A 288,358-nucleotide genomic window follows, 5' to 3' on the forward strand; every position below is an offset into this window, starting at 1 on the left:
CGAACCCTCTGACAAGGTGGTTTCCCGGAGACTCCCTTCCACCCTAGGTGGGTCACCTTTCCCCGTTCACCTTTCCCCGTAGCGGGAGGAGGTGGAAGCCTTAATTAGCTACCTTCAGGGCACTCACCCAGGACAGGGCCACTAGGCACACGCGGGTGCACGACAAATAAACGTAGACTAAGTGAAGTATCGAACGGCGAACAAATGGACTTCCAATCCGAGCTAAGTTTGCTCAGAAAGAGCCAGCAGTCTTCCTCATCAGACATTTTCTTCAAGACCAGGAGATGGCGAACCTCTCCAGAGCCACAGGGAAGGAGCCCCCAGGGATCGCATCTCCGTGGGCAGGCCGAAGGCTCTAGCGCCTTCTGACCGGTTGGAGAGAGCGGGAACGAGAGTTGGGAGGGGAGGGGCATCGTCCTTGGCCCAACCCAGAGGGCAGAGCCTGGGGGTACAGGAGGAGCTCCAGGAGAGGGAACTCTGTGGGGAAGAGGGAGTTTAGTCCCTCTATTCTGACCGGCTGCGGTAGAGGAAGATGAATTTTGTGCCCAGTCCTCTCAGGGGTAGGAAGCGCCCCCACGAGCTAGGTAAGACAGCTTACAGAGAGCAACACAACTCACTCCACTCCTCATCCCGTACTCTAGCGCTCCAGCTTCATTCATCGGGCACACTGGCTTCACCGCACCCCGAGTCTCTGATCCCAGGCAGAGCAACGCAATGTGTATCCAGACAGAAGGCGGGTGTCAGACCCAATGGAGCGGGCCGGGAGTTGTACACAGATCCAGGGCCGCTGAATTTCTCGATTCCTAGGTTTAACGAGGCTAGGACTTGTCTGTGAAAAAAAAAAATCACAGAGTGGAACTGCGGCACTCCTCCTGCCTCACAACCGGGGGCTCCGCGAGCATGCGAAAGGTCAGAGCACACTAGCTATGTCTCGCGGTGCGCCTTTCCGAATACTTTTTTCCGAGGACCCGCTGTCTTCCTAGCTCGCTTCTATGTTCAGAGTCTGCTTGAAGTAGGGTAGGAGGTTTCAACACCTCCCACTCGGCCCGCCCTGCATTCTCCCGCCCCATCCCCACGCTGCTCCCAGCTCTGGGTCCCTCTTCGCAAGACCTGGAGTCTCTGAATTCCCTCGTGGTCTCCCGCGAGCCCAGTAAAGTCCGCACTCTACCACGGACTGTCCTTCAGATCCTCGGAGCGCATCGAGATTCTAACCAAAGTGGAGCAAAAGTGAGGCAAAGGGCGGGTCTAAAGGCTGGGTACTATCAGCAGCCCAGGGGTCCAGAGGGCTGTGTGCTCTGCGCCTGTGCGCTGAAGGTAATTTAGCTCCCGCTGATCGCTAGCGCTCAATCCGATCCTGAGAGTGCAGATTCAGCCTAGGAATCCACTACACTGAAACCTCTAGGCGCTAGGGGCCACGAGCCAAGTCTTTCAGTTGCCAGGTTGTGCAGGAGTCAGGGGCCACCACAGAGCTTATTTCCAGTTCCCATCATAGAATGACTTTTTAAGCCTTGACCTGTTGGAGACCCGAGGCGTCAAGACCCTGGCACACACTGTAAGAAAACGAAAACGAACTTGTAAGAGGAGCAACGGGAATGGACGTTAGGCCTCTGCGTGGAGCCACTGGGATCATTTTCTTCCAATGACAAAGAAACCTTGGAGACCAGGACAAAAAGGGGAAGTCGTTATTAGCAATCTGCCCCACAAAGGCACAGGGCCTCTAGATCTCAGGACAGGATCTGTGGTTCTGTTTCCACGGGTTGTATCACAATCACTAGTAGTTATCACAAGGTTAACCGGAAACGCCACCCAAGAGGACCAAAGAAAGAGTCAGTGTGCGTCCTTCTCATAGCCTGCCTGGCTCTGCTCTAGCCCGCTACAGTTTCATTCACCCCAGCAATTCTATGAGGGTGAGAGGCCGCTCTACTAGAAAACGATTTAGAACCAAGTGAACCCCACAGGCCAGTATATAGTCCGTGCTCTGCCCTCTAGACTGCAAGCGCACACGCATCTTAAGTCATTGAGTGTGGTGATTTTTTTCGTCTTGGATCTTGAATTCCGAGGTCGCTGCCTGTATCCTGGGCCTCGCCGCCTGATGAACTCGCTGGAAACCCACGGGCAGGCAAATCCTGGCCCTGAATCTCAAGGTCTGGCTCAAGTAACCTCCCAGGTGAATGCCTAATAATCAGAAAACCTCGAAGGGAAGGCCGATTCCCCACCCAACTACAAAGAGTTCGTACCCGTGGGGCTGGGGCAATGTATACACTAACAGGCGCATAGTACCAGGGCCACCGGCCTTGCCCGAACATTACCTGGAGCCAATGTCAGTTGGCGGATTTTGGTAGATCTGAGAGAGCCAAATATAACCATTTGGTCACTAGATTCCACCCTTTGCGTTCAGGAAAGTGATACCCACAAGTTCACTCCAGTTGGCGCCACCACAAGTTGGGGAGGCTAAGGAACTGCAGTACGGGGCTTGGGCTCTGGTCCGGGAGGGAGCCCCTGTGGCATCCAGCCCTCCCAGGCTTTTCCCTGAGCTGGGCGTACTGAGCTTGCGGAGTGGATCTTGAAATCTACATTCTTTCGGTTGATAAAATATGTTCTCGTATTTTTTCCTGATTTTCTCATTAAAACCTTTGCCTAACTAAACTCCCATCCAACGGGATTTATTTCATCTCTGGGGAGATAAATCAGGGGGCAAATTTACAGCCCCGGAGGTACCTGCCGCGCTAATGGGTCCTTCATGGAGTGCATGGCCGGCGGGGGCGCGCGCAGACGGGCGGGACGTTGGCCAATGGCTTGGTCGCCAGTGCCTACAGCCAATCAGCGCGCGCGCCGCGCCCAGGCCCCGCGGTTATCAGTGCGTCCGTCCTGTGCAGCGCTGCTCCGACCTGCCCCGGAGCAGCCGCCGCCGCCGATCCTAGTATCCCTGCCTTCTTTCTGCCCGCTGTACATTCCGCGCTTCAGCCGTCGGTTCTCCTGCTTTCCCGTGGGGGCCGTCGGCGTCCGTCTGAACGCGTTCCACGCGTCCCAGTTCAGTGGGCGCCCGTCGGCGCTGCGCTCAAACTTCCCGAGTCGGAGGGCGCGGGCGGTGGCAGCGGGGCCCGGATGGGAGCCCGGGTCGGCGGCGGCGGCGCCCATGGACGCTAACCGCCCGGGCGCGTTTGTGCTGAGCAGCGCGCCTCTGGCTGCGCTGCACAACATGGCTGAGATGAAGACGTCGCTGTTCCCCTACGCGCTGCAGGGTCCGGCGGGCTTCAAGGCGCCCACCCTAGGCAGCCTTGGTGCGCAGTTGCCTCTAGGCACTCCTCACGGCATCAGCGACATCCTGGGGCGGCCGGTGGGTGCAACGGGTGGCGGCCTCCTGGGAGGTCTGCCCCGCCTCAACGGGCTCGCCTCGTCGGCAGGTGTCTACTTCGGGCCCGCGGCAGCCGTGGCACGGGGCTACCCCAAGCCGCTGGCGGAATTGCCTGGGCGCCCGCCCATCTTCTGGCCCGGAGTGGTGCAGGGCTCTCCCTGGAGGGACCCGCGCCTGACCGGCTCGGGTAAGTGACCCGCGCGGGTTGCGGTGAGGAGCGGGGCTGGGCGCGGGCCGTGGACGGCGCTCATCCGCTCTTCTTCGCAGCCCAAGCCGGAGGGGTCCTGGACAAGGATGGCAAGAAGAAACACTCGCGGCCGACGTTCTCTGGCCAGCAGATCTTCGCGCTGGAGAAGACTTTCGAGCAGACCAAGTACCTGGCAGGCCCAGAGCGCGCGCGGCTTGCCTACTCTCTGGGAATGACCGAGAGCCAGGTGAAGGTGAGCTCGAATGGGCCGGGGTCCAGCAGTATTGTGGCGGGGCCAGGAGCCCGCGTCCTGCGAACGGCGGGAGAGCGGCCGTTCTTCTGCGGCCTGACCGCGGAAAGCGCTGGTGCCAGGCGGGTCCGGAGTGCTGGTTGATTTGGCGAGCCTCGGTGCCCGCCTCATGGTCCCTCTCCAACCCCCCAGGTGTGGTTCCAGAATCGGCGGACTAAGTGGCGCAAGCGACACGCGGCAGAGATGGCGTCGGCTAAAAAGAAGCAGGACTCGGATGCCGAGAAGCTAAAGGTGGGTGGCTCAGACGCGGAGGACGATGACGAGTACAACCGGCCCCTGGACCCCAACTCCGACGACGAGAAGATCACGCGGCTACTCAAAAAGCACAAACCCTCGAACTTGGCGCTGGTTAGCCCGTGCGGCGGCAGCGTGGGGGACGCCTTGTGAGGATGCGGCCAGGCCAGAGAACCCGGGAACGGGGGCGCGCGGCATGCCCCGACACCAGCCGCCCAGCCGCAGTGTGTATATATATTTTTACAGAATAAGTTATAAAGCGGACATTGGCGCGGCCTCGGCGTGAGGTGCGGAGTGCGGGGTTTGGGCCGGTCACTTTGTATAATCAATAAATTATTTAACACGTCCCCGTCGGAGTTGTGGCTCCCAAGGCTGCACATCGTGTTTCTTCCTTACGGAGCTGGCGCCAGCGGGCGGGCAGGCGGCAGGACCCTCCGGACCCCACCTGTTCCCCATGTGGGCGCCAGGGCCTGGTGCAGGGCCAGGGCACGACAGTGCTTGATGACGACCCGGGGGCCGGTGTGCGCCTTGGGTTCAGAGGCTGAGCGCATGGTGATGGTCCCAGAGCGCACAGTGATGGCAGTTTACAGGAGAATGGACCTGGTGAGACTTGAGCGTCTGGAGCCCAGGCCAAGCAAAGGCAGTTTTCGTTGCTCCGGGAAGGGAAGGACACGGCAGCTCAGTGCTTGAACGAGCCGGACCAGCAGGGAACTCGGTGGAAGAGACCCCAAAGCAGGTATGATTTCTATTTCCTGTGGCCAGAAGTATGGCATCCGCTGCACCCCTACCAGAGATGTTCAATGCTGACTCAAATGGATGAAGTTGGGACAGACATTTAACCATACTTGAAGTGGGCCCCAAAGTCCAGCAAGGCTTGCCCGCATCGCAAGCAGCTGGCGCCCTCGCGCTACTCTTTAATTTTTTTTTTTTCTTTTTGTGCAAGCTGGGACAATGAGTGTTCCTGTTTTTCAGTGCCCTTGTCCTGGTTCGGGCCAAATCAGCTCTGCTTCAAAGCGTGGGCTGCGTTCTATCACAAGTATTTATTTTATAATGATTATCCCATTTAGCCAGAATTCTAAATATTTTAAATATAAGTACTTATTGAAGTCCAGCTGCCGGTAATAAGGCTTGAGGCTATCAGTCTTAACAGAGTAATTGGGAGAAAGCATGGCTTTAAGCTGGGCTGCAGAGATGGTGAGAATCCCTGCCTGCCCGCCCAAGCAGCTCAAAGCCTTCAGCCTGTTTTAGCCGCCCTGACACCCACCACTGGTTTCTCAGAGGGCCCTCAGCAGGGTCACTCCTGACTAGCAGCCTGTTTACTGTCACTCCTACCTGAGCTAGTATGTAAAGCAGCTCGTGCCCAGCCAGGGAAGAGTCTGGCTTCCCTCCACGGTAGGTAGACCCTTTCAGGGCTACAATTCTCTGGAGCAGGAAAATACTCCACCTCCAGCTTTGGCTCTCTCCGCCCTGCACAGCTGCACCTTTTAATGCACGGATCGTCAATTGTGTAATTTCAACATGAGCTATTCACGACAAGATTTCTATTGCACTGCATTTAAAAGATATTTATTAGAATCACGAGAAGCTAATGTTTTGCTTTGCCTTTTGTGCTGTGGCTCCATCAACTAAAGTCAAGTGCTTCTTTCAATCCACTGGCTTTCTTTAAAAGGAACCCAAAGATTTTGTTTTCTTAAATGGGGCAATGTGTTGTTTCTGTGTTGTTTCTCGACCAAAGTTCAGAGCAGAGAAATTTTGTTGCAGGTTTTGTTCAAAGCAAAAGAAAAGCATTTGTATAATTCCATTTAAAATAGTGAGGGACCAGGCTTTTTACACTACAGTAAAAAGTCTGAGGTGATTTTTCTGAGGGCTTGATGCCCTGTGGCAGAAGGGGACACTGAGATTCCCAGAATGAGAATGGACCAGAGCAAACAGGGTACAAAGGAGACTGCTCTGGCACTTAGCATGCCAAAGCCACGGGAAAGTGAAGCAAGAGACAGGGCGCAGGAACTATTTCACCATGATCAATTTTATTGCTTAGGAACCGAGCAGTCACTTCCAGAGGCCTTCAGAGGAAGGACCCACAGCTGGAACCCACAGACAACCGCTGCGGACATGGCACATTGGCAAGCAGCGACCATGGCAGTCACAGACCCGACCCTGGCATCAAGGACACAGGCCGGCTTTCGGTGATTTCTAGGGAAACCGACATTAACTCGCGCCTCCGCCCCATCCAGGAACTGTAGTGTTCAGAAGTAAATCAATAAAAGCACGCTGTGTTTCCTCAGCAGGCTCCGCAGGCGCCTTCCGTGGTACTCAGTGCTGGGTGTGAGTAAGGGCAACAGGCTGTGCCCAGCATCACCCATCGCTTCTCTGCCACGTTTACACACAGCCCATGCTAGAAGCGATCTGTGGGAAGTGGACGAGGCTACTTCTAATTCTCCCACGAGATTATGGTTTTAATGTAGGATACTTGGCACCATAAAACGGTAACAAAAGACAGACAAAACGGTTTACAAAATTCTTAAAAGGTACACCCAGGCTAGCTATAAACTTCACATTCAGTTCTCAGTATTACACAGAAAAAGGCAGGAGAGTGACAAGCTGCTAGTGCAGGCATGCCGCAGGAGCCTCTCCCCTGGGCACTTGCTAGGCCCTGTCTCAGGAACCTGCTGACTGCGGATGGACTCGCCATTCAACTAGACTGCGGTTCTGCCTGCTTAGGACACTCGTGCACTCATACTGGAAAGTATATTCAGCATAAGTTTTGGTAAGATTTATAAATTATTTTTAAAAAGTATATATTTATATGTATTTATATATATAAAAATGGAAAGCAGCTGCAGTGTGATTCAGACGCCATGGAACATGGCAGTAGAGTCAGACCTCGGGGCCTCGGGCTTGAGCACACATGGCAGCCTTGCTGCCTGGGCTAATGCCCGGCACACTCCTCCTGGCAGAGAGGGACGCTGGACACCTGGGGCTCTAAATGGAGAAGCTTCCTCCACAGACAATCATTAAAAATGGAAAACTGTGAAGTCTAAAATACAGGCGCTCGGCTGTCTGTTAGAGTTTTGGCAATAGGACTGTGGCTTGATTAAACCCAATATGTCTACAATGTCACGTGACAGACACGACAGTGAGGTATGTGAGGCTTTCCGGAGGTCCGGAGGCTGAAGCGAAGTGTGGGGCCGGCCGTCTAGCAGGTGATGCTTGGGCGGGTTCCGATGCAGCTGTTAGGAGGATGAGTTCGATACACTGCTACAGGGAGGTCTCTCGAGGATCCTCTCATGGCGCTGGCACCTCTTCCCTGGAGTGGAATTAGTAATTTGTTAAAGGATCAAACACACCAGGAAAGCTGCAGAAAAGAGAGCAAGGAGGAGCCATATTTACCACCACGTCACTGCACGACACAACACTTGTGCACATGGGCATGAGGTTTACCTGCCCCAGGTGCGATTCGGAAGGCCAGGAACACCGGCTGCAGTGGGAGAAAAGGGGGGTGTCAGCATGCACAGCTTGCCGCCCACCCTTCCCAGACTCTGGGCCCTCATGTCTCCTGAGCTTCTGGAACTCAGTCTAGAGGAGATGAAGGCAGTCCGTGTGTATGAAGCAGGGATTGAGACAGCCTGGACCTGGGAGCTAAGAGCTGGGCCATGAAAGGACCCACACAAACTCTTTGGGTTCCAGAGAGGAATCAGTGTAAGGGACTGTGGAGTAAGTTCCAAATGCAGAGGGATGTATGCACCTGTGACCAGGGTATGCAGTGTCCCTCCCTCAGAGCCCTTAGATATGGAGGATGTGGACTTGTCTAATTTGGCTGAGATTTGTCACCTGGCCTCATGCCACTGGGGTGGTGGGCCACTCTGGGTTCAGGGCAGCCATGCATGGGAAATCTGTGCAGATGGTCAATGCACACACACCTGGTCTGTGAGACACACCTGGTCTGTAACCTCACTCTGACAGGAATGAGCCCGGCATAGGAAGGCCAGGAACACAGCCCCAAAGTATATTCAAGAAGCAGCCTTCAATCATAACCAGCTGACATGATGTTTCCCACACAGTGAGATTATCTTCTGTTATGATTGATCATGTCTTCTGCTTACTCATCCACGCATCCTTTGGTATTTTATTAAAATGAAATTAATTGAGGTTGCTTGCTTGGTAAAGTCAGACAAAAGGAAATGATATGATGACCACACACTACCCACCCACAGGGGTTCAGCCCATGGACCTCAGCGGCACACTGCACACATCACCTTGTGGTCTCCCATGCAGACATTAGGCCCGATGTGGTCGTATGTGGCAACTTTCTCCTCGCTCTCTGACTGGAAGCAAACAGAGAGGGGGGTGTAAGAAGGCTGAGGCAATGTGTGGTCCTTCCAGGAGGGGACAGACAGGGGCTTTTGGGTATCCTTGGGCTAAGAGGGGAGGGGCTGTTGCAAGAAGGCTTTGGCGGGGGGGGGGGGCCTAGGCTGGCTGGCTATGTGGCTGGCTCTTCTGCTGAGAGGAACCCTGCCTCTAGAGGAGAGGGGTGTCTGGTCAGCCTAGGGGTTGGGACACCCCAGGTCTCCTCTGCCTGTCCACTGGCAGGCACACAGTCCATAGGCCTGCAACAGTGCCCCTCGGAGCTTCCTTCCTAAGGGTGTGTCCTTATCTGAGTAGCTCATCTGTTTCCCATTTTCCCTATTTACACTTGCTTCTCAAAGCCTGCTTTATTAACCCAGCGCAGGCCACGTATGCATATTAATGGACTGCTCCCTGTACTTCCTGGCAGACCTTTGGCTCTGGGTTGAAAGGCAGAGGTTTTGTCAATGCTAATCAGTCAGTCAACTCTGACCAGGCTGGAGTTTTATACCTGCAGCTGAAGCATCTACGATAAAGTTAAAACTGACTTATCTTTAATGCAGTAGGAAGCTTAAGGTCAGATTTACTCTCTGGCATGATCGCCTGCCAGAAAGTATGGAAACATAACCTTCAGCACCGCATGCATGAGCACTTGCCCATCTTTCAGGAGCATGTGGCCGACTCCTCGGAAGTGGAGGAACATCCATCAAACGCTGCATGGTAATTTACAAAGGCAGCATAAAATCGTGGGTTTTCAGCTGCATAATCTTTGGACAGATAAACAAATTACAGAGGGGCTCAGACAGGACACAGGCACACCTCACTGAGCATTCGTCACCGAGGCTCCCAGGCACCATGCCGCCTGGAGGTTTAGGACTCAGGAGGCAGAACAGAACATGATGAGGGCACCAGCGCATGGCATGATGGATGGTACTGGGAGGCGGCCTGAGACACTCTGGAGGTGCCTTACTGTGAGCCCCAGGGACTCCAGCCCCCGCAGGTGGGAACTCTCCTAAAGGCTTTATTCTCAGTTTAGATAAAGGGCAGAGCTGGTTCTGCCAATGTGGCTCTGAGTTATGAATCCGGGCTCTGGAGACCAGAGATGTGAGCACATGTAAACAAGCTCCACGGCTGCCTTCCCCTCCAAAGGTGTGCATGCAGGGCGTTGCCTGACCTCACAGGTTCCTGGCAGCCTTCCGGTCACTAACCAAAGTGCACTTATCTTAGGGACCCACTACCACAAGATGCACTTTTTATGATCTTATGTTTTCTCGGTGGATGACATCAGTTTCTTCTGTCCACCCCAGTCGCATGGAGAGGCTGAGGCTGCCGCTGTAGAAAACTGGGGGACTCTACTGCATGCCTAATTTTTGTGCTCATTGGCTCAAGGGAGCAAATGAAAAGGCCTAGGTCACAGATAATGTAGCTTTGGGTTGCCGAGTGGGCTTTCCACAGAGAGGGCATATTGGGGCACAAGACCTGCCCAGGAGGCTAGAAGGTAGGGTTGTGTGCTAAGGCTGCTGCAGATCCAAGAGGCTCTGGCCACCACCCTTGGTTTCGGCATACCTGCCTGCAAACTCCTCTCTATGGCCAAGGCGTGAACACCAGCTGCACCCATTGTGTTCTGGAACACAGGAGTGGTGAAAAGCCTGGGACCTGGGCGACAGTGGCTACACAGCAAAGACCAGCATCCTCAGGTAGAGGATGGCAGGCCTATCCCACAAGCTGGGGGAGGACCAAAAGTGTGTATGTGGATGTTTGGCACAGGGATAGCCAGTGGCACTTCATGGGGACTATAGTGCAATCCAGCAGCACAGCAAAGGTACGAATCCTCCCTCCCCAGCATTGGACTCCAGCAATAGGGATGGAGCAGCAGAACACAAATGCCCCAGTTCACTGTAGGTCCTCCTCTCACTTCCTCTTCACCAAGGGCCCACACCTTGGTCTGACTGTGGCTCTGCACACACTCAGCCTCCAACTGCTGTCCCTGCATGATTTTGTCCTTTTTACTATTAGATTTACATGGATGGGGCCATGAGCTAATTCAGATATTGGTACTTTTCAAAACATGCAATTTACGTATAAAATATGGGGAGTAAAAATAATAGGAAATCTGGAACCCCCCCCATCTGTGATTTGAGCACATTACCCCTTCATCCTAATCCTGCTGAGCCAAAGGCAACTTGTTTTGCTTTACATAACCTGTAGGTGTTCCTGTGAACCCCACAAGAACACAGAACACCATACAATAAACTACGGCTAGACTGCTGTCAGCAGGGTCTTTGTGCTTCTACTAAGATGACAGCGGTGCCTACAGGGGCCTGAGTGCTCTACTCGTGTCCCCAGACTGCAGTCCTTCTCCATGGTCAGCTCAGGGCTCCCTCCTACCTTAAGGACCAGCTCCTTGGCAGACAGGGACATGAGGATTCGATCACACCATGCAGGGCATCTTGTGTTCATATACTGCTCTCCCTGGCTGGAGTCCTCGCTGTACGGGTAGCTGTGGAGACAAAGGAACAAAGTGTCAACCGCACTCTGGTCCCAGAAATCATCCAAGTTATGAAGGGAAGGGTGTATTGCTATCCAGGAAACAATGCACACAGTGAGGTTTCTAGAATATGAAGCCAAACTTGAAACTCAAGTGTCCCCATCAAACTTAGTTCTCCCTGCATATACCTACAGATTGCCTGGGGCTGGCTGGCTGGTTCCTATATACCCGTTACTCACACAGACCTCACACTCCCAGCCTGAGCCTTGTGAAGAGGACACCTGCATCCTGTACCTGCCACCCAGGGGACCTACCAATTTACCATAGCTGCAAAACAATAACTCTACAACACATGGGCACACATGCTGGACTGTGCCGCAGAATGAATTCCATGTAGAACTGACAAAGGGAGAGCCTTGCCCAGAATTTGGCTGGCCCAGGTGTTTGCATATCCACACTCTATACGGTTTTCAGACCATAAAGACTGTCTTTCAGAGTGCAACGTGTTTTCTCATGTCAATTCCAGAGCACCAGGCTTATGCTCCAATACTCCTGTTGACTTCAGCTAAGAAAAGAATGTGACTGGCCTTCCAGTCTGTGGCTGTCAGGCTGCTTACCAGCTGGTGCCTGTGGGAAGGGGCTCATGCCACCAGCAGGCCTGGCCCCACTCCCACTACCCTAAGGAAGCTGGGAAGCTAATATCTCTGGACCTCAACCACCTAAAACTGGCAGATGCTGCATGAAGCATGTATCCTTCATAGAAACCATGACTTATGACCCTTGTCTTCTATAGGAATTACCACTTTACCAGATTAAATTTACTTCAAATTAGGCTAAAAACAAAGTCTATGTAATTCCTGCACATAACATTATCATTTTAAAGAATGTAAAATTTTCCATTCTTTCATTTTCAGGAAGAACAAAAGGCCAATGGCCAATCCCATTTCTGTACATCACAGTGACAATGACTTTGTTCAAGTGCTCCTCAGTCCATGCCCACGGTACAGGCTGAGTCAGAAGGGACATCTCACTGTGAGCACACACATGTTAACATGGCCACCCCGAGCAGAGTTGTAAACTGCAAAATGGGACCACGTGGCCTTTCTGGCTTCCATGATGGTGAACAGACATGGCAGTCTCTTTCACAGGGAGAAAGCTTCACAGTGAATATAATCAGTGTGGTAAAGGCTAAAATGAGAAAAGCGAGGGCCCAGTCAGAGTGGGGCTGGGAAAGCCACAGGGCTGTGTGGTTCAATCCTCTTGTGACTCTGTTAGGACAGGAAGCTGGTTGCTTTGATCAGGTGCTGGGCACCCTAACTTGAGACCCCTTTCAAACTTGCACATGCACTGCAATGGAGTCTCCATGGAAAAAGAATACTCACTCATTGGCCATTCCCATGGTCCGGCAGGGATCTGGCCAGCCGGCTCTTCTACAGGGGCTATGTGGTTTCAGGAGTGAGACCTCAGCAGGCAGAGCGCCTTTGTGCCTACTGCCATAGTTGGCCTTGATACTGTCTTCAGATGGGAGGTCCAGTGTTTAGCTAAATGCCCAACAGTAGCCCAGTGAGGCCCAACTTGAAAAGCATTGCTGGGAGGTGCCAACTTGGAAACAGGATTGAACAGAGCATGCTATTGGTTTAAAATAAAAACTAAAACTACATTTATTAATATGGGACATATGCAATGATGTGTGTGTTTAGGCCAGAGGACAACTTGTGGAACTTGTGGGAGTTGGTTCTCTCCTTCTATCATGCAGGTCCTGGGAACTGAATTCAGGTCACTAGGCTTGGCAGCCAGTGCTCTTACCTGCTTGGTCATTTCACTGGCCCTCTTAGTTTTTGTTTGTTTGTTTTTTGAGGCAGGGTACCCTGTATCCCAGGCTTTCCTTAAACTGTGTAGTCAAGAATGACCTTGAACTCCTGCCTCTACCTCCCAAGTGTTGGGATCACAAGTGTTCATTACCATGCGTGTACTTAGCAAGCTCTTGGCAGTCATCATCTCATGTCTGACATCAGCCCTGACACGGTTTTTAAGCCCAGGTCACCATCCCTGGAGACCCTGCTGTCCTGGAGACCCTGCTGTCCTGGAGACCCTGCTGTCCTGGAGGCCTTGCTGGATGTTTTACTGCTGGCCCAGGACCAGAGTCCAGTGGAAACACTGAGGTCTGGGTTTGGACATGACAGGTGACCTACCAGTGAGTCTGTAGATAGCTGTAGTCAGTGAACAGCCTGAGAGCTTGTAGACCTATAAAGCCAGAACAGGCGGGAGGCAAGGAAAAACCCTTATGCCACCAGGGACAGGATCTGCAGGTGGTCAATGATTAGCCATACTAGACTCCCTGAGTTATAGAAAAGAACAGTGGGAAAGACAGGGATTGATGCTCCCTGTATCCCCCAAGACTGTCTACATTTAACAAGTCCTGAGGAGGGTTCCCTGTTCCCTTGGATCCTATAGGACTCAAGGCAAACTCTACTGCTGGAGGAAGTTGAGGGGGAGTGCCCTCAGCTCCATAGCCTGAGGTGCTCTACAACACCCAAAATACAAAAGCAGGAAGTTCTGATCCAGGAAGGCCTGGAGAGGCCAACACTGGGTATGGAGTCATTCATTTCATCTTCTATTCAGGGGCTAGGGGCTGCTCAGTTGAGTGCAAGGCCTGGATGTGGCTGCATGCAGATGATTAATGCAAGCAGAGCTGTGCATGCAGACTTATCTGGAAGCAAACCCAAAAGGGGTGGGAGGCAGGGCAAACCTGCCTATCTCGGCTCCATACAGCTCCGGGAATAATCGTCATAATTAATTGCAGTGCTGATAAAATTAACAATTGCCCACCTGTGCTGTCTCCACGCTGCCTCCCGTTCTCTTCGCCCCTCGAACTTGGTCTGGATGTGGGCAGCGGCCCTTTGCTGGCTGTTTGCTTGCAGCCTGCCTGGCTCTAATGACAAGGCTAGGCTCAAGACCTGGGCTTGGATAGTGTTGCCATGGCCCCTATGACCACACTGTGGGAAGCACAAAGCCTGTTGTGTTTGAGAGTCCTACAGAGCAGGCCTAGGGTGGTGGGGAGAGGAAACCAGTTTAACTCATGCCTTTGCTTCAATTCTGGCCTTTATTGGACCATAGGAAAATAAGCATAAGAAGGTCATCAGATAGTATTGAGGCTGTCCTCAGAATAGAGAGAGTAGAAGGGCTGAACCCCATTTTGCCAGGCAGGGAGCCTCTCTGCTTTCACCTGGCAAAAAAAGGTCACCTTTTCTCAGTCCCCGCACTGCTTTTGATGTTGGTTACACAGCACATCAAAGGCACTGGCATCAAGGGCAACTTAGCCCTGGCGCATGTGTATCACAGAAGGAATTTCATTGGGGAAGCATCTACATACATCGAGATCTAGATGCAATGAGCAGACACTAGGTTGCAAAGATACTAGCTGCTATCAAAATGTTTGAAAAGGGAGGAACACGTGGGCTAGAGCTAAAGAAAATGAACAGAGCACAAGGATTCGGAGCAATAAAGTGCCTGAGTAGAAGATCCTAGCTGCCGAGGTGCCACAAGTGTCCTGGAGGCTGGAGCCTGCCCTGGTTCCCTTTGCAATGGCTTCAGGGACAGCTTCCTCATACTGGATGTCAGGTGACCACAGCTTGCAGGCATGGCTTTTCTGTCCACTGGTTCACTGACTGACCCAAGTTGCATGCACAGACTTTGTGCAACCAGGACCCAGTGACAGACCAGTCCCATGGCCTCTTTACTCCTTGACTGGGTTCTAAGTCACGGATATAAGTCCGATTTCTGGATTTTTGGCAAATGTGACCAATGCTACTTCCAATGCTGAAGTTACTGGAGGTGAAACATCCATGTTATAAACATACGTGCCATTTAAAAATACTGATCTTAAAGTCTAGCTTCTTGAATTCTTTATATATTTTGGAGATCAGACCTTTGTCTGTTGCAGGGTTGGTGAAGATCTTCTTCCAGTCAGTGGGTTGCCTTTTTGTCTTAGTGACAGTGTCCTTTGCTTTACAGAAGCTACTCAGTTTCAGGAGGTCCCATTTATTCAATGTTGTCCTTAATGTCTGTGCTGCTGGGGATAAACGTAGGAAGTGATCTCCTGTACCCATATGTTGTAGAGTACTTCCCACATTTTCTTCTATCAGGTTCAGTGTGTTTGGACTGATATTGAGGTCTTTAATCCATTTGGACTTGAGTTTTGTGCATGGCGATAGATATGGATCTATTTTCATTCTTCTACAGGTTGCCAACCAGTTCTGCCAGCACCATTTGTTGAAGATGCTCTCTTTTTTCCATTGAATACTTTTAGCTCCTTTATCAAAAATTAGGTGTTCATATGTTTGTGGGTTAAAATCAGGGTCTTCTACTCAGTTCCATTGATCGACTTCTCTGTTTTTATGCCAATACCAAGCTGAAAACACCACAGGGACTGCGAACTGTTTGATCGTCTTAAGTGTTCTGAGACATGATCTTCCACGTATTCTCCAGGCTGGCTCCACCTCCTGATCTTCTCAAGTAACTGAGATTACAATCACGGCCACCATTCCCAGCTTGTCACAGTTTTAAATGCAGTAGAACCAAATGGAGAAGGAACATCAGTGCTCTCTGGGAGTGAGGGGCATCACCCGTGAGGTGGTGGTGGAGGACACTATGTGCATCCTGAGTTCTGGGGACAGGTCTCTGGAGCCTTTGCGGAAGCCCATGCTGAAGAAGCATGTTATGACCGGAAGAGAGTCAAAGGCCTCTCAGAATGTGGACTAGAGCATACTCTGGACATAACATTCAATTCAGATCATCTCTCCTTTCTCCCTATCCATCGTGAAAACTTGAATGCTATTTCTTTTTTTTTTTTTTTTTTTTTTGGTTTTTTTTTTTTTGAGACAGGGTTTCTCTGTGGTTTTGGAGCCTGTCCTGGAACTAGCTCTTGTAGACCAGGCTGGCCTCGAACTCACAGAGATCCGCCTGCCTCTGCCTCCCGAGTGCTGGGATTAAAGGCGTGCGCCACCACCGCCCGGCCTGAATGCTATTTCTAAATAAAGAGAAATATGTGTAAGACTAGCCAACAGGTACTGGTGCTTTCCATGTGTTCGGTATACAATACTAAACATGTTCAGTTCACGTGGTCTCCATGGAGTATGCCTGCTGAGCCGGCAGCTGGCCTGCGCACACACATCCTCTGATGTGTGATGGTGAAGCCAGAGGCAAGATGTCCACAGATGCCAGGGAGGGCAACTTATTCAGGCTTCAGGGGCATGAGGGTCTATATGTTCTATGTCTGGATCCTGCAAGGTAGTAACTGATATGGACAGGTGGTGAAGTTTGCCTCAGTACCCAATTCCAAGGGGTGGGAGGCAGAGCAGGACCCTGACCACAGTGCAAAGCTCAGTCTCATGACCAAAATAGACAAGAGCCACAAGATGGGAGTATGAGGCCTGCAAGGCAGGGTGCTTTTAAGATAACTGTGACCACTGAGGTAGATGAAGCTTGCTGGTGGGAGCCTCTGTGATCTGACATGGGATACAGATGCTCTGACAGCAAACACTCCAAGTCCTCCACTAACCTTCACCGCTGACGTCTGTCAGTCTAGCAGACTACCAGTTCACAGAACAGACTGCCCCTAAGTCTCCCTGGGCTAGGTGCCTGGGTGGACCCAGCTCAGGGTCTCAAAGCCCAAAGAAGAGGCAATAACCCTGCCATGCCTAAGAGTGCCTCTGCCCATTGGAATGATGGCATTATGATTCCATTTCATTACTGGCCTTCCATTGGGTGACTATTGGTTCTCTTCACCTTTCAGGCTAGTATGACATGTGAATTCTCTTCACAACTCAGAATGTGACACCCTCACCAAAGAAGCCCTGCTTTTGAGGGCTCCCATTATTTGCCTAGCTCTACCCTAATATCCAGGATGCTACCATATTTTAAGGGTAACTTCCTCAATTGTCTCTGAACATCCCCTATGGTGAGTCATGTAACTAACTCAGTTCTGGAATAAGAATACAGTCATCTTGCTGGGCGGTGGTGGCGCATGCCTTTTAATCCCAGAATTCGGGAGGCAGGGACAGGTGGATCTCTGTGAGTTCGAGGCTAGCCTGGTCTACAAGAGCTAGTTCCAGGACAGGCTCCAAAGCTACAGAGAAACCCTGTCTTGAAAAACAAAACAACAACAAAAAAATACGGTCATTTCAGGGGTACTCTGCATAACTAACCTTCCCTGAGTGGGAATATGGGAATCCTGGGCACTGTGCTGTACAAACCTCTCCCCATCTCTGAACACAGGGATGGCTCTTACATTCTTTCCTGTTTGTGCCAAAGTTTGTGCCTTAAAAATCTACTGATGTCTTTGCTTCCTGAGTTTGTCAGGGGATTTGATCCTGACAAACAGGCTGGAGGGGGTGGGCCTACTCCCCACCAGCCTCAGCTTGGCATGGGGAACTTTCCTGGGAGGCTTGTGGCTCCAGATGCTGGGGTCATTGTTTAGGGTCCCTTCTTGATAACACAACATTCAATTGACTAGAACATGCCAGTATGTCAAGATGGCTTCAACCCTGCTCCTGCCAGGTGGGGAAAGCGGGTCCCTTGGTTGTCATGTGGGTCAAGGGCTCTCTCTTAACTGCTTGGGCTTAGACTACAAGGCCCTCTGGGTTTTCAGCCTGGCCAGATCCTAAGCTGTACCTTTGGTGTTTAGGTAACTTTCAAGACTGCAACAGTGTGAGAAAAAATCTCAAGACAGATGCTAAATTCAATGCAGAAGTCTTGAGGGGCAGGCATGTCCCCATCCTACTGCAGACCCTGGACCTCTCAGCTCTTGGCCAAGCATATGTATGTTTCCATGAATACCATGATTCACTGGGGATATTCAGAGTGTCTGAGAGTCACATGATGGCCAGAGCAGGTCCCTCAAAGCTTGACAGGATGTACCTGGTGAGTCACTTGGTTGCCCATGAATGTGATCCAGTGTTATGCTGGTTACCACTGGCTGTAGGTCAGAGACTCGTGAGGTTACCTCCTGGAGCTATGCTGCTAAGAACCAATATGTTAAGTGTCTAATATCTTGGCCTGGGTACTAACTAGATGTCTGGGAATTACTAGGGCCTGTGGCCCTGTTTCCCCATCTCCAAAACTCTATCCAGTTCCCTCACCTTAGTCTTCTAGGTCAGGGGTATGGGCTGGCAGCTGAAAAGGAAGGAACCATAAGAATCTAGTCTGTGCAGAGATGGGTCTCCCCACTGCACGTTTGATTATGTCCAGTTGGCACAGAGATAGAGGACACTGGCAGAGAGGGGAATAGCTGTCTGGCTGTCAGACGCATTGGATGCAGGACCCTCATTCTGAGGAAAAGATCCCCAGTATTTCCTGCCAGGCAGGTGTGAAACAGGTACCAGCAGCATGATCAAGTCGCTGGCATAATTCAGTTTGTTGGAACGTTTCCTCACCACTTTAGGTCACAAGACTTGGGATCTGACACAATCAAAGGGTTGGGAGGAGGACACCCACGGCTGCTGGAGGCCATGCCTGCAACAATCCCTTGTCCTCAGGAGCCACCTTCTGTAGACTGTTTCCAGGAAGATGCAAAGCCCAAGAGGCAAGGCACAGCTGCAGCAGATGGTGGGTAAGCTTACTTGGGTCCACTACATATCTATGTTCTGTTAGGCCTTTCCCCTTGCTTTACACTACAGCACTCTGAGACCCTGGATGTCTCAAGGGAACCAGTGCCATTGTTGCAGATATCAAGATTCCAGGAGCACCAGAGTGAAACACGGAGTACTTATCTGCTTCAGAAAGGTAGATTCAGAACTCCCTGCCAGGCAAGCCACACATGGTGCGTCTAGGTTTCCGGAGATCCTGTGCCTGCAAATCTACAACTTTATTTTTTCACATTGGAAAGGGGTCTTAAAAAAATAGAATCATTTATTACTCACAGCCAGTCCTTTCTTCCGGCCATAGCAATGACGGAAGGAGGTGTAATTCACACACATAGGTGTATGCATGCAAACAGATGCACACAACACAGGGACATACATGCAGACAGACACATGTGCAAGATGCCATGGTGATATGTACAGAGGACACATACAGACAGACACATGTGCATACATGCACATGGATGCACACACTGACACACAGGCACACCTGAGGAGATGCTGGGAAAGTTGCCTGCTCTTGACAGGTACAGGGCTCCTTACCTGGGGGGGAATGAGATGTCCAGTTCATACAGTCTGTCCTTAAAGACAGACAACTCCTTGTCAAATTCCAAGAGCTAAAGAAAAGAAAGAGGAAAACAGAATCACTTGATTTCCTCACTGGAAGGTGGTGCTCTGTGTTACCTGGGTTGTGTGTAAATTCCTAAAAGCAGGAATGACTCAAGCGTCTAGCATGATCTTGCCCTACTCAGAGAAGATCCCTCACTACTGAGACTCTGGGGTGCCAGCCTGGCTCTACCATCCAACTGCCTCTGCTGTGAGCAGTGCAAGAACAGTGCTCAGACTGCCTGGTCCTGCTCACACGAGACACATGAATACGTCCCAGAAAGCATGCACCCAAGTGGGACCTGGATATCCTTTCCAGAGCGAGGGGAAAATGTCCCAAACCGAAAGTGACCCTCAGAGTGAGCAAAACCAACTCAGCGCATCAGAAGCTGCAGCTGAGCCTGCACACTGGTGAGAGTCTAGAAGCCAGCTGGGTGGAAATATTCACTTCGGCATGCAGGGAAAGTGGCAGGCAGCCTGGCTCCCTCAGGAGGCTTCCATCAGAGTCCTATGACTGCTGGAAGGAGAGCTCCCCACCAGCCATGGCTCTGTCCAGTCACCATGAACACCCTGTGGGACACTATCCATTAATCATGTCCTACACCACAGCTGTGTGTAGCCATGGCATCGTGCTGGGGCTCCCCTCAGAACCACACCGTGTCTCCATTTCTTCCTACCACCTCATCCATCATTCTCGAATGCGCAATTACCAGCATGTGTACACTGTAATTACTTGTGTGCCAGTCTGCTACCTGCTCACTGGCATGGCTCTTCTGCTTGCCTGCCCCTTGGAGAGTTGCCTTCATCAGATCAGCACCAGACTGGGTGCCACTCCTATCAACCAGAGTGACTTGGCCCTGGATATAGGTCAAGTCAAGGCCAGTCAAAATTCCCCTCTGAGGTGATGTTTACACGAGAGGAGAAAAGGTAAGCTATCACTCCAGACAGAGCCTCCTTATTAATATCATAACCTCAGAGCCATGTGGTGGCATGCTGGACATTCAGACTCAAGCCAGAGGGTCAGAGGGTCTCAGACCATGTCTGGCCTGGCTCCAACACTGGCTTCCATTTAGCACTACCATGGTCTTGAGCATATGAAGAAAACAGGAAGAAACAAGTTTGCTTGGAGGTGCTGCCAGTGTGAGTCAGGAGCCAGTGTTCCCCAAAGGTCTCGGCTAAAGCCTGAGGCAGCTCAGAGTTACAAAGTACAATAAGCAACAGGTGCATTGACCCAAAGCACAGAAGCACTTGGTTGGAGTAGTTTCAGGAGACTGGGTGGAGCACAGCACCCCACCCTCTTAAATCCCTTCTCTTTTCCATGTTTACTGTGGACTTTTAAAGAGGATATGCAACCCCTTGAGGTCTCCTGAATAGGCTCCTGAGAGGTGACTGGAACTCCACTCTTCAATTAAATGACTTCATTGCTTCTGGTTGCCAAGGTTCTGGACTGTCTACTGCCTTTTCATGCATTATATGGCAACTTCTTCAGGTTACTGTAAGATTTCTTCCTCTTGTCAATGCTCTGTTTCACTTGGTCACTTGGTGTCTGAATTTTCCATTCTTTCAGCTCAAGATACACCGCTTCTCAGGATCTTTGATGTAGACAGGTGTGAAAATCGGCAGGTGATCTCTTCCTGCTGGAAGGGGCCCTCTGTCCACCCATCTTGTCTCTGCTCCAGACCTTCTGCCACACCAAGTTTTAGTGCTCTTTCTGGGCCACTCCTCCACTTAGTCTCTAGTTTTTAAAAAAATCCTGTCTTCAGCAATGTCTACTCAGTCTGGATGTTCATCCATTTACTCTCAACAACTACGGTCTTAGAAGTTCTATATATCCCCAGCTGTCTGACATTTTCGTGGGTCTTCTGTGCCTCTGGCTGTTGTCTTCAGATCCTTGATCAAAAGTAGAGTGCTTCTCCCATGCTCTGCTGACTGAGACTGTGACCTTGTCTTTACTGGTTCAAAGCTTGAGAAAATTTCTAGTTGTGAATGTGGTCTACCATACAGAATATTCTAATCCACTCACAGAAAATAAACAAATTTTAGAGTCCTCACAAGGAAGCTGTGGGCTGGACATTCACTGACCCGTGGCCACCTGTTGGTCTGAGGCCCACTGTACTAGAATGACACCTGCCTGGGCCACAGAAGTCATCAGGTCAGAGTCTTCTTGCCTTTGTGGGCTCTCAGTCTGCCCTACCTCCCACCCTGGCTCTGTTCAGACTTCTAGAAGCAGAAAGGGGACACAAAAGCTGGGAACACAGACAGGGACCCTGCAGAGCTGGAATTTAGGCCAACGAGACTTATTTAACCTTGGATAATGAAGTACTGTCTTTGTGCACGGTTAAGTGTTGCTCAGGAGTGGGCAGTCACTGCCTCTGACTGCCAAGGTCCACAGGAGTTTGTGAGCACAGGAGGGGCAGATAAAGCATTTGAATGTTTAGGCTTAGGCCATACTTTTCTCTACCTTGCATATTCCTCCTCTGCACCCACAGGCCAGAAGCCTCCTGGACATGAGAAGGACAGATGAACAGGGTTAGCCAAGGGTCCATGCCCACCCACTAGTCATACAGTCTAGGTTTCCAGTTTTTCAGTTCTGCCATGACCCTGGTACCAAAGCCGTGCTATCAACATTAAAGTTCTTTGACAAGCATTCTGAGCACATATACTCATATGTGTGTGTGTGTGTGCAATATACATGACTGTAAATATGTACATACACAGCACTATATATATACACACACATACATATACACACAAATACATACACTCATACACATGTACACATGCCTACACACACACACACACACACACACACACACAAATACTTTGTTTTAAAGCTATGGGCTGGGCTGAGGGAGTACATGGGAGACTACCTATATCAGACCACTAAATGCCGACCAGTTCTGGACACTTCCCCAAAGGTGAAGAAACTCTAATTCTTGACATGCACATGAGTGTGTCCATATGTGTGTGAGGATGTTGAGTACCTGTGACTCTGACCTCATGTGTGAGGGTGGCCTTCATTGTCACTCATCCAACATTCTCCAGTTTTAAATGTTCTCAAGGCACTGCAGCGCTGTGCCAGGATTCCCTGAGAGCCTCTTCAGGGTTAGCATCTATTTCTGGATGGCCAGGGCCTATCTGTTAGGGTTCTGCCTGAAGTCACCAATGTGGACATCATGTATCGCCTTCCATGCAGGGAAAAGTGCTGCTGCAAGGATTTGCCAGAAAGATCCAGCTAATTGTGACAGATCTAAGCATTAACCCACTGCACACACAGGCACACGCTCCAATAAACACAACCATACACAAGTTTGTGAAAAGAACAGTGTGAAAAAAGCCTGGGCTGGAGGGGAGTGTGTGTGTGTGTGTGTGTGTGTGTTAGGGAGTCAGACTGGTAGAGATTTGGTCTCCCTAGTAATGATCACGCAGGGTCTGTCTATCCTATCTGGGATATTAGACCTGAGGTACCCACCACCAAGGTACTGAGGAAACTGTCACACCATGGCCTCTATTCTAAAAGAACCTTTCCTCAATTTTGTAATGTTTAAAGGAAAAAAATGTTGAATTTGGAATTTGAATTTTAAAAACTGCTTAGATGGTAAGGAGCTCAGAAACAGCAGATGAAGAACCCCCAAGTGTTCTGTCCTTACTTCTTATGCCCTTCTGCCCATGTCCACCATTACTCCCACATACCCTAACCCTTGTCCCCAGCCTCATGCTGGAGGAGACACATGTGGACACATCCTCCTGCTGGCTGGAGCTGCCTGTTGGTAGATGCTCTGGAGCTCTAATGTGCATGCTCTCTGACTGCACATTCACTCAGCTTCTGCTGTGCAGAGGGTAGGTACGGATGGGAGCCACTGGGTCCCTGCTCAACCAGCTGGCTCTGACAGGTCAGTGAAACCCTGGTCCTGTGTGACTGGCTTGCAGAATGCTCGAAGCTCCAGGACTGCCACATCAACAGGATGACGGGGTTTAAAGCTGCCGCCACCACCCACACAGGACATCAACTGTGAGGAGTTTCTGATTGGAAATTGCACCATACTGCTGGTGAATTGATAATTTGTATCTCTTTGAGATTTTTCACAAACATGATAACCAATTTCACATGTATCTTAAACGTTCTTCTTGATTACAAAGTGAAAAGCAGTCCCAATGTGTGTGGACAATGATAAAGCAGCTGCTGGCCTCATGCATCTGTCAGGAGCTGTCCCAGCTGCACAAATTCCACTGTTGCTGCGTGGACACCGCGCTGATAAAGAAAAAAGGGCTTGGAAAATCAATGCACCCGGAGCCCAGGCGGTTGCTAAACACACAGAAAACATCTCTATCCAACAGGCCAAGCACCTAGAAAATTCCCAAGCCCTGCCCTGGGACAGCCAAGGAAAATTTAATCTCTCCAAATCCTCACCAGGGCACTCCATCCTGCAGCCCTGACAGCCACACTTATAATTAATTATACAATTTCGATGGGAATATCGACTAAACAAAGCTATAAATCATAGAAAAAGTCAATACGCATGGACACATTCAATCATGTCCCGGCCAATGATTACTACTCTTAAAATACAATAATTATTTTCAGGAGCCAGCTTGAATTAAATTTCTGTCAGACGAGTACAAGACCGGTGGTTGATGAAGGATGCGATGGATTTTGGGGGCTGAGTCCGGCTCGGGCACATCCATCCAGCAGAGGTAGTTTGTTTGTAGTGCTTGTGGCACAGCGTGTTCAACCAGGCCACGAGGATGAGATTATCTCCATTGCTCATTAGGTTGAAGGGACTCAGAGTCTGGCTTGAGTGATGGTGGCCAATTCCTTTGAATATATGTAATCTGGGCAGAGGCTGGGCATTAGCAGTATGCCCGGGACATTTCTGAAAGTACGTCTCAGATTCGGAATAGCAGCCTTTGGAAGCAGGTATCACTTGAGCTCCAGGAACCTGGCAAACCTGATGACTTCTTAGGTGAGCTTCTGGCAGATAGGCATGAGTGCCAAGAACTCACTTGGTGGAAATGCTCCCTACTTCAAAGCTGAATTCTTTTATGAGAGAGTCAAGTTCAAAACATTTCCTGGGTGTTCAAACTTTTTTTTAAAACAACACCTTCAAACCCTTCTCCCTACTGGGTTGTCTTGTCCAGCCTTGATATGAGGGTTTATGCCTTGTCTTATTGCATCTTGTTATGCTGTGTTCAGTTGATGTCCCTAGGAGGTCTGCTCTTTTCTGAAGGGAAATGAGGAGCACTGGATCTGGGGGAGAGGGGAGATGGGGTAATGACTCCGAAAAGTGGAGGAAGGGGAAGCTGTGGGCAAGACGTATTGTATGAGAGAAGACTAATGAATAAACAAACAAAAGCAAAATTGAAAAAAATCAATTAAACAAACAAACAAAGCAGCAGGGCCTTTCTTACTATGCAGCCTTCAGTGGCCTCACACTGCGATCTTCTGTCTCACCTCCCAGGTCTGCGATGATATATACCATGTCTATACATCTATCTGTACATGCCTAGTGCAATTTTTCCTTCTTCTTCTTCTTCTTTTTTTTTTTTTGTTTGTTTTTCGAGACAGGGTTTCTCTGTAGCTTTGGTGCCTGTCCCGGAACTAGCTCTTGTAGACCAGGCTAGCCTCGAACTCCCAGAGATCCACCTGCCTCTGCCTCCTGAGTGCTGGGATTAAAGGTGTGCGCCACCACCGCCCGGCTTTCTTTTCCTCTTCTTAAAAAATTTTTTGTGTGTGTGTGTTCATGTATGTGTGTGCTGGAGTGCTTGTATACACTTTTGTGTGAATATACATGAGGCCATGGCTCAGTGTGAAGTGTCATCTTCAGTCATTCTCTAAGTTACTTTGAGATAGGATTTGTCACTGAACCTGGAGCCCACTGATTCAATTAGACTTGCTGATCAGGGAGTCCCAAAGAGCCTCCCCTTTCTGCCTTCTCAACGCTGAGATAACAGATTCACACTGCCAAACCTGGTTTTAAAAAAACAAAACAAAACAAGGACACTAGAGATCTGAACTTAGTTCACGGTGGGCACTTTAACCTGAACAATCTCCCCAGCCCTTCTTCTTTTGTTTCTTTGAGGTATGGTCTCATGTAGCCCAGGCTGGCTACAAACTCTATGCAGCCGAGGATAACCTTGAATTCCCGCCTCTCCTGCTTATAGTCTTACGGCAACAGAACTACAAGAATAACCACTCAAATTTCACCTTAAAGAAAGGTCAGAACAGTGTGTGCTGAAGGTAGATTATCTTCTGGAGAAGAACAAGGCTGGTCATTTCAGTGGCACAGCTAATTCTCATCTCTATATTAAGAAAGCCTTGCGGAGCCCCGAGACCCCAGTGGCACACCCCTGGATATTTCGAGGACCCATTTTTACATTCTCTTTCCCAGTGCTGCCCAAGGTCAAACTGTTCTCTCCTTAGCTGCTGGAGTCTCCTTATCTGTCTCTCTGCTTCTTCCAAAACACCCTGTGTCCTTGGTGATCCTTGTATCCTCCATCTTGCCTTGTGCAAAGTACCAACTGACTTTACTTTTCTGGCTCAAAAGAGCAAGCTCTAGCGGGGCCCCCAAACACCTTCCCCTGGCCTTCCCTAAGCTTGGAAATCATGTAGAAGGGGCCAGTGTATATAACCTAGGTGCCCAGGCTCCTAGGGGTTCTTGCTCTACTCTTTTCTTGTTTTTTCCAGAGACAGCAACTCACTATGTAGCTTTGCCTGGCCTTGAATGCATCAAGTTCGACTCTGCCTCCTGAGTGCTAGGATTAAAGGTCTGTGCCACCATGCCCAATGTGATCTGTTCTTTTGTTCCAGTGAACTGGAAAGTGACCTATACCTGCACATGGCTGGCAGAATAACACAACCATTGCCCTAGGGAAGCCCCTCTAGTAGGAACCACCAGTGACCACAGTCTTTGAGTGACTGAGCATGCAAAAAGGGACCAGTGGGCACTGATGCAGGACCAATGGAGAGGGAAAGGAATCCATCAGAGGCTGCTAAAGGACTCAGTGGGGAGAATCTATATGAAGCCCTCCTATGGACAAGCAGGAGTAGAGTCAGGGATACTTGCAAGGTCAGCATGGCATGTGGCAGGAATGAGGTTAGTAATCAGTCCCAAGGCAGGTGGGTCAGGCCTGCCACAGCAGTGGCAATGGACTAGGTTTCTCGAGGAACATCTGCTGGGCCTGAATAGTAGAAGGAGTTGGTGTACTCTGGGCCGGATGAGTAGCAAGGGGCTAGTGTGACTTCCTAAGAGAGGTTACAGCATGGGGGGCTGGGCATGCAGCTCACTATGTTCTGGTAAATGTGGAGCTCTGCTGGGGGTGGGAGCTATAGTATGTTGTGACAATCTCTATGGTACAAACTCTACCTTTCTGGCCAAATCTAAACTATACTGTGGCCACTGTATTTAATGGCCAGCAGGGTGTATTTAATCACAGCATGCACCTGCCAGTCCCAATACATACATACAAACATATAAACATACAAACATACATACATACAAACAACAGTTACATTCAGGCCCCTCTAAGTGCTAGTCTGCTTGTGGCTTAGATCAGCGCAGGTGCCCACGACTAGAGATGCCTTTCCAGCAGCCGTATTCTTGAAGGTTTGAGTGGCACATTCTTGACATAAATTTCAATTTACATGCATATGCTTATATACACTACAATTATACATGTATACCTGTCCACACAAATGATAAAAATGCAGTTATGTGCACGTACACACACATAAACATCAACTAACATAATGCATGTGGACATATGCTTATATACTCAGGTACACACCCCCACACACGTGTACACACACACACGAGCACACGCATGTACATATAGGCCTTGAATTCACAAGCCCATAAGGACATGAGGGACTTGCTCGCTTCCATCACACATATGTGCCGCTTCTCCCTATTCAAAATTAGGTTCCAAGTCCGTGCTGCATACCTGAGGCCATGAACTCTCTAGTATCCACAGTAGCAGGCAGGGCCTTACTTCTCTCACTCAGGAGATTCCAGTGCTCATAGGTCATAGGAACACTGCACTGCCCATTGACAGGATGATAATCCTGGCAGCCTAGCCTAGCCTGCCCCAGCCCTATAAGTCACCTCCTCCAAGTCAGCCTGGGGCTCAAGTTGAACTCTGGGTGGCCTGAACACATGTAGATGTGCTTATGGTACTCCAGGGCCAGGAGTGTCTCATGGGAAGGATCTAGGATGACCACGTATATGCCTTAAAATAGAACTCACCGCAGTGCCGTTGTTGTCCCGGAAGACATCCTGGTTGAAATAGTCGAAGAGCTTCTTTTCCAACTGGAGTACAACCTGCCGGGTCAGAGATGCTTCAGTGCCCTGCACAGTTCCCACTCCTCAGGCTGGTGGTGGCTGGTGGCTACCCTTAGTCATGAGCCACTTACCTTCCGGTCATTGTCTGACTCCCGAAATATCAACTTTACAACCTCATTGGTATCAGCAGCCCGGACTGTCTGCATCGTGGCCTTTGTACAGAGAGTCTGCAAGAAAACAAGGGTGCTCAGTCCCAGTCTGTCCACCCATTGCCCCAGCTGGTTTCACCCAAAGCCCATAATCAATGGTTTCCCAATGTCCAATGGGAAGGGAAGGAGATCAGTGTTCCTTGACACAAGAATTACACATCCAGGAGACCAGCTAGACAGTCCTTATGGGCTATCACTCAGAAAGCCCTCCACCAGGCTATACAAGGTTCTGACTGAGTGTGGCTGAGAGTGCAACACAGATGCAAGACGCTTATGCTTCTTCAAGAGCCAAGGTTTTGTCAGTGTCTATGCCAGGCAGCAAGTTGAGCCCTTCAAAGGGCTCCTTGTTGGTGCTGTCTCTCCTGAGCCTCCCCAAGCCCTATGGGGCTAGCTAAGGCATCAAGCTGCAGTATGGGCTATGGCATAGGGCACTAAGTCCAGGAGGTCCAGAGGTGGACGGTCAAAAGGTCAGAATCTCAGAAGACAAGTCCTGGGCTCTGGCCAGGAGTCAGGAGAACTGAGGGTGGGTGTAACAGGATACAAGAGCAGCGAGTAGCCTGATGAAGTCAGCAAATCTCAGACAGCCTTTTCCACCAAAGGAAGGCTGGCTGTGGAGCAACCACTAACATTCTTGTTGCATGCTTGGCTGTGCGGTTTTTGGTGCTCCTAAACCAAAAGCAACCAGCTAGAGCATTGGTTGATAATTAAATTCATGCCTGCTTGAATTAGCCTCAATACATGCAGGAAGGGGTCAAAAAGGTCACTCCCGAAAGGCAGGACAAAGTTGGGGACTGCCCCGCCTGCCAGGCACAGGAGCCACTAGAAGCAATAGCCCTCCCCCTCCGCTGTGCCCCAATACATACACTACAGGAGCCTGGAGCTGACAGGAGGATGAAAACAAGACACTCACAGACACAAGTGACAATGCAACACAAGATGCCTAGAGCCAAATGCAAAAGACCTCTTAGACAAATGAAGGTTCTCAGGAACTGCCTCTTGCCTTGATGATAAAGGGGGTGGCTACTTTATCAGCCAACCGATTATTTACACAAAAATGTGTATAAACAGCTGAGTCAAACAGAAAACAAGAGCCTTGTCACCTGGGCTGGGGTTATAGGAGGAGCTACTTGGGGCTAGTGACAGTCCTCAACTGGGCATATGTAAATGAAACATTTTTAGTTTTTATTTTTTTAAACAAAGAGAATGAGCTTTACTTAAAAGGAGATCAGTTTACTAGAAGTATCTGACCTTTTAAGGTCTCTATACTGCAGGATCCCTTGGGGGTCTGTGCTGTGAGAACCCAGAAAAATTGCTTAGGTTCAGGATTCTGCACCTTCATTCCTGCCTGGGATCCACTGAGGTGTCAGATACCCACTGGGCACAAACCTCAGGTGCTCCTAGGCAGCTGTGCCAACACAGCACCCATACTATAAGGTGCATGAAGACAAGGGATGAGTAGAGTTAGCCAGCCCTATGTGCAGCATTCCAGCCCAGGCTTGCCACTCCCCAAGCACACTTTAGGCCAGGCCATTGACATTCAGGGCACAGATCAGCTAACCCAGCCAAGCCCCCAAAGTGGCTTTTGGACTCTGTGTCACAAATCAGTCTGGCTGCCTTGGAACTGTGGAGGATTAGGACAAGTACCCAAACAACCAGGGGCATCAAGGCCACCCAGCCCCCTGCATCCCATGGAGGTCTTGGCCCATCCTGATGCTAATGCGCTTAAGTGGCTTAAGCTGCTTTCTATGAATGGGGGAACGGCTCTGGGTGGGGGCATACAGGCAGAGGGCCATTGTGACCACTGCAAGACAGTTCAGGAAATGCATGGTCGTGTCTCCTTGAAGGCATCTGCCCACAACTGTTAAAAGCCCTGCTTTATCTCACCAAGCTGGCAGCTCCCAAAGGATCGACATCTGAAGGTCCCCAGAGCTGTGCAGGAGCCAGCCACCCCGCCCCCTTCTCCCACATCCCTTCTCATGGAACCTCCCCATTCACAGGTTGTAAAGGCTCCATCAGGACTGAGCAGGCAAAGCGGCCTTCTCTTGGCCTTTCAAACCCGGGAAGTCGTGACCACTCATGCAGAAAGCTGCCAGGCCCAGCCTTTCCGGCTCAACCTAAGGAAGGGATTTTACTCTTTTGAAAGGAGAAGAAATACTCCAAATGCTATTTTAAAAAACCATCTAAGATCCATTTTTACCACCAAAGGCTGCATCACAGGGCACTGGAAGGGTTGGTTTAGTCCTTAAATGGCTGTTGTCTCCTGGAAGATGCTGGGCTCACCATGTGCCAAGGATATGTGCTTTTCCTGGTTTCTTCTTCCTTAGACAGCTACCAAACATGATGCCTAGCCTAGCGTCCCCAAGCCCAGGACACTGGTGACAGCAGCAGACAGCTGTTTTTTTGTGCTATCAAATCACACAATTTTTACAGCTCATTAGATTTGCACAAAGCTACCTAGTAATCAGATGCCCTCATGTGAGAGTAGGCATTGGCCAGCTCATCCCAGGAACTAAATCTGCTCATTTCCTCCACTCAGGTGTCACAAACTACTCGCAGGGATCAAAACTCTATTAAGGGCAAATAACTGTTGGTCCTAAAGCAGGCCAAGTCTTTCAGGTGTAATGTGAAAGGGTGCTTAGAAAAGCAAAAACTACTGTGCTTTCTTTTTAAGAAAAAAAAAATCTATCTAGCTGTTTGTCTATCTATCTATCTATCTATCTATCTATCTATCTATCTATCTATCTATCTATCCATCCTCCAAACAGGGTCTCTCTATTATGTTGCTCTGGCTATGTAGACCAGGCCTGGCCTTGAACTCACAAAGCTCTGCCTGCCTTTGCCTCCCCCTGCAAAAAATCTTTAAAATGGTATTTACTTGTGTGTGTGCACATGTGAGTGGATATGTGTGCATCACTACATGCATGTGGAGACAAGAAAACAATCTGTGGGAGTTAGTTCTCTTCTTCTACCATTTATGTTCCTGGGATGGAGCTCAGGTCATCAGTCTTGGTCACTCACTGAGGTGTCTCATTGGTCCTTATCTGTGCTTTTTGACATACCTGGGGCTAGATAGTGAGTCAGCCTCAGCCGGCCTCAAACCTCAGAATAACCAGATTGCAGCTCACCCAAAGGTCCTTACCACACTATCTCTTTATAGGGGCAGGGGAGGGTGCAGCATGAGGAGATAGTTTCTCAGTCCCAGGGCCACCTTCAAATGACCTCTGGAGACTTTGGAATCTGCTTTGGTGACCTGGGAAAGGTTTTAAGCATGCTTGCAAGTTTTGGAGCTACTCTTGATAATAGTGGTTGAGGCACACTGTAAAAATACATAAAGAGATTTTTTAAACTTCCTATCGGCAATGGAATCCAAGCAGGGGAGCTCTAAGCTCAGTGTGAGTGCATCTGGCTGGGCTGTCCTCCAGCAGTTCCCCAGCTACTAAGCTGCAAAACAAATCAAGCCATACTGCAGCCTCTTTGTGGTACCCAGCACACCAGCCTCCAAAGCCAGCAACTTTTTAAAAAAAGCATATTGGTGCATGCTTGTCAGTAGCTGAGAGTCCAAAATGGCCTTCACTGGGCAGATTTCTCTCTGTACCTTGCCATGGCAGATGGTGCACTCCACCAGGTTGGGTTTCCAAAGGATCATTTAGCCCTGGGCTAGGCAGACAGGGACTCCTAGGTCAAGCTTTCACCACCATTCTCTATTGGTCTCTGGTACCAGAACTGCAGTGCCCACTGCAGCCCTGTGTCCACTGACCACCAGGACATGCTACTTGGGCCTCCTTGCCACACTGTGGGGCTTTTCAGGAAGCCAAGTGGTCTCAGCACCCTTGACACGGGCTGGGGATCAGACAGGTAACTAATGAGGCTCTTGGAGAAATAAGAGGTGGTTAGAGCAAAGCAGATGGGAAGAAACCACAGCCTGAACAAAGGCAGGCCGGGGTGGGACAGGAGTCTGAGTACAAAGGGAGGGGCTGCAGGAGCCTTTGGGAAGCATGGAGGTGGTAGCGGCTACATGAAGCAATGAGGGTCACAAGAGAACCCTGTCTTTAGACTAAGCCAGTGGAACCAAGGCAAGGGGTATGGAAATGTGAGAAGGGTGGTGGCCATGGCAGAAAGACAGCATGGAAAGTAGATGGACCAGGACTAAGCTGAGAAGTAATGAGTAGAACCATAGGTGGAGCCCAGATATGGGAGCCACCTTACGGCTTATAAGGCTAGAATAGAAACAGGGTATACACAGCAGACCGAACCAGGGGTCTTTTCACTCTTCAGAGGCAGACAATTCAAATGTGTTTCCAAATTGCCTATTTAGTTCTCCCTGAAAGCATAGCAAATGCATTTGTATTAAAGTCACTCCTTAACAGAACATTTTTTAATTGAAAATTCATACAATATATTTCCCTCCCCCATTTCCTCTCAGATCCTTTCTACCTCCCTACCCTCTTCTTTAGAAAACAAACAGGAAAATTTAAAAAGCAAACAAATCAGAATAAAAAACTATGATAAAAGAACGAGAAACACAAATATACAAAAACAAAATCCATGAAAACATAAAATTGGAAAACATAATATCCAAACAAAAGGCCAGTAAGATAAACCAACAAGAGACAAAAAAAAAATCTACAAAAATACCATCGAGTTCATTTTGTGTTGGCTATCTACTGCTGGGCATGGGGCCTGCCTTTAAATGTGGTTTATATACTTGGTGAGACTCCATTGGAGAGAATTAATTTTTTCTTTGCAAGTGGTTGTCTATTGGAGATAGCTTTTTGGTTACAGATGGGAACTTGAGTCTAATTCTCCCTCTCAATGCTGGGACCTGTATAAACCTGTACAGGCCCATTGCATGCTGACCATTAAAAGTTTTTGTTTGCTTGCTTTGAGACAGGTCTCTCTACATAGCCCTGGCTGGCCCAAACTCACAGAGGTCCATCTGCCTTGCCTCCCGAGTGCTGGGATTAAAGGCGTGTGCCACCGTACTCCACGACAGCTATATTATGCTTGTCTCTTATTTAGATGAGGATATCTGCTGGTAGCTAGATGAATGAATGCCCCAGGTGGGTGCCTATCCCTTTGTGACATCCAGGGTTCCCCTGACATCTCTGCAGGGGGAGGAGGCATCCCAGGAGTGATTCTGCCAGGGTAGTGAGGGACTCTTTGAGGGGATGGAGGCCCCAGTCCTCAGCCAGGGCTTAAGCCAACAAGTCACACGCTGGCCAGCATCAGCATCTGCAGAACCCCTGAATATATAGGAGGGGGAACACAGCTAGCATGAACTCTTCACTGGGCCTGCTTGTCTGGCCTCTGGCTAGAGCACAGCATCTCAGAATTTGTCCCAGGGGAGACATGGGCAGATTGGTGGACAGCTCTGGACCTTGCAAAGCCACCAGACACTCCATTGTCCAGCCCAGGACTGTGCTCTGGGAGGGGTTGACGCCTCCATTGTCTAAGGTAGCCTGTCACTCACCAGTAGCTGCACAAAGCAGTGGGGGCAAGGTTTAATCCTGACTTTAGTTAGCAGATGAAAACCAGAGGCCAGATGTCCCCAGGCTGTTAAAAAACCCAGAGCCTCCTGGCCTCACTTTTTTTTTTTGCCTTCCTTCAAGAAGGTTTGTGGGGTGAGGGGTGGGTCAAGAGTTAATCACAAAGCAGGGACACCCCCTAACAGACATCACAGGCAGCCATTCTAGGGCAGGATAGAAGTTAAACCACCCCCAAGACGATTAGGCATCCCCCCTACTCCAAGTGGAACCTGAAGGGAACCATGTCTGCAACTCCGTTTGCAGAATCCAGGAGACCAGGTACTTCAATGCATACTTCATGAGTTAGCAGAACCAAAGATTCTAGGGCTCCCTCGCTGGAGATGTTGGTTGCTCTGCCAAGCCAAGGGTGGAGAGACAGCACTCAGACCAGACCAGGCCACAGAAGCACTTTGAGGGCCACACAAAGAACAAGTAACACTCCTCGGGGGTAAAACCGCCTTACAACTGGAGATGACAAAGCAAGCCTACTCCTAGAAGCCATGACATCCCCTGGTCTTTTAAGCTACAAGCCTTCCGTGGGAACTTTCCTGATGGAGCATCCCCAGCCTGTCCATGCTTTAGGACCTCGCCTCACTAGCACTTTGTGTTGAGACAGCCTGGATGGAGCACAAGCAGGACGGCAGCAACTCCACCTCTGTGGAGCCCCATCTTGCCAGCTGGGCACCACACAATCAAGACCTACAGCTTCCAGTATGTAGTAAAACCTTATTTGGCACGTCTGTGCCACTAAAAACCAGGCAGTTCTGGTCCCCACAGTGGTGGGGACATCCATTTATTGGCAGCCTCAGGCTAGCGTCTGGCAATCCTCATCCCAGGATGGTCATACCAAGTTCTAGAGGCTTCTCCATGGGTAAAGGTATCAGATAGTGGATGACTGGTTCTGTGTTGTAACCAAGTCTGTCTGCACAGAAAGCAGTTAGGAGAGAACGTCCTGCTCTTGAAAATGGTGCTTAGCTCAGGCACATGAACTGCCTGGCACTCACAGGTTTGGCATGTGCCTGTGGCATGATGGCAGAAGGAAGAAGTGGGGTTGCTGGGAGGAAGGAGTGGAGCTCAGCGTGGACCCACTCCAGGTAGAGTGCGGGGTGCCTGCTCCCCACGCGGGCCTGCTTTTACTTGCTGCGGGCAACAGTTGGTGGGTGGGCTTAAAGACACATCTTACCAATTTTTCATGCCCATCCTCTAAACATGACCCTGTTTCTGAGCCTTTATTCTTCTGACAACTTCATGCAAGAAAACATGCAGACCCTCTGATAGCGTGAAATCAGGAACAAAAGCCTGGAGACAAAGGGGTGAGGGGTGGCTGTGGCCGGCCAAATTTCAGCCACACACAGATGTTCCTAGGAATGTCGGAAAGCCGATGTTTTAAAAAGAAATGAGCCTTAAAACAATGTCTACAGCAGGGAAGAGGGAGGTCTATCCCAGTAGCACGCAACTGGATTCCGTCAGGGCCAGAACAACATCACACATTTTAGTGATGGACTGTACTGGGCCCTCACATCCATCTGAGCTGTGTGTCCCACAATCTGTTCGCTCTTTCCAAGATGAATTTTGCTTCATAGTACTACAGTTTAGTGACATTTGAGCTACAATCTCTAAGACTTCCAACAATAGCGGTGACTCAAGACAGGAAACCTTTATGTAGAAACTCTGGTTTGAGGCAACAACTGAAGCACGTTTAGCTAGAGAGGGGCAGCATCTCAGACTAAGAGGGGCAAGGCTGGGAGTGAATCCAGAATGGCTGTGCTGCCTTCCGCTGTGCTGTGAATGGAGCGGGAACTCTGAAGGAAGTTTGAGCCCCTGGGCAAACTGCTCCCTTTGCATGGTGCTGGCACAGAGTGGGGATAGAAGACTCAGGGACACAGAAGGGTTCATGCCAAGTGAGGCTTTCCTGACTCTGTCTACACATGCCATCACTCACAAGACCCCTTCAGTATCCATATCCAGTTACAGATATGGTAGCCATATCCCATCGTATCTGTACGTGAATCTATTAATGCCACTCACGAACAGTGCCACTCACAGCTGGGAGACACACACTTGACATGTGCAGGGCTCGCATGCCTTCCTAGTCTCTGCCTGATCTGCAGGTGACTGTGAATCTCTCTGACCACAGCCTCTGCACAGGGGGCCACTGGGTCAGGAGACACAGTCAGCAGGGCACAAGTCACTAATAATGATGGTTCTGCTTTCACTATGGGACACTTCTAGGTGCGATGGTCTTTGAGGTCTCCCGAACAAGTAAACCCCTTCTGACTTAGATAACTGAAGCCCATGTGATGAACCTGCACTGGTCTAGGCAGCCAGACAGATATCAGCTGGTGTATGGCAAGAAACTGCTTGCGCCAAGGAGGCCCAGCTTATATGTATGGTTGGCACCTTGATAAGAGCATGTGAGCCTAGGACAGGCTCCTCACTGGAATGCTGACCGTGGACAGTACAGAAGACATCCATCGGGTTCAGTCTTTCTTCTTCCCACCCAAGGCTTTTAGCTAAATTCGGTCAAAAAAATGTACAGAGGTAAAGCTCCACAAGCATCACAGGGCAGAGATGATGGACGGGCAGGACAGAAAGGGACTGCTATAGACAGTTCCCAGCCAATCTGACACTCTGCTGAAGGAGGGAAGGACTCACAGCAAGTGCTCCTAGACACAATGACAGTTCCACACAGATGTCCCTTGAAACACATCAAAGGACAGTTCTAACCGCTAAGCTCACATTTTGATGTTTCCCAAATGAAGAATTGACCCAGAGAATTACTATTATATAGGTTAAAAATAGTTCTCTTAGGGCTGGCAAGATGGCTCAGTGGTTAAGAGCACTGACTGCTCTTCCAGAGGACCCGGATTCAATTCCCAGCACCCACATGGCAGCTCACAGCTGTCTGTAACTCCAGTTCCAGAGAATCTGACATCATTATACCAATGTACATGAAATAAAGTTAAATAAAGTTTAAAAAAATAGTCCTCTTAGAATACTGAACATTAATATAAATTTGGGTTTACAACATAATGTGTTGCTAACTTAATAAAATGTTTTTTCTAGGAATATTTCCTTGGCAATGCTAATGAAAAGCTCTCCCTCGCTGCTGCCACTGACGCAAAGTGCTGAGACACTGTAACCTCCTCAAATCGGGCATCTCGGATCCAGAACATATTTGCCTCAGCCATAAAATAGTGGATGAAGTTCTAGGTCTGGATGCAGGTCACTGAGAAAAGGCACCAGAGATTTAAAAGTTAAAATGTGACAGGCCTCACAGTCTGTCACTGTCCTGCGATAGCCACTTGAATTTTAAAACACAAACAAGCAATGTCTAGCCATTTCTCGATAACTGGTATCTATGGACATTATTTCAAATCATATCATGGAGGAGACAATAAGGCCGATTGGCAAGTCACTCAAGTGACAGCTCCAAAATGGAAGCAGATGATTTTAAGACTTGTATTCAATATATGAAAATAGAATCCAAACAAATTCCCAGACATGAACTGCAACTGAATCAGAAGTCAGCACACATATAAGAGATGCTCATCTTGACTGCTGGTCTATGCCCTTTGTGGCAGAGACCAGGGTCCTAGATCCAGAGACCATGTGGAGAAGCTACTGCCATCCTTACAGAAGTAAAATACCATCATGGAGCTGGCAAGGATAATATCACACCAGGTCTAATTGTGTCTGATAAAAACTCATGACTAAATAGCACATACAAACAGTACTGATTCACCCTGCCAACCTTTCATACTTTGGGCATGCATATAGACACACATAGCTTCTGCACACCTTCATTTCCCTTAAAATCGAGGTGGAAGTCAGTGGGTGACTTGTCCCATAGGGAAGTTGTCTGTGACCAGGCTGTAGAAACTATATACATACATGCCAGCATTACAACCACTACCTGTGGTTGTGGCAGCTCAGACCCGCTACATCACATCTGTGGTCTCTCAGGTGCCCCACAAGGCACAGCACATAAAACATCCTCACTGATCCAAAAGTTGAGTGTCCCAGAGCTCCTCAATTAGTTCAAGTGTGCTTCACTGGGTGGGGAGGCACAGCAGGATAGCCTCACCTAAAACAGGAAGTAGACTGGCTGCAGGAGCAGGACTGTGGTGTCTGACCCGCCTACCCTCAGGACAGGATTTGACATGATTTCCTGATCTTTCTGGAATGGGATTCCATGTGACACAGGAGGCCTGAGAGCAAAGCAGGTCTGGCCACTGGAGCTTCCTTCAGGCAGGCCCCATCCATCACCCCGGTTCATCTCCTCTGACTTTCCAAACAAATTAAGTCCAGTTGAAGAGCCTCACCATTTTGGAAATCAGATGTTACCAATGATGGTAGGGGAAACACCGGATGGCCTGATATCCCTATAGGTCCCAGGGCGGGGCATAAAGGCCTGTGGTGCAAAGTTCACAACACACAAGTGCATCAGCGATGGATGCTGTTTGGGGAACTGTCTATCAACTGTCGCAGAGGCCCATCTTCTGTCCTTCTCCCTGCTGGACACTGTCAACCACGCATTCGAAACAGAGTATCATAAAGATCCTGCCATCTCCTGCTTGCAGCAGCTGGACAAAGGTGGACACTCAGCGCTAATGAGCCTGAGTGACTTGTTCGCCTCACCACGATAGTATGCGACCTACTTTTATAGGAATATGGGCACAAGCTGAGGCTCACATGTAGCAGGCACCCACGCCCATGGCCCAGAAGGGTCTCACAAGACTGTGCTGGCCCTGTGGGTCACGCTCTCTGCCTTGGTTGGAGGTATACCTGCAGCAGTACCCCTTCAGGATGTCCCTAGGACCACGAAACTGGGAAGGATGGACAGAAAGCAGAGCTGAGTGCTTAAGAGCCAGGACAGACCATAACTATGCAGCCAAATCCTTGAGCAGTCTCAGTCCAAAGATCTAGCTCCTCTAATAGGGTCTTGGAATAGAAACACAGTAGAAACACTGGCTAATTAAGGCATGCAAACTGATCTTCGCAGAGGTAAATACTCTGAATATAAAACCCAAACTGTGATATGGCTGATACTGACACCCCTATTCAGAAATGGTCCAACTAGATCTTCTTCTGAGTCATTAAAAATAAATCCAATGATTTTAATTAGGAATTCTGTTACCACCATAACTTTTTAGGGCCCTCAAGTTGGGTGGTACTTTGTGTACACCCTATTTGAGGCCCCAGGTCCCAGGCTTCCTGCCACCTAAGTGCCCAATCTCCTGCAGGCAAAGGTGGAATGAAATGTCCACTTGGTCCTGTGGGAAGCCTAGCTCGATAGAAAGAAGGGCTGCTACTATGACTCACTGCAGGGGACTAACTTGAATGTGCAGAATGTTCCAGGAACTGTTGAAAGCCATGGTGCAGATCTGCCTGCACTCTTGACTAGATAGAATTCTGAGGGCTGCTAACCAGGGGAAGCAGGCCCTGAGGAGCTCATGAAAACTCTACTGGACTCTGACACAGCAGTGCCCACTTCACATGAAGGCCAGGTCTTAATGCCTACTCTCCAAAAGACAGGGAAAGCTCTGTATCACAAAGGGCTGCTAAGGCTCACCAGGTAAGGCCATGGCCAATCACGGAAATGCTGAGAAACAGGACTTAGTTTTGGCCAATTCACACAGCTGTACAAACACAGCAGGGTGGGCACAGCTACCCCCGTTCAAGTCACACAGCTGTATACACAGCAGGGCGGATGGACATAGCTACCCCAGTTACTTCTGTTCAATTCATACAGCAGGGTGGACACGGCTACCCCTGTTCAATTCACACAGTTGTACACACACAGCAGGGTGGACATGGCTACCCCTGTTCAATTCACACAGTTGTACACACACAGCAGGGTGGACACGGCTACCCCTGTTTAAGTCACACAGTTGTACACACAGCAGGGTGAACATGGCTACCCCAGCTACCCCTGTTCAATTCACACAGCTGTATACACAGCAGGGTGGACATGATACCCCAGTTACTTCTGTTCAATTCATACAACAGGATGGACACGGCTACCCCAGCTACCCCTGTTCAATTCACACAGCTGTATACACAGCAGGGTGGACATGGCTACCCCTGTTCAAGTCACACAGTTGTACACACAGCAGGGTGGACATGACTACCCCAGCTACCCCTGTTCAGTTCACACAGTTGCAGGGTAGACATGACTACCCCAGCTACCCCTGTACATTGAGCCCCTGGGGATATGCTGGTTAACACCTAGGTTCAAGCTCCTCCTACTATGATCTGGAACATGCCCACAGTACTTATAGGCAGTGCACACAGGGGCTCAGCAGAGGATCTGTCAAACAAGAACCCAATGACCACAGGTAGCCAGTACTTCAGTTGGACACCATGCAAAAATAGCCTACTGGCTAGGGCAAGGGGCTCTCAGAGGGGGTTCTGTGGAGTCACCAAAAGTAATGACCAGGTGCAATATTACCTCACTGGCTGACTTTCAGGAGCCCCTGGATATCGGTAGTGTCTGGACATCAGGCAGTCTGTACTGGCTTACTGTTGCAATGGTCTTCATCACATTGTGGGTGTGACACTGGGGATCCTCTGAAGTGCTCTTCACAGCTGGCACAGCCACCACTGAGGTCACCTCAGTGCCACTCTGTACTGTGTCCCAGGAGCGGGACCCTCTGGAAGGCTTGTGCTGAGATAGTGGTGTCTTCACTAGGCCCTGCTCTACAACAGGTACAGCTGGCACCTAAACATGTAGCTGTCAGCAACTGGCAACAGGACTGTGAAAGACTACCGGCTTCCAAAATGCATCTATCACCACCACTGATAGGGAGGTGATGGACAGCAGGTGTGGTGAGCCCAGACCATGCAGAGACAGGCGCGGCTGGCACCGCTGTCACTCTGCGTCACCGTGGCCAGCTGAACACCCCAGCTGCCAGTTGCCACTGAGCAAGGCATAAAACATACCCTCCAAGCAATCCCAGCAGCAGGATTGCTGGAGGCTGCATTATTAATTAGAGTAATGGCGCGTGGTCCTGTTACACGGCAGGATAATCGTGTTTAATTTGTGAATGTTTTAATTATGGCTTAAGCGGTGCCAAATTTGATCAGAGTATCATCTTTTCAGTTCTGCTCTGCAAGCATGTTTGCATTCATTTGCATCTGAAGCATAAGAAGCTGCTCTTCCTGGGGGCAGTGCCTCACAGCTCTGTACACAGAGCCTCTTTCACAGGCCACCCATTCCATCCCCACACTCCTCCCTCACTGCAAGTGACAAGCAGGTCTCTACTGTGCTCCAAGAGCTCCCAGAGCCTAGAAGCTGGTCCCTTCCTGGATGCACCCCAGAGCCTGAGCCCACCCTCCCTGCAGGATGAACAATGGCTGCATTTTATACATTTAATTTACTGAGATTGGGCTTAGCTCATTGGCCTTTCATTGTTTTGGAGATGGATTTAATTAACCTCTGATGAATCTTGCCAGCCAGTGTGATGGCATGAGACCCCAAGGGGCAGGGCTATCAAATGAGCCCTATTCCCTGGAAGACTGGAATGAATCTCCTTGCCTGTCTAGGATGGCAGGACAACTGAGGGGGGCTCTGTTCTGAGTGGGGATCCAGTGGCCTAAGAAAACAAAGCAAAAGTCTAGGCTGGGCCAGGCACTAAAAATCAATCTCCACTTTTCATTTTAGGAGGTGAGCCACCTGTAGATAAACGACCTGTACCTCAGGCACCAGCCTTCCCTCGGACCCAGGGCTGCTTTTCCAGAAGACACCTTCCTGCAAGGAGGGCATCCTGTATCTGGAGCAGCATACCTTTCTACTCATGGCTACATCTATCTGTGACTCTTCTGATTTCTTACTCTTCTTATTCTTTACTTTGCCTTTCAGAAATATGAAAGTCACTTGGAGGTGACCTGTCAGAAATGAGGGTACAGAAATCCCTAAGAGTACTTGGGCCCCGGCTGATCTGCAGGTGTGCACACTGAGGTATCCAAGGTTCTTCCAGGAAGGACAAGCACAGAGAGGAGAAGATAGGAAAGGCTTGGCACTCCAAGTGGTCATGTCTATGAACTGGTGTCCCAGTCAGAGGCCCCCAGAAGCCATCATAGGCAATGCTCTAGTCAGCATGGGTTGGCTGGGCTACATGCTTCCTATGGGTCCTCAGGCAGTCCTAGGTGGGGAAGAGGGCTTTGCCTTCTTTCTTGGCAGAAGATTACACATGGTAGAGTGTGACAGCAGACAGAACAGTGTGAGTCTGGGAGATGCAGTGGGACAGGCTTCTCAGGGGGGTAGTGGGACCATGTGCCATGGAATTTTCATAGTGGTTGGTAATAATAAAATTATAAGGATATGGGGTCTTTAATCTCAGAGCTACAACCTTTGCTTCACTAAACTGGCTTTTAAAACCTACACTAATAAATTGTTTTCCACTTTTTTATTTATTTATTTATTTTTACCGTTTGCTTTACTTACCTGATAAAGTATATACAGAAGGTAAAGGTAAGCTTTACTGGTTGAATGAACAGCAGCAATCCACAGGCCTTAAAGAGCCTCAAAAGCCCTCCAAGAATTAATGCACAGATCTAAGAGATATTCATTTATTTATTGAGCAAATAATCCAGTTTAAAAACTATTGATTCTCCTCCCACTCCTGTGCACATGCCAGAATGACGGCAGAGACAGGAGCTCCAGGCTTCTAAAGTGGAAAGGGATGTACTCGAGAATTAGTGATGAAGGGAAGAGCCACAGCCATCAGGCGGCATACCAGGTCAGCAAGAGCCCGGGCCAATGACCTCATTGCCCTGTTGTGAGGGCCTCCCTGAGGAGGAGGCTTCCTTGGGGGGTGTTACAGCCATCTAGATCATGCTGTCCCATCCCAATGGCTTTGAGAAGAAAACTGTGGAGGGTGCTGTTTATAGGAGCCCAGCAGAACTGATATGACCACAGCACAGCAGTGCCAGGAGCCCTCATGTGGGGACATACAAGCCAAACTGTGCATGGGGAAAGCACCCCACAGAGATGACAAGTGGCTGCAGTGGTCCCTCCTCAGGCAAGGCCCAGAGCCCACAGTGAGTACAGTGTATCTAGCCCTGTTACTGTGTCATGTAATACCTGGAGGTAGGTGGCACGAAGACCTCACTTACGGCTGAAAGGGTTCCTCCTCTACACTTTTGGGTCCTCTCCCCATGACTGGAGACACTGTCTATCCCTTCTGTGGGAATCTGTACAGCAGCATGATAGCGAGACCACGGGGACATTTTCTCAAATACAAATGTTCTTGAATTAGTGCTAAAACTTCATCCAGACCTGCCACTGGAGAGCCCAACCACTTGGCTCTGTAAAACCTAGGAAAAATGAACCTTGAACTCTAGCTGCTTAGCTGCCTGGTACTCTAAGAAGGCCATGCATTCTAGAAGGAGTGGTGCAGGCAAAGTCAGTCAACACCACCTGCTTAGGCATGAAATGGGGACAGTGTAGGTAAAGGGGCTAGCAGCAGGCTGGCAGCAGTAAGAGCTCCAGGGACACAGGAACTTTACTTAAGAAACTTAGAGTCCTCTCCCAAATGCTACCCCTCCTCTTGGAAAACCTCTCTCCAAACAGCAAGGACTGCAGGAGACTTGGGTGGCTTTGCAGATGCATCCATCAGTCATCAGGTGACATAAACTCACCATCCACAAGGCCAGTGCAGTGAGGTCAGAGCTCCAGACACATCTAACACTTAGAAGATTACCATAAAGGCCAATAGTTCTCTAACAGACCAGGAGGTGACACTCATTTTGACAGGTTTCCTGACGACTCACAGAGGTAGACAGCAGCCATGAGACACAAAACCATTCACACCTTGAGAAAAGGGGACTGCGCAGCTAGGTGAGATCTCCTGGTGCTTTCTCTAATTCCCCACAGTTCCATTCTCCAGTCCCCCCACCATGGTCTGACCCACAGCAAAGGAGAGGTAGCTGGAAGACAGGGTGTTTCAGTCTCACCATCACTTGGTCTCCCCAGTATCCCTGCTTCCAGCTTAGCAAAGTAGCCAACACAGCTCTGGCTAGAAGCTAATAGGAAGCTATGTGGTACAGGGCAAGCTGAAGAGCCCCTGGGCACTTACTAGCTTCCTTAGGGAACACACATATGCAGAATGCTTCATTTCTATGATAACTGAAGCTGCCCAACTCTGCCCAGGCACCATAAGGAGGCAAAGGGCAGGCAGTGAAGCTAATGGCCCTGGTGAACTCCTTGTTGACTTTGCACACAGCCCTCTTGTAGGGAATAGCCACGTGTCCACTAACCCACATATAGCCAAAGTGTCCTCCCACAGAAACACATCCTGAAGGACAGATTCAGAGAGTGCCTATTAGCCATTCTGAGTCTGTTCAGATGGGTTGCTTTTTCTTATGGCCTGTGTTCCACCCAGAAGGAAAAGTCTACTGTGAAGAAGCTCTCTGACCTTTCACCAACAACGGGCAGCTTTAGGCCCACCAGCAATGGCCTTCTAAGAGTCCTTTCCTTTCACAGTGGCTACTCTGCTCCAAGTGGAAGCCTCTGGGGAGACAGGGAAAAACCACCGTGTGTAGAATTGCTGGCCTCCAGCAGCAAGCTGGCAACTCAGCTCAGAAGCTTGGGAACAAGGAAGTGGAGGTCTCGGCAGTCTTTAATCTGATTGTTTTAGAAACTGCCCGTGCTCTTAGTATTCCTTCTTCCTTCATGGCTCGGTTAAAATGCACTGCTCCTTCAAGGAAACTAAGTGACAATCACGGATCCTGTATGGGTCTAAGCTAGGTCCTCTGCATATGCTTTATGGTTGTGCAGGTAGGTGTTCTTGTGGGACTCCTAACAGTGGGAGTTGGGGGTATCTCTGACTCTTTTGCCTTCTCTTGGGACCCTTTTCTTCCTACTGGGTTGCCTCGTCTAGCCTTGATATAAGGGTTTGTACCTGATTTTATTGTAACTTGTTATGCTGTGTTTGGTTGATAAACCTGGGAGGCCTGCTCTTTCTTTGATGAGAAATGGAGGAGTGGGTCAGGGGAGAGGGGAGATGCGGAGTGGGAAGGGGGGCTAGGAAGAGTAGAGGGAGGGGAACTGCAGTTGGGATGTAATGTATGAGAGAAGAATAAAAGAAAAAGTGATGTATTGCTACCAGGAGTCACTGAACACCCAGGATCCCCTTCCCACTACCCACTGAACACCCAGCCAGGGAAGACCCCTGCACCCACTGGGCATCTAGAGAGACCCCATGTACTACAAAGTTCAAATTGTACTCCACGGGCCTGCCCTGATGAGGTACCACCAGCTTAATTAAACACAGATGATTTTAACGGCACATCACTCATTTCTATCAACCAAATGGAGACACCTGCTCAACTCTGTCTTTAAAAAATAATTTTCTACTGAGGATGGAAGATTAATGTGTGACAAGATTTGGAACTAATGAGAAGATAGTAATCCGAGGTGCTGCGTGACTTCATGCTGTCCTCTCTGGGCCCCTGCATGTGAATTTCTGAGTGCTGCCACATGCTTTAAAGAAGAGCCCAGGCAGGGTGGGTATGGAAGGCGAGAGGAGAAGTGTCTTACTTTTCAGTACCTCCAGTTTTCCACCACCAGAGAAGGTGGTACATCCTAATCACATAAGAACCATGAAAGAGCTGAAAGAAGCCAGGCATCCAGTTATGTATGCCAGGACTCCGTATGCCTGAGCATTTACCTGGTGGCAGGTATGGCTCTCACTACAGAGAAATCTGGCCTTGAAGCCAATACCACAGTACTTGCTTTCCTTGGCAGCACACCTTAGCCACATGGTTTCCTTCCAATCTCAGTGGTTGCATCAAAGTGTCTTGGTGTCAAAGTATGCCAGTGCAGTCACTCTAGGGACTCCAGGACCCTGGCCCCCAGCCTAGAGTCCCCATAGTTGTCAGCTCTAGAGTTCCCTGAACCAAGAGAGCTTCAGTGGATTAAATCAAGTAGAACAACCAGTTTCCTGGTGTTTGATGAGGATTAAGCAGTGGAAATCCCAGTGCGAAACAGCCCAGAACTCAAAGGTACCCAGCCCTGCAGGTACCAGAGCAGCAAAACACAGTGGTTTCCCCCAGGCTGTTGTCTATAAGGGACACTGAGCCAGCAGGACACAGGGATGCCTTTGTTTTGTTTTGTTTTTTTCTGAGAGAGGGTTTCTCTGTTTAGCCCTGGCTGTCCTGGAATGGAACTAAAGTTGTAGACCAGGCTAGCCTTGAACTTACAGATATCTGCCTGCCTCAGCCTCCTGAGTGCTGGGATTAAAGGCATGTACCACCACTGACCCGCCAGGATGCCTATTCTTAAGGCCAGTACTGGCTGACTGGCTAAATAACTATACAGATCCCTCCCTCCCCACAGGGCAAAAATTTTAACTTAAAAAACAAAAAATAAAAAAATCACAATCTATAAAAAGGGTGACATGGAAGTTGCCTAAACAGCATTTCTCTACCATTATTAGTTCTGCTGCAAGGAAACTCAATGCCCAGGCTGAGGAGGAAACCCATGCCTACCTACCTCTACAACAGATTTGGAATCCAGGCGGAAGTTGAAGTCACCAAAGACAAAGTAGGAAACTTTCTCAAATCGCTGGTCGATGATTCTGGAAGAGAAAAGGAGACAGTGGTGACCTGATGCTGCAATGCTGACCAGCCCCACTGGGCCTGGACCAGCTACTCCTCCATGCTCCCCAAATGCTTCCTGCTGTAAAGACACTATGGTGATTGCTTCTTGCACTCCAAAATCTAGTGCAAAGGCTACCATCAAGCACACTGCAACAAAGAGCATTCAATTGTCCTTATTGGCTGGCCAGGAAGATGTGGAAATCGGCAGTGCAAACAGGATTAGACAGACACTTAGTGAGAACAGTGTTCAGAAGAAACAAGAAGTGGAGAGCTTGTCCCAGGGAACAGGCATGCTTATGTCTGCATGTGGGACCCTGTGCTCACAGCAGGACCCTGCCTCAGCTGCCCACATGGGCTGAAAGACTTCTCTACAAATTCTCTACCAATCACAACCACTTTATGAAGATTTTTTCCCATTGAGAGATACAAACACAAACATTTGGCAGAAGGACACACAGCAGCTTCCCTTACAGAGAAGCCGAGTCTCTCAATGGCCACATTGGGCAGCGAAATATCAGCCATTTCTCTGCTCCTGAGGCAGGGTAAATGATCTTTGTTTCTGATTTGAAAGTGAAGTGAGGACCATTTACAGCACAGATACACTAACCAGATGCCAGGAGAACAAAAGCATGCCTTCTGTTTAGAGGCAGACGACATCCAGTAGTTATTCCAGAACTCACTGGCCACTTCAGTCTTATCCGTGCTACCTGCTGTGACAAGGTCCAAGGCAGAATAGGAACGGGCTCATGCTTAATATAAACTAAACTTAATGGGCTGTGGAGATGGTTCACTTGCTTGCTCTACAAGCATGAAGACCTGAGTTTGAATCCCCAGCATCCACTTAAAAAGCCCCATGTGGCTATGTGTGCATTTGGTTGAAATGGAGAGGGTAAAGACAGGCAGACAGACCCTGCGAGCTTGATCCCTGGCCAGCCACCCACACCTAAATGACCAACTTCCAGTTCAACGAGAGACAATGACAGAGGAAGACACTCAACACTTGCTCTGCCTTCAACATGTGTGCTCACACTCACATCCATGTATCACATATGTATTTCCTACTGGAACTGGAATCTGATCTTTTGCGTTTATGTCTGTGGAGTACTGTGCTTGGCTATGGCTGTGGGTGCCGTCTTGTGGCTCCTTCCTTTCCACTTATAACTTGAACATCTGCTTTCACCATGCTGTCTTTCCCAGAGCTGTGTGTAATAGTCTGAGAAGTACAGTCTCTGCCTTAACTCTCCTACAAGGCTGACTGGTCTGTCAGTAACTATTCTACCCACTTCCTATGCAAGCTAGCTTACCTCACACAGCACATGGGTCAGCATGGGGTTTTTTGGAGACTATCTACCATTTTCCACTGATTTTAAAATAAACATCTATTCCTATATACTTTGATTCATATGACTTTCATTAAAGATGTTTTGACTTTTTTTGTTTGTTTGTTTTGTTTTTTCAAGACAGGGTTTCTCTGTGTAACAGCCTAGCTGTCCTAGAACTCACTCTGTAGATCAGGCTGGCCTTGAACTCACAGAGATCCACCTGCCTCTGCCTCCTGAGTGCTGGAATTAAAGGCCTACACTACCATGGCCCTGCTTGACATTCTTTTTAAAATTCCTATAGCTCTTTTCATATTCCTCTGATATGAAATTTGTATCCTTTGGCCAAATTACACCCACACACACCCACACACACACTCCTGTATTCCCTCTGACTGTAATTGTATTTAATTTAAATGTTAATTTACAGAGAATGCATATCTTAACAGTAGTGGAGCTGGCCAGCAGCTTATCTCCCATTTCCAAGTGTTCCTGTGAGGGAGGTGGCTGAGGAGTACTGCCCTTTCACAATAGGGAAGTTAAGTCTGGCTGGGCCACAGGCTGTGCTCAGCTTTGTCCCTTCTGCTCTTCTTCCTGCTAACCCAGTGGGTGCCAGCTACTGCTTGGAGTAGTAAGGGGAACTGGACCCATCCTGACAGGACACTGTTTGTCTCTCAGAGGGAATGTACCCGAATTACCTCTAGGAACTGGACCCATCCCGACAGGACCCTGTGTGTCTCTCAGAGGGAATGTACCCAAATTACCTCTAGGAACTGGACCCATCCCTACAGGACCCTGTGTGTCTCTCAGAGGGAATGTACCCAAATCACCTCTAGAAACTGACTTTTCTTCTTAACTGAAAAATCCCCCCCCACACACACACAGTATACTCTGATCATGGGTCCCCTCCCCCAACTCCTCTAGATCCTCCCCACTCCCCACCCACCCAACTCCAAGCCCTTTCCTGTCTCTCTAAAAAATCAAACAATTTAAAACAAAAAAAAAATACACATACAAAACCCGTAAAAACACAAAATTAGAAACCATAGTACATGAGCAAAAGAACAGTAAGACCAAAAAAAATGCCCAAACAAAACAGTAAGAGACAAAGTCTACAAAAATATCATTGTTTTCTGTTGGTCATCTACTGCTAGGCATGGGCCCTGCCCACATAGTTAATATACCCAGCGAGACTCCACTGGAGCGAAATAGCTTTTCCTTTGCAAGTGGGTATCAAATGGACATAGTTTCTGTGTTAGGGGTGGGGCTTCGTGCCCACTTCCCCTCCTCAGCACTGGAATCCCATCTGTGAACCTGAGCATGCTCTGTGCGTGCTGCCACAGTCTCTGTGAGTTCAGATGTGTATTGGTCTTGTATCTGGAAGACACTGTTCTCTCAGAAGCTTTGGAGCCTGTCCTGAAACTAGCTCTTGTAGACCAGGCTGACCTCGAACTTACAGAGATCAGCCTGCCTCTGCCCCCTGAGTGCTGTGATTAAAGGTGTGTGCACCACCACTGCCCGGCGCCACATTGTTCTTAAAAAAAAAAAACAAAAAACCTTATGAAACCTAGAACCTTGTACAATGAGTACAGTACAATGAGCACACACCAAAACCAAACAAAACTCACAAGATCTGGAAAACATCATGAGATAACACGGGCCCAGGAAGATAAATGCCACATGTTGTTTTTCACATGAATTTTAAGATTTGTGAGTTTAACATAAGAGTATCTATAGAAATTAGAAAGCCAGAAAAGGCCCATGAGAAGAACAAGGGGAAAAGTCCTAAAGGGGAGAAGGACAGCCAACACACCTGACAGACAAGAGAGGGAATACTAGGAGTTAAAGGTTAATGGAGGATAGGAGCAGTGATAGAGGAGCAGGGTGTGGGTGAAGCTCACTACTTTGTAAGCTAATTTAAAAATACTATAATAATTTAAAAACAAGTTTAAATATTGGCACTCTAACGGCTGGACACCACTGCTCCCAGAAAACATAGACTATTAAATGAAAATCTCAGTGTCAAGCATAGGATAGCACTCTACACCGTACTGATCAGGGAGACTGCAGAGTTCTCCCAAACAATGTAGACTATTATCTATGCTCTTGGTTGCTCGCCATAACTACATGACTACATGGTGAGACCTATTGTCCTACTGTTGCACTTTGACTGTGGGACAGTGGCCCTTTCACGGGGGTCACTGAAGACCATCAGAAAACACAGACATTTATATTATGGCTTAATAACAGTAGCAGAATCATAGCTATGAAGTACCAACAAAAATAACTATATTGTTGCTACATGAGGAACTGTATTAAAGGATTGCAGAGTTAGGAAGGATGAGAAGCACTGTTGTAGAACATAGAGAAATCAATCTGCAAATGACCAGGAAAATCCACCCTGTTTTACAGTGCCTCAAAGGTGATATGCAGGTTGCTGGGGAGAAAAGATAGTATGGGTTTATCCAGTGCTGGACCCTGCATTGTTACAATTAAAAAAAAAAAAAAACCACATGCTACTATTACACCAGCAAGATATGCCCAGTGGCATATGAGTGGCATGACTGTTATGGGAATAACCAACTTTCCCCTTCTAACCAGCCCCAAGCCAAGCCAAACATTTTCTGATGTCATTTGAGGTTGCTCTACAGGGGAAATTCATACCTGCCACTGTAAACCTGGTCACAAGCCCACGGCTGTGGAGGTCTTACACTCTTGAGGGAACCTTCTACTGTTGTTTTGCTCAATGCACATATTATCAACCCGTGTTCCAATTAGATATGTTTATACCCATAGACTTTTCTGAGCTCAACCTTTGTCAGAGAAGCTTCTGTCTGTAGTGGCCAGTGATTAAAACAGAGACTCAGGGCTAGTCAAAGACCCAAAGATAAGTGACTGTTGAGTGCTCAGCCCTGAACGGACCATCTTTATCAACACCAACATCACCCCTGCCCATCAAAGCTTGGAAACAGTGTAGAAGGGAAGTTGGGAAGAATAAGATCTGGAGGATGGGGAACAGTGCCATACAGCGCTGTCTCCTGGACACGACACATCTGCCACACTCACGAACCCACATCAGAGGGGGTTACCAGCACGAGATTAAGCCATCTAACAGTTGAGTGAAGATGGAGATGGCCCTCACTACACTCATTACATTAGCTGCTGGTAGCTAATAGCTAGTGTGGAAGGGAGAGTCAGTTTTCTTAGAAGTGTGGCCCCTGATAGGGTGCCCATGTTCCAGGGGATGACCCCATACCCACACGCATAGAGGCAGCACTAACTGGACTTAGTGAGTTACATGAAGATGAAGGTGGGAGGGGATGTGGTGGGGTTGGAGGAAGGGACTGTGGAGGATAGACGTATGAAATAAATAAAAATATTTTTAATAAACACAAACCAACAACAACAAAACCACTGATTCAAATCGCAATGCTGACTTCGGGTGAGGACACCATTGCTTCTGGCAGGGACACAAGGGACACAAGGGTCCCAAATTCTGCCAGGAGTTTAGAGGACGTGGAGAGCCGTTCTGACAGTATGCCAGAACCCAGAGGCCTGATGCCCTCCCCCTTTTCCCTGCTTGCCTCATTCTCAAAAGGCTACGGCCTAGCTTGTAACCAGCTCTATCTCCACATAGTTCAACCTGTTTCCAACATCTCGCTTTTGGTTTTGGAGTGCTAGACTACCTTCCCTGTCTGTGACCAGCCTGCCCTCCTCTTGGGGGTTGGATGGGGAGCAGGCACTTGAGGCAGGCAGCTTGGGGCCAGTACAGCTGTGAGACTCTCATGGTCTGGACATAGTGATGGGCTCTTTGAAGATGGGCCTGGCCCTCTCTTCCCAAGAGAGTGCCGTGTCATACATACGCACTTCCTCCTGTCTCTTCTCTTCCTTCTTGTCCATCCCTCTTCTTCCTGACTCTGTATTTCAGAAGAAAACCAAACCAAAGCAAACCTCCAGCTTGAGTAGCTGCAGGGATGGCTGAAAGAATGAAGGCTATCACATTCTGGACAGAAACACTTTCTATGTCTGAACATTTACTATTTGATCTTGCAAGCAAAAATATCTACCATGAGAAAGCAAAAGAACAGAGCTGGTGTGATGCCCCAGCAGTCGAGGGTGCTTGCTGTGCAAGCTTGGAGACCCGAGTTTAATACTTGGGACCCACATAAATGCGGAGTGAGAGAACTCACTCCATGTCCTCCCCATGCTCATCATGGAACCTGTGTACCTTAGGAAATCCAGGGTCCATAACAATAAAAACTCCCGGGCTAACCAAGTTTACTAGTGTTTTTCCTGCTGTTGTTTGTTTTCTGGTTTTGGCCTCGAACACCTGTCTCAGCCCCAGACTGCAAGAATTGCAGACACACGGTTCTTCCTTTACTTTCACTTTTCCACCCCTCTTTTCTCCTTTTTGTTTTTGTTTTTTTTTAACTGCTTTATAAATAATACCATTCAAAATTTCCACTCCCCCCCCACTCCCATTTCCCTCCAGCTCCCCCACTCACCATTCCCCCTTCTCCCTCCAGTTCTAAGAGTGGGCAGGGTACCCTGCCCTGTGGGAAGTTCAAGGCCCTTCCTGCTCCATCCAGGCTTAGGGAGGTGTTTGTTTTTTGAGACAGGGTTTCTCTGTGTTGTAGTCCTGGCTGTCTTGGAACTTACTCTGTAGAGCAGGCTAATCTTAAACTCAGAGATCCACCTGCCTCTGCCTCTTTTTTTTTAAAAGATATTTATTTATTTATTATGTATACAATGTTCTGTATGTGTGTATGCCTGCAGGCCAGAAGAGGGCACCAGACCTCATTACAGATGGTTGTGAGCCACCCTGTGGTTGCTGGGAATTGAACTCAGGACCTTTGGAAGAGCAGGCAATGCTCTTAACCTCTGAGCCATCTCTCCAGCCCCCCTGCCTCTGCCTCTTGAGTGTCGGGATTAAAGGTGTGCACTATCACTGCCTGGCTACTTACACTTCTCTTAATGGGAATGAACATTAAGATGATCTGAACTTTTCATTGTCATGAATGCCTACACACACATGAATGACATACATACTTCAGAAGCTGTTTCATAAAGGCATATGCTAAGTACATATCACAGACACATCACTAGTATGTTACGTGCACAGGTTGCAGATACTTATATCCAACTTCACACCTAGAATTCATCTCTGCAGATAGGCATGGCTTTGAAGGACTCATCGGTAAAGCAGAGAAAAGAGTTAACTTGCGTTCATCAGTACTGATTTCTTGAGCCAAATACATTTGACTACACCTTCACTTCAAGGGTTCCCTCTCTTCTAGTACTATCTGCACAAACGCCTCAAGTTCTGAGCTGGGAAAGGACACTTTGGCTTTTCCTGTGGTCAAAAACAACTCAGCGGGTGTTCAAAGCTGCCGGGAGGTTATGCTGAGGCATCTTGGGAGGCTAATGGTACCCACAGACCAGAGAATGTAGAACAAGTCAAAGTTGAGCTCAGTGTGAGGGCATCATAGGAGGAAGTGAATTCACAGGACACTATCGAGTGTCTATGTGGGCACATGGACCTGCAGGTTTGTGTGTGGGACAGTGGAAGCCGGGTCCTTTTCTGTATCATCAGCTAGTGTGAGCATCAAACACAATGAACTGCACTAAATTTTGATGAGATGCAGACAAAGGCCTGGAGAGCAACATAAAGGTATGGTCTTGGAAACTGCCAACAGCAACAGCACACAACGACTTGGCTAATCAAATGGCAGAATCCATGTTAAAGTCAATTATTTAAAAAGCCTAGTTCAGATTTAAGCTGAGTGCACTAACTTTAGATGCTGTGTGCTTAGGGAGGGAATGCTGCTTTGGGGCCATTCCTCACACAAGAGGTGCTGATGGGTCCTGGCTGCACCCCATGGTGGGCCTGAGATGACCCAGGAAGGCAATTTCACTGGCATGTCTTGATTCCTGTAAGACTATCATTAAAAACCTAAACTTTATCATGCTTTCCTGCCCTGCTCTTTTTGATATAATAGCTCAAGCCAATTAATAACAACGCCCATCTCTGAAGGTCGCACAGAAGCAGCAAGATAAAGGGGCTGTCACGGCCGAGGCAATCGCCTGAGTGCCAGGCCGGCGGCCCTCACGGCACTCACTTTTAATTTCTACATAGTGCCATTTGGACCAGAAAAAAAAGAGTTGTTTTAAAATTAATTACCTTGTCAGTGGCTATTATGATTAAAAAGGAGGCCCACATCAATATCGTGTGCCTTATTCAGAAAGAGAATTACAAGAAGAGCCATAAAAATCAATTTTTTAGGCCTGGAAATGGTGTCTCTTGTTTGACAGGTGATTCCAGGATGTGACAGCCCCACTGGGGGAAGGGTGACTTTTTCTATCTGGCCAGGGCCTTGTTCCTGATCTAAGGACATTACCCACCACAATGTAATGGGCTCTGGACTTCAGGAGGAAAGTCACAGTGAAAAGTCACCCTTTCAACTGCAGTCACTTCTATGTCACAGAAGCCCTGAGGTGCCCTGGACCTGCTGATGGTCCCTAAGGCCACTGAGTCTGTAGAAGGCACCAAGGCAACATCCCACAGGGCATAAGAGATGATAACCTGCAGGCGGCTTGCTTCCTTTTGCATACCAAGGAGCTGCAAAGGTCTGGAAGGTGGATTGAGCCATGACTCATCCATGCCATCCCCTGAAGTGCTTGGCTTTCTCTCCTTTTTACTCTTCAACCAATGGTTGGGACGCTCAATCTTTTGGCACTCTACTTTTAACTGCGTAGTCTATATAAACTTAGAGATCAACGAAGGTTGGTTTTGTTCTCAACTATGGAAGAAACCATGTTTGTTGATCAAGTAATCTTATGTAGCTAACATACTGATAATATAAAGTGACTAAATTACCCAAAATACTTGAGGGTGATTTAATTTCCTAAGTTTCTTTTCCTCATAAGTCATCCAGTCAGAAAAGCAAATTCAGCCAACAAAATAAATGCACAACCAGTCTGAAATCTCTCAGGCCCTCAGTCCTCAACCAACCCCCTGGAAGGTGCTGCTGGAGACAAGATCTGTCCCCATGAGACCTGAAATCCTGGGGGCCCTCAGTACAGAGAGTCTGACTGAGATATAAGAGTAACACTTCAAAGGCAAAGAGGCAAAACCCAGCAGCAGTAGGATCACAGAACACCCAACGCAGCTTGAGGTGGCTTGCAGGACCTCAGGCCTAGTCCTAGCGCACCACATTCCTCATTCCTGACGAGTCCACTGACCCCGAGCATAATGCCCTCGCCACACAGACATCTTTCCACCTTGACAGCCCATTTCATTCCTCCAGCAGCTGCCATCAAGCCCAGCGCACTCTGAGGCCCCTGCCCCCAGCACCATATAGGTCTGCTTCCTGCAGCAGAACACTGACAACCCGGACCAACTGGTTCTGGTAAGTGAGCTACCTTCCCCATCCTGACCTATGGGATCTGCTACTCCCCACGTGAATGGCAGCCTGTACCTTAGCATGTCCAAGCTTGGTATGTTCCTTCTAGGAAATGACCCAGGGTCGCTGCACTGGAGAAGGGGCCTATAAGGAAGTCATGGAGGTTAACCAGGTCAGAGGAAACCTGACAGGAAAGGAAGAACCCCCAGAGTTGTTGGTTCTCTACTATGTAAGGGTACAGTGTTCATAAGCCATTTTTAGAGCCTGGCTTGCTGCCCTTAGCTTGAACTTTAGCCTCCAGAATTGCAAGAAATGAATCTCAGTCAAGTCCCTTGTCTGAAGCCTTTTGCTGAAGCATCCAGCACTACCTGGGACAGTATCCAGCCCTAGTGCACTGGACAAAAGGACAACAGGACAGACAGGGAAGACATGGGTCATACCTAGACTCTGTAAGCTACTGGCCAAGGCTCCTTGTAACTTGGACTTCACCTACTTTCCCAGTACTCCAGTAAAGACTAAAATTATTGGTGGAATTTTGAGAGGTTGGGTTTTTCCTCTGGACAGGATGGGTTCCATCTCTCAGCGTCAGTGTGCTGGGCATCCACTATGTGCTAGGGGCATTCTGGGCCATAGCCACATGGGTCTGTTCCCAAGCTTGCAAAAGCCAGGCTCCTTGGTGATACATGTCACACTCTGCTGGGGAACTCTGTGCCCACTGTGCACCCCTAGAATGAGGGCTCCAAGCCTCTAATTTGCACCTTCTGGCTACAAGGCTGGTCCTCTCTTTCAGTCACTCATCATTCTCATCTGTTTCCTAAGCATAGGGTCAAGATAGTGAATGCTCCTCATATTTAGACAGCTCCACTGGCTACAAAAACCCCACAGGCCGCATGCAAGAGCCTTAGCTCTTTTGAATGCTTTATATTAGGCATCTAGGAGGAAAAACCACAGCTGAGGTTTCCAGAAACAGAGCAGTCCGTAAGCCTCAGGTGCTCACCAGCACTCAAAGCAATGCTTAGCTTCACCAGCTCCAGGTAAATAAAAATCATGCTGCCTCCCCAAGACTGGTCAGAAGTGGGGAAAGCACCATTCAGTAAAATACCGAGACCTTCCATAGGGGGTCTCAACAAAAGCGTGGTGAGGCTCCACCAAGGGGAAGCTGATGAGAAGCCACCAGAGCAGAAACATGCTGTAGATGGAGGCTGAGTGTGAGGAAGCCATTTCCGGCATTCTCTGAGCATCGCTGCTAATATTTACATACGTAGTACACACACAGACACACACACACGCACACACACACACGCACGCGCACACACACACGCACGCACGCACGCACAACTTGTGAGACAATAGCATGGAGCACGCAAAGAAACCCAGACACTGAACTCAGGTGGCACCGTGCAGTCACAGAGGCTCAGGACACAGACACAGGGTACCAATGGTACCTTACTTTGTTTCATTTCTTCAGAAAAGAGAAGAAAAGCAAAATGCACATGTCAGTCACTGAGAGGAGGTGTGTGATTTTTCTCGTCACAGCCTTCTCCATGCTTTTCGGACACCTGGATCCATGCTTAGTAAAACGAAGAACATATTGCTTGGGCCTTGGGGTTTCAGTCTGGTGACAAACACAGCAAGTCTGGGCTCCAGGCCCTTCAACTTGCTGCGGGAATTCTGTGCTGTGCAGGGTGAGCTCCAGACAGTGGGTATCCTGAGGCCTCCAAAACTTAGGCTGTAGGAACAGTCCACAGAAACACCTGCACTCCTTCTCCGGGGCAGTAGACAGCAAATGAGGTGCAAGAAACAGCTCTGTGCCAGCCAGCAGAGCATTCCGGAATGACCTAGATCCTTAGCAGGGAGCTCGCCTTTGCCTAGAGACGCAGTGCTTTTCTTCTGCTCACTGAACAGCAAGGCGAGTTCTGGGAACGGCCTAAAGAGAAACATTTAGATTGGAGGGGTCTTTGAGCAGCCTGACAGCTGACGGATGACCATCCATAAAGCGACAAAGAGGGGCTGTGTGGCAGCCGGCGTCACATAGCCTCTCCCTGGGAAACTAATTGCTCCGGATTGTCCCAAGGAACATTATTTTTCTGGCAATCACTTCCTTTGAATGCCCAAAATGAGCATGAAACAACTCTTTTCACTGGACATAAAAGTTAAATGTCCCAATGTTGATCAAATTAACTTCAGCACTGTGACAATGGACTGTGTTTGTGAGAAAATAATGGGGGGACAGAGGGGTGCTTTATGCCAGGGTTTCACAGTTGTAATGTAAAAATGTCTCTGTTGAACTAGCCAGGCCACATTTCAAAGGGAACACTGAAGGCTCCTGTCACTTGGCAGAAAAAAAAAATCTCATTTCATGGGCTAAGCACTCGGGAAGGTTTTAGGGCATGCTCACAGTTGCTGCCTTGGGGTCCTGGTTTAGTCACCCTAGATGCCCCCAAAGGCTAACCCCGTGTCAAGAAGAATATCACACTGAGTATCACAGCAGTGTGACCAGCACAGGCACCTCCTGGAGCCACAAGAGGGTGGAGGCCTTTGACATCCCAGCATCCCCAGGCCCTAACACAGATGCCTTCAAAATCCTGGGCCTCTGAACCTGCCTGAACTTCTCTGAACCACCTATGGCTTTTCTTTAAAATGTTTTCATAACTGAAAGTGGGAGTATACACCTTTAATCCAAATACTCAGATGGCAGAGACTGGCAGATTTCTGTATATTCAAGGCCAGCCTGGTCTACAAAGCAAGTTTCAGGCAGATAGGACTACACTGTAAGATGCTGTCTCAGAACAAAACAACACCTCATAAATACATATATACACCCTCCCCTCAGCACCACGAACACACACACACAAAACTTGGGGCTAAAGAGTAGGCTCAGTGGTTAGGAATACTTCTTCTTACAAAGGACCCAAGTTTGAGTCCCAGAATCCACAGCTCAGTCCCAGAAGATACATTGTTCTCTTTGTCCTCCATTGTGCACCAGGCACATGTGTGGTACACATACACACATGCAGGCAAAGCACTCATACACATAAAATAATAAATAAATCTAAAACATTTTAATTTTTTCATAACTATTTAAGGCTAAAAACCTACAAGTCACACAAAAATAGACACATTATCTGACACAAGAAGTCTTGGCCGGCCAGGCAAGGTGGCTCAAGAGAGCAATACGAGTGAGTACTCAGACAACTAAGGCAGGAGAACTGCTGTGAGTTCCAGGCCAGTCCTGGCTACAGAGGAAGCTCCTATCTCAAAAAACAAAAAAGAAAGAAGAGAAAGGAAGAAAGGAAGGGAGGAAGGAAGGAAGAAAAACAAAACTCCAAAACAAATCTGCAAAGAAAAAGAAAGAATGCGAAGCAAGTTAATTCCAGCTGCATGTGCCGAAGTGAGAAGTCAGTCCCTCATTGGCTCCCAGGTGTCTTAGGGACACATGTGTCTTTGCATGCAATGGTTCTAGTGCAGACAGGCATGCCGCTCACAGCTGAAGCTCCTAGAGAGTTGAGTCAACACTGGCTCTTGGACTTCTTTCCTTATAACCTACTTTAGTATAATCTTAGATTTGGAGGCAAGTTATGACATATTGGTGAGTCTTGGTTTTAACACCATCTTTCTTTCCCTTTTGTGGACAGGGATACAAGACTGTCTATCCCTGAGTCTGATGGGACCTACAGGCTGGACAGGGAGATTAAACCAAAGAAGCCAGCCTCTCCATTCCAGCTTCCTCACTGTCTCCTGCAGCTCAGTGGGGCCTGCAGACAATGCTCACACGGTTCCCAGTGCTGCTGTGAATACAGCGCTGTTGGTGGTGGTGTCCATTCAGAGGCCAGTACAGCATTGTCCTCCCCAATCAGCACAGTAAAATGCAGTCTGCTGGTGGCTGCCAAAAGGTTAGCCTCCCGATGAAAGGGCGGGCCATTATTCTCCACTCCTGCAGAGTGCCCCTTTGTGCCCAGCGGCCCAGCCCTCCGCTGTGGAGGTCCGGATCTGCGGCTGGCTGAGCTCGCCACAGAAGCCATTCATTGGAATGCAAAGATGCAGAAAAGTGGCCCCCAGACCCCAAGGCTGCTTTTCTGGAGGCATGGTGGTGTAGGGCAATGACACATTCTAATGCCTTACCACAGTGACAAGCTGACCATGGTCACCAGGACTGATGGACATTTGGTTTCTCTCAGCTCCCAGCTCCCTGGGAGGTCCTAGAAAAAAGGCCATGGAGCAAACAGCAGGAAGAACCACTCAGACAAGGCTCTTGCTGCTGGCTGCGGATTCACTAGCCCAGCAAGACGGCCCCATGAAGGAACGCACCAGCACCACAGAGGAACCTGCCAGGAGTGAGGTTCCAGGGGCACCTACCCAAGACTATAGCGATCTCCTTGAAATGTAGACATGACCCTGAGGTGAGACACTATCAGTCCAGAACTGTCCTCGGAGGTCTGGTCTTGATGGGGGCAGCATCAGTTACTTTTCCACTCCAGGAGCCAGTGGGCAACATTATCACACAAGCATGGCTGGGCAGGGCACACACCAGAGGTACTTGAAAGTGAGGCTGGTGAAGTACAGGGGTCAGGAAGAATGAGTTGAGGACACCAAAGGATGAAGGCCTCTTGGTTTATAGATTATGTGGGGAAGACAGAAATGCACAGAAATTGGATGCTTTGTTGGGAGTCAATCACCTAAACCTATCTCCAACTGCCTGAGCTGTATCCCACAGTGGGTACTGAGCTCAGGCTCCAAGCTTGGTAGTACCTGCTCGGGCATCAGTCCCAGATGAACAGGTGTGGCTGCATACAGATTTTAAAGACAAGCCCTCAGACTGGGGCAACAATAGGAAAAATATCAGGCCTGTTTCCCACATCTGTGGTTCTTTTGCAGGGACCTGGATGATACCAGTAGCACCAGGGCCTCCATTATACTGGAGAAGTTAACGAAGGAAAGGAACCAGTAGAAGGACCATAGGCTGACCTCTCTCGCATGATGACATGGTCTCCAGAGGTCACTAGCCTTGTGCCTGTCTAATGGTGGCACAGGGGTGAGACACTATCTCCTGACTCCTTGTGCAGAGCACCACTTCAGATATAATAATAATAATAATAATAATAATAATAATAATAATAATAATAATAATAATAATAATAAAGATAATAGAGGAGGAACTCACGGAATAAGTTCCTAATGTGCCACTGAAGAGAGAGATGGTAAGGCGCTCAGTGGTTCCAGTTCCACCCTATAGTGACACCATGGTCCAGAGGACCCAGCTTTGCCCCTTACATTAAGGGCACACTGATTATGGCACAGACATACATGTACAAATTTGTCCAGTACAAGCCCCACAAACCTATGTGTGCATTCACATGTACAAACATGCCTATACTCACCCAGACACTGCACGCACACACAGATGCACACACACAAATTCTCTCAAGGCACAAGAAGGAGGCAGGTCTTGTGCTCAAGGCTAACATAAGGACCTCCCTAGCAGCTATTCTTTGGAATGTCATCTGATGCCAGGGACCCTCAACACAGTTCCCTAGGCTGCTGGTCATGCTAGGGGAAATTTGCACACTCCCTAGGATCTCCCATCATGGGAGTCTGCTAGCTCTGCCCTCAAGAATTTCATGGTGTGGGAACAACATGCTACATGTGACTAGAGATGGCTCCCTGGGAGCTCTGGGGGACTGTTTTTCCTTCAGGCACACACATCTTTTAAGAAGCCTGTATAGGTTCAGTAAATGTCCTGCATCCTGCCTCTCTTTTCTTGCTGCCTGGGTCAGGACCTGGCACATCACAACCAGTGTGTTCTCTCTCAGGGACGCAGCAACCATCAATATGACTGCCCCAGAGACAGGTGGTGATTTGGTGATTGCAGAATCCTCTGCTCAGCAAAATGCCTGTACTCATAGATAGCTACTTCAGAGACCAGACAGGAAGTGCTCTGTAAAGGTGTGGGGGATGGAAAAGCATAAGGAGACAAGACGCAGGCCAGAGGGAGGCTAAGATATGAGTGGAGGTCAGCATGGGATGAGGAAAGGAGAGTAGAGTCAAGCCAGATAAAACCCCATTTTCTCTCCTCTGAGCTCAATGTGTCGCCCTTGCTCTGGGGTGAGGACAGAGCCAGGCCTCCAGGAAATAGTGTGAGGCTCAGGAAGAACCAAGACCATCTGCCCTGGTCTACAGGAAGTGGCTGGAGTAAACCAGAGTTGATCCTTCCCTATCACAAGGCAAGATCAATTTGAGGACCATAAGGAAAAGTCTAGAATCACATGTGTTCTCCAGACTGGGCTTCAGAGAATGTCTATCTGTAAGTCAGGTGGATACTGGTACCCAGGTCCAGATTCATTCTATCAGTCAGGGTCACTGGTGTGGGACGTCCTTCTGTATATGTGTTGGTTTTATGGGTTAATCAATAAGAAAAAAAAAAAAAACTACTTTGGCCTGTGACAGGGCAGAATAGAGCTAGGTGGGAAAACTAAACTGAATGATGGGAGAAAGTAGGCAAAGTCAGAGAGAAGCCATGTAGCCCCGCCGGCAGCCTCCCAACAGGCCACCATCTTCTCTGGATGATAGTCCATTACTCCTGACCCATGCAGGATCACACAGGATGTCACAGACAGAGGCGCATGTGAGAGTCCCAGCAGAAGGTTGTGGTCACTAAGGTCACCATCCCTTCCTCAGGGAAGCACAACCAGGCCTGCTGGACAGGAAAAAGACAAAAGCAGGAAGAAGGCAACACCATGATTGGGCAGCAGAGCTTCCTTGAGTTAACCAGGCAGAGCATCAGAGGTACCCATTCTTAGATCCACAACTAAACACAGCCATAGCAATTCTGAGACGCCACGTTGTCATTGCATTTCCCCTCCTCTTCAAGGCCCAGCTCTCTTCATTTTCCCGTAGAACACAGGAAAGTAATGTGCAGTCATTTGCTCAGGGGCTGCTTAGCCAGTGGATGGAGCTGGAGAATTTACATTCCTTATGGGCTGATATTCCAGAGGGCTACTCTCAAACAGGAAAACAGAAACCACCACAAAGTAGCCTCAGAGCAGCCTCAGCCATGCTCAGAAGTGGCTAGTGGACAGCACCTACCTGTCGAGCACATAGCCCAGAGCCTTGTGCCTGACACCCGAGTACACGGAGGGACTTGTCTCCCAGGCCACTAAGTTGGATGCATCATGAAAAAGATGGATGTTCACCAAGTCGAAGGCACTGTAATGAACAAAGAAAGGGATCTTATGACCCTGAACAGATCTGTGCCTCTCTGTATCCCACTTTCTTCCTCAGTTTAGGATCAAAGTCCTGGGCACCCATCTTTAGTCACTCTAGAGTGAACTACAGCATTGTTTCCCCATGGCCAGAAGGCATGAGGTCTTCTGTTAGATCTCCAATAAATCATCACTCTGGCCAAGTAAGCCAGAGTAATAGTAAAATATTTCCTTTAAATAAGAAGATAGTATTATAGAACTGCCTGTAAAGCTGTAGGCCCAGCTTCAAGGAGGAGGATGCTTCTCTCTCTAAGTGCTCCCAAGAGCAAACAAACCAACAGGGATGAACCACTGTTGGAGACCCTGTAAGACGGGGGTATGAAAACAGGCAGGAAAACTGTCTTTCCACTGTCTGAGCATGCAGCCTGGGACTTGATGAGGCCAGAGTGAAGTCTGCATCAGCCTTTTCCAGGACTGGTGAAGTCCCCAGGCATCTCTAGCTACCATGGACCATCTGCCTTACCAGGTAATGGTTTCACACCATCCCAAAGGTACATACTACCATGTTCCATCTTCTACAGGGCACTGGAACTGGACCTCACCATTTCTCTTCAGCAGCAAGGTGAAGGAGAGCCCAATAACTCGGCCACTAGCTCCATGCCTAAATGGCCCTCCTATACCATATAGGGAGAAGTTGGTCCCTGAGAACGAGGACAAAGGGTGGCAGAGGTGGCCAGCCACCTCTTGGATTGGGTCATTAGCTCTATCTTAGGAACCCTCTGCTCCTCTCCCCCATGTCCATTCTGGACATTGTCCTGGCCAGCTCTAGGGGCCAGTACCTTAGCTCAACTATAGAAACCAGGGGTTAGTCAACTGTTTCAGGAGCTGAAAACTGAGCCATGCTTGTGTGGTTCTCAGGTAGACATTATTATGGAGAATGCTCATTCAAAGGAAGAATGCACTGGGACAGACAAGTAAGTAGAGCTAGGGCCTCTTTTGTCTGTGCCCAATAACTTCAGGCTGTCTTTCTTAACTTTGTGGCCTGGGACCTAATGAGAGGTCTTCCTACCAGTTCAACTGTGCAGTGGACTCTTACACACACAGGTCACACTTGAGGATGGATAAGAGGTCTTCTGGCTTTCATTTGTACACCTGAACCTCCACCTTACAGGAAACAGTAAACAACACTGTGCCATGTGGCATCACTCACCAATCAAAAGAGGAGTTATCAGGCAGTTTGAGCAGCAGGCCCTGTTCTAACTGAGTAGAGTCTTTGATAACATGTTTGCAACACATACAAAAGAAGGGTAAAAATCAGTCTCAAAACTATGAAGTGGAGGAGTACTACTCAGTGGTGAAAAACAATGACATCTTGAAATTAGTAGGGAAACAGATGGAACTAGAAAAACCATCCTGAGTGAGGTAACCCAGACTCAGAAAGACAAACATGGTATGTACTCACTCATAAGGGGATATTAGACATAAAGCAAAGGATAACCAGCCTATAGTCCATGGCCCCAGAGAAGCTAGGGAACAAGGAGAACCCTAAGAGAGACATATATGGATCCCCCTGAGAAGGGGAAATAGACCAAATCTTCTGAGAAAATTGGGAGCTGGGGGGGGGAGAAGGGAGGGTGGGAGGATAGAGGAGGGAAGAGGAGAACATGGGGAACGGGATGGCCAAAATAGAGAGGGAGAGTGAGGAGAGAGCTATCTTAATTGAGGGAGCCATTATGGGGCTGGCAAGAAACCTGGCACTAGGGAAATTCCCAGGAATCCACATGGATGATCCCAGCTAAGACCCTAAGCAATAGTGATAAAGTGCCTGAACTGGCCTTCCCCTGAAATCAATCAGATTGATGACGACCCTAATTGTCATCATAGAACTTTCATCTAGTAACTGATGGAAGCAGATGCAGAGATCCACAGCTAAGCATTGGGCTGAGCTTCCAGAGTCCAGTCGAAGAGAGGCAGGAGTGATAATATGAGCAAAGGGTCAAGACCATGATGGGAATACCCATAGAAACAGCTGACCTGAGCTAATGGGAGCTCACTGACACTGGACTGATAGCAGGGGAAGCTGCATAGGACCAAACTAGGCCCTCTGAATGTGAGTGACAGGTAGTCTATGGAGCCACTGGCAGTGGGACCAGGATTTATCCCTAGTGTTTGAACTGGTGCCCATTCACTATGGAGGAATACCTTGCTCAGCCTAGATCCAGTGGGAGGGACTTGGTCCGGCCTGAAAGTGATGTGCCAGACTTTGTTGACTCCCCATGGAAAGCCTTACCCTCTCTGAGGAGTGGATGGATGATCAGAGGAGTGGGAGGAGGGGAGAGAGTGAGAACTGGGATTGGTATGTTAAAAAAAAAAAAAAAAAGAAAAGAAAAATTATGGAGTGAAGACAGTAATCAGATGCCATAGAACATACCAGTCAGCAATGCACCACCGCGTCCTGATGAAGCCTTTTCTCGACCATTTGCACTGAAAAGTAAAGGTTACACCATCAGCAACAGAGAAATGGGAAGCCCCAGGGTCCATCTGTGCTCATGGCACAGCTAAGAAGAGTCCCATCCTTTGCTTGCTTGTTTGTTTTGGGGACAATGTCTTGCTACACAGTCTAGGCTGGCCTCAAACTCACGATCTACTAGCTCTAAGGGTCACTCCCAGCAGTGATATAGCATGCAGTGTTCATCCACATGTGGGGCAGCTACTAGGCAGAGCAGGAGCTGTGGTCTGAATGGCCCCTAAATCCTGATCTTGTCAGCTGACCTCCAATTTGATGGGGCTGAGAGGCAGGGGCCTCTGAAAGGTGATCCTGTCACCAGGGCTGGGCCTTCTTGCAAAGGGGTTTGATGAAGGGGATCTTTTCATCTTTTGCCTGCTTTCTGCCACAAGGGAACATGTATTTGGGTTTATGGCGGGCAGGTAGCCAGGTCCTCTTTGGAAGAGGATGCAGCCCTCACCAGATGTTCTGCGAGCTTCTGGATTCTGCACTTGCTGGGTTCCAAAACTGTGGGAAAAAACTTTCTGTGGTTGACAAACTACCTAGTGCTCAAGCTAGAGCTACTAACTGAAGGCTGGACTAAAGAAAGGGAGTGGTCACTTTTGCCCCGTGCTTTCTCCCTCCAAACAAACAACCACTACTAAGTGCTGTGGGAACTCCTTCAGCCAATGGCCTTTAAAATACCAACCTCTTTGGGCGTGGTCTCTTATACTATAAATGCAGCCTTAAAGCTTGCATGTGTTCCACTTCTGGATTCAGTCCTTGTTCCCCACCATGCAGAGGACTGTGATCTGTGAGTCTATCCCTGAATAAAGAACTCTTTATTATACTCAATTCTGAGCTACTATGGGATTACTTTATAACATCTATCTTCAGTTCAGAGTCTGGGAAGCCCCTGCTTGGTTCTGAAATGATGAAAAAATAGAAAAAGCAGAGAAAGTCATGGGAAGGGGAGGGAAAAAGAGAGGGGAAGAACCTGGACTTGCTCTTGACTATAGTCTCAGATACACCGCACATACTGCTGGGCCTCCCAAGCGAGCTTCCAGTCCCAATGTTGCTGCAGCACTGCTACCAACACTGCTCATGTGCACACAAGGCACATGAAGCAGTCTGCTGAAATTAGACCTGCCTGTGGGACAATGGCCTTACCAGCACTCAATGTATATGAATGAAAGAACTGAACTTTAAATTCTACTTTACTTTTAATTTACACCCCTCTACAGAAGAAAGTCACCTCATGGCCTCTCAGTGTTGGGAGCAGAATTCCTGTGGGCAGAGAGGAGGTCCTCCCGCACCCCCAGGTCAAATGGGAGGCGGAAACAAGTGTCTCATTTCCCTAAGGAGAGTGCCTGGTATTCTGTCTTGGGGACAGAAGAGAACAGATGAGTCTTGAGAGGCTTGGGTACTTTGTGGCTGGCAGAGGACCAGGGAAGAGGGCATCTTTTCCATGGTGCCCAGGAGGGCAGGGGTATAAGTGACCACAAGGGAATTAATTAATTTCTAAAACATTATCTGCCTTAAGAGGGATACAAAGAGGGCTGGAGAGATGGATCATTGGTTAGGAGTACTTGTTACTCTTGTAGAGGACCCACCCAAGTTTGGTTCCAAGCACACACATGGTGGTTCACAATCATTTCTAATTCCAGTTCCCAGGGGTTCAGCATTCTCTTCTGACCTCCTTGGGCACCAGGCACATTCATGGTGCACATACATACATGCAAACAAAATATTCATACACATAAAATAAGAATAAAAGAAAACAAAATGAGGATTCAGAGATGTAGGATAGGGCAGTTTTGTCTTCAGTCTCTTACTCCTCTACATAACAGAAATAGCTCAGTTTAACTCCATGACACTTGGACCACATCCTGTAAATCATTCTATTAAATACCCTATTTATAGATAGATAGATAGATAGATAGATAGATAGATAGATAGATAGATAGGATAGGATAGATAGAGATTCATTTTATAAGTTATGTTCCTCTAAAGAACCCTGACTAATACAGTCAGCATCATAACTAATATAGAATCTACACTGGATGTCCTTATGATTGATACAAAGAGACCTGGCCACCTCTCCCAAGCTCAGGCATCACTCTGTGTGGTCCTACACTCACCACGTTCTCAGCACCTTGGGAGTTCATGCTTGCAGCACAGCATGGGTTCCTCTTCATCCAAGACCAGGCCTACACTTGTCTTAAGGTCCAGTATGCACAGGCTCACAACATATAGAACTGGACATAACACAGAGCAGTGTGCTCCACTGGGAGGATCAGCCATCCTGGGGTCACCTATCCCTTCCTAAAGGTTCCCCCAGAGAAGCAGCAAAGTTCACCTGCAGTCATATTTCCAAGCTCACACCTATAGTCACACTTCCAAGCTCTGACCCCAAATTGAATACCTGCACTTTGCCTACAATTATACAGTGGGCAACAGCTTCACTGCCAAAGCAAATGAAAGGCATTTATGAATTTCAGAACCAGAAATAATCTTCTCCTTAGTTTTCAAACTTGTGTAAATTAAGGTACACATGTACATTTGTGTGTTTTGAATACACACATGCATATTGTTGTAAAAATTAAATTTCCATACTAGAGCACTGACTTCAACATCAAATTACTAATTGAATACACAACAAAAAGTGTGCTTTTTCTGTAACAGATATTGGTAATAACTACAATTAGGATTCTAGCTAGATGTGAGACTTTCCATGAGTTATAGGTGAATCTTATGAAATATACAGTTAATATTTGTAAAACCCGACAGTTTGGTAAAATATTTACAGAACATCTTGCCTCTGAGGCCCACTCATCACGACAACTATGATCACTCAGACTTCACTGTCGACATTGTCACAGAATGGCACCCAAAGTGCCACCCAAGGCACTCTGACACGCCCACAGTGTTTGGCCTTGGCTTTGTCCATTTTCTGGGTCTGAGTGGAGGTGCATCTCTGTCCTCCCAAGAGCCAGTGGGCTCTACTGAGCTTCAAAAAACATCCCTCCTTCAGCATCCCACACTCCCTTCAGTGACCTGAAAGACAGTCCACTCCCTTCATGACCTGAAAGGAGGTCTGCAGAGCAAAGTTCTCCCTTCAGCCAGAAAGAAATGAGCCCCAAACTTCCTCAGACTGCCAGCAACCAGAAGAAGGGAACAGAACTGGATCCATTTCCTTGTTTCTGGAATCTTTCTGACAACTCATCTCCCTTTTATGGTCAAGGATGAGCACTTGGGTAATTGCTACATGGGACTAGCCTACTGGAGTATACCCTACCCTCATCAGTGACCATGGGCTGCCTTTTTGACAAGGAGACTCCTTAGTAGGGCCTCCCTGAGACCTTCTATGTACAGTATACACAAATACATGCAAAGGAACTAACCATGCACATGTAAACACAAACATACACCTACTTATGACTATGTTTGGTATGGAGGGTGGGGAAGGCCCACACAGACAGACATAGAGGCAGGAACCCAGGCCATAGTAAAGGCCTTGGAAGTCCTAGAAGTTCCCAGTTACAAAGCTGTCCCCTGGCCACTGCAGATGGGAGCAGTGTGCAGAAGGTAGGTGGGGCTCGACTTTGATGGTTCACTTCCAGGAGATCATGTTCTGGGACTTTCCTCTCACTGCCAACCTTCTGAAACCTTCCCTTATGAACTCCTCTGAGCCGATGGGGACGGCAAGGTTCTCATGTCTCTGGGGTGATGGCACTCAGGTTCACATGGCTTCTCCTCTCTTAGAGGAACCATGGTCAGCAATGGAACCCACATAGGCCTAGGAGGAGGACACAGCGCTCACCTCGTGTGGCCTCTGCTCAGTTCCCCGTTAATGGGGTTCCTTGAGCCGGCAGATGGATTGCGAATCCAGGCAGCTTCATCTACTGAGAGAACATAAATCGCAGCGGAGAACAGAGGGGCTGCAGGAGGTTATCACCACGCGGCCCCACTGAGGAAGGCCTGCTTGGAGCATTAGTGGAATTAATTCATCTTTCATGGGCACATGCAGCAGGGCCTGTGATCTATGGTAACAACCAATTTCTCACCACGGCCAAGAGGAAAAAAATGACTCAGTCCGATCGACTACACAAATCTGCTTTTTAAAAATGGCCTCGCGTTATCTGGAGTGTTGCTCCCAGAGGCGTCATTTGAAATTCATACTGAGCCAGAAGCACCCATAAATCAGCAGGGAAAGTTTTGTTAGTTTTAGAAGCAGAGGGCCGTCATTATTTGGAATTGCATTATGCCTCCATCACGGTAATTACATTTAGATTATCCTTAAGTGATGGCAATAAAAGAAAGAGAGATCAGTCTTCAACTAATTCTCTCCCCTAAATGTGCTGGGTGCAGTGACGGCCTGGCAGAAGGCATGAAGGGGCAAGCCCAGGAGGGGATACCGAGGGTCTAAATAGAGCTGCTGCTGGTGATTTCTGCTCTGGGGCCCCGGGCCCCACCCTGTGGAACACAACATGCTCTGTGAGCCTCTGTGCATTAAGAAGCACCACGGAACTAACAGGAGGTGTTGGAGTTTGTGGCTTTCAAATGAGGTTTTGTTTCTGCTCATTACTGTGGTGAAAGGACACGTGAGAGCGCACTGCACAGCCCAGACTTAAGGGTACACTCCCCAGCACGCACTTTCCCTGCAGGCCCAGGAGCCAGCCACCACAGGGGTCTGGGAACCAGCTGACAACGGTGGACAGCAACTTGTTCTAAGTGAAGACAGGGGTCCACCTAAAGACATCCTGTGGCCTTCCCAAGATGAGAGTTCATCCTTCAAAGATATCCTAGGGATGCTGCTGCACGCCTTAAATCCCAGCACTCACGAGGCAGTCAGATCTCTGCGAAGCCAGACAAGACTACATGATGAAACCCTGACTCAACAAAACAACAGGGATGCATCCTTTTCTCTGCCTGCAGACAACGTGAATGAGGTCCTGACCAACGGTCTGCTAAGTACAGGAAGGGATGGACCCAGGCAGTGGTCACGTTCCTGTGGGAAGGAGTCAGCCTCTCATACTCTGTCCTGATGCAGGTTCTACTTTGTCAGTGCTATGAAGGGACAGAGAACTGGCCTTCAGAGCAAAGGGTATCCTCCCTATATGGGTGGTAGGGTATAGCCAAGACCCCCAGATTTCACAGACTTTGATTCCTGAGGCCACTAGGTTTAGTGAAGCAAGAGAACTGTTAGTCAGAGAAGCCCCAAGGCTGCAGGTAGGAACAAGGAGGCCCTTGGAAGAATTCTTACAAGCAAGGGCTGAAGATGCTGGGGGCCAGAGGCACATCTCTGCAAGAGCCTTTCATTTGATGTCCACAGCCCCAGCCTTTTCCCTACTCCTGCCCACTCAGGATACACTTTGCTGTGACACACATCTTGAGCCTTTAGTGCAGTAGATGAAACTATGATGGGATTCCAGCTTGGAATTCAAGGAGTGATGTGAGAAAAAGGGAGCAGGGAGGCCACACATGGCTGTGGGGGATGGAGGCTACACGCTGGTTCTTGTTGAGGACACCACATATCTGCTGTTATGTGCAGAGGTACGGGTGATGCACAGTGCAGCTGCATCCCCAAGAATTAAAACAGAGCACAGTGCAGGGCTCAATAGAAACTAGGCACACTTGCACTCTAAGAGAGGGCAGACACTGTCCTCAGAAGAGCCTACTAGGGAGTACAGGGTAAGGGCCTCAGTAACAGTCACACACAAGACACAGGGAGTGTGTATGGTCACAGCTTCACTCTAGTTGGATGGGGCCCACATGTCTGTCTGTTTGCCAACTTCTAAGTATGTGAGACAGTTTAAAGAAGTATTTAAAGGGGGGAAAGAGATGTGTGGTGTGGGGAGGGGGTGATCTCAAACACTGCCTCCCCAGGGAACTGGAACACACACCACAGCTTGTGCCTATGCTCAGCTACCTTTCAGTGAACACCACCTGCCTGCAAGGGAACACCTCAAAGCCAGAGCCCCAGCACCCATCATTTCTACTTGAGCTCCTCAAGCCCTGGCCATTTTGAATGAGAGATGACATAGTGAGTGAGATCCCAGAGACTTCTGGGTAAAGAAATCCCAAATCAGTAGTAACTGGACTCTAAAGCTGGCATTTTGGGCTCATGGCTTTTTCATGGGAACAACATCCATGGAGTCCTTCCGTGTTTATCAGTAACATTCAGATTCAGGTGTTACTATATACAGACACAGAAGACTGAAACCTTCGCGCCACCCTCCTCCACTCTCAGGATGCCTGAAGCAGAAGGGCCAAGAAACTGAGCCAGGGTAGACCTGAGCCAGCAGAGGACAAGAGACTGGGAACATCTCTGACCTGAGAACAATGAATGGGGATGCCAAGCCACAAGCTGACAAGAGGCGGCCATGATCCTTTCAGGCAAGGCACAATTACAACGCAAGTTAATAAATTTGTGTGTGGCCTTGCTGAAAACCAGCTCTGAGCAAGTGTACCACTACACAGTGCAGCCATCTCATAAGAGAGAACCACAGAGCAGTCCTTGGGACTGGTGAGAGCGCCTCCAACATCATGACGAAGGTGGGACATGTATGAACAACCAGCATCATCAGGGGCCAATCTCAGTTCTTCCCACCTCGGCATCTAAAAACCTTCCAGCCAGGGCATCCAACATCTACCGAACCTTAACAGACGATTCAGGGCAGGGTGTAAGATGAAGCCTGAAGGAAGCTACTTATATCTGAGTAGAGAGGCAGAAAGCAGCTTTTGACCTTTTAATTTCTAAACTCTATCAAGCATGCAACCGCTAGCATGTATCGTTAACCCACCAATTCTGTGTTAGCTTCTGTGTCTTCACGACTGAGGCAACCCAGAGTTTCCTCTGGGTCTTAGCTCTCACTCCAGCAACCCCCAGGAAGGTGAAGGTATACCATGTGCATAATTCCTGCACAGCATGGCACATACAACACAGAGACTCCCAGTCGCAGTATCAGCCCAAGGGAGAATGAAGACATTTTCCTTGTCTTTGGGGAGTGGTTTTCGTGCCCACAAGTGAAGCTCTAAGTTTAGTAACAACAAAACCTGAGCTCTTAGGTTCTCTGTGCCCTTATCCAGGGCAGCCCAGATCACCCCCAAACTCCAAGGAAAACAGCCCCACAGTGTGACGGTGCTGTGACTGCTGACAGTGGATGACAGTCAGACCTACACCACTTCTAACTCACTCATTCTGATAATCAGTGTGCTGATGAGGAGACACCAGTCCTCACACACCTCGGGAAAGTAGTCCTGTGGGAACTTCTCCTTCTCCAGCATGGGCGTGCTCTCCAAAGTGTCCGAATAAATCTCTTTGCCAGTGACTTTTTTATACTTCTTAGCTGGAAAAGAGAGAAAGATACATGAATTAAGGATTCCGTCACTATACCCTACTGACCAGTCACATGTACTGGGGGTGCCATGCCCTACCAAAGCAGCCCCTAGGTCAGAGGGATGCCTCCAAGCAGGCAAGGGGCCAACAGCTGCTCCAGAGGCACCTGTGGCTCATAAATTCTTGTTCCATGACCTGGAACCTGACACTCTACTTCATTATCCCCTAAGAGCTCCCAGCCTGCAGATTTACAGGGGCTAATTGGCACCCTCTTTGAAAGCCGTGAATATATTTAAGAGGGCTGTGGAATTACCATTCACTCAGACCTTCACATGAATTTATTTAATAATATCGATTTCCTCTTCACACACGAATGACATTACTCATATTCCAGGGAACAATTTTTACATGAGATGAAGACAGGGACACAGGGCAGGTACTCTTCAGGCTTGCCTTGCTAGCTGCCATCCTACCTCTCCCAGATTGACAGCACTGTGACTGGCCCTGGTTTGAGTCCTTCACAGGCAGGCCTGAGAGAGGTCCTTTCTGTGGACAAGTGTCCCACATTCAGCAGTACACGATAAGCATGAGAATGTATTTCTCACAGCCCTTGCAGGCAGGGCAAGAGAACTGCTGGCCTCAGCAAGGTGCCAGAAGGGTCAGGTAACATTTGGTTCCCAAGGCCAGAACGTAGCCCAGACAGTCTTGTACCCTGGTTACCAGTCCCAGCACCCCACGATCCCTGAGCTAAGAATAGAAAGAAGTTCTTGAGTTGTCAAGCAGATTCTTAGAGACTAGCTTTGGGCCAGCGGCTGCCAGGATTTTAAGGATGTTTTCACATTCTAGGAGCAGCAAGACTTTCCCATTCTGGAGTATTTTCCACACTAGGGATGAAAGTAGACAGCAGGAGCTGGCTGAGGTGTGCAGCTCCAGGACATAAAGAAAAGAGGCTGAACCCACATAAAAACAAAGTTTTGATTCTACGGAAACAGCTAGAGTTAGGGGTCCCCGTTCAGGGCTATGATCTGGTTTTGGCTGTACTGATGGCTCATAATGAATGCAACAGGGACTGAAAGCCCAGGGAAGCCTGTCCAGGGACTGGGTCAGCTATGAGCTAAATGCACCATGGGTCTCTGATTATATTCCTCAGATTCAAGTGGATACTAGAGAACATGAATGTGTTTAGCTTTGAAGCCAACGCCACCACCATCACTGTAGAAGGGCAACTATATCTCTGTGTCTTCCTCACTCAGAGAGAACAAAGCCTCAGCAGAGCATGGAGCCAGCACCCAGGGTAGGTAGGCAGGGTCAGAGAGGTCCCCGTGAGCCTTGTGCTGGGGCAGAAGTGCACTTGGTCACAGGAACATTTGCTGCAGACACCCATCAATCCCACAGGAGGGTATCTGGTACATATAGTAGTACCCAGTCATGCTAGGGTGGCCGAGTGTCTGGTGGAAGGGCACTGGGAAGTCCGGGGAGTAGAAGCTTCCACCAGAGAGGTGTTCAAACAGATACTTTTGGGGTATCCAGGCAGGTAACTTTCCCAATAGACTTGTCAGTGGCTGTGTGATGCCCCTCCCTCAGACCCACAAAACTAAAATGTTCTTGTCATCACATCCATCCCTTGGTGGCCCTGTGCTCTTGAGATGAAAAGGGACCCACTCAGACAGGGAAGCAGTTAGGCAAGGGGAAAGAACACATACACACATTGCTGTCAAACACTCAGCCACATGGCTATTCTTGTGGATCAGACGGACAGTAAGAACAGTCAGCTACACAGTCAGGAAATGTCACACACCAGTGAAAGAACACACCAGTCGAAAGCTTGGCTCACTCTGGGCTCCTCAGCAATTCTGGCCGCACTGCAACACCCCTCCTAGCAGCCCATGTCTCAGCTGAAGACATATACCAAGGAGGAACACCTCATGGGTACAGAAGGGGCTGTGCTCCATGGCTGAGGGCAAGTGGGTCTACATGTAAACGTAAGTGAAGGAATGGCAGGGCCTGCGGGAAGCCACTGTGCTTAGAAGGAATCCAGCGAGCATCTTGTTCCCTGGGGATAAGGAAGACATGGGATGGAAGGGCACATCCTAAAAATGTCATTTTCAGAGGCAGTAGAGACTGCACATATACCTACTCCACACGTCTGCATACAGTGTGCTACCCACTGAAGTCCAGTGTACTTCAGGCTTTGCTTTTCATGCTGCAGTGCTATGGGTTTTGACAAAAGCACACAACTGTCATGTACCATATGACACCAATTTTTCTGTCCAAAATGTCTTCTATGCCCAGACATATCACTTTACTCCACCTCTCTATGTCTCTAGAGAACTTCCATCTCTAGACAGTTACAGCTGGGATCCTGCAGTGTAGCGCCATCAGACCAGCATCTTCCACCTGCTCACGTCTCTCGTGGCTAGCCAGATCCCTCTGTAATGACACTCCGTTCATTTTTCCAGGGGGTGTTGCAGCTGATTTTCTTGTTCAGTAGAGGATGGTCATCTCTATTCCTAGTTTGATGAGAGCATTTGCTGGATTCTGCCATACACTTTTTCTGCATCTACTGACGCAGCCATGAGGTTTTCTGTCTTTAACAGATGGTGTGAACAATTTTATTGGCTGGTTTTAGAATGTGATGTCAATTGCATGACTAGAGTAAACTCCAACTGTTCATAGTGCATAATCCTCCTTACACATTGCTAACATCTTCCTGAGAACTCTTGCATTTTGTTTTCATGAAGCAGTCTGTCGATCTCCCTCTTTCCAGTGTCTCCGTCTGGTTTGGGGATTCAAGCAGTGCTGGCATGCAGGACAAGCCATGAGGTGCTCCTTGGCTTGTACCTGGGAACTTCGTAGAGAATGCCATGGTTTCCTCAGGAGCTCCCCAGTGAACCTGCTGAACCTGGCGCTGTTTTTCAGAAGGTTTACCTCTGACTCAGCTTCACTCACAGGTGTAGGTATTTTCAATTGTAAAGCCCTTGCACAAGTGTTCAGCCTGTGCTGTTCCTGCAGTTGCTCCGCCATATTATTAAATTTATAGGCACAGACTTGTTATAAAATTGTTGTTCCCCTGGTATCAGTGGTGGTCCCTTACTTATTTCTGTTATCAAGACTTTGTACCTTCCTTCTTTTTTTGTTCTTGGTTCATGGGGCTAACAGTGTGTCGATTTGATAGATGTTTTCTAAGAACCAATTTTCTCTGATTTCCTATATTCAATTCCATTAACTTTGTCTCTAATCTTTATTTCTTTTTTCTGTTTATTGTGAGTTTCATTTTCTACTTTCCTGCACCTCAGCACTGGGCATCTTAACCACACTCACTTTAAATTCCCAGCACAATTGCTCCAGATCTCTGTCATATTTGAGTCTGTGCCAGAGAATTGGTTCATCTCCTTAACCTGACTTTTAAGTCTTTAGCGTGCTGCTGAGGACAGAACATGAGCCACTGGGTTAAAGAAGCAGATAGATGTGCTGGGCTAGGGCCACGTCCCTGGCCGCTATGTGTCAGACACTCCATCTTCCTTTTTCCCATCCTTGTGCTTGCCTCTGCTGCCTGAGAATTTCCCGGGAGACATCTCACATACGAAGAGCAGCGCCTGTCTTCCACTACACCTGCCCCAGGCTGTGATCTTCCCACTGATTGGCAGCCCTGCATCTCACAAGAAGTAGGCTAGAAGCTGAGTTGACTATCTCAATTTCTTGGCCAGATGGGTTCTGGTGAGAGTCTAGTCATCTGGAGACTTGGTTTCCTTGACAGCAGGCTCTGTGAAGCAGAATACGGTACCTGACTTTGCCTGTGAGATCATGTGGGACTCCTAGAAGAAAAACTCAAACACATGGATCCTGAAAGCCTTCCTCCTCAAGCTCAATCACACGAGCCTCCTGGACCCAGTCAAATCCTGTTGCATGTACACACCCAGAGGTGCCTGCTCCTGGCAACCATGCCCCTGTCTGTCTGGATGTGGGGGGTGAGTTTGCCCTATGACCATATTTCCTGTTGGATACAAAAAAGCTGTTCTGCTTGCATCTGTGAGAATGGGAGCCACATCTTCCAAGCAATATATTCTGGACCAGAAATTAGAAGTCCCCTCTATCTTTCTCTGCTGTACTTTTAAAGACTCCTTAAATTCCCAATTAGGTTCTTACTTTTTCAAATCAGGTTACTAATTCTTAAATCTATCAAGATTTCTTGCTGTGACTCCCATCAATCAGGAGAGTAAGTACTGTGTGCCCATCCCAGCCTAAGATGACCGAGTAGGCTCTATCAGTGCCAGCAGCCACCAGGAGATACCACTAGATGTTTGCAGCATTGACTCTCATTCCAGAAAGAAACATGCTAAGCACATGCCTACAATGGCACTGCTTCAGTGGCGATGGGAGGTTTTGCAGGATGAACTGTGCATTTGCAAGGCACAATATGACTAACTTCATTTAGTAGTAAAATATGTATGCAAATAGTTTCTTATGAAAACTGTTCTATGGATTCAGAACCTCTTGAGTTTGGTGTTCTCTTGTGTGTGGGGGGCTGTCCAGGAACTTACTCTGTTGATCAGGTTGACCTCAATCTCAGAGGTCTGCCTACCTCTGCCTCCCCAGTACTGGGATTAAAGGCCTGTGTGCCACCACCACTCAGATGTTCATGTTTAAGAGGCTATTCTGTGTCTTACCCTAGCATTGCAGAAAAACGCCCATATCTGAATGTCACTGCTGGAGACATGCTCTGGTACCTGATGCTCATGGAGTCCTGGAAAAGCAGCTCTGGCCACCTCATCCTAGCCACATGCTTGTTGAAAACCACGTGTGTACTGAAGCTGCAGAAGCAGTGACAAGCACTCTGTTGGCAGGAATCCTGCTCATCATAAGGTTAGATAGGCCGCTAAAGCAATTCCAAAAAGACAGCTACTCTTTCTCCTAGGGGGACTCTCTCTGGGTGAACATCAACAGTGAACCTGAACCAGCTGATGAAGGTGGTCAATGGTTACACATACCTGACAAAAAGTAACCTAAAAAAGGATTATTTTGGCTCAGGGTTTGAGAATACAAGCCATCACGGCAGAAAGTCTTAGCAGGGGTGTTGGCAGAGGTGGCTTGAGGCTCTAATGGCAAGAACTTGTTCACATTTGGAGATCAAGAAGCAGAAGTGGGCTATATCTCAATGCCAGACTATGGTGACCCAGTACCCTCTAGAGAGGCCCCATTGTCTAAGACTCCACAACTACTAACCCAAAATAGAATCACCAGCTGGGAACCAAACACTTAAATGTGTGAGAACATTTTATGTAACATTTATTTTTATAATTGTCATGAACTTAGTGACATAATCTGGCCCCAGATGGGCATTGAATTCAAGAAGGTTCATATACAACAGAAGTGATAGAATGGAATAGGCAGTTGGAGCCCTGATGGCAGGCAGATCTCTGTGAGTCTGAGGCCAGCCTGGTCTATAAATGAGTTCCAAGACAGTCAAGGCTATTAAACAGAGAAACCCTGTCTCGAAAAACCAAGTAAAGAAAGGGAAAGGAAGGAAAGGGAGGGGAGAGGAGGGGAGGGGAGGAACCTAGAGTTCACTAAGATTAGCGGAAGAGGGCAGAGGCTTTGGCATTTGACTCAGGACAGGCAGAGGATCAGGTCAGCAGCATCTCCCCCCAGGGAAGCCAGGGTGACAGGTTTTTAAGAAGAATAAGTGACACTAAATCCAGACCATGCAGGCCTTCTTATGACAACAAAGCCAGGGAGACCTGGAGAGGACAGGCCAAGGGATGGGCTGCAGAAACAGATCATGGAAGCCGGCATGGAGTCTTACCTTTAAAGTCAAACTGGTAGATGTTTTTTAAGGATTCGTGAAGAAAATAAAAACTTCCTAGTGCCTGTAGGAGCAAAAAGAAAGACAGGGTCAGGGCAGTACTGGTTCTCTACTATGTGAGATTCTGGACCACAAAAGAAGACAGAGGAGACACACCGTCATTCAGTACCAGCAGCTGAGGCAAAGGTGGCCAGAGGGTGGTCAGCACCTCCTATCCACTACCTCCCATCCCCCAGCACGGTAAGTCAGCTCCAAGCAGCACTGGTCAGCCAACAAGCAAACAGCCACTGGGTTGCTGTCCCATGCTGCACAGTCCAGGCCACACATGTTTTCAGGAGTGGAATCCTCGGGAGACCTAGGCTCATCTCTCCAAGGTTCACGCATCTGATACCACACCCACCACCATATACTCCACGACCACATGGCAGGCACAGATGAGATTTACTATTATGAAAAATGGAGTTGGAAAACAAATGACTTCAACAATTAAGGACCAAGGTATAGAAATTAATCAGCTCCTACCTCAAATGTCCACACAGGAACAGTCTGGGAACCCCACTAGAGTGACCACACAGTAAAGTGTGGTCCCCCAGCTCAGGGTCTCCATGGGAACAGGTCTAGTCCCCTAACTCATTGTTCACATAAGGGTCTGGTCCCCAGCTCAATGTCTACCAACTCAGCATCCACACAGGAACAGGCTACTTCCCCCTGGACAGAATATCCACAAAGTCTAAGATTTTGTCCCCCAGCTCAATGTCCACACAAGAATTGGTTTGGTATTTCCTCCTCAGAATCCACATAGGAATAGCCTGATCTTTACTTGCCATTAGACCCCAAGGACAGCACAGCAAAAGGCTGAGACTATGTCCGCTGGCAGCACAAATGGCTTCTTTGGGCCTCTCAAAGGTAAAACTCAAATTCTTTTGCAGTAGTGCTTGGTTTTAATCTCCCCTGGCTATCATATGCCACAAAACTCTGATTGTCAATGCAGCAAACTCCACTCCAGTATTGCAGTCAAGGTGCCTGGTCTATGTGTTTGTACACATGACATTCTCATGAAGCTGGGCCCCATCTGGTATATGCTTATGTGGAATTCTACCTGCTTCCCTAGACCATATGGGCTACTCCACAGTGGGGAAGGGCTTTATCCAATCCCTTTCTTCTTTATGTCATCTTATGTCCTATCAATCCCAAGATATCTCCTGACCATGCCCCAGCCCTCTGGTTTCCCACACAGCTCACCTCCACGCTTTCAGCCACAGAAACCAGCGTCCCCTGGAATCCTGCAGTTTTTCTTTCACTCTTCCTCCCGTCCACCCACATCCTGCCAGGCACTCATTCACAAGGTGCTCTGTGTATCACATTGACCCTTGCCTCTGGAAGATTCCAAGGCTCTGCTGGCTCTCGTCCTCTGTCCCCATTTGCACTGTGGCAAGAAGGCACTCTGCTCTGTGAATAGTCCAGCCAGACCCATAGTCACATTTTCCTCTGGTCACACATGGGAGTGAGGCACCTTCACAGCAGAACTTGGAAGCAGCCATCTTTCAGTTTGCCTTCTTAAGGCTGCATCAATGAGAGAGACTATGTGTCATTAAGATGCAGGGACTGAGCCTCCTCTATGGGCCAGAAGAGAAAATTGCAGGGCTGGGCCCAGCCGAACCTAACACTTGCTCCAAGGCCACATGACACACAGCTCTGAGTAGGATGCCTCTCTACCTGTCTCAGGAGAAGAGGAACTAGAGAGTGTACTGAAGACCACTTTGGACACTAAGCATTGACTCTTACATGAGAAGGCAGACAAGATAGTATAAGGTTTATGATAAACAAACAGAAATAAGCTATAGTGTATACATCAAAACTGCAGTTCTAGCCAGAAACTCCATGATTAGCGCTAATGAATACCCAAAGTCAAAGCTCAGCCCAACTTTCCATCATTCTTGCCGCCGTATCAATACACCAGGACACCTTTCACCACAGGGCACAGGATCTTGTGGCAGTGCACTGGCCTGCAGCCAGAAGACCCCCGAGCAAAGAGCATGTTCATACTACACATCTTCGAGTATTGATTCCTTGCCTCTCCTGCTAAAAACAATTAAAATACATTTTACATATGTATAAATCTGTCACCAGTGCTTATTAGTTTTCTGCTAACGAGCCGCCTTCAGCCTCCACTGTGTTTCTGCCATAGCTGTGAGTGTGGGGCGAAAGCCCTGACACCACTGAAGACCAAGGCAACACGCAGAGCTCCTGACAAGCTCAGTGTTGGGATGCTGAGGTTGACCTAGCATAATGCACTCTGGGTTCAGACCCCCAGCAGTGGGTACATGACAGGGGGTGTGCAGAGGGGAGCTAGTCTGGCCAGGTGGACTGACATTTCAGCAGCCACACTGGCTAGAAATGAAGAGTTGTCAGGCATATCTCAGGGGGAGTGCAGCCATCCAGACACACTCCAGTCTCAGGAGTGCGGCCACCTGCATAGCTCCATTGACTGAATGTTACAGTGGTAGGCCCAGCTTGCACATATAAGAGAGTCAGAACAACAGAGGCCAGATACTAGTGACAAAACTGATGCAGAGTCAAGACGAGATGTGCTTTGGTGTACTCCTGCTCCAGCTACACACAAACCTGGGAGTTTCCTGGCCTAGAGCAGAAGCCCACACAGAAGAGATAAAGCGATTACTAAGTAGCACCTCTATCACTGTGTATTCTCAAACAAATGTGACAAACAAATTGGCTTGGGTAATCTATCATTTCCATTGGGATGCTGGCAGCAAAGAGCACACCATTAACCTAGGCTCCTGTAAGGGGCTCACTCTTCCAGGAAATGGCTGAGTCCTGAATTTAAGCCAAATCGACTCATCAATAGAGACATACAACAGTGCTATTTATCTCTCAGATCCTATGCATGAGGGAATCACACAAGCATATCCTACATGTGCCCTGAGATGGGCAACAGTCACTTTATCTGTGGTCAGATGCCCTATGAAAATGTTGGGCAGCTCCCACAGCACTGTGGACTCAACAATGAAATTTCCCAGAATGCCCGTGGGGAGGACCTCCAGGTGCCTGCGCTGTAACCACTGCTGGGACAGATGAGTACAGGGCAAAGAGGCTATAGTAGGAGGACTAGGGGTGTTTAGTAAAGGCAATACAGAATTGGGCAAACCATTCCTCACAAAAGACTGTACCATACTGTTTCTGTTTCTATGGATAAAGCATCTGCAATTCCAGGGCTTTTTTTTTTTTTTTCGTTTTAAAATGAAATCAATCTACAAGCAGGAAAAAAGCTTTGTAAAACATAATAATAACTAATCTTTAGGCCTGCAACCAAAGATTTTAACTGTTCCAATTCGAACTGACAGAATAATAAACCATGAGTAGTTGAACCACTCACACCTCTCCTCCTCCTCACATACACCTCCCCTTTGCCTGACAGATGCCCCAACCCAAGGGAAGGAGGTGGCCCCGCTCCTCTGTGCTGCCTGCCTACACTCTCTTACAATCAATCTCTGACAGCGCTACTCTCTTGAGAACAAACTTCAAAACATCAGAGGCTGAGGCATTACCACTTCCGCATGGTGACATTTAAATGCCTGTCTTACATTCTGGGCATAAACCCAACTTGGTCTTATCATATTTTCATATCCTGTGGAATTCTGCTTGCTAACACTGTGCTAAAACATTTGCTTCCAATCTTGTTTCTGCTCTCACCACCACAGTATCACTCTAGTCCAACTCTTCAGTGGTGTTCAGTTTGCAAATCAGACAGCCATGTCCCTCAGCTACAGAGGACAACTGCCCTGCCCTCTTTCCCTCCCTTTCTTCTTTTTGAAGACAGGATCTTTTCAGATGGTTCAGGCTTGCCTTCTGCATCAGCCTCCTCAGTGATGGGATGATAGGTTTGCACTTTTATTCCTAGGTACCACACTCTCTTCTCTGGAGTCTCCTCCCCACCCCACCCCCACCCCCAGTGACAACACAATGGATCCAGATAGGGCACCCAATAAAGCCTTTCTGTCTTTCTCCTCCTCCTACAAGAGTGGCCTCCACCCCACCTTCGGTTGATAAGGTCACATTGGTCCTTTCTAGAAGGTCCTCTGCTGGTTTTACAATCCTCCTTAGATCTCTTAAGTTGAATCTCCAAATTCAGGATGTATGCTATTTCTCCTCTCCTCTTGCTTCCCTGGGAAGGATGGCCTTCCCCAACTCCCCCAGCATCTTCCCATCACCACATGTCTCCTCTGCACACCAACTCTACTTCATGTGCAAATATGACAGACCATAGACCCACTGCCTATCTCTAAATCCCATTCTCTCCTTTGCCAATGTGAGGCCATCAGCTCTAAATAGGCAATGCCTCTGCCACTGCTATTGCCCCCTCAGTCTTCTCTCAGCAGTAGTGCACCAGCCGTCCACAAGGGCACACTTTCTGCCCTGTGCTCTCACACAAGTCAACACACCTGCCATTCACAGGGCTCCAGCACTGCTGGCCAAGAGTTCTGCCTCTGAGGTTACAACATGCCTTCTTTCTCCTCTTCAGGTGATTCTCACAGGAACCCCCTGCTATTCCAAGTCTCCATGGAAACACTATCTCCTCCAAGCAGCAGAGGCCAACCTAGCACCCCATTATTCCTGCAAAATGCTGCCTACTCCAGCTGCCTGAGACTCACCGCCTTACAGAGGAAGCTCACTGAGGGCAGGAATGTGACAAGAGTCCCCAGAACACATTAGTTCCTGGAGAAATTCCATCAGCACAGTGCCCTTGGGGGCCAACTGGCTGAGCAGCTCTGACTTAACTACCTGCTCAAGTCTCAAAAATTACCTAAAGCATAGCTTCTGAGAAGCTGTATACTCACAGAAAATACTCTTCTGATCAGACCCCAAAGGTAAGCCCCTAAAGGACTGGCTTTAAAACAATTTAACAGATTGAGTAATAAATCAAAGCAAAGTTATTTTAACATTCATTAGATTATAAACAATAATAAATGAAACAAAGCTTTTGTTTCAATCAATGCAGAGCTTTATTGATCCTTCCCTTTATAATAAACTCACAGGCAGCCAATCTAATTGGATGAGGCAGCATTACCGCCTGTCTCCCTAGCTTTACTGGTGGTGGGGGCACGTGGGAAAGGCAACATTTAGCATGTCGCTGTCACAGGGTGTCCTCCTTTGTAACCAGTACAAACTGAGAGCTGACGCATTTCAGCTCCCAGGGCTGGACAGGAGAGATGGCACAAAGCTGCTCCCTCCCCACCTCCTGACCCTAGCCACCAAGCCCCATCCAGGCTGGCTGGTGGCCCGAGAGATGCACACATAATTTCATTCCATCTCCCATCCAACAGCCGACATTAGAAGTTAATTAAATTGGTTGTCCACTGTATTCATCCACTTACAAAGTTAATGATATTCTGTCCCTGAATTAAGGAGCATTTTATAAAGCGTGCACCATGGGAGCTGGCATGTCGTACATGGGGTGCTGAACTCTGTCACAGCTCCTGGTTGTTGCATCTCCAATTACGCAGCCTGGGAAGGGCAGGGCCCTGTCTGCCAGGGCAAAGCACAAGTCATCCTGACAGTGAGGGTAAACACTACACACAACAGCCACTTAATATCTCGTGTTGGACTACAATAAATTCCACCAGATTAGTAGGCCTGTTAACATTTCACATTACCATAGTGTGGGGCAGCCAAATCAGAACAAGACAGTCTTGAAGACAGGCTGTGGGAGAGGTACATACCCTGAAGGTATGGAAAGGGAAGGGGTAAGACTGGGTTCCTACATGGGACACATGGACTCTATGTTTCTATTGTCAACTAGACACAACTGGAGTCAACTAGAAGAGGGAACCTTAACTAAAGTCTCGATCAGACCGGCCTGTAGGCATGACTAGGGGCAGTGTCACCCCCAGACAGGTGATGCTAGGCTATTTAAGAATGAATGGAGCCTGAGAACAATCTACAGAGCCTGGTACCCACAATCACCAGGCCTGAAAATGGGAGAAATAAATGGTCAAGGTGGCTGTCTTAGTTAGGGTCACTACTGCTGTTATGAAACAGCGTGACAAGAGCAAATTGGGGAGAAAAGGATTTATTTGGCTTTTGTTTCCACATCACAGTTCATCATCAAAGGAAGTCAGGACAAGAACTCAAGCAAGGAGGAACCTGGAGGCAGGAGCTGATGCAGAAGCTATGCTGGAGTACTACTCACTAGCTTGCTCCCCATGGCTTGCTCAGTCTGCTTTCTTATAGAACCCAGGACCACCATCCCTGAGATAATATCACCCACAATGGGCTAAGCCCTCCCCCATCAATCACTAATTTAAAAAATGCCATACAGCCAAATCTTACGGAGGCATTTTCTCAACTGACGTTTCCTCCTTTCAGATAACTCTAACCTGGGACGTCATGTGCTCAGGCCAGCAGGTATCTCCTTGGAGGCATACAGTCACCTGCTTTGCCCAAGTCCGTCTATTTTCTGGGTGGCTGATGACCACAGATGGGAAAAGCAAGTCCTGCTATCTGTTTCACTGTGGCAAAAGGTGTGTGGACAGGAGAATGCAGCCTTGCAAAATTCATACAGCATGCTGTGTCTATTACATGCCTCTGCCATGATAAGAAAGGATACCAACCCTAAGGCTTTCTGCATAGTTAAAGCTATAAAGACAAAGTTATGTAAGGATGGGGCTTCCCATACAGGCATCTAGACCTTTACTGGAACCCCTGAGGTACCTTCCTTCTCAGACTTAGACCCTATGCAGCCTAGACGTTTTTTGCTAATATAGAGCTTGCAAACTGAATTTTGATAATATAAAAATCAACTTAAAATAACATCTAGGTTTAATTATTAAATTTATTAAGTTATACTTTTTCCATATCTAAATGGTTTCAGAAGTCAATCAATAAACTTTCATAGCAATCAAATTATGTGATGAGTTTACATCCCTACAACAGCCCTGACTTCTCTTTTGGCTTCTAAAAATCATTAGCTTTTCAATTACAATCCCAGTTATGTGCATTATGGATATAGTCTAATTAAAGCACAATGCACTTTAAGAGAGGCCAGCACGGAGCAAGGGTTGTTTACAAAATACCTCCCACCATTAGAGAAGTGTGGGACACAGAAAACACTGCAGGAAGGCTTTAATTGATTTTTGTACTTCAATTATATTGGGAAACTGCCGTCTACTTCTGTTCCAATCATTTAACTTAGTTCCATGCTCAAGGAACTGCTGCTGTGGTACAGCTCTTCTAAGGGTGTTATGAAGGAGAGCTCTAGGTCCTGACGGCCACACTCCGGGTCTGACATTCCTTAACTGTCACTCCTTTAGGCTGCAAGGACTCAAGTAAGAATGCCACTTGCTCCTGTCCTTTGTGATGGACCTCTCTCTCATAGATGATCTATCTTACACACCTGACATCCACTTATGGAGACCCTATTTCCCATCTCATCCCTCTTCCTCCCTCCCTTCCTTCTTCACTTGGGCTGCTGTCTAAAGAGCATCCTTCAACATTTATCTTTCCTGTGGGTCTGCTGGTCATGAGTCTTTTCTGATTTCATGTGAATAAGAATGGATTTCTTACTGTGACGGCCCCCTCCCTTTGATCTGGGGAGGGGAAGAATCTTGCTATGCGGGCCTAGGCTGACCTAGTTACATGTCTGCACCATGGTCTTAGTTAGGCTTTCTATTGCTTTGATGAGACACCATGACCATAAGCAACGTGGGCAGGAAAAGGTTTATTTCATTTATATGTTTCCACATCACAGTCCGTCACTGAAGGAAGTCAGGACAAGAACTCACGCAGGGCAGCAACCTGGAGGCAGGGGCTGATGTAGAGGCCATGAAGAAGTGCTGCTTACTCTGCTTGCTCCTCATGGCTTGCTCAGCCTGCTGTCTTATAGCATTCAGCCCAAGGGTAGCATAGGGATGAGCCTCCCCATATCAATCACCAATTAATAAAATATATCACAAGCTTGCCCACAGGTTATTCTGGCAAGAACATTTTCTCCATTGAGATTCGCTCTTCCCAAATGACTCGAGCTAGTGCCAAGTTGACATAAACTAGCCAGTACAGCTACCATTCCAGCATCTCCATCGCTCATAGATGATCCTACAAGACAACTCTGTATGCAAGGCTCCCTCTGCCACATTCCCTGCTTCTGTGGGTTGCGCTGGAATATGAGCTGTCAGTTAATGGTTAATTCTTTCTTCTTCTCTGCTTTCAATTGCATTTTAATCTATCTGGTATGGCTTTCTTTTTCAATTCTAATAGGAACTCACTGGGATTCCCAGTTCTGTATAAAGACTTTCCATAACTCTAGAAGTTTGTGACTTATTACCCCTCCCAAAGATCATCCACTATTCTTGCAGAGGACTGAGGCTTCTTTCCCAGCATCCACATGTCAGCTCACAACTGTCTCCAGTTCCAGGAGATCCAACACCTTCTGGTTCTTCAGGCACCAGGTACACATGTGATACATATACACACATGCAGTCAAAACACACACACACAAAACAAAAATAAGTAAGTTAAAAAAATATTATCTCTATCCTTCATCCTATCTCTCTGCTTGTTTCTCAGGCTCTCCTTACACCAGCCAACTCTGGGCCATGTGTGCTCCACAAAGTGCACACCCAAAATGTGGCACGCTCCAGATGGTATTTCCTTCTGTCCTATTTGTACCCCCACTGAGTATATTTCCATCCCTGCAGCTTCCAGTAAATGCAAAGCATGAGTAAAACTTGTTCTACTTTTAAATTCTGAAGTTGCCAGCAGCCCATGAGCCCCCTTCTCCCCACTCAGGAGAGTGATAATGGCCACAGAAGCAGAAAAGGTCAGGAGCCTGTTGGGTGAACAAAATCAGGACACAAGGCTCTCCTCCTGATTTCTGCCCCCAGAGAAGGCTGCTGACAGGTCTCAGTGTGCAGGGGCCTGTCCTCAAGCTCTAATGTAGTCCCCTAAATATGCGACAACACGTCACCTCCTAGCCGACAGTTTCACTGCTGGAATCACTCCACCCTATTCTGTTTCTAATCATACAACACAGGTCTAGAGCGAGGACTCCCCGTGTAATCCTGTGCCTGCCTCTGTTGGGCTTGGAATTGTCATCAAGCTACTGAGAACTTCTGCCTGTTTCTTTCCTACCACATAGGGATGGTAAGAACACTACTGGATTCTTCAGATCCCCATGGTCACCAAGAACTATGGTCCCAATGCTCCTGTCAGGGGTGTCACCTCTCTCAAACCTATTCCCTCAACACACAAGAGTGTGATGCCAGAATACAAAGGCCCAGCACGGAAGGCTGCTGGCCTAGAAGGCTCCCCAGCTCCCCAGCAATCCCAGTGCTTCCAATTCCGCACCTGAACATGCCTCCCTCAGTCCAAAACATGACCTCTGCCTCAACCAGAAAAAAAGAACCAAGGCTACTCCAGAAGAAAAGGGGCTTCAGCACACACTGTCCCCGATCTGGTACTGAAAGCAGCAGGACTTGGGGCTTTAACCATCCGCAAGGAGACCCTCACCTGTTTTCTGAGGCAAATCACGAAGAACTCTTACGGGAAAGATGTCCAAAACAAGCTATCTCCCACTAATGGCCTTGTTATAAATTAGACCTTACTGACAAAGACCAAGGACGAGTGACACCCATCAAACGGACCTGATGTTTGCACTTTCCCAGACTCAGCACCGCTGTCCTGACCTCACACGTGTCTGTCATTCTCATTTAGAGAAAGAAACGGTGCCAGAATGGCAGTACAGAAGCAGGTGAGTACAGGTCAAGGGAGAAGGGCATGCCAGCAACCCTAGGGATGTGCCACTGTGGGGCCTCCTGGAAGGCTGCTGAGGATGGCACTGGTGCAGCTGAGTCGGGGGCAAATACCTCTTTGACTGCCACTTTACCTCAGGACTGGAGGTCACTTGTGTCCTTTCTTACTGATCAGTCTCATAGGTGAGTGATGACAAGCCTGGGGGAGGGGGAAGGTGGCAGGTGACATGTGGGAGTCTAGTGACACAGAGAACCCAGGCTGCAGTGGAAAATTTATTTTGAAATGTTGGGTAACTAGGTTTTGGTGAAGCCAGAGACAAAGATTTTCTGGAGGAGAGTTGTGAGCGGTAGAAGAAGTAGAATGAAGAGAAGAAAGGCTGAGGAGTGGCATGGGACATGCAGGGTCACAGAACCAGGAGAGACTGCAGGCTGCAGATGGGATTCCCTGCAGTAGCCAGGATACATAGAGCCAGAGGAAAAGGCACTTTAGGTGAGGGAGAAGTAAGCTAGAGGTATCAAGATGGAACCACTACATAAAGACCAGAACGCGGACGAGCCTTGAATAGAAAAGAAGCTGCCCAAGCAGAACGGATTGAGTTTCTGCCAGGCCAGAAATGAAGCAAAAGATTGCCCCGAGACTAACAGGGTCTTCACAATCTAACACCAAGTTAGTGTGCAAACACAAAGAAGACAAAGGAGTGGGAGAGGACTTGGTAGAAGCAGCTCTTCTAGAAATTAAGCTGTGGAGTCCTAACCACATCCATATTATCTGAACCACCCTTGCCTCCTGCGTGGAGCAGGAGAGAGGGGAGCTCTACATGGCTCCATGCCTATGAAATCTTACCAGTCTGTTCTCATTAGTGGCATACAGTATTCTACAATGGGACACTGGTCATAACCCCTCAACAGAAGGAGAAGAGAATTTGAGAAAAGGCTAACCCATTCACATGTAGCTGCCAGTTTCCTGGGGCTTCTTAGTCTTGTTACTTCTGGCTTATAAAGTGGGACTTGAAGCTTCCTTCCCCTCCCTATTACTACTAATAATCCCAAAGCTACACAGAGGAGAACTTGTATTTCCCCTATGTTCCAGTTCAAGCTGGGCCTAGTACACTGGCACCATCAGTGGGCCACTTGCCTGAAATCTACTAGTCAGTGCCACACATTACTCTATGCTCAGCATCCCAGTTTTGCCCTCAGTGACAATGGCCAAGGGTTGAAAACAACACCCAGTAGGTGGGCTGTGCTCAGTGTCCAGTGGCTGCCAGGAATCATATGGGATCACAGAGGTGCTCATGAAAGGCTATGGAAATCAACACATGAAAAGTACCATCAAAAAGGCTGCAACCACAAGCTCTGCAACAAGCCCTTAACTTCTCAAGAAGAGAGGTCTCCAGGAATAGGAGGCCTTCTAGCACCCCTTTACACTAGCAATAAGGGGGCCTTCTAGTACACCTGTATACTAGCAATTAGGAGGCCTTCTAGTACACCTGTACACTAGCAATAAGGAGGCCTTCTAGCACCCCCGTACATGTGCAACAATGAGACCTAGCACCTGTGTATGCTCACAGTGATAAGCCCTGCCAGCATCCAGTAAAGAATTTGCAATAATGAGCCCTTTGGGCGGTGGTGGCACATACTTTTAATCCCAGTACTCGGGAGGCAAAGGCAAGCAGATATCTGTGAGTTCAAGGCCAGCCAGGTCTAAAGAGTGAGTTCCAGGACAGCCAAGGCTACACAGAGAAACCCTGTATAGGAAAAATAAAACACAAAAAACAAAAGGCCCTTCTAATACTCCATGCACACTCATGTCCACCTTGAGAAACATCGGTACTCTTTCCGTTCCCTGATTATATTTTAATTCAATCTCCAACCCACAGTTTAAAATAAAGCCATTATGGATAGTGACCAAGAATTTCATCACTCCCTGGTGAGCATAAAAATCAATCACTAAAGTTTTTATGATGTAACCTAAGAAAAGCAGGCCTTTCTGAGGTTAAAAGATTTGATGGGTTCTCATTTTAGCCAAAAAGAATCCGTCGGATACACCTGCTTCTGTGACAGAAATGCCTTCTTCCTTCTCACACTCTCTACCTACCATCTAAATAGTTACAGCAACAAGTTCGCGCCAGAAAACTTAAAAAACGGGAAGAGGGACAAATGGCTACCATGTAACAACACAAATGTGACATCTCGTGACATCCGTCCATACACAGGGATGTGAGACTAAAGTCGGACTACCCTTGAAATGTCAACAGTAGTGCAGAGACACCTTTCCCCACCTTCCCTCAGACACCTTGCTCTTACCACTGGACCACCTGCAAGGGCCTGTAGACATGAGAACATCTATAACATGGACTCACTCTGTTGGTCGCCAATTGGAAACAAGAAAAAATAACAAACACTGATAAAAAGTTGCACCTGAAAAATCTCCACTCTAACTTATGCTCAGTGTACTTAGCAAAAGGTCAGAGCTCCGGAATCTGCTGGATAAATAAACGCCGGCGAGGTGGATGAATCACTGGAGAACTGGCGCATGGCAGCGAATGAATAACCTGCAAATGCGTCCCAAACCCCATTATTTCCCCTTTTCCAGAAGCCCAAGATTCATGTCCTCGCATGCCGCCAGTTCATTACTAAGAACTATCATCCCTCTTCCGGCACACGCCAGGCAGTGTGCACAGCCCCTCGAGGACCCTTTAATGTTTAATTCCCCATCATCCGCTCCGCTGAACAGCTTAATCTCTGCTTGTATGATCAATACTATATCAGTGTAAATTAAAATGACAATTTTAAAGTAATTAAGCCTGTTAATGCTCGATTCAAATGTCATTATTTGCACTGGGGATCGAGGAGAAATCACACCGTGTCTGAGGTGACAGGGAGACGCTTGAGCCTCCTCACCCTGCTGTATGGTGCCACTGGAGGCTTTAGCAAAGCGGATTAACTTCTGCCTCGCCCTGCCAGGGTGCCTATCCAATTTCTAAAGAGGATAACACAATTTGATGAATTTAATTCCAGCTACAAACTCAATTATTGTGATAATAGATGAAAACTGGGAGGGGACTCTAACAAGACCCACGTTTTACAAATACACTTACCTCCACAATGGGATGCGGCAGCAGTGGCCTGATTTGATTTGTCCCCTCTCTTTTGAAAACCCTTTAAATAATTATGACGGTTGGAAGGACAGCCAACATTTATTAAAGAGACTTGCTCCAACCCAAAGGGACTGTGGCTTAGATAATCTGGGTCACACGAAAGCGCTTGCTGTCCCAAGCTGTACAGCAGCATTTATGAGACAAGCTCCGTGTTATCATTGCATTGCTGGGCTCATAAAGACATACATAAAACTCACCAGCCATGGACCAGAACTGCTTGTCCAATCCTGCTGCCCAGCTCTAGCCCGGGAGCCAGGAGCCAGTCATCTTTTCTGGGTAGAGAGTGGGGACAGTAATACATAGAAAATGAAGGGGGAAAATCACCACTCTGTTCTGACTACGAGGAGTCAAGTGCACAGTGGGAGCAGGATGCCCATAGTGTTCACACCAGCACTTCTCTGCCCAAGGGCTGGGGCTGCCTCAGGGACAGTGGCCGTCACTGGGGTCTATTCATTACATCAGCAATAAAACTGACAACCAAACACTCATTTCAAGATGAAGAGCAAAGTGTAACAATTTCCGTTTGAGAGATGTTTGCACACTGAATGGCCAATTTTTCGGACCCACTCAGATAATTGCAGGCCCTAATCTGCTATAGGAGTTGGATGGGAGGGGTGCCCCGCCAGGGAAGGATGCACACTTAAACTATCTAAACCTCAAACATTCTGCAAGAAGGGACGTGTACACTTAGCTTCCACATGCCCCTGCAGAGCTGAAGGGCTACATCATTTTCTCGTCCCCACATACAAATCCCTATTCCACATGCTTGTGTCCCCCTCTAACAACCACTGGTAGAAATCAGTTTTAACATAAGAAGTGCAACATATGTTTAGATGGGTCCTCTTTTCTGCTGAGTGTTAAGAACTTTCTAGAGTTTACAGACAAGCAACTAGAGAGGAAGTTACCTTCAGTGAGAAGTTCTCATGCTGTGGAGACAGACCCCGAGATATTCTGTTTTAGGAAAATGTCACATAGGAATGACACCATTAGGGCATCTTTAACTCTTAACCAAGGGAAAACGTTACACAGAAAATTCCTTCAAATTTTACCACCACTTTGCCTTGTATAAAATGAGAAACTGGGCTAACAAGATGGCTCGATGGGCAGAAATATGTGTACCAAGACTGATGACCTAAATTTGATCCCTAGAGTCCACATGGTGGCAGAAGAAAACCGGCTCCTGCGACTTGTCCTAACTTCCACATTCAGTCACCTGCACATGGCAGACATATGAACAAATATTATAAAAACAACAACAACAAAACTAAGATCTTCTGGAAAAATACAAGAGACAAGAATGTAGGGAGGCTGGCTTTGTTTTGGGAAGGGCACTTTCATGAGTCTCAGGAGTGGCACCCTATGCCCCAGTGGCTTTGTGGTGCACTGCGGTGACCCTGAGACATTTAGGACGATGCTTTCTGGTGATGGCAGCCTGGCGCTCATCCTCAGCCTTTGTCAGGATGAGGGACATCTGCAGAGGTGGGGCCTGGTCACATGAGGTTTAAAAATGGGGGCCCATGCCAGATCGGCTATAGCTTACTCTGGGCTGGCAAGCTGAGGCACCAGCCCAGCCATCATTTACCACAGTTCTGGAAGAGGAAGGACAACCTGTGACAGTGCAGTTCCTCCCTATAGTAAGCTGTGAACTCCACCACAGACAGCAGCAACTGGAGAATAAGAACCCAGGCACAGAAGTCATGAGATATGTCCTCCTGGGTTAACCTCTTCATGTAAGCAGGATTCTGTTTAAAACTGTAAAACAGCGAGCCCAGTCTAAAGGACATGAATCCAAAACAGATGAGGACTAAGTAGAAAGACCAATGACCACAACCCTAACCACCTAGTGGAGGCACAGTGAGAGCCCACTCTTGACCACCACACCCTACAGATATCATACTGACCCACACCCAAATGTGTACACACCTTGGCACTGGAGGCTAACCAGAAACCAGAGACTGCTCAGCAAAACTGACCCTGGCCACCATCTCATGGCTAAAGGGACAGCAGGGTACAACTCTGAAACATGGTTAGAGTACACACTGGTCAATTAGCTGCCCCCACTGCTGCATCTCAAAAATGGCCACCTGGCCCACCAGACAACAGCATCTCCCTCTGGCTAGGCCTGGCTTTAGAGACACATGCTATGCAGACAGGGGCCAGGTCAGATGGTGAAGTTCCCATCATCCTTTTTTGCAGACCAGTCAAACCTTTTTCTGGGCACTGAGCTATAGACAAGGAAGTAGTTGAGGACTTGGTGAGAGTACAGAGACCTAGCCACTGAAGCCACATATAGCTGGCACACATGCAGAGACCTTGACCTGAGCTCACTGCAGGAGACCTAGCTAGCATCTACATGAAAACCTTTGGGTCAGAGGAGAAAAGACCCTAGAGTACCCCCATGGAGTGCAATAAGCCCTGCAAACTGAACTCTGGAGGACAAGGACCCAGAATGCTCCTGCATCTGAAGTCAAGCTTGTCAGGGCAAAGGGGATACACTACACAAGATGGCTTGGTCTCTGTCCACAGCACAAAGACACCAAGGAGACCAGGCATGGATAAGGCAGAGGCCAGGGCTTGCTAGAACTCCCAGGAAAAACAGTGTCTAGGCAAGTAGGGCAGGGCTCACAAGGGACTCCAAAGAGAAACGTCACTTGAGGCCAAATAAATAGAACGAGCAGCTACACTGTGAGTACCAGCGCTATTTTTTTATGTCTACTGCTTCAGTGATTTTCTGTCAAAAAATGCTAACAAGCATCAAAGTCCTTAAGAGCTTTACAATCTTTCAGTTTGTTCACCAATACATTTCCTGCAGTGTATTTGTTTCCTAGACTCATGTGACATGGCCCTCGATCATGCCTGTCGGCAGCCTGATGGATCTGCCGCCACCAGGCACCTGGCTCAGCTTCACCAAAGACCTGTTAGAGATTTCTCACCAGTGAGCACAGCACAAAGATAGACATATAGTAACTGAGGCCCTAGGTGGGAAGTAGTCAGGCTGGCCTGGATTTGTGGACCGCGAGTGTCAATCCTCCAACACCCCTCCCCATTCATGCAGCCAGCAGCCACAGGCTCCCAACTCCACACTGTTCTCCTGCTGATAGAAACCAGGGCCCCAGACTCACAGCTGACTGGCATAGACACCACCAGCAAGTGACCTATGGGAGCAGGAGGGAAGGCCAGGACAGATTAGAAGCCATGATTGCAAACATAGGCCTCTGAAGGCTTTGGGGACAATGACCACAGAACTGGCCTTTACTACAGATACAATGTCCACAGTTTTGGAAGTGGAGGACACCTGGGGGGACAGGCAGGGTCATGGGACCAGGTATCACAATTATCTGGGGCAGACAGATGGCAGCACATGGCTCCTTGCTGCCCTTGGATGAGGCATCTTCCTGGTCTTCAACCCCCCAGCCCCGCCCCATTCACTCCTGGAGCAAACTTCCTAGTACCACAGGCACAGGCTCGTGTGTGAGGTCTGAAGCTTTATGCACCTTCGATGACAGGTGCATCCACCTAAAATCAGAGCAGTCCAGAATCCAGACGGGAGGGGGTTTCCTCTCTTGTAAACAGGACACTGTCAGCACACAGCAGGGACAGTGCTTGGTACTGGACGCTGGGCTGTTGGTTTGAAGGGACACTCAGAGACAAGGACACTGCCCTGTGGCCAGCAGGTGAGCACCTTTCACTCTCACCTGCCATTTCTGCTTCTTACTGGTAGGTCTGCTCAGATCTCCTCCATGTTAAAGACCAGGATCTTTGCCCTACTTTTATTGATTGATAACAGTTGTTGACATGACGAATTTCTAGTGAAAACTCTTGATCAGGTAAGATTTGTAAATGCTGTCCCATGGGCTACGAACCGCCTCTACTCTTGCAAAACCACTAATGTCTCATCTGATGATGACCGCCTTCTTAACACTCCATGCCTGCCATGTTCTGTAATCACTTCTCCCTCGGGTTTGTAACCACACGGAAGTTAATTTCCACAGTTTCTGGTGAAAGCTGGGATTTTACTCATGGAAAGTGGTCATGAGTAAGGGTCATCATCCCTCATGGCTGAACAGCCTGGACACCTTCGTCAAAACTCAAAGGTAGTATGCCCTTGAAATCCCAGCCCTCAGAGGCTTGAGGCCAGCCTAACCCAGATAACCTCCAGGGCCTCCTTTCTAGTCCTTGGCCTGTTTTGCTGGTTTTATACTAACATTCCATTGTCTTTCCCCCTGTAAATCTGTAGCAAGTCATGACCAAGAAAGATGAGCCCTCCAACTCTGTCCAGTTTCAATGTCGCGGTGGGCACTGTTGATCCTTTACACTTCCATATAAAATGTAAACGCAGATTTTTGATTTCTATAAAAAAAACAACTCTGTTCCAACTTTTATTAGAACAGCACTGAAGCATCATGCCAACCTGGGTAAAAGAGATACACCAACACTACTGAGCCTCTACCGAGCCTGGTACAGCTCCATATGCTCAGCTCTCACTAACTGGAGCCAGCAGCAGGCTACGGGTCTCAGGATATGGGTCTTACATAGCACTGACCTAGTGTGGTCCTGGATGGTTCAGATTTCGGTGCTACTGTAAAAGGTAATACTACTTAAATTTCAGCTTTCCACAGAACCATTTACAAGTTGACAGCTTGCAAGTCACTGGACATGGGACAAAATGTCAGAGATCTAAACAAAATACTTCATGTTAACAAACCCAGTTCTGGGGGCTGGAGAGATGGCTCAGAGGTTAAGAGCACTGATTGTTCTTCCAGAGGTCCTGAGTTCAATTCCCAGCAACCATATAGTGGCTCACAACCATCTATAATGAAATCTGGTGCCCTCTTCTGGCCTACAGGCATACAAGCAGACAGAATGTTGTAAAACAAAATAAATAAATAAATCTTTAAGAAAAAAAAAAAAAACAGTTCTGGCCGCTGGTACTGCACCCTGGTGGCTCACTTGAAGGAACCTTGTTCTCCTCATGCCGATGCAGTCAATTCACGAGGTTGATCCTACACCTCAAGCGGTCTTGTTTGTCTCTGGGTTGAATCCTCAAACCACAGCACAAAAGGTGAAGGTGTGCCCCTAGGGACACAGTGTTGAGTTGGGTGGAGGAGCAGAGGCCATGTGGGAAAAGGGAGTAAAACACAGCTTCACATCCCACTAGGATACGGGAGTTCCCTACTGGTCTCTACCCACCCAGGTCTGAACTTGCATCTCTTTTTTTGAAAGGCAAAAGACTGAAGTCAAGAAAATGAAAACAAACCAGGTCGGACCACAATTTCTAGTCCACTTTGTGAATTTACTTTATTATGAATTTAAGGCTAGATCAGAGAGACATTTAAGTTAGAAACAAACAATCTGTCCCCAGATGACTGTCCCCTTTTTCCCCAAATCCTGCAGCAATCCCCACTGACCACCTCATCACACCATAATTTTTTCTTTGATGCTCCAAGCATGGCATAACTCTGGCTTCCTCTCTCCCTGCTAATCATGTTCAGATATTCTATGTGCCAGTGATGTGTGCCCCTTCCTGAGCTGCTCAGTGCAACATCTGCTTCCTGGATGCCAGGTCCCCAAGACATGCTCTACCTACACCATCATGCCAGGTGCTTTCTTTATGTCCTTGTGTGTGTTGGTTTAAGTGTCTGTTCCTTCAAGTTAGAGCATCAGCTGTATTATGTATAACATGTCATGTCACATGTATGTAACATGCTACATGCTATATGTAGTCAGCTCTGTAGCTCAACTGAAAGCATAGGCTTCCACTGTGCTTGCTCTGGCGAGCTACTAAACTTCTCTTGGATCCACGCTGCTAAGGACAGCCTAATGCTCAGCAGCTGAGAAGACCAAGCTCAGATACTTTTTGCCACTAAGGGCTCCTTGGTGACTGCCAGAGTGTGAACACTACCTGCCTGGTATCTTCTAATGTGGCCTGGGTCACCCACGCCTGCACACCGACGTTAACCTGGGACATCAGCTACTGTACCCAGCAAAACACACAAAATGACACTACAGGAACCCAGACAGCTCTGCTGGAGTGACTGGCCAGGAGGACCAATAGATGCATCTGGCTACAGCCAAGTGTTAGGACTTCAAGCTCAGTGGAGGCTTTGGCCTTTCTTCTGTGGTCCACACAACCCTAACTGAACTGCCTGGCACAGAAAACCCTTTGTGCAGGGTTCGCTAGCTAGACGAGCTGAGTGAACAGCACTCCATACTGACATTGCCTGTCCCTCTTGAAAAGATGCTTCTTCAGCACCTTCTCACCCAAATGTATTCTCAAAGCTTTAGCCAATGTCTCAACCTCACCCTCTGCATTCATCAACCTAGAACACAGGTTCTGAGAGCAGGGGTCAGGGTAGCCATCCTTGTGTCCATATCTCATGCTGGCAGCAGGTCCAACACACAGGAGCACACCCTGGTTTTCCAAGACCAATAAGTATATCACCCTCAGGATAGGGAAGCAGGTCCAAGCTCTTGGCTAAGGCTAGCGAACTTTGGTTCCTGAGAAGAAACCCAACACCCCTGTCCTCTCTGCCCTAAAAAGAGATGGCTGTCAGTGTCCCAGAAATCCTTTTTGTGGTTACCTGGTGAGCCTCCCTGTGGCATAGGGCATATGTGCCTGTGCCTCCCTCAGAGACGCATCTGACCACAGCCAGAAATGAGCTGGGCACCCCACTGTCCAGCAAGGGGCAGTCCCATAAGAAGATGCACCATTCCCATCTAGTCATGGGAATCTGGAATTCAGGAGGTAAGTGCTACCTGGCAGTCACCATATCATCCCAGGGGAGCCAACCATATGTGTAAAAATGACTTGGGTTCTGATCTTCTCCTATTCCAAACCTGGTATTGGTGGACTGGTAACATCTCCACAGTACTACACCTGGAAGAGGTAATGCCAGAATGATGCTGAGGTATTGGAAGCGCATACAACACCCTGCACACCAGCCAGCCATTGCCACCTCCTCTTCAATCAATGCTCCCTAAACCAGGATGGAGTAAGTATTCTTACTGGGCGGTGGTGGCGCACGCCTTTAATCCCAGCACTCAAGAGGCAGAGACAGGTGTATCTCTGTGAGTTTGAGGCCAGCCTGGTCTACAAGAGCTAGTTCCAGGACAGGCTCCAAAAAAAAAAAAAAAAAAGAAAAAAGAAAAACACTCATTCATGGCAAGCAGACAACAATGACTACATGATTGGCCAGGGCTTCTCTGTCCTTGTAAGAGACCACAGACTCAATCAAGGATACCCAGCCCTGAGCTGATGGCCCCATCCACCTCCTTCCCTGTTCAAAAAAATCCATCAGTAAATATCTCAACCTCTTGTCCCTGGCTACCTTAGCTCCAAATATGAGTGACAATGGAGAGGTGGGCTAGCCATGAGTCACATGAGCTCTCTCAGACACTGTGGATAAACAGATGAAAGCTCTGGCATGAGGGCCATGGTACTATAGCTCTTTGCCCCAATTCCCCCATCAGAAAGTAGACCGAGCATGGAAAACAAAGGCAACTACTTCTCATGGTTGACAGAACCCTAGGAACAGGCACACAGCTGAGTCTTCCAGTGCCCACAGGGGCACATTTTGTCTTTTCCAACATTCAAAAGGCAATCTGGATCTCCTGACATGCATAGGAACATACCTAGGTCTTTTCGACACCTACAGGGACACATCTGGTGTCCTCAGCATCTACAGAGGTATATCTCAAGGGCCTCAACAAGAGGAACCTTGGGGTCTGTCTGGTATCCACAGGGACTTGTCTGGATATAATGGACACCTACAGGGGCACATCTGCATTTACCTAGTGCCCACAGGGGCATGTCTGGGTCTGCCCCATGCTTACCTGAGCACATGGGGGTCTACCTGATGCCCACAGGGACATATCTGGATCTGGTAGACACTCACATGAGCACATCTGGGTCTGTTTGGTGCCCAGTGAGCACATATAGGTCTTCCCAATATCTAAGGGGCACATCTTTGCCTAATGCCTGTAAGGGTGCATCAAGATTTGCCCAATGACCACAGACATGAAGCTAAGGCTGCCCAGCACCAAGACCAAGAAGCATGAGAAGTTGCTGGCAGAGCAGAAAGTACTGGACCTTTACTGAAGCTGCTTAAGACCAAGGTTACCTCTTCTTCTCTGCAGGCAGTTCTCTAGCATCCAACCTGCCTCACTTCAACAAACTCAGCACCAGCTTTTGAGTGTTAGTAAGTAGGATCCCTCACTCCTCAATACAGCAGGATGAGTGACATAGTCATGTTTTCCACCCAGGAAAACCCAGTGAAGAAGGGCCAACACAAGGCTCCCACTGTTCCCCTGTGTGGTGCCTAGAATCTGCCTCTCTGGTCTTCCTGCCAGGCCAGGTGGAGACATGTCTGGCGGTGTATCTCAGCTGCCTTCTGAAAAGGAAACTTTGTAAGAGGCATGTCTCAGCTTGTCCTTGAGTTTAAGGGAATCAGAGTCAACCACTTGCAAATCCTGGAGTCCCTTCAGGCACCACCCCTCCTGGAGACATGAGACACAGCCTGTTCTAAACATATGTCCTGGTCTAGGTAGACTCCCTCCAGGGCCTGGGCTACAGCCAGGAAAAGTCTCACATCTCCTCAGGATGCATGGAGCCCACAACAAAATTAACCTCGTGGCAATTGTTTCCCCCAGTTTGATAGCCCAATGTCAGCTCATCTGTTACAGGGAAATAAAAAAGTCAAGCCTAAATGTATAAAAAATTATGATGGAAGTCCTAAATAAAGCGCAGACTGCAAGCTCATTGAGTCAAAAATCAATCAATCAATGAGGGAGTGGGTCAGGAGCACCTCATAAGCCCCAAAGAAATCATTTGCCCAAACACTGGGATTTAACGGTGGAGGACCAAATTCCAACACTTTTAGGAAGTAAATAATGAAAAATCAATTCAGAGGAAAAACAGATCAAGAACCCTGACTCTGACGTGCCGACACATTTATTGCTGAATACCATTCCTCGGCTGACCCGAAAACTTCGGAAGGTGTTTATTTACTTTCAACACCTTCCAGGGATCAATATTTTTAATTTGGATCCGAGTTATTATTTTTCACATCACAGCAGCGGGGAGCGGCGTAAAGTGGCTCATATTTTAGTGCTAAAAAGATCGATACGACAGTTTCACCTTCAGTGCAGCCCGGCTACTAGGGCTGCACATCATCGCATCCCGAAGGGCCATGGTGCCGAGGCAGGAGGGCAGGTCATCACCCGCCAGGGGTGCAGACAGCCATGATTTAACTGAGCACAGAGCGCTCAGTGCCCTCAGAAAACCAATCTTGCTCATCTCACTTCATCAGGCCTCAGGTGAGGAGGAGGAGGGCAGGGCCCAGTGCATAGGGGGCCACTGCCGGCAAAGATTAGTCCCTCATCATAAATGCATTTGCCTTCCCTTCTTCTTCCTCAGATCAAAGAACATCAGCAAACTCCATTAATTTCCCACAAATTCCCCCTAACACCTCAAAGCAAGGAGAGACCTTTCATACAGTAGTGGGAAGGGGTCTTCCAGGAAGGGGCACCCTCCACACCTCAGTCACACCCTGAACACCAGCACCAGGGCCTCTGCTGGGGTAGTGAGGCCATGCAGGGCAGGGGCCTTCTGAGCTCACTCGGGGAGTGAAAGGAAATATGTACATCACGCTGTGACAGCCCCTTGTCAACCTTCAGCATCTCCTGTCTTTCCTAACCCTAATTTAACCATCATAATCCCACCCAACTTCACACTCTGCAAATAAGCCCAAGAAAACCCAAGACACCAGGCAAAAGCAGATTCACATATCTTATGTGCTCTAGCTCATTTCTTAGACCTCCGGGAAACACCTATTCCCACCAATGCTGGAAGCTACACACAGGAGAAAGTAAAGAATGGGACCCTGACCTTGTATGAGGGCAGAAAAAGAAGTACCTGCCCACATGTGAGCAGCATCCAGATATCTAGGCAATCCTGACTGGCAGGCCCAAGGCCTTCTGCCAAGTAAGAGACCCAAATAAGCAGACAGCAGGGCTTTTACACTGACAGAGCTGTCCCTGAACCTGAGGTTGGCTTTGCCTACTGGAGCCACCCTAGGCCTTCTACTGTCCCTGAATCAGACAGGTCATTGGGATCTTCAGTCTCTGGCCTTCCCAGGACCCCATTCAACCACCATCACTCCATGGCCCACACAGACTACTCATGGATAAGAATCCTAGGGGAATAAATGAGGCCAGAATCCCCTTAAGCACCCCAAACACTACTGGTGCTACCCATCCTGGCTACCACACCTGTGCCCATCACCAGCAGCACAGCATGCAAGGTTTTCTTCAGGCACCTACACCTCAAGAAGCATGTGCAACCTCTAGGAATGTCCTATGTCCAGCTATACAGCCTCCTTCCCTGGCCTGAGGCAGGGTGTGGGCAGTTCCAGGTACAGACGGGGCATGGGACTGAGAAACCTACAGATGTCATCTCTTATTAACTGCCCAATGGCACAGAGCCATTCCTGGGGACCTATGACAGCTAGCCAAGCCTCCTCAGACCTCTCAGGAGCGGTGTCATCCACACATTAAGCCATTAGTAAGGTATGGCGCCTTCAAACTTCCCCTAGCTGGGCAAGAAAGCCCACAGGGAAAGGGGGTATTCCCTTATGTACCCTGGCCCTGGGGCATCCTTATTCCAGAAACAAAAGCTTTGTCCAAGTCACACCAGCTCTCAAGGTTCCAGCCAGTGCCCTCTCCTGGGAAGCAAAACCAAAGGGCTTTTCCAGCTCCCAGCAGGAATGCTGCTGTATCAGCTGCAGCTTCAAGGGGCCACTCGGGACTCTGAATCCAGGCAAGGACCATAGCCCTGTACCTGAACTTTCTATCCCCTACCAGAACTTTAGCTATCAGGTCACCTGGGATGGGAGGTGATAGACATGGCTATCCCCAGGCCATGTGTGCAGTCCACCATAGTGAGCACATCCTCTGGCTTCCCAGGCCAGGTGAGCATCAGCCAAGCGTTGATGAACACCCCATGCTGCAATGCTTTCCTTCAGCAGCAAAACAAGACAGCAGTGAAATTATACGAAAATAAATTTCCAATCTCTTCCTCGCTTTGCCATTTTGAAGCTGGAGTACAAGGAAGTCGTTTCCTCCCGTACTCTTATTGATGTGCCAGCTTGTCGGGAGGTAAGCGATGTGTTTTCTATGCTCCTCTGAGTGGCTGGCTAAATCAGACACACGATTTCCATGCTGCTAGAGTGTCTGATCAATAGACATAGCACAGACCTAGAAAACTTCACCCAGGTACTTCCTCAGTGTCCAATCTGCATGGCTGGCTTACTGCGGAACTCAACTGCGTCACACTGTGATAATGAGTGCCCTAGGGAGTGGCCTTCAAAGTTCATCTCCAACACTGGAGACGAGAGGCCTAAACTCAGGGAGGCAGTTCTATCATCCACACCAGATCAAGGCCACGCTTCTAAACTCCATTCACAGAGCACAGAGCTCAGTTTCCAGCTGGGGGCCTTCCTCAAAGACCCTCCTTCTTGGGCCCATCTCACCTGGCAGGCCCACGAGGGCCATCGTGTGAATAAGTAACCCACGGCTCCTAGCTGGCACACACAAGAAAAAACCCAAATCTACTGTGAAGTCCAACTTTGTAAAGGTCAGGTTTATTCTCCACTTTGTTCAAATCACTTTTCTTATGAAGTCATAGCTTCACGTTACATGCCAAACATTTAACACAGATTTCCATGACTCTTCTACCAACATAAATGGTGCACAGGGCTATGCTGCACCTCTACACCGAGTGGTAGAGCCCTCCTCTAAAGGCAAAGCACTGTCCTCACTGAGACAGTTCTGGCAGTGAGGCATGGCCCTGGCTAAGGTGTGCCCACCAGGAGAAGAACACTCATTCTAGAAGTGAGAAGCCCCTCAGGAAGAAGACAGAATACAAGTGTCTGAGAAGTAGTAGACAGGCAAGTCAGGGCGAAGGCAAGGTAACAGTAAGAGTCACAGGTAGCTAACACGACAGAAGGGCCAGAAGAGTGGCAATGATGGCCCCAGCCCACAGAAGGGTGGCTGGATGGAGATCCTTCTTTCAGTGCTTCTCTCTGCAGATGTCTTTCAGGAGATGCCACTGGCACCTGACATGCTAGGGCCCAAAAGCAATGCTTTGGTCTGCAGGTGTATGAGTTCCATGTAACCGCACCTCCCACTCCTACCACAGGTGGTGCCTAGGAAAAACGTAAAAAGGGAGTTGATCAGGAATAGCTAAAGGGGACTCCTGGGCCCCAGAGCAGGAAGGATAGAACAGTGTGGTGGCCTGGATGCCCAGCAGAATTCTCCTACCTGGGGAGCACATCTTTTGCTCCTTTATTCCTGCCATAGGCAACTACAGAGCCACACACAACCCTTCAACAGAAGAGCTGTATGTCTCACTTATCTCATGGATGTTTAAATGGGTGACACCTTGTTCTTTGGGGTTAATACAAAGCACGGCCAGGACACTAATACATGACCAAACATGAAATGTACCTACCATTCTCTGGATGGCACAGGCCTCACAGCCACCTCTCCTGCAGTCTCAGCAATGCCAGCTTCCACACACTACACAGACCCCAGGGCCCTCCTACCTGGATGTTGTACTTCATTCTTCTTGGGTCTGGCCTGAAAGGGCAGTGTGAAGAGAGATGTGGCCCCTGCCTCCCTGAAAACCCACCTTGGGGAACTCTTTCTCAACTACACTTTGGCTTCTGGCTCTCCATTCCCTATTTCCCTAATGCCTCCCTGAGTTCATCTCTTCATATCCACGCTCCTTGTAACTGGGTCAGGGATGCTCTTTAGTCCCTGATATTAAACACATCCACCAACGGCCTCCACTTCTCTCTTCTGCTCGTGACTGCCGCTCTTTCTCTAAGGTACCACTGCCTTCTCCCATTCCATCCAGAGGGGTTGTGGGTATTTACATTTACTCTACACTACCGGCCCTCCAGTGCTCTGCCAGAAGACCAGTTCATTCAATGACTAAACATGTGCCTGGGTACCTTTATGGTCAATCAAGGAGGAAACAGTAAACAAAATCAAGCTAAGCTGTTGTAGAATATTATTTTTAAATGTGTCATATTTGTTTATGCAATGATGCAAAGATGTATTGCATTCTTTTATGCTGAATTTGTTTAACTCTGTGAAACTGTGTTACTTTGCCTGTCTAAAACACCTGACGGTCTAATAAAGAACAGGATGGCCAATAGCAAGGCAGAAGCAAGGATAGGCGGGGCTGGTAGGCAGGGAGAATAAAGAGAAGAAAAAATCTGGGAAGGAGGAGCAAGAGAACAATGAGAGAGGATGCTAGGGGCCAGCCACCCAGTCACACAGTTAGCCATAGAGTAACAGTGAAAGTAAGATATACAGAAGTAAGAAAAGGAAAAAGTCCAGAGTCAAAAGGTAGATAGAATACTTTAAGTTAACAAAATCTGGTTAGAACTAAGGCTGGGCATTTATAAGTAAGAATAAGCTTCCACATGTGATTTATTTGGGAGCTGGGTGGCAGACTCTCCCCCCCCCAAAAGAAACCAAAAAGCCAAGAGAGTAAAAGAGTGAAAAATAAGCAACACCACTACGCCAAACAAGGTTTGCTTCCCCAGGAAGTAAAGTCGGCACTCTTAATGTTCCCAGACATAATATGTTCATTCCTGCCTCTCTCATGTGATTCACAAGTAACCCATGGTGTTAGCCCAAGGCCAACCCCCTCAGAGAAACCCTGTCTCGAAAAATCAAAAAAAAAAAAAAAAAAAAACCAGGATGGAGACCTTCTAGTGGTAACAACCCAACATGCCATTCTGGCAGAACCTCTGACGACCCAGACATCTGACACACAAATTTCTAGCTAGCAAGGACCTGGCCATGACAAAGCCCAGACAGAGGGACCATTTTTAGGGTCTCTATACAGCATAGACAGCAGAGATCCATCCCACAGAAACAGACACATATGCTAGTCACAGTAAGCACACAAAATTTAATGTCTCCGTTTAAGCATAAAAATCCGCTTAGGAACAACCCCTGCAGGGAGCATTGTGGCTGCAGGTGCTGCACTGGTGCCACCTCCTGGCAGCAAGGGCCATTTGCAAGTCTCCTATTCTAAGTCCCCAGGGCTTCCCAGCAAGAGAAGCCACAGATCTTACCCCAACAGGTCACCCCATCAGCAGGAGCTCCCCCCACCACTCCCCACCCCCACAGCAGCTCATGGTGCAGGTACAGTGCATTCAGTCCAGCAGCCTGCTGGAAAGAGGCCACTATTTTCTGATCCCTATTAATGCCCATGACAGCATTTATGTATAAGATAAATTCATCTCAATTTCCTTTTTCAATTAATGGCCTATTATTTGAACCAGACTCAGCTAAAAACACTCAGCTGATACCATCAATCTTACAAAGATTAAATTTCTCTGTCTGAAGCTACAGGGTATCAGGCTGGGCAAGAGGATGGCTACCTAGCAGCCAGACACTGCCAACTATGTTCAGGAACTCGGGGGTGTAGGTCCTTCCTACCAGGACATCCTAAGGTTCCCACTTAAGACCATGACACACCAAGGGATTGCAGTGAGGCGTGAGAAGTGGAGCCAATGTAGTTACAATCTGGGATAAGTGAGTATGTGGCCTCTACCCTGTGCTACCTACAGAAGTGGAGAGTCCCTGATCATCACCTTCCCTTGTCAGTCCATCTGTGAAGGCTCTTGTAGTACCAGACCAGCCTTGTTTGTTTGTGCATATGAGATTTATCCTCCCTTTCCCTGTATTTTTAGATCATTGTTGTCTATATATTTAAAGGGGGTTATGAAGAAAAGGCCCTTCCTACAGATGATGCCTGCAGTGGAGTAAGGCCTTGATGGAAGAAAGATGGAGGAGAGATAGTGATGAGCCTCTTGCAGCACTGGTACCCCACAGTCTGACAGTGATGTACCTTACTGAGATTCTGTCTGGAGGTTCGGCTGGAAATCCCATTGCCACAATCAGATCTATGAGCCTGTAAGTTTTATGGAACTGTGGAAACCCTAAGTCATTATTTCTCCAAGCATCTGTTTCCTCTGCCCTCAGGAAGGCCCCATGAACATGATGTCAGGCCATGTGACATCATCTCTGAGGGACGCTTTATGTGCTGTTTTCTCCATTTCATTTGTAGCAGTTCCCATTGCTTTCTTCAGTTTATTCGCTCTTCTTCTGTTGCGTCTACTCTCTTGTCCATTCTCACCAGTAGATCTTATCATTTGAATCTATGTAGGCCTGATTTGAAAAGACAAGAAGCTGGGTCCTGGCAGAGGACTTTCAGAAGTCTAAGAGGGGGGACCTGTTTACAAGAAGGGAGGGAGTACAGGGCTGGGGGGAAGCAACCAGTAGCAGAATGGGCAAAGGGAAGAAGAGGGAGAAGCAGGAGGACCATATTCTGAGCAGGACAGAGCTGAAGGCAAGGGCACCCTCAAAGGTGGACAGAAAGTGGATGTGGAGAAAACATCTTTGAGAGGCGAGAGAAAACAAACATGGCACCAGATGCCTAAAGCCCAGAGACTGAAACCTTGATGGGTTCTCTGGCCCAAGGGTGACCCCAGAGTCATACACCATGACCACCATGACACACTCCTTTGTTACATCTCTCCATATAGCTCCAACAGAAGGCGAGCAGCCTTCAGGCCAGCCCAAGGAAGAAGATGGGCCGAGAGACAAGAGTCACTGGCAGATCTGCCCTCATGGAGAAGAGGAGCAGGACCTACGAATATGCCAGTGTGATAGAGGATGGAGTGAAGGGCACTGGAAGAGAGAAAAGACGTTAACTCAACCCATGAAGGTCTGGGCACCCCAGAGTTTGGGGCACTGTCCTCCAAACCAACGGTTATTAAAGCTTTCAAACATCTCCGAAGAGTCCCTGGGCCCTCCCACTGCCCCTACCTCCTAAAGCAGCCATCTCGCACTGGGTCCCAGACCAAGGACCCTTGGAGAAGAGGGACAGTTCTTACTGAACTGTGCTCAGGTGCACCTGTCCTGAAGCAGGTTCTACTCTAGAGACCTGCTCGTGGCTTACAGAGTGATAGCGAAGCCCAGAACAGGCTCACCAGAGCAGCCTAGGTTCCAGTCCAATCTGTCATCTAAGCCAGCTTTGAAACCCTAGACTTCTCTTACACCATACATCCCAAGGCCAGCCTCCCCACTGGCCACCAATATCCCAGTTTCTGCTCATGCTTTGTCTGCACCAGCAATTGAAGATGCAATCTTAAGCTTCAGCCAGCAGTACTGCCAGGCTTCAGGGGACTCAGACCACCCAACAGTCAACAGAATGTGAAAAGTTTTTCAAGTTTTTCACAGGACAGTCACACTGCCTTGTGACAGGCATGCAAGCCAACTCAGCACTCTTCAGCAACAGCCAAGACTCAGGTTCCCTTGGCCTGGGCTCATGCCACAGCTTAAAGAGGACTCACCGTGAAGTGCTCCTGTGACTTGTAGTTTTCATCCAGGTAGACGCGAGCCCTGTTGTATTCTTTCATTGCGTCACTTGATAGTAGTTCCCTGGGGGAGAGAGCAAACACAGTAAGCAAAGGCCCAACTACCATACCTTCCCACAGGTGTGCTTCCACTCACACAACCGTGCTTAGAAAAATTTTCCGTATACCCAGAGTCCCACAGAGCCCCCAATGGGGCAAAGTTGGAGGGAACAGAGGAGAGAGAGGAGGATCCATGCTTGTCAAGGTGAAACCAAAGTTCAGTGTGTCCTCAGCACACAGAGAGCATCTGACATGGCAGGCTCGGTCTCCACTCAGGCCTACGAGATGCCTACACTTCAAGGCCTCCCCGGAATGAAGACATTGATGGGAATACCTGGGACTCATTTAGGCCACACCCCATGTATAGGTGACTTCCAGCATCTGCTGCTCACACCTGAACCTGACAGAAATGGGATCTACAGAGGTAAGAGGCCATCACCTATAGCTATCCAAGAACCCAGGCAGCTGCAGCCCCGCAGTGAGGACAGGGACAGTGACTGGCATTTCTTTAAAGTAAACAGCAGCTTGTGCTCACCAGTCAATGCAGCAGACTCCCACTGCTCCTCCCAAAACACTTGATTTTATCGCTGCGTTTAGGCTGGCTGGAGAGGAAGTATCGCACATGTAGCCTAGAACGTGGGACAAAGGTCATCCCTCCTCTGCTGCAGTGAGAAGCAGGCACAGCATATGATCCAAAAGTACACATTAGGGAAGGACCCCAGAGGAAACCGAGAGTCTACAAAAGGGAGGACAGCAGATGAGCTCTGACAGACCCCAGGGGACCCTCAGGGTACTGTTGCTAGCAGCCACAGACCTCAAAGTGCTTGGGGTGTGAAAAAAAAATGGAGATAGAAATGACCAGGCACCAACCCTGAACACTGGGATTCAGGACACAAGGAATCGGGATAGAAATGACTGGGCACCGACCCCGAACACCAGGCACATCTGGAATCACATCAAAACTGCCTGGCAGGATGTGGGATGACGCCTTGAGTTCAACCCCCAAGACATACAAGATGGAAGAAGAGAACCGACACCTGCAAGTTCTTGTCTGACCTCCACACACATGCCATTGGGATACTTTGCCCCGCCCCCACATACACACACAGATATGTGATTAAAAATTTACCTCACATGGAAAAAAACAACAAACTGCTGTCAAAAATTCTTTAAAATAAGCTACCAACAGATCTAGACTCAGAAAAACAAAAGTAACGGCATTAGCTGAAAGAATCTTTTTTAAAATATTTATTTAATTATGTGTACAGCATTCCTTCCATGTGTGCCCGCAAGCCAGAAGGGGGCGCCAGGTCTCATTATAGATGGCTATGAGCCACCATGTGGTTGCTGGGAATTGAACTCATGACCTCTGGAAGAGCAGTCAGTGTTCTTAACCACTGAGCCATCTCTCCAGCCCCTGAAAGAATCTTAAAATGGTGAATATAAATAAGATCAGAGACCTAAAGGCAAATAGGAACGTACAGAAGAAATGAGCTTCTGGTGCTGACAAACGAGAACCAGGGTTTCATAGGACGGACTGAGGGCAAGCACCCTGAAAGCAGTGCAGTAGGGGCTCCCACTCCATGTGGGATAGCGGAGCCTCTCTGGGCAACACTGAGTCTAAGGGAAAGGGAAGGGGGCGCAAAAAGCAACACCTGCAGAAAGAGAGGACTAATGTTCTCCAAACTTGGTCAAACCTATAGACACACAGGTCAGAATAAACAATATTAAACCAGAGCACAGCACACTGAGCTGCGACAAAGCAGCTGCATGTAGACGAAAGCGAGCCGCCGGGAAAGCACATTATACACAAGAAGATGAAGATGGATGCAAGGGCTGGGCTCTGGTCAGGAACAATGAAACACAGAAGACAATAACACAGCGTCCTTGAAGTAGTGAGGGAACTGACAAGCTCCCATTCATTCCCAATAAACGCAGCTTTTAAAAATGAGAACAATGGCCTTGTTCAAACAAACAAAGGCTGAGAGAATCAGCAGCAGCTGACTTGTACTGGAATAAACAGTACAGAAAGCTCTATAGCTAAGGAAGATGGTCCAGGTAAAAGCTAAAGCCAGCCAAGAGCAATGGGGACTGTGCAGGAAATGCACAAGAAAGTACCTGGCAGCCCCCAGCTTCTCAAAGGATGGCTGCTCTTTAAAGCCAGAGCAACAAGGCACACACCGCTGCCACACACAGCACACTGAAGGGACAGTAGTGGTGGAACCTCCCTCTCGAAGGTCACTGGCCTGCAGGTGCCCAGGGCTCAGCGCCCACTGCACCTCTCCCTTCAGATGCTCGGGTGCTCAGGCCACAAGCTTTTCTTTTCCTTATCAGCGTGCAGTTCTCAGCAGAAACACTGATTTCAGTCAGTGGCGTGTGCCGCAGATGTTTTTCATAAGGTGATTTAGCTCTTCTTTTGTTCAGAATATCTGTAACAATATGGCTCTTCATGACAAACATGTGAACCCTATTTTCTAAGCTGCATGTTCTAAAAGAAACCCTCCCTATCTCAAAGCCACAAAGCTCCTCTGATGCATCCCCATCCCAAGTGCTACTTTACAACAACCGAACTCATTCTGAGGCAGGGTAGCCACGTGAGACGTTGTGACGCAGGATCTTCCGGACACAGGATGTGGCACTTCTCGGCCTGTAGGCCATGCACCAGGACCAGGGGGAGGTGCAGTCTGCCCAGACATTCCACCCAGGACGTCTCTGCCTATCCTTGCTGTTTCGCTGCTGCAACCGGAGCTGGTGCTCTGGCCAGCCGAGCACAGATTTCCCTCTGGACGGCTTCGGCTGTGCTCCACACTATGCTTCTCCATGCGACCAGTATCTGCTTACAGAGTGTTGGGGAGATGCTTTGAACACTTCATTAAAACTGCCTTGAAGTTATAGACTGCTTGGGAGAAATGAGCGGGGTTTCTGACACCTGATCAGGATCCAAGAGCTTGAGTGGTACGACTGCAGCATACATTGCCAGGGAGACACCCGCTGTGAACAGGTTGGCTGAGGATCTTTCTACACACAGGGACCTTGTGGTTCCTGGCTGTCACCAGCAGGGGCATTTGAGCACTGAAGGAGCACTTCTCTTTTCTTGTCAAGTGTAGGCCAGGTGCAAACAAGAGTAAAGGGGCAAGAAAAAGTGGCAACAAGGGCCAGTAAGATGGCTCAGTAGGTAACGGCACTTATTGTACAATTCTGGAAACCTGAATTTGATTCCTAGAACTCACATAAAAGTGGGAAAAATTGACTCCAAAAAGTTATCCTCTGACCTCCACATGAGCTCTGTGGCATGTGCACCTCCCCAGATACTGACACACATATGCAGTCTCTCTGTCTCTGTCTCTGTCTCTCTCTCAGAGGCAGCAGCAGGGCCAGGTATGAGGGAACACTAGAGACCCACAGAGTGGGTAGCACCTTCGGTGCATGCCAGGAAACTGAGGCAAAGCTACGAATTCAGGACCCAGCTGTGTCCATGTCAAGCTGTTCCACCAGAGGGCAGGTCCCAGGAACACCACACAGACATTTCTTCTTTAACATTCCCCACAGTCAAAGCTGTGGCCTAGCCAACTTCTTTCAAAGCCACACAGCAGGAACAACACATCACCCCAAAGCAACCCTGACGTGGTTCTGCAGTCCTTTCAGAACTTCATTTCCCCACTGAAAACTACGTCCAGTACTCCCTAAATTCTGACTGTTCCTCTTCATCCCTAGTCACCTTTCTGATCATCGTTAAGATGCCTCTAGAAGACCAAAAAAGGCAGAATGGGTACAATGGTGTCTGAAGGCAAACAGGGGCTTCTGAGCTGGGTCCAAAAGTCACAAAAGAGGAAGAAGGGTCCCAGTTCCAAACCTGGAACTCAGGGTTGGGGGCCTGCTTGTTCCTGTTCCCTCTGTGTCCATTCACAGAGCTACCTCAAGAGACCCCACTGCCCTTCTTCCTGGGCTGAGCCCAGATGCTTCTGTCCTCTAAAGAGCCACAGAGCACATCTGCACTGGCTCCACATGTACAACTTCCTGCCTGGATGACATAATGGTACCTCCCAGGCATTCAAAGCACAGAAGCTGCTGTAGAACTCAGTCCTTGCCCATCACCCATCATCCACTGCAGCAGACTGACTAGTATTCATCCACCTGAGGTGCTCTAAGGGGTCCCCAAGATCTATCCCTCTAGCCTAGCAGCACAGGTGCTTACTCTTTGGAGGCAAGCAGCTGCCAGACTCTGAGCCACACCTCTGGGGAAAACTGTACCTGCCTCAACACGGCCCACAGATGAGTTTCAAAGGGTGGCATTCAAGACCACATCCCATCCAAAGACCTACCCCCAGTCCACAGGCTCCAGCTGAGACTTACTTGACAAACTTGTCCACGTGAGACATGGAGGCTTCATAGTTTTTCCCTCCGAATTCTTGGCAGTGCAAGGCCATGAAGTGAGGCTTGTGTGTGTGCATGACCTAGGGAGAAAGCACAGAGTTAGAGTGCAAAACCACAGCAAAGCAACATGGCACATCTCACACACTATCTCCATAGCCAGAGCATCCCCAGACAGCAGGGCAAAGGCTACACATCTGTGCCCACAAGTTCTTAACAGATTCTATGAGTTGCCCCCTTTATGCTTTCAACAGTTTATTTCTAGCCTCTTTCCTTAGCAATGATTCAGAATTTCTGAGACCCCTTTTCAGTAACCTAGAGGCATCTTTCTCTAATTACAACAAAGTAATACTTGTGGACAAGAGAACATCTATCTAGAAACCCCTCAGCACAAGCCACAACCTTATTACATCAATACTGTTAATGCATATCTGTTGAGAGTTAAGAGTCCCGGCAACCATGTGTGTGACAGCATGTTCTCATGTGCACACACCATGCATGAGGATGTGAGTGTCAGCTTAAGTTAGTTTGAGAGCACTGCCCGTGTGCTGGCATGTGGGCATGAAAGTATGGAGTTACTATGCCCAGTCTCATTTTTATCAGAAATCACCAAGGCTGGCTTCCAAGCTCACTCCAGTACATGTCTCATGTCTGAAGCATCAGATATGCACATCTTGTGTTCTCTTTAGCCCTACAAGGCATTGCCCTATTGTCTAATTCACAGCAGGGGAGGAGTCTGGTGTATGACAGAAAAGCATCCATGATCTCATGGGCATTGAGTGGCATGGCCTGAACTTGTCTATAGCTCACAAACCCTACCTGTGTCGTCGTCGTCCCCCATGAAGGTGCCCAGCACATTGCTGAAGTTACCAGCAAGGATTCTGATTTAACTGACCTCCTCCACCACACATACATTGAGTCCTAAACATTTTAGCCAAAGAGCAGTACAGTAAAGTGTGTCCAGACAGCAGTATAGGCCTACATCCACCAGTAATGGACACTACAACACAGGAAGCTCAAGCATCTCCTGGATAGGAAGGTGCTGAGGCACTTGGTTCTGCCCTCCTGGAGCACAGGAAGGGCAGCAGCGGGGAGGGGAGGATCACTGAAGGGAGGCTGAGCCCCAGCAGCCATTGAGGAACTAGCATAGTGGAAAGGAAGGACTGTAAGGCAGAATTCAGAGAAGGAACCACTAAGTTGGGGTTATTGTCACCACAAGGCCGAGGTGGTAGCAGGAAAACTCACAAGCAGGGCTGGAAGCCAGTGTGCCTACAGCCAAAGATTTAGATGCAATTAGAGCACCCCACCCATGGCCCTGCAGCCTCTGCATTTCCCTGCACTCCAGGTCCTGTTCTACATTGCTTCAATATGAGCATCATAAGAAGCCATGCAGTTGTAGAAGCTGTGAGGCAGCAAGTCCAGCAGCTGCTGCGCAGCCTCAGGGCAGGTGCTCCAGGACAGCACCAGAAGGGAGTGACTGGATCTCAGAGATATAGTCATTACAACAGGGAACTCCCCCAGGGCCCAGGACCAGTATCAGCACATGATGAAGACCATGTCACATGGACAGTGGCCACCAGTGGACAAAAGCCTTTCCTCTCAAAGATAACAGCCACAAGCTGATCTCTCCCATCCCTGCAGCCCCTAGAAGCCACCTGTCCCAGTTGTGGCCTAATGACAATGCACGCTTTCCTCAAAGAGGTGAGGACTGCAGTTCAGGGGCACAGTGCCCCACCTGAAGCTCTCTGTCACGCTGTGGTTTTATCACTGCATTCCTGACACATACTGTAGCACAAGAAATGGGGATGAAGGGGCTGGAGAGATGGCTCAGTGGTTAAGAGCATTGCCTGCTCTTCCAAAGGTCCTGAGTTCAATTCCCAGCAACCACATGGTGGCTCACAACCATCTGTAATGAGGTCTGGTGCCCTCTTCTGGCCTGCAGGCATATACACAGATAGAATACTGTATACATAATAGATAGATAGATAGATAGATAGATAGATAGATAGATAGATAAAAGAAATGGGGGTGAAGGATGAGCTCCTATGATGATTTTCATAGACTCATGACCTCAGCTGAGTCCAGCTTCCTAGAACTCCTCAGGATGTTACTACTTAGCTCTATTAAACTAGAGTGAAGGTGGAGGAATGTGACACTCAGACATGGATGCTGGTATCCATGGTGACGCCCCTGCTTTCTATTAAAGATGAATTAACACCAATGCTAGCAGTCTTCAACTCAGCTTGTGAAAGCTGATGGAAACCACTTTAACAGCCTCCTGTTCAAAGCCTGAACACCCTAGGTCCCTTGTGAGCAGGCACCTGCTGGCTTCTCTGCTCTTCTTTTTGACAGCCCCAGGCCCAATCAGGAGGAATGTCCCCAAAAGTCACAACTTTCACTCTATGAACAGAGTTACACAACACCTCTCCTCATGTCTTCATCTAACTTCTAAGTAACATTTTCCCTTTCTAAATGAGTATTTACTGTTGTGTAAGCAAACAGCTATTAGTAACACAAAGGTCAGTATTTGGATGACTGGAACTCAAGGTTCAACTATGATCCTAAAAAAGAGGATCTACCTATGATCTTCAAGAGAGAAGGATCTAAGATGAACAGCTACATAAAGACCCACACACACACCCCTATGGGCTGTGAGGGAAGGAGCTATAGGCTAGCAAGAAAAACCCCAGCCTAATTAAGTCAGGCATGGCATGGCACCAGGCATAGAAATCCCTCCCCAGACACCATGGGCAGTACTTGGAAGGAGTTTAGAGTCTGCCAAACACTCCAGAAGAAAAGATAAGCTCACCAGGACAGAGAGGACAATGAACAATGGAGGAAGGTAGATCAGGCCATGCTGCGGCCACAAGATAACTTTAGATATCACCTGAAAGAGGGCTAGTGCTATCTTCCACAAGACAGAACAATGGACACAGCTAGTGCTATCTTCCACATGACAGAACAATGGACACAGCAAGATCAGACTCAGGGGGAAAGGTCCAGGAGAAGGAGGAACATAGTAGATGGGTGGGTACTCTGAAGGGTCACACCTACCCAGCAGGCTAGTCTGCTCCACTGAAGGTCTCTGGTTAAAAAGGGCAGCTCCTGGTCTTTAATCTCAGCACTCAGAAGGAAAAGGCAGGCAGACGTCTGAGTTCGAGTCTAGCCCTGTCTACAAAATGAGTTCCAGGACAGTCAGAGCTGTTACACAAAGAAACACTGTCGATAGATAGATAGATAGATAGATAGATAGATAGATAGATAGATAGATAGATAGATAGATAGATAGATAGATAATAAGCAGTGTCTGACAAGCAGCTACAAACTGAAAGCCAGCAAACACAAGATGCTAACCATACACAGTAGATGTCAGCACAGCCACAGGACCATAGCAGTAATGAGTCCACCTAAGCATCAATCAAAGCTACAACCAGCACCAGGGCCAGAGAGAGCACAGCTCATGTACCACAGACACTTAGGGCATAAGGGCATTGTGTATATCTGCAAGTGCAGGCATCACAAAGAGCCCACCAGATTCACCTAGGAAGGACCTCAACCCTACTATGACTGCTTCAGAAAGGAGATTAAGAGCTCATCAAAGAAAACCCTAAACAACGCTGAAAGTCTCAAGGTCCTGAACAGCTGACTTAGGGGCATGGGACATGGAAGCTGAAGCCTCATACAAATCACAAGAACAACTCTAGAAGGATAGCTGGCTGACTGGCAGGGGTCAAAGGGTACTATAGCTTTTTCCATTGCAATAAAATTTTAAAAAATAAAGTATGACTGCAGTGTTTCTTGTATAATATCAGCAAAGATTTTTAAAGGAAAGAGGAAGTGATGAGAAGATCTGCATAGGAACTATCAGATGTGGGCCAGCACTGACAAATTCTGACCCGACCCAGGCTGGGCAGGAAGCATCCTTCCTAATCTTATTGTAAGTTCCCAAGCACTGCCTCTGCCAGCTGTGGTGTGTGTGGCACAGGCTTTGACTTTCCCTGAAAACCAGGGTGCTCTGAACTTCAAGAACATGTGCCCAAGGATAGCCCCCATGAGCTTTGCCTAAGGCCGTGCACATTGAAGATTTCATGGGTCACCACCACCTGGAAAGGCTCCTTTGTTTCATTCATGCCTGGACATTTGACTCGGGTCCTAACTTGTACTTGGGAATATGGAGTCCACAATGATAATTACATTATAACACATCCACCATGGCCAGGGAAGCAATAGGCACTGTTGTCTCCTGAGATCCCAACAGTCTGTGTGACTGGGGTATAGATGAAGAGTGGTCACCTCAGAGGGCCAGGCCAGGATGGCCCCACCTGGTCATAGCAGCAGCGCCAGGGGCATGCGCTAGGTAGACAGATATTCCTTGTAGGTTCCAGGCATTGGCCCCAGCTTGGGCCACTCTGCTAATAGCGCATGCTTCTCTCATGAGAACACACACCTAGGACCTGTCTAACAAGAACTCAAACAGGAGTATCATTCAGAGCTCATGCAGGTGCTCTTCCAGTGTGCCCGTTCTCCTCATGGACTAGCATCCAGGTGTTTTGTTGGTGTGATTGTTCTCCTCATGGACTAGCATCCAGGTGTTTTGTTGGTGTGATTGTTCTCCTCATGGACTAGCATCCAGGTGTTTTGTTGGTGTGCCCGTTCTCCTCATGGACTAGCATCCAGATGTTTTGTTGGTGTGCCCGTTCTCCTCCTGGACTAGCATCCAGGTGTTTTGTTGGTGTGATTGTTCTCCTCATGGACTAGCATCCAGGTGTTTGGTTGGTGTGATTGTTCTCCTCATGGACTAACATCCAGGTGTTTGGTTGGTGTGCCCGTTCTCCTCATAGACTAACATCCAGGTGTTTGGTTGGTGTGATTATTCTCTTCATGAACTAACATCCAGGTGTTTGGTTGGTGTGCCCGTTCTCCTCATAGACTAACATCCAGGTGTTTGGTTGGTGTGCCCGTTCTCCTCATAGACTAACATCCAGGTGTTTGGTTGGTGTGATTGTTCTCCTCATAGACTAACATCCAGGTGTTTGGTTGGTGTGCCCGTTCTCCTCATAGACTAACATCCAGGTGTTTGGTTGGTGTGATTGTTCTCCTCATGGACTAACATCCAGGTGTTTTGTTGGTGTGCCCGTTCTCACAGACTTACATCCAGGTGTTTTGCTGTGTGCCCGTTCTCCTCACAGACTTACATCCAGGTGTTTTGCTGTGTGCCCATTCTCTTTATGGACTTACATCCAGGTGTTTTGTTGGTGTGCCTATTCTCCTCGTAGACTGAAAGCCAGAAGCTTTGCTGGGGTACCTGTTCTCCTCATAGATTTATGTCCAGGGCTTTGTGGGTGTGCCCATCTCCTCACAGATGCACATCAAGATGCTTTGCTGTTGGTGTGTCCGTTCTCCTCATGGGCTGTATTTCAAGAGGTTTCGCAGTATGCTTACTTTCATAACAGATTCATCTGCAGGCCGATATCATACCCAGAACATTCCATGTTAAGAAGGACCTTCCAGGTCAGGTAGTGGTGGTGCACAGCTTTAATCCTAGCACTCAGGAGGCAGAGACAAGTGGATCTCTGTGAGCTCAAAGCCAGCCTTATCTACACAACAAGTTCTTGGACTGTCAGGGCTGTTATACAGAGAAACCCTGTCTCAAAAAGCTAATAATAATAACAATAATAATAGGAGGAGGAGGGTAAATAAAAGAAAGGCCCCTCCAGGTGCTCTGGTATTTTCAGGCTCTATGAAGAAAGCTGAAGTCCACTTCTGCTTGGCTTCCATGATGCATGCCCTTAGGGTCCTCCTCCCTCTTCTGTATGCCCTCTTCTCTTGCTTCTTCAGCTGCACTTTTCTTGAGCTAGAGGAAATTTTTAGCTGCATGACAACCTATCTACCACGTGGTACGTGAGTCCCTCTTGGGAGAAACACGGATGACTGAACCCTTATGTGACAGAGGACTGTGACTGGAATACGAAGGAAGAGAGGGGAGCAGAGCAGAAAAAAGACATTTTACACAACCACAGCTAAATGTCTTCCTAGCTTTCTGAGATTCACAGACTCTAGAAAGTCGATGGATTCCTGGCAAGCTAAGCCAGAAAAAAGCCAAACACCACCAAACCTATGAAAGCCAAAGACTAAAAAAAGTCCTATGTCCATGTAAAGGCAAGAAATAAAACACAGACTCAGTGGAGATACTCCAGTCCCCTGATGTCGTGCAGGGAACAGATTCATATGCTGACAAGAACACAGGCCACATCCATCAGGAACAAAGGCAAAATAAACACAACTTCATAGAAGATGAAAATTCAGAAAATCTTAACTACAGACCTGCTCTGCCCTGAGCAACACTGGGGCAGAGGTTTACAAGAGGTCTCTGGGGTCCTTGGAGTGGAAGAAAAGCCCACGCAACCAGAAACATGGCTTCTTACTGCTTTAGATATGTAGATTCCAGGATGGCTGAATTTAATCCCCAAAATTTGTCCCTCCAAATTTCAGATAGATAGATAGATAGATAGATAGATAGATATACGTATTTGTGTATATATACATATTTACATATATTGAACACATGCTACACATGCACAACACCAGATACAAATGATACATTATTTATACATAAGCAGAATAGCCTACACCTCAGCCTCAGTGTGACTGAAAACAATATAGCAACTACCACCCCACCCTGGATCAGGGCTTCTAGATCAGCAAAAAGTTAGATCAGGAAATGGGATATGTCCCAAGGACTATGGGGCAGATTCCAATGTGTGGGCTCAAGGGAAATCTCATGGGTCTGCAACTTAAAGTAGGTAAACACAAAGAAAAGAAAATAAGAAGTCACCCCAGGTAACTGGGCAGTAAAGCATGAAGGAAGACCCCCACACACACACACACAAAAAAAAGGAAAGCATTTGACAAGACAAAAACCATGGAATTCAAGAAGTAACAATCAGGAAATAAGTGACAACGGGCCAGGGTCCCTGGACTCAACAACTGTCAGGAGAGGGCGCCAGCACACCAGGAATCTCAGAAACTACCATCGCCACCACCACCAGCAGCAGCAGTGAGAAGTTCTAGGAGTTTCTGGAGTTCTAGGAAAACCCTATTAACTACCTGAAGGCTAAAAGGTCCTATCTACAGAGAAGCCTCTGCAGAACAACCACGCAGCAGAGTAAGCTACATCTACTGTGCCTATAGAGTCAGAGCCACTCCAATCAGAAACTAAGAGCCAAACAGACTGAGAGATGAGGACCACAGTAACCTCAAGGAAGGAACAAAGTAACATCATAAGGAACAAGTCACAAAGGACACCAGAAAAGAGCAAGTAAAAGATAAATGCGACAACCAGCAACATCAGCGTGAGAAGCGCCTGGCAGGAAGAAAGCGGGAGGACGGAATGGAGGCAAGGGAGGAATGATGCAAAGCTGGAAGAGGAAAGCCAGAGCGGGCCAGAGCAGCATGGACCACCACTATCAAGGAAACCAAGACTTGAACTTGCCCAGGAACAGGCTCCTAGAGCACCTGAAACAGAAACTCAGAAGCATCAATTCCAAGATTCACAGGCCTCTGGGGCAGAAAACCTACAAACACTAATGGCAAAAACCTAGGCTAGGGCTAGACTCTGTAAAAGCAATGTCCAAGGAAGGGAACCACCGAAATGCCTTCAGGGACATCTCAACAGCATAAAATGCAGACTGGGAGTACTATCAAGGCAGGTTCTCAAGAGAAAATGTAGCATCTCTAGGCCATTGGGGTAGGGACTATCTGTTTGGGCTTGGCTAGACATTCATGCCTGTATAAAAGCTGAGGTTTTCAGGGAAAACACAAGACCAACCATAGCCTGGGCCTCATTTCTGAAATCAAATTTGGCTAGTTGGGGTACAGATCTCAGGTTTGAAGCAATGGTGGTGCCTGTTAGGTTCTTCAGCACGCACAGATGAGATTCTAAGACACATATCACTCTAGACAACCTCAGCACTTCCACACAGCACTCAGGTGCAATAGATCAGACAGAGGAGCATTCCTACCTCTCCTGTCACGAACTCAAAATAATGTCTCCGTCAATGACAAGCCATGTGTTTGACAGTGGTCTCCAAGACCATAATGGAACTGGAAATCCTAACACCTCATCATGTCACGGTGTTTGTATCTGTGGTGATGCCAGGACACAGCCAATCCTACACAGTCAGTATACTGCTCAAGCATTATAGAACAGCTGGCCATAAGATGGCTGTCCCTGGTGTACGTATTCAGTGTGCCGTATCTTCACAGATAGAGGGTTCTGCTCCTCCTTACTAAAAAAAGGCTTCCCCAAATTAGTCTGCCTAATGTGCAGCAACAGCCTCCTCCATCTTTAATCACTGTATCTCCTCCTAACTACATCCAGGGGCCACACTGAATGGCTGGAGTACGCACTAGATGCTCGCTTGGCAAAAGTATCTCATGACAAACTTCTCAGAATGAGTCCCTGCTGTTAACTACACATGACCGTGTATCATAAAACCAGAGCAACCACCCAAAATGTTGGTTTAAAAAAGGCAAACATTTAAAACAGAAAGAACAAAATGCAAAACCCAAAACAGAGCAGGAATGGGAAACAAAGAACAAAAAGCAACATGTGCAGACAGCAAGAAGGAGGGAGGGAAGAGCCAGCCCAGCAGTATCAGCGCTCACAATGGCAAGGCTGTGTAACCTACTCTATATGATGTGGCTGTGTAAAAGGGAACAGTTCAAGATCCTTCCCAGAACCAAACCCACTGAGTCACCAGCCTCACAAGGCCTGTGGCAAGGTACCAGATAACCCTGGAGGAGACATATGTCCTCCTATGGTGCCTAGCCTGGACAGCAAGTGAAAGGTGCAAAGTGCAGGGAGGCCAGGGACGCCTCAGGTGTGCTGCCAGCCAGGGCCCCATGTTAGGAAGATACAGGCTTGAAGCAGTCATACAGAGAAAGCCCCACTTCACAGTGAGCATATGGAGCACGGGGGAAGAGGGGGCAGTACTGACAACAGAAAAGGCCTCAGAAGATGAACACTTCAAAGCCATCAGAGAAGAAGAAAGAAAAACAACCTGGGAGAAGGGGCAATGACACAAAGCACACTGGGCCAAAATGAGTGTGAAAACACATATGCACATGCAGACTCACGGTCATGGTACACATGTGTACACATGCACACATTCACCATAGTCTCATGAATATAAACATAATCAGGACACAGGATAGATAATCATAAGCCAAAACCTATGACAAAACAGAACCACACACTCAGTGCCTGCAGGATGTGAGCTCTTGTCAGAGCATGTTCTCTGAAGAAGTCTCTGCTGCCCATAAACCAAGTCTCAATGGATCTTAAAGGATGGGAAGTCACAGAAGCTGTCCTCTGACCACAGGAACAAGAGCCACAAGGAAAAGAACATACATTATTAGGGCCTGTTATACAAATGAAAGAATGAGTGAATAAAACTAGAAATGCTGGTTCATCATAAAGCAAGTTAGCTGCCTGGTGGTAGCAGAGGAAGAGAAGGGATGACAGAGGACCCAGACCTCCACATGCAATGCACAATCACATCTTGGTCATGCTGAGGGTTTCATGAATAGACTATCAGAACCCCTCACTAAATATTCCAATCATAAGAAGTGAGCCACATGTGCAGAATATCCCAATAAAGTCACAAAACTTTAGTTTCTACCAGGAGAGCAATCAAGTCTAACAATGACACGAGGAGCAGAAAGATCCTGGGCATCTGGTTCGTGACTGATGTTCGCTAGGACTTGCTGTTGTCCTGCAGATGAGTGACAAAAGAGCAGGAGACTCCTTCTTGATCCTTTGCAAATAATCCTAAGAATATTTGTGGATGACTTGTTCCACAGTCCAGTTTTGCTTGAAGATAATGGAAGCAGAGGAGCTGGTGAGAAAATCACAAATCTTCTGGGCTGGAAAGATGGCTCAGCGGTTAAGAGCACTGCCTTCTTTTCTAGAGACCTGAGTTTGGTTTCAAGTACCTACATGGTGGCTCACAACCATCCATATCACCAGTTCCAAGGGATCCAACACATTCTTACAAAGGGCATCAGCCATGCATGAGGTACACATACATGCATGTAGGCAAAAAAAAAAAAAAAAAAAAAAACAAAAAAAAACTCCTGCACATTAGACAGACAGACAGACAGACAGGCAGACAGGCAGGCAGATAGATAGATAAACAAAGAAACAGACAAACAAACAAGCGCAGATGGGGTATGGGGCTGGTGGCCTGGAGTTCATGCCACAACCCTCTACATCCACAGGCTTGATACTGACCAGGCAAATGTGCTGAATACACGCATAGTCTAACTGAATAGAAACAAAGCCAGAGAGACCCAAGCTTGCATCTCCTTGGCCAGTGACCACACAGTCCCTGCTGGAGCACTGGAATGGAATTAAAAACACTGCCAAGTGTCACAGTGAGCATGTCTGGATGGTGGAAAATTCTGATCTCCTTCAGGATCTCTGTCCTCTTCTAGCTTGCTGATGAGAAGGCAGGTTCCTTATGACTGTCCTGTTGTACACTCAGCATGGAACCTGCATCCGGCATCCCCAGCTGCCCAAAAGGCTAGCACAAGGACCAGACTGCACGCACCAATGAAAGCATATTCAAAACTCTCCCCATCACTGTACACAACAAGGAATTCAAAGCAACTCATCAGAAGATGCTAACTTTTAGTGACATGCTGTTGGACATTTTTGGGGTAACATTAAAAAAGGGGCTATTTCTTTTACGAGGGAATGAAGCCATGTAGTAATTTGTAAAGCACATGTAAACACTATGCTGAGAAAGCAGAAAGTCCCAAGGGCACAAGAATAGGATACTGCCACTCCTGTGGGAAGACAGGGAGAAGGCCAGCGCCAGGGGTTCTGAGACAGCTAAGCAATTTAGCTACAATGTCATGAGACGAAGCAGGCTCACAATCTTCTTTCTAAAACATCCCAGGAATCACTGCCCTAGGGAACAAACATACATCTTCTCAGCGGTCAAATGAGAATGCTTTCTATTAGAATACTACTCAGCAGCAAAAAACAATGACTTCTTGAATTTTGCATACGAATGGACAAAAATAGAAAACACTATCCTGAGTGAGGTAAGCCAGACCCAAAAAGAGGAACATGGGATGTACTCACTCATATTTGGTTTCTAGCCATAAATAAAGGACATTGAGCCTATAATTCGTGATCCTAGAGAAGCTAAATAAGAAAGTAAACCCAAAGAAAAACATATAGCCATCCTCCTGAATATTAACCTTCATCAGGCGATGAAAGGAGACAGAGACAGAGACCCACATTGGAGCACCGGACTGAAATCTCAAGGTCCAAATCAGGAGCAGAAGGAGAGAGAGCATGACCAAGGAACTCAGGACCGCGAGGGGTGCACTCACACACTGAGACAATGGGGATGTTCTATCAGGAAATCACCAAGGCCAGCTGGCCTGGGTCTGAAAGAGCATGGGATAAAACCGGACTCGCTGAACACAGCAGACAATGAGGACTACTGAGAACTCAAGAACAATGGCAATGGGTTTTTGATCCTACTGCATGTACTGGCTTTGTGGGAGCCTAGGCAGTTTGGATGCTCACCTTACTAGACCTGGATGGAGGTGGGTGGTCCTTGGACTTCCTACAGGGCAGGGAACCCTGATTACTCTTAGGGCTGATGAGGGAGGGGGACTTGATTGGGGGAGGGGAGGGAAATGGGAGGCGGTGGTGGGGAGGAGGCAGAAATCTTTAATAAATAAATTAATTAATTAAAAAAAATGAGAATGTTTTCCCAGCTCACTATGTAGGCAATGGCAGGCTGGAAAAGGGTTGCACACAGCATCTACCCCTTTCCCTGTGGCCAATTCCCCTAGCCCACTAATACACACCAACACCCTGGGGATGGAAACACCATTAATTCATTGCAATGCAGCAATTCCAGACTCACAGCACAGTCAGGTCAACTAGGGCCACAGGCAAAGACAGCACAAGAAAGTCATTAAGAAGAGATGAGCCCGAAGCAATCACTAACTTCAGTTTTACTGTCACTTACTTCATTATGGGTTCAGATAATTTGATTCTTAATAATAGCAATAATGAATGTCTATCTTAAAAGCTCCTAAGCACTTCTGTAGGCTCCAGTAAGCAAGTCAGCCAGCTGTATCTGTCTATTTAGCAATGGGTAAGGTCAGCAGAGGAAGAGCAAACTCTGTCCAGGAACTACACAGAACTGTGATTCTTGCTTTTCCACCTGTTTCATAGGCCCAGGCATCTGTTGAGGGTTTGTAGTGTAATTGCCCTCCTTAGACAATTGTAGCTGATGGGCCTGATGAAAAAGTACAACCATATTTGGCACCCAACCTGGGGCTCAAATATTCACATAGGGCCTGAGAAAGCCATCTCTCCAGTAGGCTCAGTGTACAGAAGTATGGCTCTTTTAAGAGGCCCTGCTGTGCAGCTGAGCACTTGAGCAGTTGACACTGAGTACAAACTCCTGCTTCAGACAGACATAACAAATTCCCAGCGCTGGGGAGAGTAAATGCAGCTCCAGGGCCAGTACCCACTGGCATGAGGCTAGTCTCATGAGGGGGGTAGAGGCAGTTGCCAGCACCACTCCACAGCAGTAGCCTAGCAGTTTAAGATTTATCTCCCATGGTCAGAAAATGCTGCAAGGATATGGCTTTAGATACACAAAAAGCCAGATCTGGACACACACATGCGCGTGCACACACACCTCTAAAAAGGTATGATATACTTAAAAAGGTGCTTAGGTACTGAAGAAAAAAGAAAATAGGTATAGACAGTCATAAAAGATAGTTTAAAAATAATAATCTTTAAAGAGGAAGTAAAGTAGTATAAAAATTAAGCCACGTAAGGATGAAAAATATTGTAACACAGGGAGTTTGAACTATTTATGGCTGCTTTGTTAATTCTGAATTGTTTAAATGCTAATGAAAGAGAATGGCAGCTGTGGATTATAAAAGGGGCTGATAAATCAAACCAATCTATATACGTTAGAGATTCCAAGATATTCTTGGATTCAGAATGGAAGTCAGGAAATGTGTTGCCTTGGGGAAGAGGTTGTGCTTTTGTTTTCACAGGAAACAAAAAGCTATGGATTCTGTCAAAATTAATAAAGATCAGATTTGATCAGGGGTGACCTCCTGGGGATCTTGGCTACAGACATGAGGAAAAAGGCAAGAAAGACTACAGGAGAGGTGACATATATGCTGATCCCTCAATATGGGAGCACTCTAAGACTGGATGAGATGTGATACATCTTGTTGGTTACAGAGTCTTCATGACTTAAGATATTACAGTTTGGATCTGTAATCCAAACGGATTTATAAAGTTGTCAGATGCCTTTTACCTATTCAAACATACTACAAAAAAAATCATCTTTAGCTGACTTTTGCATACCACATATCCCATACTCGTGTTAATACAGATATATATGTTACCATCAAAAGTTTGTGTATTTTCAGAAAAAAGAACCAGATACCAATAAAGACAAGTAGCCCAGGTGATCCAGTCTCTCAGAATGCCTCTGTTGCAGTTTCCTGAAAATTCTGCATCTAGAACAACTTCAAAGTTGCTAGCTGAGATGGTCTAGCCTCACAGACTACTCCAGTCAAGACTTCAGATAAGATCTATACTTTACCATCACACGGAGACTAAACAAAAAATAACACAGCTAGCTTTCGCAGGACTTGACCATTATCCCAATTTTCTCAGGGTCCCATAAAGATACTATCACCCCCAGACAACAGGAAGCAGTCTAGAGAACATAACATCCACATTCCCAAGAGGTGGGGTTTGGGGCTGTTTAATGAATTATGGATGTTTATCATTGTTTATGGGGTTTGGCTACAAGTTGTTATTGGTCATAGTATGGGAGGAAACTAAGCAAAGAAGATTAGATTCAGGGATCTTGTTCTGAAAAGAAAAAGGAATGTAGAAATGTTAGGATAAAAGGGTAGATTATTGAATCTACTTTTAAACTAATAAAGCAACTATTAGTCTTAAATATTTTATATTGGTATGGATTTTGTACACTGATATAAGTTTAAGGCTATTTTTATTTTTGTTATACTCTATATATGTTTTTACTCTTGTTTAAGGTATTGTGCCAATGCAGCTCATTTAACAATGTAATGTAAATTTCTAGTCCTTAAGAGTTATTTAAGTCCTTGAAACTATTATTTAGGATAAGTTAGAAACATTAAGTTAGCAGTAGTCATCTAACAATCAAATTTGTGATCAGGTTAGGTATGTTTTCAAGATCAAACAAGAGATATAGTTTAGATAAGCAGATAGTCTTCAAATACTTCAAAGATCTACAAAATATGGCATTTAAAGTATTTTAATAACATAAGGTTTTTCATGATAGTGAGACACATCTGCTCATGGCAGTACCAATTTTCTTCAAAAAAAAAAAAAGGATGAAAGGCATCAAAGCACCTCTATATAGAGTTTGCTTTTATTGTAACAAATTAACCACTGGTCAAGAAACTGCCCTTGCCTCAAATGCTGCAGTATGCTGTCTTTCGGACAAGCAGGACACAAAAAGAAGTGACTACCAAACTTTGCTAAGACAAGGTAGAGAAGTCCTTCAAAATTTCAGCTTCAGGGCTGGAGAGATGGCTCAGTGGTTAAGAGCACTAACTGCTCTTCCAGAGGTCCTGAGTTCAATTCCCAGCAACCACATGGTGGCTCACAGTCACCTATAATGAGACCTGGCGCCCCTTTTGGCTTGCAGGCACACATGGAAGGAATGCTGTACACATAATAAATAAATATTTAAAAAAAAAAATTTCAGCTTCACAGAAAAGTCTGTCAAATATTCTAGGCCTGTAGATCAAAGATGGATGCCCCAACACTGCAGAAGAATCTTGGGTGAATATCTAGGCAGTCAGGTGTTTCGGTCATGTCTACAGTTTTGGAAGTTGCTTGTTCTGTACTTCCTATCTACTCAGGTAATATTTATCCTCCTTAGGTCTTTGATAGAGCTGAAGACTAAATAGTTATAGTTACACTTTTCCTTGTTACGAAATTCAAAAAAGAAACTCATAAGAGAGGAGTAAAGTTTATAAAGGTTGAGAGACTTAAAAGCTTAAGTTGTTTATCTGAGAAGATGTTTTAAGGTTTAAAAAGATATTTTTAGGATGGTAATACAAGTAATGATAGAAAATGGTTTAGGTATAAAACTTTGAACTCACTAAGACAGGATAGATAATACAGTACTTTCTCCGTATTTGCCAAATACATATGGACTGGACATTGTGAATTTAATTCTTACCTTATAATTGTTCTTATTGTACAAAGTTTTACTATATTAGAGTTAAAACCTTTCCTTCTTATTTATACAATACCTGATAATTGTTCTTATTATATATAATTTTACTGTGTTAGAGTTAAACCTTTTCCTTTCTATTTAGACAAAAAAGGAGGAAATGTTGTGGGATATGTGTACACTGTGTGAAGATGTATTTCTATGATTGATGTAATAAAGGGATGAATAATCAATAGCTGGGCAGGAGGTAAAGGCGGGACTCTGGGCAGAGAAAGAATGTGGAGAGGAAGAAAGGTGGAGTCATCAGCTAGATGTCAATGAGATTCTGAAGAAGTTAGATATTTGGTACAGAGCTGAGCCACATGACAGAATGTAAATTAATAGAAGCAGGTTAAATTAGTTAGAAGAGCTAGTTGGGGACAAGCCTAAGCTAACGGCCAAACTTTCATAATTAATAAGTCTCTGTCTCATTATTTGCACGCTGACGGTCCCAACAAAAAATACACAACTACACCAAGTACTCAGAGCACAGGAAGACAAGTGGTATTGCTTTCACCTCAGCATTCATGCCAAAAACTGCATCAAGGGCTAGAGAGATGTCAACATGATGGGCACAGAGCTGCCCCACTCAGGACGAGGGTGGGTGGAGACCTCATGCAAAGTCCTCACAAGCTACAAGACAATCAATTGGATCCTGGGCTGCCCTTAACTGGCCACTGGAAGGAACTCTGTGCCCTTGAAGAACCGGGGCAAACAATATAGCTGGCTTGAGAGCAGTAAGATCAGTTTTCCTGGTGAAGCCAGTGGACCTCATAGGCTGCCTCACAGCAGGATGTCTGCAGGATAGAGTGTGAAGTCAGCTGGTTACAACACTCAGGAGAACAGGCCCTGCACCTCACTAGGGCAGCACAATTGAGCCAACTCTGTTTGTGAAGGGATAGGTTAGCCAGCCCCAAAGTTGTAAGCATGAGAGAGATGTCCCATTTCTCATCTGTCTTGAGGTAGCATGGGCAGGAGAAAGAAGCCCCCCAAATATTTTGAAAAGAGTGAACTAGACATTTTGGCTAGAAAAAGCACAGGGAATTAAATACACTGGAGCAGGTTGGTGCACAGCCTTCCAACAATAATTCCCTTCTCTGTGACGTTGTGCAGAAGCCCAAACACAGGGCCGTACTCAGCTCTCAGGAAGCTTGCACTGTGAGCCTGTGCTCACCAACCCTGTACACTGCCAAGAGCAGAGTTAAAAATAGCAACAACCAGGCCTTGTTAGGTAGGTTTCCTCCAAAGAGGAGTGTTGGTGACCTAAAAAGGAATTACATCCTGCAGGCCATACCACAGGAGGCTCACCACCAGAATAAGCACAGAGGGACAAAAGAGCTCCCCGGCCCTGCTACAAATGCCAGGCTCTAAACACCCACAGCTCTTAGGCTCAGGTGTGGGCTCTCCTACATCCCTGTGGGCTGAGTAACAGGTACCCCACATTTGGGTCTATGGTTTTCTAGTTTGGGATCCACTAGGTGCAGCTCCTACTTGGTCCCTCTCTCAAGTCCATGCCTAGCACAGAAGGTCAGCTGGGATGGAGGTATCTCACTGCTCTGTATAGGACACTGAATTTCCCTGATCTCATGGTCAGACAACATGGTTGGCCTTAGAACACAGCCTAAGGCTACTTGATAAGGCCAGGGGCTTTTGCTGTGTTCTTCCCTTATGGGCAGAAACTACTAGCAGTTCGCCTATAGCCTGTGAAGAGTGGCAGAGGATTCAGCTGGGGATCTAGGTCCTGTCCTTGGACCCTCTGCTTAAGGAATTCTAAGCTATATGGACTGATCCATTTCATATAAGAAGTATGCGCCTCCAACCAAGATAAGGGTAAAATCAAAACTGAAAAACAAACAGCACAGCAAGGCTTCCATGTATTTTCCTGGATTCTAGCAGGAAGTCATGGCCTTGTAAGATCAGCCAGAGAAGCTGTGGGACTACTGAACACTTCTCTCAGGAAGCTGCCTACCACACAGAATCTCATAAAGTCCCTCTTCACTCTGGCAACTTCTAGCTCACTGGTGTTAAAGACACACAGTAGAAAGGGGGCTCCCATATGTGAAGTCCAGAGCTCCTAAGGTCCCCAAAGCCCCTGTCAGCTCCTTGAGCCCTAACTTCAGCCTGGTCTCAGCTTCTCCTACCTTGAACCCATCAACACTTTTTAGACCTGGGTCCTCAGAACCAAACTGCACTCTTCCAGGCTCATCTGAGTCACCAGGACAGCTGGCACAGGAGAGCTTTCTAAGGGCTGCACAGAGAGTTCTTGGCTAGGCTGTCAGAAACTCATAAGACACTCTGCCCTGGTTCTTGTCTTAGGCTTTCTGTTGCTGCGATGAAACACCATGACCAAAAAGCAAGTTGGGAGGAAAGGGCTTATCTGGCTCACACTCCACAGCACTGACACATCACTGAAGGAAGTTGGGACAAGAACTCAAACAGGGCAGGAACCTGGAAGCAGGAGCTGATGAAGAGACCATGGAGAGGAGCTGCTGACTAGCTTGCTCCTTATAGCTTGCTCAGTCTGCTTTGTTATAGAATCCAGGACCACCCAGGACGAACAGTCTAGAAAAGGCACCACCCACAATGAGCCGAGCCCTCCCCCATCAATCACTAATTAAGAAAAACCTTATGAGATCTTATTTTCTCAATTGAGGTTCCCATCTGTCAGATGACTTCTAGCCTGTGTCAAGTTGGCATAAAACCATCCAGCACAGTCTTCATGGCTCAGTCAACTTTGTCCCACTCTACCCATTTTCCTCTGGCACAACAACCTATGCTGCAGAGAAAAGCTAACAGTGCTATGAGTCTCCCATCTCCTTCTTCTCCACCCAACTATAGGAAGCCACAAGGATCTTCTTTGGCACCTACTTCCCACACCCCGACCCAACTCTGAGAACATCCACCAGCCCTCCGTAGCACCACCGAGCCTCAATCGTGCACCTCCTCTCTCTAAGTCTTGCTTGCCTCTTCTTCCAGGTCTTGCTGTTGGCAAGCATGGCTTTGGGACAGCAGTGACAGGGCTCTTATCCTGACAACCAATCAGTTTTGTAGCTGCAGGAACATCTCATAGCCTCTTTCAGCCTCAAGTTTCTTATCTATAAAATTGGGTATGAAGAGTGACTCAATCACCAAACTTCTGAGGAACAAATGAGTGACTGAGAAGGACAGGTGACAGGTGGTGCAGGAAGCACCTTGTCTATGTCCTTTATTTCCTCACAGAACCTGAGCCAGGAAGATTCACAGGTACTTTCTTTGCAATATCTTCACTAATCCTTACTCTAATGCCGTGGGTACCATTACCTTAGGACAGGAGGTGCAGAGAGGTTACAAAGCTTGCTTGGAGTCACATAGCAAGGATGGCTATGGTGAGAACAGAACATTTCCTGTCGGATTCCTGGACCTGCATTGGGCTTTGCAGCCATGCCCTGAAGCCTCTTCCTGGTAAGCATGAAAAGGCCTGTGCCCTTCACTGTGCCAGCAGATCACTTAGGACAGAAACACAACCTTGGCATGCAGGATCACTTCCTTCACAGAAGACATGGTTGGCAAATCTGCTTTCAGGATTTTCTGCTAGAGATAAATTTCTAGAAAAGTATTCATCCACACTCGGGATTCCTTTACAAACGGTGTATTTATGATTACTGGTCAGAGTGAAGCAAGATATTGGCACCTGTAGTCCGGCTACTCAAGAAGCGGAGGTGGGAAAACTGCTTGAGTTCACAAGTTCAAGATCAACCTATGCAACAAAACAAGACCCCATCTCAAATAAAAAAGGACTGTCAATCAGAGCCGTGTGCCCTACTTGTCAACAATGGCAACCGAAATAAATCTCTAGCAATAATGTCTTCAAATCAGACAGACCCGTCTATTACCTTCAACTCCTCTCCATGCTTAGAAGGGTCACGCTTGCTTAAGAGGGCCATGCTAGTAGGGTACTTCCCATGCTGCCAGCTCCCTTGAACAAGTTTTCCATCCCAACCCACAGTTGTAGCAGATATGACCCCAGCATTTCCACTGTACTAGGCCTGCCCCCACAGGAAGGGCCAAGCTCTCCATGGTCCCAGAGGCCTCTTGTGCAAGCTTCTGCCCCATCTCCCTATATTCCAGGTTGTTCCTTGTCCCAGCCACAAACCGTTTTCAGCACTGTTCATGCTGGAAGATAATTCCCTTCCAGCCTCAGTAATTTATTCTTTCATTCATCCATCCTCCCTTCCACAATTATGCAAAGAAAAGGACCAGGGTCTTTCCAACAGAGAGGGATAAAGTGAACATATGCATAAAAGGCCTACTTCTATAAGAGACAAATTGCTTAGCAAGTCAGCCAACAGAGGACAGCAGCATCCTTTAGAGGCATGACACACAATACCTCAATTATGCTGACCCCAGTTTCCCTCCCAAAGCACCCATGGTTGACTTTCTCAGGAGAGGTACAAAGCCAACATTAGCTCCCAGACTCAGTTCCCCCAAAAGCCTTCTGGCAGCATAGGCAGTACCCTCACCACTCTGTCTTAGCATAGGCAGTTGGACAAAACACTGCAGAAGGGGCAACTTAAACACTCACACTTCTGAGGACAGAAGCACAAGGTCAAGATGCCAGTTCATTTTGGGTTGGTGAGGTAGTCCTGCCTCAGCTCAAAACACTACCTTTGTGCCATGCCTTTGTGTGTGAGAAACAGACGATCCCTGCTGTCTCTACCTTGCCACATCTTCGTGTGTGAGAAACGGACGATCCCTGCTGTCTCTACCTTGCCACATCTTCGTGTGTGAGAAACGGACGATCCCTGCTGTCTCTACCTTGCCACATCTTCGTGTGTGAGAAACAGACGATCCCTGCTGTCTCTACCTTGCCACATCTTCGTGTGTGAGAAACGGACGATCCCTGCTGTCTCTTGTTGACAAGGGCATTAATCCCATTTCAGGCCCATTCTCAAAACCTCATTTAACTCGCATCATCCCCTAGGTCCCATCATTAGCACCCTCACAATGTAGAGTTTGATTTCAAGGGACAGAATCACAGTGAAGACTGAATGCCTGAATCCTCCAGCAACTGTGACCATACAAAGGATCTAAACACAGACCAACAAAAGCTCCCTCAGAACAGGAGCTGCTCGGGAACCTGGCAGACTCGGATACTTCTTTTTGGCCTGTGCCTGCCTATATGCTGCTCTCTTGGGTGGGTACTGCCACAATGAGTCTCCCAGAGTCGGGGAGCACCACCTGTGGCTTTTCCTAAGGATAGGGCACCCTTACCTGGCTACATTCTTATGGCCTTTGGCACCCAGTACTGAAGTGGACTGAGAGGAGTGGGCCATGTGTTCAAAAAGTCACACTGGCAATAGAAAGACTCCTGGACTACCCTCAAGACTGGTACCACCGATTCCAGGACCCGTTTTAAGCCAGTGACCAAATCTGCCTCATATCTATTGAGCCATGGCTCATGGCTCTTGCCACGGCACTTCCCGAACCTCAGTCAAAGAGACAATCTGAAAGCAAAGGAGCCTGACCTTATCAGAAACAGAAATATGCAGCTGACATCACTTGAAACATCTATTTGGAACTCAGACACCCCCATCAACTCCTTAAAGAACTCAGGCAGCCAAGCAAGGTGGCATTTCTGCTCCACAGTCCTGTCACTCCTCCAAGCCACATGATGGAGTCATGTGGCATGTTCCAAGCCCAGCTTCTCTCAAAGGCAGGGGGATTACAAATAAAGCAACTGTACATATTTGCATCAAGTCTCAGCATAAGCATGCCCTTGTGACAGCTAGGTAAACAGACAGCAGTGGGTTCTATTTCCTAATAATAAAATTGTACTATGAATCAAATTATTAATCCCAATAGATCCAGATATTAGCCTTTGGAATTCAATGGCTTCCCATCAGCTGGCAACCACACCCCAATACATGAGCTTTTGAGACTATTTCATTCTAAACTCTACCTTTTCACCCATAATTTTTTTTCATCCTTAACACTGTTTTCATGAAGAACTATTCCAAATTATGATGAAGCCTCACTTACTGGATTTTCTTTCTTGAGTTATGCTTTTAGTGCTGGACATAAGAAGTCTTTGCCTAATCCGGGATGACAAAGATCTTTTTAAAAAATTTCCTTCTAGAAGTTTCAGGGCTTAAGTTTTGCATTTGCTGTAGGATATGATGAGTCAGTTCTGTACGTAGTACAAAGTGTGGACTGGCATCAGCTCTGTGACTCACACTGAGTCAGAGTACAAAGGGTGGACTTCACAGGTTCATATGCACCTGGCTCAGCAGTGTCCCAGTGCATCCTGGCCAGGCCACCCCTCACTAAGAACCTGAACTCTGTACTGATGCTGGTCACTTGGCCATATCTATGGGTCGCTTCTCCATCTCTGCTGCCACACCCATCTGTGCCTCCACACAACTGCCAGTGCATGTCCTAACCACTGCAGCTTTACGACACTTCCTGAAACCAGAACTTGTGTCCTCAGATCATGTTTTGCTTCAAACTGTTTGGCTCTTCTATCTTCTAGCTCCTTTCCTTGTCCATATATTTTTAGAATCATATTTTATACTTGTAGCAAAAACTTCTGCTGAGAATATTTTGAGACAGGGTCTTATTATGCAGCCCAGGCTGTTCTCAAATTCATGATCCTCCTGACTCAGCTGCCCAAGTACTGGGATTGCAGGCATGTACCGTATACCTCACACTGAGATTTTTATCACAAATACAGTAGATGATGGAAAATTAACACTCTGACATAATTCGCATCTTCTAATCCATGAATGTGGCATCTCTCAAGTCCTTCATGTTCTTTATTCTTTGCTCAAACGTTGTTGTCTCTTAGCTTTTTGAGATATATAGAGAGAGACATTACATTAGATTTAACCCAGTTATTTCATTTTATTGCTAATGCTTTTCTTAATGCTAAGTTTACAGTTGTCTTTAGGTAATAAAAACATGTTTTCACACTGGCCTTAAATGTTGAAAACTAAATATATCCAGTTAGCAGTACAGCAATCAAAGTCTTTGTGAATCATCATCGTCATGACTTTCTAGGCAGTCAGCAATGCTTCTGCAAGCAGAGGGTTTTGTTTCTTCTCTGTTTCATTTCTTGTTGCACAGCAGTGACACGGTCCTTCAACACTACAATAAGAAGAGAGACAACACTACCCTACTCCAGTCTTCAGATAAGAAGTCATTATGGAAGCTGGACAGTGGTGGCACATACCTTTAATTCCAGCACTTAGGAGGCAGAGGCTCAAGTCTGTGAGTTCAAGGCCAGCCTGGTCTACAGAGTGACTTCTGGGACAGCCAAGGCTACACAGAGAAACTGGTTTCAAAACAACAACAACAACAAAAAGCCTTTATGCTTGTCACCATTAGATACAAGTGAACTGAGGGGAGTGAACATGCTCCCCACAGTTCTGAGGAAATTGTTTTCTATATCGTTTTATTTATTTATTCATTTGAGAGAAGGTTTCACTATGTAGCCTTTGGCTGGCCTGAACTAGCTACGTAGATTGGTCTGGCCTCAAACTCATTGAGATCCACCGGCCTCTGCCTTCTGATTAAAGGTACCCACCACCACACCCGGCTATTTTCTCAGTAGCTTTAGATTTTTTTTTTTTTTTTTTTTTTTTTTTTTTGGTTTTTTCGCGACAGGGTTTCTCTGTGGTTTTGGAGCCTGTCCTGGAACTAGCTCTTGTAGACCAGGCTGGTCTCGAACTCACAGAGATCCGCCTGCCTCTGCCTCCCAAGTGCTGGGATTAAAGGCGTGCGCCACCACCACCCGGCTAGATTTTTAATTAATCACATTACAGGTTTTTTTTCAAAGGAATTTCTACATTTCTGAGAAAAATACACATTTTTTCCTTCAAACATAGTAAATTACAGTCATTGATACTTTAATGTTAAGCTGGCCTTGAATTCCTAAGTCATTATATATTAACAACATCTCTGGTTCTACCTGCATGGATTCAATCAGCCACAAATTGAAAATACCTGGAGGAAAACTGCCTCTGTATTGAACATATACAGACATTTGTCTTGTTGCTATTCTCTAGACAATATAAATAATAACTATTTATACAGTATCTGTATTGTGTTAGATATTAAACCATGTGGGAAGATGTACACAAATTCTACGAAATATTGAGCCATTTTATAGAGGGGATCCATATCCACGGGATGCATCAGAACCCATCCCCCATAGAAGCCAAGGAAAAATTATCATCGTGATGCATGCGTATTTTCATGTTTATAGCTTTGATTTGTTCAATCTTTTAAAATAAAATACCTTCTACTTAATATATGACAATTTCATACATGTAAGCAATGCACCTTGGTCATATGCTTCCCCAATTCTCCTTTCCACTCCCTCCAGGCATCCCCAAAACATCCCTCTCCCTGTTTTATGCCCTCTCCTTTTTTAGGTTAATAATCCGCTTAGTCCAATTAGTTGGACTGTTGGAGTGCTGAGTGATTGTGTGCAGTTAATTACAGCTGCAGGGAGTTCATGGGTGCGATGGCCATGTCATGTCCTTAAGACAGGATTGCACATTCCTCCCCATTTTCCAGCTCTTAGTTCTTCCTGCCCCTCTTCTGTGATGTCCCTGATCATGGAGGGTGAGAACTGCTATGAAGTCTCACTTAGGCCTGAGCATTCACTAGACACCAGTCCTAGCCCCCTGATTTGCTGCTAACCCTGCAGAGAGAAGCTTTTCTGGTTAATATGGAGCACGGCGGTTTAGAAGGCATCCTGGCAACAAGTCATTCTGATTCCTGTACTTGTTCCCAGGGTGGATACTGATATGTGTTTTTCTTGTCATGTAATGTCTGTCTACTTTGGGTGCCAGGATAATTAGTGTTCATGTCACAGGCTGAGTTAGGAAGCAAACTGTGACTCAGTTTTCTTGGAAAGTTTCTGTAAAACTGCTATTGCTTCTTGCTGAAATGTTGGACAGAACTCACCAGTGAAGCCATCTGGACCTGGAGGGTTTGGGGGAAATATATGAGCAAAAATTTAATCTAATGAGTACAAGGACCAAGATAATTTACTATAGGGCCACATTCATTTACTGGCTCTAAAGTAAACACTGACACTATGCTTTTCCAAGAATTTGCTCACTTCACATAAAATTTCAAATCTGTTGGCATAAAGGTCCAGTGCTGTTCCCCATAGTATCTCTTACTTCCCATAGGATCTTGAGTGTAATATTTCATGCTGCATTCTGATTTTTTTTTCATTTTGTCTTCCATCTTCAGAAGCTAGATATAAAAGAACAGAATGAACCCAGGGTAAGGAAAAGAAAGAGCAAAAATTAGTAAAACAAGGAAGTGGGCAACAATGAGGAAAGCTAAGGCAGAATCTTTAGAGTTGATACAAATGGCAGCCCCGGACCACAATAATGGCTGCTTTTCCTCATTGCAGACCACGCTCTCCTGCGTCTTCACCTGCTGAGTAATTTGTGACTGGTTGTTAAACTCTCTTTAAGAGACTGTTAGCTGCTGCCATGGAAATTCTCTCTACCACAAGCTAAGTGAGCAGAGTGCTTTTCTCATGCTCTCCCTCCCACAGGGACCACTGTCCAAGGGTGTGTGCTGTCTAGTGCTTGAAACACGACTGCATACATCTTGCCTAGTTCTGGTTTTCTTAAGGCAGGAGGATAAACTGGCAACTGTTCTTTTGTGTTCGTTGGACACAGCTATGACCCATCACATCGTTCTCTAAACTCCTGAGGGAAAACCAGGGAAGACCTTTAAGATGGCTCTCAGCATCTGTTTAGCTCATCTTTTGCTATCTCACCTTTGGTATCTGTGACTGTTTCAGAAGTCTGTATATTTGAAGACACAGCAATGCACACGCCCCACAATCATAGAAAGGCCTGCTGTGAGGGACGCAGGAGGGGAGGCAGGCAGGAGGGGAGGGAGGCAGGAGGGGAGGGAGGCAGGAGAGGTGCTTGTGATGACTGCCCTGCTGTAGATACTGGTTCCTTCCACATAGATTAATCTAGTTCACTTCAGAGCTGCTGAGGGAAGGAAGTCTGTGTACTGGCTTATTTTCTGAATCATTTTACATCTTTCTGGTTCTTATTAATAAATACAAAATAGCTCTCATATCAATCTTAAAATCTTTAATACCTGGGTAGTGTCTTGAATGAGAATGCTCCCCACCACCCTTAGAGGTGCATATCTTTGAATACTTAAGTCTAAGTGGGTGAAACTATTTGGGAAGAATTGTAGTCTTGTTGGAGGAAGTGTGTGGGCTTTGAGGGTTCAAAAGACTTGCACCATTCCCAGTGTGTGCACACATGCGCACATGTGGTGTGTCTGCATCCTACCTGTGGATCAAGATGTGAACTCTCAGCTATTCCTATCTCAGTACCTTTGTTCCACCATCATGGACTCTAAACCCTTTGAAATTGTAAATGCCAAATTAAATGCTTTCTTTTATAAGTTGCCTTGGTTGTGGTATTTTATTAAAGCAATAAAAAAGAAACTAAGTCAATCCTCTTGCTTTATATTTGTAAAAAAAAACATTATATCCTGTTTTGTTTTTAAATTATCCTTAAACTGCTACCAAATTCAAACAATCTAAGAGTTCTGTTAATAGAAAAATGATTTCAAAAACTCAAAATATATCATATAAGGAAATACCTCTAAGCTATTGAGACAGTTCTGAATATTAATTTACAGAAAAGGGTGTGTCTGTGAACCACTTATGGAAGATATAATGTATTCCCCTGCATCCCCACATAAGACAAACACATACATATTAAGGCGTGTGTGTATATCAAATTGAATGTAGAATGTAGGAGATAAAGCATAGGAAATATTTTTTAACCTTTTTATCTTTGTTCAATTTCTTCAGAATATTTGACTAACAACCGCCCTCTCCTCGACACTCTCTCTCTCTCTCTCTCTCTCTCTCTCTCTCTCTCTCACACACACACACACACACACACACACACACACACACAAAATGTGTCTGGCAGGCAACTGCTTGGGCACACCAACACACAAGGCAAGAGTCGCCTATTCCTGAGAGCTCAACACTAAGGTTGAGCCTTAGCAGGAAAATTGAAGCTAATTTTCTACCTACCTCATTTGTAGAGCTGGAAGAAACAAAATCAGCACAAGGCCAGAAAGGGCTCCTCCTAATCCCTCAGGTTTCAATCCATGACTACACCAAGAAAAAGGCTCCTCATCCCCCACCATGATGCACGGATGCTCAAGAGAGCAACTGGTGCCCTGTTTGTGCTGTTGCCTCTCAGATGAATGAAGTTCATATGAATGACTGATGAATGAACAAACTAACAAATTAATGAATGAGTGGGCTGGGGCAATAGCTCTGAAATTTACTGCGGTATGTACTTTTGGCACTATAATTGCAATGACAAGCTTAAATATGTAGGAGAAGCTTTATTTCTCATTCTCCCCACTTTTTACAACACAAACCCTTTGTCCTCACCATACATTCAGAGCACAAACCGCAAGCCCATTCGTGCTCCCTTCAACAAGGTGAGGACCAGGGTTCCCAGAACATAAGGGCATGGCCAAACAGAAGTGGAGAGGGAGGGTAAGCATGCAACATCAGCAAGACCCCTGGGATCACAGTGAGATCCTGCCTTTGAAGGCAGAGGAAATTCATCAGATAGACACAGTGCAAGCCAGACTTAGCTCTAGTCACACAGCTCTTGTACTGGCTTTCTCTGGTGAGTACCCCCAGAACCAAGCTCATATGCACCACCTCTGTACTCAGGCCTAGCCCCAGATTCACAGTTCTGGCTTCATATGATGGTATCCTGGAACAGCACCGACCAGTGTTATCCTCAGATACCCATACCTAACTCCCACTTGTTCTTGTTGCTGCTAAGGAGGACTTCTGCTCTCCCAGGAAAGTCCTGGCCTCACCTTGCAGGAGTCTATCACTTCACCGTTTCATGCCTTCATCGGTCACCAAGGAGGCCCTGGGACATCTATAATCCCCTGCCTCTTTGCCTCCTGCATGGCTTGGGGCCCACCCTTGTTTACCTCCACCCAACAAATAAGCAAAGCTGAGAGAATTAAACACCGAAGCCCTGGCCTAACCCTGTGAAAACCTCGTGGGAACTTTTGTGTGCATATGCAGCATGTCTTGTTGTCCTCTGGGCTGTAAACCCATTTACCTTGGTTTACCCTTCTTGGCTGCTCAGCCCTTGTCATACTCCAGATCTACATATCATCTGCTCAGAGATCTGTCATTCACCCAGAGCCAACTGTAGAACCAGGAGGCTGCTTGCTGCATCCTACGAGGATGCACGCAGAGACTGCTGCCTATCTATCTATTCAGAGTGACACCCTTAATGGCTTTCCACCCAGACCTGTGGCAGGCCTTGTGTGGTCATACCACCTGTATGGGTCTCTCCATGCTTCATGCTACAGCTAGGGGAACCCTCCTGAAAAGTACAGATGCCCAACCTCAAAAACCCCCAACCAGGTCCTCTGTTCTCTGTTTCCCTCCCTTCCAGGTGGGAGCCAAAGAGCAAATCATTAGGAGCTGAGAAGTGCTTCCTACTGACAGCCTTTTCTGCTCTCCACGTAGCCAAGATGCAACTTTCACATAAAAATACCACAATGAGAAGAGATACTCAGGGGCTACTCGCAAAGTGCTTGCTCACAGGCTCTTACCTGGTAAAATTCCCGAAGCCAGTTCTTCTGTAGGTTTTCTGGCTGTAAATGAAGAGGAAAAGTAAATTAGAGCACAGCCACTACACCAAACAGGGAGTACAGGCTCCAGTGAGGAAACCTGAGGGCGGGTCACACAGTGGGAACAAGGGTTGTGCATGGGGGACCTCTCTCCGCATGGGGTCTATATTCCTCAGAGGGAGACCATGGGATATATGGAATGCCCCTGTGATACAAAATTGAGCAATTGTCACCTAACCAGAGTCAGGCACACAGCACCTACGTCCTGCTGACCCACATCCTTGTTCTGTCCCCAGCTGGGCTGTAGGAAAGGAACAGCACCTTAAATCTGCTTCCAAAGGCAACAAGAAGGGCAGCAGCACCCCTGCCTGACTCTGCAGTGCTATATGAGCATACACCATCAGGCGCAACGAGGCTCTTCTATGAGTTGAGGCAGGGGAGGGTGGTGTAGAGAGGGATTTGGAGAATCAGTCCCAATGCTTGGAACTTTCAAGAAACAGGGCACAGATGGAAACCCCACACCATGTATGTACATGTGCTCCCAAACTAGAAGCAGGACCAGAAGAGTCAAGTGTCAGCCATGACAAGCCCTGTTCAGAGAAGCAAGAAGGAGCTGTGGTCACACTTCAGGTCCCCAAACCTTGACCTTGCTCCCTTACACTCTGTGTCAGTCAGGTTCAGGGCAGTGTAGCCCAACCAAGTGTGGGACTCAGCCATAGCCTGGTATGAGCAAGCATGAGATGCCCTGGGGAGATCCTCGCTGAAAGCTGGCATGGAGAGAGAGCCAGAGTCCCATGAGCAGACTAATGCTGTCCCAGGAGTGTCACACCATCCAATAATGCAGATGTAAAATTGAAAACCCTATAAACACACTGGTGTATGCCTGTCTCTCTGTCAGTTGGTTGCTTAGGTTTTTAACAAGGTCTTCCTCTTCCACTGAAACTGAAGTTGCTTCCAGATAAGCAGAACTCGAACACCCACAAACAAGGCTCAGAAGAGCAGAGCCCAGGCTGCCTATTCACGGCTAGGCCCTAAACCACTCCTAGCACATTGCCCATTGAGTGTCCTGAAAATCATGGAGAGAGAACTGTAGAAAAATTAATGATGGGGAAAAGCTGGCAAGGAAAAAGAACAACAGAGACCACACAAGGTGCACAGAGGAAACCGGACATCCACCAACCCTCAAACAGACGTCTTAGTAGGACTTCCAGATTGGTTTTGCACACACAGGAGACGCTACCTCCCTGCCTTATCCCCACAGAAGGCACGACAAAGACAAGTCAGAGCTGGACAAGGACATGAACAGAATATCCAAGCACAGGCAGAGAAGCCCAGCACCATTTGCCTCTAAAGAAATGTCAATCCAAACCACAGAGGATCCTGGGATGGTAGGGTACACTGTAATCCTAGCGATAGAAAGCAAAGGCAAGGGCATCACTGCAAGTCTGATGGTAGCCTCGTCCACGAACTGAGTTCTAGACCTGCAGGGGCTACATAGACAGAGTTAGTCTTAAAAAAAAAATCAAAAACAAATAATCAACCAATCAAGGCAGATTACAAAATCTAATGCTAAAACAGTAAACCCTCTCCAATGCTGGAGGAAGCAGGAAGGCTGGTCCTTGAAAGTCAAATCTGCACCACCATTTAAGCAGCAAGTCCTCAGCATAGTCTCCAGATAAGTTAAAAAAAAAATGCTTTCCACATGGAAACATACATTGAGAGCAGCCAAAAGGCAGAATGAGGGTAGGAAATGGGGCACTGCACATAGAGGAAGATCTCAGCAGCTCTGGCCCGATGTTCTTCTGGGCCTATGTAGTAGAAGCTGAGTCATGACCGGTACAGCCCTGGCCAGGCCTCTGAGCAGAGTCTCAGTGGGTCTGTGGATGGTGAGGATTACGGGCAGGGAGAAGGCAAGAGCAGTGGAGCCTCCAGAACCTCTCAGGGCAAGAGCTCATCACTGCACCGTCTTTAAGGCAGCCAGTTTCCAGGACAGTAACCCTACTGTTTCTTCCCTAGGTAGCCACCAATTCCAGCACATGACACAGCTAGGGGTCCCACCTGCCGCACTTTCTCGTTATTCTCATCCAGGGAGCTCCCTGTCAACACCCCAAGTGCCCTTCAGTATTAGAAGCAGGACTTGTATCATGAAACAAAATGTAAAGTCCTCTAACCAAATCTCCAGTCTGATCATAGTCAAGGCCCAACTATGATCTCTCAGGCTCTGCTACCTGGTTCAAGAGCCCCCACCCTGATAAGCTCTGCAAATGGGCTCCGTGGTGCAGAGCAAAACGTGTGCCTTCCCTGCTAAACATGGACTTCCACTGCGCTTACTGCCAGTCTCTAAGCGGGGGACACTGGCAACCCAGTACAATCCTCTCCAAGCTGTTTGTGGTAGGAGCCACAACCCACATAGCCTCATCTGCCCAATACTTCCACCTCTCACACAAATGGCCACACATGTCATTAGGTTTCAGAACCAGAGAATGGGATCCTTAAGTGGGGACAAGAGCAAAAGCCGCACTTCAGGCCAGGCCAGCAGGAATGGTCTGAACAGAGCAAGGGCAAGGGAAGCCCAGGTTCCAGACTCAGTTCTTATTTCAATAGCACCTGGGCACGCTGTCATCTCTGCACTGCCTCTTCAGAAGAAGTAAATGAGAAGCTGGCTGGAGGGTACTTTCCCCAGCCTGAAGCATATAGCACTGAGCTCTCCTGTCACACACATGAGCTTGGCACATAACAATGGCACTGAGGGACACCTGCCTAGGAACATGGGGTGATGATACTAGTCCCAGCACAAGCCTGTGCTGCCAGAGTCTGGCATGGTGACACACGTGCACCTGTGTCTCATGACTACTCAGTTAACTAGACATGGATTCGGCATGGCTAGACACTAACATGGCACACCTTTAAGCCTGAGACTCCCCACCCCTCCTGTGTAAAAGAAAACCCACTTTTCAGTCTCCATGAGAAGCAGCTGAGCACCTCCACAACCAGCACCTTCCCCTTGTGTCTGTATCTTAGTGCCTCACTATCCACAGAAGCCAGAGATCCCAACACCCACCCAGCCACCACCTTTGCTCATTTCCTCACATGAGCACAAAACCACCCAGAAAGAAGGGGAGGGGAGGGGAGGGGAGGTAAGGGAAGGGGGGGAGGGGAGGGGAGGCAAGCAATACCCGGCGCAACTTGGATCTGCCACCATGAGACACCCACAGGCCCAAATGCTCCCGGTTCTGGCTCACACGAGGAAGTCCAGCCATGTAAGACATGGACCCCACGGCCACTTCAGCTGCTGTGTCAGTGCAGCACCTGCCTCATTTGGAAATGGATCAGAACCAGAGTGATATTGCCAGAGATCCAGTTTTATCCTGTATAGAGCCTGGCAAACCCCTCCAAAGTGGCCCTAGCAGGAGTGTGCTCAAGGCTACATGGCTGTGAAGCATGTGCTGGCATCTCGGGAAGAGCTCTGGAACTGCAAGACACTCCAATCCAGTGTTTGGATGATGGCCTTGTTGAGAACATTAATCTTTCCCCCAACTTTCACTGTAGATCCACAAGAACTACGAACCAAACAATACCAAAAAAGTGCTTTAGACCAAGGTAACCCCTTGGTTTACTATCTGTAGGATGTCACCCACAGTTGTGAAGAATTAGACATCACTGAAAATACTCTAACTTGAAAAGGACAAGGTCATCACCACAAGTCACAGGAAGTGCCCACCAGATTGCTCTGGGCAGGCTCCCTCACCCGTAACCAACCTCCTCTGGGTCCTCTTGAACTGCCTTCTCACTGCCAACCTCACAGACCCTCACTCTTTCCTGTACTCCTTCACACACTCCCATAGGCTCCATACGCAGTGTCACGCATGCACGCTCTCACGCATGCATGCTCTTACCAGCTCTACATTCGTTTGTGCCCACACTCCTTTGTGCCCATACTCAAGCACACACATGCTCACTCTCAGGCTCCACACTAACCTGTGCCCACATTTACCCATGCCCACACTCACTCTCACACATGCTCACTCTCACAGGCTCCACACTCACCCACACCCATGCTCACTCTCACAAACTCCATGCTGTGCCCACACGCTGTCTCACCTACTCAAATATTTGTCCTATCATATACCACCACACAGTCGCTTCTCTCAAACCATCACTCACACAACCTTTTCCCTCAGGTGACCATCACTGGAGTGGTGTCCCATTCCTCAGTTCATCATGGACCTTCCCACGTGCAGCCCATTCCCATGTCCTCTGCTTTTACCATGGAAGTAGGCCGAGCACCATGCCAGCTACACTGCCCAGCCCCACGCTGCTACATTCCTCCCTCCAAAGCACCGCCTTCCTGCTCTTCCCTCTCATCCTGTTCTGCTACAGCACAGTAGCCTCCAGAAGACAGTCTGTCAGCACTCAGAGCACAGTGCCTCTCGTCCCTCAGTAAAAGACAACAACCTCCAGATCTTCAGAGCCACCAGGCCTGAGTTCCTGACCCTCGGTCCATATTACACAGTGCAAACCCTGCTTCTCTAACATCAGGGCCTCTACGTTTTTTTCCTCAGAGTCTTAGAAGCTCAACACTGCTACCATGCATGACCACAGGCCATCTCCTCCCCTCGCATGCCATGCCAAGGCTCCCTGACCAACAGTCTCAATCAGTCCTGAGCCTGTAGTTTTTCCATTTCAAGCAAGCAAGCTACATAATATTTCTACCCTGCCTTTCTTCAGAGACTGTCAACTCCTAGCTTCTACACATTTCTTCCTAGCCCCACATAAGCTATAAGATTTAGTATGACAGTAATTTCAACCATTATCAAGTTCTGAGACAGAGACAACCAATCAGAGCTAGGTTGTGAGATGGCTGTACCTGAAACAATAAAATAGTAGTGGGGGCAACTTCTCGCCTCACCTGGGAGAGTGCAGTAAAGGAGTAGGGAGAAGGTGCTACTGGGAGAGGTCCCTGACAAACACAACAGCCAAGGGGTGAAGACACCAGGGCAAATGCAGGAGGCAGAAAACAAATACCACGTCAAAATGTCCTGGAGGGAAAGGAAACCAACCAGCTGGGTAGAGGATAGTGACTCTAAAATACTGGAGCAGAAAGATGGCAGCAGACCACCAAGCCCATCAGCATAAAGAGCCCCCAAGCCGTAGTAAAGCACCATGTGACTGAGGCTAGTCACAGAGGGCACAGGGCGTGAGCTAATGCAAGCACAGTGTGACTGAGGCTAGTCACAGAGGGCACAGGGCGTGAGCTAGTGCAAGCACTAGTGACAGCAAGCATATGAGAAAGCTGAGAGGAGGAGGCTGGCTTCAAGTGGTCACCACCCAGCACACAGCATTCACAAACATGGCCCAAGATGAAAATGCGGTTCAAAACATTTCTGGCTGGCTGTTAAAAGAACTGTAGAGGTTTCTCTCAAATTCAGCAATTCCTTTGCCTTAGTTCTGTGCTCTTCCCTGTGATCCCAGAAAAGCAGAATCTAACCCTTTGTTTTGGGGTAAGGGGACACTGTCAGGTAACCTGTTGCCCACCTGTGATGTCAGCCATCACAAGGACGGAGATTTCTGAGAGAAGGAATCTGTAGGTGATTGGCAGTTTTCTGTAAGGATTTTTCTAAGGAAGGAAAGAAGACCTGCATGAAGTGGTTTCATTTTAATGCGGAACATGTAAGAGTTGAGACTGGCCTTTTAGCATGTTTATCACACAACCCTAGCAGAAAACATGTGCAAATGCCAAGGCAGCCTGACGACACTGTCCCCAGAAGACCTAGGGAGTGAAAGCTGGCAGAAGGAACCGTGTACTTCTCACTGGTGACATCAAGCAACAGACAAGGAATACCAGGTCAGTGGGCAAGTGCTTTTTCCAGAATGAGAGACAGACAGACAGACAGACACACACACACACACACAGTCAATAGCACAAGCTCATGCTGGTGCTGGGGTATGGCTCAGTAGTGTTGAAGTCCTGGGTTCAATTTCCAGTACTACAATAACAATAATTTAATTTATTTTTTTAATAGAGGAGCAGTTCTTTCTGAATACAAAAAGCAAAGAGACTGGAGAGATGGCTCAGCAGTTAAGAGCACTGACTGCACCAGGTGGTGGTAGCACAGGTCTTTAATCCCAGCACTCGGGAGGCAGAGGCAGGCGGATCTCTGTGAGTTCGAGGCCAGTCTGGTCTACTAGAGCTAGTTACAGGACAGGCTCCAAAACTACAGAAAAACTCTATCTCGAAAAAACAAAAACAGAAAGAAAAAAAAAAGAGCACTGACTGCTTTTCCAGAGGACCAAGGTTCAATTCCCAGTACCCACATGGCAGCTAAAAACTATAACTCCAATCCCAGGACATCTGAAACCCTCTTCTATGATATAGATATAAATAATTTGCATTGGTGTGGATTTGAATGTCAATTTTGTTATATGTATATGCATATTTCTAATCTTGATTAAGGTATTGTGATTATGTAGTTCATTTTAAAATGTAATGTATATAGGTTGTTAATGGATAATCATCGATAATTGTCAAGCTTTTAGTCATGTTAGTTAGATTTTCTAGATGTGCATAGATATATTTCAGTTAGATAGGCATTCTTCATATCTTTCAAAGACTACAGAACATGGCATTTAATGTTTTAATAACTTAGGGCTTTTCATGATAATGAGACACATCTGCTCCTGGCAGCACCAATCTACTTCAAGAGGAAGATGGGCACCGAAGAGGCTCCTTAAGGAGTTTGATAGCCATTTGGGCAAGAAACTGCTCTTGCCTGGACTGTTGCATAAACTGGACACAGAGAACCCGCAGAAAGAGGACTGCTAAACTTGCCTAAAGGTGAGATGGTTTTTCGGGGTTCCTGACTCATAAAAGAGTCTACGAGACATTCTGCAGGACACAGCAAAAAGTGACTAAACTGTCTTTGGAATTTCCTGCTTGATGAAAATGTCTGCTAGATACTATGGGCCTAAAGGCTAAAGATGGATGCCCCAACAGTACAAAAGAACTTTGGGTGACTGTCCAGGCAGTGAGATGTCTCTGTCATTTCTAGTGTTTTTGGATCTCTTGTTTGCTTAGGTAATATTATATCCTTCTGGAGTCTTTGATGGAGTTAAAGAATGGTTAGTTATAGTTTTCATTAGTTATGATAAAAGATAAAATAGATATAAATATTGTAACTGTAATTCTTGCTTAATAACTGTTTTGTTATATGTAATTTTACTATGTTAAAGTTAAAGCCTTTCTTTTTTGTTTAAACAAAAAAGGGGAAATGATGGAGGAGTTACTTTCATTTAATAAAAAAACTGCCTTGGCCCATTTATAGGCCAGCCCTTAGGTGGGTGGAGTAAACAGATAGAATGCTGGGAGAAAGGAACAGAGTCAGGAGTCGCCATGATTCTCCCACTCCAGAGAGACGCAGGTTAAGATCTTTCCTAGTAAGCCAGCTCGTGGTACTACACAGAATATTAGAAATGGGTTAGATCAATATGTAAGAGCTAGCCAATAAGAGGCTGGAACTAATGGGCCAGGCAGTGATTAAAAGAATACAGTTTCCGTGTAATTATTTCGGGGCATAAGCTAGCCATGCGGGCGGCCAGGTGCCGGGGATGCAGCCCCGCTGTTCATATTACAACACTTCTATCCTCTGCAGGCACTGCATACATGTGCTGCATAGAGATGTATGTCAGGAAAAATAGTCATACACATAAAAATAAATAAAATCTAAGAAAGTTTTAATTAAAAAAAGCAAAGATAAGATACTGAGGAACTGTCCATAATTTCACCATGCAACACCCAAAAGATCCACAGCAAAGCATACCAACCACAGAAAGAGTTGTTCTGCTGAGGCCAGGAATGAGCAAAGATGCCCACAACCTTCTGTACAACTCAACAATTTGTGCCCCAGTGAGAAAAGTCAAGCAAGAAAAAGAAAGATGTCAAACTAAAAGAGGAAAGAAAAATGATCTCACCTCAAAAACAACATGATCTTGGATATACAAAATTCAAAAATTATACACAAACAGAAAACTCTTAGAACCAATATATTTAGCTGTCACACATACACACTGTATTTCTTATACCCATAATAAACAATCCAAAAGTCAAGCTAAAAAAAAAATTTCACTTAGGATAACATCATAAGGAACAAACAGGAGGTAAACAAGGAAGCAAAATACTGTCTACTTCACAGTGCAAAATACCACCTAAAGAACCCAAAAACACAGCAGCAGCTGCACAGGCTGGAGATAACTGCGTAAACTGGGAGACCATGGAGAAGCCGAGGCCCAAAGGGGTCCACAGCCAGCGCAGCAGGCAGCAAAAGCCCCACAGTGTCTTCACAGAAACAGAAAACTCCATTCTACCATTCACATGGAACTCTCAAGGAACTCCAAATATCCAAAATAATCTTTAAAAAAATAAGAACAAATTGTGTCAGGCATGGAAGCATACATCTAGGGGTCTGAGAAAAGAGATGGAGAAGGAGAAGATGAGGGGGGAGAAGAAGGAAGAGGAGTAAGGAAGGGGTATGGGGAAAGGAAAGAGGAAGAGGGGGGAAGGAAGGAAGAGAGGGAAATGAAAGAGGAAGAGAAAGAAGGGTGGAGAAGAAGCAGCAGCAAGAAGTTGGAGTTCTCACTAAGTGTCAACTTTTTTTAGTCGTACAGAACACAGATTGTCATGGAGTGGTACAAAAGAAGAACAGAGATTGACAGGACAGACCAGAGAGCCTAAGAACAAGCCCTGACTGACACTGCCCTGGAAGTTTAATGAGGGTACCAAAGCCACTCAGTGGGGAAAGTGGTAACCTACTCAATGCACACTGACTACAATAAAGCCGGTAGGGAGACACAAATAGCGGCAATGTCATCCAAACGATCTCCCTGTGCTGTGCAGGTAGGGCCAGGTCGGCTAAGATGTTTCTAGTCCTGACTACAGTTTATTCTCATTTTATAACAACTAGGGGGAGGAGGTTTCAGGGCCAGCAATAACAAGAGGCCCCATAAATTCAACCCAATAAAGGTGAAAAGAATTCTGGGTCCAAGATAAAGTATATTTGTAATCTCAGAACTCAGGAGGCTGCAGCAAAAGGATTGAAAGCCAGCAGACAGCTATTGCCACATAGCAAGTCCCTATCTCAGAGAGAGGCGATAAGAAGAGAAAGGGGGAAATCCTGGACTAGAACAGCAAAGCCCGCCTACAGCAACCTTACACACACAGCAAAAGCGGGACAAGCTGGAAATAAACACAGGAATAAGGAGACATACCACAATTCCACAGTTACAGACCTGAATACAGTCTTAAATCCTTAAAGTCCCTTAAAGGGGCTGGGCGTGGTGGCACACTCCTTTGATCCTAGCACTAAGGGAGGCAGAGACATAAATTTCTGAAATTCAAGGCCAGCTGGTCTATATAACAAGTTCCAAGCCAGCCAAGAGTGAAACCCTGTCTCACAAAAGCAAAATACAAAATAAAATAAAATAAAATAAAATAAAACACTGCATAAAGGACCAGCAAGTTGGTTCTCTGAGTTCTCAGGTCCATGTAAAGGCAAACAGAGAAACAACTCCACAGAGTGGTCCTCCCGCCCCGCTGTACTACAGCATGTCCATATTACACACAGAGATAATCTTTTTAAAGAATGAAAAACTGTATAAAAAGATAGCCCCACAACCCTACTATTTTTCCCATGTTCCTACAGATGTATGGGAAACACTATCTCCTGAAGGTCACAGCAGAAAGCACCACTCAGCGCCCTCACATCTGCCTCTACTCTCCTCCCACAAAATATAAGGGTTGTAGTAGCACAGACAAGAAAATCCCAGCTCCCGTGGAGTGGGGTAGGCACCCTGAAGCCCTGCTGAGTCCTCTCTGGTCACACCTGGACAGGGAGGCCCTCCCAAGGCTGGGGAGAGCAGGAGGAGAAAGGCAGGGCCCAGAGGAATTGCACACGTTTCTACCTCTTAGACCCTGGAGAACATAAAATAATAGTTTATGATAGTACCTATCAACATGGAAGTCTCCATCTTAAAGAAGCCAACAAAATTCCAGTACTTGGGAGGTGGAGGCAAGAGAATTACAAGTTTGAAGTCAGCCTGGGCTACATAGCCAGAGAAAGGGAAGGAGGAAGTAAGGGAGGGAAGGTGGGCAAAATATAACTTGCCTTCAGATAAGTCCGAGCAGCAAGGCTCAGGCAGCAAGCCCCTCCCCACCCTACCCCCAGGATCCTTTCCACCCCATTCTAAATAGGAAAGGAGAAAACACAAATTTTGGAACAGTTGTCCTTTCGGCAGTGGTTGCTTCTTTCTCTTTCTTTTATTCTTATAATTACCATGCACTGCTTTCATATTTTTAACTCTTTTCAAGGTCTCAGAAAGAAAACAACTGAAGCATTCAGAATGCTTTAGCCAACACTGTGAATAACTACTAGTGGCTGAAAGGAGCAATAAAAGACAAGAGACCGAGAGGGAAAATATTTGCAGCTTCTGTGAAAGCTGCTGGGCCAATTTCCTGGCTATATAAAAAGCTGCTATGAATAAGTGAGAAAAAGATCATCAGCTCAGACACATGCACGCATACACACACACACACACACACAGAGAGAGAGAGAGAGAGAGACAGAGAGAGAGAGAGAGAGAGAGAGAGGAGACAGACAGACAGACAGACAGACAGACAGACAGACTGAGACTATGCACAAACCCATATACAGCACGTGCATGAGATACATGTCCGTAAGGACAGGAGTACACATCAACTCAAAGCTACCTGGACCAGGCACTGCAGAGTATGCCCAGGGTCAGGGGTTTCTCCCACTGCAAGTCAGCACAGGCTTTGTCTTCCTGTGAGGACAGAAATGTTCTACATCTGCAGGGGCCATATCTGTGGACATGTGCTAGAAGGGCTGAGTATTTTATGCAATATTTATTGTTTAAACCTAACTAGGGGGCTGGAGGCTATGTTCTTAGAAAAGAGGGTTCTAGGTTACAGAAAGAGGAAGCTCTGAGTATCCTATAATACACTAATATGATATTGACATATAAACATGACAAGCAAAGCACACACAAACAAGAACAACAAACCAATAACATTACAGCTACAGTTACACATGTCCAACACACCCAGCAGTAGTTACAGCTTCACATGCCACATTCAGTAGAAAAATCAAGACCACCTGGGGAAAAAACTGACCAAACTATCAAAGAAGATCAAGCAATCATTTCCACAGTTCACTCCTACCAAGCTCTACACAGACAGAGTTCAAGGCCCCTTGCCCTTCCTTGCTCCTGTCCTCAGGGGAAGAAGACAACCAAGTGAGTACCAACATCCCAGGAAAAGCCTCAGGGGCTGGGGAGTTAGCACAGAGACTGAAGACAAGCACACACAGGAGTCACAGCCAAGAGCAGCTAGCAGGAACAGCCCTGGGAAGCGTGGTGGCAGAAGGGTACTGATAGGAATCTGTGCAAGCCACTGGAGGCTGGGTGCAGACTAGTGTGAGAAAGGGGAAGTCCACGCCACCATGTTTTGGGTGTGTTGGTTACTTTTCCATTGCTGTGACCAAATATCTGACAAGCAACTTAAAGGGAGTTGTTTATTTTGGCTCGTGGTCGCACAGCATTCAGCTTACAGTTGCTTGGTTCCATGGACTTGGGCAGAACATCATGGCTGCAAGAGCCTGAAGTTCAGAGAGAAGGAGGCAGAAAGGGGCCAGGGACAGGATACCCCCAAAGACCTGCCCGAGTGACCTACTTCCTCTAGCTAGATCCTATCACCATAAGTTTCCAGAACCTCCCCCAAACAGTGCCACAAGCTAGAAATAGGGTTAGCATACAAGCCTGTGGGAGACACTTCATATTTAAAGATGGACTGGGCATTCCACACGCTGTGGGTTTTACCTCCTTCCTGGTTCTCGGTAAAGAGATGGGAAAGATCCTTGCAGGCCCTGAGAGGGAGATGGAAGCAATGTGGTAAAATGTACCCTAAGCACCCCCAGAGCCAAAGCCTATCCCGGGGGGTCAGGATTCTAACAGACACCTAGCCCACCTGCAAGGGCTCCTCCCTCACAAAGCCTTCCACCTCACCAGGGAAGAGCAGACAAGATGCAGAGAACAGTCCAGGCACAGGACCACCAGGGCTGGGAGTTAACCACAGACTACAGACCACTCCCCCACACGACAGCAGCACCACTGTGGCTCCAACAGAATAAGACATGATGGGAAGGAGTGCTACTGAAACAGCCTCTCTGAAGACTCAGAGAAACCAAAGGCATCTGAAGAAAAGGAGACAAAGGTATTGGAGAGATTTGAACCCCTTGCCAAGACTCCAACAAACATCAGAAACAGCCAGCCCCAGACGCCAATCCAATTCAACTCCCTCCACCTCACACACCATGTCCGCACTCCAGCAAAACTCACAAGGTATGTGAAAGGCAAGAGCCCAAAGACATAAAACACACTCCAAACCAAACTGAGCTATGACGTATGTCTAAAACAGTGGAGACATGCACCCTAAGGCTCTAAAGGGAGTGTGAGAACACACTGACCACATGACAAAATGATGGAACAGAAATGCACACACTGCAGTGGAAAAAATAATGGCCTATGCCAGGCCCTGGGGACTCTGCCACAGAGGGAACCACCAGTAAGCACAGAGAAATGTCAACAGGAACGTCCCAGACTGAAATACACAGAGAAAAAAAGATCTTAAAATAAACAGAGCAGGGCTGGCAGGAGGAGCCAGAGGGTAAGCTTATTTGGTAAAATGCTTCCCACACAAACCAGAGGACCCAAGTTCAAGTCCCAGAACCAATGCAGCAGCCTAATGTGACTAACTTGTAATCCTAGTGCTGGGGACATTCAGACAGCAGATCCCTTGGGCTCACAAGTCAGACAGCCTAGCTTAATCCTGAAACCCAAGACAGTGAGAGATTCTCTAGCAAAAAAAGAAGGGGGGTGCTGGAGAGATGTCTCAGCAGTTAAAAGTACTGGCTGCTCTTCCAGAAGATCAGGCTCAGCTTCCAGCACCCACATGGTGGTTCACAACTGCAACTCCATTCTCAAAGATCTGACATCCTCTTCTGGTCTCCCTGGACACAAACATGGTACAGACATACATGCAGACAAAACACCAATATGTATAAAATTTTAATTTTTTTTAGGTAAAAATAAAAGGTAAATGGTTCCTGATGAATAACACATAAGGCTGACCTCTGGTTGAGAGAGGGAGAAAGAGGGAAAAGGCTATCTGGAAATGGGTGATTTCAAAGGCCATGAGCACATAATACACCAAGAGAATCAGGAAGAAAGAATAGCAGAAATATAAAGTAGTAATGACTGAGAAACTTCTAAGATTAATGACAAGCAGAACAAACCACAGATGTGATAAATTCAGCAAACACCATATATAAATATGAAGACATCCAAACCTGATTGTGTCTCATTCAAACTTCAGGACAGTAATAATAGGGGAAAGTCTTGAAGGAGGCAAGGAAAAAAAAAAAAACATCTTAACTACAGAGAACAGTGAAAAGAATTACAATCAACTTCTCAGCACACCATGCAAATAAAACAGTAAACCACTTTAAGCGATGAAATATTTTTTACGAAAAATAAAAGCCATCTAGAATTATGTGTGCAGAAAATCACCCTCCAAATGTGGAAGAATGAGAAAGGTTTCTCAGACAAGACCCACCCAGCAAGCAAAAGAAAAGAACTAAAGGAGGGGAACTGTAAAAGCTGAGTGTCCCATGCCCAGAAATGGGGGTGGAGTGGCCAACAAAAACTAACTCTATGGCTTTTCTGGTCAGTTTTGTTTCATTTTGGCATTTTTTTCTTATTGGTGTTTGTTTGGTTTTTGTTTTGTTTTGTGGAGAGAGAGAACACAAACACGAAGTTGAGTGAGTCGGGAGATAGGATCTTAGAGGAACTGGGGAAGGGGAAACGTGATCAAAATATATGGAAAAAAGTAATTTAATAAAGAGTACTAAGTAGCTTTTCAATAATAGCCAACATGTCTGGAGAGATGGCTCAGTGCTTAAGAAAACTGACTGCTCTTCTAGAGGGCCTGTATTCAACTCCCAGTATCCACATGGTGGCTCAAAGCCATCTCTTAACTCCGGTCTAAGGTCTAATGCCCTCTTCTGGCCTCTGTGGACACTGCATGCATGCAGTGCACAGATAGGTATATAGGCAAAATGACCATATACATAAATACACTTTCAAAAGTAACAATAAAGGCCAACAACCATCTGTGATAAGGTTGTGTGCAGAGACTACAGGCACTTCCTGTGTGGGCAGTACGGCAGCAGTGCTCAACCTCTCACGATGGTGTTCTCTCCAGGATAACACTCACCGACAGCCATGACAGGTCCTGTGAACAGGGAAGAAGCCCCCACAAAGGCCTCTACAGATGTAATTAAGCACCCCTGGATGGCTCTTAAGTTGATGGGTGGGAGAAATCCCAGGCACTTGGTCTCATCAAATGGCCATTTCTGAGTCTGAAGGCAAGACACTAGAAAGCAAGCACCACAGTAGGTGCCTTCCAGGAATCCCACAGCCAGGGGAAAAGGGTGTCAGCAGAAACCCACCCAGGAACAGAAGTGCAGGCCCCGCCCTGGTGAGAACAACCTCACCTGCAGGCTGACTGCCTCAAGAGACGCAGGCAGAGGGCCCAGTTGAGTGAAGCCTGACTCCCACCCATAGAAACACAAGACAATAAATTAGTACTTGTCATATAACACAGAAAACTGTCATAAATATGTAAGTGTGTATAGCAGAACACAAGGAATATTTCAAGTATTTGTCCCAACCAAGTTTGTTTTGGCATAATGTCTATGGTCAGGATTTAATTTAAAACTTTTCCTAATGTTACCCTGCGCGCTATTAAAGGGCAACTACTATCAGACTGTTCATCTGCCTTCTTTCCATCTTGCCAAATACTTGCTGTCCACGTCCTCAAACAAACAACCCTTGACATTTCCTTAACTTATGGTTCTTCTGTCTTTTCATTCAGGAATACTAGGATCTGTCTCCCTCTCTACACTCCTTCAGGTAAGATGGAGTTCTATACTCTAGCTTTGAGTCTGATTATTACATTGTGCTTTATAGCAACAACTTTAAACATTGTGAAATATATGTTATAAATATTGTACACCATGTTTGTCTGTATCTTAAAGCCAGCCCATCCTCAGCAAAACGCTAGGGTCAAAATGAGGCTCAGAGGTCTGTTACTTACAGAACAACAAGATGAGGTCAGATAACAAGGCCAAAGAAGCAATACTAGAGCCAGCAATTGGGGTGGGGGTATGGCACCTGCAAGCAGGCAAGGGACAACATACATGGAAACCCAGACATCAGTGGTGATACTAAAGCAACCTATAATAAAGACAATAAAGAAATGATGAGGACAGCAGTTCCTAAAACCATTACACAAAATCAGCAGCCATCAGACATACATACAAAAAAAGACAAAAACAAACAACAACAACAAAAAAAAAAACAGCAGAAAACACCTTGGTAAAGAAAACCTTTTTGTAGGGTAACACACAAACTTTTAAACGTGAAATTTTACATGACAAAAAAGAAGACTTTTAAAAGCTATTCCTATAAGAGGGAGGAAAAATAACATAAGTCTACAGGACAATTCCTGCTGTCCTTCAAGAATGAACTCCATCAAGCCCCAGCTCTTCCATGTCAGGGCAAGAACACATCTTTTACTCACCAGACAACCAGGTGGTGCACCCTAGGAGGTAGCATGTATGACAGGACACAGGAGCCCCCACCCTGCTGCCTGGCAGAAACCACTGTGCACATGCAAAGATAAACTGTGACTCAAAGTCCACACAACTTTTAAGAAGGGTACATTTCACTCCCATAGCGCTGTACGGTGAACCAACCATCAGTGGGGTGGAAACGCTTACAGTGTGCATCCCAGTGGATCTTCCTTGTAACTGAACAGCTTTCAAATGCTAAGGAAAAAAGGTAGAAAAATAGGCAAATATCTATCAGGTATTACAAAAGATCTCAGAGTGACCTTACATGGTGGAAGGGTGTCACCCCACCTCCATGAGACAACACTGCCTGGCCCACTCCATTGAGTCAATACAAAGCCTATGTTCACCCCAGTGGTATTCTTGCCAAAAATTCCTAGCTGGATACCAGGCAATTTCCAGAATGGTCCAAACAACCATACACCCTATAAGATACATATCCAAGACAAGGTATCAGAGAGATGATGAGGGTTGGGATGCAGTTCAGTTGGTAGAATGCCTGCCTAGCATGCAGAAAGCCCTGGATTCAATTCTAGCACCACATAAAATCAGCCATAGTGACTCATTTCTACAATCCCAGCACTCAGGAGGTGTTGACAAAAGGATCAGGAGTTCAAGGTCATCCTCAGCTACACAGCAAGTTCAAGTCCAGCCTGACCTACATAAGACCCTACTTAAGAAAGGAAGGGAGGAAGAAAATAATGCCTGAAGAATATAATACTCTACATACCCCAAGTGGCCCAGAGTATCCTATGGGAGGAAGAACACACACGGTGGTTGAGGACACAGGCAACTGGAAAGGCTACATAAACAACATGGTGATGGCTGCATGGGGACAAGGACCACAGACAGCAATGCTGGCTGTTGGTATCTCATTATAGGCTGCATGTCCGTTTGTAGTTAATTTGCAGAGTCCCCTCTGCATCCTGAGAGGTGACATGTACAGATGGCCTTCTCGCCAGGTGAGACAGGACACAGAGTATCTCCCACCTTGCTCCCTGGTAGGTTTCATTGGGTGACAGCTATGCTCAATAGAACCTCAGCTTTTTCCCAGGAGTCTCTATATTCATTCACTTCTCTCTAGGCCCAGGAATGCTTCCTACTCGCAAGCATCGCCCATGCTCTACATACTGCCTGCTGGAAGCCTACTCACTGAGGATGTGAGCATGACCATCAACCCCACAGAGCCCTGTTTCTGCAGGAAGGCACTCAGCATTCTGCACCCCTACAGGCAGTCCAGGTGCTATCTACACCCAAGGATGGAGGGCAAAGAAAAGTCATGAGAACTGTCTAGCAAGCAGGCTAAAATCTACATCAAAGTTCTCCCACAAGGTACTAGGCAGAGTGCTGGCCAACAGGCTTGGATCCCATCTGAGATGAAGGTGACAGCACTGTAGCCTGGTGTCAGACCATGAGAATGAATGGACCCCTTCCGTGGCACAGAACACCAATCAATACTCGCACCCTCTGATCCTGCCATCCTGGCAGCTACCTTGTGAGCTCACAACTTTTTAGACCCTTTCCTTTCTTGGAAATACTAAATAACAAAAACAGGCACACACACACTCTAGAACAGTCTGAGTCGTCTGAGCACTCATAAGGTGGTGCTGCATCTGCCAGCTCATTCGTACCAGCACCTGAGTCCTACCCTGGTATAGGAGCTCCAGGTATCCACCTTCAGAGGCCCCCTCTAAGGCCCCTGAGCCAGGCTGCACTAACTACTCCCAAGGCTGTGGGTCAGCACAGTGAGTGTGGAGAGAACAGAGAACAGGCCACTCACACTCACCCTTCCTGCCAAGACCCAGGGGGCAGCAATACAGCTCACACCTGACTGACCAAGTGCATAGTTCCACCAATGCAATAACTTCTAAGGAAGCAAACACAGCCCAGAGCAGGGTGACTTTACCCAGCTTTGAGGAATATGAGGTAGAGGCCTGAGAAGGGAGCCCCAGTTTCACCTCTGTGCAGCCCCAGCAAGGGTCAGGGCTGGCAAAACCTTTAAGGGAAGGAGGACTCTCAGAGAGGGTGGCTGGGCATTTGTGTCCAGCTGAGGGAAGTCCAACACGACATTCAAAACAGATGATATCAACACACCCCCAGGGATCTCACTTTCTCCTAGGCCTCTCAGGCCTGGAGCCATACATAGTCTCATACTCAGATTCCACCATCTGGTACCTTCCACACTTCCAGGATACCTTCACCTCAAGGATCACCGCACCCAGGAAGGAACGGCAGTCACCCTTGTGGCTGCTGAGCATGTGCAGTGGCATCTTTCAGAAACTCCCCTCTGCCTCGACGAAGAATACTACCTCTCACACAGGAGGGGCAGTTTCCAAGGGCTGGAACCATGCTTAGGACAGACCTGGACACAAACTACACTGGGCAGTCATACGGCCAGATGTGGTGAGACCACATCCCACAGCCCAGTCAACAACTGAGAACAGCCATCTTCAACGTGAATTCATCTCTCCTCAAACACTTCTTCAGATCCTCTGCACACAAGCCATGAACTACTATCATGGGCTCCCAGACCCTGTGGAAGTCACACACCGAGGCTTCCCAAGAACCGAAGCGTACCCCACAGCAGCTTAGGGACCCAGGGTAGAGCTGCTGGATTCTTCAGGAAATCCTGCCCTATGACACCCTTATCCCTGCGGAAAACCATTTCCTCTCGTGGGGAACGCAATATTGTCTACGCAGTCACGAAAACACTGAAGCTAAAAATAGTTTATAAAAGGAAGTGCTGATTGGGCCTCCCCACGCCAATGACAAGTGCAAGCTGTGTCCCCATGGTTGGGGGAGAAGCTTCTGCTGATTGGGGAGAAGCCAAGAAAAGGAGCCATCAGAGAGTGCTAGGCCCCGGAGCCCTCCTGGATCCAGCTTCCTCTATGACAACGGTTCTTTGCATGGAGGCCGGACAGCAGAGCTGGAAAGACAGCAAGGAGCAGATGCCTTCCTCTGGAAGACAATTAGGAAATCTCCCCTCCTTCATTAAATTAGAGATTAAAGCAGCCTGACTGTGAAGTGTGCTGAGCTTCCCCAGAGAACACACAGGCTGAGAACCTTAATCCACCGGGAAGAAATTTTAAACCAAATAAAGACTTTATCACAGGAAAAAAAAAAAAAAAGTGCCCTGGACCAGAATTTTAAATGATTATTTTTCATTAGAGAAGGTCAAATTCTATGAAATAAAGTCAAACTATGAAATAGTAGCATACAGAAATGGAGTAAACCAGGGCTGTAAGATGGTTCATCAGTAAAAGGTGTTTCCAGCTCTCTGAAAGAATCCAAGTTCCATCCCCAGTGCCCATGGTTGGAAGTTCACAACTGCCTGCAACTCTAGCTCTAGGGTATCTGGCACCCTCTTCTGGCCTCTGAAGGCAACACTCACACATACACACACACACACACACACACAAATAAAATTTTAAAAAATGAATGAAGCCATTCATCTTTTAGGCATAGTACAGGCCCTGGCTGGGCTGGGACCAAAGGCTTGGTCCCACTTCTTACAATCCCTGTCTAGCTAGTGTCCAGGCACCAGACACACAGAAGACAGGGTAAAAGACTAGAACACAGGCAGGCATCCTAGTTTGCTTTCTACTGGGGTCACAGACACGGGACTAAAAACAGTCTGTGGAGGAAAGGGTTTATTTCCTCTTACAGCTTACAGTCCATCAAGAAGGAAAGTCAGGGCAGAAACTCAAGGCAGGAACCTGGAGGCAGAAACTGATGCAGAGGCCATGGAAGAATACCTACCACTTATTGGCTTGCTCTCCATGGCATGTTCAGCCTGCTTTCTTATACACCCAGGCACACCTGCCCAGGTGTGGTACTGCCCATCATGGACTGGGCCCTCAGACATCAATCATTAATCAAAAAAAGTTCCCACAGACTTTGCTTACAGGCCAATCCAATGGAGGCATTTCCACAATCGAGGTTCCCTTTTCCCAAATGACCCTAGCTGTGCCAAGTTGACAGAAAAGGGAGAAGAGGGAAGGGGGAAGAGAAGGAGAAAGAAGAGAAAAAAAGGGAAGAAAAGAAAGAAAAGAAAAGAAAAGAAAAGAAAAGAAAAGAAAAGAAAAGAAAGCAGTACAGCAGGCTGACATAGCAACACTGAAATGTCAGCCGCTCCTCTGACAGTAACATACCCCCAGTCACAGGCCCAATGCCCTTCAGACAAGAGCTTCCCTCACACAGGCCACCTCTGTCTCCAGCTCCTGCCAGCTCCTGCCAGCTCCACACAGTGCAGCAGGCGCAGAGGAGGCGGCGTTTGTGTCCTCTTTATTTTCTAAATATGTTCATCTCTTTAAAAATATTGAAAACAAATCATAGCAAATCAGCCATAGCACACTATGTGGCCTTGTGGCGAACAATATGCTCATGGTCCTCTTGCTGTAAACAAGCATGGAGTGAGAATGGGGAAGGGGAACCTACAAGGGGCAGGGCCAGTTAAGTCATGAGAGTCTACAGTCAAAAGATGATGAGAAATTAGCCAGATAACCAAGTTGCCACCTCGTCATTTACATTTGAAAACCAGAACCTGGAAAATGTACAGGGTGGACTAGGGGAGGGGTGTCCAGCAAATTCTCCACATTCTCTGCCACACCATGAGTAGACACTTCTAGGTCCAACATCAAATAGATTGTTTTCTAACATGTACTGCACTGATTTCAAAAATTTTGGAAAGTCACCAAGAGGACAAGAAGAAAGTCTCAACTGTGGTAATGGTGATACCATTGCCCTGGGGTTCTCTGTCTACACATCAGAAAACTACCTAGCAGAAATGCACAGGCCTTCCTACACCCTCCCACATCCATAGCAGCCTCCAACCCGATGGGGTCATTTTAGAGACAGCCCTGCCAGCAACCCTTGGAGCCCTATTTGCCAGATGGGAAGCTAGGTGAGAGTCTGACCTTTATGGAGGACAACTGCTTTGTTCTGCTGGGGATAGACCTGCTGTGGTCAGACATAGAGACTAGGAAAGGACAAGAACCCTAACTCTTCTAAAGGAGTACTGGCTTCTGCATATGCCTGCCCACGTGGGGTTGGCCTCTACCCTAAAATGTGTCTGGAAAATTCCAGTCATCATTCTAAGCTCTGCAGATGAGCCTGCTCCTCTGTGACCCAAAGAAAAGACCTGGCATAGCAGTGTGACTGCCTCAGCCCACAGTCACACTGACCACTAGGCACCTCAGCTAACAGGCATTTCCACCTTATGAGATGGGAAACAATGTCTGTGGAGAATTAGCAAAAGCCGAAGCTTGTTCCTAGGGCTAAAACCCAGCTGTGGGGCTAAACACTTCTTATTCAAAATGCTTGGCCCAGGGTGTTTCTTTCTTTTTTTTTTAAATTTATGATTTATCTTTATTTTATGTGCATTGGTGTGAAAGTGTCAGATCCCCTGGAACTGGATTTTCAGACAGTTGTGAGCTGCCATGTGGGTGCTGGGAATTGAACCCGGGTCCTCTAGAAGAGCAGTCAGTGCTCTTAACCTTGGCCCAGGGTGTTTCTGATTCTGAATCAGAATGAGGGGTAGTTGCATACACATTATGAGCTATCTTGAGATAGGATTCAAATCTAAGCACAGAATTCACCTGTTTCTAGTTCATCTCATACACATTATCAGAAAGCATGCTACACTATGTAAAAACAGTTCCTGGCAGGCCTGGAACTCATGTAGACCAGGCTGGCTGCAAACTCTCAGAGATATGCCTATCTTTGTCTCCCGGGTACTGGGATTAAAGGAATGTGCCACTATGCCTGGCAAATAAATATGGGTTTGTTTCATTTTGTCTTGTTTCACTTTTGTATAATAGAGTAACTTTTTTTCCTATTGAAAAGACTCTTTTCTCATGTATCCTGATTATAGTTTACCCTCCCTCTACTCCTCCCAGTTCCTCTCCACCTCACCTCTCCTCTCCTCCAAATCTACCCTCTTTCTGTCTCTCATTAGAAAAGAACAGGCTTCTAAGAGATAACAACCAAATGCGACAAAATTAAATATAATAAGATGAAACAAAACTTTCATATTGGAGTTGAGCACAGCAACCCAACAAGTGGAAGAGAGTCCCAAGGGCAAGCACTAGAGTCAGACACCCACTTGTTCTCACAGTCAGGAGTTCTGTAAAAACACTAAGCTAATAGCTATCATATGTAAGCAGCAGACCCAGAAGGCCCTGTGCTTGATCCTTCAGTCTCTGTGAACTCATATATGTCTTACTTATTTGATTCAGAGGGCCTTGTTCTCCTGTGTCATCCATCCCCACTCTTACAATCTTTCTGCATCTTCTTCTGAAGGATTCCCTGATCTCTGAGGGAAGGGATCTCTTAATGGAGAGCTCCAATGTAGACTCTCACTCTGCATAATGTCTGATCATGGGTCTCTGTATCTATTCCCATCTACTGCCAGAGGTAGCCTCTCTGATGAAGACTGGATGAAGCACTGATACATGAGTATAGCAGAATATCATTACAAATCGTTTTGCAAAAATTTTTTAAGACCAGTCATGTTTGGTTTTATCCTAGGCCTCGGTGCTAACTAATCTATGGGTTCTTGGTCACCCAAGCAGTGTCAATATGGGTTCCTTCTCATGGAGTGGGTTTAAGTCAAATCAGACATTGGTTTGCTACTCCCACCGTTGCCCTAGCGTATTTTGCAAGTAGGACAAACTGTAGGTCAAAGGTTTTGTGGCTAGGTTGGTGTCCATGTTTCTCTTTCAGTAGACTGTAGAATACCTTCCCACATCAAAGAGACTTGAATAAAACATAGGGATGAAAGCTCCATGTGGGCATCAACTTGACTTCTCCATGTTCAATGAGTTGTGTAGACATTATCCTCAGCAATGGAGCCCCACTGTCAATTTTTGGAGAGCAACCCTTTGTCTTAGCATCATCTTGGGATGTTTGAGGATTTCCATGGGAACCCCCCCCCCCTTGGCCAACAACTCAACTGAATGCAATCCAGTCCCACTATGCCCAGCAAATAAATGTATTTTTTAATTGAAAATAATCAAAGTTTTCATACTAGAAACAATTCAAATGGTACCTCTATCAGCCAAACACAGAGGGCAACATGGGCTTCCTTCAGATCCTTCATGTGGCAAGCAGCCTCAGGCCAAGAACCCAGACAGATAGAGGCCCTCATTCTATACCCATAAAACAGACAAGAAAGCAGTGAGCAATGCCAAAGGCTGGTTCCTGGGCAGAGAAACTGGTTCCCTAGAGAAGACAACCTAGAGAAGGACACAAATGACCAGCTCAGGACTACAGGGGCCATCACAACAGACATGACAGAGGGACAACTTATGAATTCTTAACAAATGGACAAATCATTCCTTTAAATGTGAATTTTTAATTAAAACTTATTTTTCTAATAAAGTTTGCTAATCATTTGGGTTTTTTTTTCCTTAAAATATAAATTTTGGGGGATGGAGAGATAGAATGGCTCAGGATTTTTGAGCACATACCTCTCTTCTGGACAACCTGAATTCAGATCCCAGCACACACTCATAACTGCCTGTAACTCTAGCTGCAGGGCATCTGACACATTCTTCTGGCCTCACAAGTACTACATTCAGGTGCACATACCTGCACACTCTCTCACACACACACACGTGCACATGTACACAATTTAATTTTTAACACATAAAAATTAACATGCAATAAAACAGAAAACTCTTACCTTAAAAAAATCTCAAATAGTGTCAAAGAAAAAAGACTTTGCCACAAAAAATGGCACAGATGGCTTCACTGCTGAATACCATAAACATGGAAGGAAGAAATACCGTCAGTCTCATACAGCTCTTTCCAAGTCGAGAGGAAAAAGCCCAGCATGTTCTGCAACGCAGTACGAAAGACACCTTAACCAGACAACATGGCTGCCAACACTGCAAATGCAGGCAGAAAGCAAGCCACAGGCAGAGGTCCCAGCCAAGGGGTCCTAAACTCCAGGGAAAGGAGCAGTGTAGCCAAGGAGTGATTAGCCTGGGATAACTAGAGTATCTAACAGTCAAGATCACTGGGATCCACCCTGAGTCAGAAGAAAGGAAAGCTCCAGGCTCCTTTTGATGGACACAGAAAAAAGCATGGGGCAGCATTCAACACTCCATAACAAAAATGTTCAGTGTCATGGGAAACAGGAGGAAATACCCTCTGTTTGATAAGGGACATCAAAACCCCCACAGAGATGCTACATCCTTACTGGTGAGCTACTAAACACAGAAGCACTTCATGTGTGTCCAGGGTCCTCAGAGCATGCACTGTTCACAAAGAAACTGGAAGAGCTACACAACACTTGTGATTGCACAAAGGTCAGGGACACAAGAGTAATGTCCTAAAGCTCCTCTTCCTTTCTACACACTAATGAACACAACTGGAAAATGAAGTGAAAAGAACACTCGCTACCCACGGTAGCTGATGCATGCATTCCATAGGACAGTGTACAACAAAAGACATTCAAGACCAAGGGCTACAGACTACCCGAGGGAGAATGAAGCTGCCTCAACAAAGCAACAGAAGACGGCTCCATGGACGTTCCTGCTGATCCTCAGATTTAGGGCATGTGGATCATGAACTTGAGGCCAGACTGGGTTTCATAGCAAGATTTTGTCTAAGAAAACAATGAGTGACACATTGCTGATGGTGATGCATGGATTTAACACCAGCATTTGGGAGGAAGAGGCAGGCAGATCTCTATAAGTACTAGGACAGCCTGGTCTACAGAGCAAGTTCCAGGACAGTCAAGGCTACACAGAGAAACCCTGGAGAGAGAGAGAGAGAGAGAGAGAGAGAGAGAGAGAGAGAGAGAGAGAGAGAGAGAGAGAGAGAGAGAGAGAGAGAGAGATATCATTGTAAAATAAACACATGCTAAATCTCCCTTCCTCTCTTTTCCACACTGCTGGTCACTAGTGAGGTGCTACAGTCACATCACTAAGCTATGTGCCCTGGCCTACAAAGGAGGGGGAGGCTACTGGGGCCTATATCCTCAGATGCATGGCAAGACCACAAACCACACGTCTGAGAATGAAATTAAACCCTCAGGTCTCCAGTACCCTGCCTCCTACTCTTCCCCAGTAAGTTAGGATGCCCAGAGTCCGCTCCCACACTGTGATGCTATTCAAGTAAAGAGATTCCCCAGGTACACTTTCCATGGGGCTAAGGGATCAGCCTCTTCCTACAGGAGGTCAGCTTCCTCTTTCCCCAAAACCAAATGGCATCTGAGAGCCTACCCTTCATACACTCACTCAACCCAATTGTAGCTAGAATCCAACTAATTTCCCAGCTCAGCTTCTACATAGAGCCTGCTGCCCAGAAATCAACACAGGTCCAAGAAAAGGGACAGGTAAAGCAAAAGAAGCCTGCCTAACTCTGAAGGAAGTAGCAGGGGGCCTGGTCCTGCCTTGGTGCTAAATGCCCACTGTCCTGTCTCTTTTTCCCTAGATCTTGTTTTTGGGATGTACACACAAGTAACTGGGAAAGGCAAGTGCGCCCTCGAGTAAGAAGGAACCAGAGCCTCTGAGTACCCTTCTACCCCAAAGTGACAGTCAGCCATGTGCAGTATTCCTATTGGGGAGCAGTTCCACACAGCCCCAGATCACATAGCCAGTGAGTGTGAGGCTCAGTTAAGAATGCTGGGACATGGCCAGGACCCTGGTCACAGCCCACACTGAATCCAAAATTAGGTGAGATCCTGGCTAGCTGGCTACCAGGACCCAGTTGGGAACAGCAGGGGTACAGAGGGGACAACTGTTCTCCTGGGAGATGTGTGGTAGGCATACTCACAGCAGAGAGCCTGCAACAAAGTCATGAAGGCACCCGAGGGAGAAACATAGGTACCCAAGGGAGAGCAGTCTTGGCCCTTATAGTACATATCTGTTCAGACTTGCAATTGTGCCCCAACTGTGGGCTGAGACAAGAGAAGTGTGGTAATGTATATGCTGCACTTCTGACCCATAGGTAAGGCTACAGCATCTTCCCCACCAGGATGGGGCCACCTCCCCCACAACCACCTACCCCAAAGTCTGTGACTGGCTCATGTGAACCAATCTAAAACCATCAAATCAGAGACATACATAGCACCTACACTCAAGCATGGCCTTCCTATCCATCTCCTTTAGCCAGAGCTCCTGAACTATAGTCAATGTACAATGTAGCTGGAGCCTAGGCTAAGGAGCTAAAGGGACATTAAGGACAGGGCTTCACCAGTATTTGTAGATCAAAGGGCACAGTCACCTGCCCAGTGGGGCCTGCTGTGTGTTAGTCAGGTGCAATGGAGGGCAGAGGTTTCTTTCATTGGCTGCCCCGCCTCTACCCCAAGTCTTCCACAAGGCTCCATGAAAAGTACATAGAGAGAAACAGTTCTCCCAAGGGGCTTCTCCATGATGGATAGTGACAAAATTTAATTATTTTATTCCCCCCCCCAGGGAGATAGCCCATTTAAAGAGTTCAACATCAAGCCTGCTGCACCATTGAACAATGAGTGTTACTGGACTGCTGGAAGAGCCACCGGCAGTGTCTCTCAGGATCGCCAAGAGGCACACTCAACGTCACAGGTCTCTGACCAGCCCATAGCAGAACGCTCCTTCACAGAACTGAAGCTATCCCAGTCCCAGAGCCAAGCAGAGCTGCCAGACCAAAACCTATGCAATCTGACAGTGCCACACCATCTGTCCACATAGCACAGGACCCAGTGCCTCCTGCTGTCTGGCCAGCAAAGGCCTCCAGCCCACTGACCTCCCACTATTGCTTATCTTGCTTCTGTACGTGTGAGCACATGTGTAGGTGGGCATGCACACATCCCCAATAAGGTACCTGTAAGGTCTTACCCATCAATCATCCCACACGAGCCCAGAATGAAATCATTCTTTGATGACACATATGCAACCTAGAAACTACCCTGGAACCTGCCAGACAGCAGGGGAACTAAGAACTCACTAAGAAAGGAGTAAAGCTCTCCAGCGGGCTCCTCTGGAAGTCCAGAAACACTTCCAACATCCTTTACTCACCAATTTGTGCTATTCACAGACATCCTGTTTTGAAGTGAGGACAGTTTTCCACCCTGTCCTGAGGAATGTTGCACAGACATCCACATTTCCAAGGCCACTGGGCACTCAGTGCCAGGACTGCAGCCTGTATATAACCCAGTATGGATGCAAGCCCCACCTCCTCCTTAAGGGGACCAGCATTCATCCATATCTTCTGGATCCCCTGAAAGATACCTACCCTCCTGTCTATATAGCTCAGTACTGCCCAGGGGCAGGTGCCTGCTACTGGGAGAAGCCAGGCCTTCTCCAGAAAAACCAGGCCTCTGTCATCCACAAAATAAAGCCACACTATGGGAGCCCAGAGAAAGACTATGAACCAAAGCCAGATAGATATCAGGAAAAGGAACCATCTATGCCTCCTCTGTGCCCAGATATCCACCTGCAACCATCACTCCACTGCAAGACTGTGCCATCCCTGTACCTCCCAGGAGCCCTACCTCCTGCCCAGGAGCACCACTGGGTGTTTAAAAGACTGGGAAATCCAGGCCAGTCTGCTCTATATGTCCCTACCATCTTAGACTCAGCCAGTGGCAATTCTCCCCTTTCAGCAGCTTCTACCTAAAACCACACCTCTTCATACAAGTCCTTTCCTATGGACTGAATCACACCCTCTAGAATTTATGCTGAGGCTTTAGCCCCAGGTGTGGCACATGAGGGGACAGGGCCAAGAGGAAGCTAATTAAGGTCAAAGAGGTCCTTAAAGCACAGGGCCAGCTGTCCTTTAAAAGGAAGAGGTGCCAGCAGAGCGCTCTCTTACATATGCAGAGAGTCCAGGTGGGGACACAATGGGGGAAGCAGCCAGCAGCAACCCAAGCAGAGGTCTGCAATGCTGGGTCCTCCGTCTGTCTTGTATAATCCAGGGCTATTAGGAGCCCCTGCTGTGAGACTTGACTTCACAGCTAAGCCACCACTCCTGCCCTCTCCTCAGCTCTCCTAAAACTTGCCATCTCACACACTCCATGACCATGGGCCCAGATGAGTCACTGTCTCTGCTTCTCTCCCCATTTCTACGATGGCCCCTCCAGGGACAACTGTCCACCCTCACAGTCATATCTGTCCTCTTAAGCCTGAGTCACAATCTGTTCTCAAAAGCTGTCTGGAACCACTCAACACCAACCTGCCTCGCACAATACGGCCCCAGCTTCTCTTTACAAAACAGTATGCCTTTCTTAGTCACCCCAAAGGGGACCCTCTGACCTTTAGATAAAAGCTGGCAGTCTCCAGAAAGAAGCCAGAGAGGTGACAGAGACTGTCCTGGGAAGGTATTTCACAGTCCACAGGGACTGCAGACAGATATACTACGTCAAGCTTCAGCCCACCAATGTGTACACACCATTGAAATCCTTTTCAACATGGCTCTACAAGAAAAACATTTAGGGTGGATGGTTTAAAAATATTAAGAAAGGCCAGGCAGTGGTGGTAGATGCCTTTAATCCTAGCACTTGGGAGGCAGAGGCAGGTGGATCTCTGTGGGTTCGAGGCCAGCCTGGTCTACAGAGGTAATTCTAGGACAGTCAAGGCTACACAGAAAAACCCTGTTTCAAAAACAAAACAAACCTAAGAAAGCCACCAATATTAACCCCTGCTACTCCCTTGTGCCCCACAGAAAAATATCACAAAAATGAAGCAAGTTAACCCAGGCATCCTGAGTCTGCTATGCGCACTTGCAGGCTCTGCTTCAACTCCCTGCTTGAATGACTGACAGAAAGAGGATGCCTCCTAAGCGGGGCTCACACTGAATGTAAATGACCACTCTCCTCAAACATGCTGCAATCTGAGAAACTAAAGTCTGTGTTCACACTTCCACCTGCTCCTTGAATCTGGTTCCTCCTGACTCCCCATTCTCCTCCATCAAGCCATAATATTCTGACAGTCAAAGAGTAAGAGCAAGGACCAAAGTATGGCTCAGTAGGAAAGCACTTGCCCATCATGCAAAAGCCTTGGGTTGGAGGCCCAGTACTGTAATAAATGATAGATAGATAGATAGATAGATAGATAGATAGATAGATAGATAGATAGATAGATAGAGATAGATAGATAGATAAATGTTTAATTAAAAATTTACCAAGCTCACTTTCTGGTAAATGTCATCACTTAGGGAGTACCAATAGCCATGACCAGTTGTCTCCACAGAAGATAGAGAGAAGGCTGTGCATCTGTCGGCTCAGCTGAGGGATGCCTGTATCATATCATGATTCTAACTACCCATTCTTCCCCACCGCAGGCCCTTTCCTCCAGGCATCTCCTGCCTTGTTTTTCTCAGAGCAAAGGGCACTTCCCAAAGATTCCAATTCCCATCTTCCCTGAATGGATCAGACCCTTCTCCTGGCTCACTCTAACCCTGCTACAACTAAATCTCACAGAATAGGAGCCATGTGTCTATCATGGCCACATCTTGTTCTTCAGCTCAGTGACAGGCAAGTCATAGCTATGTGATAAGCAAAAATCACAAACAAAGGAATTCATGAAACTCAGGTCCATCCTACCTCAGCAACACAGCCTGTAGAGTCAACCAGAACCCTGCAAGAAAGCTTGACAGGAAACACAGAAGACAACAGACATGTCAAAGTAAGGCCCTGGAAAGGACCGAGACCAGGGTAGCCTCCAGCACAGTCTATGCCTCTGGCTTTGCCTTCTGAGCTTTGCTCTGAGTATAGTGGCTCTGCCAGGGAGTGTCCCTGTACTTTCTACCTTCCCTGTTCTCTTTCCATTGGACCCCTGCCAAAAGTCCTTCCACAGCCGGCTACGTCTCTAAGGTCTTGTCCAGTTAAAGTTTCTGGGAAGCAAATACAACATCTTCCCTCTAAGATTCTAAGGTGCTCTGGACAGAGATTCTTCTAGGTGTGGGTGCAAGTCAAAAGATCAGTTGACCAGACTTTAGAGGAAGCAGGAGGAACCAAGTAACGAGGTTTATGTAAGTTATTCTGAAACCAGAGTTCCAAGGTAAGGGTGTGGCAGAACTGGCAGCCAAGCGACAGTCAACTTCTTGTCCCATATCAAGTCTCAGGACAAAGCCTAGGGCCTCCCACGCCTAGGCAGGTACATGGGTACCCAGAGGCATCTTTTGGTTTCAGTGAGAGAGGACAAGGTGCCAATTTGGGAACACAAATGTCCAACTGTGTGTGTTAGTGAACACTACCCATGTTTATGAGCACCTAGGAGATCCCAAACTTCCTCTAATTAGCCGAGGGAAAAGTGATGGTGTATCTTGTGCCCTATAGATTCAAGGAGCGAGGGCTGCAGTTGATAGATGACCTCCAGCCATGAAACCTTCAAAATGATACAGCCTTGGGGTCACTGTGACCTTTCTTCCCTCTTTCAACATCTAGGACCAGGGATGCCTCACCCCCATCCCAGGACCAAATGAAGAATTCTCTAGAATTTGCATCTGCACACCTAGAAAGAAAAGCAGTATATAGTGCTACCCAGAACTTCATGGGGCTTCTTCTAAACCCCTTCTCCCTACAAACAAAACCATATCCCACCAGACAGACATGCTGTGATCTGGGGAGAAGCAGACAAAGGGTTCCAGTCCCAAGGTGTTCTCTTGACTTCTATGGGAGCCTGGAAACGCTCACCCAACCATGGCTTCTGGGGGCCACATCTATGTCAGTTCAATACTGGAGCCTAGGACTTGGCCTTCAAAGTCCAAGCACATACACTAAGCAGAGAAGGACAAATCTGGCCTACCAGGCTACCACAACAGTAGCACAAAAAGCTGTTGCGGGCTGGCGGCATCTGCGGGCAGAGAAATGTGTAGTGAAACCACTTCCTCAAACACTACTTGTGGCCCTGGCATGGACAGGAGCCACAGGCTCTAAAGTGCACACGAGCCACATTGTCAATGACATCAGACACTTTGGCAGAAAATAAGAGGCAGACAATTACACTAGAAAGAAAAGGCCAGCATGGGCAGCCCTGCTGGACACTCCGTGGGCATGGGCCCTGGCCACTGGAATGGCAGCCAGCACAGGAAGGGCGGCACTAGCAGAAAGGCCTGTCAGGGAGCTCACCCACAGCATCCCTGAGCCCTCTGTCCAAGTCCATGCTGGACTCGCCCTCACTAACATAAACACACACACAGAACTTCAAATAAACAGATTTCTGCAGGAAGAGCCTGGGAGTAAACATTCTCCACAGCCTCGGCAGCTGGGGGAGGTGGGTACCGCTGGGTTTTCTCCCCTTCGCTGGTTTCCAAGTGACTGTGAACGTGGCTAGATGGGTTTGATTACTAGTCTGATAGTTTCTAACCAGACTGAGTATGCTGCTAGGTGGGCTCTACCAGCACCAAGCCTGTCCTCCCCTCCAACCCACTTTTTGGCTCATGGGAACTGGCTAATGTCCATGGCGCCAAACAAAGGCAAAAGCCAGCCAGCTCTTTTCAGATACGATTTGTATCAGGAAAAAGGACCAACCCACTGAAACAGAAAGCACATGTCACCAACATGCACAGGCCTGTTTTGGGGACCATTCTTCAGGAATGTACAGGTTCCAGGCCACTGAGAAATAGCACGTGCCCTCATAGGGTACACAAAACCCCCAACACGGGACAACAAGCCTGGGAGCGTTAACTCTGCCATGACTTTAGTCACTACTGTTTGGGTCTGAAAATTAATATTAAAACTGCCTAATGTGCTATTGATATTCCAGGAAACAGAATCTTAGCAGGTGCATGTGCCAGGAATGCTTTGCACACTGCAGAGTCAGCACCACCTGTTTGCCAAGGTACCCGACACCTGAGCCACTATGAAGCCACCCTAGACAGCATGTGCAGAGGTGCTTCACAGCCTCAGCCACCATCGAGATGCAAGGCTGCCAGGTAACCAGCTATGAGCAGCCAGTCTCCTTGCCACCTGATGCCCTACAGGAAGGACTAGAAATATTGTCCCTAAGAACCTCATTCATTCCACCTCACCCCCAGTGAGAGGCATATATGAATACAAGGAAAATTGTCCACTGGAAGCTCACGGGACGCATACACATTTCAGTAAAATTTCATCATGTGACAAGAAGCACAAAAGAAATAAACTCAGCCGAAAATGTCTTCCGAGACGCACTTTCAGTCAGGTGTGTGGAGGGGTGGGGGGGCATACCTGTAATCCCAGTACTGAGGACGCTGAGGCAAAAGGAAAGAGAAGTCAAGGCCAGCCTGGGCATACAATGAGTTCCATCCCGGCACCTTAGTCTCCATTCTAGAGAGGTTCAACCAGCAGCAGAGTGGAAAAAACTCTCTGAGGCTGCCTGCAAACGGAAGGGCAACATAAGCAACCCAGACACCAAAAACTGCAGCATTCTGCTCTGTCAAAGCTTCTCTGCATTTTCTCTTAGGTCTTAGAAAAAGCTACAAAGAGAAGCTGAAACAAGCATATAAGACCAGTAATAAACAATGTTAACACCATTTTGCAAAAGCCAGATACATGGTAAAGCATGAACAGAAAACAACACACACCCCCACATACCCCGGGCTGGGAACTTGAAACCCTTCAAGCTCGTAAGTTTCTCAAACCCATTGACAAGCTACTTATAGCCCCATTACCCTGAATACCCCAACTCCCAGCCAGAGCCAACAGGACATGCAGTGGGCATCAGAGTACCCCTTAGGAGGCTGTTGTCCAATCACCTGCCATGTTGCCTAGACTGTACTCCAGACTAAACACATGAGTCCTGAGTTTTCTGGGTAGATTGTGTTCAGAGTAACTCACAAACTCTAGATCACCTCTATGCTATCCGCATCAGAGGATGTGTTTCTGAGAGCCATGCCAAGGCTTGGGCAGAGGCAGGAGAGAGACTCTATCTTAAGCATTTTCAGTTTCAGATCTTAAAGTCAGATATGTCCAACTCCAACCAATGTAATGTGCAGTGGTTGGCACAGTCATGAAGGATGCTAGAACTATGTCTTCCCAGTGTGAGTGTTCTCCTATAAGACACAGCTAGGTGGCCAGCAAGAGGTCCTGTGTGTCCTAAGCACCACGCAGAGCCAAGGGTGCCTCCCACAGTCAGGCTGGGCTTTGGACCACAGCACACACTCCCTGAACACTAACAGCGACCTTTACATACAAAGTGGTATAACACACCCACTTCCAGAGCTCCAGACCAGCCTGGGAGCAGCAGCTTCTGGCAGAGCCTGGTGTACACAAGAGTCACACTGAGGTCTCCTTTCTCTCCTATCCTTGGCTCTCCGTTTGGGTTTAGTCAAGTGTTTGGCCACTTAACATTACTATGGATGTACACTTCCAAACCACAAGGAAACTTGGAACCAGTATTAGATTCCATGAGCTGTTTCTCAGCTGAGACTCATGACTGACAGTGGTGAGCTCAGAACCAGGCCACATGCAGCAGGGAGGGGGATATGTCAAGAAAGCTCTGAGAATGTCACTGGCCACCATGCAAGCCTCAAGTCACATGTCAACATGTGCAGACCACAGCACATGGCAGAGGAAACTCAAAACTATCAAGATGCATAATACTGAACCCAGAGGGGAAGTAAGCATCACCTCTTCAAGACACTAGATCAGTAAAATGAGCCTATACAAATCACCATCTTTCCCAATGGCTGGTTGCCGGACAACCAGCTGTGGACTCCCACTAATGACAGCCACCAGCCCAGCGTAGGAGCCTCTCACCTCATTCCCCAAACATGCAGATGGGGGGCAACAAATGGAAGTCCTAGAACAATGAGGAGGGGACAAGGGTAGTATTGCCAGGAGGCAGCTTGTCAGCACCCAGACAGCTGCACTGGTCTCCTTACTGGCAACGGTTCGCCTGGTCCAGCCCTGTTCTGACAAATCAGAAGTATCTTTGGGAGTTCACAAACCTAGTTTCCATCCAGCCTCCTGACTCAATGACAAACCAAGACCAACCTTAACTACCAATGGGAAACCATCAGTGTAGAGTGGACACAGAGATGACCAGAAGAGAGAAAACACATCGCTGACAAGTGGGTAAGTTGTGGCAAGTAAACCTGGGAAAAGAAAATGAGTATTGTTACTAACGAGTCCCTCAAGGAACATCTGGCCAGCAGTCCCAGTGAAAGCAAGGGGTCCAACCACAAGGCCGCTTCCCCTCTTTCCTTTCCTCTCTGGTTTCAGTTTTTCTAGAGGACACCAGTTCACACTTCACCTGCCACAGCTCTCCTGAGAAAAGAGCTCCTTTTAACTTAAAATCACTTAGAAGTTTAGCAGCAGCAATTATGACCTTTGCAAATACAAGGATACTGTGTTATTTTTTTCTACCCTGCACATGTTCCTATCCACTCACCTCCACACCAAACAAAATTCCCCAAAAGGAATGTGCTGGGGTCTACTTTCCTGGTTAAGCAGGTGCAGCTGAAACACCCCATCCTTAGGGAAGAGGGTAGAATCCCTTGCCCTACAAGGCTCCCCTCACAGACTGCCCCAGACCAGCAACAACACCAAAACCCAAGCTCTGAGGAAAACAGAGGGTGCGAGTACTGGGGAGGCACCCATGTGGCTGCTGGTTAGGCCAGTCTCACTGTCCTGATTCTAAACAAGGCATCAGTCCAGTCTGGCCAGATCCCTGATCACACTATCATCATCACTGCCAATCCGCTTTCACCACAGAGCCGGGGGTCTAAGAAAGGATCTGGATAGAAGAAACAGATCAACACAGACTATCAAAAGGAAAAGGTCAGAGATCACATGAATCATAGCCTACAGCCAAGTATCAAGGCCATAGGCCTAGAAGGAAAAGGCAAGGCAGAGCAACAGGAGCTGGGGGCGGGGAGTAATTTGAAGAGGAGAAAGGGAAAGAGGAAGAAGGGGGAGGGTAAGCGTAAGGAGGAAGACAAGGATGCTGAAGGGCAGGATAAGAAGGAACAGGAAAAAGACAGTAAGATAAAGAGTAAGAAAAAGGAGGAGGAGGAAAGGGAGAAAGACCAGGTAGAGAGAAGTCCATCATCTATCCCAACCTCCAACCTCTCCACCCTCCTCCTTTTGTCACACACAAGGAAAGCCAAGTTAGACCCATGGAACTGGGTGACATCCTGTCTGTCATGCCTAGGCTTAAGGAAAAGCCACAGCCTCCTTCTGTGATTTACTCAGGTTTCCTCTAGGACAAAGAGCAAGATGCAGCAAAGTCACGGGTCAACATCCAAACTTTCTCTACAGCATGTAAGACTAGTGCCCTCAGCTCCTCCCCCTGGGCTAAGAGTTGTTAGTAGTAGCACGTAGATGGACAGAGCACAGCCAGGTGTGACCACAGTAAGCAGATGTTACAAGCAGACAGGTCAGCAGGAAGACAGATGCCATGACCCAGCCACAGTGGTAAGGACTACAAAGAGCAGAAGAGGCTGGGTGCATGGGACTAAGCTCAGTGAGTAGAAAATGAAAGAAGAGACGAAGCTAAAGTTAGGAAATGATATCAATTGGCCAAGAACATGACAGGCAATGGCATATGTTCCAACCCCAGGGACCCCAAAGGCTCTGGCCCTCAGATGGTCATCCATGGCTGATGCACCTAGGATCTCTCTCACACCCAGGCTGCAATGATGAGTGCTGGGCCCCACCATACCCAGATAAGGGCTGGAGGAAAGTCTGCGTCTGTACAGGCTGGGACCTGTACTGGGGACCTGGATCTACATGACAGGGATAAATTCACACAGAACACAATGGTGTCTCCAGCTAGACGAGAGGAATGGCTGAACCAAAGTCCAATGTGAACCCATTGAGATTCTCAGGGAGGAAGAAGGTGGGGGACGACATCTTGAGAGATGTGAAAAAAGGTCTTCAAAGAGTCATGAACAGAATCTAAAGTCACAAAGGAACACAGTACAGGCTGGAAAGTAAAGAACAAATGGAAGGTAGCTGAGGCAGGCAATGACCTGAGACCTCTATGTGACTGGTCAGGAGGAACGGGAAGCAGAGCCTGGGGCTGCAGGGTTGAGGGTTCGGTGCTGGGGTCCCTGCCACCCAGATGCATGCTGCTTCTCAGGGAGGCTCATAGCAAAGCAAATTTTTGGAAAGGTGAAAAGGAGAAAACACACACACTGTCAAGTCTCTAGAATGAGTGTAGCTGCCAAGGACCAGAAAAGGTGCAAGGGCAGCAGACAGCAGGATCAAGAAAGGAAGGCGCAATCGGAGAGAAGTAGGGGAAGGATTCGGAGAGAAAAGTCTTGCTCCCATGCCATGGTCTACTCAGAGCAGAGCAAGCCTGGATACTGCCCTACCCTCAGGACTTGAGTATACTCAAATAGGGTAAGAGACAGGCCAAAATATGGGGTGAGGGTTCCAGAGACACTAGCACAGAGAGAGGAGGAAATGTTACCCTGAGCCTTCCCTGGGCTCCATCCCCTCTCCTGATCAGCAGTAGCCTGCCATCTCAGATGGCCTCAGTTCTTCCTCTATGGACACCCAACCCTTTGGTCAGGGACTTGGAGCTGCAGAAGCACTTGGCCACTGATCAGGGCACACCTGAGAACCAGTTCTATCTTATCTAGTCCTCAGCTGGCAACATGGCACATCCATAGGACCGCGCGGCAGGGAGCTGAACCAGTCACCGCAATACCCCAAATTAGTCTCTGCACTCATAGATGCATGCACGCTGGACATGCAGAGAGCCAGGCCTGCACATCTCACCAGGAACCCCACTAACTGCCCAGATGCAGTATCCAGGTGGAAGCCACACATCAAAGGAATACCCCACATCCTGCTCTGCCTGCAGTGTGTTTCTGCCCCAACTTCAGAACAGATGTGAGGAGCAGGAGCAACATTTCATTTTGTCAATCATCTGGCCTGGTAGCTTTGTGTTCTGAGGAACAGATGGCCTTGAGCTTTGCATTCCCAGGTGCACCACATCCTGAAGTTCTGCATATCTGGCTGCCACATACCTGACAGTCAGACCATACACCTGAAAGCTAATCCCAGATTTGCAAGCTGCCATGAACCAAAGAGCTGATCGTGGACATGCAAGCTGATCATGAACCTGAGAGTTAACCATAAACCTACGAGCTGGTAACAGACCTGAGAGCTGACAGATCTAAGAGCTGACCACAAACCTGAGAAGTGACTATAAATTTAAGGGCTGACCATGGACCTGAGACCAGACCACAGACATAAAAGGTAGCCATAGATATAAGTGCTGACCACAGACCTGAGAGCTGATCATAAAGTAGAGAGTGGACCATGGATGTGAGAGCTGACCATGGGCTTAAGAGCTTACCATAGATGTGAGAAGAGTTTACCATGGATGTGAAAGCTGAACATATCCACAAGCCTAAGACTTTTGCATGCTCACCTTCCTGACATCACATTTCACATCTGGTCAACAAAGCTCTCAACCTCAAAACACTAGGAAAAGCTTCCTTTAGAATCACTGTGGAGCTCACCTAGACTGTAAAATCTAGGTGTCTATCCTCATAGCGTATCACATCAGGATGCCTGCCCAGGGATGCCTTCGGGCACAGTACAAAAGAAAAAAGGCTGAGAGGCCATGGTAAGCCATGAAGGTAGCAACTTTTCCTTTGGGGCGTTGCCCCTCGTCCTCCCTGTAAAAGTGGGGATGGGCACTGCACCTACCAGGTCAGCCATTCTCCCTGGCCAGTTCTAGAATGAGCTCAGTATCCCCACACAACAGCAGAAGCTTCCTTGGGGTATAGGTCAATCCCTGCTGGTAATGAACTCAAAAAGAGGCCCAGCAGCTGTCTGAACACAGAGACAGTGTTGGAGCCAGGGTGTTGACAGGGGTCACACATACATGGTAGCAGCACCTGGGACAAGCAGAGAAACAGAAACTAGGAGTGGGCCCTGGAAGGGGAAGCCATTGCCTCCTGCTACCAGCACTGTGCTCCTGGCTGCAGGACATGTGTCATCTTCCTTGGAAGTGTTGCCAGGGTACTGTCCACGACATGAGCGAGTTCATCATAGACCAGAAGTTCTAGACTCCAACCTACCCACAGAGCCAATCTCTGGACACAGTGGCATGCACAGGTACCCGGCATGTCTCAGAAAGAGCAGTGGACATAGAAAAGAACAGGAGCTTTCAACCCTAACGAACAGTAAAAGATGAACACTGACACTCCCTCACAAGAGGCATGGGGTTTGGTGCAACAAACTAGGTCTCTGGCTCATCCTAGAAACTATCCAATGGCTTGCTTCTAAACCTCCTATTCTGCTTAAGCTACCCTTGGGCTGACAGGTAGCTCAGGGATTCTGTACTATGTAATCCTTTCAATTACACCCCAGGGCCTGTAGAAGCCCAGTTGTTGTCACTAGGAAATGGAACAGCACCTGCAGTTCACACATAAGATAGAGCCAGCAAATGGGGGTCAACCTGGACAAGAAGACTCCCATCTGCGGAGAGCAAGAAGACCACGTGACATCGATAACCATAACCATGCCCACAACCTGAAAGAAGACACAACACACACCAGAGCCAGATGTATTTTCTTTTTTCTTTCTTTCTTTTTTTTTTTTTTTTTTTTTTTGGATTTTCGAGACAGGGTTTCTCCGTAGCTTTTTTGGTTCCTGTCCTGGAACTAGCTCTTGTAGACCAGGCTGGCCTCGAACTCACAGAGATCCGCCTGCCTCTGCCTCCCAAGTGCTGGGATTAAAGGCGTGTGCCACCATCGCCCGGCCCAGATGTATTTTCTACACATTCTTCTGGGTGACAGAGGTGAGATCAGCCTATAATCTAGAAGGGCTCAAGCCACACTGACCAAGGTTGCAACCAACAAAAAGCAAGGCCCCTGTGACAGGTGTCACATCTTAAGGCTCAGTGAGAAGGCTATCTCACATCACCCCAAAAGGTACTCCATACTCCAGGAGCTTAGGTCTTGACCTTCAGGGCCTCTTAGCAACTTAATAATTGCAGTCTCAGAGGAGACACCAGCAGGTCTGCATCAATACAAAGCAGTAGCAGGAAAGAACACTGAATCAGTTTCCTGCAGGATATTGCATTTTAATTCGGCTCAAACCAATCTCTCTCAAAGAAAGCAATTAATCGTGCATGAGAAGATGAATCTCACTGCAAGAAGCAATTCCTGCTCCTGCAAGGGGCAGAGGCAGCACAGGTCAGTGCAGAAGGGAGCAAACACATACAAGTGGAGAAGGAAGCCAGGCCAACAGCCACCTCTGGTCCCAGTAAGGCTTTTGTTAAGCAGCCCCAGGCCAGTAAGTGTCAATGTTCCCTAAGGCCCAGGACCTCCAGCAAGGTCATCTTCAGGAATAAGACAAGCAGATGAGTCACAACCCAAGTAAGGCAGGTTGACCTGACCATTGACTTCTCCAAGCCCACAGGAAGTACACACAAATCATAACCCCTGGGTGCTCACAGCCAAGGGCTACTACTGAGTGGAAAGTGTTCAGAGGGCGTTTCTGCAAGAGTTGTCCTGACATGCTGCTCTCTTCCTACTGAGTTGCAGTGGTCAACAGTGAGAGGGTGCAGGTTAGTTTGTCAACTGAACAAAAGCTAGGGTCATCTGGGAAGAGGGAACCTCAAATGAAAAAAAAATGCCTCCATCAACTTGTGAACCATTTTCTTGATTAATGATCAATGTGGAAGGACTCAGCCTACTGTGGGCAGAACAAACCTGGGCAAATGAGTCTGGAAAGAAAGCTGAGCAAGCAATGGGAGCATACCAGTAAGCAGCATCCTTCCATGGTCTCTGCTTCAGCTCCTCCTCCTTGAGTTCTTGATTCAGCTTTTCCTTCGTGATGGACCATGAGCTACTAGATGAAAAGAATTCTTTCTTCCCTGAGTTGCTTTTGGTCATGATGGCTACACAATAGAAACCTTAGGCCAGAGGAGCACTCACTAGAACATGGCAACTCTGCAGGTATATGGTCCGCAGGAGCAGGATTGCAATGTTCTCTCACACACCTGGAGCTGCTGGTACAGTGCTGCAGGACAGCTGGCTCAGAAGACAACCAAGGCATTCATCTTTCTGTTGAAGCTGCCCCTCACCTGGTACACACTTATTCCATCAACACATTAAGTCAACAAAAGTGCCCCCGATGAGATTCCCCCAAGGCTTATGCAAACAGGAGCAAAGCCTCAAACTTAAGAGTCATGACCCAGGATACTCAGAAGAGAATGGACTCCATCCACCTGCACAGGAGACACCATTAGCTCAGCTGTTTCCAAGGCATCAGCTTAGTATCTACCAACTACAAGAAAGGAAGGCAGAGAGGTGAAATAAGAACACTCAAGAAAGGCTTCCATGTGGTTTAACTCTGGATGCATCCAACACCAACCAGAAGACCTAAGAAGCCAAAAGATCAGCAAAACTGGCAAAGCTGAATTAGACTGGTGAGGAAAAGACTGGATTACTAAAGTCAGGAATGAAGGACAAGACTATCCAGCCTCACAAAAATGAAAGAAAGAGTTACCAGTGACAATCAGGGAGCAGAGAGTTAACCAGTAGGTGCAGTAAGAATTCCTAGCAATATACAAACAGTAAAGCTGACTCAGAACTCAGAAAGAAGGAAAACTCTCAATAGATCACACACAAACACAATGATTAAGATAAATTTAAGCTAAGTTCAAGACCTATAAAATAATTCTTAAAACATCAGTGAAATTAATTGAAGAGATGGGAAAGATGTTGGGAGAGTGGATAAGGAAGAGGTAATGGAGAGAGAGAGAGAGAGAGAGAGAGAGAGAGAGAGAGTTTATTTTGTATGTTAATTTAAAAAACCAATAAAATGAGAAATTAAGATGAACTCAGCCTGATTGGAAGCACACCACTGCAATGGTAACACTCCCCTGAAGAACCGACAGACTCATGATTACCTCTGTCCAAGTTCAGGCTGGCTTTTTGTGGAAACTGACAAGCTAAGCCTGAACTTCATATAGAAATGGAAAGAAACGGCCAATGCAAGACAACAAAACAAAACAAAAAAAAAAAAATTAAGGGACTCATTCTGACTCCAAAGCTTACTACAAAGCTACAGTAATCAAGAGAGTCTGATGTCAGCAAAAGGATGGACATGTCAACCAATCAAATACAAATGAGAACAGAAAAAGTTTATATGTTCACAGTCAATTAAATTTTCAACACATGTAGTAAGATGGTTCAGTAGGGAATAAGAATCTTTCCAATAAATTCTACTGAATGACAATGACTAGATAGTCACATACAAAAGAAGCAAGACCCCCTACCTTGCTTGTCTACAGGTCTTAAAACAGATGTCACTGTAACCTCAAATTAGATTCAAACAACCAAACAAAAAGCAAGGCATAGTCCATCAAAATTAATACCACTAATGACTCAAATAACACTCAAAAAATGAACACAATACACCAAATGGGAAAACATATCGTGAATCACACAGTTGGTAAGGGTCTAGCACCCAAAATATATATAGAATTCTAATAACTCAACAATTTTTTCAAAAAGTTAAATTGCTGTGGATTTGAATCTTCAAAGTAGACATATAAATACCCAATAAGCTCATGAAGAAACTCAACGTCAGGGAAATGCACATCAAACCACAGAGATATCACTTTATCCCTACCGGGACAGTTATTATCAAAGACCAGCAATAACAAGTGCTGTTTGGGGATGTGGAAACATTGGAACCATCACTCACTACTAGTGGAACGTGAAACAGCCTGGTTGTGGAAAGCACCCAGCAGTTCCTCAAAAGCTAAGCTCCCTTGGACAGCACCTCCACTGCTGGGTTTACACCCAAGAAAATAGAAACCTATGTTCAAACAAAAGCTTGAACATGGACATTCACAGCAGCCCAACCTATAACAGACAACTGTCCATCAATACCACACAAAATGCAATACGTATCTACACAAAGAAATAGCACTGGGTCATAAAAGCAAATGAAGTATTGCCAATGACACACCATGAGCCATTCCAGAAAATATTGTGCAGAGTCAAAGTATCTGACAGGACACAGACTGCTGAATCCCATTCAAAGGAAACATCTAGAACCAGTGACCCAGAGACAAAAAGTAAATTCATGGTTGCCAGGGTTTCAGGGGGAATGGAATCAGGGGTGACTACAAATCAGCTTTAGGTTTCTTTTCAGGGTGCTAAAGTACTCTGAAATTAGAGAGTGCTAGTGGTCACACAGATGGTAAACACATGGAAATGCTGAACTGTATAGTTTAGAACAGTATTTTTACATTATCTGAAGGTTATAAATTATAGATAATAGTAAAAGACACCAGTACAGACTCTTCCAAATGAAAAGAAGGAATGTTCCACAGATATGCATACATTACACACATACACAAAAAAAAAAATATTCAAGAGGTAGGGCCTCAGTTACCCACGTGCTCAGTCAGTGGGGCTGAGATAAGGAAAACCCTGGTCCTAAGGAAGCAGCTGGCTTAGGCCACACCCACACCATGTGCACAAAAGCAGAACCCACTGCTTCACAAACTGTAAGCAGCCATGGAATGACAAAACCTCTCCATGAAGACTTCTCTAGCCTGGCAATGCAGCTCCAAGGCAAGGGCCACAAGATGCAAGTTGAAAGCTGAGGAAGCTAAAGACCCACAGCATTTGGCCAGCCAAGGTGAATGACAAGGACCAGGGCTCAGAAGAACATCCTGGAGGAGGCAACACTGAGCAAGTCTGGGAAGGACATTGAATCGACTCAACTCAGTCGAGGTTGGGCACAATGGGCACAGATGCAGAAGTGACTACACCTTCTCATCAGTTAAGATAGACCCTAATGCAAACACCACTGAAAGACTATGAAGTTCTTCCACTGCACACGCAGCTCGTGCCATTTTGCCCTCCAGAATGTGAATAGGGAGGGCAGCGTTGCATCTATCCTACACACCACTGCAGAAGAATATGGTCATTGAGGTCATCAAAGCATAGGTGTTGGATTCCTTTTAACACTAGGCTATATGGGACCCCTCCCCAAGTAGAATTTTATTCAAAACAATAAAATGGGAGAAAAATCATACATTAGTGTCTTTGAGACCGTTATTCACAGCCCCTACGTATACCACCATGTCCCTATTGTCCAGGATCCTGTCATTGGATCACCCCCAAAGCCCAGAAGTCCCAGGTCACTTGGAGCTCCTATACTCCCCAACTCCACCTCCAGTGCAACCTCTTCCATGGGAGCATCTGCTTATCTGTATATAAAGACACAATTTACAGTCAGCTCAGGGACTCAACCATACTCAAATCCCCACTCTCAGGAACAACAACAGCAATGGAGCAGACATGGCACCCCACAACTCACCATACCTTCCCACTAATGCAAACCCAGACCAAGGACCATGTTCACTGAAAAGAAACAAAGGCCTGAGAACCAGAAACAGGCAGCTCCTCTTAGCCTACGGTGCTTGTTCCTACTACTGTCCGCCGTATCAGACACAGAGCTCCCCATTTCCTGACTTTGCTCCTGTGTCATAGTACCCCAACAGCCACCCCTTCCTTGCCTCTCCAGCTGGCTCTGAACCTCCAAAGTAAAGCCTTCAGGACTCAATTCCTGCCATGTGCACCAGGGGCCATGTGCTCTCCACACCAGAGCATCTCTGGCTCTTGGCCATTCGAGACTGGCTCCGTGAAGAGCTTCTTGGTCAGAATTATGCTCTAAGGCTGGAGGAGTAGAGTCCCAGGCTGTGGGGAAGATGGGTCACCAGTGTCCTTGCAGGGGGAGGCAGAGCCCCCAGAGCCATGAGGGTGACAGGCCTGACATGCAAAGTACCTTGGAAAGCATTCAGTGGACCAAGGCCCTCCTGCCAGGGGCCTCTCCTCACTGCCCAGCATGCCCTCCCCAGGTCCTGTCTTTCCTTTAAGATCCAGCAGAGCCAAGGGAAATTGGAGCTCTGTAAAGGTAACAGCAAGCTGGTCTGGGGTGAGGGAAACCCCAAAGCTTCTGCACCAAGTAAGGCAGGTTGGTGGAAGTGAGACCCCATCTGACCCAGTGGAGGGTCTCAGACAGCTTCATGTCTGTCACAGGGCACTGTTTTGTTTACCTTACTGGTCAGTTGCCAAGGCTCACTCCTGTCTCCCACACATGACCTGGCCCTTTCCTCCCACCTGGACAGTGCAGAGTACACCATCTGACTGCAACAGTGAGGGCCCCCAGGTCGTTATAACAAAACAGGAAGTTATGACAGATCTGAAAAACCCCAACTGTGATGAAGGAGAAAAGCAGCAAAACATGTCCTCAGAAATCTGCCTGCTCCTTGGACGATGCCATCCCAACAGAACAAACCCTAGGAGAGTGACTCCAAACGACCCTAGATCATGCACAGCTCCAAGATGCTAGGAACACTTGACACTGAGCTGGACAAAGCAAGTGTCCATTAAAGCCCCCCCTCAACAAAGCTCTGTAGCCCGCAACCAGTACACAACCCCCAAACACCCCAGGAGCTCACTGACCAATGAGAATAGCAACCTTTTCTTCCAGGAGAAGGCTCTCAGAGTCCACAGGAGGAGCTGCTGGCTCTCAAAACCTACATGTGTGTCACCCGGGTGATCAGAGCCAGCAGCCCAAAGATGTCCCTACTCATCATGCAGTCAGCAATCACCAAAAGGTAGACGAGGGAAGCTGCTCAGGGCTGAAGAGTAGGCCTCCCTGGCTCTTACTCAGGACCTCAGATAGGGCCTAGTATAATGGAGCCGCAAGCCCAAATGGACCCAGGGCCACACACCCAAACCATGCCAATAGCAAACTCCCAGAGAGGCAACAACCAGGCTCGGCAAAATGGTCCTGCAATACTAAGGAGCCCACCCTCAGAAACCAGGTCATGGATTCTCCTAAATAGAGAAACGAGACCAAATCTAGCCTTCCTCTAGTTCTCCTACCCCTGAGGCAGCCAGATGCCTCCCAACTGCAGTTAACACCCCTACTCTCCTACAGTGGCTGCCTGGGTTGACAGCCTAAGCCAAGATAGCTACCTGCTACCAAGACCATCCCATCACAGACAGATGTTTCCCACGTAACCTCAAGGAATACCACTGCAAGCCCAAAGAAGCACCTGCATGGTGGCAATGCCACCTCCCAGCATGCCATGACCTATCTACCACAGGACCAACATCCTACAAAGGGTCTGGGGGACAGATCCACAGAGCTATAGTCACAAAGTGCCTCTCAGACTTGCACACAGATGTACAAACACAAATCCAGACCCCAGGGAGAAGGTAATTGGGAAAGAGCAAGAATACTAGGTCAGTAGCCAGTGAGGGTCCTGGAAATCCCACCTCACCCCCAGCGTGACAGGCATGGGTTGAACTGCAGGATTCCTTTTCCCCTCGACAGCGGCATGTTTCCCTGCACCTGTAGGCAACAGGAGAGGATCTCCCACTGAGTTTTCCTGGGAGAACACCTACTCCTGCTTCACCTGAATGAACTATACTCAAGGGAGGAGCATTATCACACCTGCCTGTTTGTCCAAGTACATGGGGCCTTCAGTGGGGGGGTCCCAGAACCCTGAACCCCTCCTAGAGAGGTGAGAAGGACAGCAGTCATGGAACTGCCCACCACAGTCACTGCCAAGCCATTATCAATATAGCAAAGGAACGAACTTGTATGATGCCACTATCGAAAAGAAGAGGTAAGAAAGACATAGGGCACCCCGTGCACACTCATCATCAGGAAGGCACCACCAGATGCTTACATGGCAAAGGGCTGAACCCTACACACTAATGGAAGGGTATGAAATGGTGCACACCCAGAAATACACACACACTGATTGTTCAATTAGTCCCAGGAAAGTGAGCACCTACACCCACACAGAACTGGAAGCCCCAGGAAGGCAAGGACTTATTAGAACCAATGTTTAGTAACTCACTGTACCCCAAAGGCCTGCCTACTGGGAATGAATGAACCATGTGACCATACAGTGCAATACAACTCAGCCATGAGCCAGGTCAACTGTTGACACACAAAACTGAGGAACCTCAAAATCATCACACCGTGCTCAGTGAGAGAAACCAGACATCAGACTGAACATCATATGAGTCCATGATGTGAAAACTTCATGAAAGACAGAATCTAAGAGGACAGCAGAGCTGAAGTGGGTGGGGTCAGGAGCTGGGGCCAGGAGCTGGGGCCGAGCACTGCGGAGCGCCAGGCGGGAAGTGTTGCAAAACCGCTTCATGGCAACAGCTGCATAAATGCAGGCATTTTCCAAAAGTCATTGACCTGTACAGCCTCCTAGGTAAATCAAATGGTATGCACATTTATTATTCCTCAATAAAAATGTTTAAAGGAAAAGAGGGGGAAAGTTACAGTTCGCAAACTTTTAGACTTTTCCACTAACCACAAAAGTGTGTCTGACCATACTTATCCCTATGGCACATGAGGTGCAAGCAGAGCGAGCCAATGCTAACGACACTGTGGTAGGACAATACATTGCCTTTGGTGTCAGCTGACTTAAGACACTTCCCACCCAGTCTCCACATTCATCCTGACATGGGTATCAGCAACTTCAAGGAAACCTACCAGGCTCCACTCCTGCCCTCTATCCACTCGTGGAGAACCCCAAACCACGCACAGGGTTACTGTCAGAGGCCAAGTATCTGGATGTAATGCATATGTCAAAAGCTGTCAACAGGGAAAAAACAACATGACAAAGCAAAGCCTGGAATCCCTTCAGGCTGGAGAAGAGAGGGGCAGGCAAGAAGAGCTCTAAACATTACCCAAAGCCAGGACATAAGCTGGTCCTGGAAGGATTAGTGAGAAGCGCCTGCCCCTGCAGGAATCTGGAGCCAGGCGTCCCTAGGAAAGAACAGTGGTTCAGAGGCCACAGATGTAGAAATGTATTCTACTTGAGCAACAAGCACTGTGAGGGAGAAGAGGGAACAAGAGCAGGGGAGACCACACCAGTAAAGAAGCGAGACTTCTGGGGAGTCCCAAGTGTTCCAGCAGGCCAAGGCAGCCAGAGAGCAAAGCTGCAAGAGATGAGGTTCCTCGGGGACCAGTGCCAGGTCATACAGGGCTATAACCGTTAGCCACATGCGTTCAGGCTCAGTGAATGGTTGGTCAGCCATGTGACAGCAACTCAGCACACAGAGATAAAGTGAGGATGAGGCTGCTGTCCCTAGGGACTCAGCAAGTTCCACACATCAAGCTAGGAGGGTGGAGGCAAGGCCTCAAGAGCCTTGTGCTTGCCCAGCAGCACTGGCAGACAGGTGGCCTCCTCTCTGCTTTAGCATACTTAACCAGATTTCCAGGTGATTCTGGCTTGCTGAAGCATCAACAGGCAGGAGAAGATGATCCAGGGTCACATGTCTGACAAGAGAGGGCATGGGGCACTGAAGAGATGGCTCAGCAGTTCAGAACGTACTGCTCTCCTAGAAAATCCATTTGGTTCCCAGCATCCATGTTCCCAGCACTCAAAACCACCTGAAGCTCTAGCTCCAGGAATCCAGTACACTATTCTATTCTCCGTAGGCACCTACATACACATACACAAACAAACACACGGAAATTACTATATTTTTAAAGAAAGGTAGCAGACGACAAGGTCCATGCTGACTCGGGATGTGGTCTATCTGATCCTCTAAGGGGGAGAAAGGCCTGGGAACAATCTGAACAGGCAAGCGCACCAGCTGGAAAGTCCAACCATGTGAGGTTGAATGAGGATGGTAAGAGTCAGATTCATCATGGAGACTGTGTTCTGAAGTGTAGCCAGTTTAGAGGAGGAGTAGGGCCAAATCAGAAGGCAGGAGCTGGTCCAACAGTTCCAATGTGAAAAGGCAGGTAGCTCTGTTCTACACGCATACCCCAGGACAAAAGGCAGGAAGAATAACCCAGAGCCTCAGCAAACTTCAAGGAAAAGCACCATACCCTCATCAGAGAGCTAATCAAGAAGACAAATGGCTCATGGTCACAATGGTCAATCAGTATGTCAGAATTCTGCAGTAACTAGTCCATGGAGATACTCCTGGAAATGATTTGAAGGCATTCCATTTACAAAAGGGAAAACAAACCCAGATGCAGTGTGTTCTGGACTTGCAAAGCACTGGTGTCCTGATATCACACCCAGGGCAGGATCCCCTTACATCAAACATTAAGCCCTGCCCACCCAGAGCCCTGGCCAGGGCCTAAGACCCTTTGCATCATAAGGGTTGACCTATACAAGATAACTACCCAAGCATCCTACAGAGGACCAGCTGATACAGCTCCTCTCTATGGCATGGGGCATCCAGCAATCACTCCTCTAGTGGCATGCCACCTCTCAAAACAACCCTTCACAGTTTAAGTGTTGGAGGAGCCACACAGGCACCAGGGTATTGTTATCACTAATGCCAAGCAGAAGCACAACAGTGACTCAAGTGTCTCAGAGAGAAAGTCCAAAGACATGCTCACAAAACAGAGCAGTTGTGAGAAACTGTGGGCTAAGGACCAACAGTGAGGAGCCAGCCTCCCACAGAGCCCACAGGGATGCTGCATTAAGCTGGTGCATGCCACTCCCAATCTGCCAATACTAAAGTATTATTATATCAGAGTAGGATTTCCATGTCTGGATCAAAATTATCCTAGCATCAACATAGACAATGGCGTCTCATCGGTCTTACATTGTGGATGCTCCACTATCATTCATCACTAAGGAAAGCCCAGAAAGTTTTCTCACACCATATCTTGTCAGGAGGTTTGCACCAGGGTCCTTAGTCAACTGAGGAGCTCAAGACCAGGCTGGGTGAAACAGTTCAGTACTGCCTTCCCAGAGAATTAGTTCTGGACCTTTCTAGGTTTCACTATGCCTGAAGGCCAAAACTTAATCTACTATCCAAGAAAGAGGAGAGGCCAGACCTTCCAAATTCCCTCCCTGCAACTCCAAAGGTAATGCTTGCAAGGCAGACCTAGCTGGCCAAGGCCTTATCTTACTACCTAATAGCACCAAAAGCCTGGCCAGCATAGGCACCTCCCCAGGCCTTTGGAGAGTCTGTCAGTGTGGGAGAGTCCTAAGTATCCTCACAAACGAAAAGGGCTCAGTTACTGCACTGGGAGGGGCACAGGTCTGCCTTCCCTGTCGCAGTCATACTGATCATTCAGTGAGTTCACATCAGGGCAGGACACCCAGTGTGAGCTGTCACTGAACAGCACAGGATAGAAAGTGAACACCTCAGAGGTAAGGCCATTTCCAGAGAGAGCTCACACTCTCCCAGCTGTAACTTAGGGAAGCTGGCTCCTCTTCATGAGTCAAAGACTTTCAGCCGTAGTCTCACTGCCGGGGACAGGAACTCCCAAGAACCTTCACAGAGGCAGATTTGGGCTAGGTTTCTGTGACTTCCCAATCAGACCATGAAAACACCCATCAGATTCCAAATCCAAGCAGAGAGCCCCTCCCTGTTACTGGAAAAGCATGAGACTGCTCAAGTGTCTATGTGGACCATGTGAACCACAAATGCCCCCAAATGTCACTGGGCCATCCAACAACTCTACTCAAAGTGCTTACTTCAAATATGGAAAATATTTAATATTTCAAACTACCCCCATGCACCCAGGCCCCTCAACACCTCTGGAGCAATTAAAGTAGGCCACAGGGAGGATGACAGTCCAACAGAGGGACACTGTACTCTCAAGGCTAGTCAATAACAGAGAGACACATGGCTTCAGATCCTTTATACTGGGAAAGATCTGGGGTTGGCGACAAGCATAGCATGGAAGCAGACAACCACCAGGTGGATCTCTAAATTCTAAACATTGTATCTCAAAACCCTAAACATTGAAAGCAGCCAGGAAATGATGTCTGTGGAAAGTCACCTGTGTTTACAAATCAGAAATGGTTTCATACAGTGGTCAGAAGCACCAGCAACAGTAACATAAATGTTGCAATACGGTCTCACTTGATCCTTTCACTCTGGGAGAGGAGAGCCGCCATGTCTTACTTTCGGGAGGAGACATGCGGGTGGAGACAAGGGTCCTCTGTGTAGCGCTTGCTATCTAGGAACTCATTCTGTAGTCCAGGCTGTCCTTGAACTCAGAGACCCACACGCCTCTGCCTCCAGAGTTTTGGGATTGCAGGTTTGCACCACCACTGCTCGGTGATCCTGTCTTACACATTCAGGAATCTGACCATAATTCAGTCTGCCTGCTGAAATCTCTGACACAAACAGCAGTGTCAAATGGAGGAACACTGCGACTTCTTAGCTACTACCTACCGATCCTGAGACTAAATGGAGAGACACATAGTCCCAGTCCCTTCACATTGGGAGAGTTGCTGGGAGAGGCAGTCACAGCATGGAAATAGATAATCACCAGCTGTATCTCAAAATTCTAAATATTGAAAATAGCCTTTTCCAGCAGGAAAGGCCAGGCCACATGCTCTGACAATGAAAAAAAGAGACAAGTGAGCCAGTCCCACTTCAAGAAAGTACTAAAAAGAATGGTTCACTGGATAAGAGCATGTCCTGCTCTTACAAAGGACCCAAGTTCGGTTCCTAGCACACAGTTCCAGAGGATAAATGCCCTCTTATGACCTCCATAGGCACCATACTCATGTACTCATACGTGTATACAACACACACACACTTAAGAAAAATGTGTTTTGATGTGTGTGTGTGTGTGGTTTTTTGGTTGTTTTGTTTTGTTTTGTTTTTTGGACAGGATTTCTCTGTGTAAATCTGACAGTTCTGTAAAAGACCAGGTTGTCTTCAAACTTAGAGATTCACCTGCCTCTGCTTCCCCAGTGCTGAGATTAAAGGCTTGGACTACCATTGCCCGGCTAAAAATAACTTTTTAAAAAGAGAGCGCTGGTCTTTTGTGGAGGCTGACTGCAGTGGGCCTGGCTGGGCCCCCTGTGCTGCACAGCCCATCTTAGCCTCAGTCTCAGCTTCAGCCTCTCTCCTGCAGCTTTGGGCATCACAAAGAGAATTAGAATCTAGGTGAGGACCAGGAAGTGAGCATGGCCAGAGAAGGTGTGGCTTAATCTGAGTATACCATCCTGAGAAGTGGGAAAGGAGAAGCAACTACAGAATTTCCAAGAAGTCAAGTCTTAGGGGGAAAAAAAGCAGATGCTGGAGAGATGGTTCAGCAGTTAAGAGCACTGACTGCTCTTTCAGAGGACTCAGGTTCAATTCCCAGCACCCACATGGCAGCTTACAACTGTCTATAACTCCGGTTCCAGGGGACCTGACATCCATGGCAAAACATCAATGTACATAAAGAAAAAGAGCAATAGGTTAGGTACTGGGAAGGATGTGGAGAAATCAAGAAGCACAAGGGGGAATGTGAAATGATTGTGGTCAGGGGGCTGGAGAGTTGAATCAGCAGTTAAGAGCACATGTTGCTCTTAAATAGGACCCTAGTTTGATTCCTAGCACACACATAGCTCAGAACCATTTGTAACTCCAGTCCCAGGGAATCCAAGGCCCTCTTCCCACCTCTGTGGGCACCAAGTACACACTTGCTACACAGACATACATTCAGGCAAAACACACACCTAGAATAGTATGTAATATATGTGAGTGTGTGTATATGTAGGAGATGGAGAGAGAGAGAGAGAAGAAATGGGACAGCGTGGTAGCACCTCCAGAGGCAGGATACAGTTTCTTCAGGACTCAGCAAGTCCTCTGCAAGACCCTGAGAGTGGAAAACACCCATGCACAAGAACACATACACCAGAGTTCACAACAGTTTTCACAAACAAGATGCAAAAACAGTCCAATGCTCACTAACTGATCACTGGACAAACACAAGCACACAGGGACAACTGTCCATCCACAGATAGGAATGAAGCACACTGATGTATGCTATGACAGAAAAGATTCTGATGACTCCTCGCTACGTTAAAAAAAGAAAAAAGCCAGACACAAAAGCCACATGCTCCACAGGTCCACTTCCAGGAACCGGGAACCTCCAGAATAGACAGATCCACAGAGGTGGCAAATGTACAATTGGTGGGCAGAAGCAACAGAGGGTGACAGCCAATGCAGGGAGCTTCCCTTTGAGGTGACTTGAATTTTCCTGTGTTGAGTGCAAGGAAATAATGCAGTCCTGGCGCCAAGAGTCCCAGAGTGAAGTGTGGGGCAGAATCTGGAAAGAGTAAAGTGAAGACTGCTCTTGTGAAGGCTGTTAGGAGGACAGAACCGACCTCAGGAAGTCAGAACTACAGCCCCTTCCACACTGGTGGGGAAAACCTGGCAGTGGAGATAAATCCGAAGAGGCAGGAGGGAGAGGAAAGCAGGCCAGGCTGTCTGCCTGAATCTATCCACCCACAGCAGTTCTGACCTGCCTCTCCCCATCCCATGGCCCAAGAACGCCTGCTGACTAGGGACCCTCGGTCCCCACTATCTCACTGCCAGTTCTCCAAGACCATGACTGCCTAGAAAGGGCCATTTGGGAGTATACTAAGCAAAGCAGGAAATGACATCTGACTGTGAATACATAGCAGGACCAAGGGCCAGCACAGCCTAACCATGTAAGGGTGAGAAGAACTCTGAAGCAAGCTCTCCAGCATTTACCTTCTCCGTCCGCTGCCAGTCAATGAGTGAGGAGCCTAGAGCTAAAAGCACACTGGTTAAAACACCGACCAGATCAGCAGGGCAGTTAACAGGTATGGCCCAGGTCACCCATTCCTCTCCCAGGGACACCAAGTCAAACTAGGAGTCAGTCAGAGGCAGTGTGGCAGTCACTTCTAGTAAGACAGAAAGTTGCAGGTTCCCCCAGCGACCTGGAAAACTACTTCTGAAGGGTCACCAGCTGGGACAGGAGTCCTCAGAAAATGGACCAAGACTCTCAAAGAGTGACTGAGCCAAGATTGCTTTTTTTCCTGACACCGTGCAATGACTTCAACTCTCTCACTCCCACTAAAGAGACCATGGAGCTTCCCTGCCTGGCACCAGGTTAAAGTGACCAATTCCTCTGCCAGCAAACAGAGTGTCGGCTGAGTGTTCTGTGCTTAACATTTTCAGTTTTGACATCTAACACATTGACTACTGATAGTACAACACACACACGAGCTTCCACGGTTTTTTAAAAACACAAGACAAAAGTCTGCCTACAGTGATGCATTTGGATAACACTATAAGGTCAAAGGGCTAGAAGCAACCTGAAGGCCCTGAGCAGCACAGCTCAGTAACTGCAGTGGGCCACCCTGCCAGGCAAGGATGCCAGCCAGGATTGCTGGTGAGACAAGAGCAGGCTGAACAAGATGTTCTGGAGATCCCAGGGTGCTGACGACAAAGCTGTGATTAAAATTTACATACATGGGCTGGGGCCTATAGCTAAGGAGGGAAGTCTGGGGTTCAAGCCCAATGTAAAAAAAAAAAATTACATGTTGTTTTAAGAGGGGTCGCCTCTGGATTAGGAAGAGGAGGGGGGCATCAGAGAGAATATTGTCAAAACTACAAATGCAGAAACAAACTACCTACGGCTTGTGCATAAAAGGAAAAAATGCCTTCAGAGCCCGCGTGACTGTTTCAAATCGGACACTTTCCTCCTGGGAACCGACTCCCTTAGGCAGCAGCTAAGGCGCTGTGCTGGGCTGGGCAGAACCGAGCTTGTTTCCCACTGAAAACTCCTTTACAGTCCCGAACACGGATGGAGAGGTCCGTCTGTCATCAGGGGCACATGCTCACCAAGGAGCACAGTCAATCACAAGCACGTTTTCTGAGTCTAGTATAACCAACGAATTAAAATCTACCTCACTTGAGAATTCGCCAGCTTCTTTCCCACAGCACCCAAACCCCCACCAAGGAAGCAGGACCCAGAATACGAGTATGCCCTTCGTGGTCATTCCATTGAGGGTATGACTGGCCCTGGGGACTGGTTCGGAATTAACTTAGGTACAATTCACCAAGACAAATACTTCTTCTACATACAGATGCAGTGCAAAACTCCAGAGAGCCGTAAAAAAAAACATAAAAATTCAGAGAACATGTTGCTAAACAAAAGTGAGGTAAGCTGGGCATGGTGGTGCCATCTTCAATCCCAGAAGACGCAAGTGGATCTCTATCTACCTGGTGTACACAGTGAGTTCCAGGCCAGCCAGGACTACCTGGTAAGTTCCTGTTCCAAAAAGAAGGTGAAGTAAGACACCCTCTTTAATGTCATCAGAAAGAAGTGCATATGTGTAGGATTGAAACACAACAAAAACTCTAGAACTCAGAATCAAAAATTACTAGAAAGAATGTTTTCACAGCAAAATTCTTTTCCCTTGGAGATGAAAGTGCCCTGCCATGCCTAATTTTCCTGACATTTCTGAGGCTTTGAAGCCACAGCTAACGGATCTGAATCATCTGAACAAAACCACGCTACAGTGACATGTTACTGGAAGGCCTAGAATAGAATGCTAAATATACGGGCACACACCCATACAGGCCCTTGTAGAAAACGATCACACGTGAAACTACAGCAAGCTGTCCACACCTTGAGAGGATAGACAGTGTCTCTCCAGCAGGGGACTAGAACACTCGCATGTTTATAAGTTAAATCACAAACTACAGCAATAACACCTGCTTTTTACTAATAAAAATTAAGCCTCCGCTGTCTGAGAACTCAGCTCAATGAAACTCTTCTCCCATGCTTGCTGCCAGGAAGGAAACAGGACCCTCCCCTGAAATCTACATCAGGCCTATATCCAAGCCCTGGCATTGGCCCAACTGTTCACCTAGGCAAGGAAAAGAGAGGGAGAAAGGGGAATACGTGGCTTCATAGTTCCATCTGTGACATTACCCTTTCTTCTTAAACAAGCATGCCACTTGGAGCCACATTCTGCTTTATTTGGGTTGGCAGTTTAAGTACCAACAGCGGGGTGGCACCGTGGCTGCAATGCTGAACTAGGTCAGCCCCAGCCTGCTCCTGGGAGCTCCCGGTGTCCCAGGCCTCAGCTCCCCTCTGCCTCCCAGAGGAGAGAACCCAGGGTTTCAGGGTGGAACTAAGGACTGGAGGAGCAGCCCTAGAAGATAAGGGGCTTTGGCATCATTTTTGGCCTTGAAGAGCTTTTCAACACCTTTTCATTTAGTAAACAAGGATTATAAAGTCCTCCGGGGCTTGAATAGAGCTGCTTCATTTGAGAACTAGTGTGAATATATGTTACATGCTAAAATAAGGGTGCTTCACACCTCAGGACCCCACCACCACCAGAAAACAGGGCCAAGGAATGGAATCTAGGGACCAGGCAGGACTCAGACAATGGAGCTCAAGACTTGGGGGTGAGGTCTATTGTGACTTCGTGAGGAAAGCTCAGGGATAGGGCCAGGGAGCAGAATTAGAGACCAGGATTCATGCTCGGAGGCCAAGGGTAGATGTAGGAATTCAGGGTCAGTGTGGTCTGGGTTGGAAGGACAAGGGACCAAAATGTGAAAGCTGGGTTTCTGGAGTCAGAATTCAGACTTTGAAAAATCTGAGTCAGAAACTGGGGGTCGAGATTGAATCAGGAGACCTGCGGTCAGCATGTGGTGAGGTATAGAGGTCAGGGCATCCAAGTACCAGGATTCTGTGTCAAAATTCCAGATCAGTACTGTGGCTCTGGAGTTAGGGAGCAGAAGCGGGATAGGGATTTGCTCTGTCTGGATCCACAGCAAGGTACCAGCATCAGGACTCAAAGATCCAGACTTAGGCTAGGTTCCTGTAGTCTGGGTTAAGACAGGGGTTCAAAAGTCGGGTCTTCGAGTTTGGCCTCGGGGACCAAAAAAGCGGTGTCAAGGTCCAGGATGGGTTGCTGCAAGTTTCCTGGCCTAGGGTCCTACTATGGGGTCAGGGTCTGGGGCCTGGGGGATTCCTGGTCCGTGTCTCCTCGCTGTGGGTAAGGAGCATCAGAGTCACACGTCCAAAAGACAACTGGCCCGGGGTCCGTGGCTGTAGAAGACGCTGTAGAGGCAGGAATTTAGGGTCTCCAGCTGGAAATGGGGATGTCAGGGTCCGGGGCTGGGAGACTCCTGGCCCACAGCCGCCCCTCCCTAGCCGACGGCGCGGCACTTACGTCGTCGAAGAGCGAGCCCACGTTGGCCGTGACCAGCAGGACCGCGGTGCCGGGGGCGGCCGCCTTCCCCGCCATGGTGCCCGGGCGGAGCGGGCGCTGGACTGGGTGGCGGCGGCCGCTTCCTGCGGGGCCGGGCGGGCTGGGGTCTCGCGGGGCCGCGGGGCGTCAGCTGCGCCGGGGGACAGCACCGGGGCGCATCGCGGGCTCCGCGGGTCGGACCGGGCCTGGCCGGGGCTCCAGCCTCGCGGTCGCTGCCTCTTCGCTGCTCCGCGGCCCCGCGCCCGCTCGCCGCCGCGCCTCACAGCGGCCCGCGCGCAGCCATTAGACCCGCCGGGAAAGTTCCCGCAGCCGCCGCCGCCGACTCCGGCTGGGGCAAGTCCCGCCCCACGGAGGGTGGGACCCTAGGAGGCGGGGCTGGTGGTCGCGCCGGAGGCGGGGCCTAAGGGTGGGGAGGGGCCTGCGGGCAGCCTACCGCCTCGGGGCCTCCGCTCCCCGGCTCAGGATCTGCTGGAAGGGCGGGGCCTCGGGCCCGAACCAGACTGAGGGGCGGGGCCTGAGCAGGGGCGAGGTCTGCTTACAGGAGCTGGGCCTAGGGAGGGGAGGAGCCAACACCAGAAAGAGGCGAGGCGAGGCCTATGGGGTATTTCTGTCAGTCAGAACCCTAGGTCCTCCCCTGGCTTTGCCCCGCCCTGCCGCGGTTACGCGCACATTCCACCCTCCTCTCCCATGACGTCACGACCCTGCTTCCAAGGCACCTCTTAAAGGAGCCGCGAGCTCAGCTACCTGCAGCCCGCTCACTCTTGTTGGGAACCTCGAGCTCCGGGACCCTCGGTCCTGGCCCAGAAGGGGAATGCGACTTCAGCCGAGGTCCTGGCCCTTGCGAGTACGGGGAATCAGACGTTGGCGGATCGTGGAAGAGACCGAGATCACGGAGAATTGGGGAGGAGCCTCCTCCAGCCCGGGCTCTGGGTCTGCAAAGAGTGGGACTGCAGACCAAGTGTATGGGATTTTGCAATTTCCTAACACGTCCGCCCAGTTCCTTAAGTAGGAAGGATTTTGCTTACAAGACAGAAAGTTGTTGACATCCAGAAACAGAAAAATTAAAATTAAAAATCCTTTTAAGAAACAAGTGTATTGGTGTGCTCCTATAATCGCAGCACTCAGAGGCTGTGGCTGGTTTGTTGAGTTTGAGGCCAGCCTGGGCTATAGCTTGAGACTGTGCCAAAAAAAGAAAGAACAAAAGGGAAGGAAGAAGGGAGGGAGAGAGGGAGGGAGAAAGAAGAGGGGGAGGGAGGGAGGGAGGAAAGAAGGAAGGAAAGAAAGCAGAGAGAGAGAGAGAGAGAGAGAGAGAGAGAGAGAGAGAGAGAGAGAGAGAGAGAGAGAGAGAGAGAGAGAGAGATTGTTCAAAGTAGCTGCTTGCCAGCTGCGATCCACATACCATACCCAGTTGAGTTGGGAATTTTAACCACCATAGAGAGCTGGGATGGATGGGAGGAGTGCTGGTTGGAAGAGCAGAGTTAGTCCTAGATGTAGATGGAATCAAGAAATTTCTCTGAGGCAGAGCCGGTTAGTTGATCCTGGAAGTGGGACAGAGCTGCTAGCGAAATAGTGAGCCGGGTTGTCCTAGCTAGTCTAGACCACCAGAAAGCCCTGGCCCCGTGGGGCTGCTGCATCTTAGCCTTAGGGAAGGCATCCTCCTTAAAGGAAACAGTGCTACAGATACACCAGAACCCTTTTGCAATGAGAGTTCTCCCAGTGGGTTCATTCTTTACATTTTTATTTAATTTGTATGTGTGGTGTATAGTAGTTCAGGCACACATGCTACCGAGATCAGAGGACACGTTCCAGTTATTGGTTCTCTCTTTACATCATTGGTTCTGGGATTTGAACTCCGGTCCTCGGGTTTGATGGCAAGTGCTCTTACCCACTGAGCCATCTTGCTGGCCATAGATGTACTTTTCAAAGTAACAGGTAACAAACAAAATTAATTCTGCAGCACATTTACTTAACCCAGTAGACATAGACACCATCTAGTGCATAACTAGCATTTAGCAATGTTACTGAGCTTCCCACAGCAAGGCTTTGAAATGAGTATCTGGCACTTGCAGCACAGTGCCCAGTATCCACATGATCTCAACCTAGTGTTTTCCAACTCTTGGCACCATCCAAGAAAGGTTTCAGAGATGAGGCAAAGGAGAGAATTAAGACCAAGTATTAAAGAGGGAAGGTATATACTCAAGGAGTGAACTGGACAGGCTTCTCAAGAAAAACCTATGACCATGATTTGAATATCGTGTCTTACAGGCAAGCTTTAGAAGAGCTTATTGAAGAGTTAAAGTGGGGAAAGAAATTCCGAAAATGAATTGACATTTTCCTTAAATAAGGTTTATTCTCTCCTCTGTCCTCATGGGCTTGGGGATGTCCTGATGCCAGACGTATGATGGGACCAGACAAATTTGCATGGCCAATGACATAGAAGTGCTGTTAAAGATTCAAAGAATAGTCGGGGCCGTCCTCGTCCTTGTGTTCTGGGTTGTTCTGTCTACACTTTGCACAGTCTCTTAATGGACTGCTATGCCTACAGTACAGTCTGCAGGAGCGTCAGATTCAAGCTGCATTGCCGTTTGCCTCTTTCCCCCTCTCCCTGCATAGTCTACCTCACAACCCTTTTCATTACACCAACATCCATCCATCAGCTGATGTCCACACCATTCAGTAGGAGATGTCTGCTGTGAACTTAATTGTGTGCCCCTCCCAGGATCAATAGACTTTCACCCTAATTTCACATGTGCTATTGAGAAATAAGGCCCATCCTGAAACCTCTAAAGTTACTTGGGGCCTGAAGGGCGGCATTCTGATATTAACAGGATCAGTGTCCTTATAAGAAGTAGGATCAGAGAGCCCCAGTCCTCTATAGCCCCTCCAGCTGCACACAAAAGTCATGTGAACGCAGCAAAAGGACCATTGCCTAACACCAGGAGCACCCTAAGCTGGAACTTGAAATTCCAGCCTCTGGAGCTGTAGAACACAAACTTCTGCTGTCAGATCCACTCAGTCTGTGTCACTTTGCCATCCCAGGCAAGCTGGATAATACAGTCTTTATTTTTATTTTTTTTAACAAACATGTGGCAAACATGTTTTTTGTTTGTTTGGTTTGGTTTGGTTTGATTGTCTTTACAGAGGGGGCACAAGGTCTCACACAGCTGGCCTGACCCTGAACTCCTAATCATCTTGTCTCCACCTCCCAAGAGCTGAAGAAGGGTGCACCACTACACCTGGCAAACAGACTCTTAATAGAACCCAAATATAGGGCACGCTGTTCCCTGTAACCTGTTCTGAAAGTGGTGGTATCGCTTCCTTGCCTCCCCTCAGGCCATCTTCTCCCTCATATCCCGTCACTCCCTGGCCAAGGTGGATATTGTCCTAACCTCCTTTCATAATGTCAGAGCCTGTCCTTTCTTTATCCTTCCAAGCATGGCTCACCCACAGTCTTAGCCCTCTCTTGTACTTCTTATCCTGAGACCTTTCTGAACTCCTCCTGTACCCTAGTGAATAGTCCTAATCCCACTTCAACACTCCTACCCTACCATAGCCTCATTCCTCATAGCATCAAAAACCACACTGCCTCCAAGTTCAAGCTCCTACCCCCTCCACACACACACACACACACACACACACACCTTCAAAGTGCATCCTTTAGCATGCCCACAAGCTACCCACACAAACACACATGCACGTGCCTCAGCTTCCAGCTTCCTCTGCTTCTCAGGGTGCCATTATTCTCATGCACCCCCTCCCTCGCCTCTCCCTGCTCTCCCTGCTCCTTACACTTTGGGGCTGATCCCCAAGACTGATTATGTGTCCTACACACTTGCTATGAGTCTACCCTCAAGGTAGATAAAAGTCAGCTAGAAAAACAACTATAGAACATATACTCCTCCATCCAAGGTACCCTCCTCATACTCAGGGGCACATTAATTGAGCCCCAGACCTCTGGCTTCCCACACTTAGTCCTCATCAGTAACGACTGTCAACAAAAATCCTGTCCCCTTCTCTGGACCGCCAGCCACCCTGTCCCCTTCTCTGGACCACCAGCCAGGCTGTCCCCTCCCTCTGCACCACCAGCCACCCTGTCCCCTCCCCTGCACCACCAGCCCCCCTGTCCCCTCCCCTGCACCACCAGCCACTAGCAGTTCTTGCTCTTCTCTGTGGAAACAATTTGCAGTCTGATCATGCTGCTACTGCAGCAAACTGTTCGTATCTGGTAGCTACTCGGACTCCTCTGCCTTTCCGGGAGATGAGGCACCAATCTCATACCCAGGACACCCCTCCTGGGTTGTATCATCAGCTCACAGCAGGCCTGTGACTCTGCTTGTACTAAAGCCTACTTTATCCTGTACCTTGCTTTGTCCCTGTGTCTTTCTGTCCTAAAGGTGTCCTGGAGTCTCTGCCTAGCATGCCAAGGAGCCATATCTTGCAGAACTCAGGTCTGCTCCTCGTGTCTTCATACTATCAAGGATCCTACTGGCCTCCTGATGCAGTGGCCAGTTTCCAGACTACATCTCAGCCAGCTTCCCAACATGGCTGAAGCCTCTATTTACTCCTGGATGCTTATTCTAACGTCCATGACACACCTGCCAGCACCTACACTAAGAATCGCACTCCTCCCATCCTCCCCACTCATCCACTTCACTAGGTCCTCTCTGGGTCCCACCCAGGTCCTGGGGTCCTGGCTGTGTACTTTCTGGGGGCATTCTTCCTCCTGGCTGACCTCTTGGGTTCCACACCCTGCCTTTGGTCTTTCTTCACAACCAAATGTGACTCGGGGAGGGTTGTCACAAACCTATCTGCCCCTTTCCTTCTCCAGTTCATATCTCAAACATCCCCTCAGAGACACCCTGCCTCTGGCCCCAGAACCATGGCAACCACATAGCTCGTTAGCCTGGCTGGTCTCCTCTTTTCTCAGGCCCCACACTGGCCCCTTCCTCCAGGTGACCTCCCTTTACACTATCATCACAGTGTTATGGAGCTGGCTATATAAAAAGTTCTCAACAAATATTTATTGTATGAATCAGTGAGATGTCAGGTCAGCACAAAGCTGCACCCAGAACCATCCAATCTTCAGAAAGACACGGTGCTCACATCACCCAAGTTCAAAGCCACATCTCTAAAAGCAGGACAGAGGCTCCTTTCCCTAGGCTTCCTTCATCTCTTGGATGCGGTCCAGGGTCTCCATGTAAGCAGGATCAAGACAAAATGAGAAGGGCTGCAAAGCCCTGCTCTGCCATTCGGGAGAGACTGAGCCCACCTGGACAGTGAAGGGCAGAAGACAGAAGTGGTGGCAGAGACTGGGTGAATCCCCGCCTGCTGTGGTGACATCCACCCCTCTTTGGCCAGAGGGTTTAGGGCCCCCAGGAAGGAAATTAGGCCCAAGCCATTTGCTACACTGTATGTTGTAACCTTCTTAGAAAGAACAGCACACTAGCCACATTGTTACTGAGACTAAGAAAACACCAATCTATTTACAGATTCAGAACCAGCCAAAAGTTGAAGGTTTACAACCCACATTCCTTGTGAGTATTCTCAGTCCCATTCAGAAGGCACCCTTAGCATATGTAGTTATGGCACCTCACATGATTAAGTACATTTCACTCTTTCGATAGCCAGACTTCAATATCCCCACCACTGTATGGTTGTAACTTCAGCACAGTGACTGCACCTAATCTACTGCTATTTCAGCCAACAATTGTGACTCCACAGTTACCAGCCTGCTACTCTGGCTCTAACCTGGCTACTCAGGTGGAAGTCTGGCAAGATTCTGTTTCTGTAGGCACTGACTCTGTCACTGTTGCTAAAGGTAGCTTTACCTAAACCTCTATTGCTTTATTTACAAATGAGACTCGAGATTCAAAGGCTGGGGTGAAAACCTGCTAGCTCAGAGAGGCTGGGTTGCAACTAGATAAACTTCTCTCCTTGCTGGTGTCTCCCAAAGAGAGAACATCCTTCCACTTGGCCAAAACAAATCCACACGGCTCCAAACCTCTCCCTGCTACATCCTGTGTGTCTATCTCTCCCAGATGCCCTCAGGTGCTCTATGATTACTTTCTGACAACTAGTTGCTAACTCAGCCTCCTGACCCAAGTTTATTTTTTTTTAACTTAAAACAAATACAAACTCAGGTTTCACAGTGTGATTGAATATCCTCCAACACCACTGTATATCAAAACACTGAGGCTAAGTGACTTACTGGATAATTTTCTGTAAACAGAGAGCCTAACTGGATTCACAGTGAAAAGGATTCAAGGTCCTGGTCTGTTTTAGTAGGGGAAGGGGGCTTCAGAGTCCCTTAAGCTAGTATATGTTTTTATTTATATATGTAAATATGTATCTAGTAAGTGTGTGTGTACAACTGTGAGAGTCAGTTCTTTCCTTCCAGCATTTGGATCCTGAGCATCAAACTCAGATTGTCAGACTTGGCAAAAGGCACCTTCACCCACTTTTAATTTCTAATTGGACATGTTTGTTTGTTTGTTTGCTTGCTTGCTTTGAGATAAGGACTCATTTTGTGGCCAAAGCTGGCCTTGAACACACGGTGATCCACCTGCTTCAAAATTCTAAAATTACAGGTGTGGATCTGCATACCCAGTTGAGTCTGGAATTTGCGGATGGAACACGTGTTGTCATCTGAAAGTCCTGCAGGAAAGGAGGTTGTCCCTAAGTCTCATAGGTCTTCTCTTCGCTGATGTGCCTGGTAACAGGGCTCCAGTTACATGAGAGTGGGTCACAATGCATGCTGCTGCTCCTCGGTGCTGTCTTTAAGAAACGTTTCTGTTCTGCACATGAGAAAATGAGGGCTGGGGAGATGGCTCAGTGGTTAAGAGACCAGATTGTCTTCCTGAAGACCTGAGTTTGATTCCCAGCACCCAGACTTTCAACTGTCTGTCTATAAGCCCAGTTCCAGGGGAATATGATTTCTGTGGCATTTGCATTCATGTGCATATATCCACATACCCATACACATAATTAAAATAATAAAAATGAGACTTCCAGACTAAGGAGCACAGGGCCAGGGCAGGGTTCAGGCAGGCCTCCAGATCAGTGGCTCTGAGCAGCACCGTGCAGCCTTAACCTGAATGCTATCTCCACACTACTCATTTGGCAAATATTTATTAGGTATTGTTGTATAGCTGTTTCCTCCTGATGGTAACATTCTCTCAGGGCTGGGTGGGGACTTACCAGGCTCATGAGGTTTTTGAAACTCACAAGAAGTTTAAAAGACTCATGGGTTCATAACATTTGCAAAATTTTTGAGGCCTCCCCCTGAGATTATGTTAGCAGTCAATGCCATTGTAGCAAATTGTTCACACAATCATATTGCTTTTATGGATCATCACCCATGATGGGGTGGTCTTTGCAGCAATGCAACTCCCCGTCATCCAATGTTTCTGTAGGTTATGCCAATAAACTCATTGATTCACCAAGCTGGACTTGGATGGAATTATTTGTTTCTTAGGTCTCTCTTACTTCTCTGCCTCGTGTGAATACAAACAGTTTCCCTGGAAAAAATCACGTTGCTATGCATTTTTGAAATGGTGACGACTACAGTTCTGATCTTCAGAGAGCTGAGATTCCCAGTGGGTGTAGACAAGGAACATGTCTACTGTATGTCAGATGGAGAATGTATGGTGGCTTTCTGAACTTTTCTATCTAAGAATCATATGGTGGGGGCTGGGGAGATGACTCAATTGAGAATACACTTGCCCTGAAAGGATGAGTTTGATCATGTTTGATCCCCAGCTCCCACATAAAAGCCAGGCATGGAGATGCATGTGTGTAATTCTATTGCTGGGGAGATTGAGACAGATGGATTCCTGGGGCTCAATGACCATGCAGTCCAGCCTAATTGACCAGTCCCATAGGGGGCACACCGAGCTGACATTATGAAACTTTTAGGAAGTGAATTCATGATGATGTGTATGTATACTGACAATCTTTATAAGCATTAATATAAGCCATAATCCTTTATACATAGGAAGTTGTAAATTCATTTGCTGGTCTAAGTGGAAGTAAAGGAAAAACAGAGTCTGTGTGTACTAAGGTAGAGACAGACTGTCCTTTCGGAGCCAAGGAAACACCCAGGTATGCAGATGCCCTTTGTACTATATAATGGCCAATGTATGAACTGTGTGGACTACTGTCCTTGGGGGGTAAATCTGAATTCTCAATGCTATCTGGTCCTGAGAACTTCAGAAAAGGTGCTGTGACCCTTCCATTGCAGCAGACCCTGATCACATTTCAGTCTTTAGAAAAACACTCAAAGAGTGAGGCCTCGGGGAAACAGAATGGCAAGCGACAGATGCTCATTTTGACCCCAAACCTGGGGTGTCTGGGTAAGAGGGGCTTGAAGAATACCTGGTCCTCAACAGCTCCCATCTGGTGTCAACTTGGAGGAAGATGCAGGCAGGCACTGAAGTGTACAGAAGAGGCTCTAAAAAAAGACCTGGCCCTTGCATAGGCGGTTGCTGTGAAACATTATTTTAACTAGGTAAAGACGTATTTCATTTGTTTATGCTTCAGACTATTATTTTAATTGTGCAAAGGTGTGTTATCATTTGCTTCCGTTGCCTTTGTTAACGATGTAAAGATGCATTATATTTGTTTCACCTTTCCTTCCTAAGGCACCTGATTGATCTAGTAAAGAGCTGAATGGCTAATAGCTAGGCAGAGAAAGGATAGGCAGGGATTGGAGGAGGGAAGAAAAAATAAGTAGGAGGAGAAATCTAGGAACAAGAGAGAAGAAGAAGAGAACTAGAGAGAAAGAAAGGGACACACCCAGGGCCAGAAGCTAGGTAGCTTCCAGTCAGCTATGGAGACAACAGGAAAGTAAGATACACAGAAAGAAAGGGAAAGGCCCTGAGGCAAAACATAGATGAAGAGAAACAGGTTAAGTTATAAGAAAGAGCTAGCAAGAAATGAGCCTAAGCTAAGAGCAAGTATTCATAACTAATAATAAGTCTCCATGTCATGATTTGGGAGCTGGTTGGTGGCCCAAAGGAAAAAGTCTGGTACAGATGGTAGTGGTACATGCCTTTAATCCCAGCACTCAGGAGTCAGAGACAGGCAGATCTCTGAGTTCAAGGCCAACCTGGTCTACAGAGTGAGTTCCAGGACAGCCAGAACTACACAGAGAAACCCTGTCTCAAAAAACAAAACAAAACAAAACAAAAAAGCCTGGCTCTCAGCATTGACACAGGAGACAGACTCTTCCCTGGAAGGAAGCCCCTTGGCGGAGGAGAGTTGTAAACTCAGTACACGTTTACAGGCCTTTCACAAATCATTAGTCACCCGAGAGCTTGCAGCACAGGCAATAACACCAATAACCAGACACTCAGTTCTGCAAAGCTTCTCTTCTGCCCTCAGGGGCCCCCTTCTGCTGGATTGATGTCTGTCTGTCCCCACCCTAACCCAAGTGTTCTACCAGCTAGCTTCATTCCCAGCCCTACTCCTTTACATTTAACCGGCTCCATAAAAATCACTGATGCTGATTTAGCACTCCCAAAAGGAGGAAGGCAACCTGTTCAGGCACACCTTGCAACTTGGGCCTCCCCAGACGCCCAGATCTAGAGCTTTCTCTCAATGCCTCAAGATAGTGGCTGAGGAGATACACGGTAATTTTGATCCTTCCTGACCATCTCAGGGTGCTCTCTGTAGGACGGTGTGAGTTCAGTCGTTGCTCTTCTGGGTAAGGAAATCAGTTCCTCTGCTTTGTCTTTATGGGCAGGGCCAAATTATCTACATAAATCAGCAGGCAGAAAGCATCAGTCTGCACTGTGAGTCAGTCAGACAGACAGATACACACAGACACACACACTCAGAGTCATCAAGGCTCACTGTAGCAGACCTGGCAGAAACAGGACCTCTGTGGAAGGATGGATCTTCAGTGAGAGGATAAGCCTTTGTGGCCAAAAGAACACACAGGTCCCTAAACAACTAACATTCCCCACCCAAAAAGTAACTAAATGGAAGTCAGAAAAAAATATACAGAGAGTATTTGCCTTTGTGCTGGAAATTCTTCTCCTTCTCCTTCTCCTTCTCCTTCTCCTTCTCCTTCTCCTTCTCCTTCTTCTTCTTCTCCTTCTCCTTCTCCTCCTCCTCTTCCCCCTCCCCCCATCTCTCCTTCTGCTTCTAGTGTTAAAGTAAGAATGGTTTTGAAGATACCCACATTTTTAATAAAATAATTGACAAGGCTAGCATTAACAATTCATCCACAAAGATTCTCTGATCAGCCATAATTTCCATTCTGCACTTTGTGTTTCAATAAACCATTTCTGTAAAGATCCGTTTCCATTGTCCATTGTTGAGTCTACAGAAGACTTCAAAAATATACTCAAGTCGTTATAAAAGGAAAGAACTAAAAATAACAAGTCTTAAAAAGCTGAAAATCTGGGTGTGGTGGCACATGTCTTTAATTCCAGCACTTAGGAGGCAGGAGTGGATGGATCTCTGTGAATTCAAGGCCGTCAGAGTGAGTTCCAGGTCACACTGTGTAGTCCTAGACTGCGTAGTGAGAGTTTATCGCAAAACCAAACAAACAAACTGAACAAGAGCAGGCCTTTGCTATACTGTAGTGGAAACTTTGTTTCTCATATTCTCTAAATAGTATGCCTGGGTGGTGCCAGTTTCATTTGCTAGTGTATCCGGAGTGCTAAGTGTGGTCCCTGGCATACACACGGGAAGCTTGAGCCCTAGAAGATGCATAAACCAATAGACAGAGAACCCACTGAGCTGAAATGTTCTAGAGAGAAAATGCTATTCATTTACATTGTTTTATTATTTGAGTCGTGGTCCATTCAAAAATAAGCCTCACCATATATACACATTATACACCTTTCTGTATTAAAAGTAACCTTCTTGTGGTGTCCTTATGGTGGCCCTTGCTGGGTAGAATTTCTTGAAGGAGGCAAAGGCTAGAGGACCGTGAGTTCAAGGCCATTCTGGGCTACACATTTAAAATAACAAACAAAAAACAAACAAACCTAGATTTAGGCCAGTCAGTGGTGGCACATACTTTTAATCCCAGCACTCAGGAGGCAGAAGCTGGCAGATATCTGTAAACTTGAGGCCAGCCTGGTCTTCAAAGATAGTTCCAGGACAGCCAGGCCAGGGCTGTTACACAGAGAAAACCTGTCTCAGAAAAAGAAAGGGAGGGGGGGAGGGAGGGAGGAAGGAAGAAAAGAAAAAGAAGAGAAAAGAAAAAAGTGAATAAACCTCTACCATGACATTTTCCTATCAGATGGTTTTCTTTGCTTCAGTTGAATTTGGTAATACTGTCTGCCATCGTATGTCTTCTATCCTTCAGGAGAATGAATAAATGCTCTTGGCTGTCTGTATCCAGTGACAGTCCAGAGAGGAGCCAGGAGTGCAGGCTTTGCAATGTGTCACTCTTTCTTTCTCGGAAAATAGTTCTGGTAACAAAGCAGTGTGAAGGAAAGACTGGTGGCTCTGATGCCTCCCTGGGTTCTCTTCTAAGAATTTGAGCTGCAAGCGGGAGAAAGGGGAAGTGCGGCCTCCTCAGTCACACACACCCAGAGTTCTGTGTCAATGCAGAAGGGCTGTGTCAGGACTCAGGGTGGTGGGGAGAACCTCCACAACCAACACCCACGTGTAACAGACATGGCCAAAAATACTGGCTCTGTGCCCAAGCTACTGTCACCATACCATATAATCCCAGCACTCAGGAGGCTGGGTGGAGCTCTGAGTTTGAAGACAGCTTGGTCAACAAAGCAAGTTCCAGGACAGCTAGGGCTGCAAAGAGAAACCCTGCATTGAAAAAAACAAGCAAATAAACAAACAAAAGCAAAGAAAAGAAAAAGAAAACCCAAAGAAAAAGTAGTTGGTCACTTCTATTTCTGAATCCTTTGAATTTGTGCCTGCTCACGGTTGAGCACAACCCCAGTGTGGTCCCAGGAATTCACAATGGGAGCATTTCCAAATCTCCATTTCAACACTACGCTTATTGACTTCCAGACAGCGCTACCTTAACTTATGAAAACAGGTTTGTCCCTAAAAATGGGAACATCTTGTAAATTATGACATTTTACAATTATGACAGACACTTCCTCCCTGACTTACAGTGACTATTTTAATTCACCATTAATTCAAGTCTAATAGCTAAGTCTTTAAAAATAACATATTTAATTATTATTTGTGTTTATGTTTTTTCAATCTTGTTAGTTAAGCAGAAATCATGAGTATTCTAGTGGGTACCTGTCCTCACAGCCCTCAGAAAGCAAAAGTAGAAGGAGTTTGGAAAGGTTGAAGCCAGCATGGTCCATACAGAGAAGGGCTCAGAAACAACGGGGGCTGGAGAAACGGCTCAGTGAAGAGCACTGGCTGTTCTTGCCAAGGACAAGGGTTCAATTCTCAGTACCCACATGATGACTCAGAACCATCTGTAACTCCAGTCCCAGAGGATCCAAAGCCCTCTTCGTCTTCTGAGGGCACCACGCACACATGTGATTAGCAGACATACATGCAGGCAAAACATTCATACACATAAAATAAAATAATTTAATCTTTAAAAGAACAACAACAAAACCCCAGAAGTAGTCTATGATACAAAGCATTCTTTCCTTTGTATAAAACTTGTCTTTTCATCTTTAAATTATAAAATGAAATCTAATGTAGAACATGCTCTCCGTTATGTAAGAGTTCTATATCTCTTTCAGGGCAGTTTTTGTGCCTGTATTTTCTTTTAATTGATATATAAAACATAAAAGTTGTGCACATTAATGGAGCATCACATGGCTTGTTTGTCTCATTTTATTTGCCACACAATCTCTCACTATGTAGCCCTGGCTGTCCTGGAGCTCTCATGTAGACCAGGCTGTCCTCAGACTCACAGAGATCAGCTGCCTCTGCCTGGGATTAAAAGCGTGAGCCCCCATATCTATTCTTTTTTCCCTCTCTCTCTTTTATTTTTTGAGATTATAATACAATTACATTATTTCTCCTTTCCTTTCTTCCCTCCAAGCCCTCACTATACCTTTCTTTTCTCTCTTTCAAATTTATGACCTCTCTTTTTACATTCTTACATACACATACATGTGTAAATAGATAGATAGATAATTTCTAAATACATAAATACAACCTTCTCTGTCTGTATAACGTTACTTATATGTAAATGTTTTCAGAGCTGACCATTTGGTATTGGATAACCAACTGGTATGCTCTCCCCTAGGGAAAACTCTTTCTCCTATGGTCAGCTTTTCTTAACTGCCTATCGTTCACAGTGTGGGGTGGGGCCTCATGAGCTTTCCTCCGTCCATGTCAGCAAGTCTGCTGGTGTCATCTTTGTCCATATCTATTCTTTTTAATATCGTATATCTCTTAGTTATTCCTGGGCATTTTGTGTTTTTCACTGACCCTGGGATTATCTTCTACCACATGTTCAAACTGGCTGAAGTTTATAAGCAGAAGAATATTTAACATTTGAAAACGGTCACTTCTGATTTTCCCTCCTTTATGACTTATTGGACATCCTCTTGAATGTTTCAGGTGGACAATCTATCACAAGTTTGAAATGCAAACTGTAATGCTATCTAAAGCTAAATCACCATAGGCCTGAGAATGGAAAATACATGAGAGATTTTTTTCAAACCACAAATAAATTTAATTAAAATTGTTTATTTTTTGAAATATGAATCAAGAAAACTATTTTCTTTGGAATTCACATGATCATAACTTTTAAGATGAAATATTTCTTTAAAAATAAAAATCTTAAGGGACATGGTGGCGCACACCTTTAATTGCAGTGTTTGGGAGGCAGAGGCAGGCAAAGATCCGATTTCAAGGCCAATCAGTTCTACAAAGCAAGTTCCAGAACAGCTAGGGCTACACAGAAAAACCCTGTCTCAGAAAACCAAACGACAACAATCAATCAATCAATAAATAAATAAATACCACACCTAGTTTGCCCAGTGGTACTGGTCTCGCAGAGAAAAGCGCAACAGACTTCCTGTCTCAACGTCCCGGCTACACTGTCCCTCTTCCTGTGCCTCCCCTCCATCATCCCGTTTCCTCCTGCCCAAGAGCAGAACTGCAGATGGCACAGCTGCCCACAGGCAGCTGCCGCCTTCACCTTTCAACACTCAAATGAGTATAGAATCAAGTAGCGGGAACCAGAGTAGCTGTCCTAACTAGAAGAGTCATGGGAAACCCAAGACCCCTTTTCAAACCAAAGCCCAGAAAACAACATAGACCCGAGGCCATGAATTTTCAGGAGAAAATAAAAAGCCATTCCGCTGACCTGTTACTGGACATTTGCCCTTCACAAAAGGGGAGCTGCTCTGAGGTCTCCCAGGCTGTGAGATTCTCCATCTGCCCCAGACATTCAAGCCTCCGCACCTGGCCTTATAACAAGCCCCTTATAACAGGAATCTCAAGCCCTTTTCCTTTTGAATACCTTGGGCTGGCAGCACCTCAGCTAGGAAGGCAGAAAGGAGCCACATGCAAATGGTTCAGGGCAAAGGTGGGCAGATCAGAAGAGGCATCACTGACTGCGGGCAGCCTAGAGCCTGATCAGAGCTCAGATCCTGAGCCTGCAGGGATACACAGCTTGCTGTGCTTCTAAATACACACAGGACTTCAAAAAAGACCCATGGTGCTAGCTAGGTTCCTCCAGCAGACCTCTCCATGGACAGTTTCTTACCTGAGCTATGAATGGTTCAAGTTTCCAGGTCTCCAAAGCTTTGGAGCCCAAATCCTCCTAGGCAGGAAGAAGGGTTTCCTTGAGCATGGCAAATACACATATTGGGGGGGGGGGGCATCGCCTCTGGAAGATCTAGTCCCTCCTTTCTCAGCACATTCAAGCTCCTTAAACCCTTCCAGACTCAGGATGCTTATCTGATGGGTTCTCTCTCCTGGGCATCTTCTCCCTCCCTTTGTTGGCTTCACCCTAGGTAAGCTAGGTGTACTCCAGGCTGTACATGGTTCAGGGAACTACCTCGCTATGGGAAGGATAGCCTGCAACCTACTTCCCACAACCAGGAGGGCACTGTCTGAAGAAAGGTGAAGAGCCTACGAGAGAGAGAGAGAGAGAGAGAGAGAGAGAGAGAGAGAGCAGCAAGATCTGGAGTGGCCCAGAAAACACAATCATCAGAGAGAAGACTGGAGTGTAATGCTTAAAACTGATTTCACCTTAACAGGGTGTAGAATCACCATGGAAACAGACATCTGGGAGTGTCTTTGAAGGAGTTTCTGGGTTAAGCTAATTAAGATGGGAAATCCAGCCCTGACTATAGGCGGTACAAACTTCTGGTCTGGGGTCTGGAGAGAGCAAGCTGAGCGCTGGTGTTCATTGCCCTCTGCTTCCTGGCTGCAGGAGCAGTGTGACCCATCACCTCAAGCTCCTGAAGCCATGCCTTTCCCACTATGGTGGACTATGCCCTCAGACTGCAAGCCAAAACAAACCCTTCCTTCTTTAAATTTATTTTGGCAGGGATTTTGCCACAGCAACTTGAAAAAGAACTAATCCCAGCACTTGGGAGGCAGAGGCAGATGGATCTCTGGGAGTTCAAGGCCAGACTGATCTACAGAGCGAGTTCCAGGACAGCCAGGACTACATAGAGAAAGCCTGTCATGAAAAATAAAAATAAAACAAGATAAAATAAATAAGGGGAAAAAAGAAAGGTAAGTAATGCACAGAGTCTTAGGTATAGAGTGGTGGAAAACTGTGTGTCTCCTCTCCATAGCTAGCTTGCCCCACATGGTCTCCTGGATTTGTCCGGTTGGGCCCAGCCCAGAAATCTCAGAGTAGATAGCATCACCTGAAAATTGGCACCAACTGAGATTTGCTGTCGGTCCAGGCACTGGCATGCATCTTCTCCAAATCCACGTAGCGCCAGCCCACAGGGCAGCACTCTCAGTAGAAATGGCTCTCAGTGCGCTCGTACTCATGCGAGCTGAAGTCTAGTGATAGACCCTACATGGGGTGATGATAGGACCTTGAAGCTTCTTTTGGACAGCAGTTGTCAACTGAAGATGGAAGCAAAAGATACCGCTGCTGATTAAGTCTGAAGTGAAATATTCATAAGACCAGAAAAGAACCTTCATAAGAAGAGAATATGAGTTACAGACAAGCCATGGGTAACAGTGAGTATTCTTAGCCAGCTGATAGGACAGGGTATTTACTGAAGGGACTGTCACCCGAGTGGAGGCAGTTGTTCAACCTGGGCGCAGTGAAGACTGGGTGTATGAGTCAATTTCTGCGGGGATTGAAAAGGAGGCCACCCTCACTAGAGCCCTAGATAACTGCATGTGGAGGGTGGATACCTACCCAAGGGTTTGTGATCAGGACAGCCCAGCCCAGGGAAGACAGGGAAGAAGCACACAGCTCCTTTCTCCATGGCTCTCCTCTGTGTTGAATCCTTCTAGAAGTTAGTAAAAGTGAACCTTTGTTCAGCCACCAGGGCCGTCAGTAGAGGATGCAGGGCAGGGCAGATGGAACAGAGATGGGAGCCCAACATTGTGGGAACAGCCCCTCCCCTCCCTAACTTGAGGAGCAGCCTGCCAAGAGGGCAGGGAGGAGACACCCTCCCACCTGCAGCTCACTGTCTCATACCTACACAAGATAAGCAGTGAATCAGGCCTGAGTCACCTGGGCTCCTCTGTCTGTTTTGGGGTGGTGATCAAATGGGCACTCCCCTCCGCTCAGGGTGGCCATCTGAAGTGAGGGATTCTCTTGTTAAGCATTTGCCCAGCCTTGAAAGCCTTTCTCTTGAGAAAGAATCATGTTAGCCCTTCATGTGACAGCTAATGGAAGCTCTGAGAACTAGCTCCCACACATTTCTCTACAGACCCTTCTATGAGGAAGCCAAACAGAGCCAGGTGTGGCCGAAATATTAGCATGGGCTGTGAGGTTCAGGCCTTGTGCTGAGGGCAGTGGTTTGTGCTTGGGACACAGGACTTCTCCGGAATACCCACCACCAGGCAGCCCCTGCCTAACCCTGGTTGGGCTTCAGCACATGAGTATCCCTGACCAAGAGCAGACTTCTCCTCCCAGGTCCTGGGTTCTCAGCGCTGTGTTACAGGTTTGCACCATTCTGCCATTCCCTAGAATTCACTGACTATGCTCCTATCCTGTTCCTCAGGGGACCTTGATAACAGCCCTATGGACTATGTGACCGCAAGATGGTACCACCAGGAACTGTAAGCCTGCTCTGTGTGGCCAGCAGCATGCTACACAGGCTGGGTTATGGGAAATGGTGCCTAAGACTTCTATCTCCTTTCTAGTAGATCCAGGCTCTGTGGGGCCCAGGCTGCCCAGCTGCTGCAGTCATCTGAGCTAGTAAAGGTATAGTTACAGTCCTGGGGACAAAGGAGGGGTGATGGTGGGCGGAGAGATCGCGGTGGAGAGGGGGAGAAACAGAATGAGACAAAGAGATAGTACAAATACAGAAGCAGGCACCGTAGGGTCCGTAGCACTTAGCACAGCTGGCCATGCAAGCAAGCTCAGGGAGACATGGCTCTGGGCATGACTTGGAAGATCCTTGGTATGGCCAGGGTTATGACCTGGGAGCTGCAGGACAGGGAAAGAGAACTCAGGAGCAGGATGAACTTGGGGCAGCTGCAGGCCTGAGTGGTGGGCTACGCAGGTAGCATGTGTGGCTGGGTCCTAGTGACCCTCCCTTGCCAGGGGAGCTTATGACACAGTCCCTCCCCCATCTTCAGTGGCTAGATCTCTGAGATCAGGCAGCCAAGCAGCAGTTCCACCCAGGTCTGGGATCCAGCCAGTGCTAACTAAAAGGGGCATGCACGCATTTCTCCATGGCTTCTCGGTCTAGAACTTTCCCTTTTGGCTGGCCGTTCCTGTCATCTGAGCAGCGCTCTGATTCCCACCCCAACTACACCAAGCTCCTCTATGTCCTGTCTCCATTGTGGAGCTTCTGAGCCACCTGTCTAGGCCTGACTCCTGTCACAAACTCTGCCATCCCTCAGCAGTGTTGTACAACTGACCAGATAGCTAAGGGCCTGCCTCACTTCCTCCTCTCAAGGGAAATCTTGACTAAGAACTTAAGTGGCCCCTCAATGAGCCTAGGCACTGCAGCAAGCCATCCAAGTCTATCAGGTGCAAGTCTTGTGTGCCCTGTGTGGAGGGTAAATTTGTATAGATGAAGTCCTGCAGCTCTTGTGGCCATGGAGGCCTGGCCAGAGCGTGATCTGATTCAGGCTTTGAGTGCCAACTTTCTAGGTGTCTGCTGAAGTGCCTTAGCACCCACCAGCCACTTGTTATGGGGTAGTACCCAATGGTGGAAACCAGCCTACCCCTGCCTTGCACCTGTGGGGCTGACGCTTCCTCTCCTAGGACTGACTAGTTCAGGGCGCAGCTCAGGGTGGGGCGGGGGGAGGGGAGGGAGGAGGGGGTAGCACCATGGCATTAATGAGCTCATCCTACCCCTAGGTTCTGTCTTGTCCACTGAATTCTGTGAACAGGAAGCCAGAGCTCCCAGGATGTGACCAGTTCAGGAGACTCATCCCAAGGATGAGACTTGAGGGCTTTATGACTTTAGGACACGTAAGCCCAATTGGTATGTGGGAAACTCTGCCAGTCTGTTCTCCCGTCATTCTCCTCTGGGGCTACCAGAATGGATGACAATAGCATCTAAGTAAACAAGGGCTTCTACCATCTTCACAATGGACTATCTCGGCCAGGCTGGCTTGGGTAGGACCTTCAGGAATTGTTCCTCAATATTTACCCTCAATAGTCATGTGACTTTGGCTCAAGCACTGAATCTGCCAGCCTCAGTTTCCCCATCTGTAAGATGATGTACCCCAGTCACACTCTCCCTTGAAATTAATATAAGACAGAGACCTGCATGGAAGGCCCTCATCCAATTTCTGAATCCAGCCCCTGTAGCATTTTGTGAGGGGATGTCAGGGCATCTTTTTGTCACAGTTAACTCACGTACAACCCTTTTAGTCTGCATAGAAGAAAATAAGTTTCAAGAATGAATACAGTATTTACTTAACTTTCAAAATATAAGCGTCACAGGCAAGAGTTATATAAAAAGAAGAAACACTTTCCGGCCAGCCTTTCCCCCTCCCCGCCTTCTCCCTCAGGCTCCTGACAGTGCAGAGCCACAGAGCTGACTGCTTTTAACCTCGGGAAAGGTAAACCAGAGGCCCCACTCAGAGCTATTTTAAGCAGAGACTTATAAAGTAAAAGCAGCTGTAAAATGAAAAGCTGCAGGCACATTTCCATTTCCTGGAGCGATGGGACAAAGAGCTTGCCAGCAGGCCCCACAGCTGGATCAGCGCTTGGCCAGAGCCGGGTCTCCAGGCCTCAACCAACTCCACCTGGCACAGGGCAAGGCCCAGCTTTAGAACAAGGATCCTGGCCAACACCAGTGCCAAGTTTCCGTAATTCATTGGGCAGGGAGGCAGCAAAGGCCATGGTGGGCGTGTCTGGCAGGGGCTTTCTCTCCCTGGCTCTGCTGCATGCTGGGGCTCAGAGCTGGCCCAGCTGCTCCTGCGTGACTCCTTCCTGCCGGTTTTCCTTTACTACCTCTAGCCTAGGACAGAGTCTCGCCAGGAGACTCATGGGTGCCTTCCCAACATTTCTTTGCCTCCTATCTGGGGCCTACTTGGAGCCCAGTGACTGGATCGAAGAGGCAGACTTTAAGATTATGAAACTGCCCTCTTTCAGGCAGATTGTCTCCCACCCCAGGGCCCCCTGCTCAAGCCACCAGCTGCCAGGTCTCCTCCTCACACACACACACACTGGACGCTGACCTGAAGGGTGAGCTGGAAATCAAAGACTGCTCTAAGCCCTAGGCCATGAGGCCCCGTGCTTGCATGCGTGCCCCTTTCGGTTAGTACTGGCTGGATCCCAGGCCTGGGTGGAGCTGTTGCCTGGCTGCCTGTTTCTAGAGATCTAGCACCAAAGTTGGGAGTGGGACTACACAGCAAGCTCACCTAGGCTCTGGCAAGGGAGGCTTTACAGAACTCAGGCACACATGGGACCTACCCAACCCACCCCTCAAGCCTGCAGCTGCCCCAAGTTCAGCCTGCTCTTGAGCTTGCACCCCCACAAGCTGGGAAGGTCACCAGCATAGTGTCCACTTAAATGGTCTCAGAAACATTCTTCTCAGCCTGGGAGCCTGATGTGGGATTCCCCTCTGTATGCTGTGAATACAGTTGGTGAATAGAGAAACTTCTTTGGACCTATAGCAGGGCAGAACTTAGCTAGGCGGGGAAAACTAAACTGAATGCTAGGAGAAAGGAGATGGAGTGAAAAAGAAGCCATGGAGCCACCACCAGACACAGGCATGCTGAAACTTCCCTGGTAGTCCACCACCTCGTGGTGATGTACAGATTAATGGAGATGGGTTAAATTAAGATATGAGTTAGCCAATAAGAAGCTAGAGCTAGCCGGGCGGTGGTGGCGCACGCCTTTAATCCCAGCACTTGGGAGGCAGAGGCAGGCGGATCTCTGTGAGTTCGAGACCAGCCTGGTCTACAGAGCTAGTTCCAGGTTCCAGGACAGGCTCCACAGCCACAGAGAAACCCTGTCTCGAAAAACCAAAAAAAAAAAAAAAAAAAAAAAAAAGAAGAAGCTAGAGCTAATGGGCAGTGATTTAAATAATATAGTCTCTGTGTGATTGTTTCAGGGCTGAGCTGCTGTGCAGCCAGGAACCAACAAGTGGCCTCCTTACAACAGGAGGTTCTCTGTACCCCTGCTTCTTTATTTGTATGAAATGCTGCTGGACACATAGACTAGGCACAGAAGAACTGTGTTCACAGTAAAACTTGGTGGGAACCCAGTGGACATTGCATCGTAGAACTAGCTTTGCTCGTGGCCAGAGAAGGTGTTTGCTTCTGAGGTGTCCCACCTCATGGTTTCCAGGGATCCTCGTAGATGTGAATCCCCCGGATGTCTTCTGCAAGCACATGCTCTGGGGGTAGGGAAATGGAGGAGCAACATACTCTAGGTTGGGTCCACAGCATTTCTTCCTTTCCCTGTAGCCACTCATTTCCAAAGTTTGTCCTGCGTAATCAACGTGAGCTGCTGCACAGCTTCCCCAGAACTCCAGGGTTTCTAGTCTGTCTGTTTTGCTGGCTCTTGCTTCTCCATAGCTCTCTCAGCCAGCTCTCTGCCTCCAGCCATAGTACCCTAGAAGCCTGAATGTGTCAGGTTCTGTTACAGGTGTCCTGGATCCCAGTTAAATCCAACTTGCCTTGGTGAGAAACACTTAACAGTCACTGCTCAGTGGCTTTGTGTCCCATGACTGCCTCAGTTTCCCCTCAGTAAACAAATTTACCGCTTTCAGCGATAAAGTCCATAGTGGAAGCTGGGCCCTTGGTGGACTTGATCTCAGGGATGAAGGATTTGTGAACAGCTGAGATTCTGGCAAAAGGTGTGCTTGCAAGCTCACCCTGCCGTGGGGGTCAGACTGTCAGTCACCACCGTGTAGACGGCAATGGTTCTCCCTCTAGGCTGGCACCCAGCAGGGGTTCTTCTCTTCCAGGTGACTCCACTTGACAGGAAAGGGTCACAGTCAGTGCCCGTGTGTACAGCTGTATGGTGTGACAATAACACGAAGATACTGTAGAGCCCAACATCCCCAAGGCAGATAGATAACGGGGGACAGTAACACAAAGACATTGTAGAGATAGCAGGGGGGACAGCTTGCTGTTACCTTTGGCTCACAATCACTGTTCATGAGGACATGGACAAGAGTAAATTTGGCTTCTTTTTCATATGTGACAGAATCCAAGAAGGACATCTAGAATGTTCTAATGGGTATCAGCTGAGAAACTGAATGACCCTGTGTCTGATTCATTCCTCTGAAAGCCAGGCTGGGGGCCAGGCCCTGGCTGTGGGTATTCGGAACATAGCACAGAAAAGGTGCTGTTTGGATGGAAGCCACACCCCAGCCCCTGGCATCTATATCCAAAAAGTCTGGAATGTTCAGTGGAAGTTCCACCCCAAACCCCTTCCCCTGGGAGTTGCCTCTCTCCAGACTCCACTCCCGGAGAAAGCCCACCAAACGATGACTCCTCCCCAGGGATGCTCAAAACCACTCCCAGAGGGTATTTAAACCGCCCACCAGGGAACAAATATGTGGTTTTCTGGTCTTCCTTTCCCGTCTCCTCTCTGGGGGGCTGGAAAGCCATCCCAGAAGCATTGGTATCTATAATTCAGTTTGATTTGGTCTGATTTGGATTATTGTGTCAGTGGAGGGGCTTATTGGGGTACAGAGACTTTTCATCTGGAGGTTCCACCAAGGGGCTGTTTTTCTCACAGGCCCAGGACCACGTGGTGAGAAAACACCTTCCCTCACACCTACTCTCTGCCAGGCTAAGATGGGCTTCATCAGGGTAAGCTGTCCTTTCTAAGTCATTGCCTTTTCAGGCTGCCCGGTGAAAGACGCAGCCGACCTGTTACCAGGACAAGGGCCTGCCTTGTCCTGTGGATCCCTTTTTCAGGAGACATTCTGTTCAAGGGAATTTCTCACACCCCTCTGGTTTTTTGACCCCAAGTCTACGACAGTGGACACATTGCACTAGGCCTCAGGTCCCAGCATAGACTTGCAAGATGGATACAATTCAAAGCCACATCCCCAAACCCCCTTGGGCTACCTTTTACAAAATCTTTTTAAATTGAGGCTATCTGACACCATACACCCTTGACGCCTAAATTTTTTTTGCTGGCGTGGAAACAAATAAACAAAATCCCCATATGCCCATGGTTTCTGGATACTGTGTTCCACGCCCCCTACCCCTTATCTCCACCCTCCATACTGGCTTCTCGCACTGTTTGCTGTTTGTATTCCTGGCAAGCCATCTGGTCACTCTGAGATTCTCACTGCTACTGATTCGTTTTTCCTGCCCTCCCACTCTGAGCTGCATAGGTGTTCCGTCCTTAGTTTCTGTTCTCCTTTACAGCATCTGCGGATCTGGCCCTCAGTGGGACCACCTGTGTGCTCACCTGGCCTCTGCAGCCTACTCCAGGATTTTTAAGTTGGTCAACGGACACAGTTTCCTGGGAAAAAAATTTGTTCATCTGTCTGTTAATATATATGTGGAAATAATATAGCCACAGTATGCTTGTTTGTGTGTGTGTGTGTGTGTGCTTATTTTAAAAATCTGTAAAACTTGTAACTCCAGATTACAACAACTCTGGAAAAATACACGCAAGTAAATAGCTGCCAATTTTGGTTGAGGTCAAAACAAAAACCTCAGCACCATCTTTAGTAAGGGTACCCACATGCTCTGGCCCTACTAAGGATACATTCTGTCTCCATATATATTTGACTTACTAAAATATTCCTTCTAATCTTCTTGCTTCTACTGACATTGGTAAGCTGTAACTGATTGAGTAAACTGTATGTCCAAATTTAACCTATTTAGTTATACCGACAGGTAATGGTACCTTGATTCTCTAGTGCCTTTACAGATCTGAGAGTATGGCATTTAACAAAAGAGATTTTTTTCTTTTTTTGGTTTTTTTTTTTTTTCGAGACAGGGTTTCTCTGTGGTTTTGGAGCCTGTCCTGGAACTAGCTCTTGTAGACCAGGCTGGTCTCGAACTCACAGAGATCTGCCTGCCTCTGCCTCCCAAGTGCTGGGATTAAAGGCGTGCGCCACCACCGCCCGGCTAACAAAAGAGCTTCTTATCACAGAGAGACATGCTAGCTCTGCAGCATCCTGTATCTCCTCCAAGAAGATGCATGGTTGCAGAAGACCTTCCACCTGGAGGCTTGCCTTTGGGTATGGCAAAGCCACCCGCACAACAAAAAGCTGTCTTTCACCTCATCAGCTCCCTGGACCCTGCCTGGAATGGACAGCACTACATTGTGAGGATCGATCATCTCATCCTGCCAAGACAAGTAGACTGAACCCTACCCCCTCAGGAAAATCTATCAGGCCTCCTGGCCTTAGCTAAAAGCAAGTACTGCTTCTAAGAATGGTGTTCGCCAAAGACCACGGAGAGACTTGGGATTGCCAGGGAACTGGGAAAAAGTTATCTCACTTCCGCTCATTTACTTCTCCCTCTGATATGTCCGATGGCATCTGATGACTTAAGGTACTGCTAACTCATTACTTCATTTGTTAAGTTTCCTGCTTAAAAAAAAAAAAATACAGACAGGTGTGCCTTTTTCACAGGCTTCGTAGTCCAGAACTAACAGGTTTCAGATGCAACTTCCGTGGTTCAGAGTTTTCAATTTCTTCGTCTTCTAAAATGTCCTTGCCTTATAACCTAAAGCCATAGCTTTTTGCTATAACACCAAGATGTCAATCTGTTCCAGCTGTTTTACAGACACCTGCAGGTTCCTGGGAGAAGTTCTGCTGTTGTATCAGGGAATCTGGTCTGATGAAAACTAACTGTCTCCAGAGCCTATTTTGATCCCACTCATTTTCAAGCATATTTTATAGGTCACTGTTGCTGTTTGGGCCAAGACCAACTCACAGAGGGCTCTTCCAGATAATGCCAGCACCTGCACCAGCTCCTGGGACTTCACCATTGGTACCACCTCTCCTGGCTCAAATGGACACCTATCCAACAACTAAAATCTGGTTTTAAAGGGCATATGTGCTCTCATGTCTCACTTATTCACCTGTGCCTCTCCTGTACAACCAGGGCACTTCTCTGTCCCATTCTTTCTGGCAGTTAATCACCCTTCCCATGGCTAGCCCCATTCATAGTGCCGATAATAAGCAATTTTTTTCTCCTAGCTACCAGCCTTCTCATCTCCCTCAAGGAACAGATGCCTGAGGTCTCCAAGATGGCAGTTAAGCAGATGCCTCTCCAGCCACAATTCCCACTGAGCATGAGCCCACCAACTGCCAACTCTCCCTCCCCAAATTGTCCCATGCACACAGGAAGTAGCTAGACTTAAACCGATGCCCCTGTACCCGAGGAGTCTGGGATGTTTGGGTGAAGGCTTCACTCCAGTCCCTGGCTTCCATATACCCAAAGAGTCTGGAATGTTTGGATGGAAGCCACACCCCAGCCCCTGGCATCCATAGCCAAAGAGTCTGGAATGTTCGGTGGAAGTTCCACCCCAAACCCCCTCCCCTGGGAGTTGCCTCGCTCCAGAGTCCACTCCTGAGAAAGCCAGCCAAACGATGACCCCTCCCCAGAGATTCTCAAGACCACTTCCACAAGTATTTAAACTGTCCCCTTCGCCCACCAGAGAACAAATGCCTGGATCCGGTCTTTCTTTCCCATCTCCTTTCTAGGGGGCTGGAAAGCCATCCTGGGGCATTGGTATCTATTAAACCTGGGCTTCTTCTAATTCAGTTTGATTTGATCTGATTTGGATTATTGTGTCTGCAGAGGGGCTTATCAGGGTGCAGAAACTTTTCAGGTGCCCCCTTAAACACAGAGATACCCAGAGACTCCCAACCTCAGCTACCAGACTCTCAGCACTGTCTTAGTGGCCATGTGTATAGGACTGCAATTTCCAGGAGTGATCACAGATGACCTTATCTTCTGCACCCCTCAAGCTGGAGTCTCTCTGGATGGTGTTTATCGTCAGCAGAAATTTCCTGGACGGCTTCTTAGGGGATATCCTTGTTAGTATTTGCTAAGGCACTGCAATCCCCCGGCTCACTTACCCACCCAGTGGGATTCTGGGGACGTATCTCAAGCTGGGGAGGAGTTCCTGCTTCCCTTGGGACTTCCTGAGGAACCAGGGTGCTGAGGCCAAGCCAGGCAGTGTTGATGTAAACTACAGCGCTCGTGCCGAAGGGAATAAGAGTCTGAGTGACCATGGCTCAGGAATATTTGTTCTGCCGTGACAGTGACCACCTGTAATTTCATGGTCTTGGGGTTCTTCAATCTGCAGACATCTCCCAGAATGTCCTCATGGTCACAGCTCTAAGCCCCAGGATTTCTTCTCACTGTTCTGTGACAGGTCTTTAGCAGAAGATCTGAAACTAGCCCTCCGGGAAGGACTACTTCCCAGGTCCTGCCTGCCTGACCTCTACCCTAAGCAGACAGAGGACGCTTGGTGATAAAGCCCTTCATAAAGATCTTCTCTAGTGGATAGTTCTGGAGGCTACGTCTGAACCAGAGTGCAGAGGCCAGAGGTGAGATGGTTATCCAGACTGAGGACCTCCTACCCTCCAGGCAGCTGGCCATTGCACTGTGTCAATGGCCTGCACTGATCTCCCAGGTGTATCCCACAACCCTGGGGAAAGGACAAAGAAAACAACAACAAAACGCTTTTCGTTTTACAACAGAGGTTTAAATAGAGCTGGAGGCAGGAAGAGGGGAGTTGGTCAAAGTCAGTGGTCCCTCTGTCTACCACCTACCAGTGATGATAAGTAAAATACCAGACTTCAGGTCCCCAACGGTTTCAGAGTCTTAACAGGGGGCCGGGAAAGTGGAGAACAGCTCTGATCCCAGTGCTCCAGAACAGAGAAGTGGATTCCTGAGTTCAAGATCAGCCTGGTCTACAGATCAAGTTCCAGGACAGCCAAGGCTACACATAAAAACCCTGTCTTGGGGAGAAAAAAATCAAATCAAATTAACAGAGACTTATCTCTGACCCGTGTCTTCTTAGGAAGTTTATCTGAGAAAAATTAGAAAGTGGCTAGAGATGGAGGCAGGCTGCCGATGAAACTCAGTGGAAGAGTGTTTGCCTACCCAAGGCAAGGCCCTGGATTTAAGCCCCAACACTGAAAAAGAAAACAGCAACAAAAATGCAGACCCACGAAAATGTCTACTGACAGATATGAGCCAAGCACATAGACCCAACTATAGGTTTATTCAAACAGAATGGCACAGGAAATGTTCCTGTTGTATTAGAGACGCCGACATTTCCTGCCATATCCCTCCTATACATACAGACAGGGCCTCCGCATGCTTTAGGGGGCTCTGGTAGAGCACATTTCCTACTTTTTTTTTTTTAGCGCTTTTTATTGTCTACAGAGGACAATATCTTTTTGATAGTCCAAAAGCTGTTTTCAGGATGAGAGGCTCTCCCTACACTGTGCCTGTGCTGGGTGCAAGGCTTGCCTGCAGAGGTCTGAATTGTAGGGTGCTGGGGGCTGTGGAGGTTGAGCTGAGGCTGGCCGTCTGGTTCCCCAGTCCTTGATTACAAAAGGGACACTGTTTGAGATAGAAGAGTGGCCCCCGGTGGGTCGGTCTGGGGACAATGTACTACCCAGGGCCTAACTAACTTAAGAATTGGCTGACGGTTCAAGACCCTGTCCAGTGTAAGGCTTCTGGGAGCCTTACGTGTAAGGCTTCTGGGAGCCTTACAGGTAAGAGTCTGGGGTGGGGTTGTGGGGGAGTCCTTTCTCTGAAGTTAATGTGTGCAGTAACTGAAGTGTAGCTGTTTTGCCCGTGGCTGTTGTCCCTTGGAAACAAGTTATAGATCCAGGTGTTCCCTGACTGTATCAGATGACCCTTGAACCCTGAAGGCCAAATGACCTCAGGAGAAGAATATAGGTTGGCTTCCTGGCCTGTGACCTGAGCATGAAACACTGCCCTCAGGTTCCAAGCTCGCCTTCAACTTCTTAATCATTTTTAAACAAGGATCCGGTATTCCGCTTTGCACCGCTTCCTCCTGCCAAATGAAAGAACCCTAGAACTGAGTGGTTCCTTGTGTCCAGAAAAAGACCCCACAGATACTGGTGAATTCCTGGGATCAGAGCCAAAGGTCTGAAGGATTTTTCTGACCAGAGATTAAAGTCAAGAGCAGCCCCATCGTCACGGTTACCACAGGGCTTCTGGATGGAGGTCAGGCCAAGGAACCAGGGTGTAAATTGGACTTGAGCTACCATCCTGAGCAACCAAGGCAGGATACCGGAGCCCCACGGCCCCTGGCCGAACCCCTGGTTCTCCAGCAGCTCGGAAGAGTGAGAGCTGCCCAGGAGGATGGCTCCATCCACTCCTAATTATAACTTCCAGCGCTGGCCCAGCTAGCCGCCAGCTATTTTTAGCGTCTCTAATCCAGCCCCCTTGTGACTCAGCAAGGTCCGGCTGGGATGGGAAAGTTGCTGTTGCCAGGGATGCTTCAGAGAAAAGAACTGGGCAGCGAGGACCCTGGAGGTGGCGGGTGGGTTATAAAGCCTTCCCTTCCTTGGACATTGGGCCTACGACGCCTGAGACAGCCTCAGCTGCCCTGCCCTCCCCCCATCTGCCACTCCTGCACTTCTGGCTCCAAGCCTGCTCCTCCCCCACAGGCGAGCATGGAAAATCTGATGTCAGAATTCCAGCTTCAGCAAGGAATGTGGCCTGACCTTCACCTCCCAGGGAGCCATCTTGCCTGAGGCTCAAGGGGGTGGGCATGTCCCCACTAGGCATCTGGGGCACCCTGAAGCCCACTTCACTTAGAGAATAGCACCCATCCTTCCCCCACTTCCTGCTCCCCCCCCCCACCCCGCCCGCCTGCTGCAGCCCTGGCCTTCTGGTTTCTGCATCTTGCCCTATTGCTGAGCACCCAAAGGTACCAGGCAGCATGTCACTGAGTTGGCCTCACCCCAACAGCTCAGTTAGTTACAGCTGCCCAGAAAAACAGCTTCCGAAGCGGGTCACAGGGTGAGTGTGGAGCGGTGCTTTTTCCTGCCCCAGCCAAGATCCCTGAACCTTAGCTGCATAAAAACCTCAATCTGTCCAATCCTGGAAAGGGTCTCCGGGATGGGGAAGAGCAGGCAGCAGAATCAGAAGAAAGCTGGGGGTTCATGTGTGTGCTTATATTTGACATATATCTGTAGATGCGCTATCTACTACACATGTATACATATGTGTCCATAAACACAGTTTCTGTGTTTATACTCAACCCCTTAGGGTCAGTCTCAGGGTTGAGTAGGAATGCCACCCCAACAGGAATGGGCACTGGGGACCCTTCTGCAGAATAGGAAGGCTTTGCAATGGGCAGAGATGCAACTGTCCGGGAGCTGGAACGGTGACAGGCAGGCCTGTCTGAAGCCTTCCAAGTCCCAGTCCTTACACGTTCTTAGAAGCCCTGGCTCTCTGCCTCCCTGGCAATGCTGGAGACGGGCGGGCTAAGGTGGAGACAGTTGACCTGCCCGGCTCTGCGGGGGACACTGGCACCCCCAGCCGCTTCCTGCCTTCCTGCCTTTCCTATGAAGTGTCTCTGACTAGGTCTTCACTGTGCTTAAGCCCTTGGAAGAGGAGGTTAGTTACAAACCACCAGCTTGCTGGGGTCCACGCTGGAGTCATTCAGCATCAGCCCTTTGGTTCTGTGCTTCGGTGTCAGGGTGCTTTTAGATTTAGGGGAGAAAATAGTTCCCCAAGCCAGTCCCACCCTGTTAATCCTGTACTTGTTTGCTGACCCCTAAGTCTGGCTTTAATGAAGCAGGGAAAATAGGAAGATTTATAAAAAGCCACTTCAGAGAATGAAGGTGGTACGCTGTTTTTCATTAACTTCAAAATCACTTAGCTAACGATTTCCATTCGAAACACCTGGCTAGCCGCCCCTGCTGCAGGCTTGCTTCCCCACGAAACTTTCCACTCAGGTACCCCCAAAGACAAAATTATACAAATCAGGCCACACCTGTCAAAACCAGGGTTTGCTGTCTTGTTAAAATCTGACAGGAATTTGGGTCAACAAGGAGATTGTCAGGTATCTATGGCAAACGTGACAGGAGTCCCCTCTGCACCTGGCAGGCTGGGGGCTGGAGGCTGTTTTGGGGGTACCTGGTATGAGCTCCTCGACATTCACATTTCATCAGATGCAGCAGGTGAGAAGCAGCGCAATGTGCCACTGGATCTAGGCGTTCCCAGGAGGGCACTGGAGTCCAGGAGCAAGCGGCCACCAGGAGATGGGCACACAGGCTGACCTGGTCTCACATGAGTGATGGCTACAACAAAGACATTCAGAGGACAGAGCAGCTGTGCCAGACATAGCCAGGTGCTCAGGAAGAGGCTTCCTGAGGGCAGCGTCAAGCCATGGTTCTGAATCAACCCCCACCCCCAAGTGGGTTCCAAATTGACTCCAGAGGTGGAAGCCATCTGATGTGTCATACTCAGACCTGAACAGTTGGGGCTCAGAGTAATTCCCAACTTCTCACAGGTATACACACACATATACATACTGCATATGTGCACACCACACATGGGTATGCAATTTTACATAGGTGCACACATATGTACACAAAGCACACACACAGCACACATGTATCCAAACTTCCCATATACATGCACATATAGCACACATAAGTACAGACACAGGTCCATGCACATATACAAATATACTACATAGAGGTATACATGTGCACACACATCACACAGGTCACATGTCCCACAACCCTCATCACCACACAACTCATAAAGCATCATTAGAAGAGACAGAAAATGCCTCCTCTCTGCAGGCTATTAAAAGAACAATTCTTCACAGGTGTCCCTGAAGACAATCTAGAAATCTATGCTAAATTCTGCACAGGGAACACAGATGGGGGTCAGGCAAGGTAACATGGGAAGAAACTTAGGGAGTAGATTGTGAGAGAAATAAACACAGCAATTCTGCAATTGAGACAAAAATCAACAACTCACTGTGGGAAATAAATTAGTTCTGGCAGCATTTGATAGATGAAGAGATAAAATTTTCAAGTAACAAGGTTGACCAAGTTGTTTTACCAAATGCTACATGTCATATCAAGAATAAAGAAAATAAGTAAGACTTTATTTTGTAAACATGTAGTAAAAGTTTATTTTAAAATGTCCAGATTCTAGGTTTTATGAGACTTCTACAATGCCCTCCAAAGATATGTGATTTGTTGAGACCCTTTTTGTCTGCAATAAAATATGTTAGGCATAAATAACAGTATGCCAGTCGTCTTTAAATACTTGGCTGATACCAGGGCTACCAACACATGCAACCCCTCCCAGGGACAACCTGGGATAGTGCCACTCACATCAGGGACAGGGAGGCCAGTGGCAGCTGAATCCTGTCCTCAGTGCTATTCTGGGCTGATCCCATGGCTCACACAGATATTTCCCAACCACCAAAAATTGAAAATAAATCCTCAGAAGCCACAGTGGGCAGCTGGAGAGATATCTTAGTGGTTAAGAGAACTTTCTGCTCTTCCGAGGGAGTTTGATTCCCAGCACCTACATTGCACATTGCCAGTAACTCCTTCTCTCTCTCTCTCTCTCTCTCTCTCTCTCTCTCTCTCTCTGTGTGTGTGTGTGTGTGCGTGAGAGAGAGAGAGAGAGAGAGAGAGAGAGAGAGAGACTGAATGAATACATATAAATAAATTTAAAAATTTAAGAACCATAGATGTTTGAGACATAATGAAAATTAAAATGCTACTTGCTAGTATTCTAGAATGTATGAAGACCAGTTGTAGAAGCAACTGGAATTTGTGAAGGATTCAAATGCAGTAGCTAAAAAGCACAGTACCAAGCATCACAAGGAAAGAACTGATCACTTTAAAAGCAAAAGTGGTAAGATAGTCAAAATTGGACATACATCTAACTACTGATCTATATTTTAAAGTTTTTGTTTTGTTTTGTTTGAGACAGAGTCTTTCTGTGTGTAGCCCTGGCTGTCCTAGAACTCACTTTGTAGACCACGCTAGCCTTGAACTCAGAGATCTACTTGCCTCTGCTTCCCAAATCCTGGGATCAAAGGCATGTGCCACCATCACCCACCTACAGTTCTTTTTTTTTTGTTTTATAATTTTTTATGTGTATTAAGTGTTTTGCTCTCATGTATGTATGTGCATCATGTATGTATGTGCTCCTGAAGGTCAGAAAGTCTTATTTCATGGTGTGTGTGTGTGTGTGTATGTGTGTGTGTGTGTGTGGTGTGGTGTGTAAGAGCAGGCATATGTACCACAGCATGCATTTGGAGACCAGGCAAGCCTGTTCTCTCCTTCCACTGTGAGTTCCACAGGTCAGACTCAGGACATCCAGCTTACACAGCAAGGTTCTTTCATTCCCTGAGGCATCCCGCCGGTCCTACCTGTGGAGTTTGTAGTAAGGTCTGTACATGTTTGGTGCGGACACAAATTTGAAACTAAATTCCATCTGCAGTTGGTTGAGTCTACTATGCACAGCTTGAAGACCGAAAGGAACAAGTGCACAGATACAATTAACTTTCGTGTATCCTGTAGCCTTATAAAACACACTCCTTTAGTGTTATTGGTAACCCTGAGTCCAGCCAGTGTGACCCCAATGTTTGTAGATATGGAGCCATCCACTGAAGCATGGGCAAATTAGCAGCCTCATCTCTAAAGGAGAGTGACTCTGCCTCCCTCAGCAACCATCCACTGTCCTTAGTTCTTCTGTCAGGAGTGGGACCTTGGGCAGGGGAACCCTCCCCTATTCATGTTAGAATTTTGACTGGGAAATGAAGTTGGGACAGAGACAGGATGGGAGGTACTAGGGGGAGCTGGAGAGAGATAATGATGGATGAACAGGATCAGAATACTCAACTGAGGTTTCTTCCTTTCCGTTGAGTCTGGCTTGTGTCCAGTTGACATAAAACTAGCAAGTACAGGGTCCTACAGTATGATAGCTTTCTGGGTTTTGTGGCCAGACCTGAAGTTTTCTCAGGACAAGCAGATACTAAGATACTGAGCCACTGTTGGGCTTGGAGGCGGGGTCATGGTCTGGACATCACGGGACTGGCCTAGCTTCAGGTGCAGAAATGAAGATGTCACCAGTCTGTTACCACTGTAGCTGCAAACTATTCCTCCAAGTCAGGCTGGAGACCAGCAGCAGAACCATGGTATCCTGGCTCTGAGCTGGCACTAGGGTTGGGGACCCTGAAATGGGTGGCAGGAGAAACCAAATAGCCGGCACTGAACTGTTCAAGTCAGAGGGAAGGGCACTCACTGTCAAGGATAGGGAGGACCTAAGGTGGAGCTCTGGGAGAAAGAAGAGCTGGGCAGGAAGCAGGGATGGGGGCAGGGACAGTGAGACAGAATTGCTGCAGTCACAATCCACAGGAGAGGGTGTGCCTGAATGCTGGGTGCAAGGTCCAGGAGCAAGTGTTAGGGCACCTGGCCTCATGAGAGCAGAGGGTAGGGTGTGGTAGTGCCCTGCCAAGGAGGAGGCCTCCCTGAGAATGGACAGTCCCTGTGTGGGAAACCCCAGCCTTAGTCTCATTCATCCTAGGAGCAACAGAAACGTTTTCCATGCCCCGTTTGCCTGCTAAGGAGTCTCCAACATTGGGTTCTTAGCACATCTAGGCTCCCTCTTCTGGGCCAGAAGTTCTCTTCTTGGCCACCTCTGCTCCCAGGCTTAGCAAGAAACCAGCTGGGGGGCTGGAGCTGTGACTCAGCAGTGAGGAGCACTTGTCCTTCTTTCAGAGGACCCAGGTTCAATTCCCAGCACGCAGATGGTGGCTCACGACTGTCCATAACCCCAATTCCAGGGGATCTGATGCCTTCTCAGGCACAAGGGGTGCACTCGGTGCACAGACACTGTGATGGCTATTCTTGGTTGTCAACCTGACTACATCTGGAATTAAGTAAAACCCAAGAATGAGAGGGCACACTTGTGGGGGATATTTGCTTAACGTGCAGTAGGAAGATCCACTTCTGGTCTGGATCTTTGCGGCAGGAAGTCATGCCTTTAATCCAGACCTTCTGAGCGGTGAGAAGACGTACCTTTACTTCACGTCGTTTGAGCTAGGAAGAGACACACCTTTAGTGAAATCTTGAGTTGGGAAGACGCACCTTTAATCCAGATCATTTGGACTGGAAAAACTCACCTCTAACCTGGACCACACCTTCTGCTGGACGCCTATATAAGGACAGGGAAGAATTAAGCTCTTGTTCTTTGCCTGCTTGCTTTCGCTCTCCCTAGCAAGTCCATCCCTTCACTAGCATTAGAACCTACTTCTTTGGGACTCCAGTGTGTACTGAAGACAGTTCAGACAGCCATCTAACCTCATGGACTGGGCAATTACTGGATTCCTGGACCGCCCATTCACAGCCAGTCGTTGTTGGACTAATTGGACTGCAAGCTGTAAGTCGTTCTAATAAACCTCCTTCTATATTTATAGAGATTCATTTTATAAGTTCTGTTACTCTAAAGAATCCTACTACCGGCATATATGTGAGCAAAACACTCACACACATAAAATAAAATTTTTAAAAAGAAGAAGAAGAAAACAGCTGGGACCCCTTCCTAAAACAGTGCTCTTCATTCCTGGCTGTGGCTTTATCCTGAATGGAAGCTCCACCCCCAGCCTTTCCCAGCTCTTCCAGGGAGTGCGTGATGAGCAATCAAAAGGCAGCAAGTTCTAGCTGTCAGGACCTATGGACACAGCAGGGCCGATGCTTGTCACTGGCAGCTCTGGAGGTCGTGGGGTCTCACTCATCTGCTGAAGGCTCTGGTGCAGGCTCAGCTGTCTTTCAGATCCTCCCATCCACCCAGGCCTCTTGTCTCCCTCTCTCCTCCTGCAATGACACCGGGCCACTTTTTTTGTACCCAGAATCTGATGCTTGATCCAGCCTCAGGACCTTCACCACTATCATACCCTAGACTGTGTGACTGCCTTCTTGTCATTCAGTGTCCCTTAGTGAGGCCTTCTTTGATTGACCCAGGACCTTGGTACTTCCTGGAGTAATCCAGTTTTGTTGCCTCTGAAGCAGCTCACTCGACAACACGAGCTTCTTCACTCTCGAGCTCACTTGTTTATTTTGGCTTCTTAGAATGTGGATCTGGAGAGGTGGCTCAGAATTTGAGAGCATAGGTTGCTCCTCCAGAGGTCCTGAGTTCAACTCCCAGCAACCATATGGTGGCTCGCAGCCATCTAGAATGAGAGCTGATGCCCTCTTCTGGCATACAGGCACACATACAGACAGAATACTGTATACATAATAAATTGTGGGTAAATTAAAAAAAAAAAAAATTTTAAAAAAAGAGTGTGGGTCTCCCAGAGCTGGAATCTGGAGCTGGAGAGTGGCTGGTTTGAGGGCAGGGACTGCAGAGAAGGGATGAGAGATTCTGTCCTGCACTGCGCATGCTTGGCTTGGCTGTGCTTAAAGGTGGAACAGGTAGAGATATGAGACTCTTGGTGGATCCCGGAAGAATTAGCTCCATGTAGACGGAGCCATTTACTGGTAGATTATTCTTTTTTTTTTAATAAATTTATTTATTTATTATGTATACAATATTCTGTCTGTATGTATGCCTGCAGGCCAGAAGAGGATACCAGACCTCATTACAGATGGTTGTGAGCCACCATGTGGTTGCTGGGAATTGAACTCAGGACCTTTGGAAGAGCAGGCAATGCTCTTAACCGCTGAGCCATCTCTCCAGCCCCCCTGGTAGATGATTCTACTTGCCCTGAATATCCAGAAACATCTGTGCGTGCCCACCCAGGGGTTCACTCACCCCAAGGTCCAGCTATGTTCCTCCTGGGAGGAGCCACAACTGTTTAACCTAGTCCCTTGGCCCCTATAGGAAGTAGTCACCAAACTTTCTTTTGTCTGGCCAGTGCACCTACATTTCACTAGGAGCGTTCTAGCTGGCAAAGGGCCTGCTCCTTACAAGCTGTCTGTACGTGCTTCATCTTATGTCTCAGAGAAACAAGCAAGCTTTTCCTACTTTTGAGAATGTGTTTATCTTATGGAGTGCACATCTATGACAATGACTTTTCCTGTCACTCCATTCAGACTGTGACACTGTCTGTTCAGATGTCGACTTCCCCCTTGAGGGACAGTCATAGGGCCTGGCCGCACATGCTTGTTGACCTGGGATATTGCCAGTCTTCCCACGTATTAGGAAGAAGTCCCCCTAGCTTCCATAGACTGAAGCAGACCCAGAACTGAGCTGATGAAGACCAAAAGCCTTGGCTAGGGCTGATGACTGAACTCCAGGGTCAACCTCCTCTTGGCCAACAGTTGGGCTGGATGTGGGTAGAGCTGGCTACGCTGTGGGTGTGAGTTCCTGTACCTACTGTGACTAGTTCCCAGTCTTTGGGCTGGGAGGCAGGCAGCTGAGAACCCAATGGTAATGTGGTCTAAGCCATGGGCACTGTCACATGACTGCATGAAGCCCTACAAATGCATCTGTGTCCTACTGAGGCTAGCTCAGCTGTCATATTTGCAACGCTGCCTCTGCTCAGAGATGGAGCTGGGTCCCAGGGTGTTGTGCCTGGCCTGGGTAGATGCGCCAGTGTTGTTTGGCACAGTGGGTCTTGACTGTTCTTCCCTTGGATAACTCTGAAGTAATATTGACACCTGGGTCCCACTATGGAGAGACAGATTGGATATTAGAACACTGACTCAACCGGGCGGTGGTGGCCTACGTTTTTAATCCTAACACTTGGGAGGCAGCAACAGGTGGATCTCCATGAGTTGGAGGCCAGCCTGATCTACAAAGTGAGTTCCAGGACAGCCAGAAATGTTACACAGAGAAATCCTGTCTCACAAAACAAAGCAAAACAAAACACAACAACAACAAAACCCACTGACCTCCTCAAGTGAACCCCCCATGTGGCCAAGACTGACCATTTGATGGCACCCCAGAGCTCACAGCACAGTTTCACAGGGGTTGAATGGTGGTATCTCACTGTGTTCCATTCCACAGGGGAAACTGAAGCTCCGCTGACTAGCTGAAAGCACAAGGCAGTGAAAGCCCAGCTGGGACTTTAGGCCCCAGCCCTGGGTCCAGGCATCACTGGACCCACATCATAGCAGCTCTAACCACACCTTCCTACAGCTCCACTGTGGCTCTTTCCTCCTGCATGGAAATGATTGTTGCCATTTTGGATAGAAAGGAACTGTGGTCACTTGCATAAGGACCTTCACAAGACTGAGCACATTGGCTTTCCTTTGGGGAGAATGGGAGGGCTCACTGGGCCCGTAAGGTCAGCATTCTCAAAGACATTCACGCAGTTAATTTGGGGAGAATGGGACAGTTCATTTGTCACCACTTTCCCAAGTGACTCCAATAAGCTCTCATTGGTTCACAAACTCGATTTGGGTGGAATCAGTTCTTCTGTCCATGATTTCCCTTTCTTTCTGGGTAGAACAAAAATATGTCACCCAGGAAGAGTCACATAGCCTTTGCCACCCAAACAGGAACACAACAGAACCATGTATGGATAGCATGGGGAGTTAAATGCCCACCTGGGACAAGCTTTGTCTTTTTCATGTGTCACAGAGTTGGGCAACTCTTTTTTTCCCCTCCGAGACAAGGTTTCTCTGTATAATTACACTAGCTGCCCTGGAACTAGCTCTGTAGACCAGGCTGGCCTTAAACTCACAGAGATCCGCCTGCCTCTGTCTCCCAAGTACTGAGATTAAAGGTGGGTGCCACCACTGCCTGGTGAGGAGGGCAACTCTTGGGCAACCCAAGAGTATACTGTGTATATTTCCCCTCTGCCAGATATTACACTGGGGTGGGTGTTTGCTGGAACTCACCCTGCAAACCATGGCTAGAGTTCCAACTGGGGTGTGAACTGTGAAGAAGCCATGCTCACTTGGGTGAAATGGGGGTTTAAGAGTTACCTAGTCCCTGTGGGGTAGTAATACCGAATAGTTTAGTCAGTCTGGCAGATATGACAAAATGACAGAAACCTTCTAGGAATTAGAAAAGGTGGAGATTATTTTTCCCAGGCCAAAGCCCTTTCTACAGATGGGTGTGGTGGTAATGGAAACACAAATGAGTCATAGAGAATGGTTGGATTCTTGGAAGCTAAATAAAGTAGTGTCTCCCTCCACAATATTGCTTCTTTTAAAAAAAAATGAAACAACTGACATGTAGTGGGATCTTTCCCTTCTGCATTGGACCTTAGGTAGTGCTTTCTTTAGTGTTCTGTTAGTTGCTGAGTTCTGAAACCGATTCTGTTAGCCACTGAGTTCCGGAACCGATTCCCGTTTACTTGACGCTTCATTTTAGAATCCTCCAAGGTTCCTGTCACAGTCCCATTATTTGTGATGGGACGATAGCCCAAAACTTTGTTTTGTTACCTTGCCCATCTTCTACTTAAACACAACAAACAAACCCTCTTCATTGACTAGATGATATAATGCTGATGTCTGGGTACCTTACAGATTGGGAAAGCCATCTGGAAGATGTCCAAACACTCTTGAAGAAATGAAGACAATGAATCCATACACGGTGTAAGACCCAGGCACAGCTATGTAACTTGGGCAAGTTTCACTATTGAGTAAGACCTGTGAACACCCGATAAGGTAATCAATAAAATTCTACAACAGACTAAAGCAAAGCAAATACTAGAAAGGGCTCTCCCCTGCACTTCCTGGTGACCAGGTAGAAACAAGTGGCTGCAGCAATACAAATGAGCAGCTCCTATGCAGCTGGATCAAGGAGAGGAGTAGCCGGTGGGATGAATTAGGACAGTATGGTGGCAGCAAGTCATAAGGTTTGACCTGTGATAATCTGTATTGACAGCTGAACTCTAATCAGAGGCTTGATTTTGTGGACTGTTCCATGAGAAAGAAGATCTGGCAAGTGCTGGGTCAGCCATAGGGGACCCATGATGGCTGGAACTAGCTATGGCTGTCACATTCCTGTGAAATATTGTGATTTTTTGAGTGCTATCCAAACACGTGAGATCTGTCATGACAGATGGATGCTATGACAGGACAAGTTCATAAATCTTCCTGTCCTGCTGAGATTGCCGGTAGACTACATGACACTTCTGCCTGTCAATAATGGATGCAGGTAAGTCCTCGTCTGTGTGGACACTGGCACATGCTTCTTGTAAACGTTCCCATGCAAGCAAGCAACATGTAAGGCTACCAGTAAGGTCCTCAACCAAGTCAGTGTTATATATGGGTGTTCTTGGGGAATTGACAGTGATGGGAGCACATACTTCACAAACACTGACATGGGGAACTGGGCTTGGTACAGTCAACTTCAGTGGCTCTTAATCTATCTTACAGCTTCATAAGATCTGGGTTAGCTGAAAGGAAGGATGAGTTGCTGAAATAGCTACTCCAGAGTTTTAGTGAAGGCACTTAGTGCGAAAAGATCCTCTCAGAAGTCACAAGGCTACTGAATGAAAAATCCCAGCAATGGAGGTGGCTACCTCATATGACTTGTTGGCCATTGGAGGTTCCTGAGACTCTTCATATAATATAGGCTATTGCCACTGACGTTGGTTATATGTCAGAACTGGATGGTAAATCTGTATACGCGAGGACACTACATGCTTTGGTTGTAGGATGCATAGAAATTAGGCTGTAGCTGATCTTGAAGTAGCCTCTCTACTTGCAGCTGTGCACAGTGCTGGAGGGTGCTAATGCAGGCTGCTGTGGTGGTCCTTGGTTATGGACACCCCACCTTTCCCTCAACCTTCAGTTATGCTCTCAGGATACTAGACAAGATGTGTCTTCTGATGCAATAGTGGCATGACTACTATAGATGTAACCAAATGCTTTCCAATTGGATGTGAGACTAACTCCACAGGAGAAAACTCATATTTGGTCCTGTAAATGATGCTGAGCGAGCGCCATTCTGTTGACAGAGGTTTCTGTCCCACCTGGTCCTGCAATCATTCAGTCCCAAAGAAACACTCAGAGGTCTACATTAATTATAAACTGGTTGGCCTAGTAGCTCAGGCTTCTTATTAACTCTTATAAACTTATATTAGCCCATAATTCTTGTTTGTGTTAGCCACATGGTTCGGTACCATTTCTGGCGAGGCAGTCGCATCTTGCTTCCTCTGTGGCTGGGTCACAACTCCAGGCTGAAACTTTCTGCTTCCCAAAATTCTCATTGCCCCGCCTCTACTTCCTGCCTGGTCACCCCACCTAGTCTTCCTGCCTGGCTACTGGCCAATCAGCGTTTATTAAACAAGTGCAAGAAACAAATCTTTACAGGGTAATACCATTGTCCCACAGCAAAATGAGGACCAAAACCTATAGCTAGGGATGTCCTATGGCTTAATGAAAAAACTACTACTGTTGTTTTGTTAAATGATATGATATGCCTATTTGTCTTCTACACATTGGGGTTTATACCCATAGATTATCGTTGTTGTTAGCCTTGGTCAGGGAAGTTTTCCAGTGGGCAGTGGTTACTAAGAAGACTTCCGGTCATTGAAACAACTGAGGATAAATGATTATTACCATGTCATGGCAGCCCAATGCTCAGTTCTACATAGGAGGAAATAGTCATAGGCTTCTATCATCCCCTTTCAGGCTCAGGGAACACTGTGAAAGAGGAGACAGGAAGAATTTAAGAGCTGGTAGAAGGAAGAGAGTATTGCATAGCTGTTTTCTCCAGGCTGACTATGATCACTTTCATCTTGAATCAGAACAACTGTGTCCGTTCACACAAGACACTCACAAGAGTAAATTCAGTAATAGGCCCTTGTGAAAAGAGGGGACGACTCCCCAGGCCATCCCCAAGGATACATAAACAGTTAACAATTTCTGGAAAAAGGAGACTTTTTGATCATATATCTGTAAGCAAGTTGTTCCCATTTCTGTAAGTAACCCTTTATACTGCAAATAACCCCCAGTTAACTCTTTAGTTCACCAAATGGACTGTAGTAGTGTCTTATGATTGGGCTTCTGTTGCTCCTTTATCTGGAGTGAAGAGAAATAGATTCCCAAGAAAAAGTGACATACCACGTGGGAGGTGCTTTACTCTCTGGAGGTTCACTCTGAAGTGTCACCAATGTGTAGACAGATGTGTGTGGGTGCATTTGCTCATGGACATACAGAGGAAAGTAAGTGACTCACTGGGTGGTGAAACTAGAACTTTGGCCTATGGGGTAGGTGCCTCTGGGCTGAGATAATACAGGCAGTTCAGGTTGAGATGGGAAGGTAGGCACTAAGAGAACTGCTGCTTTGCCCCTCTCAGGGCCAGGGCTCTTTGCCATACCCCTCCCATCAGCCCATCTTCAGAGAACAGCATTGAATGTTTCCAAACCCCTTAGAGCCGTCCTGAGCATGTCTCTAGCTGTACAGTCTCCCAACAGAGCTCTGGAATGGGCCTACTGGCGGCCCCGTCCCTTTCTCAGAAGTTGAGGATGATAATATTTGCCCCTTCCTTGGAGTCCATGCCCGTCTGACCCTAGAACTTAATATGCCCTGTCCCTTCCTCCTCTGATCATCTGCTGACCCTGGCTGAAGACAAAGCCATAGACCAGACACTAAGTCAGATAATCAGAACCCAGCCCTTATTACTAGTCAAGTGGAGGCCAAAGGCCAGAAAGAAAGGGTGGATGCCCTCCTTGTGCTCAAAAGGAAGTTACCCTGTAGCTAAACATGAAGCAGTCCTGCAGCCTACAACACCTCACCCCACTAGCAAATAAGGACCAGCGTATGTACCCAACCACCATTAGCCTGAGAAAGGGAAGCCATGTCCACCTAGTACATCTGGGAGGCTCTCAGAAAGGGCCACTTGCAAAGGCTTCACGGTATTGCCTCTTAAGCAACTGCGCTTATCAAGTGCAGGTGTGAGGCCAAGCACCTCCTCTAAAGAGCAGAGATCCCATGCACAGAAGGAAGTGCCCCATTTGACACATGGGAAAAACTGAGAGCTTGGGTAAGCCTTACAGGTGCACCCGGGCCTCCCTACTGGGCTTGTAAGGGGCACAGAGTTGGTATGTATCCAAGTTGTTGTGAGTGGGGAAGGCTTTAGGTAGGAATGTGTGGTTGCAACAAGGGAGAACGGATGTTCCTGCTAAGTTTTGGTGTCTGTGGCTCTGTTGTGAAGCACCTTTCTGTTCTCAAACACATAAACAGGAGCTGGTGAGACAGCTCCGCTGGTGAAGGCACCTAGCCTGGCAACTCCAATTTGATCCCTGGTATCCACGTGGTAGAAGGAGATAACCGATTCCCTCACGCTGTCTTCTGACCACATGTGTATTGTTGGCAAGTGTGTGTGTGCCCACAAACACACACAGTAAATAAACAAGTGTAATCTTAAAACGACTGTTTATTTCAACACAGTCAGTCTATTTCAATGACTCAGTAGCTTACAAACTGTTTTCAGCCATAATGCAATTAGTTGGAAGTAAAAACAAGATTTTACAGATAATTGTAATGAAAATAACCTTTACAAATGATCATCTACTTGGAAAAATAAAACAGACAGTTCTAAATGGCACACAAATTAAGGAATGATGCAAAATAAACATTTAAAATCCTTAAAACCGGTAAATTGGCTGTTATGGCTTTTACTTGAAATCCTTGCACTCAAGAGGGTGAAGTGGGAGGATTACCATTGGTTTGAAGCCATCCTGGGACACTCCGTGAGACCCTGTCTCAACCAATAAGCAAACAAGCAAACAAATCAGGAAGCAGCAAACGAGCTGAAATTCAATTGCCTTTACAATCTTAAGTGTTGAGAGGTGAGCTGGACAGTGGTCAAGGAACTGGAGCCATGGTGCAGTGGTTAAGAGCGTTTGTTCTTGCAGAGGACCTGGCTTTGATTTTCAGCACACACATGGTGGCTCACAACCATCTGTGGCTTGTAACTCCAGTTCCAAGGGATCCAACATGCTCTCCTAACTTTCTTGCACAACAGGCATGCATGTGGCACACATATATACATGCAGGCAAAACACTCATGCACAAGAAAAATAAATAAATCTTTAAAAAGCAGTAATAATAATAAAAAAAAAACCCAATGACCAAGAATGAGGGCCCTACTTTCAAGAATGATTAATGAGGGGCCAGGGCTGTTTTCTCTGGAGTGGGGTTCTGATAGGAGGATGGGCCCACCTCTCTGTGCGTGTCTTGCCCCTCCACCACGTCAAGTATACACCCAGAGGCCCTTGCCAGATATCAGCTCCATTTTCTGAACTTTCCTGGCTCAAGACTGAGGAATGTTGTTTTTTCCTTTATAAATTACCAGTCTGTGGGTATTTTGTTATAATTGCACAGACTAAAGTAGCAGTAGCTGGAACTTGTAGCCTTAAGAGAAGGAAAGAATGAAAATTAATGAACTAAATATCAAACCTCAATGAGGGGAAGAAGAGGAGGCTATGGGCAATGTTCAAGGGAGAAAAGAAGATAAAGGCATGAGCAAAAATTAACCATCAAATAAGGCCCAATCCAGAGGACCCAGAACAGTTGACTGGAAAGTGTTGTCCACAGCACTGAGAGGGAAACCAGGGGCTGTTAGGACAAAAATGGGGGAGATTGACTGACATATAGACAGCAGTTTTAAAGGCTACAAATACCATGAACCAATCAATTTGAAGTCTCCTTCAAAATGAATGAGACGTTCAAGTACATAAAGCAAATCGCTTCCCAGAAAATTATGCCTTAAATATTGATTCAAGAAGAGAGAGATGACTGAGGATTCTATAACCATTATCTCCTTTCCAGGACAGGCTCCAAAACCACAGAGAAACCCTGTCTCAAAAAAAAAAAAAAAAGAAAGAAAACCCAGCTGGCAACTGTCGAACACGACCAAGTGCAAAGGTCAAGAAGCGTCAGGTGCAAGGGCTTTGCTTCCCTCTGCTCACCAGAAAGCAGGACTCAGGTTAACAGATCAAAGGGACCCACTATCACCCCCCATCCCTGGGAGGTGAAAGTTAATACAGAGTTCCCTGAAGCCGTCAGGGAGGCCTGGAGGAGTCCACGCCAACTAGCTCTGGCGTGACTGGGAGAGCATCCGTTTTCATTTGCTGCTAGGCAATCGTCTCGCCCCACAACACCAACTCTAGAAACCCTGAGTGTGTTTCTTGTCTTGTCACCTCTCCCAGACTCACGGTTCTTTACTGAAGGAGCTACACAAGCTGCAATGCAAGGCCCATTCTGAGAGCTGTTCATCCCCTAGTGTGTCTGTGTGCTTGTGAAACACACCCGTCGATAAGTGCCCATGCGCTTTTCTCTGACTCATCTATCTTTTGTAACAGGGTCCCTTCCAGCTAAGAACCTGTAGGAGGTGTTATTTGTCTCACACAGGTTGCATAGATGTGTTATACCAAGTCTGCAAGGAACAGAATATTCCAGTTTTAAACAAACACTTCCTGAGAGAAAAGTGGAAAATCTCCCCCAACCACTCTGAGACCACATTTGAAACAACTGAGTGAAGACAGGACCAGAAAGGACAGTCCATTCTTACTCCTGATCCCATGTTTGCTGTTGAATATTATTTTAAGATGTGGCACATTTTTTATGTTGTGGAACATTTGTTTAATGATGCAAAGATGTGTTGCAATATTTTATGTTGCATTAGTTTGACTCTGTGAAACTGTGTTACTGTGCTTGTTTACAACACCTGATTGGTCTAATAAAGAGCTGAATGGCTGGGCGGTGGTGGCGCACACCTTTAATCCCAGCACTCGGGAGGCAGAGGCAGGCGGATCTCTGGGAGTTCGAGGCCAGCCTGGTCTACAAGAGCTAGTTCCGGGATGGGCACCAAAGCTACAGAGAAACCCAGTCTCGAAAACCAAAAAAAAAAAAGCTGAATGGCCAATAGCGAGGCAGGAGAAAGGATAGGTGGGGCTGTCAAGCAGAGAGAATAAGTAGAAGGAAAAATCTGGGAGGAGAGATCAAGGAATGAGAAAAGGAGGAGAGAATGGAAGAGCCAGCCACCAGTTACACAGCCAGCCATAGAGTAAGAAGAAAGATATAGAGAAACAGAGACAGACAAAGCCCAGAGGCAAAAGGTAGGTGGAATAATTTAAGAAAAGCTGGCTAGAAACAAGCCAAGCTAAGGCCAGGCATTGATAAGTAAGAATTAAGTCTCTGTGTGTATTTATTTGGAAACTGGGTGGCAGGCCCCCCAAAAGAGCAAAATATCAAGAGTCAAAGAGAAAAAAACCAACTAAGCAAACAAACAAACAAAAACAACTTCACATGTCTATCATCAACACACTTGGTCCCCGGTGGATACTTATTTCTCAGGGTGATAATGCTCATGTCTAAAGGGTGGAGTTAAGGGAGAAGGAAAGGGGCAAAAGCTGAGAACTATGACCTTCCTGTGTCCAAACTCTGGGACCTCTCTGTAAGCACACATTCCCCAATAGGGGACCCTGGCTAGGGAGGCTACTTCTGGGGTCCACTGCACCCCTCCTCTGGATGAAACAGAGTCTGCCTTGCTGGACCTAGCATTGCACCTATCAAGCAGAGAGTCGGTGGTCTCATTGCCATCCTGCCTGGGGCCCATGTCCTCCAGCATGCCACAGACAACACCTTGGCATTCCTTCCTTGCTCCATGGAGCAGCCAGTGCATTTTGAAAGCTGAGCCATCAGTGTGGGAAGGTTGAGCTTGCTCAAAAAATAGCTAAATTAATTTCCATGGCCTCAGAGTGGGCTCTGGGTAGGGTTGATTTCATGATGATCCTGGAATCAGATCAGGGAGCCCGTTTTGTGTAAGAAGAGCTCTGATATTAGCAGACAGAATTGGATCTGAAGCCTAGAATTCTGGCCACTGAGGTTACAGCTGAGTGAACTGGTGGGCCGGCTGCTCCCAGCCTGTCTGAAAGGGAGCACAGACCCAGGTCTGGCCAAAACACACTCCCTTCTAAAGGAAAAGGCATGCTGTCCTGGACAGTGTATCCCTCACCCTAGCCACGGGCCTCCGCAGACACCCACACTGCTGACAGAGATATTTGTTACCGGAAAGGCTCACCTGTGTATGGAGGAGGCCCCTGAAATAGCCTTCCAACCTTGAGTGAAGATCTGGAATGAGGTCCTTCCTGGGTAACAAGGAGAGAAAGCTAGGAACCTCTGATCAGCCAGAGCCTGCACACTCACCCTCCTCCAGGGATTTTCCTTCCTGGCTTTTTTGGGGTCCTGTTTGTGTTCCTAGGCAGTCAGCCCTCTGTGGAATGAAAGCTGTGGCCAGTCACCCAAGGACCACTTACCATGAAAGAAACAAAGCCCAGGATGTACCCCTGGGACTACAGAAGGGACCTGTAACTGAGTGGTAAGCGAGGTGGTAAGTTTCTGCTTGTATGAACCATTTTCCCTCTGTGATGCCAGGTCCCAAACCATTTTCCTTCTGTTATGCCAGGTCCCAAACCATTTTCCCTCTGTTATGCCAGGTCCCTTCTTACAAGACTCCTCAGAAGAGCTCTTAAGGTCCAAATGAGGAGCAGAAGGAGGGAGAACATGAGCAAAAAATCAGGACCACGAGGGATGCACCCACCCACTGTGACAGTGGAACTGATTTATTGGGAGCCCACCAAGGCCAGCTGGTCTGGGACTGAATAAGCATGGGTTGATTCCGGACTCTCTGAGCATGGCGGTCAATGAAGACTGATGAGAAGCCAAGGACAATGGCACTAGGTTTTGATCCTAATACATGAACTGGCTTTGTGGGAGCTTAGCCTGTTTGGACGCTCACCTTTCTGGACGTAGATAGAAGGACCTTGGTCTTCCCGCAGGACAGGGAATTTAGACTGCTCTTCAGTATCGAGAGGGAGGGGGAATGGAGTGGGGGGAGGAGAAGAGGAGTGGGGATAGGGGGAGGGAAGTGGGGGGAGGGGCAATATTTGGGAGGAGGGGAGGGAAATGGGAAACGGGGAGCAGGTGGAAATTTTAATTAAAAAAGAATAAAAAAAAAAGAAAATATTACATTAATAACCTATAAGATCACATTCAATGTCCTAGAAAGTGTGAAGTTACAGATATTTAATAAATAAAGGAAAGAAAAAAAAAAAAAAAAAAAAAAAAAGACTCCTCAGAAGATGCGCAAGGGTGGCACAGTGGGACCCGAAGGAGTTTCCATGCAGAATGGCATTGTCTAGTCACAAAGATTACAGGCATGGCAGCCCAGCCTAGGCTCTACTGAAGGTGCCTAGCAATAGCATTCTCCAAGAGGGACAAGCACACTGTGTCTGCATCCAGGAATCCATGAGAATGGAAATGAGCCATGAAAGCGCCTGTCTCCAGTGCAGAATGCCAAGTTGCGTGTGTGGCTCCCTCCTTGGTGAGATAGGGACAATGCTATACTGTAGAAGCCTTCTGCGCTGTTGTTCTCTTGATCTTGGCTTCTAGAAGTGGCCCTGTCAGTGAGCTCCTGTCCCACGGCAACATTTTGCCAGGATCCCTGGGGATTCATGGAACTGTTGATGGGCGCTTTGAGTTCTATTACCATTGCTTCTGACTGGGGTCTCAAAGGAGTGTGGAAAAAGGGCAAGCGGCTGGCATCCTGAGTCCCTGCCTTTCCTCCTGCTACCTCAGAGATTCATCTTGGGGTATGTGTTTTTGTTGTTGCTATTGTTTTTGGTTTTTTTGTTTTTTGTTTTTGATTTTTGAGACCAGTATTCTCAGAAGCTTTGGAGCCTGTCCTGTAACTAGCTCTTGTAGACCAGGCTGGCCCTGAACTCACAGAGATCCGACTGCCTCTGCCTCCCGGGTCTGAGTGCTGGGATTAAAGGCATGTGCCATCACTGCCCAGCTTCTTGGGGTGTTCTTAAGGATCAGCATTTTATACATGACCCTCCCTACTGCAGGGACTCTAGTATAAGGTAACCCAAAGTAACCGGGAACACAGAGAGGCTGAGGCTACTGAGCCCCCCTTCCTCTGTCCTCCTGTGTGCTGGCACCTTCTAGTGACTTCCTTTCCTCTACCCTCAGGTGTCCTGGCAGCTGCTAGTGACCTCCTTTCCTCTGCCCTCAGGGTGTGCTGGCACCTACTAGTGTTCCAGGAAGTTCCAGGAAACCCCAGAGAGTAAGGGCTATTTGTGTACTTGAGGTTCCTGAGAGATCCACGCAAGCTGTGCCTCTAATGCCGCCATCCCTACCGGCCTGGCCAATGGTAGGTCTAACCAGTTCATCAAAGGTCCCTGGTGACAAAACAACAAAAGTTGGGCCCCATGGTGGCGCACGCCTTTAATCGCAGCACTAGGGAGGCAGAAGCAGGTGGATCTCTGTGAGTTCAAGGCCAGCCTGGTCTACAAGAGCTAGTTCCAGGACAGGCACCAAAGCTACAGAGAAACCCTGTCACGAAAAAACAAAACAAAACAAAGGCCCCTAGTGCAGGCCAGGTAGCCCTGCTTTTCTAGCCTGGCCTGGAAGGCAATGATTAAGTCACTGTGAGCATGTGCCTATAGTTATTAATCTCTGTTTAATTCCTGAAATGCTTTTAGCATTACTGTGAGCTTTTCCATCAGAAGTACCGGTTCATCAGGTTGCATCTACAGCCTGACCCTACTATAGGGAGGCACCTTAGGCATTTGACCTCAGGGTCCCAACCTAGCATGTCCAGGTACCTCTCTGTGGGCTCCCAGAGCCATCCCGCCCTGAGATTCTGGGCTTTCCCTCTGTAAAGGACTTATTCCCAGCCTAAACCCAGCTCTACACACGGGCCCCAGACACTGTTCCCAGAGGCAGCCAGATGGGTGGGACACACGCACCTTCCTGGCTTAGAGGGACTTCCTTCTGTGTACTATCAAGTTTTAAAATAACAAGACTTCTGCTTCAAGGTAATTGTGGGAAAACTAGAATAAACCAGGTGTGGTGGCACACCTTTAATCTCAGTACTGGGAGGCAGAGGCAGACGGGGCTCCATGAGTTCAAGGTCAGCCTGGTCTGTATAACAAGCTCCAAACAAGCCAAGGCTACATAGAGAACCCATCTCAAAAAATAAATAAATAGATAGATAGATAAATCTGAAAATAACTAAGTAGAAGGAAGGAGAGACTATCTGGTGATGGCTGTCGATTGGGTAGAGCCCTCTTCCAGGGTTCTGTGTTCAACTGCCCTTCTAACCAGAGACCAAAGTGTCTAGAAATAGCATTTACAGATTACACCTTTTCTTCACTTGTTAAAAAACAAGTAAAGATAAAGTGATCTTAGGAACTGATTACAAAACAACCCCATAAGTTGGGTGGTAGTGGCACATACCTTTAATCCCAGCACTCAGGAGGCAGAGACAGGCAGATCTTTGTGAGTTCGAGGCCAGCCTGGTCTACAAAGTGAGTTATAGGACAGGCTCCAAAACTACAAAGAAACCTTGTCTCGAAAAAAAAGCAAAAAAACCAACCCCATGTATTACACATTGATGTGGGACTTCCCTCTGTATGCTGTGATTACCACTGATAAATAAAGGAACCACTTTGGGCCTAAAGCAAGCTGTAGGGGAACAGAGCTAGGTGGGGAAAACTATGCTGAATGCTGGGAGAAAGGAGGTGGAGTCAGAGAGAAGCCATGTCGCCCCACCAGAGCCAGAGAACTTTAGCTGGTAAGCCACAGCCACGTGGTGATACACAGATTAATAGAAACGGGTTAAATTAATATGTAAGAGTCAGCCAATAAGAAGCTAGAGCTAATGGGCCAAGCAGTGATTTAATTAATATGGTTTCTGTGTGATTATTTCTGTTCTGGGCGGCCGGGACAAACAAGCAACGTCCTTACTACAACATATAAGACCTATATTCAAATAGATTTGGAGTGTAAGAATTAAATATACACCAGAACAACACACTGAGGAAGCAGGTGTGTGTCTTAGCTGCTTTTTATTGCTGTGATAAGACATTATGACCAAAACAACTTACAGAAGAAAGAGTTTATTGGGGGCTTACAGTTTCAGAGGGTGAGAGTCCATGACCATCACAGCAGGAAGCATGCCAGCAGACAGACAGCCATGGTGCTGAAGCAGTAGCTGAGAGCTTACATCTTGAGACACAGGAGAAAGCTAACTGGGAATGAATGGTGTGGGTTTTTGAAACCTTAAAGCTCTTCCCCAGTGACACACCTCCTTCAAGGAGGCTTACATATGGAAGTATTTGATCTCAGAGGGAGGCACTGGACAAACCTATTCCTGGGGTGTGGGCTAGAGGCCAAGCCTTGCCTGCCTAAGAATGGAGAAAGTGGTAGAAGATAGCCTGTCTGTTTAAAGATAGAGGGAGAAGAAGGCCATGTTAAGGTCACTACTCAAATGCCATTTCTCAAATGGCACTTCCCAGAAATTCCCGTTGACCATTGGTCCCCAGATTATGACGTCCTGCTATAAGTCCATTCCGCATCGTCTTTTCCTGATAGTGAACCCTGCTTCTAAAGCATCTCCATGCTGTGTAATTGTCCCCTGGTTCCTGAACCCACTGAGGGCAGGGGCGTACCAATGTTCTCAGCATCTCTCCACAGTATAATGGTCTTCCTTATTTGCTGAGTGACCCTTGAAGGAGCAAGATTGAGGTATGGAGCTCAGAGCCATTTCTTAGTCCCAGCAGATCTAAGCCCAGAGTCTTAAACTGTAGAGCAATAGGAGAGCTGTGGAGTCCTGAGATTCTTTTAGAGCCAGGGCTGTAGCTAGAACCTGTGCTGATGTCATGCGGTTGCTCAGAACTAGGGGACCAGGAACAAGCCCCTAACAATTGTCCTGGAACTCAAAAATTCTGGAAACACTTGGGGGGTGGTTGTGCAGTGAGGAGGGGCCAGCGGGTGCGTGGACGTTCTTAGACCCATAAACTCCCTGGTCCCTGAAGTAAGAGCCAGGTGAGAAATAGTGCAGGCTGAAAGAACCTGAGGTACAGAAAATTCAGGAGTCAGAAACACATATTTTTTTTCTGGATGCATGCTGAGATGTTAACGCCTTCTCCTGAGAGGTCCTGGAGTGCACAGGCTCTGAGCCTGCTGTAAGGAAGGCCTGGGCAGAGGCGAGCATGCCCAGTGAGCATCTGCTTCCCTCTCTTAATCAATAATTGGGTCATAGCTCACTGTGTCTCCTAGCAGCTATTTTTAAATCCTTCTTTATAGAAATTCTGAGAAGCATTTTGCAGAAAAGAACCGGCACATCCAAATGAATTTTAGAGATGAGATGACCGCTTCCAGCTGGGGCCAGCGGTCATTTCATTTAAGGGAAATGCTCTGCTTTCAGGAGAGGCAGCCAGAGCTAAGTCAAGTACACCTCCTTTTTATTTATTTATTTTTTTCTGAGACAGAGTCTCACTATATAGCTCTAGCTGCCCTGGAACTTGCTATATAAAGCAAGCTGGCCTCAAGTACACAGAAATTCACCTGCCTCTGTTTCCTAAATGCTGGGATTAACGGTACAGTGCATCACGCCTGACTCAAGTGCAACATTTGTTTGTTTGTTTGTTTCTAAGTGCAACCGCTTAAGAGCTTGCTCTAGGGCTTAGGTGAGTGACTGTGCTTAGACTCTCGGCTCAGCAATACCAACAGGGATATGAGACAGATCTATGAGCCTATGGGGTGAGCTCAGGGCCACCCGTCAGGTGGTCAGAGATACTGCCACTAAATCTTGGCCTTCCATGAGAAGGCTGTCACAAGCTTGCCAGCCCAGCCCCAGGACACTGCCTGAGGGTGGGGGCACACCTGCCCAAGTGCACACCCTGATGGGAGCTTCTGTGATGCTGGTTTGGTCTCTAATATGGACTTTCAAAGATTTAAGTCCACAGCCCCAGAAACTGAGTATGTCCAAGCACACACACACACACACACACACACACACCAAGCTTGAGAAAGGGTAAATGGTGCCAATTCCTGAGCCTGAGCCTCAAGACACAGAAGAATGGAGAGGGAGAGGACACTGTGATGTGCACTGTGATTTGCGAGACCCCCCTCCCCCATTCAGTGTCCCAACTGTGGTGGCATGGTTGGCTCTAGTAGGATGGGTGACTTCCCCTGCTGTGGGACAATGGTCTGGGACAATGGTCTGTGCCCTGTTGATTGTAGTTTAATAAAATGCTGATTAGCCAGTAGCCAGGAAGGAAGTATAGGTGGGTGACTAGGCAATAAGTATAGGCAGGGCAACGAGAACAAGAGAATTCTGGGAAGAGGAAACAGTCAGTCTGCAGTCTCACTCAGACACAGAGGAAGCCAGACACAGAGCAAGCAAGATGTGACTGCCTCGTCAAAAAAGGTACCGAACCACATGGCTAACACAGACAAGAATTATGGGCTAATATAAGTTATAAGAGTTAATAAGAAGCCTGAGCTAATAGGCCAATCAGTTTATGATTAATGTTTTCTGTGTATTTCTTTGGGACTTAATGACTATGGGACCTGAAACCCCTGTCAACATTCCCCTACTCCCATGCCTGCCATAACCTCACCCAAACTTGTCATTCCGTGAGATCCCAGAATCATCTAAATGAACCCAAAACTACTTGGAAGCTGCTGGACTCTCACCATCTGCATTCTGGAAGATTCCCTGAACATCCCCTCCCTGCTGATGGGAGATTGATTGAAGCTGATTGATAGGACTGCGTGAGACAGCTGTCAATGTGCAGGACCCAGTGCAGAGTATGGAATGCCTTATGATCCTCACACTTCGTGGGCAGATGACCCACGGACAAATGTGGTGGGAAACTTGAGTCCCGGGTGGTGGGGTCGTGGGCACTGCAGCAGGCAGAGTCAGCATGCAGCAGACACCTTTCCTGGCTCCTGAAGCACAGCATGACAAGGGGTAAGGATATTACATACTTCACCCTGAGGTCAAGTTCTCTCCTGGCCTTCCTGCTGGGCTCTTGGTCTTGTGGTTCTTTCAGTTCTCAACCTTCTGATTTCCAGACTCAAAGGCCCCTGGGGACACATTCACTGATCTCACAGAGAAAGAGGGACCAGTTCTTTGAAGCTGTGTCAAGGCAGATGGGACTTACTGCCGTTAACATGAAAGCCTGTGGTTTTATCATGAAGACTCTCTCAGAGCCCAGAGTCCAAAAGGAGTCATGCTGACCGTGACCCAATTTCTTCTCCCAGTCTGACACATGGAGCCTTGATCCAGACCATGTTGAATCTAATCACCCTGGGCTGGCTTGTGTTCGTGGTGAACTAGGTCAGGGTCCTTCTGGGCTTAACTCATCCTACGGTGGGCATGACATCCTTCTCTGGGCATGTGACCCTAGGCTATATAAGAAAGCTGGTTAAGTTTGATCCTGTAAGTCAACTAGCCAATACCATCCTTCATGGTTTCTGTGTACTTCCTTGGCTGTGAGCAGACTCCACTCTTAGGTTCCTTTGGTTGAGTGTTTTATCATAGCAGCCCAGAAGAATGCTTTGCATCTTTGACATTTACAATGCTTAAAACATCTTGGGCTTGGAAGATGGCTCAGTCAATAAGGATCTCGTTGCACAAGGATGAGGACCTGAATCTGGATCCCCAGCACTTACATAAAAGTTGGGCTGAGCAACACTTCTGTAACCCCAGCCCTGAGTGTGGGCCAGAGACAGGTGGAGCCCTGGGGCTCAGTGGCCCAACTAGTCCACCCAGTTTGTGAGCTCAGGTGCAGTGAGGAACCCTGCATCAAGAATTAAGGTGGAGAATTGAGGAAAGCAACAAACGCTCACCTCCGGCCTCCACACACATATGTAATATGTAAGCACACACATAGACACACATACACACAGGTGTTTACACATCGCTCCCTCAACTCAACTTCCTTCAAATATATCTTTTCTTCCTGCCTGCGTGCCCCCACACCACTGGCAGCTGCCAACATGCCCCAGTTGTGGGATAGTTGTCCAGCATTTACTGTCCCTCCAGAGAAGTGGGCTTGGGATTGAGGGGGGGGTCAAAGTTGATGCTGGTGGCTTGGGAGGAGAATTGTGGTGTCAATGACTCTTCTAAGAGAGTATGCTATCCCTGCTGTCAGAGGTTGTGGCAAGTTTAAGAAACTCAAGAGAGATGGGTGAAGTGCTTATCTCTACCCATGGTGGTTCCTCCCTTACCTGAAGCCCGGAAGCCCAGGTATTAGGGTGCCCTGTACTGCTGACCTCTGAGCAGTGATTCTTTCATTCAAGATGTGCATGTGTGTGTGTGTGTGTGTGTGTGTGTGTGTGTGTGTATGTGTGCGTGCTGTAGTTGGGATGCAGGGTTTTCAACATTGAGTTACATTCCTAACCCAAATATGCCTAATAGTTATTAGAACTCAAGGGCTCACTGCAAGCAAATCAAGCAGGCATAATTAGTGTTTGCATGTCCAAAGAAAACTCCACATGAGGAAGAACTGACACAGGCCAATGATGCCACCCCTGTGAAACTCCCAGAGCAGAGAACATGAGACAGAAAACAGATTCACTGCTGCCCAGGGCTGTTCTTGGAGGTGATGTAAATGTTCTACAAATGACTATAGTGGTGGTGTTGGTGTCCGTGAATTTCTTCAAACCACCAGACTCCACACCACGGGTGGGTGGGCTGCGTGGTATGTGAACTATATCTCAACAGAACTGTTTTGAAAAGATAACACCGAAGGAAGACTTTTCCAAGACAAGAACCAACAACAGCTGAGGGAAGGATTTAGACCCCACCAGGAGCAGGATGCCTTCAAGGTTGGGGGGTGGCTGCTCTGATGGGGGTGCCCAGAGACTAGTGATCTGGAGCATGCCTCCTCTTTCCATGCTGCTGAGATTCTGGGTCAGCCTCACCTCTAAATAAGCCCTTTTGGAGTTCTCACCCAATTTTACCCCCAGGAAGCCAGAGCTTCTGAGTGTTCATTTCTCCTCTCCCCTCTTTCCCCAAAACTTGTGGTCCCCAGACATGACATAGGGTATCGATGACAGAGGCATCCTTGGAACTCTCACAATACCAAGCCACACCGAGTCCACGGCAAGGACCTCTGATAACCCTCAACTGTTGGAGGACAGAAGCATCAGGAACAAATCTGAGGGGTACAGGTTTCCATCCAGAAACAGCCTATACTATATTCACTCATAAACGATTCCAGAAAGAACCTCTAACAGGAGTACTTTCTGACACTCTCAGTCACTTCTTCTTTTGGATTCCAGAGTGCTCAGAGTCTTCAAAGGAAGGGGCTCTTGGTCCCTGGGACTCCTAGTGTTTTTGCCAGCTTTGAGAGGTTTTCTTAGGCTCACGGCATACAGACTCTGCAGTACGCCCTTCTAAGGAGGGTCTGGCCCAGATGCAGTTCTAGAAATAGTTTGTTCAGCTCCTTCTCATGCCGGCCATGGCCTTAGCCACCAATGAGCCACATGCCAACCTCAAGCTTCAAGCCTGCTTCCCTGGCTCACTTTCCAGAGGTCACAAAGTGACAGGAGTGGTCACAGCCATGGAGGGCTCTCAGCTGCCTTCTTGGTGGGCTTGATACTCTCTTGTCCATGAGGAACTTGGACCAGCAACGAGCTCTCCTTACAGAGCTCACAGTAGTCACTGGGGCTGATGAGTCCATCCTGAGCAGAGGCAGGCAGAGCTTCTAGTTCCCTGCCCTTCAGAGTTCTGGGAGAATGCGATGCTGGTGCAACAGTTCTATACCTCGAGTCTGCTCGTCCAAGGGCAGGGTGTCCCCATTGTAATTAGGTGGCTCACATTTAATTTGGCAAAGATATTAAAAATCATCCCGGAGGAGGCCCCCGGAACACAGGGCAAAGGAAGGGAGGCTCCCGTGGAAACCCTGAGAAAGAGGCCATCTGATGAGCTACAGCAACAAGGTGTGCAGTGTCCTGAAATCTGGCTTCCAGTTGCTTTTTGCTGTGGCAGGACTAGGATGTGCAGAGGCCCATCTCCCTGTGCAGTGTCCCCTTTGGACACTCTGGAGTCCAAAAGAGCAGGTGACTGAAAGCATCAGAAAGTACTCCTGTTGGAGGTTCTTTCTGGAGTCTTCCACAGGCCTCTACTTAGAAAGGGTTTCTGAAGGTCATCCAGGCTGCCACAGGCCCTAACAAGCAAGACAAAGCTTTGAACGTCAGTAACAACTCAAAGGTCCAGCAAACACAGGATTCCCTCTCCATCAAGGACTGACCAAACCTTAGAGTGTGCTCACATGACTGTTCGCCACTCCTACCATGCATCTACTGAGTGACGCTCTCCTCTCACTGCGCATTTACCTGTAGCACGTCACTCCTATCCCAGCCCACCTGCCTAATGAAATTCTTACCACCCAGAAGGAAAGACTGGCCCACGAATCAAGGATGATAGCAGTCATCCCTTCTGGTGATATACGTGAGCCCCCCTAGGGATTTTCTAGGTCCATTCTCAAGGCAGTCTCCTGAGCTGGAATCTTAGACTGTTGAGAGAGAGAGAGAGAGAGAGAGAGAGAGAGAGAGAGAGAGAGAGAGAGAGAGAGAGAACCAAACATGATGGCACACTTTTAATCCGAGCACCGAGCACTTGGGAAGCAGAGGCAGGTGGATTGCTATGAGTTTGGGGCCACCTTGTTCTACAGAAAGAGCTCCAGGTCATCAACAGCTACACAGTGAGACTGTGTTTCAATGAATAAAGAAATAAGTAAGTATGTGCACAAATGTTTACCATTCTCTGCTTCCTTACTGGATGCAATATAATCAGTTGCTTCAAGCTCCTACAGCTAGGATCTTTCCATTATGGTGGACTATACCTTCAAAGTGTGAGAGCAAACAAAAACAAAAACAAAAAGCAAAAAAACCCCTACAAACCCCTTTCTTCCTCAAGTTGCTTTTGTTAGGGTATTTTATCACAGGAAAAGGATTAAGATGGAAATCTGGCATTAAGAAATAGAACTGCTGGGGCTGGAGAGACGGCTCAGTGGTTAAGAGCACTGACTGCTCTTCTAGAAGACCCAGGTTCAATTCTCAGAACCCGCATGGCAGCTCACAACTGTCTGTCACTCCAGTTCCAGGGAATCCAACACCCTTATATATATATGCAGGCAAAACACCAATGCACATAAAATAAAACTAAATCGATTATTTTTTTAAAAAAAGAAGTGGAACCGCTGTGAAAAACCTGACCATGTGACTCTTGGGCCTTTTGAACTTGGCTGGAATGAGGAAGAGTTCAGTAGTTTGGTCTAGAAAAAGCCCTAGTGTGTGTGAAGTAGAGCTTAATGGGCCACTTTAGTGAGGGTTTGGAAGACGAGAATGCTAAGAGAAATAGACTGTCGATCCTCAGTTCGTGAGTTTTTAATGAGAACAAGAACTCCGTAAGGACCAGTGACAGGGCCATTCATGTGGTATTTGGGCCAAGAACCTGGTTTCATTCTGCCTATAATCTGAGAACTTGAGTAATGCTTAATTTAAAGGCAATACACTAATTTGGTTGACAGAGAAAATTCCAAGACAGGAGAGCATTCAGGCTGGTGCTGAGAAAGCAGCTATGATTATAAAGAGAACAGCACCACTACAGATAAACTCCTGTGCTCCACTGGGACAGTCGGAAAGATCCCAAGGGCAAGACCACACTTATTGGAGGCATTGTCTTGTATCTTTATCGCGTGAAAGGGGTTCCCTAGTCTTGAAGGCCAATGCCTAGGTAAGTATTCCTCGGAGTCAGCACAGAGGAGTGGATAAAACTGTGGTCCTATGGGGTCATATCTCAAGTTGGCAGCAGAACATCCTCCACATGCTATCCTTTTACAATTATGGAAGGTTAAAGATTGAAGGGGTCATGGAAACCTGCTGTATGGTTCCAGACGGCATCCATGGGAAGACAGTGTGTGTCAAAGTCCTTGAAAACAGCTCCTGAGATGCCATTACTTGAAGCTGTAAGGGTAAAATCTAAGTTACAATATAGACCCTAGGACATTGGAGATTCCAGAACCATGAAACATCTACCAAGGAAAGCTGAAGGCTGTCTTAAGAGAAACTTACGTGTAGTGCAGCGGGCAGCAGAGTCTGAAGTGGTGCCTATCTAAAACCTTTACGTCATAACACTATCCTCAAGAGGAAAAAGAGGAAGAAGGAAAAGGAGGAGGGGGTATCCTGACTACAATTAACAACAGCAATCATGTAGGGGTGTGGATATCAATGTTAAGGAAGTAATTTAGAGGCTGGAGAGATGACTCATAAATCAAGAACACTGGCCGGGCGGTGGTGGCGCACGCCTTTTATCCCAGTACTTGGGAGGCAGAGGCAGACGGATCTCTGTGAGTTCGAGACCAGCCTGGTCTACAAGAGCTAGTTCCAGGACAGGCTCCAAAACCACAGAGAAACCCAGTCTCAAAGAAACCAAAAAAAAAAAAAAAAAAAAAAAAAAAAAAATGAACACTGGCTGCTCTTCCGGAGTACCTAGGATCAATTCCCAGTACCCACACAGTGGTTCACAACCATCTGTGATTCCAGATTCAGGGGATTCAATGCCTTTTCCTGCCCTCCACAGGTACCAAGCATACACAGGTAACCAGGCGTACAAAGATATACATGTAGGCAAAACATCCATATACATAGAAATAAATTAATCTTTAAAAGAAACCTTTTAAAGGTGAATTGATGGGTACATCACATTCATTTAATAAAATAAAATCAGTAGCTTCCATATTAGAGCCTATGACCTCCATAGTCACAACCTCCTCCCCCAGGATTTAGTACCAAGCATTTATTTCCTTCTATGGAGTGGGCATTTCAAGCCAACAAAAATTAGTTGGTTGAACTCCCGTCAATCATGCCACTATTGCACCAATGGGCACATCTTGACAGGTGCATGGACAACAATACGTAGACTCTATAATTAAGAAATATCACTTGTGACAATTGTCTCCCAGTAGCAAAGCACATGGCATTCTCTGGCATTGTCAATACAAGCCAGTAGGGAGAGAGAGTCCAGCTAAGTCAGCCTGATTTCTACGAGTCCAACAACTAAAATAAGTGATATTTTGGGCAGGAGAGACTTAAAATGTTCAGTTCTGGCATGCAACCAACAGCAGTGGCGACTGTATTGTGTGTGGGTCCCTTCCAAGCACTCACAGAGAGAAGGCCCATCTTCAACACTGGGAATTTCATCTAGTAAACTTAATAACTTCTGAGGTCTTTTTTTCAGCAATGAAGGTAGGATTCTTTCATTCCTACTCTTGCATTGCTATTTTAGCAATACATCCTTTCTTCCAAATACTAAGGTTGTAAGGTAGGTGGAAATGACATATGATGTAGAGATCCTCCACCTAGTTCTGCAAATTCGTGTTTGTGAAATGAGTCCTTTTGACTGCCCGTTCTTTGGTGTGCTCACACACACCACTGAGTTGGGTGAGGGCATTGACGGTAGCCTTACCTGTTGTTTGCTTGTATGTAAATGCTTGCAAGAGGCCCGTGGCAGTGTCCACACAGATGAGGGCATATTCGAATCCCTCGCTGACAAGCATAGGTATTCCTGTGCCGTCTATTTGTTAATTACACACAATACAGGTATATTTATACACTTGCTCCATTACGGTATTCACCCACCATTCATCTGAGAGGACTAACGAACTATTGGCTGTCACACGAAAACTACCAGGAACTGATCCCTGGTGGACCCTGTTATATTTCCTCCTTCCACATCTGTTATCCTCACAGCGGCTAACCCATCATCTGCCAGTAAGTAAGAGAGAACATTCCATCCATTTAATAAAATAAAATCAGTAGCTTTTACTTATTTTCCATTGGGCAATCCATAAAGCCAGGCTACTGCAGACAGCTTAATTGTCAGTAAAGATGATCATAGACCCGTTGTCATTCCTATTCCTCAGCCCACCGGGTTCTTCCCCTCTCCTCTTTCTTAGCCTCATGGTGTCTGTGTTCGTTTGTGTTGCTGAACATCACAGTCACTAATCTTTTGCTGTAAAGAGACACCATGACCAAGGCAATTCTTATGAAAGAAAACATTTAACTGGGACTTTCTTATAGCTTCAGAGGCTTAGTCTGTTATTATCATGGCAGGACCATGGTGGTAAGTGGGCAGGTGCTGGAGAAGTAGCTGAGAGTTAGGTCATGATATGTATGCAGGAGAGAGAGAGAGAGAGAGAGAGAGAGAGAGAGAGAGAGAGAGAGATTGAGTCTGGGCCTGGTGTGGCCTTCTGAAACCTCAAAGTTCACCCATAATGACATACTTCTTCCAACAAAGCCACACCTCCTAATCCTTCTGAAATAGTGTCACTCTTTGATGCCTAAGCATTCAGATGTATGAGCCGATGTGGGGCATTCATATTTAAGCCACTATAGTGAAGTCACCCGTTCTTCTGTGGTACCTTTATTTCTTCCTCTATTGCACCAGACACCTGAAAAGATGTACAGTGCCCTTTTCAGTGTCTGGCCTAGTCTGGCAATAGGTACCAGAGGAGGCTCAGTAGCTTGATCCCAGAACAGCTCACGTGGCATTAATGACAGGGATTGCGAGCAGAAACCATGCTGCTATAATAGATATACCACTTTTGCAGATTTTGATGCTGTGCCATCCTAGACAAAGGCTTGGGCAGAGAACTTTAATCCAAACCTTGATTAAATAAGGTCTATTTTACTGTTACTAAGGTGGAAGAATGTATACAACTGTTTTACATATGATTGTTAGCAATTGTTGTTCTGGTTCTGTATGCTGAGCTCCTGCCCCTTTCCATGACGGAGACCAAAACCCTATTAGAACCACCTGTTTAGGCTGTTTCTTCCATAGCCCCCATAACCTTCCAAGTTGCTCGTGATGATGGAGGCACTGAACCATATAGCTTGTTAGGCTGTCCTACAGGAGTCTTAATTTGCTCAAAATCCCCTTAAGATGTTCTGTCCCGCCGGGTGGTGGTGGCGCACGCCTTTAATCCCAGCACTAGGGAAGCAGAAGCAGGCGGATCTCTGTGAGTTCGAGGCCAGCCTGGTCTAGAAGAGCTAGTTCCAGGTCAGGAACCAAAAAAGCTACGGAGAAACCCTGTCTCAAAAATAAAAATAAATAAATAAAAACATGTTCTGTCCCAGTCCCTCTTTTGATCAAATTATACAAATGGCAAACAACTTGAGCAAGGTGAGGAGTGAAATGCAGCAGCACTCCAAGACCCCCAAAACACACATACAGAGACCCCCCACATGCACACACACCGACCCACCCACACACACACACACAGACCACACACATACACACACAGACCCCCCAGAGACCCACATAGACCCCACATACACAGATCCCCCCCACGCACACACACAAACCACCCCCACACGCACACACATAACCCCCCCCCCACTCTCTCAGCTCTTTTATACTCACATTTACTATTTACTAACCTTCTGTGGTAGCGTACTTGTCTTACCCAATCATAAAACACCCCCAAGTTCCACAGTTAGACTCAACCCTTCCATTTGTCCGCCCTGATTTCCATTCTCATTCTTTCATATGTCTTTGCCCTCATTCCAGGGTTTTCTGACTCTGTAAGACACTCAGAAGTTAGCATTACGTAATTTGTGTAATGAAGGCTTTGAATAGAAGATGTGCAGGATGACACAGCAAGGTCCTAAGCCACCATCCTATGACAAATAGGGGGACTGTGAGGGTAAGCTTGGAGCAAGACTCTAAGGTGAATTATTGCCTATGTCAGGTCAATGGGGATTGATCCTGGGTCTCGGCAGCTAAGGGAATACTAACGAAAGCACTGGGAAGGCACCGCCCAATAGGGAAAGATCCCACTACGTCCGTTGTTTGCTGTGATTTAAAAAAAGGTCACAAAGAGAAGTCACATCATACAACAAAGCTCACGTAGCATGTTTATTAGAAGAGGAAAGGGAAGGGGCAGAGAGGGAACAGAGAGGAGGGCAGAGAGGGGGGCAGAGACTAATCCCTGCGAACAAGAGCAGCAGAAGAGAAAAAGAGAGAGAGATGGGGAGTGGGCAAGGCCACCTTTTAAAGGGAACGTAGTGAACGTGCACAGGAGGTGCTCTTAGTGACTGCAGCTGAGGACATATCCTGTCAGGACCCAAGGGCAGGCCAGTACAGTCTCCTTAATACTAGCATTGTTTCCTCAAAAGAACAATATTGGACACAGTGTCATGGGTGGAGGGATACACTTAATTATCTCTCAAGAATTGAGTCATTCCTCCTGATTCATTTTGTGGGTGGTTTCATTTCATTTTTTATTTTTACCAGCCACATCCAGCTGTAGAAAGGGCTTTAGCCTGGGCAATTAACTGATATCTTTTCTAATTCCTAGGAGGTTTCTGTTGACAGAGATTTCTGTCCCACCAGGTCCTGCAGCCGTTCAGTCCCAAAGAAACACACAGGGGTTTACATTAATTATAAACTGGTTGGCCTATTAGCTCAGGCTTCTTATTAACTAATTCTTACATCTTAAATTATCCCATTATTCTTGTCTATGTTAGCTACGTGGCTTGGTACCTTTTATCAGTGAGGCATTCTCATCTTGCTTCCTCTGTGTCTGGCTTCCTCTGTGACAACTACAGACCGACCCTTTGCTCTTCCCAGAATTCTCCTGCTCTCGTAACCCCACCTCTACTTCCTGCCTGGCTACTGGCCAATCAGTGCTTTACTAAAACAATACAATATAAGTGACAGGATACAAGACTATTGTCCCACAGCAGCTTTCTGTAATTTTGTCATGTCTACCAGGCTGACTACACTGTTTGGTATTTACTACCCTACAGAGATTGGGCAACTCTATAAGCTCCCATTTCACCCAACCAAACGTGACTTCTTCACAATTCACATTCTCAGTGAAATTCTAACCATAGTTTGTAGGGAGAGTCCCAGCAGCCTGTCCACTCTCACTGCAATATTGGCAAGGGAGGATATTGCAGAATGCCCTCAGGAGGTGTGGGAGGTGACTGCCCATCCCTGTGACAGGGTTTGTCTTTCCTACCTGAACTCTTCTATAGGCCTGCCTACTGCTGCCCACTGCCCTGGAGTTTCTAGAGTTGCTATGAATTAAGGTATACTCAGGTATGGTATTGGTAGGGGTGGTGGTTTAAATGAACAAAAGAAATGCCCCTATAGGCTTATGTGTTTGAACACTTGGTCCCCAGTTGGCAGTGCTGTTTGGAGAGGTTGGAAGTTTAGCCTTGCTGGAGGAAACGTGTCACAAGCTGGGCTTTAAGGTTTTATAACCTCAGCCTGCTTCCTGTTCTCCCTTGCTGCATTCTGTGTATGGTTGATATATGATTCCTACTCAGGCCACCATGTGATATGGTGCCTTTCCTGCCTTTATGAATTCTCCCTCTGGAACCATATGGCGAAATAAACCCCGTCTTTTATAAGATGCCTTTCATCATGGTATTTTATCACAGCAAGAGAAGACTAACTCATACAGTACAGGACCAAAAATCCACAACTCAGTGTGGGACCTCCTATTGCCCTGTATGATCCTCACCCATGGTCATCTTGGTGACCTGGTTAGGGGAGTTGCCAGTGCAGCTTTTATCCCAGGAGATTTTCCTTCATAGTAGCAAGTACCTTGGGGATCATGGGCATCTCTTCTACTTCTTCAGTGAATTGTCATCAGGCTTTAAAGCAGCAGTTCTCAACCTGTGGGTCACAACCCCTTTGGGAGTCAAGTGACCTTTGCATGGGAGTTGCCAAACACATTCGGGAAACACAAATATTACATTAGGATTCACAACCGTAGCAAAATTACAGTTCTATTATAATAATGAAGATAATTTTATGGTTGAGATGGGGGATTCACCACAACATGAAGAACTGTATTAACGGGTCACAGCATCAGGAAGGTTGAAAACCCCTACTTTAAAGTCTTGCAGGGTCCACAAGCATACAACTGAACCTCTGTCAATGTTTTCCCTAGAAACTCTGGTTCAGCACAAATCTTGCTTTGCCAGCTTCCTCCTTTTCTCACTCATTCCCTTTGACTGCCTTAGCACCCCATCAATCTAACTGGCATGCTAATATAAGTCCCCAAATCCACCAGATCCTCCTTCCATAAGAAATGTTAATGGGTTCAACCATGTAAGGATCCAGTGTGAGGGACCACAGCTCTTACGATTCAAGATGACTGTGGTGGTTTGAATGAGAATGCCTCACAAGCTCATATGTTTGAATGCCTGGTCCTCAACTGATGAAACTGTTTGGGAAGGATTAGGAGGTGTGGTCTTGTTGGAAGAGATGTATCACTGGGTGGACTTTGAGGTTTCAAAAGACTCAGGCCATTTTCAGTGTGCCCTCTCTCTGCTTCCTGCTTTTAGAACAGGATACTGCTCCAGTGCCTGACTGCCACCATGCTCTCCACAGTGATGCGCAAGGATTCTAACTCACTGGAAGCCCAGTAAACTCTTCTATAAGTTGTCTTGGTGGGGGTGGCTTACCACAGCAATAGGAAAGTAGCTAGGACAATGACAGTGATCACATACAGTCTAAGGAAACAGCCACAGAACACCACATAACTGACAAGAGTTTTCCACGGGCACTCCCTAATGCTTGGTGTGTGTTCCGTGTTAAGATGCTCAGTAGACCAGTACTATCCTCCCTAATGGTTTCCAGGTTGCATTCGGCCCTGGACTCTCTCTGCTCTCCAGTCTGCATCTGCCACTTTCTCTCTCCTGATTGGAGGTCTATGGGGAGGCATGTGTCTCTGTTTAGACTAATGGAGGACCTCAGAGGTCTGTTTGGTGTGTAATAATCTAGCTCTCAATTGTGACTTTGGGACAATAGCACTTTCCTAGTGTATGCAGGTCAGCTATGAGACACTGACCTTCCAACTGACTTAGTCTGCCCTTGGATCTGGGACTCCACCTGAGGGAGCAGCAGCATCCCTCCTCGGTGTGGGGGCAAAGGAACCACTCCAATGCCCTGATTGATGCCAGTCATTTGGTCTCTCGGCTATGACCTGGTTAATGTGGCAGCATGACAGATTGCTCTTAGGTAGCCCCAGACCAGGACTGCAGTCTGCGGCTGTGGACAAAGGGCAGAGCCTACAACACATCGCTGTGTCTACTAGGGCCGCATTGCTAACTACTAGTTTCCTAAAGTAACCATGGGATTTCTGCACAGCCATGTGTTTACCCCCGGTGTAAAGTGCGTGTTCCCACAGATGAGCTTTGGGTCTGGGGCTACATGTTCCTCAGAGTGGCTTTAGGGCCCACAAATGCTCCTGCCACCGTCATTTGTGTTTCCTATAAGGTGTTCATCTTTCCGCTTCTGTGGGTCTTCAGTGCTAGTTAGCAGACACCTGTTTGTAGGGACGAAGGGTTCCTCTCTCCTCCATCACACCACACTTTCTCTCTACTATGGATGCCTGGCTCCTTCCTAACCTGGGATCCAGAGAAGCCAGCTCTCAGGTGTCCACTACACCACTGTGAGCAAAATGAGGCGTTTCGAAACAACTCTTCTCTGGGGACACATGCCATTTTCCCTTTGTTTATGGAATTCTAAATGCGTACAGTAGAACTTTCAGAACAGATGTGGAAAATGTTAACCCCCTTTCTGTGAAAGGAGTTACGGACTAATCCCAGTAGATTGTTGTTTGTGCCGTAGATGAAGAAAAAGGGCTTCTTCGTTTCCATGTGTAGTGCGCCTGTAAATTCAGAGAATATGATGAGAACCAAGACTCCTGGGAAGTGCTGTTTGCGGATCTGGGAGGAAGGGCCTGGTTCAGATCCTTTTGTTTCTTCAAGCACATTGCCCTTGGACCCTGATAGCTAGGGACAGTGTACCATCTGGGGACAGTGTACAATCTGGACACAGGTCTGGAGATGAAGGGACTCTGACACTATTCAAGAGCAAACATGGTGGGGACTCTGGCACCACTCAGGAAGAAACATGGGATGAGTGTGTGTATGCGTGTGTGTGTGTGTGTGTGTGTGTGTGTATCCTTTTGTCTCTGCCTTACACTCTTGTTGGGAGCCAGTGTCCTCAAGCTGGTAGCCCTAGTCAGGTCATCTTGTACATTATCACTGTGTGTGGCAGTGCTGGGGGATGCTCCGTGTAAGGACATTCTGTGTCTACCTGTGACCTAAGTTCTGCATCTTATGGCAAATGACAACCCCACCCATGTAGGCCAAGAAAGAGACGAGATCGAATGACTGAAGGCTCAGGGGCTATTTTCCAGCTGGATGTCAGGGGCCACCAGTCTGTGGGATGAGGAGGCAAAGGAGGGTGCCCCGGTGAGGCCTGTTTCAACTCTATGCCACTCGGCACAGCTGGTTTCTACTCAACAAATTGTCCCTGGGAGCTTATCTTCCATCTCAAAGAGGCCATGCCGTTCTTCCTCGTGTGGGGGTGAGCTGAGTTCTCATCTTCATTAGTATCCACACCAAAAGCTGTCCGTCCTTCAGATGGGGCTTCATTACCCTCTCAGCCTGCCATTGGGCTGCTATCCTGACCAGGGTTCCACGAGTTCACCACATGTTACCACCTTGGCTTGGCCATTTGTGTTCTTTGAGAGTCCAGGGAATCTCCCTGGAGCCTTCAGAAAGACCAGAGTCTTGTGATACCTTGAGCTGAGCCTTCTGACCTCCAGAGCTGTGACGTAGTCACCGTTATCCTAATGCCCCTGGGCTGTGTCTACTATGTAGAGGAGTGCCACTGATATACAACTGTGTCCTGGGTAGGTTAGGGTCACTGATATACAGCTTCCCAGGGAGCCTCGCTGGGGATTTTGTGACAGAGAAAGAAGCAAAGGCAGGTTTGGCTCAGATAGCACAGCACAGCCACTCGGGGTTGCCCTGTCTGAATGCTCAGGGCCAAGCCTGCAGGGCTCTGAGCCAGTGGAGCTCACGGAGGCAGATAGCCTGGTACTTCCTGTTGAGTGGGCTCTGTCTGGTCAGCTTCTGAACATCTTGGGCTCCACTGCTTCCCTCAGATCTCCCCATGAAGTTGAGCCTGCCCTGGCATCAGCCTGTGTGACGCTAGGTCCTTCTACAGGGGTTCAATGGGTGTGTTAGCCTTCCTCATTGCTGTAACCAGAATAGCTGACATAAACAATGTGTGGTGTTGGCTCACAGATTTGGAGGGTTCAGTCCTTATTAGCTCCTGTGAGCTTGGAAGGTCATCAAAACACTGGGAGTGGGAATAGGCTGGCCAATACATAGCCCTCAGGGACACAATCTCCTTCAGTGACGCCCCACTTCCTAGAGTTCCCATCAAGTTCCAAAACAGAACCACTGGCTTGGACCGAGTATTTAAGACATAAGGATGAAGGACGTTCTCTATTCAAACCCTAACAACTGGGTTTACTGAAAGAAGACTGGCTGCGGCTGAGGTATGTCAGGAGAAGAGGACAGTTGTATCCACCTCCTGAGGTTTTCAGACTTTGGCCTCTGGCTTCTCCCCAAGAAGTTTTTGCCAAACTATAAGGTTTAGGGAGCAGCTTTGATATCCGAGGGCCATGAGGGCAGAAGGTACTATGGAGGACACCTCTCCATGTCTTTCCTTGCTCCTGCAGGGCTACATAACCACGGCAGGGGATCGAGTGGGGAGGCCTAGGGATGTGGGTAAGGGAAGCATTGGGACTTTGGAGGTATGCCCCACCTCTCTGACCTGCCCCGGTCAGAGCTCAAGAACCTGGAGGGAAAAGCCCAGAATAAGAACCTGCAAATGGCTACTGAAGTGGTTTCCTCAATTCCTCCAATGCCATGAGGGCAGGCAGGCTGCACCTGCAGGGTGGGCAGTGGGTGGGCAGCTGGTGGTTACCCCTGTGTCTCTGTGCACCCACAACTTGGCCTGGAGGGCAGAAGTCTCTCCTGCTTTGCCTTTGGGTCCCTGGTGTCCTGAGGGGTATTGTGGGAGACAGAGCCATGCCCTGCTCCCTGGTTCCCTTATCTCATCCTACCCTTCCCTGCCCAGCTTCAGTGTACAGAATACTTGTATCCCCAGCTCTATGACTGTGGTCTGGGGACCCCCTCACAGCCTTATCCCCATTGGCCCGGAAACAGAGTGAGCTGTCAAGAAGGGCCCACCAGCTGCTTGCTAAGGAAGTGAGAGGCAAAGCATGTCCAGCCCCAGCTGCCACTTTGGCAGAGGGCGGCACACCAGGAAGTGCACAAATTAGGCCTAAATATAGCCAGGGCTTTGGTGTGTGCTGTGCTCGAGTGCTGTAGGCACCAGTGGTTTGGGCAGCAATAATCAGGCTGATCTTCGGTGACCTCCTCCCAGGATGCCTTTCCCTTAGAGAAGGGTGTGCCCTCAATGTGGCCTTGGACCCTTGGCAGCCTCCACAGTCCAGATCCTTGCCTATCCACTCCAGAGTTCTCTGGGTGTGGAGAGCTGGACCGGCCTGTCCTGCAATCCACAGAAATCCCAGCTGTCTTTGGGTGACCTCTGGCTGGAGGCCTCTGTAAAGTGGATGATTCTAACTTCAAGGCTCACGGTCTTTCTTGCAGTGCCTCGAGGGATTCGCAGTGAGGCCAGGGCAGGGGAAACCACCCTGGAACTGTGCAATAGTCGATTTACGGCTATCTGACAGGATCACTGGATCAAGAGGCAGAGAGATAGGGAAAGAATGTTCTTTAGTAACACCAAGCCAACCTGTGGGAAGACTGATGAAAAGGACTTGTGTCTGGTCTTTGTTGTGACTGAACTTCTGGCCCACACCCTTCCAGGTGTGACTCTTGATCATGCCATAAAAGTAGGAGGTGCTGAGGAAGGGAAGCTTTGTGTGTTCCTGTTCCTTCCTTCAGTGTGAAGTTAATCTATAAAAGACGACCTTCAGGGGCTGAGGTGAACCTGAAGGCCTGAGTTCAATTGCAGAGCCCATGTGGTGTGCTTTGAACAGGATGACCCCAAAGTCTATGGCATGTGAACGCCTGGTGAATGCCCGGTCTCCAGTTTGTGGTGCTGTTTGGGGGGTGGACGGGTGGTAGGAGGAACAGCATTGCTGTAGGAAGCATGTCATTGGAGGGTGGGCTTTGTGAGTAAAGAGCCTTCTCCATTTCCAGCTCGCTCTCTCTCTCTCTCTCCTCTGCTTTGTTCTTATGGCTCAAGATGTAAAGTTGCAGCATCTTCTCCAGCTGCCATGTCTGCCTGCTTGCTGCCTCTGCCCTGCTGTGATGGACTCTAACCCTCTGGAACTGTAAGGCAAAACAAACTCTTCTACACATTGCCTTGGCCGTGGTATTTTATCACAGGTTCAGTAACATGACCAAGATACTTCATAGGAAAAGGGCAGTCTTGGGGTCATGCACTTGTAATCCCAGCACTGGGGAAGCAGAGATGAGAAGATCCTTGGGGCTTGTTGACCAGTCAGCCTAGCCTAGCTGGTTAGCTACAGTCCAACGAGAGATCCTGTGTGGGAAAACAGTAGACAGTACATTTTAATAACAGACCAAGTTGTCAGTGTCCTTTAGCCTCCACCTGCTCGAGCACCTAGGCTCTCTCCCCTTCCCTCCATCCCCTCTATCTCTCTCTGTGTGTCTCTTTTTCTCTGTCTCTCTCACTGTCTCACTCAGTCACTCTTGCTTGCTGTCCTTTGAACACACACACACACACACACAGAGAGAGAGAGAGAGAGAGAGAGAAACTTCAGTGGGGAGCTAGTCCCACCTAAGCAGAACAGGCAGGAATGAAGAGAAACTCCTGAGAACTGATAGAAGGTCTCTTGTGCATTCACTCCAGGTCATCTCTGTGAGCACAGGTCAATGGGAGCAAGATGAACCCAAAATGTAGGGGCCCAATGAGTACCTTGCAGCTTCCTGAAGCTTCTGGCACAGTATGTCAGGACTTGTGTGTGACGTTTGTCCTCCCTCCTGGAGCCCTCAGCCACCAGGGGGAGCAAGTAAATCATGTGGGGTCCAGAGCCACTGAAGGAGGGCATTCTGAAGCCGTGAGGGCTGGCTGATACTCCACACAGAGACAGAATGGACTCCAGGTAGACTGAAGGTCAGAGGTAAGAGATGACAGGAAGGGATACCTAGGGTAGCCTGGTGTCAGAGCTGATTCTTCAAAAGGTTGAGTATAGTCTTGGGGCTATGTCCTCAGGAGGAGGGTTTTAGGGGTGACCCACCATTAGAGACATGAGGAGATAGATACTGGATGCAACTCAAGAGGTCAAATGGAGAAAGATGACAATAACAGAAGCACCCGTGAGGGCTGGCCATCAACCTGAGGAACATCAAGGAGGGCCCTGTACCACCTTTTAGTGTGCCGGCATCCTCATTCCCCAGTGCCTCAGACAGGGATGCAACTGGATGGGAACAGAGGTACTCATTCCCCAAGGGAGTGAATATAGGGTAGTGAGGGGCTCAGAGCATTGCCAGCCCCTCACCAGGCTTCTGGCAACCCACTTGCCCTATGATCTCTAATGTTGTAACTCTGTGCTTGTAGTGTAGAACAGGCCTTATTTTGGGGTGACAAGACAAGGTGATGGCAGCCTCAGCCCAAGGCCTTTCCAGCTAAGAACCTAAGCAGCCTCTCTGACTAGCATTTGGGAACTTATAGCCCTAGATTTGGGAACGTATCGTGAACAGAACGGTTGACAGTTGCAAAGGTTGCCACTGATTAATTCTTACCCAGCAAAATGCCACAGGCTGTCAGACACACAGCTTCTCTGTCGGCAGTGGTAAATAGCTTATTGATCACCAGCAGGAGCTCACTGAAATCTAAAGAGCATCCTCCAAGGGCCAGATCATAGGGACAGCAGGCAGCCAGGGTGGGGGCAGCGGTGTCCCGACTTGGACTCATAGACTTGGGCACTCTACCCGGTCTATGCCCATTCTGAAACCTGGATTCCCAGGACACAGTCTAGCTGGAGGAGGTGTAGCATGGGAAATGGGATACTTTGAAGCCAGGTGCTTGATCTGTGAAGGATGCTGCATGTTAGCAAGCTTGGGGCTCTTCTCAGAGCCTGGCTTGCCTCTGCTCCTGGAAGGGAGACTTCCCTTTCCCAGTTTTCAAAAGGGGCAAAGGCCAGCAGCATCTCCATGAGAAAGGTTGACAGATGTTGAGATGGCTGAGCCTGCTCAGGTTAGGTGTGAAAGCAAAGTCTATAAAAGATCAAGAAGCACTACCCCTTTTGAGTGGGTCAGGCCTCCTGCCTCCAGGTAAAACAATAAGGAGACATACAAGCATGCACACAACACATTCCCATAAAGCACATTTGCACATACCAGCACACACAGGTACACAATGTATTCTCACACTCATCCTATACACATATATACATATTCACGTTTGTTCACACATCTGCACATGTGTATGCAACCCATACACATGTATACACCCAAAACAACTTACGTGGAACCAGCGAAAAGATTCTCTGTCGTACAAGATAGAGTATATAACAACAAAAAAAATGATGAAAAGCATTTAGAGAGATTTTCTAGCAGAAAAATATTTGTTAAATGCCTGCTTTGTACTTTTACTCAAAAAACAAGAAAAATGGGCTCAGGACACAAAAGGAGAAATAAGATGTCATCATAAAGTAAGAATTATTTTTAAAGCAGGGGAGCTGTCTACAAGTCAGGTAAGAACGCAGAGTGTGACAGGGGAGATTAGAGGAAGGCACATCTGTACGGATGGGGGATGGAGAAATCTATTCCTGTCCCCAGCGTCGGCTGCTGAGAAATGACACCAGAGAAAAGATATCAGAGAGAGGACAGGCACATCTTGAAATTTAAAATATTTATAATGGGTCTTGAAATAAATAAAGCACAGAAATGGCTTAACCCATAGGTTACCAAAAATAATTGACTATAAAAAAGCAGCCCTTAAATACAAGTGGAGTCAGGTACAACACTGTAATCCTTGCACACCTCAAGGGAAAGCATGTCATGAGTGCTGGCACATGGCTGTGACCCCGGCGTTCAGGAGACGGATCCAGGAAGACTGCAGTTAGAGTCCCGGATGGACTATGTAGTAAGAACCAGCCTGAGAAAGACAAGGAGCCGATCTTCCAGGAACAGGGCTCTTTTCTGAAAGCATCTCGAGGACAGACCTGAATTTGGAGTAGACAAGGACTGTGGAGTGATCTCAACAGTGTGCCAAGCAATTCCTTCCACAGACCGCATCAACCAACACAGTTTTATGGGTTGGACATTTAAAACGTTGAAGGCGCAAACAGTGTTAAATGTCAAAGGCAATTAGTGTTGAACTCTGCAAAGAATTTTTTTTAAAGATTTATTTATTTATTATGTACAGTGTTCAGCCTCCATGTATGCCTGCAGGCCAGAAGAGGGCACCAGATATCAGATGGTTGTGAGCCACCATGTGGTTGCTGGGAATTGAACTCGGGACCTCCAGAAGAGCAGTCAGTGCTTGTAACCTCTGAGCCATCTCTCCAGCCCCCAGCAAAGAATTATTTGAATGTAATATAACCTCGATAGTAAAAATTGACAAAAAGTTTCATTCCAAATGACAATACAGTCTCAATTATGAATACAGATAAAAATTCAAATCCTTAGCAAATTTAGTTCAATCACCACGTTAAATTGGCAATACATCAGAGGAATGGGCTTATTCCTTAAAGACAATGATGAACTAATAGTATCAAATCTAACTCATCATATTAATAGACTGAATGAGATATATGGTCATCTGACTATAAATAAGTGAAGTCAGAGATATTTGATAAGTCAATTAACAGCAGGCAGCACTGGTGCACACTTTTAATCCTAGCACTTAGGAGGCAGAGTCAGGCAAGTCTCTCTGAGTTCCAGGAAAGCCAAGGCTACATAGTGAGACCCTGACTCAAAAAACAAACAAACAAAAAAAGAAGTCAATTAACAAAGGACAAACTTTACTTTATTCTTATCATATTTAGATTTTGTTGTTGTTGTTTTGATTTTTGAGACAGGGTCTCTCTCTCTTTGAGTAGCCCTTGGCTATCAAGGAACTCTTTATGTAGATCAGAATGGCTTGAACTCACAGAGATCGACCTGCTTCTGCCTCCCAAGTGCTGGGATTAAAGGTGTGAGCCACCACACCCCACATGTTTAATTTTTATTTTATTATTGTTTGTATTTCTGTGCACATGTGTGAGCATGTGAACACAAGTACCATGGCAGGCTTGCTGGGATCAGAGGACAACTCTTTGGAGATGGTTTTCTAGAGCTAGGACTCAGGTCGTCAGGCTTGCTCATCAAGCGCCTCTACCCTCTGAGCCCCATCACTGGGTCCCATTTAACTTAACAATTTAACGTCTACAATTTTGAAGAATTCATTTCTCCACTTAGATTTCCCATCTGTCTATTTAACTGGATCCTTCTTTTTCTTCACTTTCATTGAAATGTTGCTGCCGGCTGTATTAAAGCCTGATAGCCAGAGCTGTGTGGTCCTACTTCTATTGTCTCTTTTCTTTTTAAAAGGACTTTTCTTGTTTTTTATTTTTATTTATTTATTTATTTTTGACTCTGGGTATCTCTGTGTAACAGCTTTGACTGCCTTGGAACTAGCTTTGTAGACCAGAACTTGGCCTTGAACTGGCCTTGAACTCAGAGACCTGCCTGCCTCTGCCTTCCGAGTGCTGGGATTAAAGGTGTGCACACTGCCCAGCTGTCTCTTCTCTTAACAATTTGTCATAATTATCCCTTCATAATTGCCTCTACCAGGTCTGGTGATTATCGTGTTTTACATTGTGTATAGAGGAATTAGCGAGAACCAGGTGGCATTATCTTTCTCTAGTGAGGGTCTCTTGTTCTCACAGGAAGGTGGAGTAAGGGCCCATTGCATGAGAGCAGTCAAGACAGAGCCTGGTGGTGGCAGATGACAACATCTACAGCTTGTCTGTCTGCTCAAGGCACGGCCTTCTGAGAAGGAGTAAGGACCGTGCAAGGTCCGTCTCTGCCACAGCACTCCCCAGTTTCCCTCTCTTATTTTGTTATCTGTGATGCTCTTGGCAGAGATAGAGATTTGTGGCACCCAAGGTGCTTCCACCCTGACAGACAGGGTGGTTGGAGATGTCGCTCTGCCCTGGGATCTCTTACCAGCTCCCAACCTCCCTAATAGTGAAGCCTGCAAAAGGCATTTGGCAAGCAAGCCTGGGGGCTCTAGAACCCACAGAAAGGGGAAGAGAAAACCTTCTCCAGAGGATTGTCCTCTGACCCCAACAAGCCTGACATGGCACACGTGTGCACACACTCACACATGTGCACAAGAATACACACAATGGTAGAATAAAATAATTAAATATTTGGGGTGCGATGGCTCACACCTTTAATCCCAGCACTCGGGAGGCAGAAGCAGGCTGATCTCTGTGAGTTCAAGGCCAGAAAAGCCGGGGATGTGCTGGAGCCCAGGGCTTGCAGACCAGCTCTTCAGCTGGAGCAAGCGTTGGAAGTTCTAGCGGTTTCTCTTTCTAGAAGAGGATCCTTGCTAGGCCAAACTGGTGTTCAGTCAGTACAGGAAGGTGTGCTGTGGGCAAGTGGGTGGCTGGGTGGTAGTGGAGGTGATGGTGCAGTAACATTTGGGACAGGCAGTTTGTCTGGAAGGAGTCTGCCTATCCGCAACCTTTGTTGCCTGTATAGCTCTCGGGTACTTTGGGAGGTATTGCTTTTGCACCTTGTCTGACTATTTCTAGAAGCAGTGGTCTATCATTTCCACTGTGCCTTGTTTTGCGTGGAACCTCCGTGTGTTTCTTTGTCTGGTCTGGCCACGCATTAATCCTCTGGCTCCCTCCTTGAGTTCAAACTTGTTTCTCCTTGGCCCTGTCTGTCTGTCCTGCTTGGTGTTTCTGAATCTGTGTTTCATGTTGCTTGCTTAGCTCAGCGAGGTAAAGAATTCTGGCTTAATTTATTTTTTACTTCAGAATTAGAAAGATTTTACAACTCCTAAGTTTTAAATCAATTTAAATTATAGTTTAGCAGGGTGTTGGATGAAGTCCCAGTTCCAGCCTGCGGTGGCCAACAGGTCCTTGTATGGGCTGCATGCAGAGTTGGTTTGGTACTGAATGGAGGGAACTGGGAAAGGAGGGAGAGCAGACCTCTGACACTGGTGTCTCTGCCAGGCCACTTTGGCTGTGCTGGCCTTCCAGGACAGATTGCAGCCCACACAGGGGTCCCCCGAACAGTCCACACTGAGAAGTTCCTATAGGCCCAGAGCTCTCCCGGCTCCCTCAGGCTTGGTCCTGGCTCCACTCCTTGTTCTGCCCCCGCCTGGGGACCAGCTCTGTCCTCCTGTCTCCTATAGACCCAGCCTTTATTATCCATAATGCAAGACGCCTTCCGTCATAACTCTGCTACCCAAGGAATGTGCAGAGGCTTACTCTGAGATAATTGTTTAGATAGTTATGGGATAGTTCATTACTTAGAGAAAATGAAGTTATGTCTTCTCCAAATATTCATATAAATTGATCCCAGTTGGATTAGTGAAAAATCAAAGGAAAAGGTGATGCCAAGAGGGAAAAATGTTCACATACACAAACTCTGATAGCACTCTGCCACTGAGCTACGTCCCCAACCCCTGCTTTGTAGGCACAATCTCATTATGCAGCTCAGGTTGCCCTTGAAGTCACAGTCTTCTCAATCCAGACTCCCAAGGGCTGGGATTATCTCACTGTACTCAGCCTGATACAAACCTCTTAGCATAAGCCTAGAGGAGAATCATCAAAGGAAAGGATGGATAAATTTAAGTGGGTTGTGATTTTCACACAGAAAGACATTCAAAAATTCCTTCAGTAAGTTAACAGCCAAGTGACAAAGACGAAGGAGTGTTTGTGACAGACACAAAACTCTGAAACCAATAAAAAGACAAATGTCCCAGGGGTGCTGGAGAAAGAGCAGGAAGAAGCAACAGAAATAAATGAAATGTCACTCTCTGGTCACAGAGCCACTAAGGCGAAACCAGTTATTGCTGGTCACAGTTCCTCCCCTCCCCAGTGTCAAGCCCTCCTGAGCGGTTCACTGGCCCTGCTCGATGCCCCCTTTCCCGAGGCCTCTTGGATGCTCCTGTTTAGACTGTGACCAGATTTTCCCAAAGGCCCATTAACATAGACCGTTTCCCTTGGTGACAAACTCACTCCAGAGCACAGGGGCCTGCTGGAAGTCAGAACACAGATAGATGTTTGCAGTCTGGCTGCCTGGTGAGCCTCGGACACCTCACCCTACAGCGCTCTGCTGCTCACCCTGGACTGGGCCTCTCAGCCTCAGAAGCATCTCCTCTCTACTATCGTGGCCTCACACACAACTCTGCCCCAGCAGTTAGTTACCAGCTCTTTCAGCCCCAGGGCTTTAGCTCTAGCTTTGCCTTCTGCTTCAGCAGTCACCTCAGGTTGCCGGCTACCAAATCCACGCCGTCTCAGTTTCTTCAAGTATTCTCCTCGATGCCCGGGAGGAAACAGCTTGGCTGGACACCTGCCTGGCTTTCTCTGAAAGCCTGCGCCATCACAACGGGAGGCTGTGCTGGTGGCTGATATTGCCTGGCATGTTTTTGTCAGCTTCCTTCCTGGGGCAGGAGTATTGGGGTGGTTTGGGGGAGTCTGTCTATTCCTATCATTACCATAGCGTGAGCTAGCCAGAAGGAGGCCGGAACAGCAAATACACTCAAGGAAGACAAGTCAAGGGTAGGCCAGAAAGTCATAGCTATTATATTGCTATAGTTCTTGACAGCTCTGAGGTTTTTTTTTGGAGTGGCTTTATGTTTTCTATTTTATATATATTTTTTATAGTATCGATAAGTCAGTTTATCATTAACTAAGTCAGGAAACAATATTTTATGGGAAAACTTTAAAGTGTGTTTTCGTCTGAGCAAATATCTTGCAAACAAAGAGTTCAGAGATTATCCTGACGTGGGCAGCCTAAAGGAATCCTCTAGATCTCTGGGCCTGCTGATCCTGGGCTGGCATGAAAGCTGATCTGGTGTCAGATGGGTAATAGGGCCTAGGCTGGCAACTTCTGGCTGAAGGGCCAATAAACAGGAATGCTGGTGGCCTAGAACAAGGTGCCAAATCTGAAGAACTTTCTGAGACACTTAAGATTCAGAGATGGCCCCAGCTGCCTAGCCACACTACCGACCCTATTTGTGAGGCAGGAAGAATTCCAGAGGATAAGGGGCTGGTATGAGGTCAGCAGGCTCAGAGAGGCCTCCTTTACCCAGAGCTGCCAAAGCTGTTGCCTCTTCCAGCCAAGGAAAGAGCTACAGCAGGAGGTGCCCTCCAGCGCTCCCTTCCCCTCATCTATCTCCCTCTCCCTCCTCCTTTCCTCCTTTTGTTTTAGGCACACAAGGGGATGGCCTGCACAAAGGAACATAGCCACACTTGTATGTGAGGTAAAATGTGAGCACCAGTCCCTTCAAGACAGGCTGAAAGGACCCATCTTTCCCTGGGTGTTCCGGATCAAGAGTTCAACATCGCTATGGCAGTATTGAACACTGTTAAATCACTATTACTGTTAAGACGTGATTTTTGTTGTAAGCACCTTGTTATTATTTACTTTTCCTTTAAATAAGCTTTAGAAGTTAAGGGTGAGGTCTAACTAGTCCTTTCTTGGTGTCCCTGCTGACTTGAGCAAAGAACTCTCAGCCAAGCGGCCAGCTAGACTGCCCGCATGTGAGCACCAGATGTTCCGAGTTCTCCACAGACTCATGGAGGAAGCTACTCAGTAATTGCAGCTACTTGCTGCCAAAGCACAATGCCAGCGCCTGAAGGCTCAGCTTCAGCTACAACTGTTTCCAGCACTTTGCACTGGACTTTTTGCCACCACAAGTCTCAGCGAACTCGAGATGACTCTTTAGCCTTCTCCACCCAGACCAATCAGGGAACACGGTGCTGGGTAATTTCATGTCAACTTGACACAACCTAGACTCAGTTGGGAAAAGGGACTCTCAATTGGGTAAAATTTGCCTGTATGGAAGAAGAGACTACTCATTTATTTCCCAGGCACCCTGACCTGAAAAGCAAGAAGTCTCCATTTACAAAATGGCATCCAACATGGGGCATGGATCCACATTAGATTTAAAAAAAAACAAAACAAAACAAAAAAAAACCCTTAAGAAAAAAAGGGGGGGAGGGCTTCTAGACCCACAGAAACAGGAGCCTAGTAGCTGCATTTTTTTTTTCAGATAAGCTGTTTGCCAGCAGAGAGCAGAGGCTTCCTGACTCAGCATTAGCAGCAAAAGCTGTGTGGCTTCCTGATGTGTGCTGGTGGTATGAATGCCTCTGGCTCTTTCAGAGCATGCTACAAGTTACTTAGTGGTGGCGTGGGCCAGTTGCTTCCCAGAATTGAGGTGATGAGCGCAGCTTCCACCTGGTGGTCCCAGAACTGGTGGTTAACTACCTCTAAAATCTAGCATCTAGGGCCTCCACAATCACACTGCTTACCATTTTAAAATGCTCTTTGTCATAAAAGGATTTCAGATACACCATAGGACAGATTCAGACATAAAAGACCTCTAAATGAGACACAGTATCTTTAAAAAAATGTATATAGGCTTGGGAGAGAGAGAAAAAAGAGTACAGACAGTTATGAAAGGAAGTAAAAAGAAAACAAAGTCTTTAAAGAAACAGTAAATATAAAAGAATATAAAAGAGTGCATAAAGTCATAGGTTAAAGAGTAAAGAAAATAAGCCTTGTAAAGATGGAATATACACAGAGTCTGGGTTATGTATATTATTGTGTTTTCTTTAAATTTTTTGACTGTAGAGAGATATTTGATTCTGGGGGCTGGGCTGCTAAGTTAAACCAACATAAAGGTATTTTGACTTCAAAATTTGGGTCTAAGGATTTGTTGCTTTGGAAAAGAGGTTATGCTTTTGTTTCCACAGAGGATTAGAACCTGTGAATTCCTTCCAGGCTAATGCGATTTGATGAAACAAGACCCCCCCAAAAGGTTTTCATGAACCCTAAAAACACTTTACCCATCAAAAGCAGGAAGCAGTTTATAGAAAACAATGTCCAAACTCCCAAAATGATTGCTTATGTTTGTTTTCATTTAAAGGGAGATATGATATAGAGATGAATATCTTGTATTGGTATGGACCTTGGTCTATTGATACAGATTTAAGGTTGATTTTGTTACACTGTGCATATGTATTTCTGCTTATTTAAGGTATTATGTTTATACGGCTCCTTTAAAATGTAATATATAATTAAAAATTGCAGATTAATAGACAGTCATTTATAATAGTCAAGCTTACAGTCATGTTAGTTAGGTTTTCTAGATTTACAGAGATATATTTCAGATAGTCTTCAAACCTTTCAAAGGTATACAGAATATGGAATTTAAAATGTTTTAAGAACTTAGACTTTTCTCAACAGTGAGACATGACCACTTCTGGTAGCACCAATTACTTCAGAGAGATTTATAGGCATTGAAGAAACTCACTATGCAATTTGCCTTCAATTGAGAAGGCTAGCCATTTCGGCAAGAAACTGCTTTTGCTTGGATTGCTTGGTGGTATGCTGTATGAACTGGACATGCAGGACCCACAGAAAACTTTCCAAAAGATGGGATGGTCCTTCAGGGTTCCTGCTTCACAGAGAAACTGCCAGACATTTTGCAGGACACAGAAGAAAGTAACTGACAAACTACCAATATAGGCGAAACCATCTTGTAAATCTCCTGCATCATGGAAAAGTCTATCAGACACTATGGGCCTGTAGACTGAAGACGGATGCCCCAATGTTACAGAAGAACTTTGGGTGACTGTTCAGGCAGCAAAATGTCTCTGTCAGTTCTAGAGTTTTGAAAGTTGCTTACAATGCACTTCCTATTTACTTAGGTAATATAATATCCTTCTGGGGTCTTTGATGGAGTTGAAGACAGGTAGGTATAGTTTTTCTTAGTTATGATAAAAGATAATAGATATGAAACTTTAGACTCACAAAGAAATATTATAACTGTAATTCTTCCTTGATACCTGTTTTGTTATATGTAATTTTACTATGTTAAAGTTAAAACTTCCTTTTTATGTAGACAGAAAAGGGGAGATAATGTGAAATTAACCTCTGTATACTGTGAATACGTTTTATTACCATTGGTTAATAAAGAAGCTGCTTTGGCCTATGGCAGGGCAGAATAGAACTAAGAGGGAAAACTAAACTGAATGCAGGGAAAGAAGGCAGAGTCAGGCAGATGCCATGTAGCCACCCAAGAAGCAAGAGGTAACAAACCACTAGCCTCATTGTAAAATATAAAATAATAGAAATGGGTTAATTTAAGATGTAAGAGTTAGTTAATAAGAAGCCTGAGCTAATAGGCCAAATAGTGTTGTAATTAATATAGTTTCTGTGTGATTATTCAAGTCTGGGCAACTGGAAAATGAACAAGCAGTCTTTGTTTACAAAAGGCAAGTCTTTTGTGTATTTTCTTCATTAATCATTGGTGTGTGTGTGGGACCAGCTCACTGGGGACAGTGCCATACCTTGGAATATAGTCCTGCATCATATAAAAAAGCAGGCTGAGAAAGCCAGTAAGTATCATTCCTCCATGGCCTCTCCATCAGTTCCTGCCTTGAGTTCCTGCCCTGGCTTCCTTTGATGATAGTCTGTGATCTGGAAATATAAGAAAAACAAACCCTTTCTTCTTGTGATAGTTTGAATGAAAATGGCCCCCATAGGCTCATAGAGAGTGGCATTATTTGAAAGGATTAGGACCTGTAGCCTTGTTGGAGTACAAGTGGCCTTAATAGAGGAAGTATGTCACTGGGAGTGTGCTTTGCGGTTTCAGAAGCTCAAGTCAGGTGCAGTGACTTACTTTCTCTTCCTATTGCCTGCTGATATGGATATAGAACTCTCAACTACCTCTCCAGCACCATGTCTGCCTGCATGCCACCATGTTCCCCCACCATGATGGACTGAACCTATAGACTGAAAGCAAGCCTCAATTAAAAGCTTTCCTTTATAAGAGTTGCCATGGTCATGGTGTCACTTCCCAGCAGTAGAAAGCCTAAGGCAATTGGGACCAAGAATGGAGTATTGATATATCAGACCTGACCATGTGTTTTGGGGAGGGTTGTGGTGACATTTGAACAGTAGATTGAAAAAAAAAATGAGTTCTCAGAGGCCAGTGAACTGTTCTGTGGGAGCTTGGAAGATAAGCATGTTGAGAGCACCATGGACAGTGGAGATCTGGTGTGTGAAGTTTCAAAGGGAAATATAGACTTTATTAGGGCTGTTTGAGTGAAATTTTGAGTCGATAATTTGTGGGTCTGCTCAGCTGGAACTGTGATTAACAAGAGACTAGAATCACTAAGGTGAAATCTTTCCTTTTCTGGGATAATTGACACTAACTGGAGCAAAGAGGTTGGTGGTGATTAAGAACACAGTGCCAGCCAGGAGTGGTGGCACACGCCTTTAATCCCAACACGCAGGTGGTGGAGACAGGCAATCTCTGTGAGTTTGGGGTCAGCCTGGTCGACAAAGAGAGTTCCAGGATAGCCAGGGATGTTACACAGAGAAACCCTGTCGAAGAAGAAGAGGAGGAGGAGGAAGGAGGAGGAGGAGGAAAAAGGAGAAGGAAGAGAAGGGGAAGGAGAAGGAGAAAGAGAAGGAGAAGAAGGAGGAGGAGGAGGAGGAGGAGGAGGAGGAGGAGGAGGAGGAGGAGGAGGAGGAGGAGGAGAAGGAGAAGGAGAAGAAGAAGAAGAAGAAGAAGAAGAAGAAGAAGAAGAAGAAGAAGAAGAAGAAGAAGAAGAAGAAGAAGAAGAAGAAGACTAGAAGTCACACTTCTTTTGCCTTCAGATCAAGATCTAAGACTCTCAGTGTCTTCTCCGGCACCATGTCTGCGTGCATGCTGCCGTGTCCATCATGATGGTAATGGACTAAAACTCTGAAAATGTAAGCCACCTAATTAAATGGTTTTCCTCTAAAAAAAAAGATAACTAGAAATCAACTGTGTTGGTCAGTTTTATATCAACTGGATAGAAGCTAGATTCATTTGGAAAGAAGGACTCTCAGTTGAGAAAATGCTGTCATAAAATTGGTCTGTAGACAAGTCTTTAGTGCATTTTCTTGATTAATCATTGATGCGTGTGGGCCCAGCTTCCTAGGCAGTGTTATCCATGGGCAGATGGTACTAGGAAGAATAAGAAAGCAGCTGAGCAAGCCATGAAGTGCAAGCCATTAAGTACAGTTCCTCCATGGCCTCTGCTTCAGTTCCTGCCTCGAGGTTCCTGTCTTGAGTTCTTGCTCCGACTTCCTTTGATGATTGACTGTGATGTAAGAAGTGTAAGCCAAATAAACCCTTCCCTTCCTGAGTTGCTTTTGGTCATTGTGTTTTATCACAGAAATGGAAACCCTAAAGCAAGTTCTTACTTGGTGACCCAGCAGAGGCTTATGGCTAATGTAAGCACAACTCTTCGTTGCCATAATGGACCACTGTGACTGGTGCCAGAGCAGTTTCTCATTTTGCTTGAGGCATGATGCCCTTCATTTGCATAAGAGACTGGTGTGATTGGTGTAGGTGTGGTTTCTTATTTGAATGAGGGACTATGGCAGGACTGGTGGAAATGCGGCCCCCATTTACATGGGGGACTACTGTAATTAGTGTTTGCTCGTGGAACTGCGCCATAATTGGTGTAATCATTATCCTTTGCTTGTGTCTGCTGTGATTGGAGTAGACACCCCTGCCACACCCCTTTCCTGGCTATATAAACAAGCCGTTTGACTCACTTTGTGAGCCAGCTTCGGGACACCCTCTTGCGCTGCACCCTGATGTTGCAATATGAAGTCCTCCCGCTCCCCCTCACCCACCTAAAGAAGCAAAACTGCTCTCAGATCATCTTCTCTTGCCTGCTTTTGATCTCTATCATTAACACGAAGAAAGGACAGCGTCAACAAAGGTGATGGTAGCAGTCGCCTCTGCTCCGGGGGTGGCAATGGCGACTGTAGCAACAAAAAGCCATCTGAAGAATTCCAGAGAGCAGCCGGCCTGGCAGAATGATGGACACAACAAAGGCTGTGAGAAGATGAGAAACTGTGGGCCCTGGTCACAGTGAGCTCCAGGATCTCTGACGTTTTCTGGGTCACCAATGTACCAAAGAAAAGATTGTGTCCGAGTCCCGCTTGGTGAGTTAATAACTTTATTAGGCTGATTTAAAGGCACACAGGCAACTCAAAAGCAGCAGCTATAGCACTGAGAAATCCCATGGCAATGAGCAGACAGCTAGTCAGCTGCACCCCTAGAAGAATCCCAATCCGTAGCGCATGATGCCCATCTGTGCTCTATGCTCCGCCGCCATACAGTTCGTGAACCCAGCAAGGGGCTGGAGATTGAAACACACAAAGACACACAGACAGAGACATGGGTCATCCTTGAAACAGGAATGCCCCAAGAATGCCCCCTTTATTGTGTTTAGGGGCAGCTTATATAGGGATAGCCATGCCCCAGCCAAACGCACCAGAAACCACTCCCCTGGCATCAGGAACTTTTGAGGGTCTCATGCTCAGAGAAGCTGTAGGCACTCAGATCAGGGGAAAACAAGTTGTTTACAAGAAATTCAGGATCTGGGGGTTCACAGCTCCCAACACCAATCCATTATTTACCTCTTATTTAGCAGCAGCCAGGATAGAAGGGACTTCGAAGTGGAGGTCATGTGGTCCTCACAAGGTTTGTAAGTATTGTAAGGCTCCTAAGTCTCTTCACCCTCCCATCCCTTCCATGAGGGAGAGCTAACCCTCTCCTGAGGGTTTCGTGTGGGCCGTCACAGTTACTCTACTCCAAGACAGAGATAAAGGAAACAGCTTCATTCCAGTCTCGACACTCTAGGCCCTAAGAACTGTAACAATTCCCTCAGATCCTAGGCTGAGAAGTACAGAACCGGCTTCTGTCGAGGATCGCAACACTTTCAGCCCAAAAGCGGTAAAGGTAACACTTACCACTGAAGGACACATGATCCCAGAACCTGGCATTTGTATGAGAGCTGTAACATTAGAAGGTACTACCTGCTGCTGCCTGCTGCTGTGGGCTGCTCCTGCCCCATTCCTGCTGGAAACCAAGGACTGCCACACTCACCAAGTGATGGGGCCACTGGTAGTTAAAGTCCAAAGCAGTAAGCCTCCAGCCTGAGTGCCTTGAGCCATGAACCTGTGGCTTGCTGAAGCCTGGAGCAATAGGCCTGTCGCCCTCAGAGCTTCAAGTTTTATTGTTCTGGGTCTGCCAGTTCACCCCCAACCTCTTGGACACACAAGAGGCCAGGTTTCCTAAAAGAGACTCTCCTCACCTACCCACAATTCCTAAGCAGGCAGAGCAAAAGGACATCAGCTGCCTGGTTAGTAACATCTTTGCTAGCTTATTCACCCATACCATGCCCTACACCCCAGGTGTGTACTCATCTTGTGCCTCAACCCTCCTGTTAGGCTCTACACCCCACTGGAACCTAGGTCCCCCTGCGGGAGCCACACTCCTTGCTTTTAAGTTCTCTTAGCGCATTACCTCCCCCGCCTGAATCTGCCCCGGGTACACACCTCTTCACCAAATAGGCTGTTCTTGCCATGAGCCCAGGAAATGGGAGAGGGCTTTGTTCCCAGGGTCCCCACAGCCTATACATTAATCTGTGGCCAGTCCAGAAGGGTATCCTACATATAAAGACTTGAGGGTATGCAGGCTGCTTCTGGTCACCCTTCCTGGGGAGAGGTCAGTGGGGCCCTGTTCTTCCGTTGCTTCCAGTCAGCAAACTCTTTGGCATGGAAGCCACAGGCAAGCTGGACCGCTGCTGCTGTCCAGCCTTGGCGGGCAAGTATCTCTCTGGGCCGCTGGGAGCACAGTAATGAGATGTTGTGTAATTGCATTGTGCTCCTCTGCGGGCAGCACTCCTGGCCTTTCCATTTAATTGTGAGTGTATTTCCAGAAGTGTATCTGGGGCATGATGGCCTGCGGGGAGGGCTGGGCTGTGGGAGGGGCTGGCCCCCAGGGTCTTTCCCCACTTTCAGCGGTTTGTCTAAGACCTAAGGCAGCAGACCTGGGCCAGGCAGAGATCAATTTTAGGGGAACACTCAGCGTGAGATGAGCAGCCAGCTCAGCACTGAGCCTTTGCCAGGGCTACCCCTTTCTTGGCTCCAAGACCCAAGCTAGAGGGGCAGCAGGCCAGCAGCCCCTTTCTGCTCAACCCTGGTTCTGAGGCAGATAGTCGAGGGCTGGGTTGTCACCTGAGATCGTTCAGACTGCAGCCCTGCTTCGTGTCTACTTGGAAGAATATCCAAGCTCAGGGGTTGATACAGGCCTCTGACAGGCTGGGAGTGGACTTGGGAGCCTTGAAAGTGGTTGAATGGAAAAAGAGTCTTTCCGCCCAGTATGCCAAAGTCCGACAGCAGCTGGATCTCACAGAGAAATTGTTTTCTGGCTTCAGTGGCCCTAAGAACACTGGAGGAGCTGATCTGATGAGACCAAGAGTTGCACAAAGTCCTGGCCGGGCCTGTCTGGGTGTGCTCAGAGAACCAGGGAGCTTGTCCAGCTGCATGGGACACACAGTGGAGCCTGTGCAGGACTGGCCAGTGTCGGGGTGGGGTGCATGGCCTTTAGCCAAAGGCAATGACTCTACTGTGGAGTCAAGTGTGTTCTCTCCCTGGGCACTCATTCCCTTCCTGTTGGGAAAGAGCCCTCTGTCTAGGGAGTGCTCCCGGACAAAGACCACCAGCTGGCCCAAGGTAACGACTAGTCTAAGCTGTGCATTTGGGATAGGACTGGCCCACCACTGGTCTTGGGTCCTGTGGAGTGAGTCTCTCTAGGGCTGCGTCTATCATCTATGAACTGCACCTGACCTGGAAGGAGTTAGAATTGAAAGATGTAACTAGATAGGACTAATAATTCTAGTGCCAGGTCTAAGCCCCTGGGTGGCTTTTCTAAGAGAGCTAGTGAAGGGGTCCAGGTTCCCACCCTAGTGGTGGGCACAGTAGCCTCAGGCAGCTAGGAGTTAGCTGGAGGGTCCCTTATAAGTTGCCCGACCAGGAGGTACTGTTTTAGTATAGATTCCATATTTGTTATTGCAGAAAAGTCACCCAAGTTGACGCTGTGGGAAAGATCAGAACTTTGGCCTTCACGCATGTATTTTATGTCTTAGCACTTCTTTTATTTCTAATTACATGGGGAGAAGGAGACCCTCCAGGCCTCCGGTGAGAGGTCTCAGGGGTCTTAGATCCTTGTGTGGAGTAAAGAGAGACTTTGAGGCCAGGCACGGCATGGTAAGCGAGATGCTGGGGAGATCCTGAGATGGGGTGCAGCATGAGCATGGTGTCTGTATCCTCACTAGGTGGCCTGGCTGAGGCTTCTGCATCCTCATGAGCGAGCAGAATGATGTTGGCTAAAGGATAGGAAGGTTTGAATCTAGCTTCTATCACTGCGATTCACCCGGACCCACCCACAGTGGGTCTTCCTTAGAACCTGCTACCTGACCTACCCTTTCTTGGGTTGGGTCTCCTAGGGTAGGGGATTGGTAGGCATGATCCTTTGACCCCCAAGTCTTAAGTCACCTCTCCCCACCTCTTAAAAGATGCTTGCAGGGCTGGAGAGATGGCTCAGAGGTTGAGAGCATTGCCTGCTCTTCCAAAGGTCCTGAGTTCAATTCCCAGCAACCACATGGTGGCTCACAACCATCTGTAATGGGGTCTGGTGCCCTCTTCTGGCCTGCAGGCATACACACAGACAGAATATTGTATACATTAAAAAAAAAATGCCTGCATAGTCAGGCCTCACCCCTGCCTGGATACAGCCTCACATGCTTCCCGCATGGCCCATGTGCCTAGGCTTCTCCAGTGAGGAGGAAATGAGGACTGTGCTCCTGATCTCATACAGGCTTCTTTCTGGGTGACAGAAAAGAGTTCTCAGAAGGTGCTGACCCTCACAGCTGCACATTGGGAGGCTTCAGCAGGGCAATCCTAGTTTATTTGTAGCTCTACCTGGTGCTCCTTTCTGGGGCCATGGATGGCAGAGATGCTCTGAGTTGGCCAGGCCTATCTGACATCACTGGCACAGCCCATGGCATCTCCCACCTTCTCTTCCTCCTCAGGATAGCAGCACCCAGTAACCAGGGCTTATGAGCTTCAGGGTCTCCCACTAGGCCTTTCTCCTACCCTGAGCACACAAACAAGGATGCTAAGAACTGGGGACCAGGAGCGATCTGCAGGGTTGCTTGTTCTTGGCTACAACCGTGCAGCTGGTAGGGCATGTGGTGGTCTTGCTGTCACTGAGCAGAGCTTAGAGGCCATGCAGGGGCCGCATGTCTAGGGGTGGACAGTGCTGGCATGCATCCAGAGACTTCAAAAGCACAGGGCTTTCACTGGTAATGAGCTTCCCAAGAGAGTGTCCCGGACAGGATGCCACTAACGAGCATTGCAGATGGAGAGTGAAGGGTGATGTGAGAATGGGAGGGATACTTACTGCATGATCTGGGGACATTGCTTTGGAACAAAGGGCAGGGCAGGCCAGGGTACCGCCATTAGGCTGTTTCCTTTGATGACTGCTGTGGCACCTGGGTACCTGCAGGGCCTTTCCAGCTCCATTTGTTTGTTTGTTTGTCTGTCTGTTTGTTTTGAAATCGTCTCTTATTATAGACTAGACTGGTGCCAAACTCACAGAGATCCACCTGCCTCTGCTTTCTGAGAACTGGGATTTAAGGCTTAAGCCACCACTCCCAGCCTCAAGATCCCTTCTGACAGCTGCAGCACTGTTGGGTTCTTCTCAGCTTAGCCTCATTGCTCCCACAAGGTTTTAAGACTGATAGGAATGCAGGCTGGACAGCCTCAGGAGCAGACAGAGAGGCTCTAGGACTGACAAAATGTTGGCTTATAGCTATAATCCTAGCACATGAGTGGCAGGGCCAGAAAAATCACAAGGCCCAGGCCAGCCTGGGCTACATAGCAAGTTCTGGGCCAGCCTGAACTAAATAAAGGGACCTGACTTGAAAACACAGGCAGAGGATTAGGCATGGTAGTATATGTCTTTAATTTCGGCACTAGGGAGACACAGATAGGCAGATCTTTGTGAGTTTGAGGGTAGCCTGGTCTATATTGTGCATTTCAGGACAGCTAGGGTTACATAGTGAGACACTGTCTCAAAAAGAGCATGCATGTGCGCGCGCGCACACACACACACACACACCATACACACACACCATACACACCCATAGACAGAGGCAGGGGATGGGAGGTGGAAGGGAGAGCGGGAGGAAGGGAGGGAGGGAGAGAGTGAAGGAGGGAGGGAAGAACAGAGAGAAGGAGGAAAGGAGGGGGAGGCTCTGCTCTGGTCTGGGCCATGTCTGGCAAGGGGTTGGCACTGAGGCTCCCAGGTTTCTACATATAGCCTTTCTAGGCCAGGCCTGTACAGAGGGCCGTGGGGCTGGCGCCAGGAAGGAGGCAACTTAGAGCCCTGGGCCAGCGGCCCCCTGTGCTGCATGGGTGGGGATTTTCTGTGCTTAAGATCCTCATGGTCCCTGTCATAACTCATAGGAAAAGCCAGGAGGTCCTGAGAGGTCAGTGTGGCTTGGAGCCTCGGTCAGCAAGTGGCTGACTGATGGTGTGACTTCAGGCCCTGCCTGGGGAGTGGAAGGGGCCTGCCTTGGCCTGCAGAACATCTTGGAAGCTTCTAAGCTGGGGCAGGCCCAGGCTCCTTTAGACTCCTGGCCAGAGAAGAAAACCAGATGGGCTCATTCAGGCCAGGCCTGGACACTTCCTTTCCCACCACCAGGGCCAGCAGTGCTGTCCTAAGACAGTGACCTCAGCAGTTGTGTTGTTTCCAAGAGGCCTGTGCCCAGGGGCTGAAGTAGAGACAGACATCCTATCCATTCTGCTGTGGAGGTGGGGGTAACCTGCTGAGTCCCAGGCCCCCTGATGTGGCAGTGGGTTTTCTGAGACATTGAGGATGAAAGGGAGGAGCCAGAGCCAGTTTAACCATTCCTGGAGCTAATTGACTCAGTTTCCCTTTTCATCCCCTTCAGCATTGACATTCACCTAATGGCCAGGGTTCACTCACAAATGCAAAGTTCGAATAATAGGTCCACTTGTGTGTTCCCTGGTTCTGCTTGCCAACGACTGAGTGTGCCCACACCCTTCAGTCCGCATAGACAGCGTGGAGTTTCTTTGGACACTTGCTGGAAGACAAGGGCCATTCCTGGGCCAACCTCAAGATGGCTCTGTTCCGTACAGTGAGGCCAGCTCTCCTTCTGGGAGTTTCCAGGCCTGGAAGAACATGCTGGCTTCCAACTCAGTCAGAGAACATGAGGAGTTGGCTGAGGCCGCAACAGCTCTTCCAAATACAATGGCAGGGCCAGGCAGCCCCGGCATGGCTCCCTGATGGCCTCCAGGAGAATGCAGGAATATCAGGAATGTCACCTTTCCAAACACGGTCCACCTCAGCCCTGTCAAGCCTGCTCCTGAGCCTCTCACAGGAGAGGGGCTACCTCTCTCACTATGCATTGTCTCACAGAGCTCTGGGGGTGTAAGGAACATGAACTTCCCTGAAGGGACACCATGGTCCTGTTCCACTAAAGGCCCACTTTGGTGCACTTGGAGATAGGCTATGGATCTGGGGTGTCCCCAGGATTGTAGAGGGCTCTAGAACAGTGGTTCTCAACCTGTGAGTCATGACCCCTTTGGCTAACCTCTTACTCCAAAAATATTTACATTACAATTCATAACAGTAGCAAAATTATGAAGCAGCAGTGGAAATCATGTTATGGTTGGGAGTCACTACAACGTGCGGGACTGTATTAAAGAGTCACAGTATTAGGATGATTGAGAACCACTGAGCTAAAAGCACCAGCCTGCACAGGCTCACCAGAGTATGCCCGCCCACTAGTGGAAAGGCCAGTAGCCCTGGGGCCTTAAAGATGAGCACCCTGTTTGGAGGCTTGGATGTGACACTCCTCAATGCCCCCCCCTGCCGTGCACACACACACACACACACACACACACAGTGGTGCACAGCTAATAGGACCGGAAACTTGTTGCTTAAGCAGAGAAAGAATGCTAGGGGAAGAGACAGTCAATAGATCCTCTCTATGGCTAAGACTGAGAGAGATGCACAAAAGGAAGGGGACATGGGGACAAGACATACTGGGGCACAAGTCTACTGAATTGGTGACCAGGAAATCCCACCTGGTGTCACGTGGTGTCTGGTGCTGGCTGATTTGCTGAGATGATAGGGTACTGGGAGATGAGTCTCAGGTAGCACTTAGCTTAAGGGAAGGAGGACCAGGGCTGGTAACCTCTGCAGTTCTTTCTGGCTGCTGCCAGGAGAAGGAGACAGTCCAATACTTGGCCAACCCTTGTCCCATTTCTTAACACTTGAATGTGTCCTGAACATCCTTGATAACATCTGTCAGGGGAAAGCTTCAGAAAGCACAAAAGCACTGTTAATATTTAAAACCCTTCCAGAGCCAGGGCACCTTCTTAGGGATGAGATACCCTCCCAGGGCCAAGACACCCTCTCAGGGATGAGATAGCTCTCAGAGCCAGAACACCCTCTCATGGATGAGATAGCTCTCAGAGCTAGGACATCCTCTCAGAAACACGACACCCTCCCAGTTCATAACACCCTCTTACAGTTAGGACACCCTCCTGTGGGGGTAGGTGGGAAGACATGAGGCGCTGTTCACTGTCTAATCCGTCCTGAGATGTTCTTACTGCCTAGTTTTCTGGTGCATCCAGCGCTACCTGGGTCACCTGATCAGAGACTGACCATAGTCCCTGTACCCTTGGCCTCAACTGGCCACTGTCAGCTGAGGGCGGGGCTCCAACCCTGCTCTGGGTCAGAAAGCAGGAGCTGTACATGTGAGTCTCACCTTCTGCTCACAGTCTGCCCTGAAAAACGGCAGCTGCCTGCCACCAGGGAATGAATGTACCCCCATCTCCAGCCAGGCCTCTTGATGCACTCAGTGCCACTGTTTTTCCCCAGCCCTCTCTGCTGGTGAGGACAAAGTAGGAAGGGTTGGAATACAGGAGACCAAACAGCTACACTCTCTGTGGACACCATGTGGTTACCATGCTTCCCCAGGACTGCGCCTAACATCCAGGGGGAGAAGAATACAAGGTGTTCACACCTAGCCTTCTATCAGGGTGCTTCCTGAGCCATGGTCCCCAAGAGGAGCCCTGGACCGTGCCTTCACAAGATACTTCCTGCTCATCTTACACTGGCAATGGTCAAACAAATGTCCAGACTTTGCCCATGAGTGCTAGTGTTCACCCAAGGGTGCTCAATGCCTAATCACAAGAGGGCAGCAGGCTATTTCCCAAGCCCTTAAGTCCCTGCCAGTCACTCTGAATGTTCACCGTTGGTGGGAGGAGCAGTTATTGATGTCTTTTAATGCTGTTGTAGCCTGGAGAACCAGCCCCCTCCCAGCAAGAAGGAGCTACTTGGTGGGAGTTGCCCCTGTTTTGACAGTTCCTTCCCTGAGGAGATGTAAGCATCAGCTTTCTCCTCATAAGATCCTGACAAAGACCCTGACAACCACTAACCAAAGTTCACCCTGGGGAACCAATGAGTTTACTGGGTTTACTTCCAAAGCAGGGAGAAGGGATTGCAGGCCAGAGTGTGGATGACCCTAAAGAACTGCATTAGAAAATCTGTCCCCAGCATAAACAATGGCTTCCCCAAAGACACATAGATAAAGTCCCTTTCCAAATAACCTTTTTTTTTTTTTTTTTTTTTTTTTGGTTTTTCGAGACAGGGTTTCTCAGTGGTTTTGGAGCCTGTCCTGGAACTAGCTCTTGTAGACCAGGCTGGTCTCGAACTTACAGAGATCTGCCTGCCTCTACCTCCCGAGTGCTGGGATTAAAGGCGTGTGCCACCACCGCCCGGCCTCTAACATCTCCTAAGGAAACTTTTTTCTGCCAGGGTCATGTGCAATCAGGCTGGGGAAAGAATCTGGAGTCTCAGGTCAGGGTCCAGTTACCCTCCCAACACCCTCCATGAGGGAATATCAACAGTCCACTGGTGGGGTTATGACAGTCTCTTGCAAGATGAGATGAAAGTGCTGGCTATTTTGCTTGGAGGATAAAATTCTACAGCACCCTCTTATCTAGACAAGTGCCCGGGTTCCCTGCCTGTATACGTCTATACAGGTGCCCATCTCCCCACCTGTACGGGAGCCTATTCCCTGGACTACACAGGTGGCCACTTGCCTGTATGCACAGGTACCTGGCTTTCCCACCTACATAGAGACCCCCCTTTCTCCCTATCCTCATCTCTCCAGTCTTATTTCTTCCTGTGTTGCCTCTTTTCTGGCTGAAGCCTAACCCTGCTGTATTGGCTCTGTTTTGTTCCACAGCCTTCCCACTATTATTTCCTTATTAGGGGGGCACCTCCCCACAACACAGCCTCCTACCTGTGCTGGGACACTGGAAAATGACTCCTGAGGCCCATGGAGCTCAGTCATCCTCTGACTAATTTAGAAACAACCTAATGGACCTAATTCTCAGCTCTCCCCGGAGAAGCACTGCCATCTGTCCTGGTTTTGGAGATTGCCTCCCCATCCCTCTAGAAAGCTGCATAACCCGATTTCACCCATCCTAGAGAAGATAAAGGATGTAGACACTCACAGACCAGTCAGGAGCGTGCAGGGCAGCAGGCTGGTCTGCTAGATAGCTGTACCTGGGCAGGGGTCAAGAAGCAGGGCCACACACAGACTTTCTACAGCAAAAGAAGGAAGAAAATTTAGAGTTTTTGAGGTCCTCAGGTCGAAAGCGCTACTCTGCATACATGCATTGCCACAGGAGTCCAGAGGCCAGATCGTTGTGAGATGTTCCATCCACCCATCCATCCATCCATCCATCCATCCATCCACCCACCCACCCATCCATCCATCCATCCATCCATCCATCCATCCATCCATCCATCCATCCATCTAGTCATCTCACACATCCACCCATCCATCCATCTACCCAGTCATCCATTCATATCCACCCACTCATCCACACAGTCCATACATACATACACCTACCCACCCACCCACTCATCAGGCAGTCTGTCCGTACATCCACCTATCCATCCATCCATCCATCCATCCATCCATCCATCCATCCTCCATCCATCCACTCATCCATCCATCCATCTGGTATATTTCAGCACTCTCGCAAGCAACAAAACAATTGCTGGGGGCCGAGGGAAGGGGAGCACCTGGAGAATGAGAGTGGAGAGGGAGAAGGGAAGGCTGCCACCAGGGAGAAAGGCGGGGTACAAGAGAACTAATCAGAAGATGGGGTCAGGAACTGGAGAAGCATCAGCCAGTGGGACGGGGAGAAGAGGGAAGACAAAGAGAAGAAGTTGAGTGCTGGCCTGGCCTGGGGTATAGACCTGGACCCTGGTGTTGCTGCACCTGCCATGAAACAACTGTAGTACCTGTCTATGGATCAAGAGGAGACACATAGAACCCCTATATGTTTAGGGCCAGGCAGAACCTCTCAGGTACTAGAAGGCCAGGGCTCTCACACTCATTATTTCTCTTAGAATCTTAGGTTCAAAGTAGGAGACCTAACAGAGCTGCAGGCATAATCAGGTGCAGCTCATGGGGCCCCTCACTGGCCCCAGGGAAGGCAGAGTCCATTTAGATCCACTGTCCAGGCAAGCAGGAGGGAAGGGCATCTGTGTCAAAAGTTAGTCTTGCATCTCTCAGGAGGCCTCTGCAAGGGTATTGCGAGAAGACTTAAGCCACCACACCAAATTTTGTAGCTCTCACTTCTCTAAGAGAGCTCTGATGCCACCTGGAAGGACCCTGAAGACATTCACCCTCACTTCTAAAGATGCGCCGTGCAGGAGGAGGGGGCATGGGTAGGTGAGATGCCACAGAGGGAAAGGCACCTGATGCCAAGCCTGGCAACCTGAGTTAGATCTCTGGGACCTGCATGATGGAAGGAGAAAGCTAACTCCCATAAGCTGTCCTCTGGCTTCAACACACGTGCATGCGTGCAAGCACACATGCACACATGCGTAATAAAAATATTTAGGTTAGGTTTCAGAGCAGCCCAAACTACATAGTGAGCTCTTGTTTTTAAAGAGGGAGAGCCAGATGTAGTGGCACACACCTTTAATCCTAGAACTTGGAAAGCAGAGGCAGGTGGATCTCTATGAGTTCAAGGACAGGCATCGTTTGTGACAGATAGAACAAGGTAAGGAGATCCTGTCTCAAAAAACAAACAAAAAAAGAATAGATAAATAGAAGATAGATAGATAGATAGATAGATAGATAGATAGATAGATAGATAGACAAACAGACAGGTATGGAGGTAGATAGATAGTAAATAGGAAGGAGCAGAGAAGCACTGAGCAGGCCGCACATTGCCCCCCTGTGATCATCAGTCACTACCTGTTTCAGAGATCACACAGTTCTGTTTGTGATCACATGGGCAAAACAACT

At 47.6% G+C, this 288,358-nt stretch overlaps 2 protein-coding genes across 3 annotated transcripts; one reads left to right on the forward strand and one right to left on the reverse strand.

Moving 5' to 3' along the window:
- Window positions 1–2,896: 2,896 nt before the first annotated feature.
- Window positions 2,897–4,463, forward strand: Nkx6-2 (NK6 homeobox 2). The gene is made up of 3 exons (XM_057777437.1): window positions 2,897–3,542; window positions 3,623–3,795; window positions 3,985–4,463. Exons 1-3 carry the CDS (start codon window positions 3,137–3,139, stop codon window positions 4,237–4,239), a joined length of 834 nt encoding a protein of 277 aa, XP_057633420.1. The 5' UTR covers window positions 2,897–3,136; the 3' UTR covers window positions 4,240–4,463.
- A 1,612-nt stretch (window positions 4,464–6,075) lies between these two features.
- On the reverse strand, window positions 6,076–195,135 carry Inpp5a (inositol polyphosphate-5-phosphatase A). 2 transcript variants are annotated; one of them, XM_057777435.1, is made up of 16 exons: window positions 194,746–195,135; window positions 139,110–139,151; window positions 111,109–111,209; window positions 106,693–106,780; window positions 77,335–77,398; window positions 71,438–71,541; window positions 64,136–64,188; window positions 61,589–61,708; window positions 45,677–45,761; window positions 27,575–27,670; window positions 27,408–27,482; window positions 19,102–19,175; window positions 10,819–10,930; window positions 8,343–8,411; window positions 7,528–7,564; window positions 6,076–7,393 (listed from the first exon to the last, which is right to left on the reverse strand). In XM_057777435.1, exons 1-16 carry the CDS (start codon window positions 194,818–194,820, stop codon window positions 7,320–7,322), a joined length of 1,269 nt encoding a protein of 422 aa, XP_057633418.1. In that variant the 5' UTR covers window positions 194,821–195,135; the 3' UTR covers window positions 6,076–7,319. The 2 variants fall into 2 exon arrangements, with proteins under 2 accessions (XP_057633418.1, XP_057633419.1); XM_057777436.1 differs by having other exon boundaries at window positions 6,077–7,393; window positions 7,477–7,564; window positions 194,746–195,134.
- Between the last annotated feature and the right edge of the window lie 93,223 nt (window positions 195,136–288,358).

This window comes from Chionomys nivalis, chromosome 8 (assembly GCF_950005125.1).
Source record: "Chionomys nivalis chromosome 8, mChiNiv1.1, whole genome shotgun sequence".
NCBI lineage: Eukaryota > Metazoa > Chordata > Mammalia > Rodentia > Cricetidae > Chionomys > Chionomys nivalis.

What these genes read in the sequence shown, in the direction of transcription:
- Nkx6-2 (XM_057777437.1), top strand. Translation starts at nt 3,137, where the DNA reads ATGGACGCTAACCGCCCGGGCGCGTTTGTGCTGAGCAGCGCGCCTCTG. An exon ending in CCCGCGCCTGACCGGCTCGG is followed by an intron (nt 3,543 to 3,622) that starts GTAAGTGACCCG and finishes TCTTCTTCGCAG; the next exon opens with CCCAAGCCGGAGGGGTCCTG. An exon ending in TGACCGAGAGCCAGGTGAAG is followed by an intron (nt 3,796 to 3,984) that starts GTGAGCTCGAAT and finishes CCAACCCCCCAG; the next exon opens with GTGTGGTTCCAGAATCGGCG.
- Inpp5a (XM_057777435.1), bottom strand. Translation starts at nt 194,820, where the DNA reads ATGGCGGGGAAGGCGGCCGCCCCCGGCACCGCGGTCCTGCTGGTCACG. An exon ending in CACGTGGACAAGTTTGTCAA is followed by an intron (nt 106,781 to 111,108) that starts GTAAGTCTCAGC and finishes TCTCTCCCCCAG; the next exon opens with GGAACTACTATCAAGTGACG. An exon ending in CTACCAGTTTGACTTTAAAG is followed by an intron (nt 71,542 to 77,334) that starts GTAAGACTCCAT and finishes TCTCTTTTCCAG; the next exon opens with CTAAGAAGTATAAAAAAGTC.